The 288,358-nt window shown below is 42.9% G+C and overlaps 2 protein-coding genes across 4 annotated transcripts in view; one reads left to right on the plus strand and one right to left on the minus strand.

The window, feature by feature from the left end:
• Window positions 1-1,177, plus strand: part of HMBOX1 (homeobox containing 1) — a 75,992-nt gene extending 74,815 nt beyond the window's left edge. For all 3 annotated transcript variants that reach the window (XM_063442005.1, XM_063442006.1, XM_063442007.1), the window contains exon 10: window positions 1-1,177. This exon is cut by the window's left edge and continues 1,212 nt beyond it. The gene's annotated coding sequence lies outside the window, so the exon portion shown is untranslated.
• A 34,815-nt stretch (window positions 1,178-35,992) lies between these two features.
• On the minus strand, window positions 35,993-179,782 carry KIF13B (kinesin family member 13B). Its single transcript, XM_063442009.1, has 40 exons — window positions 179,685-179,782; window positions 156,040-156,133; window positions 136,028-136,040; window positions 134,814-134,874; window positions 132,769-132,861; window positions 131,796-131,976; window positions 125,314-125,401; window positions 123,391-123,525; window positions 119,996-120,108; window positions 119,170-119,281; window positions 118,479-118,691; window positions 117,603-117,713; window positions 114,655-114,789; window positions 111,659-111,789; window positions 108,851-108,937; window positions 107,029-107,216; window positions 106,330-106,544; window positions 105,807-105,965; window positions 103,614-103,760; window positions 103,001-103,150; window positions 101,295-101,423; window positions 95,698-95,871; window positions 92,338-92,495; window positions 91,640-91,772; window positions 87,790-87,936; window positions 86,927-86,956; window positions 84,565-84,664; window positions 84,240-84,366; window positions 81,407-81,462; window positions 80,939-81,063; window positions 79,583-79,759; window positions 78,386-78,478; window positions 76,445-76,597; window positions 62,808-62,885; window positions 60,514-60,567; window positions 53,162-53,279; window positions 51,485-51,618; window positions 43,839-43,901; window positions 37,670-38,693; window positions 35,993-36,940 (listed from the first exon to the last, which is right to left on the minus strand). Exons 1-40 carry the CDS (start codon window positions 179,737-179,739, stop codon window positions 36,645-36,647), a joined length of 5,850 nt encoding a protein of 1,949 aa, XP_063298079.1. The 5' UTR covers window positions 179,740-179,782; the 3' UTR covers window positions 35,993-36,644.
• Between the last annotated feature and the right edge of the window lie 108,576 nt (window positions 179,783-288,358).

The raw sequence follows: 288,358 nt of genomic DNA on the forward strand, positions 1-288,358 counted from the left end.
TAACCAAATAGAGAGCCAGGTGTCCACCTTTGGCAACCGTAATTGAGAAGGCTTCCTGGGTGCCATCTTTTAATAATGGTCATGGTGCTTCGATATCTGTACCATGGTGGCACAAGACTTTTTTGTCTTGATGAGTATTAAAGAAAAAAAACAAATACAATGTCCCCCCTACACATTGAAATAGTGGGAATGATGTCTGTTAAGTTATTTAAAAAAAAAAAATACATTCCTCCTTCAGCCATTTTAACTACATACTGTTCTGCAGACATGTCCCATTGAGGACCTGCTGTATTATGTGGTTGAGAATCAAAGAACATCAGGGATGGCGAACAGATGGACCCGAATTATAGAAGAGCTAGACTCCCATGATGCTTTGCCAGTCTCCAGGGTTGGCATGCATCATGGGAGCTGTGATCTACAACAATTGGGGCTGTCCGTTTTTGGCCATCTCTTAAATATAATATTACACTCACATACTAGCGCTGTATTTGATATCAAAATGTTTTCTTTTGTATGTTTTATTATTTATCATTTTGTGTGGTATCCTTGTTGTAAGATCGCAAAGTAATGGCAAACCAGCTTTTATAAAAAGCAGAACGTTAGAGGGAGTAGTCTATTAAAGGGACACTGTAAGCACTCCAGGACCATTTTATCTCATTAAATTGGTTACAGGGCCTGAAGTTCTCTAGCACTGTCCCTCCATTCAGTATTAAACCATTTTCAAGCATGTTAACACTAATTAAGGGTCCCTGGCCACCCACAGCCTGCCCCACACTAGAAGTATGGTTAAGTCAGAGATCACGCTCTGCCATGGACTCGTTTAACATTAAAAATGGTTGAATGGAATGACAGTGCCAGGGAACATCAGACACTATAAAAATTTCAGTGAGATGAAGCCGTGTCCTATTACCGTGTCCCTTTAATTGTGATGACTCTGTGAAAGTGAAATGGATGTTTTTGAATCCGCAGAGATGATACGCTTCATATTTAGTGTAACGAAATTGTCTGTTTGACCTGCTTCTAAGCAGTATCCCATTTGCAACATGTTTCTGTGCAAACCCATTTAATTGTCTGTTAGTCTGTATATTGTTGTAGTTCAATGTAAGTGTGTCTCTATGTAAAATATCTATATTTTATATTTACTGATAAAAGTGGCTTTTTTATTTTTAAATTCAAAGATTAAGAGGCAGTATAACTTTTGATTGGGGTTTGATGGGGGAATACCATAAGAAAGTGATAAAATAATATGGATTTGGCATGAGGACATTGGAGGGAAAGCGTCCTAGAACAGAACTTGGAGAAAATGAAGGCATTTCCAAACTCTGCCTGTGTTAGCAGGTGGCATGTACCGTGGAAGGGAGAGTGCACCGTGAAAAGCCAATATGCTCATCCTCTGTGTGGTAGAATTTGGCAAGAAGCCTTAACATTTTATGATTATTTTCCAGGGACTGTTACAAATATCTTATTTTCGCTGGTGCCAGGTTTGAATAGAGATAATGAGCTAATTAATGGACACTACTAATCCCATTTTTTTCCTTGCTATGTTTTCAGTAAGGTAGTACAAGGATTGCAATCCGTGTTGGTCCATAGACTGGGGTTGTTCGTAGCATTAAGTCACTGCTGCTTTACCGTTCGTTAAGCCATATATTCCATGCAATGAAAGAAAGAGCTGCCCACCGTGAAAGTAAAACCTAGCAATTTTTTTTCTTTAAAGTTTTACTTTAAATTGCATTAGTTAGTTGATGCTTCCAACAACATTGAATTTATAAAAAAAAAAAAGGCTTTGCAGATAACGATTCGTCAGTGTATGGAATAAAACTAGTTTCATTTGAGATTTCTCCGAACATAAATTAGAGGTGTTCCCTGCTCTGGTGCGTTTGTCTATGTTCGGGGAAGTTTCCCCGAACATAGACGAACGCACCAGAGCAGGGAATCCCTTAACTCCCCACTTACCGACCAATTTGTTCTACGACCGGGTCGTAGAAAGGAACCCGGTCAGTAAGTGAGGAGTGTCTGTAATTTATACATTTCTGGATTTTTGTTAAATGGCATTTTTAAATCTACTTAAAAGTGCAGTAGGTAAAACATGGGTAAAGTATTTAACAAAGCAAGAAAAAATGGTTAAAGGTTAAACTCCATGACTTGTTACCAGCTCAGCTTATTCTTATCGTAGTTCTCATGGTAAAGGAGAATATGGGTCTCCCCTGCACACAAAAGCCCACCCCAATTGTCACACACTTGATAATAAGCTATTACTTCCTCGCCCAGCAAAGCTTTGACTATGCCGAACTACTGATGATCTAATTCCTAGCACCAAGTTAAGACATGCTTTCTGTCATTAGTGTGCATCGTATGGCTGGCAAAATATATAATACCAGGTGATGGGTAATATGCACAAAGCATTATAGTTTGTGGTTGCACCTTGTTTCTTCATTTTAGTTATTAAACTACAATAACTTTGTTACCCAAGAAACTACAATGAACCTTAGAGAGCGTTTGAGTGTCCATCAAGCTTCATAAAGGCCCGGTAGGGTGGAAACGTTGCTGATTTTGCACCAATGAAGCTGCTATTTTCATTATCCCGGAATGCCTGAACCGTTCTTTATTCTACTCCTGCTCTAGAGTCTAGAAGAGCACTTGGGCAAGAGTATCAATTAACAATTTTCCAAACATTTGCGATTACCCCCCACTGAATTAATGCTGATGTTCCCGATCCAGGGATTAATAAAGATGGATGGGTGGGGGGGAGTGGGATTAAATAATCCAGTGTGTGGCTAGTCCATCCATTTGGGGCAGCTAGCAATGTGTGTTACCTTGATCTAGGCAAATGTTAGAGGAGTCGGGGACCATTTTAGTGAACAAATCGGCAAACAAATTCACCTTTACTAAACATTCACTAAGTGTGCATACTTAGAAATTGCTAATTATCGGTCGGAATAGCCAAATTGGAAAAACTGGCGCCTAATATTTGGAATTCCCTGAATTTGTGACCGTTCACATTTTAGTAAAGTTTTAACATGTTAATGTTTCACAAGTAATGAGAGATTGTAACAAATAGTTAGGAATGTGCCACTAAATAAGGTCTTGATGCATTTCTTTGTCTGTGGTGTCTATAGGTAAGTGCTACTAACATAATATTTTATTTTCAATCCATTATTCAGAATTAAACCTCTCTGTGATTCAATGAAAGATTAAATAGCCATATCTTCAATTTGGACCAGGCTGCTAGTTTGTTAAACTGTGTTTGTGTTTTGTGCAGATCATAAAGCTAGATCATGAGACGTGAGCGTGAATCCTATCTGTTTGGCTTTGTTTATTTTTCCATTTGGCAGCATGAAATGATCTGTGTACTGAGCCACGGCTGGTGATAGTAAGGAAGGCAATCTCGACTTGCTACAGTGTTAATGATACGAAGTGACGGATCACGCGTCGGTCGGCAATGTGCCAATATCTGGAAATGTTAGCGTTATTTATATTATTGTGAAAGCACCACAATACCGATATTCAGTGTAATATGCTCGCCTCCTGCATTCCCTTCTAGTCGTGTTAAGTAGATCGTTTCCAACCTCGGCAAACTTCTTGGCTTGCCTAAACGGACACTCTTAAGATGAATGTAGTGGTTTTGGTGCTTAAATATGCTGTCCCCTGACATGTCTACTCATTGCTGTTTGTGAGCAATGTTAATATTTGCCAGTCAGAATACCTCTAGTGGTTGTTAGTTGGACAATCAGTCAGACAGCCCCTAGAGGCACTTCCTAGTGAAGTCCTTAGTCCATCATGACAAACGCAGTTAAATCTCCCCATAGGGAATATTGTAATGCTTATCTGTAAGGAGAATCGAAATGATGCGCAGTAGGGCCATCAATTATATTATTTATATAGCGCCATATCAATGATTCTCTATAAAGTAGTATTTTATTTGCCACGTTTATCAATCTGAATTACCTGTCAAGGAGGCGAAGTGGCGGCAACAGCGACACCAGCAAACCGCTGGATTGGAAGCCTGTTGCTTTAAGTTTTTTAATTTCTACACGTAGCCCAATAGTCTAAATAGCACCAGGGACAATTTATACATTTATTTTGGTATTTATGAGGTTATTGTGTTCCTTTAATTATTTCCTTGCTAATTTATTACACCCCTTTGCTGGATGATGGTATATCCTGTTAGTTTTGGGAGCAGGAGGGACAAGTGTTGTGAGGTCTTGACAGGTAAGGTTAGCATTTAGAAAGAAGGTATTCAGGTTCTGTCTGGAAGATGTTAAGATTACTATAGTGTCAGCAAAACAAAGCGTTTTTTCTGACACTATAGTGCCCTGAGAGTGCCCTCACCCTCAGGGTTCCCCTCCCATGGCGCTGAAGGGGTTAAAACCCCATTCAGCCACTTACCTTAATCCTCTCCTCCCCGTCCGACGTCACTGGAGCTGAATGCGCGGCAACTGCCGCGCGCGCCTTCAAAGTGTCCATAGGAAAGCATTTCTCAATTCGCCTCCAGCGTCACAGATGCGCCTCTGTCCGGAAAACAGCCACTAGAGGCTGGATTAACCCCAAATGTAAACATAGCAGTTTCTCTGTAACTGTTATGTTTACATGTGAAGGGACATTGCACCCAGACCACTTCATTGAGCTGAAGTGGTCTGGGTGACTATAGTGTCCCTTTAAATAATCCCAAAGAAATAATACATTTAATTACTGCCTACCAGTTGGGCTAATTGAAATGCATTGTGTCTGGATTTAATAAATGGGATTCTTTAGCAGGCCCCAGGACTGGCTGCAGTGTGTACAGAGATTGGGACTATAACCTTTTTGAAGTTTGCACCGCGATTGTGCGTCCCGGGACAGCAAGGGTTAATTAGTTATGTACAGCAGAATCTGTACAGTGTTAATCATACGCCGACCTGCTGGCTCCTACTTTCATCTTTGGTGCTTGATCGATACTGGAAGAAGCCATGTTTTATATAGAAACTATGGTGCTCGCAGCTCTGATAATTGTGCAGCATAAACACAAATAGTCATTGTTTTTTTTTCTTTCTCTTTAAAAACATGAGCTAACCGATACAAAACAAAACATACGTTTCTGTGGAGTTGTAATCTATCAGTGTAACATGCGGTTATGAAATAAATTCAGTGCCCGTCTTTTAGTTCATATCTATGATGTTTTATTTTTACCTATTGCAAACTTGAGGAAAACAATCCAAGGAGTGACGTGGTGTTCATTGCATATATTTGACATTTGTTTAAGAAACAAAATTCCAACAATTCATTATAAATGCAGGAAGCAGCGATAGGTATATTGACTTAATCATTTTTTGTTTCTTTGCTTTGCCCCCGAACACTCTGCAGCGGGTACCACTGTTGGAGCATAATACGCTGATCATGTATATCTACCCCGAGTCCTACAGGATGCATTTATTTATTTTATTTGTTTTGCCTTAAAATACACTCTGATACTTAAAATAAATAAAATGACAAATGTATAACGGTTTCCCATAAAGCTTTTCTTTCTGCAGGCAGACCATAACCTTTTTCGGGTGACCTGAATAGGATGAGTTGGCATGTGTCTTAATAAACCCGTGCCATTTTAATCACAGCTCTAATAATACAGAAATGAGCGGCTGTTCAGTATTTCAGATTTGCCATCGAACCCACACAGGAAAGAAAGTGCTATTTTTCTTTATTTTGTAAGAAAGGTGTGTCCTGGTGGGATCTCCTGTCTGCAGGCAGCTTGATTAGTGATATCGCTTTATAAACATTTATATACAAGCTTTATTGAGAAAGTAACAATCGAGTCTTACTTCTATTACTAGTCCGGCTGTAGAAGCCCCTCTAATGGCGGTCAGGAATAGGAAGGGATTCCTGGGATTGGTTTCTGTAAGAAAGAAAAAGGCTGAGATGTTGTACATTACGGGGTTAAAGGACTGGGTGACTGTAGTGTCCCTTTAAGGCCAAAGTAATCGAAATAGAAGCATAGCTGACTTAGAGAATGCTTCTAATTTGGCTATTTTTACCTTGAATTTGAAATCCACTTTGAAGTCTCACGTTGGGGTATAACCATGTTGATATTCACCCAAAATATCAACATTATTTCAGCTTGATCGGCATTTAGGCTTCACTTAGCAAATCCTTATTTACTTTTCTACATTGAATTTCAACACCAATATATTGACGATGTACTTTTTGTGTCTTGTGACTAGAGCAATAAATAGAGGGATACGTTTATTTTTTCATTGTTGTGAAATAGGTTCTTGTTGAAAACCACGACTTGCCCAAAAATTCCAGGCAAATAGGTCTTTGGGGGGGGGGACCTCATCCTCTCCCTGTAGCCTCCAGGAGAGATTAACGTTTCTGCTTGGGAGGCTTCCCTTAGCTCTCCTGTGCACCGCCAGACTAGGCTCAGAGCGGATAGATTTCACCTGCAGTGGAGGGTGGGAGCAGCGATTATTTAACTACTTATATTTTGGGATGGTGCTACAGCACTCCAAGTACCATAACCACTGTAGTGTGTTGTTGTGGTTATGGTGCTTGGAGTGTTCCTTTTATCTCTAAAGATTATTAGCAAGATGTGTGGTCTCAAAAAAACAAAAGTCCCTAACACAGTTGCATAGTCCATATTTGTGTAAACGTTTCAATATTTTAAAATAAAGGCAATACATTTAAAATATATTGTAGTGTGTACTGAGCTATAACCACACCGTTTAATATTTACTTTTATTAAAGTTTTTTAACCATCCTAATTGTCAGGCGGAATTTTGTAAGTCATATTATTTGTTTCTGTAAATAAATGCTACAATTCTGTGGCTTTTTGCAAATATATTTTTTAATTCAAACAGATGATTACTTTTATATATTTGAATACACTGTGTAAATATGGTTTTATTTGTTATCATTTAATGATTTCAAACAGTGGTTTCATTAGTAAAATGAGTTAAAACTTTGTTTAAAGCAATGTCGTTTCGGGTGCCTTATAACTTTCAAATTCCAACATCCGATTTCTACACAATGTGTATTGTGAGCTGACCGGTAGTCCCCAGTGTTCACATTGATCCCAGTTTTACTTCCTGTGCCTTCTGATCTGATTTACTTTTCAGTAGATGGAAGGTAGTCTTCATAAACAATACTTCATTTGATACCTTCTATTAACTAACTGGCAGACATGGGTTTTGTATTTATGTCTGCATTATTTTTGGCCCTTTTACTCCTCTTCCTAAACAGGAAACTATTACTAAAAATTGACTTTTTATGCATTGGCAGTTAATATTTACTATTAAAGGATCACTATAGTGTCAGGAAAACGAATTTGTTACTTACTTTAACCTCTCCTCCCCCGCCGGCGTCAGCTCCCGAGTGGAGCAGGCAAGTGCCGCGCGCGCATGCAAACAGTCCATAGGAAAGCATTTCTCAATGCTTTCCTATGGGCGTTCTGCACGCTGGATGCGAATTTTGCATCTAGCATCGCAGAAGCCCCGCAGAAGCCCCTCAGGAAGACCGCCACTAGAGGCCGGATTAACCCTGCTATGTAAACATCTGAAGGGTTAAAACCTGGGGACCTGGCACCCAGAACACTTGATTTAGCTGAAGTGGTCTGGGTGACTATAGTGTCCCTTTAAGTTATAATGGCCATATCTTTTCATGTAAAGGATACTGTGATTTGTGGTTTAGATCTCCCTCCAGTGGGAGCCGCTGGGTTCCCTGATTATTCTACAGACAGCAGTCAGTCATTCTGTCTGTTTGGATCAGTGGCAGCAGCCTGCTTAGAAGAGACACCGACCCTCGTTCACTGACAATCGGCTGAACGAGGAAATCGAAACCCCAGTGCCAGGGGGCCCAGAAGTTGTAGAAATAGAGCTTCCATGATGAGTTAACGGCTTTCATGGGAGTTGTCGTTTTTACCTTTTGAGCACCACTGCCCTAGTATCTTGAAAGGACTATGCTCGTTACACAATTCTATGCAGTCACATATCAAAAGCTAATTTTTCATGATAAAGGATCAGTTTAAAGATTGGTTGCCAATTAGAAATCTTGTACATGTTGTAAGTCTGGTTATAAGAAGGTCTCATTTGTGAAGAAATACTGACCGTTTTAAATCTGAGAGCAGTGTTTTAAATGTATTTACAGTCTGTAACGATGGAAACGTTGACCTATTAATGCTGTATGTCCATGTAATGTAAAATGGGTCTCCAGTTTCTGTTTGTGTGTGTATGTTCCTGTATTCCTTTGTTTCATTGTACCATAAGAAAGTACCAAGTACTTGTATTCTAATAAAACTGCTAATATTGTGTTACCCCTAGTAACGTGGTGGGATTATACACGGGTCAAACCCTTTGTTGTGTTGCTGTCCTTCTTGGCATTTAGGTTTAATACATTAGATACAGGAAGTAAAACGAATTATTGTAAACAGAACCGTGTGCCATATCACTGTCTGATGGGTGTGCTACCCCAAACCATTCATTGCTTACCCCGCTAGCACTTTATTGTTAATCATGTTCTAATAAACCAACCCAAACTTATTTTTTATACTTTTGTCCTATAATCGCTCCGTCTACCCTAAAAACAAACAAATATATATATTTTTGAATGCAGTTAGCTCAAGCGTTCCTTTATTTTGGCAAAAACCATTAACACCAAACTCTGACACTTACTGTAAGCACTGAAGTATTTCTTACCATATGGCGTAACAATAATAATAATATCCTCTTTCCAAGATAATATTCCTTGTAATTGCCATAATAGACATACCGGTACTTTAGTAAATCCATGGGACATTGCATGAAGGTTGTATTATATAATTGACAAATATGTGGCTTTTCATTATGCCTCTCCCGTGTTGAAGTAAAATACAAATTTTTGGGTGATTGCTCTAAATATTATATTGGCTTATTGCAATTTGTTACAATATTTAAACAAATTAAAACACTAAGCTGGCTTTTCAAAAATTGCCCTCCTTCTTTTCGTGATCAGCATTCAACCCATGCAGATCGTCCGTGTTTATTCTCTCAGCCAGGAAGTCCAATAAGCTATCTGTATGTACCCATGTAAATAGAGAACGATCTAAATGTAAAGGTAGAGCTATATAAATAAAATCTGTGACTATCGTATTCTATGGCTGTATAACGTTCTATCAGGAAGATATCTTTAAATAAAATCCGCAAACTCTGTGACTGTCATAGTTTCAGATTATTCTTTGGTTGAATATAATAAACGTGATAAAACAAGTTCCAAGTTGCATCTTCATAGTTACCGCTATACTAAACTGTTTGTAAAACCCAATATAGATCTGGTGATGGCATCGGCTGGGGGACAGAACTGTCCTGACACCATCATAAACTATAACCGTGACACCGTGACTATAGAAAATAATACAATAATCATTCAAAGGATAGAAAATATAAATAAGAATACTGTATAAAATTACATTGAGATAAATAAATCTTTAATATATAACACCATGTTTCATGGACTTTATTCCCCGCTGTACCTCTCACAATATGGATACTGATGCTTTTCCTGCTTAACTGCATCTTTTGCATTATGCGTTGATTTACTTGATACATTTTAATACCACCTTCTGCGACTCCTTGGATGTTCGTTTGGCTAGTGACCCATTACCTGTGCAAATTTAATGTAATGTGAAACACGGACACAATGCAAAACTGATTTCAAAAATAAATAAGAGGAGAAAAGACGCAAATGCTTGCTTCAGATCCCCAGCACGCTCTGTTTAAAATGGCGTAGAAATCTCATTCCTCTGTCCTGTGGTGAGACCCTGAATGGCCATACTTTGGTAGGGATATCGTGATATCAGACCTGCAGCACTTATCAGGCTACTGTTTGCCGGGAACTGTCTGCTACCTGTTTTCTGGCTGTCCAAGGTTTATGGTGGAATAGCTGTAGGTCCACAGCGGTATAAAACCCTTACCATCTATATAGTGTAATAGCTGTAGGTCCATGATATAAAACCCTTACCGTCAGCTCAGCGAAATATGATGTGTAATACGCTCTCCTTATTACAGCTACAGTATTACGTTTTTGCTTTACTTTTTTCTAAATTTTTATTTTGACATGATTTCACTTTTTTTGTCGTATCAGACTGGGGGTTTTGTTTATACTTTATTATCGAACAAGTAGTGGTGTTTTGTTGGGAGGTGGGTTACATTTTAATATGGTACCAATGATGTTCCATGCTAAACAATTTTTTTACTGTGCAAATTAACCAATTCACTGTGATGAAGTCTACAATGTTAGGAATTTTTTCCATTAGCGGCTCAAATCAACCTCTTCACGTACTGCTTTGTTATGAAATAGACTGATTATTCAATTTTATTGCCAATAAAATTCGACATGTCTTTGTAGGTATGGGGATTATAAATTAAAAATTTTTTCCTGCATATTGTTTCAAAACCTGTATATCCAGGACATTTTTTTTTTATTCATTAACACTTTTATCATCATAATTGAAATCAGTCATAGGTGTTGTGGGGGAGGAGGTGGGCGCAAAGCCTCAGATGTGTGGCAGGTGGATCTAAGTATTTTGTTTTATTTTACATCAAACAGGTTCTTCTCAAAATAACCTCCTGTTATAAAAAAATATAATAGTAAAGTACTCTGCCTACGTAGGGGACAAATCAAACTGATGAACAAAACTTTGCTGCACCCCTTATTAGTAATGTATTGTGGAGGCATGCAGAATGAGCTTGTTTCCAGTTCTGCTTTCTTTGAGATTCTGGAGACCACCAGCAGCATGCTATTCATGGGTAGGTCATGAGGGGACATGACGTAGAAAGGAGCATTTTGCTGTGACCTGTCCCCAACTCTGTGTAGGAGTTTATGGAACCATGCAACAACCCTGCTGAAATTCAGTCACACATTTGGTAACCTTAAGAGTTTGGCATCCAGTCTTTGTCAAAAAAAGTTTGGAGAGCGAGGTTGCTTTTGACTCTGCTTGGTTTCACCTCTTTGAAGGTGTCTTCACCCCATACTCCAGGCTGTTCCTCTGAGCAGGAGATGGAGAGCGGATCGGGCACGTTCCAAAGTACAATACTGAGATCTTAATACTCCATTTCCACGTCTACTTTGGCCAGTATAAGTTATATGGAAGATGGTTTCCCTACCTCCCCCATCATATTTGCTGTATGGTTTCAAATAATACTTAATATAGTTTACTGATAATTTCCATTACTTCTTAAGTGCCTACCTCCTTGACGCTTTTCCTTTCTTACTTTATATATTTTTTTTTTTCGGGGGAAGGGGCGAGTCTTGAGGCAGTGCATGAAAAATACTATTAAACTGGCTACATATCTATGAGCATCAAACCAGTCTTCCTGGCTGGATTAAGGAGTTGGCTGATTTTACTTGCTACATAGTCCAGGCATTGGCTCTACCATGTGTTTATTTATCTCTCACCATTATTTCGGAAACCAACAGTTTTGTTCCTAGCTATAGCTACAACTGGGAACAGTAAAATAATGGCATCAGAAGGGGTGCGGTGGTGGTTTTAGCTCGGCTGATTAGTGGGAGTTACTTCTCATTAGATAACGCAATGGCAAAAAAAATAGCATAAATTATTAGGGACATAGCTATAGATTAAAAAAATATATTAGTACAGATATAAAACAGTTGGGTCTAATTCAATCTAACACATCATAGTTGTTTAAGTATAACTTAATAAACAGTTTCTTTTTAGTGATTAAATATAATATCGTACTTTATAAAACATTGGATGCCAGATATCTGTCTAACGCATCGCAGATCACACTCAGAGGATTCAATCAAGAAACTGAGGACCACAACACTTATTGCTGTGTGTGTTTCTTTAAACAGTGCCAGCAGGTGTACTCTGTTACTGCTAGTGTACGTGGATAGAGTAAGTAAACTCTTTAAAGACCCGGCCTGTTTGGTCCAATATGTGTAGAGCAATTCTTTATCATTTAATTGTACACCTTTAAATAAAAAACAAATTGGCGACTGAGTGGGGATTAATTTTTAGTCTATATTGGCAAATATTGAATACTGGGTACTTTTTTTTTTTTAAATGTTCTCTGCTTTTAAAATCTTTAGAAATGTTGAACATTGCTGTCTTTGGAGCCAGTCTGCAATTATAATCTGACATTTTCCCTCTCAGTACTTCTAACAGGGAACCTGGTATAATGGAAAAATAATGGCGTTGAGAGATAATACATCACACTTGTTCCATTATTATAGTTTGCTTTCTGTTTTAGAATTTGGTTTTCATTCAACCTCCGTGCCAATAAAGTTATGGTAGGAGTGGGGCGGAGAGATAGAATTGCAATGAAACTGTCTCCCCAGTTCCTGTGGCAGCTTATTATTATTATTATAAGCGAGAAAGGACTGATGTAAAAATCTCAGGTGACGGTGGGCTATATCGACCTTGCACTGCCCTGAGATTAGGGGTCTTCACGCTGCATGGTGTTTGGTGTTTGTGAAATCATAACCTGGTTACAGAATTGGTGCATGTTAACCTGCCTAGTGTGATGGGTGGGCTCTTGGATTATTTACAAAATAAATTTCCCCTGAACTTTCCTATCAATTAAATTGACACAGTATGTTTATATTATCAGTCTGTGAAACCCACCTAGAATCATACCAATGGTTGGAAGGTGTTAATATTTAGCGATATGTAACCGTGATGCTACTTAGCACCTTACAATCCTGGGGGCAAATAGAAGGAAGTCCTTTTACTCAGATAAAATAATTGCAATTGATTTTAAGTGTGAGAGTGACATACCATCCAATTATTGGTTTTGTTATCTTAAAATCCTATTGTAGCCCGTGTGTGGTTTTCCTGGTTTCAGAAATGGAAGATGTTCCTTTTCTCTCCCATTCTAGCACATTTACAATACCTTCTGTTGATAATCAGAGGTAACAGTCCATATCCACATATGATCTCTGTTTCACTGTCTGTAAAATGTTTTTGTAATCTATTAAACCAGTCCTCAGTGTACCGTTTGTGTGATTATGTCTGAACATGAATAGGTAGGCCGTAAATCTAAATCTTGGTGGTATTAGAATGCTGAAGTGGTCATCTCTGCTTTACTTGTCCTGTGTTTATGCTTTAGGCAATATCCATAGACGGTTCTACCTCTTTCATGAATCTAATGAATCTATTGTACAGTCTCCCAATGTCTCCTTAGGGGGGGGAAAAAAAAAAGTTCAAGAATGTAGATCCCACTTCTGCCACCAACCACAAATAGACCTTTCCCACCACCCTCCAGACATCACAACTATTCCTACTGCAAATTGGATGCTGCTTTTTAATGCAAAAACAAATGTCATGAAAGCTAATTAATGGAAATCCATTTTTGAATGGAAAGCTAATGCTCTGTTTATAAAGCCTTGCATATGAGCCAAAAAATGCAAAAAGCTCTATTACAAACTAACCTGCCACTCATATAAATATATATATATAAATATATTAAGATCACACTGTTCTACAAAAAATTGTGTATTTGTATTTTTGTGTACGTACAATTTTCTGCTAAGCAGAAGGAGGATGTCGTATAGGGAGAGCATTGAGGGAAAAAAAGGCTTTGATTTTGGTTTGATTTTATTATATAATTATTTTTTTTAAATCCAATACTTTGTTACTTGTTTTCTGGTTAACCCTCTTACTTCCAGAAAGTATTGCACGGAATTGCAAAGGCCTTCTGCCAATAAAGGGGTTAACTGTTCAGCTTGCCTGTCATTGTGTTCTGTGTGTTTTAACGTTATTTTTTTAAAAGGTGCAGTACCTCTCACCATCCTCCAGGGACATATCACTGTGCACATTCTAAAATCATGCCCGTGGCATCATGTATTATGCTGATTGTTTAAACTATAAACATTTATTTCCTGCTGTAGTCTTCATATTGGTCAAGTCAAACGTGAGAAATGTATTTGTAAATTTGTATATATGTTGTTTTTTTAATTATTATTATTATTGCTTTGTTCTACCCCCTCCGAGCTATTGGTATATCCAATTTTAAACGAAATTCATAATTTTGTGCAGAAAAACCAATCATTTGTCCGGTAACTACTGATTGTATCACACATGGAAATTATTTATTAAACTAGGCAGATTATTGATTAGGGAACTGCAAATGCCAAAAATGTGGTGTAGGAGTTTTTTTTTTTTTTTTTTAAATGGTTATTGTGGCCAATAAAATGCAATTCTCTTGTAAATTCCGATTTTATAGATTTTGAGTTTTTGTTTGGGGTTTTTCCCACTCAAGCCATGATGATACTGAGCAAGTCAGTGTATGTTTGTTTTCGAAATGTTAATCAATGAAGATCAGAAACGTATTGCCAAAGCTAGCATCCTTTGAGTTGAAAATCAAAAGCGTATCACATGATGCGTTTAATTCATTAACGAATACCTGGCAGCTTGGTGTTGACACTATTCACATCTCTTGACAAAGGACTCCTAGAGGAATGATGTGTTTAATCTGGGAAATGACTTTCAACCTAGATTTAATGGTGGATTGTTAACAAGGAGTCCATAAACTATCTTATCAGTATGGCTAACAGGCAATGAGCAGGATCTACCATCGTAGTAGAGAAGACAGTTCTGTAGACTCAATGACTGTGCGAATGTCTAGGCTAGTGCTGTATTTCACATTTGATGAGCAGATTAGCGTGCATCTTTGGTCATTATCCATAAACCGCTTGATTATAGAGTAGTCTTATTATAGGACTTGTTTACGTGCTATAAAAACACTACTTATTAGTCATTGGCATTACGTGCAAATGTTTGTAATGTACCCTGGTGAACACTTATCATGTGGATTTTTAATCGGCTTCGGATTGCTGTAAATTGTTTGTAGACCTTAAAGAACACTCCACGGTGCAAATCTCCAAACAAATAGCAGTTTAGTAGATATACCTCCAATGAATACATCCATGTTTTATGCATGTATTGATTTGGGTTAGATCTAAAAACAACTTGCAAAAGCTGCAGATCTCAGACTTCAGTCTTTGCAAGCCCAATCAGAGGCTTCTAACTGAGAGGCCTTGATTTTATACCAGGGCAGAGTGCATGGAGGGGGTGTGTATGGGTCATGGAGCACGCTGAAATTGGCATAGAGGACTAGGTATAATGGAACCCTGCAATTTGTGTGTGCACAGGGTTAGTGGCAGTTGTTGGAGAAGAAAAGTGCACTCTAGAAGTTCAGCTATCGGGATGAGGAAGAAATCCTCCCAGGAAGGAGCGTCTTAATCGATTTATAAAAGTGCAGATTTCTCATAGAAATATGCTCTGTTATAAACTGCCTTTGCAATGGAATACTCCGTAGACTTAAAGCAAGGTGAATGACTTGATTTGTGTAGAGCGGTCATTTAATTACATTAATTGCCCGAAATATGGAGGACAAATTGTTAAGATGGAATTCTTTTGTCTCTGTGTCACCGGGAGAAGTACTGCACCTTTTCTGGCCAGGGCTCTCAACTATAACGATATGTAATTGTAGGGAAGTCCTTGTTTCTGTGTGTGAAGGGGCAGAGAGAAACAAGCACTCTATTGTATTAAAACAAATTAGTTAAAATGAGTCCTGTATAATTGTATCTCCTATTCTGGATTAGTGCCTTTTGGACAGTAGACTGTTCTGTAATTAAAATGTAGTATACTGCTTTTTTGTACAGTTTTGTTTTAAGATTTTTTTTTTTTTAATTTGTGTTTATTTTAGTATTGTACCTATTAGAAAATAAAACATAACTAAACTTGAAACCTGTGTCGTTATTTTTCTTACGAACAAAAACTGCAGTGGGTTACAGTGATATACGTGTTAATATGCGAAATTTAGCACGATGACAAAAAATCAGGCTGGAAAATCTGTAGAATACACAAACATTGGGCTGGTTTTTCTCTCCATTCATATAGCTGTTTTTAAAATCACTCCGATGAGAAATGCATTTATTTTTCAATTCCCCAATAAAACGTGTTTATATTCAAGGATCCCCTTTGTGATTTAAACAAAAACTGACCTTTACATGCTGAAGTGCTTTAGCCTAGGTGTGTGATGTGTTCATATGAGATATTTACAATAATAGTAAACAATTAGAAGAAAACAAGTGATGATTATTTACATAAACACAATTTCTGTCAATCTTGCAGTATTTAAGTGGTTAACTATTGTAGTTGTCTAGAAGAGAGGTGAGGATGATACAGCTCTGTAACTGGATCCAAGATTGTTGGGGAGAATACAGAAAAAACAAACTGGTTGCGCCAAATAATATTTTTCATCTTTGGTTATTCAATATCACCCTACTGGTTCTTCCTGTATGCTTACTGTCTTTACATATCACGGACCCCACCTGAATCAGTGAGGATACCAGACTGTTGGTTCAAGTATCGGTTCTAGCAAGAATCCTTCTATACTGTAAAAACTCTTTTTTGGGGGGCCGATAGTGTATCACCAACAAGACAATCTCAAGTATGCCCTAGACAATATTGCTCATTTGCATTCCTATTATTTGGCGCAACCTGTTTTTTTTTTTTTTATATATGTTGAAGTTGACTACTTGCAGCATTGACTGAAATAGTAGCCTGCAATGCTCATTGAAATACAGATTCACACTTAGTCATATATTGGCATTTTGGGAATACACATTCACAACAATACCAGCAGAATCATTCTAAATACCCAACAGCTGATTTTAATTATTTCGTTTTGATTTACACTTACTGCATATTATAAAAATGTTATTATATACCCCACACATACGAATACATCGTAGATTAAAATTCCATGAGTTTACATAAGCCTTTAACAATAAAATCGCTTTTGTCATACTATTTAGGAAAGATTTGCCAATAAAAAAAAATAGCCATCTGGAATGGTGCTGAGAGTAAGACCATGGAGGAAGGGTAAGATTAAATCCTAGTTTAAAAATAAAATACAGGTTTCCTAAAGTGCACAGAATACTCAAGTGTTACATATTATAAAAGTGTGTGTGTTTATAGAGTTGTAATCAAAATTATTTAACCCCCATTGAAAATCATATTTATTGTCAAAATGTACAGACTTCCAGTTGTTTGCATTTAACAAGTCAAACAAAAGCTATTGAAATAGCTCAACGAATCCTTCAAGTGGATTCAACTGAAAATGCAACTTATAATGGCTTCTCCAGTCTCAAAATTATGCGACTCCTTCATCTGTATTATTTAGTAGAGCACCCTTTTGGTGGTATAACCTGCTGCAAACTAGATGCATAGCCAGACACCAGCTTCTGGCAGCGTTCCTGAGGAATCTTAGCCCATTGCTCATGAGCAATGGCCTCCAGTTAAGTAATATTCTTGGGTTTGCGTGCTGCAACTGCCTTCTTCAAATCCCACCAGAGATTTTCTATGGGGCTCAAGTCAGGTGACTGATGACCGCTGTAGAATGTTCCAAGACTTGGTGGAATTTGAGGTACGCTTGGATCATTGTCTTGTTGGAAGGTCCAATGGTGCCCAAGTTTCAGCTTCCTCACAGATGGCATGATGTGTTCTCCTAGGATTTCATGATACTTCAGTGAATCCATCTTGCCTTCTACACTCTGCAGGTTTCCAGTGCCAGAGGATGCAACGCAGTCCAGAGCATCTCCAAGCCACCATCATGCTTAACTGTAGGCAGAGTGTTATTTTCAGTGTATATTTCATTCTTCTTCCTCCAGACCTGCTGCTGGTGCATTGGGCTGAAATATTTTATCGCTCCACAGAACAGAATCCCAAAACTTCTGTGGCTTATCTATATGATTTTGAACATATTGGAGCCGACTTTTCTTGTGCTTTTGGGTCAGTAGTGGTGGATGTCTTGGAGTTCTGGCATGTAAACCTACTGCGTTTAGGACGTGCTTTACTGTGCTCACTGAAACCTCAGTGCCTGTTGCCACCAAGTCTTGCTGCAGGTCTTTTGCAGTCACTTGAGGGTTTTCCTTAACCGGCCTTATCAGAAATCTGGTTGCAGCCATTGATAGCTTCCTTTTTCTGCCCTGTCAAAGTAGTATAACCATTTCAAACTTGAACCTGCAAACTATCCTTCCAATGGTGCCTCTAGTAACATTCATTGCCTTCACTATCTTTTTGTATCTGTTCTTTGTTTGTGAAGGGCGATGATCTCTTCTCTTAACTTTGTGGATCATTCTTTTGACCTGGCCATCGTGACACTCAACAGCCAGTTCAGATATTTCAAGTGTTCCAGCTCAAGCACACCTGATGCAACTAATGAAGCCTTTGATTAGTTCCACAATGTGTTCGAGACAAAACCAGTTTTGCATATTTTGTGCTGTTGTGAGGGATTTTATTCAGGGGGTTGAATAATTTTGAGACTGGAGAAGTCATTAGAAGTTGCATTTTCTGTTGAATTTGGGAAAACCACTTGATGCATTCGTGGTGTTGATCTATTTCAATAGCTTTTGTTTGATTTGTTCATTGCAAACAGCTGAAAGTCTGTACATTTTGACAATAACCCTGATTTTCAATGGGGAGATTGACTAATTTTGAACTGTATATATGTATGTATATAAGCAATGATCGTGAAAACATTTCCTGCAGCTGTGGTTTGTTCGGGGGATACAGATGTACTTTTCTTTGCTATTCAGAGATTTTAAACGGGTGACTGTTTTCTGGTTGGTGGTTTCACTTCTCCAGAGGATATTAATGAAAAAGCTAGTTAGATAAATGTGGCTTAAAAAATTAGCCAGTTAAGATCAGATCTTTTCAGATATCACCATTGGTATTAAAATGTTGCAAGATGAAGTTACATAGAGCATTTCACAGTGTATTGAATTTTACTAGGATTTGTGACACCAGTGAATGTGAACAGTGGGGAGGTATGAAGAAACAGGGGCTGTATCAACAACTGGTTAGGAGTATTATACTGCACCCGATGGTCAATTTTTTTTATTTTTTTTTATTTTAACCCCTTAAGGACCAAACTTCTGGAATAAAAGGGAATCATGATATGTCACACATGTCATGTGTCCTTAAGGGGTTAATAAACAAATTTAAAAGTTACCTTGTAAGTCTCACCTTTTTAGGGTCGTGTTTAGATTATAACTTACGAACATGAAGTCCAAATTAGACATCAGGGTCTAGCCCTATACCACAATAGACAAAGGAGTTCAACACATTATCTTGACCAAGTGATTTGGTATTTGATTACATTATTTTTCTATAATACACTGTTTAATGTTATATTTTACATATATGACTTGCGAATATAGTCCAGACACATACAGAGGTTTTCAATAAAGTGAATGTGTATCCCTAACATTTCAGAATCTACTGAATAACCAGCTATTTGTAAACTAGTAATAGAACTGATAATGATAAATTGGATATAGACGGAATTCTAATCATTGCTAAATCAAAGAATGCACTAACACATAGACGTTCCATTGCTATCTGTGTTAATTTGGGCAGCAAATTTCAATATAGTTTTAGTCAAAGTCTTTTGACTAAAAAGCCATTTTAGTCATCTGAATTGTTTTTGTTTTAGTGGACTAAATATCCAGTACATTTTAAGCTAAAACTAAAATCTAATGGGTTTAGTTAAAGCCTCTGTCTCTTTTGCTCCTTCTCCAGCCCCTCTGTGCCCTCTCAGTCCCCTGTAGGTGTCTCTCTCCCAAGACCTGGTCTGTCTCTTTTGCCCCTTCCACAGCCCCTCTGTGTCTTTGTGTGCTCCCAGCCCCCACTAGGCATCTCTCTCCCAATCCCTGGTCTGTTTCTTTTGCCCCTTTCTGGAGCCCCTTTGTGTCCTCCCAGTCCCCTCTAGGTGTCTCTCCCAATCCCTGGTCTGTCTCTTTTGCACCTTCCGCAGCCCTTCTGTGTCTTTGTGTCCTCCTAGCCCCCACTAGGCATCTCTCTCCCAATCCCTTGTCTGTTTATTTTGTCCCTTTCGGGAGCCCCTTTGTGTCCTCCCAGTCCCCTCTAGGTGTCTATCCATGGTCTGTCTCTTTTGCCCCTTCCGCAGCCCTTCTGTGTCTTTGTGTCTTCCTAGCCCCCACTAGGCATCTCTCTCCCAATCCCTTGTCTGTTTATTTTGTCCCTTTCTGGAGCCCCTTTGTGTCCTCACAGTCCCCCTCTAGGTGTCTCTCCCAGTCCCTGGTCTGTCTCTTTTGCCCCTTCTGCGCAGTGTTAATTTTGGCGGCAGATTTCTATTTAGTTTTAGTCAGTCTTTGGACTAAAATGCTGTTTTAGTTGTATTTTAGTCATCTGAATTGTTTTAGTTTTAGTCAACTAAATCTCAAAAACTTTAGCCGACTCAAATTTGACTAAAATTGTTTGTCGACAAAATTAACACTGATTGCGATCATTTTTATCGCCCAGAGAACACACCAGTACTTTACAAGACATGCTGGCTGCTAGAAATTTACTATCTTGATCATATGCATATGTACAATATGGCAGGTTTTCATAGGCCTCACTAAAGAAGACAGTCATCTGATCATCGATGCTGGCCGAATTTCTCTGTATAATTAGTTTGAATGTACAGTAACCTCTCCCCTCCCCCAACCCCCAAAAAATGTGTTTGGAGATGTAGAAAGGTTTGTGATCAGAGTTCCACCTAGTAATGACTTATTCCTTAAGGCATTGCTGGAGCAGTCCTGTGTTCTCTTCTTCCTGTCTAAGCATCTGTCAGACCTTAACATGTACCTGGCAATTTTTATATTTTTTATGATGGTCTAGTAAGACCTTAGAACTAACTCCCTTCTGGGATTACAGCCTTTATAACCAGACGACATATAGTGTACACTTAAAGTCTTCTTCATGGAAAGCATTACCATATATGGTGCACCATTGGTGACCACAAAGCTTATTTCAATCTGTATTTCTGGCTGCTCTCCTACCCACTGTGCCACTAACTAAAAGTGCTGTGTGAAGAAATGTGGTATTGTGGAGAAGAGTCTGCATCAGCCACTTGAAAAGTTTTCCATCCAGCATGGTGAAGGCAGCACAGTCCACAACTACCAGCTGACAAATCGGTTTTGTAACTTTACTGAATGGCTGCCTGGACAAAATGCTCTTTGATAAGATGGACACATCTGTGTAACAAACTAAATTAACAGGTGCTTCATGTGTTCTCCATTTCCCCCTGATGCCTAGTGGTGGTAGTGTTACTCCTGCTGGTGCTTGGTGTGGAGATGTATTTTCAGCTCCGAGCTGGTGAGATTAACCAACCCTTTACTCCAGCTAAATTCTTTCCTACACAAACTACTTTCAGCTAACTGCCTATCACCAATGCCATCAAAGTGATCCTATAGATTTGTTCCAAATGACACAATAGCTGTCTCTACCTGCCATTCTCTTCCTACTAAAGACTTCTTGGATGTTTTAGATCTGGCACCCCGAGTTGTTATCTTTGCCATAACAGAACCTCTGTTCTCCTCCCAACCCTACTACTCTGCTTGGAGACAAAAATCTTAACTTGGGAGCTACACCTTCCCTTTCTCTCAACATTCTCTGAACCTCTGGAAGTGGACTGCTAGAATGAGGACTGGGTAAGGTGTTACTCAAATTATTTTACTAAAACAATCTAGGTGACTTTTTAGAGAGAAGGAGGGGATTCATGTCACACACTAGGTCTATCAAGCTTAATGCACCTCTTAAATAGTAAAATACAGAATGGGTAAAAAGAAAAAACACTCCCTTCACCAGTAAAGCCTGATTTTAATGCCGTAGGCACGCGAGATGACAGATGAACATGTATGAAAAAGGATTTCTTGCACGCACACAAAAATAAAAATAGCCCCCCCCCATATCACCATTTCCTTCAGGCAGAACTTTAAAAGGTTAAGGCTCTCCTAACCCTCTTTTAATTCCATTGTTAACATTGTTACATTTTAACACAATATTGTTGTGATATTAGCCATTGTGTTTCACCATTTAACAGATATTCCCTGGATAAATGCCTGTTTTTAGCACTGGGAGGGGTAATTTCAAACTGGAATTGCTCTTGTGCTGGAAAATGGTAGTAGCCAGTTCTAACAAAGGATGCAAACTAAACAGTTATGGGAGGGAATCAGCTGGAAGGTGTAAATCTAGGAGGTACAGGTTTCTATTCGTATTGTATAAGCTATTTTGTGAGCCTTTTGTAAGAGTTTTTTTTTGGCATTCAGCAGGTAGCAGTACAGGGCGCCGGCCTGGTCACAGGTCCTGGCAGCCTTACTAATTAGGGTGTAGGTGGAAAGAGTGTGCTCTAGGTCCATATTTTATATCCAGGGACATGAAGGTTGATCAACCCAAAGTAGCAGAAACAATCATCTTCATTTCACTTAAGATCATGAGACACTAAGTATAATACTATATCCTTTTTCAACTATTTTTATACTTGTGATACTGGTCTAGTTAGTATTACAATTGTTTAGCTAGAATATTATTCTTTTTTTCTCTAACATCTTTTTTATTAAACATTATGTTTTGCTCTACTCTGAGTGATTGTCGTTTGGGGGTTAACTGTTAGGATATATATCTGCCAAAAAGCCTAATGCAGCTCATAATCTAAATTATAGCTGTATGAAATTAAGGGGTTGGCTTTTGGGGTATTGGCAAATATATTTGGGTTTCCAATAACTATGCTGATGTCTAATGTAAGTGTAACAAGGTTTAAGTAAAGTACATGATTGATGGCCATATTGGTGCTTCTGGAAACCTGTTTGGTGGCCATCTTGGAACTTTCAAGGCACATGGCCTCATGCCATCTTGGAACTTCATAAACAAAGTGAATTTTAACACTGCAGTTATTGTAAAACCCTTGGAATTGTGCAAATGAATTAATCCAAAACCACAAACCACAACAACTATAAATTCCCCCAAATACACAATTGCCCTAGTTCTCTGCTTACCCTTGACAGGGTAGGTAGGACTCATCTTTTTGTTTTACAGTAAGGTGAGATGGGAATGGCCAGGAATGGTTCCATTTGTTTTTAGGACCATCTCTGCTTGTGAGCCTGGTTCTTTCTTCCTCGAGCTTATGTAACTTCCACCAGTCCATGCCTGGTGCCGGAAATGTGGCAAGTGTAGGCGTACTGCTGGAAGGTTCTTAAGTTAGAATGCTGGTTACTGGAAGTACTGATTACAATGCGTTCCACCTTGAGATTGTGACATGCTATGTGCATGTGCAATGTGATCTCGGCGCTTTGGCACCAATTTCAAACAGGAAGGACTTTTGGAGACTATTAAACCCCAGCAACAACTACCTGTCAGCCGGGTGCTGTTCAGCTCTTTTGTAGGTGGGCTCTCAACAGCCTTCCAGCATACCCAGAGGCCAATCAAGGTAAGACTATTAGTCTTTATCTTTTTTTCAGGTCTCTTTATCCCTTTTTACTATAGTTAGGTATTTCTCTTTTATTTCAGTTTCAGTATGTGTGATCGTAAAACTTGTGAGAACATTATTGATAAAGGGTAATGTCTCTCCAAATTCAAACATCTTGTCTGTGCATCTTGCAATCAACTCATGTAAGATGGTTATAAAAGGAAAACGTGTAGTAATTGCTGTGGTAGAAGCAAAAAAAGCAGCAGTCTTCTACTTCTTTTCTTGGTTTCAACCCAGTGTCCAACAAACCTTTTATGATATTAAAGAAGTGGCCATTCATGCAGCTCATCTTCCATTCTTGAATTGGAAGTAAGGCCTTCACAGAAAAATAAGAAAAGAAAAGGAAACGTGAAGTGTATTTGGACAACGGTTCCAATTCCTCTGATACATCATCTTCTGAATATTCATCTGATGACGACTTTATTTTTCCTGATGAATTTTTGAATACCAAGGAAGTTTCTCCTCTTATGAAAGAAAATGTAGAACAAAGAAAACATAAGAAGTTGAAGTCCTTTTCATTTTCCCCTAAGCTAAAGGATCTCACAATTAGGGAGTGGAGATCTCACTCCAAGAAAACCTTTCTTACCAAGCATGTTGAAGCTTTTTTTTTTTTCAATTAAGGAAGAAAACAATAAGAAATTACAAGAGCTTCCCAAAGTTGACATGCCTATTGCACAGCTGGGCAAGAAGACCACTCTACGAATTGAAAATTCCAGTGGGTTGCAAAATGCTATGGACACAAAAGCTGGATCTACATTAAGACAAAAAAAGTATTTTCATTCTGCTATAAGAAAGGGTTATCACATAGAATTACACAGTCTACCTCAAAAAGAATTCTGTTATTCTACGGGCTAATCTCCAGAATGTCAGAAGCTCTTTAACTAGAAATACAAAATGTTTTACAAAAAAAACATTTTCGTAGAACTTCAGCCAACAGACTTCTTCACAAGAAGACTATTCTTGGTCAAAAAACTAAATGGTTCTTTCAGGCCACTTTTGGATCACATGAAAGTCAATTGGCAGATTGCCAAATGAAAATATTGTATGGAAACAGTCTAAATCACCCATACATATCATCCAGGAGGGAGGCTGGAATGGTTATTTTGATCTCAAGGACCCCTATCTGCATATTCCCATTGCGGAATAAAGCAAAACTTGTCAAAAGTTTCCATCTCGGTAAAGGCAGGCAGCTCATTGGATCCAGCAACAGGCCACCACCCTCCAAGGACATATGAGCAACAGAATGCTGCCCTTCACAACAGGTAAGTATCTCATGTGCTAGTCCACCGGGTCCCAATCTTCCCCATATTACAGGCAGTGTGGTTTCATGTTCATCAGCCCCCGTTGCCCATAGGAGCCCACCAGTAGTCGCGATGGCAGACCTGTAAAGGTGTAGGCCATCAGGGTCTTATTTCACACAGAGTTTGATGGGAGATTAAGGAGTTTCCTCGCACAAACTGCTTGGTTTCTGGAATATAACTGCGCCTTGTATTCATGAAGTAAGTCCGTTTATGGGGGAACGATTTTAGAGTTAAGGAAGATGGCTGCCGCTCAGCTCGACGGCCCAGCAATTAAAGTTAAAGGACCACTATAGGCACCCAGTACACTTCAGCTCCTGCGATCCTCAATGTGAAAATCGCATTGAACTCACGCTGGATGTCCATAGGACAGCATTGGGTAATGCTTTCCTATGGGCTGTTTAAATGCGCGCGTGGCCCTAGCATTTGGAGCGAACGTCAGCAGGGGGAGGAGACGTCACCAGGGATCCTGGCGCTGGATTAAGGTAAGTGGCTGAAGGGGTTTTAACCTTTTCAGCACCGAGGGGGGGGGGACGGACGACTAATATCCCTATAGTGCCAGGAAAACGAGTGCTCCTTTAATCCTGTTACAACTGCTGTTCCTTGCCTCCTGAGGTTTCTGCAACTGAAATATCAAAAAGGTTTATATCCTGGTTCTCTCCGTTTTTATTCCATCAGAGATTTAGTTTTGGATCCTCTGGTGGCCAGATCATTCAGAGCAGTCTCAGCTCGATTCCTACAATTAGAGAACTCATTCCTCCTTGGGATCTTCATTTGGTCCGATCAGCTCTCTGTGAACCTCCATTTCAGCGGTTACAGGATTGCCAATGAGAATATTAACCTGGAAAACTGTGTCCCTGATAGCGTTTACATCAGCTAAACGTGTAGGTGAACTTCAAGCATTGTCAGCCTATCCTTCTCCTCTGACATTACATTTGGATAAGGTCATGTTAAAGCTTCATTATTCTTGCCTTCCTAAGGTAGCCTCAGTTGCCAACATTAATCAGGAAATCATTTTCTTTCAGAATCGACAGAACAAGAGGAGAAGAAAATTTGGAATTTAAAAGTATTCTGTGGGACAAAACAGAAATTTAGATGCTAGGGACAGTTGTTTATCCTCTACCAGGACAAGAAGAAAGGATTAATGGCCTCCAAGGAATCCTTGGCCAGGTGGATCAAGGAAGCAACTTCTCTGGCCTACAGCTCTTCTCTGCATCTGCTCAAACTCATTCCACCAAAGCGGTTTCTACTTAATGGGCATCAAATGCTTTTGCTACCCCAGTACAGATTTGCAAGGCTGCCACTTCTTCTACTCACACCTTTTCGAAGTGTTACAGAATAGACATACAGGCCACTGAAAATATCATCAAATCTTCTGCCAAAACAAGACATTTCGTTAAAAGACAATGAAACACAGACAACCGGTTTCTCTCACTGATTGATGTGTGAAAATAAAATTACATGGCAAACACAGTTAGGTAAACTGAGGCTAGGAATTAATTTAAAAAAAAATGGAAAAAAATAAAGACTTAAAAAAAACCAAAAACCCTTGAAAAAATCCTAATGTGTGCTTGCCGCGCATTGTGGTTCCTTCTCATAGTGACGTCTGAGGAAGCGGAGCTAGCACTGAGGGACTTCAGTGCTTGAATCGGGTGTTTACAGGGTTTTAACCGTTTTGTTGACACGGGTGAGGGCTGTGGCGGCAGAGGGGCACTAATGTTAGAAATACAGCATTGTGTTCCTTTAAATTTGGAAAGAACCCAGAATGTGTGTACTTTATAGAACCACTGTGCAGCAAGAAAGCCTGGTAGTCACGGCACAGCATCGCAGACAGGAGACAGTGGGGGATGTTTAATAAAGTCTTCACATTGGTGTCTTTTAGTCTTGGATTATAATCTGTATTTATTAAATTGTTCTAAAAGGTGTCTGCTTTTCTCTACCTAAATTCCACCATTTCTCTCTCAGAGTAACGCCAAATGATGTGTGTGAAGGTACACCCATTAAGCATTTTGTTTCATTTCCTTCCTATGATGGAAACATCATCTCCTGTACATCAATGTGAATAAAGGACATGATTAACCGAGAGCTGATCGGCTCCTTTCTCCTCCCGTCTCCCTTTCAAAGTCAGAAACAAAGTTAACAAATGAACAATTTGATTTATTCACGTCATTTTCTGTGTGGTTAATGCTCTGATTCATTCATTCTTTATTGGGACAAATTACAGTTTGCCTGGAACCAAAATTCATAAGTCCAGGCAATATTGTTCCAAAATCCACGGAAGGGTTGATCGGTTATAAGATGATATCTCCACGGAGGGGCCTTTCAGTGGATAATAATGGAGTTTAATCTTGAAATCACCAGAATACGAGGGCTGACCCCAAGCCGTGCAGTCTGATTGGAGATCAATATATCATAATTCTGTTATCACCCCAAAATACTAGCAATAGTTTAGCACCTTAGAATATGACAAGAACTAATTAATAAAATATAGAATGTTTGTTGGTTTGTTTCATATCTTCAGATGTTTCTGTAATACCTACTTAAAATCTGCCACATAAAACGCTAGATACCCCCGTGTGCCCCTCAGTGGATTATACGGCTTACAAAGCTTTCTTACCTTCAATCCTCGAACTTGAGTGAGCCAAGGGTCACCAACAGCGGGTGGAGGACTTTTCGATGCAGTATGTGGATGTATGGATATCGCTTTCCTCTCCTTGTATCGGCCTGCTCCGTTTATATGCTCTGCACCTTTTACCACAAAGCAAATCATAGGAAACAAAGGGTTTGTACTAAAATGAGAATTTAAAGTGAATCCAAGGAGTATTTCATATTTTAGGCTAAATTGGAGTAAATTAAAGCATAGCTGACTTTTTCCGATTCAGCTGTTCTTGGCCTTAAATGTAAAATCCACTTTGAATTCTCACCTTAGTAAATATACCTGATGATGCTCACAGATCGAGGGAAATGTGCTGACAGTAAGGATGATTAACCAGAACACTGCAGATGTTGGTGGGACACTTTCTATTCCCATAATTCTACACCAGCCCGAAAGTGCCGACTTCTTACATGCGTGTGTATGTTCACTGTATGTTTGTGTGATGGCTTGTATACAATGTATGTGACTGTATATGTAATTTGTTTATGTGTGTCTGTATATAAGGTGTGTATGCAGGTACGTAACTAGAAATCACAGGGACCCGGGGCCAGAATCAAAGAAGGGCTGGGTGTGGAGTCTGTCCCTGTGGTCCAGAAGGACTGGGCGTGGATTCTGTCCCTGATGACTAGTGTGGAGCTACTGTAGTCTTCATGCTCTTCCACCACCGCTCCCTTGCGCGCAGTTTAGTTGATGTCATATCCCAGCATCACCGCAGAGCGAGTGAGAGAGCAGTGCAGGAAGAGCACAAGCATCAGAGCTGCCATACTCTGCTTGATCACATAGCCACCCGTCTTGAGGTAAGCCCTAAGAGGGACAAGCTGACCAGCTCCTGGACCACCTATGACAGGCAGAACAGGAACCCGGTCACACTTACCACCACAGCGACCTCTATTCCACCACTGTGTGTATGTGAGCTTGTGCATTATTATTATGTAGGAAATGGTTGGTGGGTAGGTGAATGTGATGGTGAATAAATATAGATTGTTGGTTGCAGGGAGGCCTGTTACTGGGAAAATTGGTAGATGTAGGTGATTAGATGGGTAGGGGTGTGAGAACAAGGTGGTTGATAAGATGTGACCAAGTGTAGATATGTGTAGGCATGTGACTGGAATGGTAAGTATATGGTCAAGGTAACTAACAGTTATTCACTAAAGTGACAATTCAATGGGAATTTGATATTTAAGCCCAAAATAGCTGTACTGGGAACATTCTCTAAGTCACCGATGTGCCTAGTTAGGCTACTCTGGTCTTACATTTTAAATTCACCTTGAATTCTCACTTTAGTAAATATCTCTGTAGATGTGGGCTGGTGAGAGGCAGGGTTTGGTTTCGCATTATAACTAGGTATGTGAATGCTCGTTAATCACCTCACCATGCCCTTACATTGGATGTCTATTTTACATTTTAACTTTTACCAGCCTCCCACTGAGAACGATAGAAGTTAGAGTACAGTATGGACATGCAACTTCTTATATGGCTGCATAAATATATAGAATGCCAATGTTGGAAGTGAGCTATTGCTGGATACGCAACGGCCAAGGGGAGAAACTGTGCAGTCTGTCCACTAGGTCTGGTGTTATTATGCTCTGTGTGGTCACAAAACAGATATTGTCAGCCAGGAAGAGAGTGTTTGTGCTGGATGATTGACAGCACAAGTAGGCGGCCCTACGCACAGGAAAAAAAAAAAAAAAAAAAAAAGAACGGCTGGAAGGTTATAACCCATGCTTCCCAACATTTCACATTGACAAAGAAGGACACTTTAATCTTAGGGGTATGAGTGGGGTGTTACCAGGGGTGGGGCTGTTTTGTGAAATATTAGATGACTTACTAGTAAATTATATGACAAAAATACGATTTAGAGCTAGACTGATTCGAAACACATTTACTGTAGTTTAAAGACACATTACCGGGAGTATTATTGCTGTGGAGCTCTGTTATACACAGACACATTACTGGGAGTATTATTGCAGTGGAGCTCTATAATACACTCAGACACATTACTGGGAGTATTATTGCAGTGGAGCTCTATAATACACTCAGACATTACTGGGAGTATTATTGTAGTGGAGCTCTATAATACACTGAGACACATTACTGGGAGTATTATTGCTGTGGAGCTCTGTTATACACAGACACATTGCTGGGAGTATTATTGCAGTGGAGCTCTATAATACACTGAGACACATTACTGGGAGTATTATTGCAGTGGAGCTCTATAATACACTCAGACATTACTGGGAGTATTATTGCAGTGGAGCTCTATAATACACTCAGACACATTGCTGGGAGTATTATTGCAGTGGAGCTCTGTTATACACTCAGACACATTACTGGGAGTATTATTGCAGTGGAGCTCTATAATACACTCAGACATTACTGGGAGTATTATTGCAGTGGAGCTCTATAATACACTCAGACACGTTACTGGGAGTATTATTGCAGTGGAGCTCTATAATACACTCAGACACATTGCTGGGAGTATTATTGCAGTGGAGCTCTATAATACACTCAGACATTACTGGGAGTATTATTGCAGTGGAGCTCTATAATACACTCAGACATTACTGGGAGTATTATTGCTGTGGAGCTCTGTTATACACAGACACACCAACAATATGGAGCTCCAGGAAGAATGGAACTTTAGGATAGAAAACAGGGACAGAGGGATTTGAGCTCAAAATAAACTGTCCCTCTAAAGTAGGGACGTCTGAGTTATGCTGTAACCACTTCAGTAAGATGAAGTGGATATGGTGCATAAAGTGACCCTTTAACAATATTATCATTCTTTTAGTTGCATCTGTGCTATTTCACCAAAAAAAGGTTACATTTTTAATATGCCCTCCATTTTTTTATGTTCTTTTGGATTTGCAAGCTAGCCTGGCGTACAACGCGGACTTTAAATGTTCCACGACTGCCTGCAGTCAGTGAATCATGGGACAATTAGTATGTACAGCATAATGGAAGGAGATGGCAGCAATGCAGTGGTTAAAATTAATGACTCTCCACTGAATTCCAAATCTCGTCAATGCTTCAATAGGAATTTCCAGGGGCGATAAAATGACAGGAGCTCTTTTTTCCCCACCATAAACTTTTGATTATAATTTTGAATAAAAAAATAGATACAGTCATTAAAAAAATATGATAATGAATCATAAAGAAAATGTGTTCAAGGAAAGAAAAACAAATATATATTTGCTTAAAAACTTTATTATTTTCAGTATTTAGACAGTGATGCATATTATACAATATTACAGCAGTTTGGTATTATACAATAAAATCATTAAAAACCTCAAATTTTAACCTCTTTGGAAATTAGCGCTTTAAAAGAATAATCAAAATGTACAGGTTCCCCTCCCCTCCCTATTATTGGACAAAATACAAAAACAGGGCAGAAAAATATTGGAAATTTGAAATAAAAGAATGTATTTTCTATTTCATCCTGAAAAATTGTTAGTGTTGGTAAGCTGTAGAAACAAAAACAGCTAACGTGGCAAAACGTGTGCTAACATTTTGGAGAAGAAAAAAAAAAAAAAAAAAAAAAATAATCACAGTGCTAATTTTAAAATAGTGGTTATTTGAAAAAAAAATTATGCATTTTCGGATTAGATAAATGAAAAAGAATCAATTGAATTTCTTTATATAAATTCTTAATACTTGTGCTTGATATCAGGACCGGGTAGGGGAATTTCAGGAAAGATGAGCTAGCTCCAAACCCTGTAAAACCACTTTTCTTTATGTGCCATCTGTTAAACTAGAAAATAACCAGCTTAATTTCATCAAATACTGCTCAGGGAATCAAACAAATATCTTCAGTATAAATGTCAGGATGTCTAAGGCGATAAAAATGGCTATCAAGGAAAATACATCGGGAAGCTCCTTGAATAATGAATGTTTACTATACAAAGTTGTTGTTTTTTTTGCTTTTATGAAATATTTTAAAAGATTTAGCAAAAAAACATAAGGCACGCTATAATTTTACTGCAAAACGAAAGGCAACTTTGAAGTTTTTAAAGAACCCGATTAATTTCAAAACAGAATTTAAAAATAAAGTCTAAAAAGGTTCAAAGACAGACGCAACGCGTTTTCCATACTAAATGCATAGTGTGTCATGATCGAACGCAAGTCCTATCGATAAACCATACGAAGCCTGTAACAAGAGTGAGATTGGCAGTGACTCACAGACACACACGGGTCAAACAAAAAGACAAACACAAGAACGCAAGTCTATTAATGACTACAAAACCAGTTACAGACATGCTTACAATGATTTCAATGATAGCATAAACACACGCTTACAAATTTTACCCACGCACAGCCTTTTACGTTAAGTAAAGTGCATTGAAATATGTACAAGAAATCAGAGCAATGCTTAATACAAACAAGGCAAATGTGGATTCAGGATTCGCAAGCATTAGAAGTGATCATTTCTTACACTTACTGCAATTGCAATCATTTGTTTTGGATATGTGAAATTATATATATATATATATATGTGCCAATCCCTTTGTATCGCGCATGATTATTATTTTCCCTCCTACAAATGTAAAACACTCCATTTGAGCGAAATGCACTCAGCCTCCATAGCGAGGCGCTTCCCCAAGGCTGCGACAGGAACCAAAATAAAAATTAAATCATATGCAGCAGCACACAGGATAAGGACAGTGTGACGTTTTTTTCTGATTCTTCCTTTCATGTAGTCCAGTGCCAATTATGGATGCATTCTGCAATCGGTTATCTACGATATAGAATTGGGACAATGATTTTTTGCGAGTTTTGCTACGTGAAATGGAAGAGTGCATGTCGCCTCTAGACTCTTCAATACAACATTCACCTACTTTCACCATACAGAATGTTCTCATACTTCGATGGAGGGCACTTTGACAGTAAGATTGTAACACACACATACAGCCCTATGTGCGGGAATATTGCTTGGTCAGGAGTTGTGCTCTTCCAGGCTTTGTTGGAGTCTGGTAATGTTCGGATGTTGTCACAGATAGGTAAAGGGGTAGGTAAGTCACCCTTTGAGTATCTCCCAGGATAACAATCCTTCCTTTATAAAACATGAAGATTGCTTGCCATGGAAAGCACACCTTTCTACTTTTCTACAATGCCACTTTTACTGGAAACTATTAGGAGGAGGAAACCCCAAATAGAACAATGCAGGAATGATAATGTATTCAAGTACAATTTAGCAACTCACATGAAAGAGTAACTCCAATCATTCTCCAACCATCTAACAACGAAACTGGCGACTTTCCTTTGACTTTCGGATCCAGCAACTATCATAAGACAGTTCATTTCAATTCTGAATACTAGTGAAAATAAGGGTGATAGGCGCTCGCTATAATACAGTAGATATGTGGGGGGCTGCTGTATACAGTACAAGGATTCCCAAGACCTTGTGTGGTAATTAGACAGAAAGTAAATGTGGCGTATACTGCGCCCAAAATCATACGTACATAAAACTTCAGAAGGTTAAATGTTGTAAACCTCGGGATAATAAAAAAAGACAATAATGGTACAGTACAATTTGATAAAGTGCAAATAGTAAATACAAGTGCTATAGGAGAACCACTCACATTTGGTAGAGCTATATTAGAGCTCAGCTGTTTTACGCATGGACGGTATAATCCCCGTCTAAGGATATATGGTGGTGTAGATGGTACTGGTCCTCCAAGTGCATATGCAGGTACAGGTGAGGAGTATGGAAGTAGAAGAGCAGAAAAACCTCTGATAGTGTAGTAAGTACTATAATATAAAATATAAGACAAGTAATGTACTTATATTTTTAAGAGCAAGACCTGCTCTAGTTGTCACAGCATGGGTGGTATAATCCCCACCTTAGGATGTGATGGTACCAGGTAGCAAACAGGAACCAGAATAGTGGTATGAATAAAACTATTTATTGTAAAAGAGCATATAAAATATAGCAACAATAAAAAGTATCCTATGAAGTTAAATTGAAGTGTCCCACTTGACACGTTTCTTCTTTCAAAAAGCCTTTAAATTTTAATTCATAGGATACTTTTTATTGTTGCTATATTTTATATGCTTTTTTACAATACATTTTTAGTTTTATTCATACCACTGTTCTGGTTCCTGTTTGCTACATGGTACCATCACATCCCAAGGTGGGGATTATACCACCCATGCTGTGACAACTAGAGCAGGTCTTGCTCTTAAAAATATAAGTACATTACTTGTCTTATATTTTAAATTATAGTGCTTACTACACTAGAGTTTTTCTGCTCTTCTACTTCCATACTCCTCACCTGTACCTGCATATGCACTTGGAGGACCAGTACCATCTACACCACCATATATCCTTAGACGGGGATTATACCGTCCATGCGTAAAACAGCTGAGCTCTAATATAGCTCTACCAAATGTGAGTGGTTCTCCTATAGCACTTGTATTTACTATTTGCACTTTATCTAATTGTACTGTACCATTATTGTCTTTTTTTATTATTATCCCGAGGTTTACAACATTTTACCTTCTGAAGTTTTATGTACGTATGATTTTGGGCGTAGTATACGCCACATTTACTTTCTGTCCAATTCTGAATACTGCGCCTACCTTTCTGAAACTCCCTTCAAGCCAATAATTATTTCCTCCTCCTGCATATTTGCATATAGAGCCACACGTGGATTTTATGAAGGGGCCAGGGCCAATACTTTTGTAAACCCACTAAACGGTTACTCTAAGCACTATAACCACTGCTTCTGAAGTGTTTATAGTTCAAGGACCCAGATCCCAGATCTTTTTCTTTCTTCAGGCCTAGGGAGCAGAAATCCCACTCTTTTTATGAGAATACTCAACTCCTGGCTAAGTGATAGAAATTAGTGTTTGATGGTCAGAGTGAAGAAATCTTGAAACCATAGATTAGAGGGTGAATCTATTTCGGGTGACGAGACGAGTGGTGCATGAACGTCTGGCTGTGCTGAAAAGGCACGATATATGTTAAATGCTACTAAACTACTGGAAGCCCTATTCATTGGCAGAATTAGCTGGTAAAACCAAATGGTTAAGGCACTGTATGTATCACTGACCCCACACTGCCAGCTGCATGTCAGAAAACACTCCACAGTTTCAACAGGATATCCACAAATCAGAAACCTGAGTCAAGAGACACCAGCAAATGTAGATCAACTGACTAACCCCTGAAAGGGATAAAAAAATAAACGGTGTAACAGTTGCAACATGATGCTACGTTAATTCCGTAATCTCTCTATACTTCTCACACTTTACTAGCTATGTGATATGTTAGTTTGTACTTGCCTTGTTTGGTCCCACAGGAGTCTCCATTCATTACAATATTTAGTTAAGGCTAAATGGTTCACAGGCAGCACATATAACAAGCCTTGTAGGGGGCGACTGCCTTTCTACAATTTGTTGGATATGTTGGTGGAACTCACTAAACCGCCACATGTGATAGGTTGTGACCCACAGAAATTTTCACATGCAGTTCAGAAAATAAAGTCTACTGGGGTGGAGGGGATCATCTCTTGTGTATGTGATAGAGGCCAATAGTGATTATTTATAGAGAGGGCACAGTGCCCATCTCTATCTCTAGTGGAATCTGCTGTATGGGTGCCTATAAATCCTCACCTCCTTGCAATGTTTACTAAAAAGAGTGATTTTCAAACAAACTAAACACAAAATTGGTCTGTTTTCTCTAAAACAAAAAATTAGTGAGATAATTAGCGATGGGAAAGGACCATCACTAAGATAATTAGCAGTGGTAGAGGGCCATCACTGAGATAAATAGCTATGGTAGAGAACCATTGTTGAGATAACTAGAGGTGGGGTAGGACCATTGTTGAGATAATTAGCAGTGGTAGAGGGCCATCACTGAGATAAATAGCTATGGTAGAGGACCATTGTTGAGATAACTAGAGGTGGGGTAGGACCATTGTTGAGATGATTAGCAGTGGGAGAGAGCTATCAGTGAGATAAACCACAGTGGGAGAGGACTATTGCCGAGATAATTAGCGTTGGGTGAGGACTGTTGATAATGTTGCTGAGATAATTACTGGTGGAAACAGACCAATGCCAATATAATTGGCGGTGGCAAAGGACTATCATGGAGGTCAGGATATGGGATATTAACAATAAACAAACATCTTGTTTTGATATCAGTGATTTAGAAATAATATATGCACAATACTTGCATTCAATAGGTGCTATTTGTTTAAATTAGAAAAATAGTTTTTTTGATATATTTAATTATAGAGCTATGTTATAGAGTACCACGGTATAGCGCTCTAATGAAAGTCTGTGTGACCGAGCCGGGTAGCGGTCTCCTCATTCACAATTTTTTTTTTTATGTGCTCTTACAAATGCCAGTATAACGATTGTAAATCGCAAAACTCACAACATAAAAAAAAAGTATATAAATTTGAATTCCCACTAAAATCAATCATCTTCCATAAATACATAAATAAAAAGACTTCCACCACAGGAAAGAGGAATATACGTGCCAACAAACTGGTAAGACAGAGTGATACATCTCATTCAAAGATAAACGAAACAAAAAACGTTAATAAAAAAAAAAAAAAATAAGAATAAACTTTGTAATTGTGCAAATTAAGTATTTCTTACTGAATATTTAAGTACAAACCACAGTATTCACCCATTGCAATTTTGGTGTCAGTAATGGGATTTCCCACTCAAAACACAAACCTAAGCTGTGCAAAAAATAACACAAACAATTGTGAATATTCCAAACAATGACCATTAACAGTGTAATGAATGCAATAGTGTACGTACGTCCAAGGATGTATCCGTGTCATCTAAAATTTCCATAAACTCTGTAAAAGATTGGGCGTTCTTATTTTAAAGTAAAAATGTCATTGTCTATTGACAAAATAGAAGCACTGATGGTTGCCAAATTATTTGGGCACCTTCATTATGTACACGTATGTACATCAAATAATGTTTCTTTTTATATTGCACACATATAAACAAATGATTACACATATTTACAAAAAAACAAAACAAAAACACAACGTACATACAGATCATTTGCCTGGGAGACCGAATGAAAGACATTTTCACGAGTGGTTTTAAAAAGCCCCAACCCTAATTATGCTTAATACAGCTTTACTATAATTAGTTTAGCCTTTGCTATAGGAATGTAAATCTGACATCTGTCACATTTCTGATGTCTGCACCATTCAAATCGATACTTTGACTGGTCATCAGTGCAGATTTCGACAATCACTATCATTATACCGGAATAGGAGGGCCAAACGTTGGTCTATCGAATATATACATGTCGGGGGACAAACAAACTTTCATGGAATGAACAGTGTTGAAGACCTTGCATTGCAAGCCTCCGTCAGGTGAAAATTCTGAAGTGGTTAAAGCGAGAAAGAAAAAAAAAATCCCCAAGGTGAGAATGTATTAACTGGCCCAGGATTTTCGGTTCTCAATCTTCTTCTGGTTTTTATCTTCTGGCTTCAGGCTGACTGCTTTTTCAGGCTTCACAAGAGCCGTCAATGCTGCTAGATTACCGGCTGAGCTGGAGAGATTTCCACTCCTACGGTTCTCGCTAGTAGCTCCACCTTGCAAGCGTAGCCCTGCGCTTCGCCTACGCATGGTACCAGAGGCCTTCTTCACTCTGTCTGGCCTCACCAACACGCCGTAGCCTGGATTACACTTGAAGTACTGTTTGCCACCAACTGAACCATCATTTTTGCCTGGAACAATAACAAAAATAGAAAAATAACATAATTAAAGGGGAACTGTCCCTTCCATGGATTTTTTTATTTTAAATTTACTGATCCCTTATATCTAACAAATATGTATATGTGGGATGAAACAAAAAAATAAATATGTAAAGCCACTCCACTTTATCCTGCAACTGGGCGCCTCCATCTTAGCTCCCTGTCAATCACTGTTTTAATCTCGGTCCTTCACACCTGCTAGTCAGCGTAGAGAGCGGACAGAGAAGAGGAGAAATGAAACAATGTTTCCATTTCTCCTGAGTTGCAATGTTTGACCTGGTTATATGCCGGCACTGCATAATACAATATATTTAAAGGAAAACAGAGCCACTCCACTTTCCTATATTCCTGACATTTTGTCTGGATTATTATTATCCCTTCCCTGCCTCCTTACCCCCTGGCTCAGAGTGCATGCACTCAAAGCCAGTGAGAACCATCCAATCAAGTGCTTCTCTAAGTAGACCGTGGAGGGGAAGGAAATGATAAATGGAAAGTGTATGAGGCGTGATGCAAAGTAAATGATCTGGAAACAAAGAGTAGAGGGGACGTACGGAGAGGAGAGTTTAAAAAAAAAAAGAGAAACAATCGAACAGAGCAAGAGTGAGAAAGTGGTCAGAAAAAGAGGGAGAGGCTGAGGAATACAGGGAGAGCATCATATCTGCATCACGAGTGCACAGGGATTAATGTAGAAGTCTTTCTCACCTGCTGGCAAATCGAGTTCCACCCCAACCCAGACTCCTTCCTGGAAGTCTGCTGGTCCTATGTATTTAACAATGCCGGTCTTGTTTGTGCCAACAGTTACATACTCTTCTTCCTTTAACCAGTCAGGAACTTCCTGTGCTTCTTCAGAGTCTGACCCCAATTCCGGTTTGTCACTGCTCCTCTCCAATGAATCATCCAGTTCATCTCTGCTTCCTTTCAATTTAACCTTGACCGTGTCTGCTGAGTCATCTGGAAGCAAACGTGTGAAGGATTTCAGCTCGGATGTCCTTACCTTCTGTATTTTGAAAGGGGAAACCACAACCTTGGCCTGATTTAGGAGGTCAGGCACCAGAATTGGTTTAGTAGAAAGCACAGTAGAGTCTTCACTGACCTCTGCAGTTACTGCTTTGGGTGGTGTGGATGTAGAGGACACATTCTGCTTTTCAGGGGAATGTTCATTTCTGGAGGGGGAAGCAGTCTGTATATAACTTAAAGCAATGTCATTTTGCTTTACAAGGTGGTCGGATATTTCTTCTGGTGGCTGTACTGTAAGATTCACTGTACTATGATTTCCTGATTCTTTGTCATCTTTATGACTGAAGTCTCTAGTCTTAGACTCTACTTTCATCTTTTCTGTAACCTCACATGTGTTGGTCTCAGAAACCTTCTCTGGGCTGGTGGCTGGCTGCACATGTGAACCTGTGGCAGAAGACACCAGGACTGTAGGAACATTGGTTGAATTTGTGTCATTTGCTATGGCTGTAGGACTTGGTGACTGAAGATTAGGCACCTCACACCCTCCACTTAACGCTTCGGATAATGTTGCTGTGGACACGCTGTGTGAGAAATACCCACTCGATGCTTCACTGACCGGGCTCGGAGGACCCTCCTGGGTTTCCTGTCCCGGCGACTCGCACATCTTTTGTTGGGAAGGCACAATCGGGGGTCTCTCCACTTTCTTCTCTTGGTTGGGTGAACGAGCGATCACTGGTTGTCTGACACCAATCCATTCTTCCTGAGTCCCCTATTGAAATGATAAAGCAGTAAACCCATCAATTATATATATTCACTATATATGCACAAACCTACATCAGTCTGTAATCATGTTGCTGCCCCAGGCATTTCATACATCACCACATACATCGCAGAGGCACTAGCATGACTAGCTTTAGTTACATGGAGGGTACTATTGTGCATTTTCTATGATTTTGCCTTTTACACACCACCATTTCCTAAATCACATTTTCAGATTATGGATCTCACTCTTAAAGACTCCACATATTACGCAATGTGCCTTCTTTTGGGGCACAACACTTTGAAAGAAGGGATCTTTGTGATTTCGATTAGATCCAGGCTTTCCATTTTCAGGAGGTTTTAATAGACCGGTAGTTTCCAGTTATATACAAGCTGAATGCTTTAGTATATGATATGTAGTACCCTTTCCTATAAATGTATTATACCAAGGCTGTTTAAGGGTGAACACAGTTATGCCCGAAGGGCAGGGGTGTATCCTGGTTTTGTGCTGCCCTAGGCAGGACAAAACTCAGGCGCCCCCCTCACCCCCACCCCCCTCCCCGCCACCCCCACCCCCACCCCCCCCGCCACCCCCACCCAACCCTTCCCCCGCCTTCTAAATACACACACACTGACAGATACGCATCCATTAGCTAACTGTTAGCTAATGGATGCGTATCTGTCAGTGTGTGTGTGTGAGTGTGTGTGTGTGTGAGTGTGTGTGTGTGTGTGTGTGTGTGTGTGTGTGAGTGTGTGTGTGTGAGTGTGTGTGTGTGAGTGTGTGTGTGTGTGTGAGTGTGTGTGAGTGTGTGAGTGTGTGTGAGTGTGTGAGTGTGTGAGTGTGTGAGTGTGTGTGAGTGTGTGTGAGTGTGTGTGAGTGTGTGTGAGTGTGTGTGAGAGTGTGTGAGTGTGTGAGTGTGTGTGAGTGTGTGTGAGTGTGTGAGTGTGTGTGAGTGTGTGAGTGTGTCTGTGTGTGAGTGTGTCTGTGTGTGAGTGTGTCTGTGTGTGAGTGTGTCTGTGTGTGAGTGTGTCTGTTAGTGAGTGTGTCTGTTAGTGAGTGTGTCTGTTAGTGAGTGTGTCTGTTAGTGAGTGTGTCTGTTAGTGAGTGTGTCTGTTAGTGAGTGTGTCTGTTAGTGAGTGTGTCTGTTAGTGAGTGTGTCTGTTAGTGAGTGTGTCTGTTAGTGAGTGTGTCTGTTAGTGAGTGTGTCTGTTAGTGAGTGTGTCTGTTAGTGAGTGTGTCTGTTAGTGTGTGTGTCTGTTAGTGTGTGTGTCTGTTAGTGTGTGTGTCTGTTAGTGTGTGTGTCTGTTAGTGTGTGTGTCTGTTAGTGTGTGTGTCTGTTAGTGTGTGTGTCTGTTAGTGTGTGTCTGTTAGTGTGCGTCTGTTAGTGTGCGTCTGTTAGTGTGTGTCTGTTAGTGTGCGTCTGTTAGTGTGCGTCTGTTAGTGTGTGTCTGTTAGTGTGTGTCTGTTAGTGTGTGTCTGTTAGTGTGTGTCTGTTAGTGTGTGTCTGTTAGTGTGTGTCTGTTAGTGTGTGTCTGTTAGTGTGTGTCTGTTAGTGTGTGTCTGTTAGTGTGTGTCTGTTAGTGTGTGTCTGTTAGTGTGTGTCTGTTAGTGTGTGTCTGTTAGTGTGTGTCTGTTAGTGTGTGTCTGTTAGTGTGTGTCTGTTAGTGTGTGTCTGTTAGTGTGTGTCTGTTAGTGTGTGTATGTCAGTGTGTGTGAGTGTCTGTTAGTGAGTGTGTGAGTGTGTCTGTTAGCTGCTAACAGACACACTCACACACACTGACATACACACACACACACTCTAACAGACACACTCTCACACACACACACTAACAGACAAACAGACACACTCACTAACAGACACACACTAACAGACACACTCACACACACTAACAGACACACACAGTCAGACACACTCACACACACTAACAGACACACACACACACTAACAGACACACACACACTAACAGACACACACACACTAACAGACACACACAGTCAGACACACTCACACACACTAACAGACACACTCACTCACATTAACTCATTTTTTTTTTTAATTTACCCCCCCAGCCTCCTTACCTTTGGGAATGCTGGGGGGGTTCTCCCTCTCCCTGGGGTCTAGTGGGGCTGCCGGTCGGGCTGCTGGGCTGGTTGCTGGGCGGGCGGCTGGCGAGGGAGCACTTCCTCTGAGCTGTCTGCTCAGCTCCCTCACGCGCCGCAGAGTGAGGCTGGGAGGCGGAGCCGGAATATGACGTCATATTCCGGCTCCCAGCCTCACTCTGCGGCGCGCGAGGGAGCTGAGCAGACAGCTCAGAGGAAGTGCTCCCTCGCCAGCCGCCCGCCCGCCCGCCCAGCAACCAGCCCAGCAGCCACCAGCCCAGGATGTCTGTTAGCCGCAAGGCTAACAAAGCATTTGCCCTGGGCGTTTGGGGGCGGCTTTTTTTGCCGCCCCCTGGAAAATGCCGCCCAAGGCAAATGCCTTGTTTGCCTCGCGGCAAATACACCCCTGCCGAAGGGACATTCACATAAAGACACCCCTCCCCCTCAAAAAACAAAAACTAAATAAAATGATTTTAATGTAATTTAATAAGGGGCAATGGTTACACTTGGCCTTTTTTTTTGTAATTGAGATTATTTTGCTTTGCTAGACATCATAAGTCTCCTAGCAGAGAGTAACCAGTAATTTATTATATTATTTTTTATTATTATTCAACCATAAATGAAGTTAGAAGATACCCAGATTAATTTGAACAATACATTCTATGACTTATTATTATTAGCATTTATAGTGCCAACATATTTTGTGCTTTGCCATAACACCCATAGGATATAAAACCAGTATTGCTGTAAAAAGTATTGATTACAGAGAATAGAGGTGACAAGGGCCCTGCTCCAACAAACTTATAATAGCGTGTTTGGAAATAAACCGTTAAGAAGGGAATCTTTACATGAATCACAACATTCCGCTCCAATGCAATGTTCTGTTATTAGTGAGATGTTATCACAGATTCTTGCCTTTTACGTTCACCGGTAACGGTTTATAGGAAACGCTAGACCTAGTTGTGTTTTTCTTTTCTTCAAACAGACATACCAGTCTCTTAGAATATAAAGTTGTAAAACACTCTTTCCTCTCATCTAAACGGCAGAAGCCCACACTGTGTCCGGACTCGAAGGGGTTACTTGCTTTGCCACTCCTGACAATGCAGCAGAGAAGGGTAGAATATCGCATTTTGGGAAGAAAAAAAAAAAAAAAAAAATGACATTCAGCACAAGAAATGCTTTTCCCCCTCCCTGGTATTTACTTGAAATATGATTTATGTGACAGAGCCGGTGCTGTGCTGCTCAGACTGGTGGATTTATGGTCGAAGGAAGGCTGCTGTGATATATACACGTCTCTTACAGTACTTTGGCTGCACTTAAGGGTTTGGATAAATCATGGATTTTTCAACTGACTGCTTATGATTTATATTTCATTTCCAAATTTTCTTCCCTTCTCCCCTTCATATTCTCGGGTCCTGTCAATTCGCAGGTGAAGAATTTAAAGGCAGTTTCTGAGCTTAAACAGATCATTTCTCACATCTATTTTCCCAGAGGCAACATGTACTAAACCGGAGTAATCAATACTGTCTGTCAGTGGATAGACTTATAGGATAGGCACAAGAGGGATCTCTCTGACCTGACCTGCAAATCCAATTGTGAGTAGCTTAAAACTTAATTAAAGACCTTGGTTCTAAGGGAGGTGCACAACACTGCAACAACGGGCTCCTGATCAGGAAGGCTAGCGTGTACAAAGACATTATATACACAATTAGTGCTACACAACAAAGAGGAAAAGAGGCCATCAAACAGATACACCGCGATAATAGCTCAATAATGAATCCATTAATAGGTTTCTTTACAAATGATCTGATACCTGTTCACGGCCCAGTCCCAGTCATCCCATCAACTCGCGATGAACCATTTCTAAAGATTCGGCTAGCATAGTAAAGCGAACGATGCAGCTATAATATAGATCTATTCTGGGGATATTAGTCTAACGGATCTTGTTAATTAGCCCCACTTGTGAAGTTATTGAGAGAAGAACTGATCATCTACCTGATTAACAGCTTTATGTTCTGCTTTGTTTTCTACCTGTAGAACGCTTAGTATAACTCGCCACAAACCGTAGAACGTTTTCGTGTAGGGCCCACAATATTTTTGTACTTTGTCAGTCATGATTGGTTTAACACGATATGGCTATATGGTGGAACTGAATCGCCATATTTGATTGCTGAGATAGGTGATTTTAAGTAGCTTTTTAAAATGAAAAACTGTATTTATGAGTGTGCGCTGGGCCTTAAATCTGTATTTTGTATAAATTGTGGTCACTATAGCAGCATCACTACTTAGAAATGCATGCTCCAACTGTGCCCTCAATTCCTTTTTAAACTATAAACAGTGGACAGGAGGGGCGGAGCCTGACCGCTAAGCAATACAGACGTGGGCAACACGAGCTCCCGCCTGACGGGCCGAATTTGGGTCAAAATCAACGGCTACACGGACCGCAGACTCACCGGGTTGTGCTACCCATGCTGGGAATGCACCACGGAACCGAAGGACACCCCTCTGAAACCCGTCGGCATTCTTGTTGAAATGCTGTACTGCAAATCACATTGTCTCAATAAAAGAAAGATTTACAAAAAAAAATAAACAGTGGACAGACCATCATCATCTGCCAAGAAAACCTGTAAAATTCACCAAAGTGACCAACGACCAACTAAACTTCATTATGATTACAGATACAAATTGGTGATAATGCTCTTAACTTTGTAAATGTTAAAATTTTTTGGTAAAGTAAAAAAAAATGTGTGCACATTATCGACAGCCGATGGGTGAGTCAGCCTTAGCACACGGACCCCGGTGTGATTGAGTTTCAGACTGATTATACAACATTAAGAGGAAAAACACGACAGATGGATCATGTAATGTTAATGAAACTGGAAAAGATACAGTGAGAATGTGAATTTACAGATGTCACCTTTCATTTATCTAATGTAGGTGACATTATTATTATTACTGTGTCACTTTGAAAGTTGAGTAGAACATCGCTAATGCAGAAGGTCAGACACAGATACAGAGACCCTCCCAGTCTGGATGCATGATATACACACTTACTGGTTTAACCTTTAAAGCGTTTTCATCAATACTAGCCGACTGGACCATGATCCGAGGAACTGGCTGAAAAACAAAAGGCACGATATTAAGCAAGCTCATTCTATAAACTTTCTTACACATACTTTTTCATTTGTATATATTTCCATTTATGAGCAGGACGTTAGTACAGTCAATTAACAGAATTTATAAGCTTGCTTTCCTTTGCTCAGGAATACTCCGTGATTGATGATGGAATGTCTATTAACGAGACCAGCTGAAATGAACTCTTCCTTCCCAGCCCGGCGTACAAATAGGCAAAATGGTTTTACATTACGAAGTCTTGCTGGGCAAGTCCCACTTCTCTTCAAAAGAAACAAATGTCACCGCTTTACATCGGTCAGTGTCCTCTATAAATATGATTTATCCATCCATGGTTCTCAGCAGCCACGGAGTTGGAGGGAAGAAAGGGGGCTCTGTCTATATTTTTTGTATTTGGTGTGTGTAATACTGTAACTGATAAAAACGCATTTCTGTTTCAAAGGTAAATATTTCAGACCCTTTATAAAAAACAAACAAAAAAAAAACAAAACATTTTAAAGATAAAAAAGATAAAACTCATTTTATTGTTATTCCTAAACAGCATTCTACATACAGTTTTATTTATTTGTTTTATGTGCTTGCTACGGACCCTAGGGTTTATTTTCCCTTCAAGGAAAGGAGTCTTTAGTGAAGTAGTGGTATGGTTTCGTATGGTTATGTTTGGTGTTATTTACTTATAAACATTTAAAATTAACAGGGAAAAAAAACAAAAAAAAAAACAACTTTCTCCTCTCAGGTCAAGCAAAACAAAAACCCACTTATATTAACACTGGGTTAATATAAAATACAAATTAAAAATAAACAAATCGTTCCATTAAAAGAAAGATGAGTAAAAAAGAATTCTGAAATAACGAACCTGTAAGTATCTCTCCCCTTGCCAAATTCGAGGTGTACCGAGAGCTACACTGTGGCAGAACTCTATATAAAACACTAATAGCACAGAGTCCTGCAGGCATCATGTTCTAACAAGAAGCTTTTTACGGCTCCCTGCTGGATCACAGCCATCAGAAATCTAAGAAGAGCAAGGTCTGTTTCCATCTGATCGCACCATAAATAAGGTTAAGAACTTCTATTATGAAGGGCTGTCACAGGAAACGGAGAGACGGATGAGACGAGTTGCCGTAAAGAGTTTAGCCTTTTTATTGATGGGGCAGTAAGGAGAAGGCAGAGTAACTTTCCTCAAATTTCTCTTTTTTCTTGCTAAGCACGCTTGCCGATACTTCTGCCAGGAATCAGGGTTCTTGGTACCAGCTCTAATTCTCGTTCAGTAGGGTCCATGTAAAGTTTTTTTTTTTTTTTAATTTGTAACCTCTGCCACCCCTCCCCCCCCCTTTTTTTCCTTTCTGTTTTATAAAAATTACTTGCAAATATCATTAACTATAAAAAAGGGTAACGCACAATTTACTCTCAAGTGTTAAATGTTGAGATATACGCTACTCATTGGTGGTTAGTGGTATACTGCCCTGCCTCGCTTGTAGGGTGTTTCAGTAAGATTCGGTCCTCAATGAGTATAATAAGAAATAGTTGCCATTTCAGGAGTTGGGAAGTGTGACATCATTGCGTCACACTTATTTGATGCGGAAACGAAGTTCCTTTATTTTCACAATTCAGCAGATCCTTCACACACACAAACAGTGTATGTCTACGATGCTGCTTAATGTCAGGAAACTAACGCTTAATAGTTAAATGTACGCACACGTCTATCGTTGGAAGTAATTTGGTGTTTATTGGATTTCTGATAATTTCACACATGTGTAGAGAAAGACAACCCACTGTCAACTTGTAGAACCCTTTAGGCTGCATGATGCACAGAGGAAGATAAAGAGATAAACGATAATACATTAAATAAGCTCTGCTCACGGACATCATCACTCAGCCGCTGGCCTGACACGACCCCTGCTAATGGGCCTTTGTGTATCAGAGTTTATTAGATAAACAGTAACTATCAGCAGATCCCCAGCTTAACAAGGGAGGAGACAACAGACACAAGGGTTTGTTCACTAAACTCTGAATTGTAGCAAGCTGAAACCTGAATGAAACAAGGCTAAAATAATCGAGCTATGACTTGAGCGGAGGTTCGGAATTTTTCGATTTCAGCTATTTGTGCCGACATTTTGCCATTCATCGTCCTAGTTTGCTTATTATAACCTAAATGTTGTCATTTGGATTTCAGTTTAATAAAATTCAAAGTTTAGCCAACGTTTGCTGTGTTCACCTTTGGTTATCTAAAAATCTGAGGGGTAACGACAAATTTTGATAAAAGGTACCATATTGTCTCAAGCTTCTAGATGGGGCATCTACCAACCTTCCCTTCCCGCTAAAAGGAGCCAGAAGATATTTCATGGGTAAACCAAATATTAAACTTCTTAACCAGGCCCAAAGATTTAGATGTCTGATAGATCCTGCGTGTGCTGGAGACAGGGTTAAGACTAGAGAGGAATGGGAAAATGAAGAGGGAATATAAGTAGAAATATATTAGCATGAACATAAGTTATCATTAGGATACAGAATTGTATAAAACTGAAATCCAAATGACAAAATTTGAGCAAGACGATTTGGGAGTGAGACTGTGTATACGGCTAGAACAGCTATATTCTGTCCTGTTATCCTGGAGAGATAGAAAATTGGATATTATGCATCACATGGAATGGTATTTTTCTAAAGATAGAACATGGGCAGAATGCCCTCTGTGGTATCAATGTGATACAATAAATAAACAGCAAACATAAAAATGTGAGTACATTAACTATAGATTGCCACCTATGTCTTATATGGTCTACTCAGTAAATCGTCTCCACTTGTCACAGGCAAAAGAAGGGCCTTATACACTATGGATTACACAAAACTAAATGAAAGACTTACTTAATAGTATAACACACCACATACATGCAAACAACAGAGAAACAAACAAAAACAAAAAACACTAAAAAATAAAATAGATGATGGGCATCCATTTGTAAGTATCAAGGAAATTCCTTAAATCCATCATTATGATATCCGTCTCGAAGAACCAGTCGACCCTATGCTGGACTTCAAGAGCTGACCTTTGTGGACTTTGGTAGGCCTTCTGGCAAAGGCTTCCCAGCTATGTCTGATGGAATAATGGTTAAACTAGACTCTCCATTTTTGGTAATATGGAAGGTATGCGACTAGAAATATTTGTAGGACAATCCTTTGTCCTCCTTATCAGTGGCTGAGACCTCTGAGCTAAAAGGTAAACCTGTCAATATGCGGTTTGTCGGCAGGAGGGAAAATAGGCACAGGTAGAGCCTGCTGGCCTGTTTTATAGAGAACTAATAACGGTGAGTATATGGTTTAAGTCTCATAACTTGCAAATTAGCCTGCTGCTTGCTAATTTGTGAATTTGGCGGTGGTATCATTGGGTTGCTGAGTAAGGACTGCTTGAGTAATACAGATGGTGCAAAATTGTGTCGTCTTTCAAATGGATGTGCAAAGAAAAATATTTTGAAATGTTCCAAAGTCCATTCAGTAAAATCCATCAGGAATAAAGTGTAACATAAATTACATGCTTACACTTCATGAAGGGAGTAGACCTTTGGCTCAGTAGTCGGCCACTACTCTTAGTCAAGGCTAGTGCTGCAAAGGTCTACACCTGACCTACAGGACTGTTGAGTCTGCTTTGGTGGGCGTTTTGAAATGTTACCTAGGCTGGTGGATGCCCTCTACAGTTGACCAGTCTTTCTAGCTCTATTGACCAGGACCATGAACACTCTGGGCTGCAGATTTTGTGCCACTTTGTTCCCAGAATTCATACCAAAAAAAGGATATTTGCAGATAGAGAGTAATCTCCCTTCAACGGGCATTGCATGTCTTATCAACCGATGGCTTATAATTTTTTCAGTATTCAGCGGATTGTGTGCAATCTCCAGGCACTGAGCTGGGCACGCAGAGCAATCTCCAGGCACCGAGTTGGGCACGCAGAGCAATCTCCAGGCACCGAGCTGGGCACGCAGAGCAATCTCCAGGCACCGAGCTGGGCACGCAGAGCAATCTCCAGGAGCTGGGAACTCTGGGATAGTTGTGGAAACACGATTTCTAAATTTCCTATACTTAAAAAGTCTTCTTGGTGCATAACAGTAATTTTTGTATAAGAACTGTGGGGCGTTTTATCGTGTTTGGTCTCACCACAATCTTTATTTTATGGAGAAAGATTGCTTGACCTGGCGAATCTCTTTACATCCGCCGGTCATGTTGAAATTAAACTTAGAAGTGAGCACATTCCCAGCAGATTAATGCAAGCAGCCTATAAAACTACTTTTATTTTTAGCGGCTCACCTTCCGAAGCAATCATCACTAATTAGGGGCCACGTTTTATTAAAAGGGAACACTTCAACGCTCCTGACCCCTGACAAACCACACATTAGACTCCGAGTAGACACAGGGCCAACATTATGGAAATCACTTAATTACTGAATGTGCTTACACTGCACTTGGATTTTAGCACACCCCAGGGATCAGACGCATTTACAACCACGGTAAAATAAAAGACAGAAATGATGTCTTAAGGGAAACTTGTCCGCTCGCCTCTACCTCCTTATCTTGTTTCAATTTATAAAACTAACACAATAATTACTATTTTGAGTTGATGTTTGAGGCACCTATTAACAGCAGCCAGTAACTAATCTCTTCCCGATTACACACTATTCTTGTGTGTTTTCTAGCGAGTCTAAAAAGACGCTTTCTGATTAGGACTGGTTCCAGACTCCAGAAATGACAACCTATCCCATACATACAAAACACGATCTGTGTTTGTTCCAAAAATGCCACCAGTGTCATTATTATTCTTAATGTATTTTAGAAACTTTCACACAGTTTGTTAGCATATTGGGTTTTTTGAAAGCCTTTTTTTCTTTTTTATATTTATTAAATAATTGAAGAATGGGTTATCGAGGAAATGTTATCTAAATTGGTGAGCCACTCACTGCCATGTGTGTCTCTTTGGGTCCATGTCTAAAGAACCATTCATGTAGATTCAACTACACATTAATGTGACCAAAAGATACATGCATCTCTGGATGCGCGCGCAGGCGGTAAATGTAGTATGTGTATCAAGGCACAATGTAAGACTGCATGCGTCAATACGCGACCATTTGTCTCATTTTGATTTAAAAATATGCAGTGAAGTATCACTGCAGCACCTTCTACCCATATTTGTGTAGATATAAGAAAATAACATTTAGAAGCTTTAAGGATTCTCACGGTTTCAGGATAATCACAAAATATTGTGTGAAGATTGACAGTAGCTCAGCACAATAATAGAACGATTTATGTGAGGCAGGACATGTTATTTTAGTTCATTCTTAGTGATTTACAGAGACGGGTTATTTACACCCTGTTAATTAGTATACTGAAATCTCGCCGGCCTGGTTTGATTTTTACCAATAATCATTTAATCCATTTGATTTCGAAGTACAGCGTTTTTGAAAAAGAAGAAAGAAAAAAAAAGCTAAACAAAAAATCCTTAAATTCTGGAAAAAGTTAGACACTTAAAGTTTGTGCATAAAAAAAAAAAAAAAAAAGGGTTAACCATTTTAAAAACGGCATAGATTTCATAGATTAAACCAGAAATGGGCAGCGCTGCCAAGGAAATGTAATTCTTTTCTGCTGTCAGACTCAAGGTTTTCAGAGAACGCAGATCTTTTAAACAAAACCTGATCAAATAAGTTTTACATTTAACTCAATTTCAAGAAAGGAGAAAGGAGAAGTTAACCAAGGAGAAACGCTGAATTACATTACTCATTTGGCACGTCACCAGACGGCACTTAGAGCTGTTCATAAATTCAACTAGTGTTGCTTTTAGAGATGCAAACATAATTCACGCAGGAACATCCAGTTCTTGGCTATGTTTAAATGGTAGAATTGCAAACGATACACAGGAGCTGCAGTTCGGGCTCCACGTGGACAAGTCAATGACAAGTGTCCTTCACTGACTGCTATTAATGGCCAGCGTATTGCCAGGGTCAGGCGTGTTCTACAAGCGGCTTAATGGGACAGTCCGAGTTCCATACTCATCACAGCTTATTGCTGTATTTATGATGCTATGGGTTAAGTGACTATGGGTACAGTCAACGCTCTGTCCTAATTTCCAAGTAATTGGGAAATGCCGGGCGCACTAGGTTTACACCCCCTCCTGGTGATCTATCGACTGGTTAGAGCAATGGTAACGTCACGGCCTTAAAACTGGGAAACTCAGGTTTGAATCCCAGTAAGACCACCTCACCAGTAAGTGTCCCTGGGCAAGACACCCATTTATTATTTATTTATTACTGGCTTTTATAAAGCGCCAACATATTCCGCAGGGCTGTACAATTAGGGGAGAACGTACAATATACACAGTCAAATACAAAAGATAGAGAGAGCACTGCCGTAAGCCGATATACAAAGTGCTTAGCTAGATATCCCGTGAGCTTACAATCTAAAGGATATAATGGGGATTTGAGGCAAGAGGTAGCAGGGGGGAATTTGGAAGTGATCGCTAAAATAAGTTGACAGAGAGTTGCAGCTATTGGTAACATATAAAGGTAATGAAGAGGTAATTGAGTAAGACAACAAACGGTTGGAGGAGCATGCTATATATTTAGGGGGAACCTGGGTGGGCAGGGAGGAGGGGAGGGTGGGCTGGGTAGTGGTGAGAAAATAAGGAGAGAATCAATATTGTCGGTTCTGGGAGTGTGAGGTTAAGCTTTAAGAAAAGAGATGGAACAGTTACATGAAGGTATTTACAGCCAGGAGTAGCAAAGGAAAGACGGGGGGGGGGGAGGGAAGATAGAAACACCCAACAATATATATCCACCTACCTCAAATCCTCAGATTGTAAACGTGTAGCAGTAGGGCCTCTCACCTCTAATTATTCCCTTTCTATAATTGTAAAGAACTTCGGAATGTGTTTGCGCTATATATATATATATATAGTTATTTATGCACCCAGACTACTTTATTTATAAAAACAGATTTATCCATGTGTATTGCCATTTAAACACATACTAACAGACATTATACAGTCGGGAAGCTCAGGGACACATTCATTCATGCTGTGGAGCTCTGGGATACTCCGCTGATGTTAATTTCAGTCTGCAATATGAGAAGCTCTGACCATTGGGGTATCTGATTTTTACCATTACCCTGTTCACCCTGGCTGGACTGGAGTTAACACTTTCAGTGCTGTTGAATTAACACAGAAAGAGGTCAAGGTCAAACTGGTCAATGGCAATTTGCTGTTTTCATGAACAACATCCGTAAAAATGACGGAGGGATTAAGCCACCATTTACTGATACAATTACTGATGAAAGGAGATCTCATTGAGCCACCTGGGCAGAGAGTTTGGTAGACCGGTTAGGTGTGCCGATAATAACAAGAAGCAATTTATAAGGCTACCCAACTCTGTTTAGGTGGAGATCGCGCCCCATGGGAGCAGTCAGCCCAATAACCAACCTTTAGTTACACAAAACTTGAAAAGATTTTTAATAAAAGAGCTCTTATCATTAAGTTTAATGCTGTGTTATCTTTTAGTATGCATTTGTATCGTTTCCTTTTATTGTCACGTTACCTGCTGTATAAGAGGCGAGGCGCTTGGTCTGCTCTTCTCATCACGCTGAGGGAACAGAGATTTAAGGAGTTTGGGCATTGGAGGTACAAATGATTTCACAGGGCTTAGATATGAAGCCGCCATGCTATTGCCACCTGCCAGGAAACAAAACAGAAAAAGGTTTTACTGAAATATGCTGTCCCTCGTGTGAACCGGATGTAACAGGCGTCGCCTTGCAGAGCATTTAGTTCTGTCATCAGCAGTGCAGAGATGGTACAAGCTGTGCAGCAGCCAAGCAAAGCCCAGAGTTAACTTCACCCTTGGATACAGAGGTGCAAGTTGAGCGAATGTAGAACTATGCCCCTCCTTTCTGAGGAGTCTGAAACTGACTTACAGACAGCAATGATCATATGGTCAGGGTGCGATATTAATTGCTATTCTGTAAAATGGATTAACCAGAGAATATGAGAACTCTGTGAATGGACCGAAGTATCCGCTCTGGTCTCAAAATAGTTTTTGCTCACTTGTGTCATTACAGAATGAACCTATACCATATTTTCATATGAGAATCGGAGTCCAATTCTGTAAACGGTATTCTATTAAGTTCTTAGAACACAAGACTTGTTAATTTGGTATTGTGGCAGGCACACAGTGATGTGGCCTTAAACTATGAGCAAACCCCCCACTTTCTCCTAAAGTGGTTTAATGCAGTGTTACAGGACCTATAGAGAAGTGGGGGTTAACCCGTGGCACAAAGTCTGACTGAGCATCATGGGAAATTAATCTTATCTATCTATTCCCTTTTAAGGGCTGATTATTTTCCAAAAAACTCCTGCCAGGTAGAATCATCTGTATTCACGTTTAGTTCCTCTGTCACTTTCCCCACTTAGTCTTTGTTACTCTACAATGGCGGGCTCACTTAAACACGCTAAGTCGCTTTCTTTGCCAATACATTTACCCATGCTACCCTTGCTGCTCTGCACACAGAGTCCGTTCTCCACTATGGCAACTGCATGGTTTACCCACACTATTTCTGATCTTCCGCAATAACTGTATCGCTAGGTGTCCAGACTAGACACTGCCTGCCCCCTCGTCCTTCAGGATGGATGTAATATCGTATGCTATCCCCACAGAACGGCACTGCAGCATCCAGTGCTTTACAAACAGATTAAATTATGAATAATTGCCACAAGCCGTAACGCTCTGCATCCAATTTACAGAGTTTAACCAGGGGTCTGAGAGGCGGCTGTAAACAGGGTGTGCGAGCCAATATATGGTCCATTTGGCTCTCGGAGCGGCAACAACATTTTATAGGCAGAATAATAAAAAAAAAAAGCATAATAAATTAAAAATAGAACGGACAACGTGTTTAAGAAAATACAGAAACACCTGTGCTTGTTGTCTAAACAGGAAATTGAGAGGAATTGAAAACATAACTGTTAATGTTACACCTAAATTGCCAAAGTGCAAAATTTCTCAATTTGTGGGGTTTTTTTTTTCCAGCTTTACGGTTTTAGCTTAAAACAGGTCATTCTCTTCTCGATTCCCCACAAATCCTGGATTCAGTGAGCAATCCTCCCTTCCTCTAATTGAAATAAAATATAAAAGAAGATAATTCTAACTTTGCCAAAGAAGGATGTTTTGTTTACGTTTTAACAGCTACATAAAGTTGTTTTGGTTGCATGAAGTCAGACTTACCAGGATCCTCTGTCTGACGGCGAGGAGAACCAGCAGGGAGGGAGGTGCGGCTTGATGATGCTGAGCGGTTGCGGATAGGCGTGCTTTGGGACACATCTTGCTGACTTTCCCATCGGCCCTATAGAATGGACAAATTATACATTTAAGAGAAAACATAAGAACACAGGCATTTGGGTCTCGAAAATAGCAAAAGGTGTCCAGGTCTTCTAGCTGGCTGAGCTTGCTGGGGCTGGTAATCCATCATTACTCACAATGTATTACCTAGCACAGCCAGCGACTTGAAGCAGCTCAAGGATGGGGCATAGACTAGTCTTAACTTTTTACATCATCTCCCGCTAGCCTTTCAATGCACTTATAGATTCGATTTTATCAACGTAAATTAGATACATATTTGAAATCATCCTAAATTAGGTTAATAGAAGCGATAACCACTTTGACACCAAAGCAGTTTGTAATGAGAAACCCCAATGCTGTAATATTACATGAAAAGGCATTTAGTCTGCAGAAAAGCACGCGGACTGTCCCAATAGGTTTACGTCTAATTTAGGGAAACGAATGCTGTATGAAACTAAAACTGGGCTCATTTTTCTTGTCTGTACGATGCAATGCTTACATGACAACACAGAACCAATTTAAGCGCATGCCAACGGCAGTTTGAAACCAAGGTTTCCAATCTTCATGAGTTAACGGATTTCAGATCAAATTCCTTATTGTGCCTGCTGATCTGGGACATGCAATGAAAGCACTGCTAGATCTCCAAGCTGGGAAAGATATACAGACTGGGAAGCCACCCTGATATGCATGCCATTAAATGCATTAAATTAAATCTTTCAATCGGAATGTAACAATCGCTAAAATATCCTATATTTACTACCCCGCAACCCGTCTACCCAATGGCCCACCATGGATCTTAACACTTCAGCGCAGCCTAAATGTGCATGAATTTTTTCAAAGGAAACAGATTTTTACAGCGCAGGTAATCGCAAGGCTTCTTTGCACAATTCCCATTTATTTTAATGAAATGAGCAGGAGGGAGATACTTTATGTTTTAGTCTCTTTAACAGCCTCTTTCACCTTGTAAGAAACCAAGAATTCTCCCAGCTGCCTGAGCACTTCATTCGCGTCAAACAAATTCTGATACTTGCTCCGGGTGGCATTACAAATTGGCTGTTTAAAAGCGAGGAAACATTATCTCAAGTTTATTTTCTCACCCACTTTACTTGTTAGAAAGGACAGCACGGGTTACTGTCAGTAGAAAATTTATGCCGTAAAATTCCATTTAGAAAAAACACCCCTGAGACTCGATATACTTGTTCTAAACAGAATGTTCCAACAGAAAATGAAATTTTGCAGAAAGAGAGCACTTTGTCTGTGATATAATGCGCGCTCGGAAAAAGGAAAAAAAGGAAGGAAAACATAATGAGAATAAATAAAATCAAAGAAACAAGGGCGTTCTTACAAGAGTTAATTGCAACATGGCAAAAACAACAACGTGGCAAGCTGCACAGCCAAAGCAGAGAAACAAATAACGGACAATAGTCAAACAACGCACAGGTCAGACATCGAGGGCCACACAGCCATAGCAAGCGCACAGGTCAGACATCGAGGGCCACACAGCCATAGCAACACACAGGTCAGACATCGAGGGCCACACAGCCATAAAAACAGGTGAGACATCGAGGGCCACACAGCCATACACACAGGTGAGACATCGAGGGCCACACAGCCATAGCAACACACAGGTCAGGCATCGAGGGCCACGCAGCCATAGCAAAGCACAAATCATACATCGAGGGCCACACAGCCATAGCAACACACAGGTCAGACATCGAGGGCCACACAGCCATAAAAACAGGTGAGACATCGAGGGCCACACAGCCATACACACAGGTGAGACATCGAGGGCCACACAGCCATAGCAACACACAGGTCAGGCATCGAGGGCCACGCAGCCATAGCAAAGCACAAATCATACATCGAGGGCCACACAGCCATAGCAACACACAGGTCAGACATCGAGGGCCACACAGCCATAAAAACAGGTGAGACATCGAGGGCCACACAGCCATACACACAGGTGAGACATCGAGGGCCACACAGCCATAGCAACACACAGGTCAGGCATCGAGGGCCACGCAGCCATAGCAAAGCACAAATCATACATCGAGGGCCACACAGCCATAGCAACACACAGGTCAGACATCGAGGGCCACACAGCCATAGCAACACACAAGTCAGACATCGAGGGCCACACAGCCATAGCAACACACAGGTCAGACATCGAGGGCCACACAGCCATACACACAGGTGAGACATCGAAGGCCACACAGCCATAGCAAAGCAAAGATCCAACATCGAGGGCCACACAGCCATAGCAAAGCACAAGTCATACATCGATGGCCACACAGCCATAGCAAAGCACAAGTCATACATCGAGGGCCACACAGCCATAGCAAAGCAAAGGTCAGACATCGAGGGCCATGTAGCCATAGCATGTTATTTAACAGCGCTGTCCTTTCTATTCCCACAATGCACCTGACTGCATATTCTTTTACAATACATTGGCCAAATATTGGTGTTTGAGTTCTGGCCAATGCCTTGTGACTGTGAATAGTGTTAGTTGGAGTTCAGCTTAATATGTATACTTGGTGCTAGTTCATTTGTACTTTGCCGTCTGCGCATTCCCCCATCTACTGGCTAAAAGAGGGTATGCAGTGTCAATTTAAAGAAAATCCCGGAGTCAGTGTTTGGAAGATACATTTCCACCTACAGAAAGAAATGCACATTGCAAAGGTGTAGCTACAACAGGAATAGTTTGTTTTATAAGGTTCTGGTGAGTTCATTTCCCCCATAATCTGGGTTGCATCCTCTGTGGCCAACCCCCCTCCCGGCATTACACTAATCCAACCAATGTGGTACAGACGTGATGATTACCCCATAACACACAAGGACCACAGAATGCTGTATGTGCATGGCGATAGTGACTGAATTGGGTGCGTTACAGGGGCCCGCAAAGCGCACTGCCCATGGGTGGCTGAACGTGCCAAGGCTATGCCTAGAACACTAGCAGGGCTAGACACTAAAATTAATTTGAAGTAAAAATAGCCAAACTGCAACGATTCAGCTTTGCTTTCAGTTCGGCTACTCCTGCCTCAAGTTTTAAATTCATCTTGAATACTCACCTTAGTAAATAGCCCTGTAGGTGTACATAACATTCTATGGCGGAACCGTGTGCAGTCCATTGCCTAGGTGAAGCGGTACTTTTTTTTTTTTTTCAATTTGTATTTTTTATTCATTTTAGAACAACATATACAATTGTTTTTTTCCAATATATTCAGGTTAAGTGAAATATGTGAGCATATTGACAACGTATTGGGGATAAAAGTAAAGGGATCAACAGTGGGAAACAGTAATAGAGTGTAAGGTAGTCTCTAAGATGCCTCTGTGGTCATTAGAGGACCTTTAGGATCAGTGTCCAGTAGCAGAGTCCTGTGGACCATTGTAGCACGGTGTGTCGCAAAGGGGTCTGTATAACTCCTTCTTTCTCTGTGTGGTCTCTGTTATTTATCGGGTCTGGGTTTCGCAGCTTTAGGTAGTGGAGTCAGCTTCTTAATGGTGATGGTGGGTGGTACACTGTGTCGGCGTTTGCTGACACCCTCTGAGTCTCCCGGGTTTTTGGTGGGAGGGGGGGTGTTTTGCTGTGGAGTGGTTGTCAGGCCTGCCCTTCGTAGAAAGAGCTCCAGGTCGTCTCCTGAGGTGAGTGTACAGCTCTCTCCCTTAACTTCCGTGAGGAGGGACCCTTCCATGCCCCAGCGGTACCGGATACTGGCGTCTCTTAGCTTCCTGGCTATAGGAGCCAGCTGTCTCTTTTCCGTGAGGACGGAGAATGGAGTGTCTGGGTAGACTGCTATTTTGTGGCCGTCCATTGATACTATCCCCATTTCCCTGGATTTTGTGAGTATGGTGGATCTCACGGAGATGTCACGGGTCATCACGATTACATCTCTAGGTGCTGAGTCTGGTGCTGCCGCTGATTTCCGCACTCTGAACGCCGAGGTGATCTGTGGTATGTCGGGGTTACCGGCAATACCCATGGCTGTCAGGATACTATGGGAGTAGGGCAGGAGCTGCGTGCTGTCGACTCTTTCGGGGATGCCTCTGAAGCGCAAGTTTTTCCGCCTGTGTCTGACCTCCATTGTGGTGAGTGTACGTTTCATTTGCTTTACCTGGGAGGTGAGCTCTTGTATGTCTCGGCCGGCGGTGCTAATTTTTTCGTCTCTGGAGGTTTCTCTCGTTTCCAGGGAATTGACTTTCTGTTGTACCCCCTCCACTTCTGTCTGCAGTTGCTGGAGGTCACCCCTCCATATCTGTCTCATCTCCACCAGGAGCCGTTTTATATCGCCTCTTGTGGCAGGTGCTTCATCCTCCTCCGATTCTGAGGCAGAGGATCTAGGAGAAGGCAGTGAGTCCTCCTCTTCCAGGGAGGTTTCGGATGCCTCGGGTGTGCAACAGGCCTCAGGCGCCATCTTAGGTCCCTGTGAGTTCGTCGGCCGCTCAAAAGCTAGTCTAATGTCAGGTTGTCGGGGCTTGGCTGGACCTTGGGGCCTCTTATTTTTCTTCCCCATCGTCTCTGCTTTTGGGGGGTGTCTGTCTCTTGGGTCAGAATCGCACAATACTGTGGTTTTTCCGTTTTTTCTCTGGGTCTGAGCGGAGCTCCGTGAGAATGCGTCCGCTCAGTTTCGCTGTCGGCCACGCCCCCCGTGAAGCGGTACTTTTAATGACAACATTTCCATTGTGTATAAAGAGAAATCATGGAGCAAAGTTCTAAACATGGAGCCTTCTGTAGGAGCATTGCTTTTGGGGTCTATGAGGACTACTCTACTTTTTAGAACACAGCACAATAAACACGTTCCGTTCTGTGTACATAGCACCTTGTGAATGAGCCACGTGGATTGCCGGACCCTGTGCATCTCGCTGGCCAGGTGTAGCTGTAGTAAATCTAAAACACAGCTAGAAATCGTTTTCGGGAAGGACTCTTCATTTTTCTGGTAGATGACCTTTTTATTTGATATTAATGACCGCCTGTCCCGAACCTTGAAGCAATTAATCATCTCTTAGACAACGCCAGTCTCCTTACAGATATATCAGAAATAAAATTATCAGGAAAACGGGTAATGAATAATTCTCACCTTACACAGCACAAAAAAAAGTGACTTTCTTTATAACCTACTAATTTAATGTGTCACATTTGTATCAAGTATTCTAATTTAGAGGGATACATGTATTTTTATTAATTAAAAATAATCAATGACATTGTTTTAGGATGTTAGATATTTACTCCAGGCTGTTTCATCCTATCTCCCGTACAGAAATGCTCCCCCAAAGCAGGGCACTCCCCCATACTGCACTGGCATGTTAATGGAGTGATGTTAACCAATTTGTTCCTATATCTTTTGTTAAAGGTGCAGGCATCAAGTCCCTACAATTATGTAGCTTGCTAGGGATTGAACACCGCAATTACAGATCATTGTGGGGCACCACCTAGAGGACGGTTCTCCTGCCTTTCACCTGTCCATCAATCTTCAGCATACACTTTATTGACAGGTAAAGAAGCTGGTGACAATATTAGGTCTACACATTTGCTGGCAAGTCCCCTTGCAAAATGTAAAGATTAATTTTTTCCCAAAAGGACATGCATTACTTGGCAATTATAATTCATACAAGCAAACCGAAAAAGCATGTAATAAACGTTTTTAACCTTACTAGAAATTTGGGCAGATTGCGTTGTTGGCCTCTCAGCTAGGGAAGTTTCTTCGGCCTGCCCCTCTCTAACCCACCCATCTCTGTATCAGACCCGGCCACTAATGATAGTAACAGGGAGAAATCTGACACCAGAGCCTACACTGCATGATCACACTGCTCAGACTCCCTCTGTCAGGATATTGCACGATAAACAGATCTACAGACTGCATGTGTAAGTCTGTCAGGCACGCCCAATGCACTTTTCCTGCATTCCTAGGGATAGTACTCTGATTTATTAGATCAGTGTCCCCCTTGGAGTGAATGTGGAAAGCAGGTAAATATGAAAAACAAATACATAAAAATCACATTTACCTGCATTATTTCAGCCTGCAGAATGAGGCAACGGTCTCATTCAAAGCTAAAGCTTTCGAAATAGACAGTTGTCTCAAAGTAACTCGCAGGAGAATCTGGTTAACTCCATTGGGTGATTGGTGAGATAACAGTTAATCACATACCGTGATTCACTATAACTTTTGTACTCAACTCACACGCGGCTCCCTTCCTATGGAACAGCCTGCCTACCCCCATCAGACTCTCCCCTAGTCTTCAATTGTTTAAGAAGTCCCTCAAAACACATCTGTTCAGAAATGCCTATTGCCTCCCAGAGTAACTTATCTCTACTTACCAAAGTCTGTCTCTTGCTCTCCTAAAGAGCCACACTCCACTCTCACCTCCAGCTTTGTTACTTATCCACCTGGTTTGGTGGCTGTCACCCTTGCTTCCCTGTTGTGTATTTGTACCTCACCTCATCTAGACTGTAAGCTTGTTTGAGCAGGATCCTCATCTACCTACTGTTCCTGTGACATTGTGTAATTGTCTCATGTATTGTAAATTACCCCCCTTTCATAATATTGTAAAGTGCTGCGGAATTAGTTGGCGCTATATAAATACCAATAATAATAATAATAATAATAATAATAATAATAATAATAATGACTAATAGGCAATAATTATGTCCCCCAAGGCATTCTCTTCTTTCAAACTGACATTTTAGCATACTCTGACCATTTGAGAAAGACTGCTTCTGGGGAAACACATTTTATAAAAGTACCAACATTATAGTGTCTCTTCAATGTTATAGTCATCAGAACCACTACAGCATAATGTAGAAGTTTTGATATCTATAGCCCATTCATGACGGCTTTTTAATGTAAACACTACCTTCTCAGAGAAAAGGAGGGCTCCGAGGACCTCAATAGGTAGTTTAAAAGGATAGTGTTTGGAATACATGCTTGTATGCCTAACAGTATAGTGCTCCTTTAATATTTAGAAGATTTAGAGATTTGTTGATCTCATCACTGATACACTTGAAAATTCTGAACTTCCTATTGGCTGAGAGTTGAAAGGCCCTCTGTTCACAGCCAACAGGAACTCCTTATTCCCAACAATGGTGCCTTTGAAGTGCCAACTGGACATCTTGGTTCTATGGAGTAAAAATTGTCCTAGAGATGAAAAAGTTGCAAAAGTTGTAAAATATGAATAAGTAGATATAAAACATGCAACCTGTAGGAAGCAGAAATGTTTCCCATCTCATCTGATCACATTATTACCTTGTTACTAGCCAAATTGTGCTGCGGTGCCAAATCCTGCCGGCTGCCAGATAGCTATTGAAAGAAAGAAAAAAAAAGTTACAAAATAAAAACAAATAAAAAAACAACACAACCCACCCAAAAACCTGAACAAAACCATTTAAAACTTTGAATAAAATATGTGCATATTTCGTTCACTTTTGTAATCACAATACGTGTCAAGCTTCAGCTACACAAACCTGTAAGTAATAAATAATAGCGGTTTCTAATGGAATATAAACTCCGTATCGGATGCACTATATCGGAATAGTGAACCTGGATACATAACTAAATAGCAAGTTGGTCACCTCTGATATTCAGGAGCAACCTCACCAAAGCTCATACATTACCCAGTTATACCTATGGAATAACAGACATACAGAAAGGATTTACAAACATATGAGCGCTACAAGCTATACACAAAGAAGATCCCACTTGGTCAAAAAACAGAAAGATCCTCAATAGGTAAACGATAAAGGATGCAAAAGATTACCTTGAAGTTCCGGGTGGAATCTCTCCGGAGAGCTCCACCTTTATCTTAATGAGATTGAAGAATTTTTCCATTTAGCCCACAGTTTGCAAAGTAGTTTCTGATTATAGATAATAGGAAGTACAAGGACGTGCCCTAACCTCCTAGCACAATATATAGGTGGTCTTTACCATGATAACTTGGCGATTATCACATTTTAGAATCTGTAATTTTAATGTAGCTACCCTGATGATAAAGATCAGTTAGGTCTAGATCATCATTTAAATGACTGACGTGATGCCATTAAGTCATTAGACTGGGATATCTGTCTAATTGAATATTTTTTCAATTTAGAACACTTTGTGCATGTTTGGTGTTTTGCTTTACCTGGACTGTAAATGTTATATATCCTGTTATATACAAGTCTTTGATAATAAAGGTTTATTGAGGGGTTCCGTCTATTTCTCCTTTATTTGGAGATAATTACCCTAACTTAACTTCAAAGATGGTTATGTCCTTAGTTTGGAGGGTTCCCTTAGAAGGAACCGTTACCATCTCCATAAATCTGGGGTTATTTTTTAGATTGTTTGTAATATATTGAACCCTGCCATTTTACCTTCTATGGAATTTAACCGAAGCAACATTTACTCATACTTGCTTTATATTTGGTGCAGTACCAATATATGCATGTCCTGGCTGAGATTGATAGGAGTCACAACCCTACAAAGCAGTTGCAATGCCCACTATCTCCCTACTTCACATACAAGTAAATATTATTGATTGCAGCACTAAACTAGAGGTCCTAGCTGGGAGGGTGACTCCCAACAATATCAGGCAGGAAATGTACGTTCAGTTGTAGTAAAAATAAAGTGCGAGGTGTTACCCTGTGCAATATGGGTTAAGAAAACATGATTTACGGATTGAAAGAACAGTTCATGTAGCCAATCTGAATGTTATTTGCAACTGCTACAATCCATGTAATTAAAGATTTGACACCAGATGCGGATTTCAAAGCTGCATAAACCGTTATGGAGTACAAAGGGCAGCAAGTCACAATAGAGACACATTGCACAGCTTTCAACAAAACAGGCAAATTGAAACAAAATCCATCAGATAGGGAAACACTTTCCAGATCGGTTGTTTTAGGCTAAAATGTTCTAATCCGCTGTCATCTCCGTTCAACTCATTGTTTAATGAAAAGACCCTTGAATCCTTCTCTGAAGGTGGTCTGGACACTATAACCACTACAGCTTAATGTAGTGCTTATGATGCAGAGTGTCTCTGGGCAGTTTGTGCCAGGCTCAGTGGTTTAGCAAAAAAAAACAGAGCTTTTGCCAGGACCTAATGCCTGGTCCCTCTGCTGCAGCTCAAATAATTTGGAAGTAAACAGCAGCATTATCCATCCAATTGGGACCAACGTGGCTTGGCAATTAAAGGCTGTGAGTACAGGGTAACCCAGAGTTTACAGCGTATCAGTTAAGTATAAGATCGGACATTTAATGTGTTATCTGAGGGGCAGGGCTTCAGACACTGGAAGAGTCAAGAGCTTTCGTCAAACTACTAAAAACAAATTTACTGAACACTAGAACTATGCAGAAGGATCAGGAACACATGGCTTGTGGACTCAAACGAGATAAGAGGTTTTTATTCTAGTAGGACAATTCCCTATTGTTTTTTTACTTCTATAAGAAATGCTCCGATTTATCAATGAGGTTTTAGGGACAATGCATGAGAAATAAAAAGCTAATAAAAAGGTTTCATGAAACAATATTGTGCTGCTAACAGAGAGGTAAAGAGAGGGTCTTACTTTGTGCACGTTGGGCGAACTCAGGCTTTTTCGGTTTAGTTTTCCTTTCCCTGATAATTGCTCCTTTACAGCCACCTCCTAGAACGACAAAGCAAGTCACTAGTTTATAATAGCCCTTTTACATCACTCAAAAATCACATTCCCAAATTACACACAAATTATCCAACAAATGTTCAGGATTCAGTAATATGACAGAATTATTAAACCTGAGAATTTGTTTAAATACTACTAGTCTGGAAATGAGAATTCTAACAGTGACGGACTCCCAGTCACATGCCTTGAGTCACCCTGAAACCTTTTGATAGCTTTCACAAGTGATACGTTTACAAAGACAGGTGCCTGACCAAGAAACTACTTGAGAAAGAAATTAAGGTCCCTAGACAGGCTAGGGGTTTGTGGCCCCCTTCATTCTTCACGTAGGGAAGGTTTAATGGGCCAGGCAAATGTATTATTCCAGGACCCCTAACTCATGGTTTTAGAGAGGTAAGTGCGTGATTAATACAGCATGTAGGTATTACAGAAACACTGACGTAGTTCAGACCAAGAACGTTACGGTGGGGGGTGGTAGGGGAGTGTTTGAAAACCACTTCCACCTGACGTTAGTGGGTAGTCAATACATTGTTGAACGCAGATCTGCATACACAAGCAAAGTCATAAGACTTGCTTTTCCCACAGAAACCTCACATTTGCAGTGATGTTACTACTGCAAGGGATTCTGGGTGGGCATATGCAAATGAGTTCAACAAAGAATTACATTTTCGCCTTATTAGTCCATTTTAAAAATGGATTGCTTGGAGTTATGTTTGCAGGTGTGCCACGGTTGGAGACGTGTTCCCAAGGATTAAGAATGGAATAATAGAGGAAAGAAAGTATGGAAGAGAAGCCAGACAGCAAAGTGGTCAAGAAAGACGAGAGGGGAACCAAAGGGGAGATAAATACAATGTTACCAGAGATGGGTTTGAAAAGGCGAATTGAATGGATTTCAAAATAGGAGAAAGAGGGGGAAGAGGTTTAAAGAAGCAGTTAGGTGAGAGCAGAAATGCTACACCACCACCTCTACTTTCAGAGTGTCATGAGTTGTGGGTAAATTGAAGACCATCAAAGGATAAAGAGGCCATGGGAGCAGTGTCAGATGGACAGAGCCAGGTCTCAGTTAAAGCTAGTAAGTCTCAGGAACAAGAGATTAAAAGGTCATGGGGCAGCAGTTTATTTAGTAAATTTGCAAACAGCGCGTGCATTCCTCAGGGCAGTGGAATGAGTAACATGGAATGGGTATGAGATTGGTGTGATTCCTGGTGTTAGCACATGGTGTGTTTGCTGAGGTGGGACTGGGGTTTGGAGAAACATCACTAGCTGCTAAGAGCAGAAGGATAGGAAGGAAGAGAAGGTGGGAGTAGGATTTAAATGTTTGGAATGAGTTTGTATTTAGAGGAGTTAAAAGGAGTTGGTGGAGATAGGGTGGCAAGGTATAAATAAAGTGCATGGTATGAATAGAGATAGGAGGGAAGTAAAGTGGGAGCAATGAAGATGGTGTGAGTAGGAACAGGTGAGCAGAAGAATAAAGAGATTTTGGCAATGAGAGAGGCAAGAGTAAAAGTAAAAAATATAATGGAGAACATGTTTAGGAGAATCAATGAGCTTATATCATACAGAAGGATTATAAAGCAGAAGTAGATAAGGTGGGATATTAGAGGTACAGGAGAGATGAGAGGGTTTAGAAGGAAAGGAGTGAGAAAATTGAGCATGTGATGAGGGTTTGAGAGACATAATTAGTGTGTTTAGAATATCAGGGTTATGCCTCTCCCTACACTTTTTAATATGTTACTTATTTGACGCCCCCTCTCCCAAGCAGAGGAGATATTGACCACAGTCAAGTTTACAATGTCACTGCTCTTCTGGGGCACTTTACCATCTGCTGGCATTCAGGGGACGTTAGGTTATATTCCTACCCTATCCCCCAGGAATACCACGTGGTGAGCTTTACTTATTACTTACTACTTCCCACATTCAACTGTAATGTATGGTTTATGGTTCACCTTGCGTTCCATAGCGGTTTATTTCTTCAAGAAAAAGAAGTAGAGTTTTAATTTGACTCGCTCTACCCCACTTGGCAGAGTCGCCCACTCCAAAACGTATACAAGTGAAAATAACAAGTTCACAAGGTGGGCTGAGAGGGGCTGGTGAAAAGGTCATTTGGGGCAAAGCCGTCTGAGACCAGATGGGCTAGGAGGGTTATGAAAATAAAACCAAACAAACTTTGAGATTCGTTAAATTAAATCCCACACCTGTGCCTTATCAGTACTTATTCCTACAATTACAGATCGGGGAATAACCAGAAATGACACAAAATACATCAGACTTTAATTACATTTTAATAGAAATGAACAGCAGTGGATTCACAGTGATGGATAGAAATAGATTCCAAGTAAAATGTAGATATAGACTGAACAGAATGGATTGCAGTAGATTCCTAGTAATGTATAGATATAGACTGACGGGAATGGATTGCGGTAGATTCCTAGTAATGTATAGATATAGACTAAAAGGAATGGATTGCGGTAGATTCCTTGTAATGTATAGATATAGACTGACGGGAATGGATTGCGGTAGATTCCTTGTTATGTATAGATATAGACTGACGGGAATGAACTGCGGTAGATTCCTTGTAATATATAGATATAGACTGACCGGAATGGATTGCGGTAGATTCCCTAGTAATGTATAGATATAGACTGACCGGAATGGATTGCGGTAGATTCCCTAGTAATGTATAGATATAGAATGACGGGAATGGATTGCGGTAGATTCCTTGTAATGTATAGATATAGACTGACGGGAATGAACTGCGGTAGATTCCTTGTAATATATAGATATAGACTGACCGGAATGGATTGCGGTTAATTCCCTAGTAATGTATAGATATAGACTGGCCGGAATGGATTGCGGTAGATTCCCTAGTAATGTATAGATATAGACTGACGGGAATGAACTGCGGTAGATTCCTTGTAATGTAGAGATATAGACTGACCGGAATGGATTGCGGTAGATTCCCTAGTAATGTATAGATATAGACTGACGGGAATGGATTGCGGTAGATTCCCTGTAATGTATAGATATAGACTGACGGGAATGAACTGCGGTAGATTCCTTGTAATGTAGAGATATAGACTGACCGGAATGGATTGCGGTAGATTCCCTAGTAATGTATAGATATAGACTGACAGGAATGGATTGCGGTAGATTCCTAGTAATGTATAGATATTGACTGACGGGAATGGATTGCGGTACATTTCTAGTAATGTATAGATATAGACTGAAAGGAATGGATTGCGGTAGATTCCTAGTAATGTATAGATATTGACTGACGGGAATGGATTGCGGTAAATTTCTAGTAATGTATAGATATAGACTAAAAGGAATGGATTGCGGTAGATTCCTAGTAATGTATAGATATAGACTGACAGGAATGGATTGCGGTAGATTCCTAGTAATGTAGAGATTATAGACTGACGGGAATGGATTGCGGTAGATTCCTAGTAATGTATAGATATAGACTGACGGGAATGGATTGCGGTAGATTCCTAGTAATGTATAGATATAGACTGACGGGAATGGATTGCGGTAGATTCCTTGTTATGTATAGATATAGACTGACGGGAATGGATTGCGGTAGATTCCTTGTAATGTATAGATATAGACTGACGGGAATGGATTGCGGTAGATTCCTTGTAATATATAGATATAGACTGATGGGAATGGATTGCGGTAGATTCCTTGTAATGTATAGATATTGACTGACGGGAATGGATTGCGGTACATTTCTAGTAATGTATAGATATAGACTGAAAGGAATGGATTGCGGTAGATTCCTAGTAATGTATAGATATGGACTAAAAGGAATGGATTGCGGTAGATTCCTTGTAATGTATAGATATAGACTGACGGGAATGGATTGCGGTAGATTCCTAGTAATGTATAGATATAGACTGACGGGAATGGATTGCGGTAGATTCCTAGTAATGTATAGATATAGACTGACGGGAATGGATTGCGGTAGATTCCTAGTAATGTATAGATATAGACTGACGGGAATGGATTGCGGTAGATTCCTAGTAATGTATAGATATAGACTGACAGGAATGGATTGCGGTAGATTCCTAGTAATGTATAGATATAGACTGACGGGAATGGATTGCGGTAAATTCCTTGTTATGTATAGATATATACTGACGGGAATGGATTGCGGTAGATTCCTTGTAATGTATAGATATAGACTGACAGGAATGGATTGCGGTAAATTCTGAGAAATTGATAGATGCAGAATCACAATAATCTAAAACAATGTATGCAAAACGGTAAGGGATAGCAGTGGTTTCATAATAACAGATCGCAGTGGCTTCATAACAGATAGTTGCTTAGTATTATAGTATATTATTCATAGTAACAGACAGATAGATATAAACCAATATTAATGGCCAACTCTTTTACTCAATGGACACCAAATCTGTTTAGTTTCAAACATGCTGCATCATGGTTACCAGGCTGGGAATATCACTCCACTATACAGCGATTAGTTGTTTGTGATTTGTAGCATGTTTATTTGTGCAATGCACACAATTTCGGACTTCCCATTGAAAGCAAGACTTTTGAAAGCTAATTAGCCTATAACTAAACTGCTTCATGGTGCACACAGAGCGTTAGAGACCAGGTACTGGATTCCATAGAATTTGGAGGTATAGTTACATATTCTTCAAAATGAAGAGGGAACCTTTAAATAAAAGGATACATCTAATCTCAGTAATTGGATGTTAGAGCTCTGGATGGGCAGAAAGACAGTTTGTGCTGAGAGACATCTCCAGGGTTCCACATTCATTTAATTACTTATGAGAAAAAAATAAATATATATATATATATACACACACACATTATATATATATATATATATATATATATATATATATATATATATATATATATATATATATATATATATATATATATATATATATACACACACATATATACATATATACATATATACATACACACATATAAGCATTCACACATACATATATAAGTTTTAGAAAACAAACAATGCAAATAAAATTCAGGTTAATAGAATACCGCCTGAAAAGAATTAGAGTGTCGTATAGATGGTTTGGTTTTAATACACAACATACTACATAAACAATATGTTCTGAAAAAGATAAACATTAACACAAGCAAATTAAGGGAAATACTGTGGGTTTGTAATGGTCAGGACCAAATAATGCAGACCAAATTCTGCTCAGGATCCATTTACGTTTTCATAGAAAATACTCAAACGTCTATAAAGAAGACGCAGGATTTTCATGGCAGTGTCAAAAGACACTACGAATCTCAGATTTGCATCTGGTGGCTTTGCATCTACTAAAACTGACCAAAGCCAATGGAAGGAATCACAGATAGAGGAGAAAGGAATAAGTCTTCTGTTCAAAACCTTAGCTTATAAAATCTGATAAATTGATTTGAAAGACTAATCGTTTTGTAAAGTCCAGGATCTTGAATAACTACAGACAGTTAATGCCCACATTGTGCATTGCATTTTCAGATTACTGTCCTTCACTCTTCATTCTCTGGCCCTATCTTGCAAAAGACAAGGCGTCTACGTAGAATAACCTTAGGTCACCTTGCGATTCCTGGATTTAATGAATTAACATACTTCTGATTCGTTTCTGCCACGATTGAGGCGGCTAAGTAAAAAAAATATTCTATTTTTCCACATCTGGGACAGTTACATTAAGTTTCTTTACAAAAAAATCTCATCAGAGTCCTTTTGGAAATTAGAAGGATTTTATTCATGGTCATCCAACAGGCTGATGGACTCCCGTCTCCAGGCATCATAGGTAAAGTCGTTCCTGTGGGATAATAAGGTTGGAGCAGAGGCTCTCCGGTAACGGTCCCATTTATCTTTGGTGAACTCCGATCTGTGTTTTATACTTTGCCTGGATTGGCTGAATCTTTTACTTTCTAGCAACGTTTCTTTGCCATCGTACAGCTCGCACGGGCTTCGATGCCCTCGCCCAATTGGGCAGAATGCCTGCAGGAGAAGTGGGTGAAACAAGTTAACTCCTCCTTGAGCTTCTTGCTCAGTGTTAAGAGCAAATGTGAACAAAAAAGTGTGAATTCACAAACCGTGGCAAACAAAAATAAAGAGGGAAACCATCTTCCATATACGACTGTTTAAATGCAAATGTAATGTAAAAACAGTTAATGACTTTTTGGGTTCCAGTGTTAGATATTGAAGTATTAGAAACAGATTAATTGGGGCACTGGCTAATTGGGATGTTTGAAAAATGTTTCACTTAAAGCCATTTAAGATCTGCGACTTCCCTGTATTTTTACCAATAACAATCCTTAACCCTACATGTAACAAATATGTGTTTGTGAGGTCTGAAACTTAAAATGAAATGTATAAATTCTCACTGCTCTATTTATCGCTATCCTGTAACTGGGTGACTCCATCTTGGCTCCCATGCAATCATTTTTATAAGCCATTTCCTTTTCACCTGACAGTCAACACAAGAAAAGAGTAGGAGAAATAGAATCAATGTTTCCATTTCCCCCCCTCCAATGCCAAGTGTGCCCTGGCTGTGCCAGGACGGAACTGGTTTGAGATGCCAACTGTCAATTCTTGGAAAAAGGTAAACAAACAAAATATATATATTTTCATCATTAAGTAAAAAAAAAATTAAAAAAAAATACCAAGACATAAACCAAGCTTTCTTTTGGTTCCTGTAACTGAATAAATCTTATATCAAATATTGATGTCTAGTTTAGCATAGTTTAAAGCCCAGAGTGCCTTCAAAATGAAGCTGAAATTAAATTTCTCATTAAAGTTCATAGGAAATCAGCTCAGAACAGCTTAACACGTTCACTATCAGAAAACTGCCCGGAGTATCAGCAAATCTTAAGCCCTGGAACTCTAGGACTAAAAGAAGCCATACAGACAAACGTAGGCCTTAAAAAAATACAAGTTCACTTTATAAATAAAGAACAATTGTGACAGGAATATAAACGGTTACAATATACCCATACATTACTAATGTCAAATCACATCATTCTGGTCATAAACTTCTCAAAAACGCTCTTAACAACATGCTTTGTGTCTGATTCCAAAGAGGAAACTAGAATTCTCTCATTTACTCTTAGGAAAAAAAGAGCGTTAAGCAAAGTAGCTTATAGAAATGAAAGTGAGAGTCCCTGTAAACTCAGCTTGTCTGAATTAAGTACTGCCACTGCATCCGTCTAATCAGCCTTGGACTTGTCTCAGCAGAAAATAGTATGTACCTAGTCAGCCGTGAGTAGCTCTACGTACACAATGTAACATACACAATCAGCTGTGAGTAGCTCTATGTACACAATGTAACATACACAATCAGCTGTGAGTAGCTCTATGTACACAATGTAACATACACAATCAGCCGTGAGTAGCTCTATGTACACAATGTAACATACACAATCAGCTGTGAGTAGCTCTATGTACACAATGTAACATACACAATCAGCTGTGAGTAGCTCTATGTACACAATGTAACATACACAATCAGCCGTGAGTAGCTCTATGTACACAATGTAACATACACAATCAGCTGTGAGTAGCTCTATGTACACAATGTAACATACACAATCAGCCGTGAGTAGCTCTATGTACACAATGTAACATACACAATCAGCCGTGAGTAGCTATATGTACACAATGTAACATACACAATCAGCTGTGAGTAGCTCTATGTACACAATGTAACATACACAATCAGCTGTGAGTAGCTCTATGTACACAATGTAACATACACAATCAGCTGTGAGTAGCTCTATGTACACAATGTAACATACACAATCAGCCGTGAGTAGCTCTATGTACACAATGTAACATACACAATCAGCCGTGAGTAGCTATATGTACACAATGTAACATACACAATCAGCTGTGAGTAGCTCTATGTACACAATGTAACATACACAATCAGCTGTGAGTAGCTCTATGTACACAATGTAACATACACAATCAGCTGTGAGTAGCTCTATGTACACAATGTAACATACACAATCAGCCGTGAGTAGCTCTATGTACACAATGTAACATACACAATCAGCTGTGAGTAGCTCTGTGTACACAATGTAACATACACAATCAGCCGTGAGTAGCTCTATGTACACAATGTAACATACACAATCAGCTGTGAGTAGCTCTATGTACACAATGTAACATACACAATCAGCCGTGAGTAGCTCTATGTACACAATGTAACATACACAATCAGCCGTGAGTAGCTATATGTACACAATGTAACATACACAATCAGCCGTGAGTAGCTATATGTACACAATGTAACATACACAATCAGCCGTGAGTAGCTCTATGTACACAATGTAACATACACAATCAGCCGTGAGTAGCTCTATGTACACAATCAGCCGTGAGTAGCTCTATGTACACAATGTAACATACACAATCAGCTGTGAGTAGCTCTATGTACACAATGTAACATACACAATCAGCTGTGAGTAGCTCTAGGTACACAATGTAACATACACAATCAGCTGTGAGTAGCTCTATGTACACAATCAGCCGTGAGTAGCTCTATGTACACAATGTAACATACACAATCAGCTGTGAGTAGCTCTATGTACACAATGTAACATACACAATCAGCTGTGAGTAGCTCTATGTACACAATGTAACATACACAATCAGCCGTGAGTAGCTCTATGTACACAATCAGCCGTGAGTAGCTCTATGTACACAATCAGCCGTGAGTAGCTCTATGTACACAATCAGCCGTGAGTAGCTCTATGTACACAATCAGCCGTGAGTAGCTCTATGTACACAATCAGCCGTGAGTAGCTCTATGTACACAATCAGCCGTGAGTATCTCTATGTACACAATGTAACATACACAATCAGCTGTGAGTAGCTCTATGTACACAATGTAACATACACAATCAGCTGTGAGTAGCTCTATGTACACAATGTAACATACACAATCAGCTGTGAGTAGCTCTACGTACACAATGTAACATACACAATCAGCTGTGAGTAGCTCTATGTACACAATGTAACATACACAATCAGCCGTGAGTAGCTCTATGTACACAATGTAACATACACAATCAGCCGTGAGTAGCTCTATGTACACAATGTAACATACACAATCAGCCGTGAGTAGCTCTATGTACACAATCAGCCGTGAGTAGCTCTATGTACACAATGTAACATACACAATCAGCTGTGAGTAGCTCTATGTACACAATGTAACATACACAATCAGCTGTGAGTAGCTCTATGTACACAATGTAACATACACAATCAGCTGTGAGTAGCTCTATGTACACAATGTAACATACACAATCAGCTGTGAGTAGCTCTATGTACACAATGTAACATACACAATCAGCTGTGAGTAGCTCTATGTACACAATGTAACATACACAATCAGCCGTGAGTAGCTCTATGTACACAATGTAACATACACAATCAGCCGTGAGTAGCTATATGTACACAATGTAACATACACAATCAGCCGTGAGTAGCTATATGTACACAATGTAACATACACAATCAGCCGTGAGTAGCTCTATGTACACAATGTAACATACACAATCAGCCGTGAGTAGCTCTATGTACACAATCAGCCGTGAGTAGCTCTATGTACACAATGTAACATACACAATCAGCTGTGAGTAGCTCTATGTACACAATGTAACATACACAATCAGCTGTGAGTAGCTCTAGGTACACAATGTAACATACACAATCAGCTGTGAGTAGCTCTATGTACACAATCAGCCGTGAGTAGCTCTATGTACACAATGTAACATACACAATCAGCTGTGAGTAGCTCTATGTACACAATGTAACATACACAATCAGCTGTGAGTAGCTCTATGTACACAATGTAACATACACAATCAGCTGTGAGTAGCTCTATGTACACAATGTAACATACACAATCAGCTGTGAGTAGCTCTAGGTACACAATGTAACATACACAATCAGCTGTGAGTAGCTCTATGTACACAATGTAACACACACAATCAGCCGTGAGTAGCTCTATGTACACAATCAGCCGTGAGTAGCTCTATGTACACAATGTAACATACACAATCAGCCGTGAGTAGCTCTATGTACACAATCAGCCGTGAGTAGCTCTATGTACACAATCAGCCGTGAGTAGCTCTATGTACACAATCAGCCGTGAGTAGCTCTATGTACACAATGTAACATACACAATCAGCTGTGAGTAGCTCTATGTACACAATGTAACATACACAATCAGCTGTGAGTAGCTCTATGCACACAATGTAACATACACAATCAGCTGTGAGTAGCTCTACGTACACAATGTAACATACACAATCAGCTGTGAGTAGCTCTATGTACACAATGTAACATACACAATCAGCCGTGAGTAGCTCTATGTACACAATGTAACATACACAATCAGCCGTGAGTAGCTCTATGTACACAATCAGCCGTGAGTAGCTCTATGTACACAATGTAACATACACAATCAGCTGTGAGTAGCTCTATGTACACAATGTAACATACACAATCAGCTGTGAGTAGCTCTAGGTACACAATGTAACATACACAATCAGCTGTGAGTAGCTCTATGTACACAATCAGCCGTGAGTAGCTCTATGTACACAATGTAACATACACAATCAGCTGTGAGTAGCTCTATGTACACAATGTAACATACACAATCAGCTGTGAGTAGCTCTATGTACACAATGTAACATACACAATCAGCTGTGAGTAGCTCTAGGTACACAATGTAACATACACAATCAGCTGTGAGTAGCTCTATGTACACAATGTAACACACACAATCAGCCGTGAGTAGCTCTATGTACACAATCAGCCGTGAGTAGCTCTATGTACACAATGTAACATACACAATCAGCCGTGAGTAGCTCTATGTACACAATCAGCCGTGAGTAGCTCTATGTACACAATCAGCCGTGAGTAGCTCTATGTACACAATCAGCCGTGAGTAGCTCTATGTACACAATCAGCCGTGAGTATCTCTATGTACACAATGTAACATACACAATCAGCTGTGAGTAGCTCTATGTACACAATGTAACATACACAATCAGCTGTGAGTAGCTCTACGTACACAATGTAACATACACAATCAGCTGTGAGTAGCTCTACGTACACAATGTAACATACACAATCAGTTGTGAGTAGCTCTATGTACACAATGTAACATACACAATCAGCCGTGAGTAGCTCTATGTACACAATGTAACATACACAATCAGCTGTGAGTAGCTCTAGGTACACAATGTAACATACACAATCAGCTGTGAGTAGCTCTATGTACACAATGTAACATACACAATCAGCCGTGAGTAGCTCTATGTACACAATCAGCCGTGAGTAGCTCTATGTACACAATGTAACATACACAATCAGCTGTGAGTAGCTCTATGTACACAATCAGCTGTGAGTAGCTCTATGTACACAATCAGCTGTGAGTAGCTCTATGTACACAATCAGCTGTGAGTAGCTCTATGTACACAATCAGCTGTGAGTAGCTCTATGTACACAATGTAACATACACAATCAGCTGTGAGTAGCTCTATGTACACAATGTAACACACACTCTAAGGCTCAAAGAAATTCCGCAGCAAAATAGCAGATATATACGGAGCTGTGATTAGCTCCGACAATAAAATGCCAAATAGCTGTGAGAGGACAAAAATAATAATATGCAATATATCTGTCTAATCCACCTTGACCAACTCCAAGTATACAATGGCACGTGTCAATTGTGCTCAAAGTATAAATTACTGGGTTCTATTAACCCCTTAAGGACACATGACATGCCTGACATGTCATGATTCCCTTTTATTCCAGAAGTTTGGTCCTTAAGGGGTTAAAGAGGCAAAAAGATACTTTTAAGGTTTAGTATAAATCATCTTTGGGGAAAAATAAATAAAACAAAAAAACACCACCACCATATCAACCTTTAGTCAAAGCCACATTATGGAAACGAGGGAAGGAACACTGGGTGATCGCTGGAGTGCTTTATAGGGGAGGTAAATAACATTTAAAAGGCACTTTTATAATTAAACAATGAGACACTCCCCCTGCCTGTCTATTGGTTTGCGTTCTGCTTTCGTTGGCTCCTCTGAGCTAGTTAAAGTGGCAGGCACACTTAATTTGAGAACACCTGCTTCCCCCGCATTCCTACTCCTCAGATCAGGCCAGATTTCTTTATAAGCAGGCGTGAGTACGCCTACCAAGCACGCCAGAAACACTTTTGCTCCTACTACTTCCACAGGCACCACACATGCACATAAGATACCTAATATATCACATTGTCATAGCAGCCCTTGCTACCATCAGCAGGCGATGGAAACAAACCGCCCCCCACACTCCACCAATGCATAACAGCAATTGAATATACCAAAACATACAAACTCCTGGCGAGAAGAACGCAACGGGGTAGACCCTACTGGGTTGAAGCATGGAATCAAGGGGACATTAACAAACCAAGGCCCGCACCAAACCAGTAAGCCAGCCAAACTGGCACTGCCCGCACATCCCCTCAAAAGTAGGCACCCCATACTGCCATAATAGTATGCTTACACAACGCACTCACGGAGGACCCTCAGGCGCAAATTCGCTGAGATACCCAAGCCTACATGTTCCCCTCGACTCTACCTACCATACATGCCTGATGAAAACAGGCCTACCTTCCGCCTCTCTTCATAGCACCACGCCCACCAACTACTCCACCTGTAGGGGAGCCCCCAACAGCACCTCTCCCAGGGCCCAAGATACCGAGCCCTACCACGATTCTTATACGTTTTTATGTGTCCTCATATGTCTCGAAGTGTACTGTTTCACCTGCCCAGTTAAATGTGTGACATGTTGAATCCCTGAAAACAGAAATTGATGCTTAACGTTGCTTCACATTACCCATCTCATACTGATCTCTGTACCAATCCCTTCCTTTCTGTATCCAATTCCCCACGATTTTGCCTTGTGACAATGTGTAATCCGAGTTATGGTTACCACACGATACGATATGTTATGCACCATGCTATCTGTGAAACCAGGCATATGTTATGCCGACTCCAAGCCAAAGTAATTCATGCACCCCACTGATTACATTACCTTATGCAAATTATTGAACCCCCCCCCCCCTCTTCTCTTCTGTACCACACCCCTGCTTACTCTATACTGTAAAAATAAAAATTGTCAAATTAAAAAAAAAATAAGCAGGCGTGAGCGCACAGAGAGAGCGCTTCAGAGTGTTCTCAGTGAGTCATTTCCCCGTTTACTGACTGAAAGTCTTTCATGGATAAAGCGGAGGGCTTTTGCAAGCTCTTTTGAGATATACCCGTAATGAATGTATGAAAAATGCATGCAAGTATTCACTAGGGATATATCTACTAAACAGTGATTTCTCTCTTGTATTGGCACGGTCGTATATTCCTTTACTAACCACAAACTCATTGATACCACAATCACGGAAACCTGCAAGTCATTCGTCCCCAACAGGTAATATATTCACACAGGAGTCTATTTGTGCAACACTGTGGAAGAATCAAGCATAGAGAAATGACAGACCCACCTGGCGTAGGCGATCCAATGTAAGAATGTTCTCCACGGCTAAGACACTACGCAGATATTTCTCCAGATAAGCCTCAGAGTCGGCAGAGCCAGCATTCTCCACATTCGCTGCCATTCTTGCCAAAGCCTCTCTGTCTTCAGCACCGTGGGATTCCTAGCCGAGGGAAAAAAAAAAAAAAAAGTCTTTAAAATAGATTAAAGGGATACGGTCATATTAAAATATATTATTGTTTAATGCTGATGATAAATTTTCACTTGCCGAAGCTTAGTTAAACTGACCACCCACTGCTACTTGTCTAAATCCTGTGTGGTGTTTGATAAATGGTCAAAATGTTCTGTTGCCAACATTCCATTCTATCCCACAAATGGAACCGCTGGTTCCAATCTAGACTCTAGGAGTCCAGTAAAGTCTTGCAGACGCTGTGCTTGTAGAATGAGTGGAGATCTTTAAAGGGACTACAACGCACTGGGGCTCGAGACTACGAGTCATTCTGCAGCATTAGGAAAGATGTGAGAGTGAAACAGATGTGGGAAAATACGTGTAATTGGCAGAAAAGCTCTAAATGTGTGCTTGTCTTATTGAAATGTATCATCTCTGGTACACCTGGTGCGATAAGTCTAGTTGATCGATTTTTCAATAAACTTGGCTATAAAAAACAGGCTTGGATTGGTTTTCATATTGCTCCACCTTACTACAATTTATTCAGATCGAATTTTCATTTTACAACCCATTTCTAAAGTGAAGCATAGTGGAAACATCGCATTACCCCCAGCAACCTTAGCAAAAGATGCATGATCCTCACTAGTGGTTTCTTATGGTTTATTTATCTTTATACAAATATACCAGAACATTTTTTTTAAAAAGTGGTGTACTAATAAACTTAATAAAAATAGATGTAAGGGTCACTTTAAATGACTATTCTCAGTTGAAGACCCAACCTCTGCAGCAGTAAAAATGTTTCATAAAGCTTAGAACGTATCGACTGAAGCGGATCAATGACAATTTATATTCTGTGCAATAGCAGAAATATGAAACAAGAGGTCTTCACTACTGACAGGATAACCTTTCCAAAATACAGCAGGAGGAAAGGACTGAGAGCCCCAGAGACAGAATTAAGGTCCCCTGAAACATCTTAAAATCACAATTATGGCTATATTATTACACAAGCACGTGGTAATGGTTTAACTTTTTTTCCCCCACACGTAAAAAAAAAAAAAAAAGAAAAAAGTAAAAAAACAAAAAACAAACAAACAACCTATTGTTTCTTAGCTAAACACATTGTTGGGAAATAAAATACCGGTAGATGGAATCTTGTGAATGACGTGTCACCTTGGGCATTATTGCCCCAATATCTTGGTGCTGACATGGGGGACACCATGCAGATGATGAAAGTTTCTAGTTTGAATAAATATATGCGAGGATTCTATTTAATTTCTCAGTTATTTATGAGTCTGATATTTTCACATCACCGCTAAAGACAGTCGCATCTTGTAACCAACTAACCAGTATCTTTGGGTTCTGCCAATTTTTGTTCTTATTCTCAAATGTGTTGTTTATGAAAAAGTAACAAGCGATCCTGGCTACAAATCCAGTGTAAAGAACGGATGTCTGGATAAACACATACAAGGGGTGAATATATATATTTTTGTGTATATCAAGAGCCTTTACAGAACGTTTCAGTGCGACCGATGAATGTAAGAATGTGTTTTAACCCCAATTTATTTGAAAACCTCTCAGATCCTCCCTGACACAAACATTTTCTGTGTTTCAATAAGGATACTCTTGATTAGGCACATTTCTAATTTTTTAACAGGACGACAGTAAAACAATGTTTTTTCTGGAAAGTTTCGCCCACATCATTTGGGCACACAGGTTGACCACAAAGAGGGATAGGTAAAATGTGTGTACACATGTGAGCGTGACTTTGTGCAAAGAACTCACCTCCGGAACATTGGAAACTACTTCGACCGTAACACCACAATTCGTAATATTACTCCGGTGAGACATTCGCCTGAGAAAATTTTGTGCAAAACCCTAACAGAGAGAGAGAGAACATATAGCACTTACACCACGCAGTAATCATTGTACACTGACTTGACCAAGACAAATATATATTGTGGGAATACTTTATATTGCGCTAAATGCAGGTTTCTGAAAGCCGGCAAAGTTATTGCTAAATTAAACGTCTAGATTTTTTATAATCTAAAAACTGCAATGTGCAAAATAAAGCACCTGGGTGCAGTCCCACATGTCAACATGTGCAGGAATTAAAATCCCCAAACTACAAATAAGACTAATATTGACATTATACGCAAACACTTTAACAAAAAAAACAAAAAAATAATAATAAAAAAAAAGCAAAACCCACACAGAAAAGGCAAAAAAACAAACAAACATAATTAAGTATAACAAAGAGAAATAGAATTTGGGGTGGAACAGCGCTACAGTACTGATCACAGAGGTGAAAGGAGCTGCACACCTGAAGGGAAGGGCAACCCTCAAACCCTTCAATAAATCTGGGAGCAGGAAACAACAAAACGCACCCTGTATTTTTGTTGTTTCCTGCTCCCAGATACATAATTAAGTGATGTCAATGAAAGCCTGCTTTCTAAATCACTTGAAAGGCATAATACTAATTAACAGTTGAAATGAATTGTCAGTTTCCCTGTGCATGAAGGATACAAAAACCTCCCTGGCAATAGTTTAAACCTTTCCAAACTTGTCAATGACATACTAAAAGAACAGACAGCAAAGGGGTCAAAAAACATATAGGATGGTGAACGGAAACTTTTCCAAAAAATAAATAAAATTAAAATAAATAAATATATATATATAATGAAAATAAATACATGTTAACCTTTTAGATGCAGGATCATTTGGCCAGGGCCTACTTTACCCATTGTTCCCGTCTGTCAAAGTTTTTTGTCTGGATTGTATGTTTGCCTTCTTTTACCCATTGTACAGCACTTCAGAATATGTCAGTGCTATATATGAATCTAATTGCAGCTACTAAAATCTGGTTAATTTTTGGTTAAAACTAGGGGGAAAAACTCAGTCCAGCTGACGCAAAATGTGGAGGTTATGAAGTAATAGGACAGAGTGGCGATATTTTGACCTTATAAAGGAGGGGTCACTTACCTGTCGGTTGTAGACATTGACACAGATACGCTTGCGAAGAACCAGTTGCATCTCGGCAGGATGGCTGAGCTGCACGGTCACTCTCACGATCAAGAAGACGCGCTCGTCGGCCGAGGAGCCTTTACTGAGCTGAGGGCAGTTATGCACAGTGCAATCCCAGGAGGCTTCAACCTTAACCTGCAAATGGCCGAAGGCACATAATGGGTCTAATGACTATCACTGGTCTGAGTTGTTCATAGGAATGCAATGCTTGCTTTAGTCAAGTGAACAAAAACTGCTCAGATGTAGAAACAGGTGGTGTTACCTAATTAAGTTTTCTGATATATTTTCAGGATAGAAAACTTAAATTCCTTTTACTGTACAATTATCTACTAGTTCTACTGAAAGGTCATTCAATTATCTAATACACTTTCTAGATTGCGGTGAGACTTTACTACTTCCAAAGGAAATCTATTCCAGGTATTCCTTTTTAAAAAAAAAAACAATACTTTCTTAAGATTACTGGCATTTCTTCCACCCTAAAAATCCAAATGATTATTTTCCGTTACAGGTTAATGCATCAAATCAGCTTCAATAAGATGACCATGCTCCCAAGTTAATGACTCCCATCATGGACAGTGTAGTAAGATAGAGAAAGGGCATTTATTCATACAACCTTATTGTGCCAACCTTTAATCTTGAGTTAAGGAGACAAGTATACTCAAGTTTAGAGTACGGACACATTTCTTAATTTTGCAAACACATTGCAATATAATCTTTCTATCACGTCATCTTTCCACATTTCCCCAGTTTGGCATAAATGTTGTCACCGATCCTTGCTCCACCGCATCATTATATGATGCCTCTAAAACATGTGTAAATTCGATATACATTCTCACACAATCTGGAGTTGCAATTATGACGCTCACCAATAGGGCTTTACTAATCTCCATTTATATGCCCTTAGTGGACAGTACCTTGCCCTGGTGTGGTTTCCTTCTAGATTCTGATAGAACATTATATATTACAGTGTTTCTTGATATCCTGGCCCAACTTCCATTGACTATGTGTACCTCTGTTATACCTGACCTTAGCTGGTTTATAGATTTGTGTACCTCTTGTTTTCCTGACCTCTGGCTTGTCTCTTGAAGTGTGCGCTCATGTGTTCAGCCTGGCCAACTGTATCTGCCGGTAACATGCTCTCTAAGTCCCTTTCCTCTGCCTTTCTAGTTATAGTTTGGTCTATCTGGACAGACTAGATGGGCCGAATGGTTCTTATCTGCCGTCACATTCTATGTTTCTGATAGACAAAGATTTAGAGATCTGTTCTTTGTGGTGGCCATCCAATAGAGCTTTGAGCACCCTACATATACAAACCTCACTATCGTGGTGCTTCACGATCTGAAGGTCAAAGAATTCATCTTCATCTTCTCCTGTGAGTGTAGCATCCCATCCGGCAGGCTCGGGTTCATCAAGGTTATCTTGGGAACTGTAGTCATCCACTAAAATTAAAAACAACAATGGATCTAACAGAGGAACCCAGGGAAACATAATAAAATAGGCATACAGCTATATTATCAAATAGTGAGGAAAGGGAAGTGAAAACATATCTGCAGTATTTAAAAAAAATATATATATATTCCAGAAGGTTTTATGTAGATTTTTAAAACTTTAATACATTTTATCTGCCATCCAGGGCCAGAACAGTACAGAGCTATGTATTCATACATTTAAATAAAGCAAGGCCCAAACGCTGAACCTCCATACCAAATGTCTAGCTGGACTCAATTGAGTATTCTATACACCAATAGACTAAAGATATGCAGAACATAAAGTAACACCAACCATTGAGATCAAGGAATATGACGGGTATGTGAGTCTCCATTCCAGTCGCGGGAGTCCTAAAACAGAAAATACAAAGCAAAGAACATGAAATAATACACAAATATCTCGTTCAATCCTGGTGGAAAATAAATGATAATAAAATAAGTGTCTTCCGGTAACAGTGCTGAAGAAAAAATTCTCTCTCACACCCCTCACTCACAGACTATTCCCACACCAGGGTTCTAAGAAGGGAAGAGACTCAATTCTACACTCTGGACCAAAATGACTGTTCTGAAAGTTGAATAACTTTAAAATGTGCATGCTTATTACAAACACAAACTGTAAGATCGTATCTCTACCCAGGCTGTCATATATGAATAGGTTTGGTGAGACTATGATCTAATCAGGCAAGTGCTGTCAAAAAGGTTTCAGTAATGTAGTATTTGCTTATATTTTCACTTACATCAGAACCATTGGAAATAGACGACTACAAGAACTAGCTCTGCTGGCTACAAAAAGGTGCCTCCCTCCACTCTTCGGAACTTAGTACCACATGGGTGGTTAGGCCGTCTGTCAGATTGAGTCTGTGGCAGTAAGGGACCCTCTGATGTGTTTTGCCTCAGTTCATGAAATTCAATTTAATTTTTTTTAGTGTTTCCTAAAACCAGAGATTTGTTTTTCCCTTCTTTTGGGTGCCAGTACACCTAATAAAACCTAAATTACATCCCCATAAAAGGAGTTGAAAAAATAAATCCCATAGATAATATTCTTGAAATGATAAATATGTGTACATTCATAAAAGCAATCCTCTCACATGTGTCCATTACATGACCTCAGGTATTCACACATTGTAAAGCAGGTAAGATGATAGAGTTCCTGAATGGGTTAATATTTTTTTTTCTGCATAACAAGCATTGGACATTTTACTAGGAAAATATAGCTAAAAATCACATTATTGGACAAGTTAATGTTTCGAAAATAGTGTGTCCCTACCAGCACTATCTTCTTAAGAAAGCAGCTACGAGGGGATTGGTTTTTAAATACTTCCCCCCCCCCTGTCTAATTATGATATCCTGCTAATTGATTCAGGATACCAGCAACAGACCGCTTTATTACCACTAAGTTGTCTAACATTACATATCTCTTCGCTGCTTTCATATGCAATTAATGCAAAGGTTTCGGTTTTAATTTGTTTTTTTAATTAAACCCTGAAAATACTGCTGAAAGGCTCTTGCTGACTAAAGGGATTGGAATCCATGATCTAAAATGGCAGGACCGGGAGTACCTTTTAAGCGAATGAGTTGCATAATTAACGGAAAAGGCTTGTATAATCTTCTGGTGTCTAAAGAGCAGAGACACTTAAAATCGATTGCTGTCGGACACAAGGTCAAAACTCCAAGACCAAAATAATTTAGGATCAAAGACTCTTCAACCTGGCAAAATCCCCAGCATAACCTTAACTACTAAAGGAAAATGCCGATGGCTGTATATGTTGCCCCGTAAGGCACAGTACAGGAAGTCTGCAAAGAGTTTTGGATGAATATTAATGTTGACCCTTATGGAGGATCTAGTTAATCAAAGACACTAATGTGTGAATTGGCACAATTCAAATGAAATTCAATGAGGATTTCACAAAATAGCCACACAGTCAGCTATGTTTTAAAATTTTCTGTCTCATTAGAGATTTTATCTTTCAGCTGAAGACAGCAGGGTGAATTGTAGGTGTAGAACTCACCCAAGGTTTTGACTTGACGTGGAAGCTAAGCTTACACTTGAATGGCCTTTGGGGTGATAGAAAAAATCTCCAGTTATTTAATTTGGGTCCGTGCGCAAGTAACTCTTTTCTTTGGCTTTCATTGTATGTATTGGGGCTGATGTGTACTATAGCCGCCCAGGATCTATGGGAGCTTAAGGACAGCGCTTCATTTTGTATATGTTTTACAGCTTGGGTAATTGGCCTAATTCCACTCTGAATTAAAAACAATTGACAAGTTGATGAATAATCCTGACATTCTCACATCAGTGTTTACAGGTCAGTCTTGTGCCTCTTTCAATGCCTTTCTACCTACTCAACCCATTTGTTATTAAAGATTTTTTTTTTTACACTAGAATTCGGTATTGATAAACATCTGAAAGGTCATTTCGTATTTCTGGCCCAGTGAACAGCTCATCTATACTGATAATCAGCAAAAACTCCTGGAGGAAGTCCTAGACTGCATCCATAACACCACAACCCCCTGCGTTAGCTCTAGCCTGCATCTATACCACCATAATCTATTGGAGGTAATCCTAGCCTGCAACCATACCACCCATGATCTCCTGGAGGTCGCTCTAGCCTGCATCCATAACACCATAATCTCCTGGAGGTAGTCCTAGCCTGCATCCATACCACCATGATTTCCTGGAGCTAGCTCTAGGCTGCATCCATGGCGCCATGATCTCCTGTAGCTAGCTCTAGCCTGCATCCATACCACCATGATCTCCTGGAGGTAGCTCTAGCCTGCATCCATACCACCATGATCTCCTGGAGCTAGCTCTAGCCTGCATCCATACCACCATGATCTCCTGGAGCTAGCTCTAGCCTGCATCCATACCACCATGATCTCCTGGAGGTAGCTCTAGCCTGCATCCATACCACCATGATCTCCTGGAGCTAGCTCTAGCCTGCATCCATACCACCATGATCTCCTGGAGCTAGCTCTAGCCTGCATCCATACCACCATGATCTCCTGGAGCTAGCTCTAGCCTGCATCCATACCACCATGATCTCCTGGAGGTAGCTCTAGCCTGCATCCATACCACCATAAACCCCTGGAGGTAGTTCCATAATCGCCATAATAAAAACAAGACATACCAGTTTGCAGGAGAACCCGGTATGCCGCTCCCTGCAGAGGGCACCATGACAGCATTTCTCTCCTCTGTCAGAGTGAGTCTCATTTCCAGTAACTGAGCCTCGCGGTCCGCATCATCTTCACTTTTATCTGTGAAGCAAAGAGGATATTGAATTCAATTCCTGCTGCCCCTCAGTCAGGCAGACACTATTCCTGTTAGATTCTCCCCCAGAGACCAGAGCCAGCCCCAAAAAAAACCAAAAAACAAACAAACATATAAATATGTGTCATCAATAGAATACATTGCAAAGGTAAAAATCTGTGGGGCCGGACCACATGCCTTCCTACCCGGCTTGCTGACTAGTTTTTGTAACTGTTGATCTAAATATTCCTGGCGTTTGGTTAAAGCGTTCAGCCATTTCCTCCTCAATCTCTCCAAATCTCTGTCCTGGTGAAAAAAACAAAAAAGCAAAGCAAATGTAACAGTACAACCAGATACACAATTACAATACAGTATATCCAGTAATTCAGATTAATGAAGGATGGGATTTTGTATGAACACAGATAAATAAAACATTTCCATTATGTACAACTAAAAAATATATTTTTCTTCTTTTACCACTGGACATTGCGTCTAGTGTGGTCACATATTGCTCTCTACATTCCATTTCAAGTTACACTTACACTTTTTTTTCCCTATAAATAAAAATAAAATAAAATCGCTACATAGGGTTCGAGTGTCCGATGATGCATCTGTGGTCTTCCGTCTGAGTTTTACCCTTGGTGATGCCATATTGGTATAACAGACAAGTATTTGTCATCAAAAGTCATTCACAGAAAGGGGTATTTTTGTTCAAAGTTTGTTGTGACAGCAAAAAATTATCTATTTGACCAGAATCGAGATCATGCACGACTTCCTTTCTAAATCTCGCATGACCACGGCTAGGAGGACGAGGATTACTGATGCAGAACAAATCATTCCTCTTCCCAAGTAGTATGTCGAATGGCTTTGTGTTTTATTGTCACACTATCTGCTGTAAATCAGCACAAATGAGAGGCGACTCATGTAAAAACTGTGTGTGTGCCTTGATATCGCAAGGTTCCTATAGGAAGGATGCTGTCAGGGAGAAATAGATCGAGTAGGGGAGAGTTAAATAAATCCCGGGGCCCGGCTGACAGGGCAGATAAAACGCTCAGACACATTAAAGTTACGTAATGTGCCAGGCCTTGAAGACTGCTCTCACACACACAGGAGAATGTGGAGACCAGGCCAAATGAGATGTGCCGATTGCAAGACATAAAATACTCTGGATTATAGCTGCTCTAAAACATACATATAAAGAGACCACAATAAAAAGAGGCAGAGGTTCCTCGTGGCACCAGACCAGAACCTGGAAAGGTTTCTACAAGGTCATTAACATTCCAGCGAATGCTATGGGCTGCTAGGATGAGATTATTATTATTATAACTACTTATAAATTGCAAAAATAATCCACTGTGCTGAACAGTAGTTGGACTAACAAATAAGTAGCTGCCACAAAGCAAATATACGTAGCATATGGTGGTGAAGAGATTTATTTTTTTTTTCCTTTTCTTGAGATTCTAATGGAGCAGGAAAAGGAGTTCCATGGGAACAGTGCAGCCTCACAGAGGTCTTGAAGGTGAGGCTCAGAGGGGCAAGTTCAAACAGAGAATAGATGCAGGTAGGGGTCAGGATGGGACATACCTGTGCATTAGGGAGTCTAGGTGTTATGTAGAGATTTATAAGCAAAGGTCAGAATTTTAAACGTAGAAACATAGAATGTGACGGCAGATAAGAACCATTCGGCCCATCTAGTCTGCCCAAACTGAATTCTAAATCTTACAGGAATAACAGAGGTGGTTGCAAGGGGCTTGGAAGATGTGCCTTGCACTGCTGTATTCAGTACAGACTGTAACAGGGCAAGCTGGGAAGTTGTAATACCCAGGAGAATCAGACAGACAGAGACAGGAGAGGATTGTGGAAAAGATGAGTTTTATGCTGGGTCAGATGTGAGCTATAATGTTGAGATGAAAGCCATCTTCAGTGATAAAACATTTTTTTTTTAATTTTAAGTTGGACCTGACAATGTTTCAGCCTTTCATTGAGTACAAACTGATCAGGCCAAAGTAGCCAAACTGAAAGCATTGCGGACAGATTTAAGCCAGTTTGGTCATTTTATCCTTAAACTTGATCATCACTTTGAATTCACATTGCAATCTCAATTAGTGAATAACCCTGTAGGACAGCTCTGCACCAAATAACACTGAGCCACTCAGACAAATTCAGACACACACAGTTCACCATATTCTTGTCGCACTCCTTAAACCAACACAATCACACATCCCACATAGGTGTATTGCTTGGGGGAAGGGGGGAGACAAGGGGGCCCTTCTTTTACTCTTGCACTGGGGAGCAGCAATTTCTAGTTAAACACTTGACAATCCCCTTAGATTTAATTTGGTGAAGTGCTGTTCTAGCCATTGAAACCTACTTTCTTGGTGCAATGGAGTTGACATTTTGAACTTAATCAGATGTTCAATAACAAACTTATCAGCATTATTTACTTTCCTGCGTCACGTTCCTGTGATGTCCACTGTGATAATGTCACATAATACACCGATACATTAAATCTTGCTACAAAAATAAGTAATTTTAAGATTTAAAAAAAAAAAAACTAAACAAAGTTACCTGATAGCTGTCAACGTCATTCACTTCATCCTGTAACACAAATAAGCCACATTAACATATGCAGCAATAACTTGAGAATAGATGTAAACAAAGCCTCGATAGAAACAGGAATACCAGCGACATTATTATATTCCCATACAGCACGTTCTAATCACTTCACACACAGACTCTTGTAATTGTCCCCAACTCCCATACTGCCCCACTTTACTCTATAATGAATGCTGCTGCCAGACTTATCTTCTGTTCCCGTAGCTGCCCTCGCACCTCACCCCCTCCCAATCCTTACGCTGGCTTCTCTTACCTTTTAGTATCTAGTACAAAATAGTAACACTTACCTAAAAACATCGTAACAACCATCATATTTATTATTTCAGTAATTTAATACTACACCCGGTCTCATTTACTAAGATCTCCCAGTGATCTTCTCCTGCCCTGTGTACCCAAATGCGCGCTTCCAATCCTCACCTCCGGATTTCTGATAGTCAGCTCCATTTTATGGAACAACCTGCCTCTCCATCAGACTCTGTCCTAGTGTCCAGTCCCATAAGAGGATCCTTCTCTTTGGGCAAACTGATCATCTCCCTGGGTAACTCATTTCTTAAACCTGTCTGCCCCGTCTCAGGCATCAAAGCTCCTACTCTATTAGTTTAGCTAGACACTGGACTCTGGATGGCCATATTGTTGTAAACACGGATTTTAAAGGAAACGTCACAGATTAAATTATTTTAATGACTGTAAATCATTTATTTATAACATATTTGATGTAACCAGGAAGGATACATTGAGATTGGTCTTGTTTTTAAGTATGTCCTGGGTAAATGAAGATACATTAAACTACCTTTCTTCAACGTGCCGAGTCTCACCTGATGGGCATCGTGTGTTTTGCCTGATTTGATATGGATTATTTTCACACAACCTACGGAGACGGATAATATGGAATCCTCTATTAGAGGCAAAGTTCCAGAGTCTTGAACAGACTTCACTTCTACTTGGAGACGCCGAGACTGACCCTGTACAAAAGAACACTTGATGAAATACCGTCCTTTCCATTACATATTGTCCCACAGTGTCAACGGCAGTGATCTGTCAAACACTTATTACAGAAAATATACATTTACAAAGGTAATATATCTTGAGTCCCATCGCCCCCCCCCTCACCATAGAGGGCCTTGCCCCCAGAGTCCCCCCCCCCCATCCATACCATAGAGGGCCTTGCCCCCAGAGTCCCCCCCCCACACCATACAGGGCCTTGCCCCCAGAGTCCCCCCCCCACACCATACAGGGCCTTGCCCCCAGAGTCCCCCCCCACACCATACCATAGAGGGCCTTGCCCCCAGAGTCCCCCCCCCCCTCACCATAGAGGGCCTTGCCCCCAGAGTCCCCCCCCCCCTCACCATAGAGGGCCTTGCCCCCAGAGTCCCCCCCCCCCCTTACCATAGAGGGCCTTGCCCCCAGAGTCCCCCCCTTACCATAGAGGGCCTTGCCCCCAGAGTCCCCCCCCCTTACCATAGAGGGCCTTGCCCCCAGAGTCCCCCCCCCCTTACCATAGAGGGCCTTGCCCCCAGAGTCCCCCCCCCCCCTTACCATAGAGGGCCTTGCCCCCAGAGTCCCCCCCCCCCCTTACCATAGAGGGCCTTGCCCCCAGAGTCCCCCCCCCCCTTACCATAGAGGGCCTTGCCCCCAGAGTCCCCCCCCCTTACCATAGAGGGCCTTGCCCCCAGAGTCCCCCCCCCTTACCATAGAGGGCCTTGCCCCCAGAGTCCCCCCCCCCCCTTACCATAGAGGGCCTTGCCCCCAGAGTCCCCCCCTTACCATAGAGGGCCTTGCCCCCAGAGTCCCCCCCTTACCATAGAGGGCCTTGCCCCCAGAGTCCCCCCCTTACCATAGAGGGCCTTGCCCCCAGAGTCCCCCCCCCTTACCATAGAGGGCCTTGCCCCCAGAGTCCCCCCCCCTTACCATAGAGGGCCTTGCCCCCAGAGTCCCCCCCCCCTTACCATAGAGGGCCTTGCCCCCAGAGTCCCCCCCCCTTACCATAGAGGGCCTTGCCCCCAGAGTCCCCCCCCCTTACCATAGAGGGCCTTGCCCCCAGAGTCCCCCCCCCTTACCATAGAGGGCCTTGCCCCCAGAGTCCCCTCACCGTAGAGCGCCCTGTCCCAGTGATCCCTTACTATAGAGCGCCCTGTCCCAGTGATCCCTTACCATAGAGCGCCCTGTCCCAGTGATCCCTTACCATAGAGCGCCCTGTCCCAGTGATCCCTTACCATAGAGCGCCCTGTCCCAGTGATCCCTTACCATAGAGCGCCCTGTCCCAGTGATCCCTTACCATAGAGCGCCCTGTCCCAGTGATCCCTTACCATAGAGCGCCCTGTCCCAGTGATCCCTTACCATAGAGCGCCCTGTCCCAGTGATCCCTTACCATAGAGCGCCCTGTCCCAGTGATCCCTTACCATAGAGCGCCCTGTCCCAGTGATCCCTTACCATAGAGCGCCCTGTCCCAGTGATCCCTTACCATAGAGCGCCCTGTCCCAGTGATCCCTTACCATAGAGCGCCCTGTCCCAGTGATCCCTTACCATAGAGCGCCCTGTCCCAGTGATCCCTTACCATAGAGCGCCCTGTCCCAGTGATCCCTTACCATAGAGCGCCCTGTCCCAGTGATCCCTTACCATAGAGCGCCCTGTCCCTATGTTCTCCAACCAGAGAGTGCCTTGTCCCAGTAATATTAGAGATTACATTGCCGTACTATGGAGCTCCTAGTTGCATAGATCACTGCTCCTTTACGTAGGTTTGGATTTGCAGGTCTTTAGACAGTGCATGATATCCCTAAGCTGTCCTCCTAGTGACAAGACACGTTAGGCATCGGACTTCTGTCTGGCCGAATTTACACCAGGTGAGCAGATCAGATATTACCTGCCTTCTGTGCGTAAAATATATTTCCCATTCATAGCTGAAATCTTTCAAATTATGTGCACGCTTTTAAAAAAAAATTTAAAACTCAGCAACAAGTATTCTTTTCTATAGATTGATGTCATTTTTTTTAAGGTAACAAGTCCACTTTAAATCAAACGGTGTTTTCTGGATGCTGAAAAATGCACACCGGAGATTCCTTTATTCAGAAGTGCAATCCTAAAAAGAAATTAGAAAGCAATGCTCCCATACTTCTCTTCTAAAGATGAGGCTAATGTGAATTACCGGGTAATTAGCTATAAACTTTAGGGGAAAATTAACAAAATAGCAGAGACAGTAATTGGTGCTAGAAGGTGAGGGAAATTGGTTATTACGGAGGCTCGGGAGCAATTAGAGCCAGCGCAGACATTTGCAGACAAATCCTGAGAGAGCCATTTAGTGAAGGATTTTAATACTCTGCTCCTGCAACAAACAAGGTAACTGCTTACTTAATTTACCTCAATTAATGGGAATGTAAAGCTATTCATTAACGAGCTATTTTCGACTAAGGCAAAGACACAAATCATCCTGCACGCTCTATACTGGCCTTGTACTTCATCAACTGCGCTCTCATTTTAGGGGCACGCTCTATACTGGCCTTGTACTTCGACTGCACTCTCATCTCAGGGGCACGCTCTATACTGGCCTTGTACTTCAACTGCGCTCTCATCTCAGGGGCACGCTCTATACTGGCCTTGTGCTTTATCAACTGCACTCTCATCTCAAGGGCACGCTCTATACTTGCCTTGTGCGTCATTGTCTGCACTCTCATTTCAGGGGCACGCTCTATACTGGCCTTGTACTTCATTGACTGCGCTCTCATTTCAGGGGAACGCTCTATTCTGGCCTTGTACTTCATTGACTGAAGTACAAGGCCAGTATAGAGCGTGCCCCTGAAATGAGAGCGCAGTTGATGAAGCACAAGGCCAGTATAGAGCCTGCCCCTGAAATGAGAGTGCAGACAATGAAGTACAAGGCCAGTATAGAGTGTGCCCCTGAAATGAGAGCGCAGAGCATGAAGCACATAGCCAGTATAAGCGTGCCCTGAAATGAGAGCGCAGTTGATGAAGCACAAGGCCAGTATAGAGTGTGCCCCTGAAATGAGAGCGCAGTCAATGAAGTACAAGGCCAGTATAGAGCGTGCCCCTGAAATAAGAGTGCATTGTCCTTGTGACAAGAGGGCCTTGTGCTTCATTGTCTGCACTCTCATTTCAGGGGTATGCGCTATACTGGCCTTGTGCTTCATCAACTGCGCTCTCATTTCGGGATCCATTATCTTGCACACTCTAAGCTAGCCTCACCTTTCACCGGCCACACACTATGCTCAGAATGAAGTGTGGAGGAAGACACAAGGCCTGAATAGTCTCTTTTTTGAGGCGTTAAACTTGTGGAATGCATTTTAGAAGTTTCTAGAAAGCCACAAAACTTGATATTAATCTCACTAAGTCTGTGTGATGGCACTCTGAACATAGAGTTTGTATCTGCTTGAGCTTGGATCTTCTAGAGTTTAAAATACCAAGTTTCTCCAGAATTTGACTGCTTGAACCTTCTCCCAATCAGGGACTCAACACAGAACGCATTTCTGAGCAGCACAGAAAAACACGACATCCATCAATACTATTAATTTCATTAAGAATATTTCCCCAAATAAATGTCCTGATAATGTGTCCTTGAACAGGCATTTTTAGATTGAATTTTAAGCTTATAACCAAGGTATTCTGTTATTGAATATAGTAAGTGAATATATTCACGAGGGGATTCCACCTCACCTGTCTAAGCTGGTAGATCCCGCCTGTCTGGATATCTTTAGCTGGGATTACTTCCACTGGACAGTAGTCACCATTCTCATTCAGTTCCAAAATCTGAATCCATAACTCCACCTTCCGAGTGACCTCACTCCACCTGAGCAGAAAACAGGATGACTTCAACCAGGGCAGTCTAGCATCAAACACTTTGCAACTATACCAAAAGACAAATTATTACCATCTCAAAGATTTAAGTAAAATGAAGGGAAAAAAATTAAAAATTCTATTTTTTTCTTGCAGGTAATTGAACTTAAAGTAAATAAGGCCATCCCCTTCCTGCTCACTGCAAAGCTTCCTTGCCCAAAGAAAAAGCAGGTTACCACCCCCTCTACTCAGGGATAAGGCGCGTCTCCGCCCCCCCCACCTAGGATGACATGGACCCTCTCTGATCTAGCCAGACATTGCGTAGGTGCTGGTATTCAATATATTGCATACACCAAGAGCATAGTGGTAAAAATATATATTGTCTCTGGCCAAGTTTGATTTATAAACTGTGATTTCTTAGGACAAGTATTTAACTTTATGGTTGATCGAGGATCCAATAGGCTTTGAAAGAAGCTGTGTTAAAGTGGTATTCTATAATTATTTTCTTGACTCTATTTTAATGAAACAGGTTCATGAGTGGAGGGAGCCTGGACTGAAATGTTCCGAGCCTTGCTCACCTGTCACGAAGGCTGCGTGTCTTGGCTTGAATGATCCCCAGGTCCCAGATGGCAGGATTCTTCCTTGGGTCACTTTGCCTGTGACCATACACCTCGATGGCTAATGCTCCTTCTGCTAAATAGTCTAAGAAGTCTTCTGTGATATTGACAGCAAACTCCTGCAGTAAATAAATAAACAAGGGACATGGTTTGGTGGTGGGAACAAGGTCAGAAAAATTATTTGTGAAAACATTAAATAAAGGATGGTTAATACTGGATTCCTTAGATTTGTAAAGGAACACTCCAAGTACCATAACCACTATAGCTTGCTGTAAGTTTGAAATGCTTTGAATTCATACCTGGGTCCACCAGACACCACAAGGCATAGCTCATTGGATGATTGTTAACAATAGAGCAACGAAAATACAAATACAAGCAATTCTGAAGGATCAAGCAAGGGATATTATCATGGTTATTAATATTTATATAACATCAACAAATTCCGCAGCGCTGTATAATGGGTGGATAGGAGACAGATTTGTTTGAAATGCCAGGATGTGTCATAAGAGACTTTTCTTTGATGCAAATGTGTATGAAATAAGGTGCAAATAACAGGTGATCAATTAACAAAACACACACAACAAAATGTAAAAAAGTAAAATAAAAAAAAAAAAACCACACATACATACACTGAACAAAATTATAAACGCTACACTTTTGTTTTTGTCCCCATTTTTGATGAGCTGAACTCAAAGATCTAAGACTTTTTCTATGTACACATAAGGCCTATTTCTCACAAATATTGTCCACGAATCTGTCTAAATCTGTGTTAGTGAGCACTTCTCCTTTGCCGAGATAATCCATCCACCTAACAGGTGTGGCATATCAAGATGCTGATTAGACAGCACGATTATTGCACAGGTGTGGCATATCAAGATGCTGATTAGACAGCATGATTATTGCACAGGTGTGGCATATCAAGATGCTGATTAGACAGCATGATTATTGCACAGGTGTGCCTTAGGCTGGCCACAATAAAAGGCCACTCCAAAATGTGCAGTTTTACTGTATTGGGGGGGTCCGAAAACCAGTCAGTATCTGGTGTGACCGGTTTGTGACAAACCGTTCACATGGAATAAAGCAGGAAAGGCTTAATCACACAGGGGTGTCCACTAAAGTTAGAATTGTTTAGAATTCAAAGTGAATTCAAACTAAATGCCTCATGCAGTGCGACACGTCTCCTTCGCACAGAGTTGACCAGGTTGTTCATTGTGGCCTGTGGGACGTTGGTCCATTCCTCTTCAATGGCTGTGTGAAGATGCTGTATATTTGCAGAACTTGGAACACGCTGTCGTATAAGCCGATCCAGAGCATCCCAAACATGCTCACTGGGTGACATGTACTGTGAGTATGCTGGCCATGCAAGAACTGGGATGTTTTCAGCTTCCAGGAATTATATATACCAATAGACCAATAGGTCAAGAGACCACCCAGGTGCAGAAATATATAGTACAATAAAGGTGATTACTTCCCTTATTTCTTAGGTGGTAACAGAGGATTCCTCAAATCATCAAGAACAAATATAAAATGTAAGATACACCTAAATGGAAACAGAGAGAAGAAAAAAACTCATAGGGAAACACCATATAACAAAAATGGGCCCCTTATTATTATAATGTACTCACAGAATATACAGATTGTTTTCAGGCCCGTCAAGATCTCTTTTTTTCGGATCTCAATATCCAGGGGTGCATGCAAGGAAAGAACTGGACATTGTACAGCACTGCATCAAAGTATAAGTAACACGCTTAAATCAAATGCACTTACAATAAAAAAAAAAAGAAGTCAAAACGCCCATCAATAAGTCTCTGCGTTCCTCTATCCAGGATGTTGTAGAGTAGAGGTGAATCACAGGAATCTCAGGCATTAAGAATTAATATAATAAAAAGAGGAGCTCGTCTACTCTACAACATCCTGGGTAGAGGAACGCAGAGACTTATTGATCGGCGTCTTGACTTCTTTTTTTTCATGTAAGTGCATTTGATTTAAGCGTGTTACTTATACTTTGATTCAGTGCTGTATTATGTCCAGTTCTTTCCTTGCATGCACCCCTGGATATGGAGATCCGAAAAATATCAACCTCTGAAAATCTAAAGAGATATTGACGGGCCTGAAAAAAAATCTGTATATTCTGTGAGTGCATTATAATAATAAGGGCCCCATTTTTGTTATATGGTGTTTCCCTATGAGTTTTTTTTCTTTTCCATTTAGGTGTATCTTACATTTTATAGCTTCCAGGAATTGTGTACAGATCCTTGCAACATGGGGCCGTGCATTATCATGCTGTAACATGAGGTGATGGTCGTGGATGAATGGCATAACAATGGGCCGCAGGATCTCCTCACGGTATCTGTGCATTCAGGATGCCATCAATATAAAGCACCTGTTATCATTGTCCATAACATACATCTGCCCATACCATAACCCCACCGCTGCAACGGGCCACTTGATCCACAACGTTGACATCAGCAAACCACTCACCCACACAACGCCATACACGCTGTCTGCCATCTGTCCTGTACAGTGAAAACAGCGATTCATTTGTGAAGACAACACCGCTCCAAAGTGCCAGATGCCATCAAATGTGAGCATTTGTCCACTCAAGTCGGTTATGACGACGAACTGCAGTCAGGTCGAGACCACGATGAGGACGAGGAGCATGCAGATGAGTTTCCCTGAGACGGTTTCTGACAATTTGTACAGAAATTATTTGGTTTTGCAAACAGATTGTTGCAGCAGCTGTCTGGGTGGCTGGTCTCAGGCGATCTTGGAGGTGAAGATGCTGGATGTGGAGGTCCTGGGCTGGTGTGGTTGTGAGGCCGGTTGGATGTACTGCTAAATTCTCTTAAACGCCTTTGGAGACGGCTTATGGTAGAGAAATAAACATTCAATTCACGGGCAACAGCTCTGGTGGACATTCCTGCAGTCAGCATACCAAATGCACACTTCCTCAAAACTTGCGACATCTGTGGCATTGTGCTGTGTGATAAAACTGCACATTTTAGAGTGGCCTTTTATTGTGGCCAGCCTAAGGCACACATGTGCAATAATCATGCTGTCTAATCAGCATCTTGATATGCCACACCTGTGAGGTGGATGGATTATCTCGGCAACGGAGAAGTGCTCACTAACACAGATTTAGACAGATTTGTGAACAATATTTGAGAGAAATAGGCCTTTTGTGTACATAGAAAAAGTCTTAGATCTTTAAATTCAGCTCATGAAAAATGGGGGTAAAAACAAAAGTGTCGTGTTTATAATTGTGTTCAGTGTATAAATCTAATAACCATAAAGAACTAATGATACATTAAAACGACTTACCTTACAGTGATCAAAGACCACCATGCACTGGGGTTCCTTGCTGACTGGGGACTGGGCATTGGGCTCTATTTCAGGGGCTACATTAACCGGTTCCGGCTGATCCCAGAAGGTGTAGTGACAGAAAACAAAGTTGGTAAGATGTTGAGGCAATCCTGTAGCCTGAAGGACTTTAATCTGAAAATATAAAACAGATTTGAAATTTTGGAAATGTCACAGAAAATATATTACAAAGAATACATTGCAAAGGAAGTGTAATCACTGGATTTCTAAACAGTTTTCTTGACATTTTCTGGCCCCCCCAAAAAATGAAAACCTACAGCACTCGACTTATGTAGATCAGACTGGATATATGTGATTCACATATGAAGGTGCTTGCGTTTTACAATTAAACTAATGCCTTATTTAAAAATAAATAAATTCTATTTTTTTTTTATTTTTTTTTGTCTGAACAGAATGTCATTTTGGTCATTATATTCGGTTCGGCATTTCATTTGGAGAATAAAATTTGATCCGTGGCTGTAACTTGCAGGAATTTAGTAGATAGCCCCCTAAATCCCACTAGTATTATTGAGCATGAGCTATCTACTAAAAATCTGAAATACCAGCTAACGTGGGAGGAAGACAATGTCCCCTTCCAGCCCCCACCTGTGCTCCGCCAGTGGGGCTAATAAACTCCAGACCCCTCCAGATCCCACTTATTAGCGACAGGTGGGGGCGAATAGTAAAAATAACCTCCCAAAGTGACGAGGGTTCCCCAAGCCTCTAACTAATCCACGTAATAAATCCCATATCTACCCATTTCACCTTAGACATGGTATTTGTTACCGGTGCCCCATTGCACTGCTTACACCCGTAAAATAAGTGCGAAACGGCAAGGGAAGCAATTAATGAGTGCTCCCCTGGGTGGCTGCCATTTTGCATAAACTAACGCCAACCAGGAGGAGCATTCGTATCCTGAAAGGAGACCCTTCCCTTGCCTGAGGTCGCACAAGAGCCACACGAACGGAGACCAGTCGGGGAAATGTACGGTGTGGGGGTTCATAAGGTTGGTGGGGACACTGGCCAGTTTAGCGGGCTTTCTGTGTCTGGGAGACAAAGAAATTAGGTTCCTTTTTCCTGCGGCTAGGCTCCCAGGTACAGAGGATCCTGGCATAGAAACCCCTGTGTGTCTGTGTGGAAGACCCCTTGTAAGGGATTATGCATAGAAGGGATTTGGAATAATAAAATCATATTGTACTCCCAGAGCAGTGTCTCATCCAGTTACTGGGGGGAATGGGTGTCTTTACACTTTAAGCAGTTCCAGAGTGGCTTAGGGAAGGAACTAACAGAGGTAACCGGTTGGGTTACCGTTGTCCGCTACACTTGCTATTAGATGTCTTCTTTTTTCAGCCCCAAAAAAGGGCAAATAATAATCCATAAAGCCCGAACTAAAAAAAATAGTTTTCTAATTTCCCCGCCTGCAAGACTCAGTCTGTGCAGAGCCCTGGCTGGGCGAAGATGAATACATTTTTTTATTGTAGGGATTTTTTTATGGCACGCAATTGAGTCTTTATTTTAAGTTCAACAGCAAATTTTTATTTGGCCTTTTTTGGGGGGCTGAAACCTGACACCTAATGGTATTTTTTTCCAGATATTTAGTTTATGGTTCCCCCCTAACGATTAGGGTGAGGGGAGTAGGTATGGGGTGAATAGGGGATTGGGGACCTCCTGTCATTGGCGGGTTTTGTTATTTTTACTATTATCCCCCACCCGTCGCCAATGGGTGGGTGCCAGGGAGGGAAAATAGGTTTGTTTTGTAAGATCACCCAATGGTGGTAAGGATCCTAACCAATGGAGGACAATAGGTCTCGCTCCATCTTATTATTATTGGTTATTATTTATATAGCACCAGCTTATTCCGCAGTTATTACAATAAGAGGGGAAGTTACCAAATGAGACAATAACAAAATGTAACAGGAACAAATAGGTAGTTGAGGACCCTGATCAAACGAGCTTACAGTCTAGAGGAGGTAGGGATTAAAAACAATAGGAAGGGTATTGAGGGAGACCACAAATAGACATGGTGAGAAAGTAGCAGAACTGGAGGTGAGAGTGGAGTGTGGCCCTTTAAGAGAGAGCGAGAAGAAGGTATGACAGGGGTAGGCAGGCTGTTCCAAAGGAAATGAGCAACCCGTGAGAAGTCTTGCAGGAGCGAATTTGCAGTAGGGGTGCGAGCAGCAGACAGGAGAAGGTCACCAGTAGAGCAGAGAGACCGAGAGAGGGCATACCTACGAATCAGTGAAGAAATGTTAGAGGAGCTAAAGTTGATTAGGGCTTTACAGGTAAGGGTTGGTATTTTAAATTGACACCTATAGGGTACAGAAAGCCAGTGTAAGGATCTTCAGAAGGGTGAGGTGTGAGAGGAGCGACAGGAGAGAAAGATCAGTCTGGCAGCAGCATCCATCACAGATTGTAGGGGGGCATTACATCTTCTGGTGAGACCAATTAGGAGAGAATTAAAATAATCGATGCAAGAGATTACTAGATAAAAAAAAAAAAAAAAAAAAACGGGTCGCAAGAGTATTCTGAGAACGGACAGCAGCTGAAATAGCCTGCCCTTCGGTGGGTCCCCGCTCAGAACTCATGCTGGTTTTAGCTCATCTTGTGCCATTACAGAGAGAACATATCTGAAGCATATCAGACTAGTCCCACCCATACGGGCAGTCCAGATCCGAAATGCCAGCAAGTTCTCTCTGCACAAGAGATACAGCAACCCCAGACGATCGTTTCAGCCTTGTTAGGCATCATCAGTGAGGCATAGCTGATATCTCTCTAGGCACCGGGAGCAGGGGACCTACCGAAGGGCAGGCTATTTCAGCTGCTGTCCGTTCTCAGAATACTCTTGCGACCTGTTTTTTTCTCTCCATAAGTTTAAAGGGTAATCCAGACGTGGACCCCTTGCTAACGGTGCCTAGAGAGATATCAGCTATGCCTCACTGATGATGCCTAACAAGGTTGAAACGATCGTCTGGGGTTGCTGTGTCTCTCGTGCAGAGAGAACTTGCTGGCATTTCGGATCTGGACTGCCCGTATGGGTGGGACTAGTCTGATATGTTCTCCCTGTAATGGCACAAGATGAGATAAAACCAGCTTGAGTTCTGAGTGGGGACCCACCGAAGGGCAGGCTATTTCAGCTGCTGTCCGTTCTCAGAATACTCTTGCGACCTGTTTTTGTCTCTCCAAGAGATTACTAGAGCATGAACAAGCTCCTTTGCACCATCTTGCGTAAGAAAGGGGCATATGCGGGCAATGTTTTTAAGCTGGAATCGACAGGTTTTAGCAACAGACTGGACATGAGGCGCAAAGGTAAGGCCAGGATCAAAAATGACACCAAGACAGTGAGCTTGAAAGGATGGAGTGAGGCAGGTACCGTCAACCTGGAGGGAGAGTGAAGAGGGAGGATCAATGTTATGAGGAGGAAAAATAAGAAACTCAGTTTTAGAGAGGTTGAGCTTCAGAAAGCGGGAGGACATCCAATCAGAGATAGAAGAAAGGCAATTGGTGACACGTTGTAGGACAGCAGAGAAGAGGTCTGGGGAGACGAGATATATCTGGGTGTCGTCGGCGTACAGGTGGTAGCAGAATCCAAATGAATTAATGAGTTTGCCAAGAGAGGCAGTATAGAGAGAGTACAAAAGATGACCAAGGACAAAAGGTGACCAAGAAGAAGACTGAGACAGGACAAGGAGAGAAGGTGTTGTTGGAAAGAGACACTAAAGGAGCGTTGGGAGGGATAAGAGGAGAACCATGAGAAGGCTGTGTCACAGAGACCAAGTTATTGAAGGGTTAGGAGAAGGAGGCCATGAGCAACAGTGTCAAAGGACGCAGAGAGGTCAAGAAGAATTAGTATGGAGTAGCTGCGTTTATGTAATTTGTAACTTTAATAAGAGCAGTCTCAGTAGAGTGGAGGGGGCGAAAGTCAGATTGAAGAGGATCGAGGAGGGAGTTGGAATTTAGGAAGTGAGTCCAACGAGTAAAGACAATTCTTTCTAGAAGTTTTAAGGAAAAAGGAAGCAGGGATATAGGCTGATAGTTGGAAGGGGAAGATGAGTCTAGGGATGGCTTTTTTAGGATGGGTACGACACTAGCATGCTTAAGGGGAGCAGGGACAACACCAGACGAAAGAGCAGTTTAGGATGTGTGTTAAGGATGGTACAAGACAAGGGGAGAGAGATCTGATAAGGTGGGAAGGTACTGGATCAAGTGGACAGGTGGCGGGATGAGAGAAGAGGAGAAGCGAAGCCACCTCCTGTTCTGTAGCTGGGGAGAAGGCCTGTAGGGTAGGGAGGGTAAGGTCGATGTGTGGTTGTGAAAAGGGAGGAGCAAAGGGGGTAGAATTATTTCCTTAACTGTTCAATCTTGTCAGTAAAGCAGCATGCAAGGCTATCTGCCAAAAGGTCAGTTTAAAGGGTAGCTTGAGGTGGGTGAAGGAGAGAGTTGAAGGTATTACAGAGACGCCTGGGATTGCATGAGCATGAACTAACAACAGATGAAAAGTAGGATTGTTTAGCAAGGGTGAGGGCTGTGCTATATGAAGACAAAATTAATTTATAATGGAGGAAGTCTGACAAGGTGCGGGACTTCCTCCAGCAGCATTCAGCTGAACAGAGCATCTCTGCAGGTAGCGTGTTGACTTAGTGTGCCACAGTTAGAGGCGCGCCATCCTTGAGGTGCGTGCTTGGAGCGGGGTTGCAGCGTCTAGGGCAGAGGTGAGGGTAGAGTTATATAGGGAGATAGCCAGAGAGGGACAGGAGAGGGTAGGGATGGATGAGAGTTCAGAATGGATTACAGTTGATAGCTGCTGGAGATCAAGAGAATTCAAATTCCTCCTGAGTTGAGGGGGATTAGGCTGAGGATACTGGGTGTGGGGGTACTCAATAACAAATGATAGGAGGTGGTGGTCTGATAGAGGAAATGGAGTATTACAGAGATTGGAGACGGAGCATGCATTTGAAAAAAATAAGATCTAGGGTATTGCCAGCTACATGCGTGGGAGAATTAGCCCATTGCGTTAGGCCAAAGGAGGAGGTAATTGAAATAAGTTTTGAGGCTACCGAGGACAAGGGTGGGTTTATGGGAATGTTGAAATCCCCGAGAATTAGGGATGGGATACTGCTTGAAAGGAAGTAAGGAAGCCAGGCAGCAAAATGGTCAAGAAAGAGACGAGGAGAACCAGAGGGCCGATAAGTATCTGCAATTAAGCAAATTGAATGAATTTCAAATGAGGGAAGAGGGAAGGGGGGTGTTTTTGCGAGGAAAATGCAAAAAGTACACAGGAATAAGAAGTTAGACCAGATCAATTCTTTACAAAGAATACAGAGGGTGAGGCACATCCAATATCCTCATCTCAAAATAGAAACAGCAGTGGAAACGTAATTCTGAAAAAAGTTACAAACAAAAGTATCCTATTAACACGTGGTCCGATTTTTCATTCTGTAAAAGAATGATGCAGCCTCTTGCCTTGAATGTATTGTTATGAGATAACCTGAGTAACATTTATAATAGGGTCAGTCAATGAAGAGAGTTTAGGAGGGTCCAGCAGTTTTTAGTGCACTTACCATACAAACCAATTTGTTTTCTTGAGGTTCATTCTCATTTGACGACTCTGGCCCATCTTCTCCTCCAGCCATCCTCTCACCAATGTTTCCACTCACTCTGACAACCTCGACAACTAACCGGCCTGAAACCTGGACAGAAGAATATTATTATTGGTATTTATATAGTGAAGATAAGAAAACTATAGTGTGAATACTTATATAGTGCCAACTTATTCCGCATCGCTTTACACCATTATGAAAGAGGAACATTTAACAATAAATGAGACAATTACAAAATGCAACATAAACAATAGGAAGGACCCTGCTGTTAAGTGCATGTCAAGTGCAAAGCCGTGAAACATGTTGGAAGGAAAAATCCATAGCACTTGACACATGGAGGTAAACAAGGAGAATTCTGGAAGGTGATTTAGATATACAATGTGTAATATTAATACACTAGATGGACAAAAGTATAGGGACACTTGACCATTACACCAACAGGGACTTTTGTTGACAACATATTCAAAATACATGGACATTAATCTGTAGTCAGTTCCCTTTTGCAGCTAGAAAAGCTTCTATTCTTCTGGGAAGGCTTTCCAAAACATTTTGGAGAGATCGGGTTGAGGTCATGTCTCTGTGAGGGTCAGTCAAGTTCTTCTATACCAAACTCATCCAACCACGTCATTATGGACCTTGCTTTGTGCACTGGGGAACAGTCATGCCGGAATAGAAAAATGCCTTCCCCAAACTGAAGCATTTAAGTTTACTTCACTAGAAGTAAGGAGCTCAGCCCAACCCCGGAAAAGGGTATTTTTCATATCATTATCCCTCTTACACTAAACTTTACAGTTGGCATATTGCAGTCAGGCAACGTTTTCCTGGCATTCACCAATCTTAGACTCGCCCATTAGACTGCCAGACTGTAAGAGTAACAGCAAGAGTAATTTGTCACGTCACTAAACACGTTTCCGCTGCTCCAGAGTCTAGCGGCGACGTGCTTTACACAACTTTATCTGATGCTTGGCATTGTACTTGGTGATGTGCGGTTTGCATGCAGCGGCTTGGCCATGGAAACCCACTCAATGAGGCTCTCGCCGCACAGTTATTGTGCCAATATTAATGCCAGTGGAAGTTTGAAACACTTCAGCTACGAAATCAGCAGAGCGTTGGCGATTATTACGCACCAGGCGCCTCAGCACTCCGTGACTCCGCTCTGTGACTTTACATGGTCTTCCGTGGCTGAGTGGCTTCAATAATACCACACACAGTTGACTGTGGAATATTGAGCAGGAATGACATTTCACAAACGGACTTATTTCAAAGGTGGCGTCCTGTCACAGTACCACACGTAAAAATTCACTGAGCTCCTCAGAAAGATCAATTTTTTTCACAAATGTTTGTAAATGCTGACTGCACGGCTAGGTGCTTGATTTTATACACCTGTGGCAATGGGTCTGATTTAAACAACTGAATTCAATCCCTGAGAGGTGTGTCCTGATACTTTAGTCTATATTAGATTAAATAGAATTTTAAAAACACAGGGATCTGTAGTTACAAAAAGTGTATATAAGAGAACCAAAGAAAATTAAGAACAAACACATTGATGCAATAAATATTTTAAATTTTTGGATACCGTAATAAAGTGTTAAAGAGTGTTAGCGATTAGTTTTTTTCTTTGCAGACTATCAACCTTGATAGCGTTCGTATGTATGAAGAGTACAAACCTCTCCTTTCTGGTTGATGATTGGGACGGCATATTGAAGTTTCACATCATGGAAGAGAGATTCTAAGAAGACATTGGCCACGCCGATCAGGCTGTGATTTTCGTGCTCGTCGAAGAAAGGGTCTGCTCGCCGGAAATACGACCGGATGACCTGAGAAGCAAGGGCAGAAAAGGCCATGTAATTATATGAGAGTCAATTTTTAATTTAATTGGTACCTTGCTTTGAGGGCAGCTTGTTTTCCAACCATTGGAACTTACTGAAATAGCATGGGGAACTGAATGTTGGCTCCCAATGCAGAGATTCAGAATTACGAGCTACGACTGTAACAGTCACATTAAAATAATCCCTTTAGGTTTACACCAAATCCCTTTTTACTTACCCTGAGCCAAAGAACGTTCCATAATTTACAGTTTAATATTCATGGACATTTATCCTTTAGATAGAGTGGATTCTTTTTTTCTTCTTACACTAGTGTAGTTCAAGTTAAATAAATACTATATAAACTATATTTACTTATAATATTATAATAAAACATTAATTTTAGGAATACTGACTTTCAATTCTATCTTCTATTTACAGAGGACAATATCTGTTAATATGACCAAGTGCTCACAGGATTGTCTTCTTCACACGTTTTCCACTCCTGGTAAAGGTCTCGAATGTCAACCAGACGATTCTCCAGTTTTTCCAAAGACCAGATCTGTTTCCCCTTCCCTTTTCTCCTTACTTGGATGGCCGGTTCGCTCAGCACAGCGCCGCGCTGCAAGGACAGAGAACACAGCAGAGTCATTAAGAAATACCGTTTTTTTTTTGGGGGGGGGGGGGGGGTTTAACGATCATACATAAGTATATGAATGTCCGTGTATAACAAAGTATCTTGAACATTCTAAGAGGCCATATCTATAAAGCATGCACCAATATATTAGCCCCAAAAAAGGGGGAAAAAAATAGAGTACGTGTTTTCATTTGTACAAATCCACTTAAGAGAGTTTTTGTTTTTTAGATCAGATAAATAAACTATATATTTAAGGGTTATACTGATTTATATTTTTCCCATTTTATTGGAGGGTTGGGGGTGGAAGGGGCCATATAAACAAATATTCTGTCTTCTGTCTATATTTCAGAGTGTACCTAGCTTATGCACGTGGCCTTTTTCTAATGTTTGATCTTAACAAAACCCAGATTTCATATTTCATTCCTCAAAGAATGGCTGCAAGAACTTCCTTGAAATCTTTACCAACTTGTTCCTTGAATACTCTACTCATCTATACTGGACCTTTAAACATTCACCAGGTAGATATTGGGAAAAGAACTAGAAGTGGTACGAAACCCCAAGGAAAGTTCAAGGCAAATCCCAGCAGTGTCTTTGGAACATTCCTTTGCAATATGCTGGGTGGACACAGGGGCAAGCCCTACTCTACATTGCTACATATTAAACACTAAAGGAAAGTTGCCATGATAAAGATCAGAGAACTGGGTCAAAGGGCATTGCAGGCACTATAACTACTTCATCTTATTTAAGCGGTTATTGTGTCTGGAGACCCCTGGCAGCGTTCTTCTATTCAATGTTAAAGTGTTTTTTTTGTGTTTCAAAGCGAGAAGAATATCCTAATATGGAAGGAGTCTAGCTGATTTAACCAGATACTATTGGAATTTGTCAGACATTTAGGGCAGTGGTTTTCTGGTGTACCCTCAAAGTGTGCTACAAACTCACAGATGTATGACTGCCGTCATTAGGATTTCATTTTTTTTGTATTTTTATAAGTGCCTGCATTAAAACAGGTTCCGATCAAGCAATTTAGCAATTTTGTAGAATCAGCTAGATTAATGTGCTATTCACGTTGTATACATCTCTATTAAAGGAACACAATAATGTTCGGAATATAAACGTGTACTCCTGAGATTATAGGTGTGAAAACACTAGTTAGGAGTTTGGCCCACTTGCAGCCGTGAATAAGCTAGTGTGTGCTTTCCTTTTTTCTGCACCGCTTGGGGTTTAATTGCGACTGGCCCCGCTCACACACGATCTCCTTGGCTGAGATGATCAATTTTGATGATCTCAGCCAATCCAATGCTTTCCCACCGGAAAGCATTGGGAGGTTATTGTACATGTGCAGCAAACTGGCCTATCACTATCTCCGAATAGAGATGCATTGAATCAATGTATCTCTATGAGGAACGCTCAGCAGCTCCAGGCAGAGCGTGGAGACGCTGAGTGCACTGGGCCAGAAAGCCCTTCTAGTGAGTGACTGTCACTAGAGGTGTTACTATTCAATGAAAAGGCAGTGTTTATAGCCTGTCGCTGCAGGCATTTTAATGTAGACACCAGAACAAACTACATCAAGCTGTAGTTGTTCTGATGACAAAAGTGCTTCTTTAAGAATTAAGTAAAATTTATATAAAAAACTGCTGATGAATGTATGAATTGAGCAGGTATGTGTTCTCACTGAAGTTTACTTTGGTACAAAGCAAGTTGGAAAACCCCGATTTATAGGGTGCTGACTAGTCCCGGTGTGTGACTTCCACTGTATGTGTCAGGAGAAGGACATGGACATTACTCACTAAAATGATTCATTTATAAACTGTCAACATATTCCGCAATGTTCATCCATGGTAACACATAGCATGCAATATAAACACTGCTATGCCCACAGTATGCTTTCCTGGAGTTAATAATTAATTTTTTGTAGATGAAAACTTTACTTCAGTTGGACAGTTGAGCTAATTATTATTCACAAAACTTCATTTTACAGAAGAAGCCATCTTTGAATGCAGTGTCTGCCGACTCTCAGCACTCCAGGCATACCTTCCTATTGGCATTAAGGCTGGATGCTGGGATCTGTAGTGTGACTTTATATTCTGTCCTCTTATCCATCTCCTCTGCGATGAAATTGGCCTCCCGGACATACAGATTGGCCTTGGCGATCTGCTCCCGCAGTTTTCTCAGGCTCTGGTTCAGCATTGCCTCCCTGGTGTGTCATTAAAGATGACAATTTAACAGAATTCTTTGTGATAAACAATAAAACCAACCCACGCCTCGTCCCACCCCCTCCATAAACCAGTAAAATGTTAGAAGAATTTAATCATGTTTGAGGTGCTGCTGGTACTATAAAAGCATTGTGAATAACTAGATTTAAAGGACCAGCCCAGCTGTCCATCATATTTTAAGTATGAATATTCCTATAAAAACTCAAGGTGGAGATTGATCCCATCTTTCAGAGTGCAGTAAAGTATACCGGGTGTAAAGCAATAAACCTACAAAGAGAACCTCTGATGCCTTATTTAACATGGGGACTGTTCCACACTAATGATATCGGTGTTGTGATGACTTGCCTTTCCTCCGTCCATTGCCGGATACGTTGCTGGGCATTGGGAGACCCCCATGAGAACCTGTCCATGCTTCGGTAGTGCTGCTTCTCAGGGGAAAGCCTCCTCCGGAGTTGGTCCAGCTCATGCTCGTACATCATTCTCTGGCGCTCTAAAGCAGAGCGTTTCTCTTCTTCGTGCTGCTGTTCCAGGCTCTGCAGTATGGACTGCATGGGATCTGCACACAAGAAAGCAATAACTAGATCCTCGAATCTCACAGCCTTAACAGAGCTAGTTTATCACCAGAAGCACTAATTGTAATATGGCCAAACATTCTAGTTTATGCTCCTAAAATCCAAGAAACAAGAAAAACTCTGTTCCGAAAGCCTGGGTTGGGAGGTGCTGAACTTCAATTCAGGCAGGGGGGGGGGGGAGTACCTATTTCTGAAAGCCTAGGAGATGGGTATGAAGCTTTTGAAAGTGGACGTCAACAAGTACTTCACTAATGAGGGGTCCCGAGTTTTAAAAAGTTGACGAGCTGAACATTAAGTCTCCAACTTCAAGGGATAACATATCATCTCAAAAATTGGATAATTCAGAAGTTAATGTTAACAGGCTTAGAGTCCTGTTAGCGGAGTTTACAAAAACACTTGTGAACAAACAACTTCATTGCACTTTCCAATAAGCATTTAACTCTCTGTACCAATACCTATTCCACTTACCGTTATTTCCCAGAGCTTTCATCATGACCTCCATCTGAGCATACTCATAGTTGAAGTTGATGTCACTGGAAGCTTCACTGGAGCTATCTCCATCAGTGTCCAGTTGTTCGTAACTACTGCTGTTCCTCATGCTGTTGTCTCGATCCTCGTCCTCTGCCTCGCTCTTCCTCTTCTTTGGTAAACTTATCCTGTACATAGGGATGGGCAGAGGAATGAAGAAGGGTATGTTTAAAATGCTATAATGGCAGGAGGCAATACAAGGGAATACTGGTGGACGGCCTAAACAACCATTCACAAAGACCCAACTGGGCAGAGTGGACACTATGCAGATGACAAACCAAAATGAGGCGTTGGGCACAGTGAAATTTTACCTATGCAGGTGAACCCCATGGACTCGGTTACCCGTAGTAAGTTTCTCACTAAGGTCATTGGGTGTTTAAAGTACAGATCCTTGAGCTACTTGGTAGACCAGTCACAGCAGAGTACCTCTGCATCTCAACCAAGAACTTGAAAGGTAAAATGTGGGGAACGAAATGCACTTTCTAGAATGCAGGGTTTCTCAACTAGCGTGACTGAAGACAAACTGTGCCACTAATACACTGCCTTTAGGGCTGTAATAGGTTTCATATAGTAACAAAATGGGTTTGATTTAAATTTTTTAAATAAGTGAGCATTAAAACTGTGATTTCCACTTAACGATAAATAAAACGAATAAGTTAATCTGGCTAGGTATATAAATATCTGTCTAGTAAGGCTGCAAGTAAACGTGAGATATTCAAGTTACTGAAGAAAGGTAAGAACAAAAAAACAAAACAAAAAAAAACGACAATTAGATTTGCCGTGGAAAATGTTTCTCTCAATGACGTGCCTGGTTTAAAATACGTTGGCAAGCACTGCTCTGACACTGTAATGAATTATTGAATAATAAATAGTGGGGTGAAGATGGATCCAATGCTCCCTCAATAGCCCTCTCTACCCAGACCTTAATAAAATATCAAAAAACAATACCTTTCTACAACATAAACCTGAGAGCAGCTTAATACTTCTTGAAATAAATCAGTTTTTTTAATAAGTTAGTATGAAATTTATTACAAAGCTATTAATGGGAGATGTATTATATAATTTAACGCACCACACATTTTATAATAAAAAACAAAAACAAAAAAAAAAAACACTTTTGTTGGCAATTGAGAACAAGCAATAGAAAGTGTGCATTATTTTTTTCCACACTAAGTTTTACATACTTAGTAACAATGATAATAAAAGTGCCCAAACCCACAGAAGTAAATATTTTGAAAAAGCAGACACTTTGAAGTGATTAACTAGAAAGTTGTTGCAGGACTACAGTCCAACAGTTGAGGATCTAAATTTTGGGCACTCCTGATTTGGACACATGCAGCACTATAATGACAGGAGGAAACGCACACATTTTCTCATTCAGGTATTGCAATATGGCTGCGCCCATCACTGATCAGTCAGCCAGGGGCCATTAAACCTGTCCTCAGTTAAAAGGCAGACCTTCACACTATTACAGTTTGTTTTGTCAAAATTAGATGATAGAACCAAGATATTAAATAGCGATCACAAACAAAAAACAGATTTTATGTACAATGCCACATACATGAATCTGTTTACGGGGATGACTGTATTATACAAAGTAAAAGAAATGGTTATGTTTATTACTGGTAACATTTCTAGAGTGCATTAATCAGGGCTGGAGTTCCATGTATCCGTGCAATATGCATTTTCCCCATAACTAACTCCGCAGTTTAGAAGCATATTTTCTACAAGTAGAAGGTTGAGATGTTAGGATATTTGGTACCTGAAGAAGTGATTATTGCCCCACAGTATTCGGTCTCCGTGATGAAGCGGTGTGGGATTGGTAATAGTGGAGCCATTTACAAATGTTCTGCAGAAAAATAGTCAAAATTATTAAAATAAACAAAACTAAATCTTTGTAAAAAAACAATAAAACGGATTTAAAAAAAAAAAAAAAAAAAAAATTATAATATACTATAAAGACACACATTGAAACAGATACACACACTGGTGAGCATCCCAATATTAAACTCCAGAAGCACAGATACCACTAAGGATCTGGGATACAATGTTTCCCCGGGATGCTGACAGACTCATGCTTACAGGTCACTGTAAAGAGATTTAGAACAAAGTGGAACCACTACAGGAAATAACCAATGAACTGTGTGTCCAAATTGCAAATATTGAAGACTAAAACAAAATCCAACTCCTCTGTCCCTAAAAACAATATTTTGAAGTTTAGAATTTTTTTAAATTAGTCTCTGAATAAGATCGGGACAGTGTAACGGTCTGTCACTGCCTGTCCAGTTCTGATATTAGTCTTGGCACCATTTAAAGTTCTATTTACACATTACATTGCTCCTGTCCTTCTTAAAAGATCCCTCTCCCGTGCATGGCGACAGAGGAAGCATGAACAGGCTTGTTACAGGTTCACATTAAAGAAAGCATGCGGGGAATGCGCCACATTAACAAATCTGCATCTGTCTTTAAATGCAAGGAGGATGCACAGAAGGAAGCAAACTGATTTCCTGGACGGCAAACCAGTGGTAACGGCCTTTGAATAAAAGACGATTTCTCTGTGCCAATGGCATTGATTGGGTTCATTTTGTGCATATAACCCGGATATAACCCTGAAGACAATAATTAAAAGGCTCTGCCTCTTGGGCACGTAGAGGGTTAATTTAAATCAATTTATATTCAAAATGATTGATAAGACATGAGAAAGCAGGCACACTTTATAACCTTTTATTTCTGGCTAGAAGATCTTCCCAAATATAACAGAGCCCGCTGGGCATTTCTGCTTACCTGCCTACCCCATCCGAGAAATCGCTCCCACTGGCTCTCAGCTGAAAGTTCTAGGGCACTAATGACAGCAATCTGTAAACTTTCACCCAGGTAATGAGAATTTAGTTCTCTAAAATCTCCAATTTCACCTGGTTTCAAACTTCCCCTCTGGGCACACTGACAGAGGAATTTGGGACTTCTAGTAAGGGAGCCTGAGCACCACCTAGTGGGCAAAAGTGGTCTACAAACCAACGGTACATCAAATCAGGAGGAGATCAGATGCAATTCACACTCTGCCTGATCTGAATCCAGATACCAATTAACACATTCACCATGTTTTATGATATATTACGAGCCTTGCAGAGAATTCTCACCATGAACCTAAGAAAATCTGCAGAGGCCCAGCTCACTTAGTAAATAGCCAGTCCAATAATTAGCAGGTCTGGAATAAAGCAGATGCCATTTTGGTCTTGGGGAATGCATTTCTAAAAGTAGACAAGGATGCACAACGGAACTGAAAACAGCATTCAAAGCAGCAAACCAAAATTATTACACAGAAATTATTATTCATTATATAAATAATTACCGAGTACAGTGGATAGGAGGGTGCCATGCAAATAATTTTTATATTTGCAAACATTAAACCCCACTTTTAGGACTTTTTTTTTTTTTGCAATAAAATAATGCACATGGCATTAGAACAGAGATCCACAAGTAGCTCAGAGACTCGTTCTGCAATTGTAATAAAATAGAATATATGAATCCCTCAAACGAACACTCCAATTTGATGTTCCTCCTGGAGTGGGTGTGGATAGCATAAGAAAGAAGAAACAAGTAAATACGGAAAAAAACCAAAAAACATTCATTTACGCAATCATCCCAAACTGGTTTGTAAACACCCTATGGCAGTATGGAACGGCCTGCTTAATTAGCGTTTGCCATTTTATACAGCCCTGCTACAATTTCACTGGTAACTGCATTATCTGGTGAGTGTGCACACTGTAACGTAAGGTAGGGGCACACTTGGCCTTCCAACATAACTAACACTCTCCGCAAACAGGACAGTCAAAGTTTAATAGCTGCTAATGAAGATTTATTACTATACTGGAAAAAAAAAAAAGCTCACTCTTACAAACGGATATAAAATCTAATTTTGTACAAAGTTCCTTAATTGCACTAACTATGTGGAAGTAAATAAAAATTATTGAGCAGCAGATAGTTCTATCACCATTAGTATGTGTAGATGTATCATACTTCAATTTACATCAAGTCTGCTTTCTTCCAAAATATCCACGGCATCAATTTGTGGCAGCTGTGCACGCACACGTCACAAGCATGGCACCCCACAATTTATATTATGCATTTTATTTTGGGGTATTTGGTTGCTCAGGCTGCTGCCACGGCAGCTCTATCTTCTGCAATCTTCTTCTTTTAATGCGGTTATTATACAGGTAAATATTTAAAGGGACACTAAGCCCCTGCCGCAGCTTTTAGTATTTGTTATAGTGGTCTAGAATCTTTTTAAGTGGTCTGAAGAAAAAACAAAAACAAACAAACATTGAGGCCTCTCAAAGAGGTTGGTCAAAGCCTGGTAACCTAGCTAGTTTTCCACAGAATGTTGAACTTCATTTCTGCATTATCTATAGACCTCAAAACTTGGATGGCAATGACAAAAATTATCTCTGTGGCAGAGGCCCATAATGAGTCGACAAAACTAATGTGTCATAATACTGCCCCTATAATCTTGAAAAGATTTGTGGGTCCAGATGTGGTAGGTCATTTGATTTTTGATATATACACTAATTACCTGGTGTTTTTCATTGGTGTGAGTACAACCTGCCCGTCCTGGGATATGTCGATGATTCCGTGTTCAGGCAGAATACCCATTCCACATAACTGGATGTCCTGGGAATCAGCCGATCCGATTAACGTGTGATCCTGCAAGAGATCCAGACATAAAACATGAGAACAATACACATCACCAGCATAAATAAGTCAACTCTTCACGAATCATCTGGGTAGGGCACAGTTCTGGGTATCCTTTCTGGGATAAAGATCTAGACATACAGTCAAACGGTAATAAAACGTCATCAGTAAGCAACACAATACTGGCTTTGGATGCGCATTAGAAACTGAAGGATTGCAAAGATTTCTACTCCCCGCTAACGCAGTGTGCACTGCATTACGTTATATCTTCAGATACTGCAGTGATAGCACCTAGCTCTGGATTACATTATAACCTCAGAAACTGCCACGTGACAGCACTGCATCTAAACAACTGCTCAGCCATCATATACGCACTGCGTTATGACATCAATGTAGTAAATTAGATTCTCGGACACTGACAGAGGTTAGCACTGCATTAGACACCTCTTCACTGCACACATACAGTTAGCACCGCATTACAGGAGATCATCCGTGTACAGACAGTTAGCACTGCATTACAGTAGATCCTCTCTGCAGTCAGCACTGCACAGACAGCTAGCACTGGATTACAGTAGATCCTCGCTGCACACTATTACAGTAGATCCTCACTGCACAGACTGTTAGCACTGCATTATAACAGATCCTCACTGCACAGACTGTTAGCACTGCATTATAACAGATCCTCACTGCAGTCAGCACTGCACAGACAGCTAGCACTGTATTACAGTAGATCCTCATTGCACAGTTAGCCCTGCATTACACTAGATCCTCACTGCACACAGACAGTTAGCACTGCATGCAGTAGATCCTCACTGCACACAGACAGTTAGCACTGCATGCAGTAGATCCTCACTGCACACAGACAGCCCTGCATTACACTCGATCCTCACTGCACACAGACAGTTAGCACTGCATGCAGTAGATCCTCATTGCACACATACAGTTAGCCCTGCATTACACTAGATCCTCACTGCACACAGACAGTTAGCACTGCATGCAGTAGATCCTCATTGCACACATACAGTTAGCCCTGCATTACACTAGATCCTCACTGCACACAGACAGTTAGCACTGCATGCAGTAGATCCTCACTGCACACAGACAGTTAGCACTGCATTAAGTACACCCTGCATTTTGACAGATCCAGTCTGACTGACCTTGTACAGTACATTAGGAGAATGCAGATGAAAGATTGAGATTCTGATCCCAGGCAGGCGGGTGCAATCATGGAGAGACTATTACTGGCATCCCTCCACAGAGCCCACACACAGCCCTCCATTATTCCCACAAGCCATCAGATAAGAAAGGAGCTGTCTGTTAGGCTGGGATAGGATTTCCACTCTGCATGAGGGTTTGATTACTAAGCAAAAGGAAAACAACAGGCTCTCACACTCCAAGGCAGCACCCTCATTAACGTGCCCCTGACACAGCGGAAACCGGACCAGGACTCATCATAATGGACAAAAAACACAGAAATCACCTAGCTCTAAATTAGAGGCATTGGATAATATACCTGCCGAAACAGAGGTTAAATATCAACCCAGTGAATCAGAATAAGAACAACAACTTAAATTTGTTATAGAACAGACGGGAACGTTTCAAACTCAGCATTCTATACCAAATACTGGATTTAAGGATTCCAGGACAAAGAGCTGTGTAACTGTGTGGGGCAATACAAGAATCTAAACACACAGAATGATTATATAAACAACACAAAGCAGAGCCGAGGCCCAAACGCGTTCACAGAGAGATACAGGCTGACTGGATGGAGGAAAGCGGAAATGGTTTATGGCAGCCATGACATTTTATATGTAAAGCAGCGTTCCGAAATATCACACACTACCGCCCAAACATTAAAAATGGCATATATGTTCTCACACATAACCGAAAACACCACACCCCGTGAAAAATATAATTATATATTTACACACACATACAGTATCTCACAAAAGTGAGTACACACCCCTCATATTTTATCTTTTCATGTGACAACACTGAAGAAATTACACTCTGCTACAATGTAAAGTAGTAAGTGTACAGCCGGTATCACAGTGTAAGTTTGATGTCCCCTCAAAATAACTCCACACACAGCCATTAATGTCTAAACCGTTGGCAATAAAAGTAAGTGCACCCCTAAGTGGGAAATGTCCAAATTAGGCCCAAAGTGTCAATATTTTGTGTGGCCACCATTATTTTCCAGCACTGCCTTAACCCTCATGGGCATGGAGTTCACCAGAGCTTCACAGGTTGCCACTGGAGCCCTCTTCCAACTCCTATGAACTGCAGTGCTATCATTGCTCATTTGTTGTGTGCTACCTTCCTGCAAACTACCTGTGATTTTGTTCTGCTTCCCTGGATTATTTGACCTTTGGCTTGCCCTATCTGGGTATGTTTGCCTTGGAATTCATTTTATAATTTTTTTTTCTACCTCTGCAAATACAGCCTTTTAGGGTTTTATACTACAACCTGAAACTTGCAGACACTAAATGAGTGACTAGAGGCTCTTCGCACATACATTTGTTCCTCTACATAGTTGCAATCATTCGTAGAATACAAATGAGGGTGAGGGAGGCTGTATGGACTAAATGAACATGAAATTAAAAATGTTTATACTGGAAGGGAAGTGGTTAATTCCCTGGATAACTACTATCTAGACTAGACTAGACTAAAGCACCCAAATCCGATTAACATATTTCTGGTTTTCTTGTACAAATAATCAGTGGCAAATGACAAACTGGGCAATATTCAGCCATATTGAAGCGATACGGGCGTGCAGAGATTGGAATTTGACAAGTCACAGTAATAGATTCTAGCATTCAATTTAGTTCCGTAAGCCCAGGAGACAGGAACATGCCAGTTACTCTTTCTGCAGCTCACCTTTAGGTAATAAACCAGAAGTTCATTGAGTGCTGGATCTGCGTTTAAATTAACCAGAAAGCATTTATTATCTCCGACTTTGATCCCTGAAGACTGAAGAGAAATTCCAAGGCTTTCCAACTGCTTCTGCCGCTCCTGGGAAAAAATGTGATCAATATAACATTTAGCAACCTAAATGCAAGAATTATAAAAATTTTAAATAGCATTTCTAACACTATATGCTAAAGGTAACAAAGCTTCCTCTGAAGACCAAAATCCCTGGGTCCCCAACCATGTCTCTGGGCCCTAACCACTTTTCCAGCAAAACATTTAGGGTGCCTCAAATGGAAGCAGTAATAAAATGTGCAATAAAGAATGGATTAGACCACAGGAAGGTATTTTAAGACACAGTCATAAAACTATCTGGTCTTGCTATACATGCCTTCTCTCTGACATACTATCATGCTGATGGCTATTTAACCTCTTCATTCCCAAGTTAGCTGCCCACAAGTAACACCCACAATCTGATTTTTTTTTGTTTGTTCTGCAAAGCGAAGTTTCAATATTTTCCATATCCGTATGCATATACAGAATATTATTCAATGTCAAAATGTGTTTTTTGATCCTACTTTAACAGCCCATCAAAAAAGGAAAGAGGAGTTGCAGAATAATAGGGTTAAAGACCAAAAATACAATATTACATTATTTTTATTTGCAACGTATTGCAATGGTGAGAATCGGGATTACAGTGAGATGGGGGTAACAATATTCTAACAATTCTCTGTGTAATGCCTCGGGCATCTAGCCAGGCTCTCCACAAGAACATTGTCTCTTTGCACATTAGAAAGTATGAAAGGGGTTCAATTTTGGATAACAAAGAACAACTCCGATGATGCTCTGCCAAATGTTGAGTTGTAGTGCAAGTTGCTCAGGGGTTACCTTGTGGCTAGTACTGCTTTAGCAGAAAGGAATTGCATAAAGGTAAAACACCGACTATTTTAAATTACATGCAGGCTTTGTCCTATACTTCTCATGCTTGATAAAAGTCACAAGAAACCCTGCGATAGGTCTGTATCTTCCAAACCCAATGAAAAGATGTGCAATTTGGAATGTGATATTCTGGAACTCTTCGTATATGTTTCTATTTTAGCAACGGATTCCCCTTTGACATGAACTTGACTTGAAAATTCTGTGCAATTTTTAACCAGCAGGTGGTGCTGTAAGAATATCTGGATTTTTTTGGACACCATAATGGGAATAGAACTGTTTATTTTTTAGTTTTGGTCTCATTATGGAAATAAATCATATTGGGACTGTGAAGCCTTATCCATGGCTTGGCCGATCGGGTAATATCACCTGGATTGTGACATACCCCACTGTGCCTAGAGAGATATCAGCTCCATGTCACTGACATGGGCCTAAAAGGCTGAAACGATTGCCTGGGGCGATCGTATATCGCATGTACAGGTAGGACCTGACCGCAGTTCAGTTTTGTTATCTACTACATCATATCGCTAGCCATGTTTACAGGATAGAAGCTTAAAATACGGAGTGGGAGGGGGGTTTGTCAACCAGCATAATAAATGGTACTGTAAGGGTTAACACCAAGAGGTTTTACTTTAAACGAAGGATTAAATGTGCCAAATGGAAGCGGCAGACACAAGCATTAAGGGATAATCTGTCCAGATCCGGCGCTTTCTTCCCCGTGTCGCCGTTATTTGACTTGCCTGAATTATTTATTAAATGTATAGTGAGAGTGTTAAAGCTGCCACGTTCTGAGTGATTTAAATGGCATCGCAGCTGCTCAGCCTTTAGAGACAGAATGGAAACTAATCAGCTGAAAGGAGAATTTACTTTCCGTCCCATAATGAGATGTTGGGTAAAAGCTCCCGGATCAGTGTGTTTGTGGCGCCCAGCTTTCTTTCTACCAGTGAAGAGGTCCTTATCTTCTGTACTTCAAACCGCAGAGACAGGAGGAAGAAAGGCAGAACCAGCAACAGAGCAGACTCTTTTCTCCTTCTAATTAGACAGAAATAGGAGCCTGCCAGGATGGGATTGCCTTTAACTACATGCTTGCTATATGCCAGAGGTAGGAAACCTTCAGCACTCCAGATGTTGTGTACTGTATCGCCCTTAATGCTGGCAAAGCATCATGGGAGATTTAGTCAACAACATCTGGAGTGGCAGAGGTTGCCTACTCCTCATCTGTGCTAAGAGGCGTTTTCTCGAGTTCTGTCTATATTACATGTTATTGATAAAGAATCAGATTTTAAGGGGTTTGAAAACAAGGGGCGAATGACTGGATGCCATTCGTTTTATGGAAACACATTTATTATAGATTATATACAAACAGTGCATCGAGATCACTGTATCTGCAAATTCTGTGTTCCAATATTACAATGCAAATGTAGTCGTTTTAATATTAATGTTACAAGGCGTTTTACATGAAGAAATATTGTGCTCTGTGAAAAAGCACAAAACTATCTTATGATGGAAAAAAATGACCTTTAAAAAATAAAATAAAAATAGAAAAAAATATTAAATCTGAAACAATTGCCAAAAATGGTTAGTGCTGTATATAGAATTACTAGGAAACGTCCTGAGTTTGTCTTTTTTTTCATAAAACATCTAAAATTAAATACGCTCTGCCTGCAGATTTAAAGGAAACAGGTCAGCGAAATTTCACACCGGAGAAAACTCAGCGCTCGAATAAACATGAAAATGAGGCTCAAAGAATCGCTGAAGTAAAATCTCTCCAAATACAAACAGCTGGGGGTTTATCCAGTAAACCCATATCACAGGGAATGGAAAAATTAATTTTAAAATTCTGGCTTTACGATAATGAAGTGGAGGGATTTTTCCAAATCTGCGTGTTTTGCCTACACACTGCAGTTTTCAATTTATTACAATTTGGTATTTCATGAACAAACTTCTTAAAAGTTAATCTCACCAGAGACACATGTACAAACCTGAGCAACCTCTTCGGTCTTCCTCAGCTTCTCTTCCCATGTAACCGTCATTTCTTGGATCAGTTTCTCGGATTCCTGCAACCGTTCCTTGAGCTCAGGAGCCTTCATAGACTGCAAAGGATCACAAACATGATCATACATTACTAACCGGTAATGTGACGGATTTCACACAGAATCTCCAGGTTTGACACGGAATGCCAAATACTCCCTATTAAACCTGGAGACCCTGGGTGAAATTAGACCAGTTCACTCCATGCCACATTGTAAGCGAAACTAACCACCAATTTTGGAAAATTTCATCTCGTTGTACTACTTGTTGAGTAGAAATACAACATGTTGCACAGATCTCCCTACATTCCAAACAACAAGGATTTAAAATCGATGTGGTGAGCTTATGTCATGTAAAGACTGAATTAATGGCATTATGTTAAATACAACATCGGTACATGTCATTTTAATAGTGAACTCTGGGAAAGAGAAATATATATATATAAGAAAACCAACAGGGGTGAATATCCCAGCTCACATATATATAATTTACATTTTTTCAAGTCCGCTACGTCTTTTGCTCAAATATTTTGGCCTTCACTTTGGATTGACAATTCATACTTAAGTGAATAACCCATCGGTTTCCGGAGATAAATTTCCCATAGGATCACACAAGGAAGAAAGAATAATAAACATAAATGAAGGAAAGAGGCAATGGAGGAGTGGAATCATTAAGATACAAAGGGCACAAAGCAAAACAGGAAAAAATAAAGACATAACATGATCACTTTAATTTATAAATCAGGGCATATATAAAACACAAAACATGCTGACTCGTTACAGATCCATATCAAACCAAGCCCCAACATCCTGGCTCCGTCCAATTACCTCTGCTTGTGTCAGCTGATCCCTCAGTTTTTCCACCTCCTCGCGCAGTTCCCGGGTAATACGAGCATTGGGATCCTCGTTAACGATGGCATGATTGACAATGTTCTTAGCACGATCGGCGTATCTAAGTGTGGACAGAGTCTCATCGTAGTTATCAGCAGCAGGGCTGACCGTGGCCACCATAGCAGTTTTACTGTTTCCCCCAAGACTGTCCTAAGAGAAATTTAAAAAAATAAAAATAATCTGGGTATATGCTGGCTTCAGTTATCCACTGCAATTTCCTGTATTCAGAACCACAAGAAATCACAGGGAGAGAACACAGGAGGACATCACTGTCACATAAAGGGAATGTTCGGTTTGGTGACGGGTGGTGTGTGTACATTTACGTTCCAGGGTCGGGAACTTACTGACAACAACCTCAGTGAGATTTTACCAACTTGGCTGGGTTACATGTTTTTCCAAACAGGGAATGCTCTCTGTCGTATTCTAGAACAGGTGATACATTAGACGTGAGATTTTTGTCTGTCTACTGACAACCATATGATTCTATCTTTTCATTTTGAAACACAAAGGGCAAACATGTCAGACACACCTGAAGCAACTCGCATGTCATTCAATAATTGGACATGAAATGTGACCAAAATGGGCCAGGAACAGGTCTGTAGAAAGCTCTAAGCCATTAAAAACTTACTTTTAGCAGCCAGGTCAGGACAGAGTCCCGATACGGGACAAATTTGTTTTTATTCTTGCCGGCACCTTGGTCTGCCAGAGCAGAGATGACAAGGCCCAGGGTAGTGAGGGACCTGAAATCAATAAAATAATACACGTAAGAGTAAAAACTAACAGCAAAAGGTCTAGTAATAAGCATGGGCAGATTTAAAAAAAAAAAAAATAAAAATCACAAAGCATACAGAAAGTTTAGCAAAATTTAAAATGACGGGTACATTATTTCTGAGGACATACGGAGTCTCTACTTCAACCATCTTTCCCCATGTAAAAAGCAAGGTTCAAAAAGAAATAGAAATTGATCAACCAATCAGAAATTGGTGCTCTGGTGCATGATGGGAGAACTATTTTAAACACAACACAAGTAATAAAATGATCAGTACGATTTTAAAATTTGCTGAAGTAAATATAAAACAGTCTTTCTATGCCTTATTATACGAGTAAACAGTGTGTTGGTGTCTCGAAAGCGAGATGCTGGAGATTGGCACAAAAGGGGAACAAAATAATTTCCTAGATGGAAAAAACAAGGTATAAAAAAAAATAAAAAAAAAAAAAAAAAAATGATTAGATGCAACACGTGGGCTGTTATGTAATTCGATCATTAATCAAGACATGAGATAAGGCTTTCGTGCTTTCTCAGATTAATATAAACATTGATAAAGAACCTATGACGGGACTGTTTTATTCAAAGGGAGTCACAGGTTTACATGATATAACCCCAGACAGAGAGGTAACCCACTAATTAAATAAAACCGAAATAGGTGTGCACCAAAGAGGATTTCAGATCTCACTTGTTTATGTTGCTTCCTTCTTTTAGCCGTTCGCCAGCTGCCCCAGTCTTGGTCGCTCTTTCGCTCCCGGCTAAATCTACCAGACTTAATTTACTCACTTTTTCACCCGATGTCTGGGGGAAGAAGTAATACATGATAAACATCAACATTCTAAGAAGAGATTATCAAAAGGTCAAAGGATGAAGCACTTCGTACCACTGTCAACGTCTTAACAGTCAATGTTACAAATATATTCTGCTGGTCATGACAGCACTGCACTACATGTCCCGGTAAATATCGCCAGGCTCAAAAAGATTTCATTTAATGAAAAAAAAAAAAAAAACAACCAAAACAAAAGGGTTACGTATAACTTTCTTTTTTTTTTATTCTCATGTACGAAAAATAAAAAAAACAATGTACATATGTAAAAAGTGAAAGAAATCAATATATACACAAATATATATATATATATATATATATATATATATATACACATATATACACATATATACACACACACACACACACACACACCAATATACATTAAATATAAAAAAAAAAAAAAGCTCAAAGAATTTTTTTAAAAAAAAAGCAGTCACCGTGGAAACCAATAGAATGTTTGTGAATATACTGATCTTTTCTCCAGGAGTGAATTCCCACCATAGATACTACAGAGGGCAAACACTGTAAATAATTAGAACGAAGCTCAGAATTCCTTGTAATACCAGATACACATAGAATACCTTTTCCCGACCAAATAGATGCACCCTGGTACAGTGCTCCTGCAACATAATGATAAACCTTTTTAAAAGGTAAATCGTGTTCCACTGGTGACATGACGTGGGAAGAGCACCAGAAAAGGAGGCTTGTTTGGCTAGTGAGTTGAGCCGATATTTGGGATTGCTAGCCAGGAATTGGCCACTCAAACCCTTAAAACCCTGGGAAGTAAGCAGCACAGCTCTCATAGTAAGTAATAGAATCCATAAAATAAAGACCCCATGCAAGTTGAATGCAAGCCGCTGTTTACTTAATCTTTTTCATGAATGGAACTACTTGCAGCTGGCTGTGTCACATGCTGGACAGCATTTATTAGTACGGCGACAATGGCTCTTCACATGCCACAGCAGCTCAAGGTTTAATAGTAATTGGAAATTGGAGGTGGAAAGTGAATTGGAACGAATATTTCGGTCATTCGATTGCCCCTGCAAATGTCGCAAGGTGGACTATTATGGAGTGTCTCTTTAAATAGGAAGTAAATCCATCAGAGAAAGGTATCAAGGCTCTGTCTGTGGAGTAATCATTCATTTTGAATTCCCTCTGGGAAACCAGAATAGGTTTCAGAAAACGTGGCCCCCAGGGTCAGGACACGTGCAGCTAGATTCAAGACACCGCTTTTAGCATGTGGCAGAACAGAGCTGTATTTACTCTGCACAGTGCCGTTACAAGCTAGACAGCGGATATGACTGTTGACATTAGCAATGTACATATAGCTCAGACTGACGTTCCTCTGTGCATGTGATGACCGCTACTAGTTTCTCACTGCAAAGCCCATCCTTATATAGAGAATTCTCACATCCACCACAAGATGTCGCCATTGGGACCAATTGTCTGAACTGTGAAACGACTCCACGGAGGGTGCAAAATGCATCCACAGAGTGATGTTGTAGAACTACAACTCCCACGATGCTCTACAAGTCTATAGAATTCTTTAGAATTAAAGATTTTCATGGAAGCTGTAGTTTTAAAACATCTGGGGATCTACCTTTTGGGCACCCCTGGTTTAAAGGGACACTCACAGACAGCCACATGTCAGATGCAATGTGCAGATTAGGTTACATTGAGCCTTGCTGGGTGATTCTTTTAATATGTCCATAAACCTGCTCTTACTGCCCCCACCTCCCCACCTCAGTTTTAACCCTTTGTACTCAAATAAAAACACAAGTGTATGTGACACACTGTGATGGCTTCTGGGAGTTTAGACTAGTCTGATTTGTACATTATAATACTGCCATTAAAAGAAAAGGGAGTATCTTAATTGGCTGAATCCCATCCTGATTCACATATCGGCACAATTCCCTGCAGAAACTACAAATATGAGTAACTTTGCATTAAACGATTTTGCATTATCTATATTATTAAAAATTGTAGACGTATTGACTTCACCCGGTATTACCGGGTTCTTATCTACTGTTCTATGGTCACCACAGGTCTCGACAGCAATTCAGATGTTATCACTGCGGGGGATACAATAGAATCAGATTTGATTTACATGGACTTTCCAGCCGTCAAGGATTGTTGTTCCCATCACAGATTCCATCAACCATTTATAGACTGCCGGTCATAAAGTAACGCTCTTTCTTTAACGCAGGCAACACAAGACCATGATTTTAATGGAAACTATTCAGGGGCCTCAACTAAAGCAGATTGCAAACTGCAATTATACCTTGCCAGGAGAAGAGAAATGACCATTAGCTGGCAAACTCGCAGAATCAGGGTCGCTTAAAGCAATGCAAACCGTGCCTGCTGATATGGATTCTGACATTGTTGGTTTTATACAGCTTTAAAAAAAAAAAAAAAAAAAAAAAAAAGAAAGAATCGTGCTTTTTCTGTGAGGGTTAAGATAATTTGTATTTATATCTTGGGGTATTTCAGCACTAAAATCCGCTTGCTTCAACAAGTCTTTTTTTTAATGAATATCACATGTGAGAAGCAGCTTGCCTCTAAGCTGGTCTTTGATTAATAGAGTGCTTTTATTCCTTTTATCTTTTCATTTAAACATTTCCCCGACAGTACTGCAGGTGCTCTGCATTCTCATCCAAGTAGGAAAAGGTAAAAAACAAACAAACAAAAAAAAAACGAGTATCATAGACATCCACTGAGTGGAATATAATAATTTATGATCTATTTACTTATATATTCTATACTATGTCACAACACATGGACACATGTTCTTCCAATTAGCTGGTTTGGGATAGGCTTGTGCAAACATTTTTTAGGGCAGTTCCTCTGAATCTAAATCTGGTTAATCCACACCAAAAGAATTGATATTCTGGGATTTACCTGTAAAATCTTATTCAATGAATACATTCTGTACGGTCGATTCATACAGGTGTGGAATAAAAAAGTCTATTTTGTGCCGTACATACTATACTAGGTTCATGAGGGAGTAGAACCTTGAAAATGCACTTGCTCAGATGATAAAAAATATGGCAGGATTAATGTGTATTAACAGGTTTATTCAAACAGGAATAATCATGCTAGTCACTAATAATAAAGTGTCACAGCTTTACAATAACCGTACAAACAAGTCACAGCAAAAGGACAGGTTAACCATATTAAACAAAGTGAGAATTTATTTTAAGGGGGGCAAAAATAACAGGGAAATCCAATTTGGCAGTACTGCAGGATACACTCACCCCAGACTTGACATCGCACAGCGTATGAGTCAGGATGATGTTAAAGACCGCATGTGATCGACTGCTCTCTTCATTCATGTTGGTTGCGGCCACTGTACGAGACTTGTTCCCCTCGGACATCAACGACTCAATGTCCTGGATGAAAGGACAGAAAGTTCAGCCTTAAAGGGACAGTTAAGCCTCAGACTAACTCTGGTGTGGAAGAGATCATCTACTGTATGAAAATATTAGCCGTAATGTGGCATTGCTAATCACGTTTGTAACATCTTGCAGGTACTAAGTGTAAAACACTGATACAGATTTTCAGACTGTATATGAGGCTGAAAAAGTGTTCGTTCTGGGTTTGGTATACTTTCTAAAAGCTTTAAAGATCTAAGGCCCATCGGGTGGCCCTAAATGCTTGGGCCACCTGATGGGCCCCAGTGCAGATGCACCTGCAGCAGTTTCGCCGCTCCATGTGGGACCCGGGCGTCCGGGCCCCCCAGGGCCACCGGGCCTGTGAAAACCATCATGGTTGTCACCCCCTGATGGCGGCCCTGGGTTCTGGTGACTATAGTGTCCCTTTAAGAGTTGTATTTTTGAAAAACATGACAACTTTTTTTGCTGGCTCCTAGATTACAAGCAAATTTGTCAAGCCCTGATGTAAGTCCCCCTTGTGCGGTCAAAACAGCTCTGATATGTCGAGGCATGGACTCCACAAGACCTGTGTCCTGCAGAATCTGGCACCAAGACATTAGCAGCAAATTCACTGTCCTGCAAGTTGCGAGATGGGGCCTCCATGGATTGGATTTGTTGTTCCAGCACATCCCACAGATGCTCAATCAGATTAAGATCTGGAAAATTTGGACAATGTTCTGCTGGGAGACTTTGTTACCTGCCAATTATGTGGATGTAACTATGACACGCACCACCTTGATCTCTGCCATGTTCCTTAAATCATCTCTGAACAGTTTTTGCAGTGTGGCAGGGTGCATTCTCCTGCTGAAAGAGGACACTGCCCCCAGGGAACACCACTGCCATGAAGGGTGTTCTACAACAATATCTAGGTAGACGTATTAACTTCACCCGGAATTATCTGCCATGTTATCTTTCAGCAGATGATCTTTTGTTGCCTGCGTTAAAGAAAGAGCATTACTTTGTGACCGGTAGTCTTGAAAGGGTTGATGGTATCTGTGATAGGAACAACAATCCTTGACGGCTGGAAAGTCCATGTAAATTAAATCTGATTCTACTCTATCCCCGAAGTGATAACATTTGAATTGCTGTCGAGCCTTATACCTGTGGAGTAGATAAGAACCCGATAATACCGGGTGCAGTTAATAAGTCTACCTAGATATTGTTGTAGAACACCCTTCATGGCAGTGGTGTTCCCTGGGGGCAGTGTCCTCTTTCAGCAGGATAATTCACCCTGCCACACTGCAAAAACTGTTCAGGGATGATTTAAGGAACATGGCAGAGATCAAGGTGGTGCGTGTATGGCAGGTAACAGTCTCCCAGCAGAACATTGTCCAAAGCACTCTGCTGACCTGCCTTCTTCCCATAGTGCATCCCGATTCCATCTCTTTCCCAGGTAAACAACAAACACAAATCCATCTGATCTAAAAGAAACTGGGCTTCATCAGATCAGGCAATCTTTTTCCAATGGTCCAGTTCTGACACCCCCGTCCTCATTGAAGGTACTTTCGGCGGTGGACATCATGGGCTCTCTGACCGAACTGCAGCTTCCAACAAATGAAAAATCAAGAACAGACTGTTGACTTGCTGCTTTATAAATCCTACCCCTTGACAGGTGCCACTGTAACAATTATTCGCTTATTCTGTCAATAGATTTAATGTTGTCGCTGATCAGTGTAGTTTGCACTTTTATTGCACAGTAACATAGTTGATTAAATTGTAATGCATTAAAAGCTGTAGAATCTGCACCTTGTAGCTCATGACTGCCAGCTTTGAAAGGCCGTCCACATATGGACCCAAAACTTTGTGTTCTCGGACTTTGAGGGAATGGCGGCTCCTGGAAGAGAGACAATAGGGTTAACCCATTAGAAATGGCAATTTGGCACCAAAGAGGGAGCGACAAAACTATACTAGTACTGAAACGCAGTCAACAGCAGGAGCAAAAACCGACAGAAAGAGCAACGATCACAAAAAAAACTAATACAATTACAATTTCTCGCTGACGCTTAAATGTAAAGATCTTACTGATGTGATGGTTGGGCTGCACAATGCACAGCTCGTTATCCCACAATGCACCACTCGCTATCCCACAATGCACCTCCCCCCCTGCCCCCTTATCAAACCTAGTTTATTAAAGGTCTTCGAGGAAAATCAAAGTATAGATCAGTTTTTCTTTGGGCCCCCAATAAAAGGAATGCTGCTTTGAAGGGGGACGGGACTGTCTTTTTGTTTAAAACCCATCACAGACTGAGCAATACAAATATATCTCTAGTCATTAATAGGTTTGTTTTTGTGCATGTTCTTTTCATACAAGATATACTAATTTTTGCAAGTTTATAAAAGTATATTAAACTGGAAAATAAGTTACAGTCATTCTAAATTACAGACTCAATCATAACTGATCGCTAATTAAATCTAATTACAGACTAAAGTTGTCGTGATTATGATAAAATAACAAGGTTTCAAGAGTCAAGTCCTGACATCACTAGACTACAAACAATAGATTATTACAGCCTAGTCCTGACATCACTAGACTACAAACAATAGATTATTACAGCCTAGTCCTGACATCACTAGACTACAAACAATAGATTATTACAGCCTAGTCCTGACATCACTAGACTACAGATTATTACTGCCTAGTCCTGACATCACTAGACTACAAACAATAGATTATTACAGCCTAGTCCTGACATCACTAGACTACAAACAATAGATTATTATAGCCTAGTCCTGACATCACTAGACTACAAACAATAGCTTATTATAGCCTAGTCCTGACATCACTAGACTACAAACAATAGCTTATTACAGCCTAGTCCTGACATCACTAGACTACAAACAATAGATTATTACAGCCTAGTCCTGACATCACTAGACTACAAATAGATTATTACAGCCTAGTCCTAAAATCACTAGACCACAGACAGATTATTACAGCCTAGTCCTGATATCACTAGACTGCAAGCAATAGATTAGTACTGCCTAGTCCTAACATCACTAGACTACAAATAATAGATTATTACAGCCTAGTCCTGACATCAATAGACTACAAACAGATTACAGCCTAGTCCTGACATCACTAGACTACAAACAATAGATTATTACAGCCTAGTCCTGACATCACTAGACTACAAACAGATTACAGCCTAGTCCTGACATCACTAGACTACAAACAATAGATTATTACAGCCTAGTCCTAACATCACTAGACCAGACAGATTATTACAGCCTAGTCCTGACATCACTAGACTGCAAGCAATAGATTATTACAGCCTAGTCCTGACATCACTAGACTACAAACAATAGATTATTACAGCCTAGTCCTGACATCACTAGACTACAAACAGATTGTAGTCTAGTGATGTCAGGACTAGGCTGTAATCTGTTTGTAGTCTAGTGATGTCAGGACTAGGCTGTAATAATCTATTGTTTGTAGTTTAGTGATGTCAGGACTAGGCTGTAATAATCTATTGTTTGTAGTCTAGTGATGTCAGGACTAGGCTGTAATAATCTATTGTTTGTAGTTTAGTGATGTCAGGACTAGGCTGTAATAATCTATTGTTTGTAGTCTAGTGATGTCAGGACTAGGCTGTAATAATCTGTCTGGTCTAGTGATGTTAGGACTAGGCTGTAATAATCTATTGTTTGTAGTCTAGTGATGTCAGGACTAGGCTGTAAACAATAGATTATTACAGCCTAGTCCTAACATCACTAGACCAGACAGATTATTACAGCCTAGTCCTGACATCACTAGACTACAAACAATAGATTATTACAGCCTAGTCCTGACATCACTAGACTACAAACAATAGATTATTACAGCCTAGTCCTGACATCACTAGACTACAAACAGATTGTAGTCTAGTGATGTCAGGACTAGGCTGTAATCTGTTTGTAGTCTAGTGATGTCAGGACTAGGCTGTAATAATCTATTGTTTGTAGTTTAGTGATGTCAGGACTAGGCTGTAATAATCTATTGTTTGTAGTCTAGTGATGTCAGGACTAGGCTGTAATAATCTATTGTTTGTAGTTTAGTGATGTCAGGACTAGGCTGTAATAATCTATTGTTTGTAGTCTAGTGATGTCAGGACTAGGCTGTAATAATCTGTCTGGTCTAGTGATGTTAGGACTAGGCTGTAATAATCTATTGTTTGTAGTCTAGTGATGTCAGGACTAGGCTGTAAACAATAGATTATTACAGCCTAGTCCTAACATCACTAGACCAGACAGATTATTACAGCCTAGTCCTGACATCACTAGACTACAAACAATAGATTATTACAGCCTAGTCCTGACATCACTAAACTACAAACAATAGATTATTACAGCCTAGTCCTGACATCACTAGACTACAAACAATAGATTATTACAGCCTAGTCCTGACATCACTAAACTACAAACAATAGATTATTACAGCCTAGTCCTGACATCACTAGACTACAAACAATAGATTATTACAGCCTAGTCCTGACATCACTAGACTACAAACAATAGATTATTACAGCCTAGTCCTGACATCACTAGACTACAAACAATAGATTATTACAGCCTAGTCCTGACATCACTAGACTACAAACAATAGATTATTACAGCCTAGTCCTGACATCACTAGACTACAAACAATAGATTATTACAGCCTAGTCCTGACATCACTAGACTACAAACAATAGATTATTACAGCCTAGTCCTGACATCACTAAACTACAAACAATAGATTATTACAGCCTAGTCCTGACATCACTAGACTACAAACAATAGATTATTACAGCCTAGTCCTGACATCACTAGACTACAAACAATAGATTATTACAGCCTAGTCCTGACATCACTAAACTACAAACAATAGATTATTACAGCCTAGTCCTGACATCACTAGACTACAAACAATAGATTATTACAGCCTAGTCCTGACATCACTAAACTACAAACAGATTATTACTGCCTAGTCCTGACATCACTAAACTACAAACAATAGATTATTACAGCCTAGTCCTGACATCACTAAACTACAAACAATAGATTATTACAGCCTAGTCCTGACATCACTAGACTACAAACAATAGATTATTACAGCCTAGTCCTGACATCACTAGACTACAAACAATAGATTATTACAGCCTGGTCCTGACATCACTAGACTACAAACAATAGATTATTACAGCCTAGTCCTGACTTCACTTCTACAGAAAAATGAAAGAATGCATCCTTGCCTAGAGGGGCATAGCTTCCCCCATACCCATACAAGATATTTGGCATAGATACAAGTAGCTTCATTCATGAAAGTCAGCAAGTTAATAGATTATTCTTCATGAATGAATATGAGTGACTTCGCCCTTCTCCTGTACATATTTTAACAATGACAACAGATGAGAAACATGTGTTTACATTAAAAGAACAATGCTAAGAACATGCTGAAAAAAGGCGCAAATCCTGGTTATTTTCACAGACATTCAGAGACCATAATCTTTTCCCCATAGTGTAATAAGAAGAGATGTTGGTTACTCCAGATGATGTAAGGCCCTGACCTTATTACAGCCCAAATAAAGGCCAATTGTTATTCTAATACAGTATATTAGCAAATACTGAAGATTTATTCATTAAACTCCAAACTGAATGAATATACAGATTGCAAATTTCAGTGACCATAGCAGAGTTGGATCCGCTGCTCTGACCCACATTTTGCCATTTTGGATATCAGTTCTTTAGAATTTGTTTAACAACTAAAAAACCCACAAAGGCCCAGCTGATTTCCCAGAAGGGAGAAGATACCTCACTCTCCCCTCCCAAAAAATAAAAATAAAATAAAAATCAAACATGTCGTTTGCAAAAATAGAACATAGCCGCTTTATTTAAATCAAAGCACAGCAAGCATGCTGTGCTCTACCCAAACTCCTGGATTCAGGATTTAAATAAAACACTTACTTTGTATTCACAAACTGCACCCCATGGCCAAGTTTGCTCAGGATATTTATTCATTTCCAGGAAACAGACTAGACCTTTGTGTTTCTAGGTTTTCAGACAAAAAAACTAAAACACTTATTACAGTATATGGACACCTGACTGTCTAGCATTTGCACAGTATCTGTCCGTTTAGCGAGTAAAGCCCACTGCTTCTATTCCTTAAATCAGGGGTGGGGAACCTTTTATCGGTCAAGGGCCATTTGGATATTTAAAACCTCATTCGCAGGCCATAGAAAATGATCAACTTAAAAATGAGCCTGCTGAATTTAGTCAAACATTTAATTAATTAATGTGATGGCTGGAACTGCTGGTCTTTAGTGTGATGTTAGCTGGTATTGATGATGTTGCTATTCACAGTGCGTGTGCGCGGTGCGTGCGCGATGGGTGCAATGTGTGTCCGCAAGGGGTGCAGCGTGTGTGTGAGGTGTCTATATTGTGGTGGGGGGTGATTAGGGAGAAAATCTATATTTTTTTGTACTTAAATTGAGGGGGAAAAAAAAAAAAAATACAAAAAGCTTTATGCACCCCACCTTCTTACCTCTGGCCTGGAAGGAGGGGACATATCACTGCATGCCCACAGCTCCTCCAGCTCCAGGCTAACTTCACTCTTTTCTCCCTGTAACGGCGGCAACGCTCCGACTTGCCAGCTGGCGGGAGGAACTTAGCCTCCCGGGTCCTCCACCTATCCAGTAGTCTCCTGGGTCAAACTACCAGGAGGCTGGTGAGGGAGATCTTTGGTCTCCCCACTGGCCCGAAAAAGGCAAACAGCAGGGCCAGCTCAACACAGGCCAGACCAAATGATTTTGTGGGCCTTATACAGCCTGCGGGGCCAGGCGGTCCCCACCCCTGCCTTAGATGGACACTACAGGCACTCATCGCATTCTGCAGAAGAGCAATTTTTTCAGTGCAGGGTTTAAGTGCCTCTAATGGTTGTCCCTGAGAAAGCCGCCAAAGGCCTTTTTGTGGAAATAGAGTAAAATCCTGCTATTTTCATCTCAGAGACATTTTACTGTGTATGCACACGATTTCCTATGGGAAAGCATTGGATTGGCTGAGATCATCCACCTCCATGATCTCAACCAAGGAGATGGTGCTGCTGCAAGGGATAAAAAGGTAGGAAAACTATCAGGTGGTGGCCGGTCACAAGGGAATATAGAGTTAGGAATACACATTTGTATTACTAATGCTATAGGGTTCCTTGCAAGAGACACCCTGGAAAGCAAGACAAATTAAGCTAATTTGATAGAATTTGTGCTCATATACATGGTGTTGCTTTCTTTCTGCTTAACTTCCTATCATTTTGTTGTATACGAAAAATCACTCTGCATCAATTATTATACTGATCAAAGTTTGAAAAGCCGGGCATTGTGACCTTTATACAATCCTATCCCAATATTTCAGATTTCAAGCAATGTTATAATTTGATTGATACCAAATGCATTATAGCTGGCGATACTGCCGACAGGGAGAGCTGATGGGATCAGACAAGTTGAAATGATTCATAGAATAGAGAATCATCATTTTGCTCTGAATGAATCTCAACTAGCTCCGAAAATGGAAACTGAACATTTCAAATAGTGTAGCAGTCGTGGAGCTGCTAATCTGAAAATTCTTTCATGAGAAAAGTTTTTTATGTTCAAAATGGGAAGAATTTCACTTTCACTTGAAAAGCAGATTACAAACAAATATATTAAAAGCAATGTCATAAAAAGAAACACTATAGGGTCAGGAACACAAACATGATTTACTGACCCTATAGTGTTAGAAACACTATCTAGCACCCCCTGTCCTTAATATTGTAAAATCTTACCTTTATTCCACTCTGCTGGTGCTGGCTCTGCCCCCAATCTGACTGACATGATTAGAAGTGATAATCTCAGCCAATCACAATGCTTACCAATTAGATGACCTCAGCCAAGGAGGAGGACCAGGGGGCAGAGCCAAAGCCACCCCAGCCAATCAGCATCTCTTTATAGACATGCACTGAATCAATGCATCTCTAGGAGGAATGTTCAGTGTCTCCATGCAGAGGATGGAGACACTGAATGTCAGTGCTGCTTACGGTATCCCTTTAACTGCACCTATTGAACGTGTGGCGTTATTCTAAATATATATGTGTGAAAGAAGGAAGACGTACAGACATAACATTTATATGAAGTTACACCATTAGAGGCTTAAAATGTGCTGCGATGTTATGATGAGAGAGTTTTATATAGAAGATTAAAATACAATTATTTGTTTCCAATTTAAGTGGAGTAAAAACATACCCTTTGGGGTCCAGCAGGTCTCGTACTTTTTCATTGTATATTTCCATAAAAGAGACCTCAACTTTGAAGCTCAGTTCTTCGTTCTCCGCTTCCTGTGTTCGTTCAAACAAGGTACTGCATAGTCTAGGTATCAAACCGGGCTGATCTGCTGTTCCCATCATCGTAAAGGATTTCCCAGAACCTAAAGGAGACCACAGGAACACTTTATGAAGAGCATAACTTAAGGTATGGCTTGGGGGTGGTCAGCGTCAGATTTTCGAGTTGTATGATGCTCTCCAACGTTAAGGATGAACCAAGAACTGGGCTTGTACACTCCAGGTTGGCAATGAGAGGGATGGAGTCTAAACTCAAGCGCTCATTTTCAAATCAGAAAATACAAGTTGAGAGGAAGCTCAATCATAACATAGAAACTTTCATATTCAGTGATACAACTGGTGGATATCAAGGGCTAGAACAGCTTTTATAAGAAACATTTAGAACTAGACTGATAGAAATATCCATGGGCCAGCAAAATAATTTACCAAACAGCTTTCTTGTCTTCCCATAAATGACGAGGGCCGACAGATTATTAGGTTAATCCGAATGTTATTAGAAAAACAACATATGTTTTCTTTTTTGGTTCCGATATAAAACTTTAGATTTCATCTGCTCTCATAAATCATTTAAACATTTCCTTTTAGTTTTTTAAAAATTTATTTATATTTTTAAACTGTTCGAAAATAGACAGAAAAAAAAACAAAACAAAAAAAGACTGAAAAAAAAACAAAACAGGTGGACAGCGTCCATAGACTCAGAGTAGTGTAATTGCTGCAATCATATGTAGTGGTTATGGTACTCAGTGACCCTTTAACAAGTTTAAATGTAACATAGCCGTAGAATAGACTCCGTTCCAGAAGGAATATTTAATACACAGTGAATGGTGGTTTTTAAAATACTATATAGTGAACAGCTGTACTAAACATGCTGAACCTACCGGTCTGTCCATAGGCAAAGATACAGGCGTTGTAGCCCTGAAAGGCATTCTGCAGGATGTCCTCCCCGAGGCTCTGGAACACAACATCTTGACCTATAAAAGAAAAAACAAACAGAAGTATTTCAAATAAACCCATTTCCTGCTCCACAAGGAATGATTAATACATTTGATTTTGATAATTTAAGTAATGAATAAAATCAGTATGTTTTTCTTAAACAAAGAGCAAAGCTTCAATTTAAGTTCTACTCAACCTTAAAAATATATATGTGAATGCACATAGCATCCATTTGTTATACAGCCTTCACTTCCTATTTCCCCTTACACGATTTCACTAAAATACAGGGCTTTCCCCATCTCAGAATGCAGAATATTGACTACAAAGGCAAATTGAGTACAAAAAAAAAAAAAAGTAGATTTAAGATAAAAGTTAGATTATAATTAGCCATGATTGAATGTAATTGGCAGCAATGTGGGTACTGTTCACAGCTTCCGGGAAAATTAATAAAACGGCACATAGCTAGAACAGTCAAAAGGTCAACATAGTTTGAGAAGACCTTCAGCCGGCATAATCTGCCGAGCAACGCACTCACAGCCAAAGCTATAAGAATCAGTGAACGCTGCAAGAATAAGGAATATTCTTATTCGTAGGATTAAGCTTTTAGCACCCAGTATAACCTATATAAAGGATTCAGAATTGGCATTGTATGGGTAAAGCAGGGCTTCACGTTTCCTAGGTTACTAGCCAGTTCTAAAGTCACAGTGACAGGATCAGCGCCCACTGCCTGGTGGCATTCCTGGAGCACATGTACAGTCATGAGACCTTGTAACGTATTGCTTCTACAAAGCATTTACTGAGCACCCACTGACAGTTACAAGATAACAAGCACTGACAGGAAGAGATCTTTAGTGGAACGGTTGGCACAAACCTTAAACAACTATTATCAAACTACCATGATTGCGTCAGGCGCCGCAGACATTAAATCCTCTTAAGACATATTAAAGAGGCGGACACATCGCTAGAAAATATCTCTAGGATTTCTATCAAATATTAGAGAGAGAGAGAGAGAGAGAGAGTTGGCATTGACTGGAAACTCTAAAAGGTTGTATTTCCACATCTCCCAGAATGCCGTACAAAATATGCAGATGAGCACAGACAGCTTCACTTTCTCCTCATGTCAGACCCATTTTTCTGTGGATTCCCAGGTTAGTGGTCTGCTGTTTTAACACTATTCTATGCCAATGGATGGATTAAACCAAGGGCAGCCAAAAAGCAGATTCACAGATGTTGAACTACAACTCCCATGATGCTTTGCACACCTTTAGAATGACAAAGCATCATGGAAGTTGTAGTTTTAAAACATCTGGGGATCTACCTTGTGGGCACCTCTGGATTAAACCAATTGAAACTGAATCACTGCCAAACAGACCTCAACGTTTAACCCTTTACAGTTCCATGTTGGCAAGTTCACTTATTGGACAATGAAACAAAGTCTCGCTTCTACATCAGAGACTGGCAATGAGGCCTTTCTCTCTACGGAGGTTGGCGCCTTGTGAATGTTGACTGGTAGCCGTGCTGGCCAGTCTCACCAAGAGCTGCACATACTTAGAGCACTGTTAACAAGCGGTCACAAGGACTTAATGTGTGAAGCAGGAGTATGTCTAATGATGTGCTCACGTTGCACTTGCTGGGGAGAAAACAGACATTAGGAAACTAACCGGGGGCATCGGAACGGAAACCCAAATAGAGGACTGCGCGGCTCAATCTGGGAATAGAACTACTGTGAGGCATCATTACAGAAATGTCACTGATAGAATACATTTTAATAATGCTAACACTAATTTATGACATTTAGAAGGCCTCAAAAATATTTATTTTCGGGTGCATCTTAAAAGAGGGTAGTACAATAGTGCCTGAGAGACTGGGGGAAACTTTACTGCTCTTAAGGGGTAGTCAACAGAAACCAGTAGAGCATCACCCATCCGTTATCTAAACATACACTTTTAAAATTTTTAGTTTATTGAAACCAATTAATAATGAACAATACCTGCAAATTTCTCCGTAACCGTCTCATCCATAGACCAGAAGCAGTAGTCGAAAGCGAAGACCTGATGAGAGAGACACACACACAGTCACTATCAGCCTGATTTCAGACATATGAGGCTCGTAAAAACACAGTAAACCGTGAAATGAAGTAACTAGGGCAAGGGAGTCAGAAAACAAATTGGACAATTTCGTTATTTTTCTAAATTGTTTATTTTTTTTCTAAATGTGATGATTGGGTTTACAATTAAAAAAAAATAAAATGATGTAATGGAACGCCTCACTTTATAACAAGCGTACAATTTAGCAAAACCTCATTTGTAGCTCAGTCACTGTGGGGTCTAGGATTTGACCACCCACGCTTTAGTGAGCTTTAGTAAGTCAGTTTGGGAGAAAGGTCAGGCAGATACTTATGTCAGTGGAACACAGACCCCCAAATCCCAGCATTCTGGGTATTCTAAAAACAATCAAAAGCAGTGTTCACCCAGCAATGATCTGCAGTTAAAGAATAATATTGGTCACATGGCCTGAGTGAGTAACTTACTGTCACTCCCATCATTCCCAGTCTGCCAGGAAGATAGGGGAATATATTAGTCTCAGACTAATGGTCATCTGTGGCAGGGACTTAAAACAAATACACATGTGGGGGATTTACCTGCAGGGTTTGTCCTTGCTTTTGTTATTAGAAAGCCAGTTATAGCCTCTCCTGTACATCCCAATCGCACGACACAATGAGACATTGGCTGTATCGCCACAAGAACAGCGCCGCCTAAACCTAGCTACAAGGATCAGTAGGCAATGCTGGCCTTTAAAATGCTTACAATATAGCGTCTATAACAAAACATCACATATTCAAATCTGGGGACAAAGGAGCTTCGGCAGAATTACTGCCATAATACATACAGAGGAGGGACTCCCCCTGCTTTAAACAAGTTGGGAGCCCTCCACTCTCCTTTAATATGAAACCCTTCAAACGGTCTGGAATTCCTTAACCCCAGGCTGTATATTAATTCAGAAAATAGTGTGGGATTCTGTCCCTGAAAACAAACATATGGTATGGGTTCTCTTAACCCTCCCCCTTTATATAAAACCCTACCATTTTGGTGGGGTCCCTAGTGCCCATTATATGAAACCTTGCAAGTATCGTGTTATTCTGGTAGCACTGCAATGTGTCGCTGGCTCAGAATTAGGGTAATAAATGAAATGTACATGTCTTACCTTCGGCTGACCCCTGAAGAACACATGACAGCCATCAGGGAAGGAAGAAAGAAAAATAACAGTTAGTTATGTCACTCCGGCTGCTGAGATTACATTACAGACAGCAATAATGCAAACATAAACAGGACTCAAACTACGAACACAAACTGGAAGCCGCAGCTTAAAGAAGCAGTATCAGGTTTACGACAAGCTTTCAAAATGTTCCACTTGTAAAAAGTTAGTGTTTCAGAATACTGGAGGTTTATTTACCCATTGCACATTGTAGGCAAAATATGTACACTGGGAGATACCTTCAACTCCACTTTTTCCAGCTTGGCTAGGTCAGCCTAACATGTGCACCATTCCCAGATTAGTTAACAGTGCGTGAAAAGAGTGAAAGGGAAGGAATTTAGATTGTGTGAGCAAACAAGTCTAAGGATACATATACAGCATACCTCCCAACATTTCAAATGGACAAAGAACAATGTATCTTATTTACACAGACTGATTTCTAAACAGATTTATTGTTGTTTAAAGACACATTACTGGGAGTATTATTACTGTGGAGCTCTGTTATACACTCAGACACATTACTGGGAGTATTATTGCTGTGGAGCTCTGTTATACACTCAGACACATTACTGGGAGTATTATTGCTGTGGAGCTCTGTTATACGCTCAGACACATTACTGGGAGTATTATTGCTGTGGAGCTCTGTTATACATTCAGACACATTACTGGGAGTATTATTACTGTGGAGCTCTGTTATACATTCAGACACATTACTGGGAGTATTATTGCTGTGGAGCTCTGTTATACACTCAGACACATTACTGGGAGTATTATTACTGTGGAGCTCTGTTATACACTCAGACACATTACTGTGAGTATTATTGCTGTGGAGCTCCGTTATACATTCAGACACATTACTGGGAATATTATTGCTGTGGAGCTCTGTTATACGCTCAGACATATTACTGTGAGTATTATTGCTGTGGAGCTCTGTTATACATTCAGACACATTACTGGGAGTATTATTACTGTGGAGCTCTGTTATACATTCAGACACATTACTGGGAGTATTATTGCTGTGGAGCTCTGTTATACACTCAGACACATTACTGGGAGTATTATTACTGTGGAGCTCTGTTATACGCTCAGACATATTACTGGGAGTATTATTGCTGTGGAGCTCTGTTATACACTTAAAGGACTTTGACATTCAATATGAACCACAGTTAGCAGAAAGTTAAGAAATGTAAATTTGTCTCCATTAGCCAGTTGTATTTACAGATACAGACAGAATGACAGACAGACATTGATAGAGGAACCCAGGCAGACACCCCAAGCCATAAACTGGGACATTGCCAGATAGAAAGAGACGTGGAATTTTATTATATTTAAATTTTTATGTTCTGCTAATCGGCGATTTCTTGATATTTCTGCTCTTGACACACACACACACACACACACACACACACACACACACACACACAATGTGAATGCCTACTCCGTGTCCCCACGCTGGCCCCAGAAAGACAGCCTCTGTTACCACTTCTATCTCATTGGGTAAGACTGAATGGGTTGTATCCTGGCTGTGTTTAATTTAGGATTACACAGAAATCACATCACAATGATCGATGTACACGCTTGGACAGATCCGATAAGAAAGACTTCCTATTATTACTGCACATCGCTCATCTGGATGTAAACTTGGCAAAAAGGCATATCAAGTACCCTGCAACGGCACATTTGAGCGAAATAACAGGGTCTCTTAACCGTGTCTTGGTAAAAACACATCAGCTTATAACGCTTCAAACACAATATTCCTCACAGCCTGCACACCGATTAATACATTTTAAAATTATACAATTCTGCTTAATAACGAGTATCATCACATACACGAAATATGTGAGGTATGAGTTATTAAACAGTTAAAAAGAATAAAAAAAAATTGCAAAAATAATTGCGACAAAACAAACCAGTCATGCTGACCCAACTGACAACACCTGACCAGGTATCGATAGATGGATTTAACCATTAGCAGAGATTGGACGGCTGACCAAGTACAAGACAAGAAACTTGTCTGAAGAAAGAGTTGTGTTTATAAAGACTAGATATAGATCATAATTATGTCAGGAAATTGAGGCATGTAGATTTTTTTTTTTTAAGGGGTGGAAAGAGATTCATCACCCATTAACTCTTTGATGTTAATTTCGGGGTACAGGGGTGATCGGCAATCTTTGCATATTTTGAAACTTCTGATACGACCGAGCACAGAAAACAACTTTTCTTCTACCAAGTTAACTCTTCGAAATAACAATGGCAAAGACTCATTAATATATTAAGCTTTAACGGTTTAAATTCTTACATTTTGGCAGCTTGTCTAATGAATAGTGACTCACTAGCTGGAGTGAGGAACGCATCCTTTTGCTGACTCAAAATCCTTCTGTTACCATTTCAGAGCTCCACAACAGTAGAACTCAGAGTAAGCTGCATCAGTATATCACCAAGGTCCACGGCAATAAAAGTCAAAGTAACAATCTGTGTGTATGAGTGTATTACAGAGCTCCAGAGGAATAAAACTCTCAGTAATGGACAGTGAGTAAATTACAGAGGTGCGGGTTTATGTTTCGTTAAAGAAACACTATAGTACTTCATAATAGAAAGCTGTATTCCCAACACTATAGTGTTCTTCTGCTCAGCCCCTCGCGGCACTGGTCGGGATAAATAAAACTTTCATTGACTCACATTATTCTAGCGCCAAGGTCAATCTTCACCTCCTGCAATGTCAGCACTAAGGGGGAACCTAATGTGCAGCGAGCACCACAGGGCAGAGTAGGCGTCCCCCGAAAGAATAATTGAATCAATACTTTCCAATGGGGATTGTGAGGAGATGCTGGACGGCCAACGTCGTTTTATGGAGTCAAACCCAGTGAAACAGCAGGAATCGCCTCTGGTGGCTGTCTGTTAGAAAGCCACTAGAGGCAGTCCTAACCCTACAATGTAAACACTGCAGTTACTGTGAAACAGGACCGAGGGGTGCAGGGACACTGCACCAAAACCACTTCAATGAGATGATATGGTCTGGGAGCCTACAGTGTCCCTATAATGGGGATATGGTAAAATTAGTTCTACCAACGAGATCAGGACTAGCCACATTTCAACACTCCAGATGCTGTGGACTACATCTCCCATAATACTCTTAGAAACATAAAGCTGGAAAAACATCATGGGAGAGTCTACAACATTTGGAGTAGCGAAGGTTGCCTATCCCTGATCTAGATTGTACTGAGGTAAAACGGTTTGTTGGCACCCAAAAACCCTATTGAGGCAGGTATGTTCCTCCTTGTGTCTAGGCAACATATGCAATGCTAATTCAGCATGTCCAGCCTTTAAATGGCTACTCGCCTGCTATAGAATTAATAAAACTTTAATTTACCATGTGCGTTTTAATCCCAAAAACGGAACAATCTGACGCCATTCGTTCCTTACATCTAGACAGAAAAGGTTGAGAAGCATACACTGGGGGAACAACAACAAAACATTTCCATTCATTATTTTGTAATTAGAAAGGAAATTATAGGAACGCATTGTAAGGTACCTCCCTGTCAGCTCCAAGCACACTGTGTCAAACTACAGTAATAGTTTAACCAGCTTCACGTCTCATTGCCCAAGCCCTGCTTCACAGAGTAATGATTAAACGGGAACGGTCACTGCTCAGGATGTGGAATATTATGTTACCGCCTCTCTTGATAATGGTTTGTAAGTTCTAAAAAATAAAATGTAGAAATCCATGCCTTCATTTTGGTTACTTGTTATAAGCTCCACCCTTTGCCCCTGTCACTCAACATAAAGATAGGGGAACAAACAAACAAAGAGGGAGATTTATCTAAACATCGTAGACTGTGGTTTCAGCACAATTTATGTTTTGCTAGGTTTCTTTCTTTTTGCACCCTATTCTTTATCAACATTGTCTGAACTGGATTTTGATGTAATTTGCTAAATCTATAATACATAAAAAAAAAACAAAAAAAAAAAACACCCAAGTATCTCATGGTTAACATAAAGTATAGGTGATTTTCAATGGTTTATTCAAATAAAGCAATTTGTTATGAGATTTCCCCTTGCGGGAAACTCTGACCATGTTTCGTTGGCAACTGGGGGGGAGGGGGAGACCCCTTTATAACAATTATGAAACAAACAGTTTGGTGGCAACCATAGCCGTTTTAGGAGCCACTCTCTCCTACCTGTAGCAAAAATGGCGAGTCCTGACATAACATTTTCAGTATCCGTATTCAGCCAGGAAGGAGTTAACCTGCATAAGCAGGAAATATAAAAGCCTGCAATTGTCCCTGTAGCCCAAGATCTAATTATTGCCTAAAGCATATGTATTACCTGAATGTGTTTTGATGTTAAATGGTTTCAGAGCTTTGCAGCAGTTACTTGTAGGGTCTGTGGTACTCTGTAGACAGAGGTCAATAGGTACAGAGCTGTGCTCCAGAGAGAAAACCAAAAAACAACCACTTAAAATCTGATGATACACAATTCAAAACTCTTTGAACCTGCATTAGTGCAAAGTCTTGACCACCTCAAGGGGATCTTAAGTTTTCTCAGTCAGTTTTCGGTTGAGCCTGACTCACATTTCTTTGTGTGCTACAAAGATAACATGTCTCAAGCCCCTCGGTCGCCCATTTTACTTGTTTTTGTAGCCAGAGTAGCTGCGTGATTATTAAACTGAAATCCATTTTATCTACTACTCATAATCCGTTTTATTTGTTTTGGGATAGTAACATCTGCCCCATGTCTAAGGATGCAGGAACCAACAAAAGGACAAGAACTCGGGCATAGCATTCCAGTTTGCCATCTCGGCCTCACCGGCTTGTGCTGCGCGTTAATGCGCAATGAACACGGATTATGTGGACGTCCTGCTGTGTAAATCTTCCACGAGTTCGCTCCGCAATCTGTTTTGACTTTTTAAAATGTAAAAAAAAAAAAGCTTTAATGTCACTGACTTTTACACTTATTAATATAATCGTGGAGGTTTGAAAGCACCACGCAGAAACCATTTTTCTCTGGAATGTCCACACGTGAAGTGACTTTATTTAATCTGTCCTTTACAGTAATATGTAATTTCTTTTTGCTGACCTGGAACAGCTAAATTAATAAATACAGGACATACAGCAACTCCAGACAAATGTCTCAGCCTATCGAGGCCTTCACCAGTGAGATACAGCGGTTATTCTCAGTGGACTCACATTTAGATATACCATTCATACTAATGAGGAAACATTTAATGTATTTTTTATATAAACATTCCTAGTTTTCTCTCTCTTAGTTGAACACTGTCCAGAAAGAGAGACAGTGTCTTGTCTATTTTTTTAGTATATCAGTAACTACGGCATAGAGATGGTTCCTTTAAAAAAGGTTAAAACCACACTGCTTACATCTACGAGAAATCTACAGTGTGCAGACAGATTAGAAAAACCACTGTCCTATATAGTCTGCTCATTAGAAAACCTCAGGCCACATTTACTCATTTGATCTTTGTGATAAAAATCTAGACATTCTTTAGCATTATTAGCCTTCACGGCTTTGAACGGAAAGCTGTTCCCTTTATCCCAAACACTTTCTCCGACGTTTTCCAGTCTACACCTTCAAAATCATCCTTTATTTCTCGTAGCCTTTACATTTCCTTTAACTTCTTATTTATCCATTAATGAATCTTTTTTTTTTTTTTCCATCACGGTTTGTTAGAATTCAAACAAAGCATTGGAAATATTGAGCATCATCTGAGTGACCCTGTAGTGGGGCTTCACCCAAAAAGACTATTGTTCCTTCTCCCAAATAAACTCTCACCAATAATCAGAAAAGTGCCAATACCTTCTCCAATATAACCTAGCGTGTTCCTCCTGTGCTGCTATACGGTCTAGTTCCTGGGATATTGGTTTTTATGACTCTTACAGGATAAACTATATTAGTGTTTTTCTACTACAGTCCCAAGATGAGATGTATAGTAAATATAGCAGGGGACAGGTTTCAGTTACACCTTGCTGATGAAGGAGGATGTAGCGATCGTCTGGGGTTGCTGTAACACTCGCACAGAGAGAACTTGCTGGCATTTCGGTTCTAGACTGCTCTTATGGGTGGGATCATTCTGATATGCAATTCTTTCAGCCACAAATACAAAATATTTTCTATTAGATCAGTTTCATCGTACTCCTAATGAGTTTCCAAATATTCTCCGGTGATTTAGCAGATACGGTATGCCAAAACAAAGGAAAAGCAGTAGCACAAAGTCTAAAATGTGGTGATGCATTTCATTGGTTTCTACGACTATTGTTGCTCATTTAGCAACTTCACCAGAATTGCACCGGTTTTGCCTTGATAAATGGCTTAAGGGTGCTTAGAGCAGGTGCATGTTGCTGTGGTATGAAGCTATACTGTTTCAACTTCAGTAAACTGAAGACCCATAGAAATGAATTAGATGCCTGAACGAACTTCACTGACTGAAAAAAAAAAAAAGGACACAATACACAGAAAAAAATAATAAACAGATTGCCTTTGATTCCCTCAGTCTCCTAAAGTGCTACAAAAATATTGCAATAATTTCTTTACAGCTCAACTTAGGAATGTAGTAATGTCTGATGAACGATAAAATATAAAAAAAAAAAAAGATTTAATATCACTTTAAACCCAAGTTAATCAACAAATGGGACAATGTGATTCAGAACAACAACTCATCTCTGTATGTCGGAAACTTCCAGTAAAGCTTGAGAAAACAATCGGTTGACTCACGTGGTGATGTCAGATGTTGCTCTATCCTAGAATCCTGCGTCAAGCCCGGATAACCACATCTTCAGCCTGCAGATGTTCTGCACAGCAAGCAGAAATACTAGATATTCTACTTTACCTACATTTTGGTGTGTACACCCAATTCACTTTCTGAAAGGCACAATAAGACAGCACAGGAAGCCAGTTGGTGCCTTTGGCAAAATACCCCTGAGTCATCTAAACGCGGCAGAAATAGTGCTTACTGCAAATGGACTAACTCTACCAAAAATCAATTTACAAGAAGAACACATGGGGGTTATTTAATAAAGTGAGAATTGTTGATAATTCAAACTGATTGGATATTTAATGCCAAACTGGAAGCACAGCTGGCTTGGGGAATTTTCCCATTTCAGCTACTTTGTCCTTAAAGGGACAATATATTCACCAGAGCAACTACAGGTTAATGGAGTTGTTCTGATGTCTATAGCCTGTCCCTGCAGGCTTTTGTAATGTAAACACTGCCTTTACATTGCCGACTAGTTACACCTCTGGTGGCTGTCACTCAGACGGCTGCTAGAGGTACTTCCTGGGTCTGTGCAGCACTGATGTTCAGCATCTGCACGTTCTGAATGTTCCTCATGGAGATGCATTGATTCAAGATGCTGATTGGCACACCACATCATTTTGCAGTGCAATGGCCTCCCAATGCTTTCCTATGGGAAAGCTTTGGATTGGCTGAGATCATCAAATTTGGTGGACTCAACCAAGGAGGAGGAGCAGGGTTGGGCAAGCCGCTGCTAGACTGGCACAACGCTGGAAAAAAGGCGGGTCGAATCATCTTTTTAAAGTAAAGAGGGAACTGGACACCTAAATGCCTCTTTTCAAACTATGGTGTCCCGAAATAAAGGTTTGTATTCCTGAGACTATAATGTTCCTTTAAATTTGAGCTAGTGTGTACCTGCAACCGATAGAAACTTGAATGCAATGCACATCATTAAAAGGTTAATCCGCACGTGGACCCCATGCTTACTGAGGGTTTGTAGGTGACAGGTTTCAGCTGCACCTTGCTGATGAGTCCTAATGGAGGATGTAATGACCATCTGTGGTTGCTGTATCTCATGCACATAGAGAACTTGCCGGCATTTCAGTTCTAGACTGCTCTTATGGGTGGGATCATTCTGATATAGAGATGGTAATGGTTCACTCTGTAATGGCACCAGTGAGCAAAAAAGAGTGTGGACCTGAGTGGGGACTAATCGAAGGGCTAGCTATTGAGCTCGCTGAGCTTATCCCCGTTAATATATTATAGTATAGTTTTGTCACATAGCTCTAAGCCAGGGCTGTCCAACCTGCGGCCCTCCAGGTGTTGCTGAACTACAACTCCCAGGATTCCCTGTCTGTCTTTTTAATTGAAAGAATCATGGGAGTTGTAGTTCCACAACTTCTGGGGGCCCGCAGGTTGGAAAGCCCTGCTCTAGGCTCGCACACACTAAGCACACTGCGTTACACTGTAAGGTAAAGTGATGTAATGACACGTGCCTTTATGTTAACATTATGTTGCACTCTTGAATGATGTGCCGTTATTATTGGCATTCATATGGCACCAACATATGCATTTGCACTTTGCAAATTTAACGATCAAGCAGCATTTTTAGTATTTTCTTATTTGCAGAAAAAAAGATTATTGAGGACACTGAATGAAAGAACTTAGGATTGTGCCACTATGACACTCGCTACTTTAAGGTCAACTTTGTTAAAGTCAATTCTCAATACTTTTACTGTTTGAGGTTTGCCATCCCTTCATCGCGTAGAAGCGATAATATAAATAACGTGTTTTTTTTTATATTTAAGACCTGTTCATCACATCTCCCTTACAATGATGACCTAAAGCAGGGATTCCCAATTAATTTTTCCCGTGGAACCCTTTGACAGTGTATCATGGCATGGAGTCTATGTCCCTGGGGTCCAGTGGGGCTGCGCGAGCGGTCCCTGGGGTCCAGTGGGGCTGCGCGAGCGGTCCCTGGGGTCCAGTGGGGCTGCGCGTGCGGTCCCTGGGGTCCAGTGGGGCTGCGCGTGCGGTCCCTGGGGTCCAGTGGGGCTGCGCGTGCGGTCCCTGGGGTCCAGTGGGGCTGCGCGTGCGGTCCCTGGGGTCCAGTGGGGCTGCGCGTGCGGTCCCTGGGGTCCAGTGGGGCTGCGCGTGCGGTCCCTGGGGTCCAGTGGGGCTGCGCGTGCGGTCCCTGGGGTCCAGTGGGGCTGCGCGTGCGGTCCCTGGGGTCCAGTGGGGCTGCGCGTGCGGTCCCTGGGGTCCAGTGGGGCTGCGCGTGCGGTCCCTGGGGCCCCTCGCGCGCCTCTTAGTGATGCCGATGCCTGAGTGACGTCATATTCCGGCTCCGGCATCACTGCTGTGCGAGGGAGATCACTGCCCACTGCTTCCTTGTCGCCCGCGGCCATTTTGTTTTTAGATATTTTGGCAGAACCCCAGGGTTCCACTTAACACCAACTGGGAAATGCTGACCTAAAGAAAATGCAATTAACTTACTGCTTAGCTTTGTGTTTTTAAAATAATTTACAAGGTAAAAGATAAGCACTGCATGATCAAAACACAGGCAGAGCTAGCACAAAAAAAAACAAACAAAAAAAAAAAACAAGAACAAAACACTGCTATTACCACTTTAACAAGGTTCCAAAACCACAAAAATGTTTAAATAATAAAAATGTATTTGCAGCTTCCTTTTAAAGTCTCTTTGTTTACAAGGGTCGTTAATCCAAATCCTTCGCCATGTGGCTTTGAGTGTTAAGTGTGGCTATGTGACCTGACCTTTCGTGGTCAATGGCAAAGTCATGGAAACCACAGAAATGGATCCCTACGGTGATGCTTAAAGAGCCCAGAGGTATTGTCCCTTTACATCTGCCAGTCATAAACCTATCAGTGAAGAAAAGGACACAGAGGCAATTACTACACTGGGGAAATAGGAGGAAGAACAATGTCTCTTTAATGCTCTGTCCAGATTTGAGGAGGGGAACGTTTGGCCCGGCCCTGGATTCAAGGTAAAAGTTTTAACTTTATTTTACAGGGTTTTCACAAAAATTTGGAACCAAGTGACAAGTGACCAATAGGTTATTATTATCATCAAAAATAGCGGAAGTTGGAAAAAGAATTGGAGCAACCCTTTAAAGGTCGGCATACATAATTACAAGCGCCCACCTAGCAGTGGGTTTTGCAGATTTAGCTCGTTCACTGAACCCATGATGTGTGTCTTAATGCACCCAAAGTGACCAGCTGTCAGAAAAGTTGAGTAATTAAACGTAGCATGCACCGTGGGCTGAACATCAGAAAATCCAGCCCCCACCACCATGGAGCCGAATGGTTAAATAACGCAGCGTGGAAGGCTTGTGAAAGTGAAAGCAGTTTGCCCGTTCATTTCATGATTTAAAGTGAAAAGCGGATTAGAGAAATATAGGTCACGTTCAGGGCATGGTCATGCATGGTGATAACAGGACGTGTCCCTGTCTATAATCTGAGCTCAATCCAGGGCAGAGACATCTCATTATGGATTCCCCTCTCAGTTCCAGTCATGTCTTGGCTTCCCCAGTGTCCTTGTATAACCCATTCCTTCTATAGTCTGTATTGAGAGTCTGTCATTGTACTTCCTGGGGAAAAAAGTCTGCCCTCTCTAGAATGCGAGAAGACTTTAATCTAACTTCCTCATTGTAAGTCTATCAACCCAGGCCGAGGGGTGTGTTGCCAAGCTACTTCTGATTGGATTATTAGAATTATAAGAAAAACCTGGTATATAACTTGCACACGTCACAGTGACCACGTACAGCCCTGAAGAAAGTGTTGGCACTTTATAATATCATTATATTCTAATATGACCAATAACATGGCTGAGTGAGCTATAGATGCCTCTCGTCAGCAGCACAGTCATTTCACACGGACACGACTAGACTCATCATGCTAAATTCTTGCACTTAAAAAAGACTGTCTCAACCTTTAAATGCAACCAGAATTTTCAGTATTCCACATGGTATGTAAACATATTAAAGGTTATCATTCTAAGCGCTCATGTTCTGGAAGTGGTAGTCTTGGCTTGCTTTGTATGAGCAACCCTCCCAGAAAAGTGCCATTTGGTTGAGTGCCATGAGGTTGACCCCCAGCAGTTACCTTATTGCTCATTATAGAAAGAGTAAACTGCTTAGCATTTTTCGAGTTTATTGATTTATGTTTGGACCATTGGCAAAATGTGTGCCAAGTGGTTGAATAAATTCTATTTCCCATAGATTGTGAGTGTACGCATGCCGTTTCCTACTATATATAGTTTATAGTTTAATTTAGTTTATAGTTTAATTTAGTTTATAGTTTAATTTAGTTTAATATAGAGTATAGTTGAATTTTTAGCACACTAGCGAAGTCTGCACCAACTGACTCCTACACCTCTCAGTTTATTTTGCGAGTGCCGCTGGGTTTTCACACATTTTTGTCCTTCTGCAAAATCAAACTTTATGAATAATATAAAAAAAGAAGCAGATTACGTTCACAGGTTTCAGGTCTAGAAGCTGCAGAAAACTGTAGTCTGGAAGAACAATCTATTGTAGAAATGTAGCCACACAACACAACACGAGCACTAAAACAGATATAATATGCAATGCCACGGTTATGAGATTTACTTTTTTTTTTTTTATTTAAACGCAATGACGTTGAATAAAAAGAAGAATGTACAGGAATTTGGAGGTTTTGAGGGAATCAGACAATTCTCTAGACATTTGAAGAAAACACTGAAAATCTCCATCACCAGAAATTGTGTTTCCTCACATGATACGGCTCCTTCTTTTACATTTTCAATAAAGATTTAGCAAATGAGGGGAAAAAAGTGGGCCGATGTACTAAAAGTGGGGCAATCACCATGGAAACCAGTGGAACCAGCAGGTGCATTCCATGGGCGACTCCTCCCCTTTTACATTTGAATAAATCCCCCTATAGTTTCACTCTATGCCGACTGTAAAGGGCAAAGGGCAGTGCTTAGAACAACGATTCTAACCCAGGAAAGTGGGCAATTCAAACTGTGTTCGTAAATGAAAACAGAATGCATTTCAGACCAGACAAAATCAGGCAAACATTGCAAATGAAGAGACGACATAGAAGCATTGTCTATAGTCACCAGAACAACTACAGAATCATTCCCTTCAGGCGTTTTGCTGTAAACACTGTCTTTTCAGAGCAACAGGGGTGATTTATCAGAGGAGGAGATGGCGGAGGGAGAACTTGGTCTTGCTGAATCGTAGTGTAAGTTTTTTTGGGGGGGGGGGGCAGATTATGAAAACAGTGTTTTCTCAACATATTAATTAATTTTAATTGTGGTAACCCTTTAACTTGCACCAATTTTAAAGTGCAGGCCAACAACACCTGCTCTTTGTGCAACCTCGATTACTTTAACTCCTTAAGGACACATGACATGTGTGACATGTAATGATTCCCTTTTATTCCAGAAGTTTGGTCCTTAAGGGGTTAAATGGAAAAGGTAAAATAAATAAAGCACAGGAAACAGGACTTGTTACCACCGCTAATGGTTATCTTCACAAAGATAAGGAAAATGGTTATTTAGGCAAGAAGTCACTGGAGGTGTGGTGTTTGTCTAGTGATTTGTCGTATATACAGACTGCATACCGTAGATCTAATTTATACAATAATGGTTGTTCTTTCACCTGCTCAAACATTACATCATCTCCGGAACAACACACTCCAATAACAGCGATTCATGGCTTTCAATGGCAGACTGCAGTGACAAAGTATCAGTGTCAGACTCACCGGGGCAAACTACCTGCTGTGAACAGTGAACTTTACCTACAGCTTGGATTTACAGAACTGCATTTAATGGGACTCTGCCATATGAAGAAAAGCTGTTGTGTTTTCCTAGCTGGGGAGGGGAGTAAAATGTGGGTTAAACACCATTGTAAATGGTAGGCCTTGTACTTTAAGAGATCTCGCCCCATGTTAGCGATGTAGTGTTCATGGGTTACAGTGAAGGCTTATTACCAAGTACGCATAACAGGAAAAGTCAACCTCGGCCAAAAGCCTTTTGTACACATTACATCACTGGAACAAGCAGAGCAAGGACATCTCATTTGTTCCTAGTAAAATAAAAAAAGGAGGAGGGTGTGAACGAGAGAAGAAACTTTCACTTTGCAAAATATGTTATTCAGTGCCTGGCATACTAACTGCACTGCTAGGGTACAGTGCCCACCCTCGATCTCTGCAAAACACACACAAAGGGGTAGTGCAATGGATTACATCCCATAGTCTTACCCATAACAAGTTCCCCACCTAACCTTTAAATTAGTGACCCAGACCACGCACTCGCAGTATATGTTGGGCATTTTACATTAAGGAGCATTAGCAGAGAAGTGCCTATTGTCCGTCATATAACACTAACATTCTGCAGCGCTGAATAAAGTCTGCATTTGTAGTTGCAACAAGACACATTAGATGTAATGGGAGGACAGGTTCTGGGAACGTTTGGTTATTGAGAATCGACAGAAAATGATTTAATAGTCACTCACTGTCCAAGTGATCTGCTGTAAGAGGTGACGGTAGGAATAGTCTGACATGGGGTCTCTAGGACTTTATAGATCCGTGGAACAGATCATGAAATGGTCACAATTACTGCATTTAATATTTGGCATTGCAGCCACATACAGTAACATTTTACACTAATGGGAGTTTGGGAGTCTTCATTCCCCCCCAAAAAAGGCATTTTCTTTACAATCACCCACAAGCAGGCTGCTTAAATGTTTATACGTACATTATAATATATATTTTTTATTTTTTTTGTTTTCCCTGCACATTAATTTATACTTGAAACATCACGTAGTTTCACATATTAGTTGTGTATCCAGTGCTTCAGATATACTGATGATTTCCGTGTAATTCTATGTTTAAAGTGTTTGAGAGTGGGAGGGCCCTTCACGGCGTTTACATTAAATATCCTGGTATGCAAAGCAGGTTCATCCTATAATATGGTGTAATTATTTAAGTGGCCAGCACCATAAGCTACAAGGCTTGTTATTCACAAAGAGGCCAGACATACTCTAATGGGTTTTTATTGCGATCAACAAGTCTCTACTGAAGTTAAAGGAACACTATAGTGTCAGGAGTACAAACAATCAGAGCTAATTCCTATTGCGCTCAGCGTTTGAAAGCAAGCCTTTATAGCTGGCGTGGTCACTCTATGCGGCTTCCTGTTTTGGCTGCGTTTTATTTAGCAAATTTCAAACATTCTATGTGATGTCTATAAGTGTCAGTCTAACCCCCAACCCTTCAAAAGCAGATTTCAGTGTGGAAGGGAGGCCTGGCTTTCAAAAGACAAAAGCGTTTAATGTGGAAATGTGTACAATAAACAATGGGATGAGGAGACGTATTGATCAATCAGAGCGAGCCATATCCAATGTGTCAAGGAGAGAATTATCTGTCAGCAGACAGTGAGGATAGTAATTATTGCAGGAAACAAGAGGAGAAAACATTCAGAGAGATACAATAAAGACATCCTATGGAGAGCGCTTTAATCCCATCTGAAATGTAGCCATTGCAGGCAAAATCTAGCAACAGAGAAACAAAAAAAGGGTCTGATTATCGAACACAAATAAATGCACAGATTTTAGTTATGGTACGGAGATACACATTATAAAAAAGATCTGTACGTGAAAGCTAAGCAAAGCAGCCATTGTTACTGCTGCTTCCTAATCTTAGACCTGAAGCTATTTTTAAGGGATTTTAATCAAGTGAAGTTGTATTAAGTTGGCGTTTGGGTTGATGCCATCTGAAAAATTAAAGCCACGTCACAAAGAGACATCGCCACCAGAAGGGCGACGATGTCATGGTGGCAAGGTAGTTCAACTGGACAGCCTTTCAAAAGCCAAGATTAAATATCAGGTCATTTTTAAAAGAAGACAGAGAAACACGCATGACACTGCTTTCTGTGCTCATCGGCATAATATGCAGAGCATTCTGGAAGACACTAATTATCCGGGCTGGTCATACAGCAATTTTTTTTTAAATAAATACCATATATAAATTAATCGATGTTTGTTCTATGTATACTATAAATGCAGACAAATACCCCAAAACAACAGCAGTAATTATAACACACACCACACACTCTTTGGCACTAAAGGCGTCAAGCTCTGTCCCCCCCCCCCCCCCACCCCCACCCCACACAACAGTGTTTTAATATGATGATAAGGATGAAGGAAAGACTCCTAATGTAGTTACAGGCATGAGAATTAAAGAGCTGCCTAGAGAAATGTCAGTAAAGGTCGCTCAATTATGTTACTTGCGGCGAGAAGGGTTAATAAATGCAAATTAATTCCCTGCAGAAGGCGGCTAGATGCTTTACTTTCCGATACGCAGAATATAAGGAGAGAACTACTGATGGATCACTAATACAGAGTTTTAAACTCTACTGAACGAGCAAAGTTATTTCAAGCCTTTAATATTTAGAAAGCAGTCAGCTGTGGGAACCTCCCACTGATACCTATGGGGGTCATGAAGAAAAATGAAAAGGCTAAGTGTGGTTTAAGTTTCCTGGTCTGGTGTCTACAAAGGCATTGCAAGGGTTAAAGAAAGAGAACAGCCAACCCTTTGATTGCCAGGATGCCATTGCTAATTTCAATGACACCCAGTAGTAAGCGAGAATGAATACAGGAGACCCAGCTGGTCGTCCCTCCCTTAGCTGGGCAGACATACTGCCGGGTGAAGGGGGGTTGCCCTGGGTTCTACAGCTGGTTACACATTCCAAGTCCAGAGGGCCTGGACCCACGGTCAACTTGCCAACAGCAGATGTTGCTCTGCAAGCAGCCGTAGAAGGAGGGTACAAAACACAGCCAGCAACCTTTGGCAGGGCTCCATGGGGACCACAGGAGAGGCTCAGTATCACGGGAACTTCAAAACTAACTGTAGATTCTACTATGTCTTGTATTTTATAGACATCATAGAAGATCCCCTATAATCTTTCTCTGCACATTAAGAAAGCGTTAGAAACATACAGTTTAAAAAAAGACCACCAGCTGTAATTTTTATTCTCCGTCCTCTTCCATCCCACCAGTGTCTGTAAAAACACCATTTGACCCTGACCTCTATTATATGTCGTATAAGGTTATATATAAAACTTCTATCACAACACAGTCAGTGTTCCCTCTATACAGTGCACTGTATAATTATACACCACTTCCTCCAGACTGTAAGCCTGCGTATTGCATCATTCACTCGGGTCAATAAATCAGGAGTGATAAGTAATTACTTCCGCCGCCCTCCCATGCTGTGGGTGGCATATAGTAATCTAAGATCTATGGAGGCATGTTCTTCATTTTGTACGCGTGTATGTGCCGTGCATATGGCATGGCAGGGGTTAACTAATTGACATGATTTTCCCGGTATGTCTGGTACTGCATGTGAATTAAATGAAACAAGCTGATTAGACATCACTTCCTTAGAAATGTGAAACACCGGTTTAAATCCCGGTCAGACCATGTCACTGGGCAAGACGCATAATGATATCTACCGACCTACCTCAAATCCTCAGAGACTGTTTGAGCAATGCCTTCTTCACCTCTAAATATCCTATGCACGTTCTAGAATTGGAATGCGCTACAGAATATGTTGGCACCACATAAATGATACCAGATCTGAAATTTAAGAAAAAGATGAACACAACCAATAGCTACCTCTTAATTTAGCAAATATGTTGGAAGTGACTGTGCCTCTTTAAAGTGGTTCTGCCACGGTGTTGGCAGTTTTGGTTGTTTCATATGTTAAATTCTTAATAAAATAATTTTATAATTAGACTAAGATTCTAAAACAATCAAGATGCTGCGGAATTGCACTGAATGGAAAACCAGCTGGAAAATAACGCTCGGTAAGATATAAATATAGACAAGTTCGAGAATTTCACAAATCAGTTATTTTGGCTTAGATGTGCAGTTCGGCTCGCTGCAAGTCAACGTTTTGTGAATTAAAGCACATTATTTTAAGGAGACTTATTATAAATGAGGGTATGTACAGTCCTGCACTTTATACCCATGGAGCCATAAAGCATTGTATCTGGGTACATAAACCACAATCATTCCATCCTGCAAACGGCGTATCCCAGATTGCCAGACTCCCTACAGAGCTCCCCAAGAAGCAGAGACAGGCGAGGGGAGCCAGCTGCCACAAAAATGTAGGTCACACATTTTGTTAGTCTATTGCCAATGGGCAGGGAAACATAATTTCCACGCTCCATCTAGTTTTATTACAATTCATCCCCTTGTGCATACGATTTAAAAAGGAGAACGTCAGAATTTGCCATGTGAGGCTTATTTGCTATAGGGAAATCTCCTAATCCAACACATTAACCCCTTGGGTGAGGGCAATGAACACTGCCAACTGTTTCGCAAACAGAATTTCTCCAATGAGCCCATTATCCACTGAGCTTGCAATCCACATTTGATAAATACAATTGGCCTACAGAAAGGATGTTCGGGGGCACTTTGCCGCAAGGCAGTCACATTGCAGCAGGCACCATCACAATTAGGACATTGCCAAGCATACATGCGACAGAGAGGAGGCAATAATTACATGGAAGAAAGATTTGCATTTTCTAGTTTTGTATATTTGCTAGGCAGTATTTATAAAGATGTAGGAATGGTTTTCAAACTGTACTGGGTTTTCAATTTTTTTTTTTTTTTTTTTTTTTAAATGTGGTGATACCTTCATGGAATTCCCAGTTGAGCACAATCCTTCTAAAAAATGTGACAAACGCTCTAATTTATGAGCCAGTAAAACTCATTATGGAGTGACCCTGCTTTAATAGGTCAGGGAGGAGGTACATCAACTCTAAATGGGGAGGATTTCAAAAAAGTTTCCTCACCAGTCCATCATGCACACTGCAACCTGGCTCGTTAATGGCCTTCTTGACAAACAGACGCAACTCCAATTTACACAATATACTGGTGATCAAAATCTACATTTGCAAAGCCCCACACTGAGTCTCAACATTAAAGAATGCAATTTAAACTCCTTAAACGAACACACGTGATCCCTAAAGCACTTTACTTCTTATGTATCATTTTACAAAAAGTGCAGATTTTAATCGAAATTGGAACTTTTATAAATTAACCTTTTTAAAGCCCCTGGCTGTCAGACAATCTGTCCTGTTACTACCTAGTTTGTTTAGCTCAGTGGAGGCAATAATTGACCAGAGCACCTGCCTTGCAAAGACCTCTCATTGAGTTGCATTGGGAAGACCGTGATTGAACAGCCACAGAAAGACTAGGCCAGGGTTAGGCAATCTTCGGCACTTGTTATCTACTACAGCCCCGTAGTGCTGGCAAAGCATCAGGGGAGAAGTAGTCAACATCTGGAGTGTCGAAGGTTGCCTAACCCTGGTCTACGCTGTGAAAGATAGGTAGGGCTTTTTGGACATAACCCCAATGAAAAAATGGCTTATTATTTGCATGCATGTTTTCACTGGCGGTATATCTATTAAACAGCTACTTCTTTTTGTTGGGACATTGAAGTGTTCCTTTAACAAGTCTTGCAAAGCCCCCCCACTGCTCTGCTGCCTTTTACATCACTGTCCTTATTACCAAGCACTTCCCTTACCTGAATCCTAAACACTTATCAATATCCAATACTCGCCCCTTCCTCTATCTAATTCTACCTTTATCGTTAACAAGACTTTCCCTGAGCTGCTGAGCTGAGGGACTTTAGTTAATCTGAGGACCATTGGATGAAAACCCAGGTCTGATATGCCTCAAGTTATTGCATAATAAAAAGGATTTTCAAGGAGGAAGAAGAAAAAAAAAAAAAATTGCAGACATCAGCCCAGAATACCTATCTTGCAAAATGGAACATGCTGGCAAAACTGGTTATTAAAGAAGAAAAGCCAAGCTTTGGAGTAATTAAATGTAATTACAGTTTGTGTGTCACTTTCCTTATATCTTGTAGTAACACACGGTCTAATGACATGGGATTAGCCAGCTGTTTAAATCGAGATAGTTTTAAAGAAGAATAGTCCCAGGGCATGCGCACGCTCCAATTAAACCATAACCATTAATGTATCGTGGAAGGAGAGACATTGTGAGATCAAGGGATTGTGCACTGGTTGCGCATACTTCGAATGGTCATAAAGAAAGAGAGAGACGATGTGTCCACATCCGCTGTATGTGGCTGAAAGCCCCAGTACTGTGACCTGCTAGATGGAGCGAACTGTAAGGATTTAGACTGAAGTGAAGCTCTTTTAGACAGACTGAGTCTATTTTATTTCTAAGACAGTGGTTCACTAAATATTGGCCAACGGCGTCTTACTGCGCCAGAAACAATATTTACAGCAAGCTCGACCTTTCCCTTGAAGACACGTGTTTAGTTTAATGGTACACCTGACTACTGTAGTCATTATTACCATGAATTATTATTTATAAATTGGGATCACTGCACCAGCTCAGTTCATGTTTTTATATCGACAGACCCCACAAGGAAGTCACCAGACAATGGGATGCTGTGCCGGGTCTGTATAAACCCCTATTTCCTAATTAAAAACTAAGATACAGGGGATACAAAAAAAGGTAGACAAAAAAACAAAACAAACAAACAGAAAAGACATAACAGGGCCGCCTTTAATAGATATATATTAAATAGTATACTACATTTTGGAAACACTTGGAATTTTTTTCTTATAAATACTTTATTTGATGTTTTTACTGGGGAGGGGTTCCAGAGCTTGGGAGTGTCAAAATGTGCAATTCGAAATATAGTGAGTAAACAGCAGAGCCTCATGTAACAGCAGCTTTGCTTCAAAGAAGGCTTGAAAAATACAATTCATAAAGTGTGTGTATTTGTTTAATACCATTTCTATGGCTATATATTATCTGCTTCAAGGTTTTATTATCATTCGTATCTGGTAACAAGGAGGAACATTTACAAAATCGACTGGTCAGAAATGTCCATAAGAGCCATCAGTCTCTAGGGCCAATACCTGCTTCAATCTATGTAGCGACACAATGGCAGATGCGCTCCCCATAGAATTCCTGGGTTCATGCAGCATATCGTAAAGCACCTGGAAGCAATCTAAAGCTACACCACCACTACATGAAACAGAAAGGCATGCAAGATCTCCTGTGATACTGTAACCATCCTCTAACAGTGGTAGGTACACAAGGATATTTCACCCAAAGAGGTACTCGCCTAATGTCAATCAGAACGTTTCATGCAGATGCAAGCCACTTACCGGACATCCCCTTTCCCGAAGTTGGTATTTGCGGGGTACAGGACAATCTGATTGTTTTCTACATCTACAACACATTTTGTATGAAGGTCCAACTCTGCAAAACAAGTATAAAAAGAAGACTTTCAGAGGGAGTAATGTCAGTACTGTAATTACAAGGTATGAAGCCACGTATGCCACACACTGGAGTTTACTTACTAAAAAAAAAAAACTTGCAAAAGGGACAGAGAGGTTTTTACATTTGAAATTTGAATGAATAAATTGAAAAATTTAATGGTCAGTCTAGGCACCAAGCTTAATAAAGTAATTTAGAACATAGATCAATCTTCTGCAGTCCCACTGCCCAATTCTCTGATGTTTAAGAGTTAAATGTTTATTTCTGCGGCCCAAGCCACACCTCCCTTGGCTGTCAATCACAGAGCTTCCCTGCACACTTCCTGAAAAGAAGATCTATGTACACCTGATCTTTAGAGTCAGCATAAGGTTTACTATAAGACTTGCAGGGTTCTTCTGATTTATATGCACAAGGCTATGAAGTAACTAAAGCCATCAAAGAGGTACAATTTTAGGCGATTAATAAGGAAATTGTTAAAAAAAAAAATCTATTTAAATGCATTCCGATTAAAGGAACACTACAGCCTGCTGATGCTCTCAAGTCGATCCAGCTGTCCAGGAGACAGGCAGCAGTGTTAATGGAGCATGGAGTGTTCCTTTAAGATTTATAGATCTGTACATTTTTATATAAGAACATTTTCATAGATTTAGCAAAACAGCCTGCTTTTGGAGATGAGCAATGCGGTTATTTAGCATTGAAGATTTATTTTGCCAGTCTGTGTCTAGCGTTCTGTCAAAGGAAAATTACTGCAAAAAGGTGCACACAAATTGGAAATGAAGTCTAAATCACCAAGCAGAGAACACATCACTACATTTTTCAGTTTTGTTTTTTTTACACATTTGCAATATTAAAAAAAAAAAAAAAAAAATAACAAAAGTCATAATATTCTGTAGATTCTCAAGATTCTCAAGAATGCAATGAAAACATGACAACAATCTCTAATAAGGAAGAGAATAGGTGAACCACTGAGGCACTCTCCGGTTATTAATCTGCATCTCATCATTTTAGCAGAGGAAGAGTTAAAGAGGCAATGGTGCAGTATTATTAGTAATGTCTAAAATAGAGTAGTGCCAATACCCATATTTAAATACCTGTATATGTACCTCCCTCAATGAGCCAACACATAAAAAGCCATTTATAGCTTGGCCTCATTGTCTATAACTCCTTTAAAGCCAGTGCGCATCGCACATTATTCTACATCAGAAAGGGTTAAGTCGGCTGCCAGTGAAATCGTTTGTTGACAATAACAGCTTATTAACACATGTACCATTCCAGGCAGCCCTACTGGCTGCATCCTGACATTTTTGGGTCATTCTGCCATCGCCTTCTGGAGCAGCCAAGTCTCCAGATTTCCCCCTCGGGCCTATCTCCTCCTCTCAGCATGAAGCATTTGTTATCAGTCCCTGGGAGCCTATCTATAGGAATGAAATTCCTCACTCTGAATAGGAAAGCTAGTGAAAGAAGGCATTTTATATGTCAGAGATAGGGGCCCTGGATCAGAGGGTGTAATCTACCCGGGGAGGTAGGGGGCCCAGGATCAGAGGGTGTAATCTACCCGGGGAGATAGGGGCCTCTGGATCAGAGGGTGTAATCTACCCGGGGAGGTAGGGGGCCCAGGATCAGAGGGTGTAATCTACCCGGGGAGATAGGGGGCCCAGGATCAGAGGGTGTAATCTACCCGGGGAGATAGGGGGCCCAGGATCAGAGGGTGTAATCTACCCGGGGAGATAGGGGGCCCAGGATCAGAGGGTGTAATCTACCCGGGGAGATAGGGGGCCCAGGATCAGAGGGTGTAATCTACCCGGGGGAGATGGGGACCCTGGATCAGAGGGTGTAATCTACCCGAGAGATGGGGGACCCTGGATCAGAGGGTGTAATCTACCCGGGGAGATAGGGGGCCCAGGATCAGAGGGTGCAATCTACCCGGGGAGATAGGGGCCCTGGATCAGAGGGTGCAATCTACCCGGGGAGATAGGGGGCCCAGGATCAGAGGGTATTACCTACCCTGGGTAGATAGGGGCCCAGGATCAGAGGGTATTACCTACCCTGGGTAGATAGGGGCCCTGGATCAGAGGGTATTACCTACCCTGGGTAGATAGGGGCCCTGGATCAGAGGGTATTACCTTCCCTGGGTAGATAGGGGCACTGGATCAGAGGGTATTACCTTCCCTGGGTAGATAGGGGCACAGGATCAGAGGGTATTACCTACTCTGGGTAGATAGGGGCCCAGAATCAGAGGGTATTACCTACCCTGGGTAGATAGGGGCCCTGGATCAGACAGTATTACCTACCCTGGGTAGATAGGGGCCCTGGATCAGAGGGTATTACCTACCCTGGGTAGATAAGGGCCCTGGATCAGAGGGTATTACCTACCCTGGGTAGATAAGGGCCCTGGATCAGAGGGTATTACCTACCATGGGTAAATAGAGGCCCTGGATCAGAGGGTATTCCCTACTCTGGGTAGATAGGGGCCCTGGATCAGACGGTATTCTCTACTCTGGGTAGATAGGGGCCCTGGATCAGACGGTATTACCTACCCTGGGTAGATAAGGGCCCTGGATCAGAGGGTATTACCTACCCTGGGTAGATAGGGGCCCTGGATCAGACAGTATTACCTACCCTGGGTAGATAGTGGCACAGGATCAGAGGGTATTACCTACCATGGGTAGATAGGGGCCCTGGATCAGACGGTATTACCTTCCCTGGGTAGATAGGGGCCCTGGATCAGAGGGTATTACCTACCCTGGGTAGATAGGGGCCCTGGATCAGAGGGTATTACCTACCCTGGGTAGATAGGGGCCCTGGATCAGAGGGTATTACCTACCCTGGGTAGATAGGGGCCCTGGATCAGAGGGTATTACCTACCCTGGGTAGATAGGGGCCCTGGATCGGAGGGTATTCCCTACCCTGGGTAGATAGGGGCCCTGGATCAGAGTGTTTAAGGAAGGAGCAGGCTGTCCGTGTGGGAGATGGAGCTCGGGAATGTAACATGAAAATGTGGTTACAGCAAATCTCTGTAGAGGCAGAAAGGATTATTACATTAACCCTTATACTCAGTTCATTTGCATTCAAGTGAAAACTACTTCTGTACAAAAAAAGATATGTAGGAAAGAGAAGCAGTGAAGACACTTGTATACCGATATGGCCCTATTGGTGGCTATTATGGCTCCATTAGTGGGCATTATGGCTCCAGGATAGCAGTTTTCATACTATTGCAGACACACGGCATACAATGGCAAACACAAGGATCCGTTAAAAAGGATAGACCAACTAAAATAGCCAAAAGAACCCTTCCCTGCAGGACAGTTTATACAGAAACCCATCTAGCTATAAATTCAGAGGGGAGCTGCCTGTAACACTGCAAAGTCCAACGACCAACATCTCCCACAATCCTCAACTACCATATAACAAAGGTGCCTCGTCATCCTTCTCAAGGATGATGGGGATTGTAGTTTAGCAGCTTATGCGGACACAAATGAGCTTACGAAATAGAGCTCTGGTATTCCCTATAATTACCCCTATCATGTGTGCCAAGGCAAACACAATGACAGATCACTAAGCTGGCAGCAAGCCCTCCCCCAACCCCCTTAAAAAGCCACCCTACTAAAATCCCTGGGAATACCAGGTTTGCCATTAGCAGTATTTACAGGGTGTGTTTTAACAACTATACTCCGCCAACCAGCAGAGGTAATAAAACCTAGAGTTACACTACAATAAAACATTGTCAAGGTTAGGACATCTGAGGCACCCCTGCCGCTGCTGATCTTACCCAAAGGTTGGCTAAAAGTGATGGGATTTACAGTCAAACTACTAAAAGGTCACAGTATTTATTATCTGTGTGTTAGCTGAGGAGCTAGGAACCAGAGCAGCACAGGGAGTCTCAGAATCACAGGCGTTCCAAAGTGAAAGTAAAATCGGCCACTATAAAAAAACGATTGTAGACAATTAAAGTGGATATGACACAAAAATAAACTATATAATCTGTATCTATATAACGCCCTGCGTGTGAATCAACTTGTTTTTTTCCCCCTGAACATTCTAGTTTTCATAAAAAAAAAATAAAAAAAAAAACCCTTAAAGATTTTCCACATGTACATCAGTCAGATTGACTAAACTGGATCGTGCTGGGAGACACAGGTCATTCTGGCTGGGCAAATAAAATGACAGCATCTTCAACCTCTATGCGTTTAGTTACTAACATAGTCGGTAAATGCCTCTCAGACCAGGGAATACAGAGCAAACAGTAGGTATAGCATGCACACACACCATGTTACTCCAAAAAGGATTCCATTGCCTGGTTACCCTCCCACGTTGCCAGAATCTCCAGCCACAGACCTTAGCCCGGCCATGCAGGGTCACTCGATCAATGAGCACAGCCCTGCATGGCCAAACTTATTTCAGGGGCACCAACATGAGGATCTTTGCAGCAGCAGGGGAAACGATGGAGGGTGCCCAGTGTGATACCCAGGTAAGTTATCCAACCATTCTTAAACAGTTTGACTACTTGCTCTGGGCAGGTGCCAGGGCAGTCCTGACACCATACCTTCTACAGCGAGCTGCAGTGGTTGTGATGCTTGGAATGTTCAATGAATGCTTAATGATCTTCTAGGACCAAAGACCTGTAGTACCCGTGTTTCTAAAGAAAAAAATCCCTAAAGTACATGTGTCACGACCAATACGACTTGGCGTCACACCGTAAAGAGCACAAGGTGTGATGAGCAACTTCATGAGTATTTACCCCACCCCAAATGACAACGATCTATCCTACCATGCAGCTGCATGCAATTATGGGATACCCTAGGCTTATTTTACGGGTGCTCCATGCAGCCCAAGGAGCCATATTGTGTATCGTGTCCACAGTATATCTATACCTACTAAAGCTTTACTCTGTAACAAAAGCCAATGAATTGCCAGTGGCATTGTGGGTACTCCCAGATTACCATACAGCCATCTAAGCCTCCGTAGTTATTATATATATTTTTTATTTATTTATTTTAACAAAAATCCTTGCACTCTGGCCAAACTTGCAACTTACTGCCGGGTGCACACGGTGGCTTAATACCCAGAATGTCAGGTAAAGTCAGCTGCACTTACGGTCTTCCATAAAAAACACTTCTTTATTGGGTGAGTTTAAAACTATCAACGTTTCAGTCTATACACTGATACAGCTGATCCTGAAGAAAGTCTAGTGGATAGACTGAAACGTTGATAGTTTTAAATTGACCCAATAAAGAAGTGTTTTTTATGGAAGACTGAGTGCAGCTGACTTTACCTGAGATATATATGATATCTCAGGTAAAGATATCTATCACAACAGCAGAAATGTTTGAGCCAACGTGGTGATGCAGAAAAATTAAATTTGATTTAGAAACCTGGTTACATTAAAAAGGTTAGATTAACAATGTGATGCTGTGTTATACAAGCAGAAACAGTGCCCTTCAAAATCTAAGAAAGTCTTTTAAAATGTTAGAGCAATTTTGCGAGAGGTGTAGGGAACGTACTCCAAGGATTCATTCAATTAATTAAGAATGCTAAACCTCAGCAGATTATACAGCTAAACAGGCATGTAAATAGTTACTACAGTTACTACAGACAGAATAAAAAGTGTTAACTGAAACCCTGAAGTGGGTTTCTAATGATCAAACTACATGAGAAAAACAAACAGCTGAGGACGGTATTTGCATGAATGGGCTGTCAGAAGGCGTATTGGGTTACAGGTCAGGAAAGCAAAAATATTAACTAAACAAACCTCGATTAATGTTGACAAACAGTAAATGTACCAAAGAAATACACACAGTGTGAACAGAGCCTGCCCAGCTCAGCTTTAAAGGAACACTCAAATCCCCAGAAACACTTTATCTTAATGAAATGATCTGGATGTTGCGGTCCAGTATGTTAAACCCGTCAACATCGCAGTTTTGTAGAAGGGGTAATGTTGACTTTGAAGGGTTAAACACACCTCTAGCAGCTGTCACACTGACCACCTCTGGAGTTGCTTCCGGTAAACCTCTGTCACACAATGCTGCTGCTTATACGAAAGCATTGGATTCATTGTTTCACTATGAAAACATTATTAACCAAAATTATCCTGTATTGGTAGCATTATATTGGGCCATCGCCGGAGGAAGCCATGCCTCCTTGATGGCGTCAAAGAAGGCAGAGCAGGAGTTAGCCATCACTGTCCTAGCATCTCATAAATCAATGCCCCGCTTATCCATGACAAATCAGATTTTTTATCATTTATATTGGACAAAATATAGTTTCATGGGGATCCATAAGTTCTTTGGAAACTACAACACTAAATAAAACACTAAGATATCACTTATTTTTGGCATCCTTTTTCATGTAATGCTCAGTTGCTATTAAATGACTGTTAAAAGATTTAGCAATTGATCTAGTTAAGTTCTGGCACAGCAAGAGACACACGGTTTTGATGGAGTTTAAATGAGAGACTATTACAAAGTTCGACAGGAGCGATAGGTTGAGGAGGACCCTGCCTGGACAAGCTCACATACTATAACCAGCACCATATCCCATTCCGTGTTCTCACAGAGAAACAGGTCATGCAGCCGTCTCAGAGTGGAACTATGAAACATAGCAGTAATCGGCTACAAACCTGCAAACTAAAAATAACGCTCTAGCTCAGTCTCCACTGAAAACAAACCATAACACCTGCTAATGGTTATCTATGCAGAGAATGTTTAAGTGTGAAACCTTGTAACAAGATTACAGTGTCTGAGAATTCCAGGACTTGCTTCAAAGAAATGTCAATGTCTTCTTCCGGGTAAGTCTCTGTAAGACTCTCTAATCCACCGGTCTCCAATACTAACAGAATACCTTTGTTATAGAACAGCCATCACATTTTCATTTCTCATTTTGTAAAATTAAACTTAATTATTAATTTTTATTTTCTAAATTATGTATACACATCACCAATGGCCACCAAATGACGTCACAGGGGGCACCTATACACCAGGAAAGTAAGCGGGTCTACCAACTGAGAGGGACGTGAGCCTGGCACACCAGACTCACAGACAGACAGACAGCCTCCAGGACAGTCGTCTTACATAGAGGACCATGCAAAGAGTGATGCTTAACCCTCACTAATGATGTGCTCACACTGTGCTGCCATTAGAAGAAGAAAGAAAAAAAAAAAAAACAATAATCATTAAAAATATATCATTAAGTTTCATTAAATTGAATAAACTTTTAAAAATATCAAGAAATTAAATGTTGATGACAGTAGTCCTTTAAGTGGAAGGTTTCGTTGATGCAGAATACTTTACTTTGATTTAACACAAGACAAAAACAATTCAATAATTCTAATCATTTCTCCTTTTAATGTTTTTGTGTAATCAATTTTATCAATATATATAAATAATAGATTTCCAGGACTTTGTCACTTTACAGAGCAAACATTTCATAAGATGTTTGAAAAGTCAAATTGATAATCTATTGCTAAAAATGTTATTTCCAGGATTATTCCCTAAACAGAGATCTGTTGTAGTATGTGGATTGAAACGTACGTGTACAGCCCTTATATGTCTGCCCGGCCAAGATTTTAAAATGGATTTTTAAAAGGAATATCCTCATACATATTAAACAAAAACAACACAGCACTTCCTTTGTATAAAACTAGCCTTTAAAAGGCCAATAATCCCTTTAAATATTTAATGTTTTGCATTTCTTTGAAGAAGAAACACACGCCTAATAATCTCCATACATAAAAAGACAAAAAAAACACAAAACAAAAAAAAACAACAGAAGGCGCCTGTATACACCATACAAAACTATAAAAACACACGTACAAAAGAGGTTTTGGGGTACACTGTAGTAACCTGCAAATAACCAATTCCTCTCCCCCTCCCTGCACCATTCAATAAGTGGAAGACGGCCAGCAGTCTGAGGGAGGCATGTTTAGAGCTGCTAAGACAGGAGGGGCAAAAACATATCCAAATTACATAATCAGAAAGGCATTTAAAGTGATAGTCTGATTATTAATGATTATATTTATATATATACACACACAATGTTCTGAATACAGAGACATTGGGGCTAATTTTCTAAACTTCTTTTAATGTCAAAACAACCAAATGAGAAAATTCTCCAAATCAGGTTTTTGAAGGCCAGTTATGAAGTGTGATTTTATACATCTGCAAACATATGTATCAACCAGATAAATCAACAGGATCATCATTATTAACATACAAAATATTACTGCATGCTTTTATTATTTAATCATATTTTAATTTAGGGTCAAACGTAAAAGAATGAAGAATATATAATATTTGTTGGGAAAAGTTATTGAAATTAAAAAATTTGTTATACAAGTGGAAAAACAAAAAGATAAGAAAAAAAAATAAGAGAAAAAAGTGTGGGCGCGGAGGTACATTACTGTGTTTTTATTTATCGAGACATGGAAGACATGGAGAGGTGAAATCTCTTCTACAGACTCTTTACCTTGTTCTCATTAACCCCTTAAGGACACAACTTCAGAAATAAAATGGAATCATGACGGAATATTTCCATCATGTGTCCTTAAGGGGTTAACTCTGTAGCCTGGCTGATTGTAGGGATTGAACCCCTGATAAACACCATTTAAAATTGAAATGGGAAGCAAAGCACAATAACCATTCCCCATTAATGTAAAAAAAAAAAAAAGCCACACCGCCAACTCTCTCGCCAAGAAAAACCGCCACTCCGCTAACTCTCTCGCCAAGGAAAACCGCCACTCCGCTAACTCTCTCGCCAAGGAAAACCGCCACTCCGCTAACTCTCTCGCCAAGGAAAACCGCCACTCCGCTAACTCTCTCGCCAAGGAAAACCGCCACTCCGCTAACTCTCTCGCCAAGGAAAACCGCCACTCCGCTAACTCTCTCGCCAAGGAAAACCGCCACTCCGCTAACTCTCTCGCCAAGGAAAACCGCCACTCCGCTAACTCTCTCGCCAAGGAAAACCGCCACTCCGCTAACTCTCTCGCCAAGGAAAACCGCCACTCCGCTAACTCTCTCGCCAAGGAAAACCGCCACTCCGCTAACTCTCTCGCCAAGGAAAACCGCCACTCCGCTAACTCTCTCGCCAAGGAAAACCGCCACTCCGCTAACTCTCTCGCCAAGGAAAACCGCCACTCCGCTATGGCACTAACTCCTATCCCAGAGAAAACATTGTTCCAATACAGGCAGCACTGCCATGTTGGACATAATTTCACGGAATGTTGAGTAGTCACAGAGTAGTGTGCAACGCCTGTGTTCAGGAGTGATCCTATATGGAAGCACCAATATACCGCTTCCGCACAGCTTAAAGCCATTAGATAGACAGATATATATTATCATCAGAGGGATTAAAATGCTGCTGGGAAAGACATTTGCAAGTAACCTGTGAAGCCAATATGGGCCCTGTCCTCTAGCTGAGTAACAAGTCCTTTTTATAGTAATAAATAAAAGCTACTGGAGGATTAGCGGAGAGAGTAACAATATCCTACACCTTGTAACATGCATATTAAAGAACTGGAAAAGGTGTGTTCTTTCACCCACCGGCCTCGGCTGTGCATGAACGAACATGAACTCACAAAGGAGGCTTACCTAAATCAACCTAAAATGCAAATGCTTTTTAGCAGAGGGTCAGGTATGTCTCTGATCCTGGCTTATCTGTCAGACTAATTACCTGTTCAATTTCTTCTTCGGAAAACTCAATGTCCAACTATCCAGAGATGAAAAGGAAAGGTGGGTAGCAGTGCCTGGCTGGCCCCAGGTAAGAAATCAAACCATTCTAAAACAACCATTTGACAACTTACACTATGGAAGTATTATGGTGCTTGCGGTGTTCCCTTAAGGCTAAAAAAAAAGCTTGCGCATGCGCGAGAATACAGCATTGACGTGACCCTAGGCAGATGACGCAACAGGAGCTGAAGAAGGTCTGCAGGAGGAAGATGGTGGCAGCTGTTAAGAACAGCTTTAGGTACCAATGAACCCCAAGGCCACTTGACCCTATCCAGAAAATGTCACCTTCGGGGATCTTTGCAAAATATACAAACACCCTCAGAAAAGTGACAGATCCGCTTTAAAGGAAAATGGATTTTCTAAAACCAAACATTAAAACTGCCTAGTTGAATAAACACGGCAGATGTTCAGGTCATCCAACCATGGAAGGATAAACAGGAAAGTCTGAGCTATGACAAGATAATAGGTGCACTAACCAAACGAGATAGCTCACATTTAGAACAGGATTACTATTGATAAGGTAGTATAACAAAATAGAATCTGCCTTTCCTATTTATGATGAATTCAAAACAGATCGGAGCTTCCCAATCCATACTACCTATGTAAACACATTACCAATATAAAAATGCTTTGTTGTTGGAAAATAAACCCATTAGATTTTTTCCAATTTCCTTGAAAATGTATTCAATCAATACCCACTGGCTGATGCAAGAACATTCTAAATATTATATATGCACACGCATAATATCAATTAGAATTCCAGAACAGAGAAGGCTTATTCCCAGAGCTATTCAACTGGTTTCCAAGATCACTTCTCAGCAGAAACAGATGTCCGTCTTCGGGGCACCACAGTTACATGTAGAAAAAAAAACCCACACGGTGTTCTATGGAGTCTCACTTTTTATACATTGAAACCAATAATAAAACTAAAAACAAAATAGAAAACGGATAAAGAAAAAAAAATGGAATTGAAATCGTTTACTCTTCTCTCCAATTGTTATTTTTTTGAATAGTACTTTTGAGTTATTATTATTATTGCCATTTATATAGCGCCAGTAGCGCTTTACAATATTATATTATGAGAGGGGATATTTAACTATAAATAGGACAATTACAAGAAAACTTACAGGAACGATAGATTGAAGAGGGCCCTGCTCAAACGAGCTTATAGTCTGTAGTTAAACTGCTTTTGGAGATAAACTACCGTATATACTCGAGTATAACATTTTTTGTGCTGAAAAAACCCAACTCGGCTTATACTCGAGTCAATGTCTGTATTATGGCAATTTGCATTGGGGGCGGTTACATAGCTCTCCTGCAGCTCCTGTCAGCTCTCTCATCCTCCGCGGCGGTCCGTTCAGCACCTCGGTCAGCTCCCAGTGTAAGTCTCGCGAGAGCCGCGGGGTCATAGTGTGGCTCTCGCGAGACTTAGTGTGCGCTGACAGAGAAGCTGCACTGACCGGCGCGGAGGAGAAGGGAGCTGACAGGAGCTGCAGGAGAGGTAAGCGCTCGCTGCCAGTCCCCCTCCCCCCACTTAACTGCCAATGCCACTGGATCACCAGAAAGAGAGCCCCCATCCCTGCCATGTATCAAGCAGGGAGGGGGGGACGAAAAAAAATTGAATAAAATAAAAAAGAATAATAATGAAATTAAAAAATAATAAAAAAATTGCCCACCCCCCACCAAGGCTCAGCTACACACACACACGCTGCATTCATTATATACACGCACTGTAAATAAATATTCAATTAATATACATTTTTTAGGATCTAATTTTATTTAGAAATTTCCCAGTAGCTACTGCATTTCCCACCCTAGTCTTATTATTATTATTATTATTATTATTGCCATTTATATAGCGCCAACAGATTCCGTAGCGCTTTACAATATTTTGAGGGGGGGGGATGTAACAATAAATAAGACAATTACAAGAAAACTTACAGGAATAATAGGTTGAAGAGGACCCTGCTCAAATGAGCTTACAGTCTATAGGAAGTGGGGTATTAGAAACATTAGGATAGGAAATATCAAGTAGGAGTGAAGCAGAGCTGGAGGAGAGAGCAAAGCACTATCCCATAGGGACAGGTATGTAAGGGAGAGATTACTCTGGGAGGCCATACGCTTTCCTGAAGAGATGGGATTTAAGGCCCTTCTTAAATGATTGAAGACTAGGGGAGAGTCTGATGGCAGTAGGCAAGTTATTCCATAGGAGAGGAGCCGCCCGTGAGAAGTCCTGCAAGCGTGAGTTGGCCGTACGGGTGCGAGCAGCGGTCAGGAGGTGGTCGCGGGCAGAGCGGAGGGTACGAGGAGGGGCATACCTCTGGATCAGTGAAGAGATATAAGAGGGGCTGGAATTGTTCAGTGCTTTAAATGTATGGGTTAGCACTTTGAATTGACTCCTATAGGATACAGGGAGCCAATGTAAGGACTGGCAGAGGGGCGAGGTGCGAGAGGACCGACTGGATAGGAAAATCAGTCTAGCTGCAGCATTCATTACAGACTGTAGCGGGGCAGTACGGCTTTGGGGAGACCAATCAGGAGAGGGTTACAGTAATCCATGCGGGAAGTTACTAGAGCATGGACAAGCTCCTTGGTAGCATCTTGCATAAGAAAGGGGCGGATGCGGGCTATGTTTTTGAGTTGGAACCTACAGGACTTGGCAACAAACTGGATGTGAGACTCAAAGGTGAGACCAGAGTCAAGTATGACGCCAAGACAGCGCGCTTGTAGGGATGGACTTATGTGGATATCACTGACTTGAAGGGAGAGTGAGAGAGGAGGATCAGTATTAGGAGGAGGAAAGACAAGGAGTTCAGTTTTAGAGAGGTTAAGTTTGAGAAAGCGTGACGACATCCAGTCAGAGATGGAAGAGAGGCAAGCAGTGACACGTTGCAGGACGGCCGGGGAGAGGTCCGGTGAGGAGAGGTATATCTGAGTGTCATCAGCGTACAGGTGGTAGTTGAATCCAAAAGAGGCAATAAGTTTTCCAAGAGAGGCAGTATAAAGAGAAAATAGAAGGGGACCAAGGACAGAGCCTTGGGGAACTCCAACCGAGACAGGGCGAGGGGAGGAGGTATCCTTGGAAAAGGAGACACTAAATGAGCGTTGGGAGAGATAGGAGGAAAACCAAGAGAGGACAGAGTCACAGAGACCGAGTGATTGAAGAGTTTGAAGGAGGAGAGAATGATCAACTGTGTCAAAGGCAGCAGAGAGGTCAAGGAGAATTAATATGGAGTAGTGGCCTTTGGATTTAGCGGAGATTAGGTCATTAGTCACTTTGATAAGAGCGGTCTCAGTAGAGTGGAGAGGGCGGAAGCCAGACTGAAGAGGGTCAAGGAGAGAGTTGGAATTAAGGAAGTGAGACACACGGGTAAAGACAAGTCTTTCCAAAAGCTTTGATGAGTAAGGGAGCAGGGATATGGGACGATAGTTCGAGGGGAAGGACGGGTCAAGAGATGTTTTTTTCAGGATAGGTATTACAGTGGCATGTTTAAGGTCAGCAGGAACAGTGCCAGAAGAGAGAGAGCAGTTAAAGATGTGTGTTAGGATAGGCACAAGACAAGGGGAGAGAGATCTGATGAGGTGAGATGGGACAGGATCAAGTGGGCAAGTGGTGGGGCGAGAGGAATGGAGAAGTGCAGCCACCTCTTGTTCAGTAGCTGGGGAGAAAGTCTGAAGGGTAGGGAAAGCATGATTTATGTGTGGTTGAGAAAGAGAACGGCAAGGAGGGTCAATAAGTTTTCCCAGTTTTTTGGGGTAAAATAAGGGGCCTCGGCTTATATTCGGGTTGGCTTATACTCGAGTATATACAGTACTTATCCCATGGGCCTTGTCATGCAGCTGTAGGCAGACCCACTAAACACTGCACCAAGGGACATTTTGATGGTACATTGTCTAATATAATAATTTTTTTGTTTTTAGAATACCCTAAAAAGTGTGTTTTATACACCATAGTTTACTTTTAACGAATGCTCTTTATATTACAGGCAGCAATGCGAACTGAATGCATTTGCAAGTTTGGGGAGGCTCTTTACTATGCAGTGTCCTTTGCAATGTCAATATTTTCAGTTTTTGAAAATAAATGTTTTGACAATTTATGGCCCCATGAGCCTGGTTTGTCATGTCTGGCATTATCTGAATTAGCTGCGGAAGAGCACCTTTAAGAAAACGAAATGGGGAGGAAAAAAAAATTGCTTTCAAAAGGTCTTTATACAAAACATTTTTTTTGTTTATGTATGTATAATGCATCTTATGATAGAACCCAGGGTGCAGCTCCATTACTTCAAAGTTAAATGTATTTAGCTCTAACTCAAAATTGGGATCGCAGACAAACAGGATTAGAATTTGTGCCCTTAACACCTAGGTTAAATAGTTCTTGTTTTAATAATTGCCAGATAACAATCACAATTTAATTGTCAACACTAACAGAATTATTTGTTAAAGTGAGAATTCAAACGGAATATCAAATTTAAGGCCAGGTTACCGAAACTAAAAACATAGCTGACAGAGAATTTGTCACGCTTGGCTATTTGGACATTAAAAATATAGAAATCGCCTCGAATTCCCTTTCAATTCTCAGTTTAGTAAGTAATCCTGCTACTAAAAAAAATACATCCTGTAAGAAACCATTCACCCCATTACACCCCTAAAGCCAGTGTGCTCCCGGCACAATGTTTTGTGTCAAACTGGTTACCTATTAGCATGATCAACATATGCCAAATGCGCACTGTGCACATGGAATGACCATGAGAAATGGGATGGCCAAGATTGGCTGAGAGGTGTACGCTACTTTCTAGTCTGGTTAGAGCTCACTGTAAGACGCCTCAAAACCTGGGGATTATTTTTTGGACTGCACCCCACCACCACACATTTGTAATGCAATCTAAATACCGCAATAAAGATGGCAGCATCTGTAGTCTCATTTTTAAAAAGATGTTTCTTACCAAGGCTCTCAGAGTTAAGCTGCCAGTGTAAACAGACAGGCAGTAACTACCTGAACCGGATACCTTTGTAGCAATGACTCCCAGCTCATGTCAGACGTCTCTTATTACTTCAGATTTAAACCATAAAGCGAGCCGACTAATCACCATCAGAGCTGCGCATTCATACCAGATTTATAATCCAGGCTTATTATGCAATGTGGAATTACTGCTTGGTTTTACCTCTACTGAATGAGGTGACATTTTATATTGTTCTGCAAGTACACAATGCAAGAAAGGCCACAGACAGACATCGCTAGCACCCACTGACTGCTCCGAATGACTTCACCAAAAATCACATTGTGCACCTGACTCTGTGCATTGTGCACCTGGCCTGAGAACTCGATAACACAAACAGAAAGTAAACTGCGACAAGGTTCGAGCAGGAAACAAAATATACGCAGAATAGTATACAATAATATTATAAATACTTTCTATCTCCAAGCTTTGGAATGTAAGAAAACAGGACGAGATGAGACAGACGTAATGGTGAAAACCCCGAGAGCCGGCCAATCAGGTTTACATATGTGCCAAGCACTATTGGTGTCACGGAATGTCGTCGTAAGCAGTGAGTTTTCATGATGCATGAATACTGTGCCGTTTCGGGAGTTTTCTCTGGTGTTCCCAACAATATTTACACGGTTATTCACTCAAGTTCGATTTCAAAGGACATATAAAATGTAATATCAGAGTAGCCGACTTAAAATCATTTTTCCAGTTCATCACATTTTGATGTTTAAAAATAAATTTACTTTTAAATCTATTTGAATTCCCACTGCTGTGAATAACCCTGACTTCTCTTATATAAGCGTACACATTTTAGAGGCAAGCCAAGGATCTAAAGTCCGAACATCACCAAATAGCATGCATTATAGGCGTACACTGTAGGCGTTCTCCGAGATTGTATCTGAATATGCCACTGTTGTCAAATCTATACAACATTTCACTTCATAACAGCTGTTTGATGCTGTTCAGTACAGTAACACAGATAGTGTCACTTTACCAAATTGTGTCCCTAGTATGTAAACAAAGAGCCATGTCTAAGTTAAGGCATGTGTTATATGATCCTTAAACTCCTGTCAACTGTAAACATGTGGGTGTTCCTGATCGCAAACACAGTAGCAGACTACAAATAAAACCCAATTCCCTCAGTGCTGTATTGGTTTTATGATATTTAAAAATGAATTGAAATCTTAGATATATTAAGCATTTTAACCATCAGGAATAATTGGTGAATATATTTTGAATTCTATTTCTTAAGCTGCCCTTGTTGTGTAGAAATTATCAAATGCAAAAATAGAGAAGAATTTTTTTTTCAATATTAATATTTTATTCATATTTATGTTGCGTTATCTATACAAAAAGGTTAAAAGTAATTTCCCCTTTAAAATATAATAAATAATAAGGATGGAAGCACTTAAACAGAAAGGGTGACATTGTGCTAAAATGAACACATGACAAAAGTCCACAAAAAAAATCATTGGTCAGGAACACGTTTCAAAAGAGCCTTGGTACTTAAAGGGTTAAAGATGCCTACGGAATAAAGGGCTACGGAATATGCTGGCGCTATATAAATACCAGTAATAATAATAATAATACGTATAAGGTGGATTAGCACTAGTGAGAAAAATAAAACAAACAATGAGTAGTCTTTTGTCGCTCCCTTATTTGATGGAGGTAAAAAAAATATATATAGAGTGCCATGCTTTCATTGTTTTGAGTAATAAAAATAAACATTGTGACTCATTTTCAATAAAAAATAATTAAAAAAAAAAGTGTGCACACCTTAAAAATATTTTCTTTACATTCCTAAGGGAGAGATTGGTCAGTTTTGTTGCTTTTCCCCAAGAAATGTTTCTTGTAATAAATATGTATAGGTTACAGATTTTGACTGCATACTTTTACTATTAATTTTAACTTTTTTAAATTTGTGAGTACCGACATATTCTGCAACGCTGTATGCTTGGTAAAGAAATACCGTAGATCCCAATAGTGGGACCAGTAATCACATTCAGGCACACAGTGGTTATGGTTGACCGCACTGGGTTGCATAAAACTCCTTCACGACATTTAAGTTAAGCCAGCGGAGAGCCCCAACCGAGCAAATAAAGGTCAAGTTAATCTAACCAATAGAAATAGATTTTCTTCAATGTGTAACAATGGTCCCACTAGCTAAGAAATTCCAATACAAGTATCCCTTTCTTGAACAAACATTACTGCTCTAGTGTCAGTGCAGGATTTAACTATATACATTTACTATGCAGGGCATTGGTCAATCCCGCTAGAAACATTTTTAGAAACAAACAAAAAAAAATATACAGGAAAAACAAACCAACAACTTCTATTTCATTCCTTGTAACTTCCCCCTTTAAGAAGAAACTCTGCCAAAGCAAATATTCCACTCCAACAGGGAAAAACGTGTAGCTCTATACAGGAAGGGGTGACCATTTCGGTCATTAGCGGTTAAAACAGGAAAGGTCATTTATTCGGACAATTTCCTGCTGAGCGAGAACTGGCAGGTGTGAAATAGTTAAGACTCTGTATGCTTCTATTTTCCGAATGACCCACAGGAAAAACGAAAACTGCATTGCCCCACACAGGACACGCAAAGCGCCCTGCACCCAGATTTGTCAACTTAGAAAAAGCAGTTCCATACATATATGGTGGAGTGGCCCAAAAATTTAAAAAAACTGTGGGATCAGGTTTATAGTAGTTTATAGAAAATGAATAAGATTCAAATTGATAAAACTCCTAAAGGTAGCAATATTACACTTGGTTTGGCCGATCGTAGGAGCATCTCAATATTATCTGGCCACACATGGCTTTATGGCTGTTAAAAAAGTGAACATACGCAGCGAGTAAGACAATTCTCCAAATAAAGATGGAACATGACATGGATAAATAACTCTTCGGCTAAGAGAAAAAGATCTCCAGAAAGCATTTGCACTTTTGTAAGTAAGTTTGGCACTTTAGAATTCCCTCTTATTTATTTTTTTCTTGTAAGATATTTAAAATACAAAAATATTAAGATCAGGTAAATGTTCCTCTCTGAGTTCAGTCAATATTCCTCTCAGTCACAATGTACTATGTATGGAATGGTGTTATGTAGTTATGTCTTGAATATTGTCTTATGAATGGTATGTTTGTAAATGCAGGTTACATTTTTTTATGTGATGATAAAATCAAAATAAAGATGATTTAAAACACTTAGAAAAAGCAGCTCTCTGTGTAATACAGATATCTCCCGAATGTCCCTATTTTGAGCATAAAATTGTGTCTTTAAACTGCATTAAATGTCAAGAAATCAGTCTGTGCAACTAAGACACATTGTTCTTCTTCTAAATCACATTCTATAGTTGTGTAAATTATTATTAGGAAGTCACCTAAAATTTCCCAGAACATCCCCCACCCCTGGCACACCCCTAAAATGAAAGGGAGATATATACATACACGTACGCACAGAAATAAAAGCGATTTAACCCATAAATGGCAGAGAACAGAGCAGTGAGAGTGCAGGGGCATGTACCCGAAAACTGCTTCATTAAAGGGACGCTATAGCCAACCAGACCACTTCATCTCATTGGTGTGGTCTGGGTGCTGTGTCCCTGTCCTACTTAGTCCTGCCATAAACAACAGTACCGTTTTTGAGAAACTGCAATAATTACCTTGCAGGACTGGCTCTAGTGACTTTCTATCAGACAGCCACTAGAGGTGCTTTTGGGATTCTAACGAACGCCAGCCCAGTGCAGAGGGACAGTGGCACTGGATTTGGGTAAATGACTAAAGGTTTTTTTTTTTTTTTTAACCCTTTATGTGCCAGAGAGGGTTGGGCTGCAAGGGAGAGGGGAACCAGAGGGCACGATAGTGTTAGGAATACAGATTTATATTCCTAACACTAAAGAATCCCTTTAAGCTTAAGTAATTTGGTGACTGGATTGTCCCTTTCAAGTGTTAACAGAGTTGTAGATAAATCTAGAGATTCTAAAGCCATTTAGCCGTCTTCCTTACTAAAGGATTTGTGGTTTCCTGATAAGGACTACAAAGTAATTCCCAAAGGTTTTTATTTATTTGTATTCACCAATACCTCTGCTGGTAGGCTATTCAATTCACCAGCATTTAATAAATGTTATGACAGATTCTCAGCTGTTACAAAATCATTATGAGAGTATTTATTCACCAAAGTGGGATTCGATGGGAATTTAGAGTGACATTCAAACGTCAAGCCAAAATAGTCAAACTAAAAACACAACTGATTTGTAAACGGTTCTCAATTTACAGGGTCATTTTAGGACAGAAATAGCGACATTGGAAAAAATATCAAAATCTGCTTTTTTCAGATCTGAAATTTTGTGCCAGTTCTCCACATTTCCTGGTCTAGTAATTTTAGATTATAATGAACTCAATTAAAACGACCACTTCAGGCACCATAACAACTTTCCTATAGTGAAGTTGTTATAGTGGAAGGAGTTCCTCTGACACGGGCTTACCTCAGTAGGTTAAACCATCAACAAATGGTTTAACTCCAAAGTCACGAATTCGGCACCAGGTTGCTCTACCCACAAATGTCCGTCACAGTGCAGGGCTTGAATTAGGAAGCTTCGGACAGGGCAGAGAGTTCCACCTGACGCTCTCAGACTATCAGTGGTACCCCTGTCTGAGGCTTCTAGGTTCAATACTTGGACTGCAGCGTATGTTCATGGGTCAGACGTTCTGGCACCAGAATTTAAGAGCAGCAAAAAACAAAATGAGAATAAATCTATGTTTATATGTCCAGCCTGCTGCCCATCTCCACTGAATTCCTACTGACTGACCAGAAGGGAACCATGACAGGCTCTGTCTCTTACCATGTCTTAAGACAGCCATTTCCTGGGGTTTTTCCCTTACCATGAGGAAATCTGACATTTAAAGAGCCAGTAGCACCAGAAAACAGAAGAAGGGCTCAGACATATATAATCCTACATACATTCTGCATATAGTTCACAGCACAGCTGAAACGCAGATGTGTTAGGCCAGTGTTCATTAATACATATCAGGTGGAAACCACCCCACGATAAAAGCTCAATTTTCATAGAAACCCTTCAAGTCAGATTATGCATTATAATTATTTACAATCCACGTATACAATAACTAGGACTCAAGGCTCTCGAAATTATCAAATCGGCAGCTGAATAGTTAGAGGTTATTATTACCCAATTGGCGGTAGTTATTTTATAGATTTAGTGAGCTCGGAAGGGTGAAGGGCTGAGTTGTGCACCTGGGGATTTGTGAGACAATGTGAATATTTTTGGACAAAACACACCCATTAAATAGTTATTCATTTCTATTCATTAAACATGCTAAAATTTAGTCACACACACACAGCATGAACACAGACCCAGTAAGCTTAAAACAATGATTTGTTCTTGGCTAAATATCTTTGCAGAGTTTGGAAGCAGGATACATGGCTTTGCAGTGGCACTGTCACTTTAAGAGCAAATACTTCACATAACTAATCTTGGTATGTTTAGGGGTTTTTAGACTGCATTAGTGGACAAACAGATAGCAGATGTCAGGCTGTGGTTAGCAAGCAGCAAGTACAGCCGGCCTGCAGAAACAGTGTAATTGCCAAGGTGAAACCGTAATCAGAAACAGCCCACGCTAAATGCCCATCAAAGCCACTATCCCTGCTTTTAGATTGTAAAAAGCACAGTATTGAGGGCCATTAAACGTTAACCCTTACTATACCGAAAGCAAATCACTGCACAGCCACCATCATGAAGAACCCCTGGTTTAGTGTGACTGGAAAGCTTAGACGGGGATCAACAGCATGGGCAGAATGTCAACAGACAGGTGTGCATTTACTTGGCCGCCAGGTGAGGAGTCACAAGAGCAGTTTAAAAGGATCAAAGAATATATCAAAGGCAGGGCTGGGCAATATGAAATACTATAGACCAGAGGTGCCCAAAAAGGTAGATCCACAGATGTTTTAAATCATGGTAGTTGTAGTTCTACAACATTTGGGGATCTTGCTTTTGGGCACCCAAGTTTAAGACCCGTTCAAGCGAATACTGCCATGAGTCTAAGCCAGACAAAGACTTTATGGAAGAGTGGCAAAAACTCAAAGCATTGAATGTCAGTGGATCCGAAAGGGGTTTCTATATTGCACGCAAACTGACGTGTTATTTCCCAAAGTGAATATTTAAGGCCAAAGTAGCAAAACTAAGAATTCGACACGTAAACCATGCTCTGATTTGAGCTACTTTAGTCTTGAAATTCCCTTTTGGTTTTATGACATTTTTACAAACTAATCCTGCACACAACCCTGGAGTCGCACAACTAGGGGTTCTTCCATTGATCGCACTTCAAACAGCCCCCAGTCAAGTAAAATCTACCATACCATCAGAACTGGGCAACTCAAACTATGATCACTGACAACAGATATCCTATCAGTGCCAGTCCAGCTGGACACAGCCTTGGCACAGCAACCCCTGTCATAGATTGTAGAGTTTGGTCTAGGGTCGCTCAATGTTTGCCAGTATAGTTATTTGGGCATCTCCAGACACTGCGAGCAGATTTGGACAAAGCTCCTCCTTGCTGTGCCAGTTCCTCCTGATTCTGCCCGACAGTTGTGCAAACTCCTGGGCACTGCTAGCAAAGGTGTCCTTCCTATCACTGGTAGTTGTGCCCCCCTTTCATGGACTGCAGTTACACGTCTGCCACCAGCAAGTTGAGAGTAATGGCACTCCTTTGACCATACGGTCACTGATAGTAATGCCCCTCACTCTGTCTATTCTGTCATGGTCAGTAATGCCCCCAACCCCTCCTGCAGTTATTTCCCCCCCCCCCCCCCCCGTTCACACTGTCAGAAGTGTCCGCCTCCCGTCCATGCTGTTACTAGTGTCACACTGTCCATGCTGTCACTGTCAGTAGTGTCCCCCCCAGTCCATGCTGTCACTGGCTGTAGTGTGTGTGTCCCCCCCCCTCAGTCAATGCTGTCACTGGCAGTAGTGTCCCCCCCTAGTCCATGCTGTCACTGGCAGTAGTGTCCCCCCCTAGTCCATGCTGTCACTGGCAGTAGTGTCCCCCCCTAGTCCATGCTGTCACTGGCAGTAGTGTCCCCCCAGTCCATGCTGTCACTGTCAGTAGTGTCCCCCCCAGTCCATGCTGTCACTGTCAGTAGTGTCCCCCCCAGTCCATGCTGTCACTGGCAGTAGTGTCCCCCCCAGTCCATGCTGTCACTGGCAGTAGTGTCCCCCCAGTCCATGCTGTCACTGGCAGTAGTGTCCCCCCCAGTCCATGCTGTCACTGGCAGTAGTGACACACTGTCCATGCTGTCATTGTCAGTAATGTCCCCCCCTGTCCATGATGTCACTGTCAGTAGTGTCCCCCCCAGTCCATGCTGTCACTGGCAGTAGTGTCCCCCCCAGTCAATGCTGTCACTGGCAGTAGTGTCCCCCCAGTCCATGCTGTCACTGGCAGTAGTGTCCCCCCCCCAGTCCATGCTGTCACTGGCAGTAGTGACACACTGTCCATGCTGTCATTGTCAGTAATGTCCCCCCTGTCCATGCTGTCACTGTCAGTAAAGTCCCCACTGTCCATGCTGTCACTCTCAGTAGTGTCCCCCCCAGTCCATGTTGTCAGTAAAGTCCCCCCGTGTACCATGCTGACACTGTCAGTAAAGTCCCCCCGTGTACCATGCTGACACTGTCAGTAAAGTCCCCCCGTGTCCATGCTGACACTGTCAGTAAAGTCCCCCCGTGTCCATGCTGTTACTGTCAGAAGTGTCCCCCCCCCCTAGTCCATGCTGTCACTGGCAGTAGTGTCCCTCCCCAGTCCATGCTGTCACTTGCAGTAGTGTCCCCCGTGACCATGCTGTCACTTGCAGTAGTGTGCCCCCCCCTGTCCATGCTGTCACTGTCAGTAGTACCCCCCTGTCCATGCAGTCACGATCAGTAATGTCCCCCCCAGTCCATGCTGACACCGGCAGTAGTGTCCCCCCCAGTCCATGCTGTATACGTAGCAACCATAAATATATACACCCTGCCCATAAATATACACACCCTGTCCATGCTGTTACTAGTGTCACACTGTCCATGCTGTCACTGTCAGTAGTGTCCCCCCAGTCCATGCTGTCACTGTCAGTAGTGTCCCCCCCCTAGTCCATGCTGTCACTGTCAGTAGTGTCCCCCCCAGTCCATGCGGTCACTGTCAGTAGTGTCCCCCCCCTAGTCCATGCTGTCACTGTCAGTAGTCTCCCCCCCTAGTCCATGCTGTCACTGTCAGAAGTGTCCCCCCTAGTCCATGCTGTCACTGTCAGAAGTGTCCCCCCTAGTCCATGCTGTCACTGTCAGAAGTGTCCCCCCCTAGTCCATGCTGTCACTGTCAGAAGTGTCCCCCCCCAGTCCATGCTGTCACTGTCAGAAGTGTCCCCCCCTAGTCCATGCTGTCACTGTCAGTAGTGTCCCCACCAGTCCATGCTGTCACTGTCAGTAGTGTCCCCCCCTAGTCCATGCTGTCACTGTCAGTAGTGTCCCCCCCTAGTCCATGCTGTCACTGTCAGTAGTGTCCCCCCCCAGTCCATGCTGTCACTGTCAGTAGTGTCCCCCCCCCCTAGTCCATGCTGTCACTGTCAGTAGTGTCCCCCCTAGTCCATGCTGTCACTGTCAGAAGTGTCCCCCCCTAGTCCATGCTGTCACTGTCAGAAGTGTCCCCCCCTAGTCCATGCTGTCACTGTCAGAAGTGTCCCCCCCCCAGTCCATGCTGTCACTGTCAGAAGTGTCCCCCCCTAGTCCATGCTGACACTGGCAGTAGTGTCCACCCCCCCTGTCCATGCTGTCACTCCCCCCCCCGGCTTACCTCTCCTGTTCATGGGCCGGACCCGGACAGTCACATTCACCTTGGAGTCACTCATTCTCCGCGCTGGGAGCTCCCAGGACCTGCCCGGACCCCGCCGGCTTCCGTCTGAAACAGGAGGGGGGAGGAGCGTGTGGCGTGATGACGTCACTCATTAAAGGGCAGGGAGCAATCACGTGTGGGATGGAGAAATGATTGACTATTACCATGGAGACAGAGACAAGTGCATGTTACTAGACTACAACTCCCACAATGCTGTGCCAGCCTTCATCTTCCTCATTATACAGCGGGGGCGGGGGAGCACACTGATACTGTGATAATAAACCTGGTTCCGGGTCCTGGGATTATTATACACTGCCAGCGTCTAAATACTCATAATAATAATATAATAATAAACAAAGTTATATCACCTAGCAACCATAAATATACACACCCTGCCCATAAATATACACACCCTGCCCATAAATATACACACCCTGTATACCTAGCTACCATAAATATACAAACCCTGCCCATAAATATACACACCCTGCATCCCTACCATAAATATACACACCCTGCCCATAAATATACACACCCTGCCCATAAATATACACACCCTGCCCATAAATATACACACCTTGTATACCTAGCTACCATAAATATACACACCCTGCCCATAAATATACACACCCTGCATCCCTACCATAAATATACACACCCTGCCCATAAATATACACACCCTGCCCATAAATATACACACCCTGCCCATAAATATACACACCCTGTATACCTAGCTACCATAAATATACACACCCTGCCCATAAATATACACACCCTGTATACCTAGCTACCATAAATATACACACCCTGCCCATAAATATACACACCCTGCATCCCTACCATAAATATACACACCCTGCCCATAAATATACACACCCTGCATCCCTACCATAAATATACACACCCTGCCCATAAATATACACACCCTGCCCATAAATATACACACCCTGCCCATAAATATACACACCCTGTATACCTAGCTACCATAAATATACACACCCTGCCCATAAATATACACACCCTGTATACCTAGCTACCATAAATATACACACCCTGCCCATAAATATACACACCCTGCATCCCTACCATAAATATACACACCCTGCCCATAAATATACACACCCTGCATCCCTACCATAAATAAACACACCCTGCATCCCTACCATAAATATACACACCCTGCATCCCTACCATAAATATACACACCCTGCCCATAAATATACACACCCTGTATACCTAGCTACCATAAATATACACACCCTGCCCATAAATATACACACCCTGTATACCTAGCTACCATAAATATACACACCCTGCCCATAAATATACACACCCTGCATCCCTACCATAAATAAACACACCCTGCCCATAAATATACACACCCTGCATCCCTACCATAAATATACACACCCTGCATCCCTACCATAAATATACACACCCTGCATCCCTACCATAAATATACACACCCTGCATCCCTACCATAAATATACACACCCTGCCCATAAATATACACACCCTGCATCCCTACCATAAATATACACACCCTGTCCATAAATATACACATCCTGCCCATAAATATACACACCCTGCCCATAAATATACACATCCTGCCCATAAATATACACAACCTGTATACCTAGCTACCATAAATATACACACCCTGCATCCCTACCATAAATATATACATCCTGCCGATAAATATACACACCCTGTATACCTAGCTACCATAAATATACACACCCTGCCCATAAATATACACACCCTGCATCCCTACCATAAATATACACACCCTGCATCCCTACCATAAATATACACACCCTGCCCATAAATATACACACCCTGCCCATAAATATACACATCCTGCCCATAAATATACACACCCTGTATACCTAGCTACCATAAATATACACACCCTGTATACCTAGCTACCATAAATATACACACCCTGCATCCCTACCATAAATATACACACCCTGCCCATAAATATACACACCTTGCCCATAAATATACACACCCTGCCCATAAATATACACACCCTGCATCCCTACCATAAATATACACACCCTGCCCATAAATATGCACACCCTGCCCATAAATATACACACCATGCATCCCTACCATAAATATACACACCCTGCCCATAAATATACACACCCTGCGTCCCTACCATAAATATACACACCCTGCCCATAAATATACACACCCTGCCCATAAATATATACACCCTGCATCCCTACCATAAATATACACACCATGCATCCCTACCATAAATATACACACCCTGCATCCCTACCATAAATATACACACCCTGCATCCCTACTTTAAATATAAACACACTGCCCATAAATATACACACCCTGCATCCCTACTATAAATATACACACCCTGCCCATAAGTATACACACCCTGTCCATAAATATACACACCCTGCACATAAATATACACACCCTGCATACCTACCATAAATATACACACCCTGCCCATAAATATACACACACTGTCCATAAATATACACACCCTGCCCATAAATATACACACACTGTCCATATATATATACACACCCTGCCCATAAATATACACACCCTGCATACGTACCTACCATTAATATACACACCCTGTTTACCTAGCAACCATAAATATACACACCCTGCCCATAAATATACACACCCTGTATACCTAGCAACCCAAAATATACACACCCTGCATACCTACCATAAATATACACACTGTCCATATATATACACACTCTGCCCATTAATATACAAACCCTGCCCATAAATATACACACCCTGCATACCTACCTACCATAAATATACAAACCCTGCCCATAAATTTACACACCCTGCAAACCTACCTACCATAAATATACACACCCTTCCCATAAATATACACACAAAGTCCATAAATATACGCAACCTGGCCAAAAATATACACACACTGTCCATAAATACACACACCCTGCAAACCTACCTACCTACCATAAATATACACACCCTGCATAACTACCTACCATAAATATACACACCCTAAATATAACATAATGTAAATATACACATCATGCATACCTACCATAAATATACAAACCCTGTATACCTACCCACCATAAATATACATACCCTATATACCTACCTACCATAAATATACACACCCTGTCTATAAATATACACACCCTGCCCATAAATATACACCCTGAATACCTACCATAAATATACACACCCTGTATACCTACCATAAATATACACACCCTGTCCATAAATATACACATCCTGTATACCTACCTACCATAAAAATACACACCCTATATACCTACCTTCCATAAATATACACACCCTGTACACATACTATAGATATAGACACCCTGCATATCTACCATAAAAATACAAACCCTGTATACCTACCTATCATAAATATACACACCCTATATGTCTACCTACCATAAATATACACACCCTGCCCATAGATATACACACCCTCCCCATAAATATACACACCCTCCCCATAAATATACACACCCTGTCCATAAATATACACACCCTACCCATAAATATACACACCCTGTCCATAAATATACACACCCTACCCTTAAATATACACACCCTCCCCATAAATATACACTCCCTGCATACCAACCTACTATAAATATACACACCCTGCATAGCTTCCATAAATATACACACCCTGAATAACTACCATAAATATACACACCCTGTATGCCTAACAGAAATATACACACCCTGTCCATAAATATACACATCCTGTATACCTACCATAAATATACACACCCTGTCCATAAATATACACATCCTGTATACCTACCATAAATATACACACCCTGTACACATACTATAGATATACACACCCTGTTTACCTACCATAAATATATACACCCTGTATACCTACCTACCATAAATATACACATCCTTTATATCTACCATAAATATACACACCCTTTATACCTACCTACCATAAATATACACACCCTGTACACATACTATAAATATACACACCCTGTATATCTACCATAATTACACACACCCTGTATAGCTACCTGCCATAATTATACACACCCTGTATACCAACCATAAATATATACACTCTCTATACCTACCTACTATAAATATACTCACCCTGTATATATACTATAAATATATACACCCTTCATAACAACCTACCATAAATATACACACCCTGTATACCAACCATAAGTATATACACTCTGTATAACTACCTACCATAAATATACACACCCTGTATACCAACCTTCCATAAATATACACACCCTGTATACCTACTATAAATATACACACCCTGTATACCTAACTTCTATAAATATACACACGCTGTATACCTACTGTACTTACTATATAAATAAAATATATACACACTGTACAACTAGTGCACTTACTGTTCTATATAAATAAATATACATACACTGTACACCTACTGCACTATATAAATACATTATACACACTTGGTACACTACTTTACTTACTGTACTATATAAATATATACACACACCCAAATACAAAAAGAGAAGTCCTGCGCTTAAGCAGCAAGGACTACAACACACATCAGCCCCAATATATAGTAAAAAAAAAATATACACACACCCTGTACACCTACTGCACTATATAAATAAAATATACACACCATGTACACCTACTGTACTTACTGTACTATAGAAATAAATATACACACCCTGTAGACCTACTGCACTTGCTGTATTATATGATTTAAATATAAACACGATATATAACTACTGCACTTACTGTGAAATATGCACACCCTGTGTACCCTAAAGCACTTGTCACGATTCCCGGGAACCCAACACGCTAACAGACACACACACACAGAAAAGGTGCCGTACCGGACCTTAGAGTGGCCGGGCTAAGCACACACAGAATAGTCAGGAGACAAGCCGAGTCAGGGGAACTAGAAGACAGGATAACGATAAACAAGCCGAGGTCAAAGGGTAGGAGAAAGTCACAAAGTCAGTATAACAAGCCAGAGAGTACGTAACCAGAAATCACAAGTTCAGAATCAATACTATACAGCAAAGACCACAACAGGGCAGGGAGGAACAGGAAAGGTAAGTATAAATACCCTATGTTTAATTCTGATTGGATAACTTCCAATCAGAATTAACAATCAGACGTGGGAGATATCTAAGCCTCCCACTGTGATTGTGATACTGTTGCTTTAACGCCGGGTCACTCACGTGACCCCGGCGTTTGCATAAATTAACGGCCTTCCAGCGTGCAGCGTTATACATGCTGCCGCTGGGAGGCGTAAAGGATGCGAGCGGCGAGCGGCGGAGAGGAGACGCCGCTCGCCGACAGGTAGGAGGAGGGGAGACCGCGGGCGGCGATGGACTGAGGGTGAGTGCTGCAAGTTGCAAGCAGCTTCCCCTCCTAGCCGCCCGCGGACCCCTGACATAACCCCCCCCCCTCGAGGACCGCCCAACGGGCGCGAAGCCGAAGGCTTCAAAGGAAACCGCGCATGAAAGGAGCGGACCAAAGAGGGCGCGTTCACGTCAGAGGCAGAAGCCCAGGACCGCTCCTCAGGGCCATATCCCTTCCAGTCAACCAGATATTGCAAGCGACCCCGAGAAAAACGAGAATCAAGCAGGGCAGCCACTTCGTACACATCACTAGAGACAGCGCGGAGGGAATCTGGACGCCCGAGAGGACCAGAGAATCGATTACAGAGCAGGGGCTTCAAAAGGGAGGTGTGAAAAGTGTTAGGAATACGCATGGAAGGAGGTAAGGTCAGGGAGTAGGACACAGGATTGACCCTACGCAATACCTTGTAGGGACCAAGGAACCTGGGCGCGAATTTCATCGAGGGGACCCTGAGGCGGAGATTCTTAGAGGACAACCAAACCCTATCACCCGGAACATAAGAAGGAGCAGCACCTCTACGACGATCAGCAAATCTCTTCTGAGTAACAGCCACTCGAGAAAGAGTAGCATGGACCTGATCCCACATCTTCTGTAAGGAGGTTAGGTGCTCGTCCAAAGCGGGTATTCCCTTGTCGGAGAATACGCCGGGAAGGACAGAGGGTTGGAACCCATAAGCAACCAAAAAAGGACTTAAGCCAGTGGACGAATGAGTCACAGTGTTTCTGGCGAATTCAGTCCAGGGAAGGAGGTGAGACCAGTTGTCCTGGTGTGCATTTGTGAAGCAGCGTAAATACAACTCCACAGATTGATTTGCCCGTTCGGCAGCTCCATTAGATTGTGGATGGTAGGAGGAAGTAAACGACAAGGAGACCCCCATCTCAGCACAAAAGCCCCTCCAAAACCGAGAGACAAATTGAGGACCCCTGTCGGATACGATATCCTGTGGTATACCATGCAAGCGGAAAACCTCGTTGGCAAACACCCGAGCCAACTGAACCGCAGAAGGTAGTTTTTTGAGTGGAATAAAGTGTGCCATCTTAGAGAACCTATCAGTCACAGTCAAAATGACTGTCATTCCATCGGATGAAGGAAGATCCACAATAAAGTCCATGGATAAGTGGGTCCATGGTTTCTTGGGTACGGATAGAGGCATCAGGAGGCCCGGGGGTTTAACAGTAGGGGACTTACACTGTGCACAAACACGACAAGCCTGCACATAATCCACTACGTCTTGCTTAAGTGAAGGCCACCAAAACTGTTGAAGGAGACCCTTGTATGTTTTGGTAACCCCTGGGTGACCAGCCGTTTTGGCGGTGTGAAATAAAACTAACAATTTCTTTCTATCTTTTTCTTTCACGTATAATCTATCAACAGGTGTCTCCGAGGGTGCTTGGGTTTGGAATGCCTTGATACCATCCAGGAAAAGGGACGAAAGAACCAAACGGGTAGCGGCTATTATCTTAGACGTGGGTACAATGGGTTCAGGAGCGGGGGCAATAGACTCCAAAGGTTCGTATTGTCGGGAGATAGCATCAGCCTTGACATTACGGTACCCAGGCCTATATGTGATAATGAACTGAAAGCGTGAAAGAAATAAGGACCATCTGGCTTGACGAGAGGACAACCTTTTAGCATCAGCTATATAGGAGAGATTCTTATGATCAGTTATAACCAGGATTTCGTGTCTGGCTCCTTCTAATAAGTATCTCCACTCTCTAAAAGCCATCACAATAGCTAATAGTTCCCTGTTCCCGACGTCGTAATTCTTTTCCGAATCAGATAATTTTTTTGAAAAGTAACAACAGGGATGGAGGGGTTCGTTATAGGATAGTGTTTGTAATAATACAGCTCCCACACCTGATTCTGAAGCGTCTACTTCCATTACAAAGGGAAGGGAAGGATCGGGATGGTGTAGCACAGGGGCAGTGGCAAATGCCTTTTTGAGAGTCTCAAAGGCTTTCATGGCTTCAGGAGTCCAAACCTGACTTTTTAGTCAGTTTAGTGATAGGAGAAATGACTGATGAAAAGTTTTTAATAAACCTACGATAATAATTGGCAAAGCCCATAAATCATAATCCCGGTGTGGGGGTAGTCTATCAGCTTCCCTTTTTTCAAAGACCAATGCGAGGTCTGCATACACAGGAGGGACAGAATCAGAAAGTGGTTTAGCTGTAGGCACATTGAGTAAACAAACGGGACGTAAACGGACCATACAGTCTTGTTGACAGGATTCCCCCCAGGAGAGTATATCCAAACAACCCCAATCAAGTACCGGGTTATGCTTAACTAACCAGGGGAAGCCCAGTATGATAGAAGCTGTAGGGGAGTCAATTATTTGGAAGGTTATCCTTTCTTTGTGTAAGGCACCCACGGCCATAACCATGTCTTGGGTCTCATGGGTCACCAGAGGTTTCTCAAGTGGTCTACCATCTATGGCCTCAACGGCCAAGGGTGTGGCCTTTTGGATCAGATTCAAGGCTGCGTTTTTAGCAAAGTTCTCATCGATAAAGTTATCTGCAGCACCCGAATCGATCAAGGCTTTAGTTGTAACAGTGGTTTGATTGACCAAAAGAGTAACCGTAATGAATGGTCTGGAGATGGACACATGAGGGGAAAAAACCTGAGGCCGACCCCTCTCTTGGCCTTAGGTGCTGTAGTTTCCCTGTAAACTAGGACAGTTACTTCGGAGATGCCCCCTCTTACCACAATAAAGGCACAAGCCCTCCCTTCTGCGGTATGTTCTTTCAGCTTCAGATAAGCCTACAGCACCTAATTGCATGGGTTCGGGAGGTGGTTGAGGTAACGCTAGTAGTGCAGTACTGGGTAAAGCAGGTAACCCCTGTGTATTCATCCTTCTTTGACTACGCCTCTCTCTTATACGGTTGTCAATTAGAATGATATAATCTATTACATCATCCAGAAGAACAGGCAATTCCCTGGATGCTATTTCATCTAATATGTAAGCGGCCAAACCCTCCTGAAAAGCTGTTACGAGAGAGTCGTTATTCCAAACCACTTCAGCTGCCAGAGTGCGGAATTCAATGGTATAATCCGCTACTGATCTACTGCCCTGTCGGATCCTAAGCAGAGCTTTGCCAGCAGAAGCAACCCGGCCGGGCTGATCAAACGTACGTTTGAAAGCTGTTAGAAAGTCTGCAAAGGACATTGGGGACGTGTTCTCCCACATGGGGTTGGCCCATGCTAGAGCTTTCCCTGACAAATGGTTGATCAGAAAAGCAATTTTGGTTCTGTCAGTGGGGTAGGAGCGCGGATTCATCACCAAATGAATATCAATTTGGTTGAGGAAACCACGGCACGATGCTGGATCACCGCTATAGCGCTGAGGTGGTGTCATGTGAACCACGTGAGCAGGAGCGGTTGCTGGATCAGGACTGGGTTCTGGCCCAGCAGCAACAACTTCTGGAACGGCAGGTTGCAAGTGGGCAGTACAAGCCAGTATGGTTTGTAAAGCCTGGGCAAACTGATCCATACGATGGTCTAAACCATCCATTCTAGCCTCCTGATTAACTAGGAGCTGTGGAATTTCAGCAGGTTCCATTATGGCCCTGTTGTAATGTCACGATTCCCGGGAACCCAACACGCTAACAGACACACACACACACAGAAAAGGTGCTGTACCGGACCTTAGAGTGGCCGGGCTAAGCACACACAGAATAGTCAGGAGACAAGCCGAGTCAGGGGAACTAGAAGACAGGATAACGATAAACAAGCCGAGGTCAAAGGGTAGGAGAAAGTCACAAAGTCAGTATAACAAGCCAGAGAGTACGTAACCAGAAATCACAAGTTCAGAATCAATACTATACAGCAAAGACCACAACAGGGCAGGGAGGAACAGGAAAGGTAAGTATAAATACCCTATGTTTAATTCTGATTCGATAACTTCCAATCAGAATTAACAATCACACGTGGGAGATATCTAAGCCTCCCACTGTGATTGTGGTACTGTTGCATAAATTAACGGCCTTCCAGCGTGCAGCGTTATACATGCTGCCGCTGGGAGGCGTAAAGGATGCGAGCGGTGAGCGGCGGAGAGGAGTCGCCGCTCGCCGACAAGTAGGAGGAGGGGAGACCGCGGGCGGCGATGGACTGAGGGTGAGTGCTGCAAGTTGCGAGCAGCCTCCCCTCCTAGCCGCTCGCGGACCCCTGACAGCACTACTGTACCTCCCTCTGCTGTAATGTAACCTGTTATTGCTATATAAATAAAATATGCATACACTGTGTACCTACTGCACTTACTGTACCTCCCTCTACTGTAATGTAACCAGTAAAGTGCTGAGTACACCTGTTAGCTCTATATAAATAAAATATACATACACTATATACCTACTGCACTTACTGTACCTCCCTCTACTGTAATGTAACCTGTAAAGTGCTGAGTACACCTGTTAGCGCTATATAAATATAATATACATACACTGTATACCTACTGCACTTACTGTACCTCCCTCTACTGTAATGTAACCTGTAAAGTGCTGAGTACACCTGTTAGTCCTATATACATAAAATATACATACACTATATACCTACTGCACGTACTGTACCTCCGTCTTCTGTAATGTAACCTGTAAAGTGCTGAGTACACCTGTTAGTGCTATATAAATAAAATATACATACACTATATACCTACTGCACTTACTGTACCTCCCTCTACTGTAATGTAACCTATAAAGTGCTGAGTACTGTGTGGATATTTATGGGATAATAAAAGTAAACAGTTGAGAATTGCCCACTATTTCAATTCTCAGATCTCAAAGATCGTTATCGTGTAAGTGAAATGTATTCCATATAAATAAAATCACAATTTGTTATAAAAATAGATACAGATTATTGTGACAATTTAAATAATAATAATAAGTAACATGCGTGATAATAATCAATGAATATTCAGTATAACATGAGTATGCAATACAAATGGCAATACATTTTCCAATGGTTGACAATGATTTATGATAGTACTTCACAGAGAAACGAAAGTGAAACTTACACACAGACACAGAGCTTGCAGCTTAAGGCCATAACACTTTAGCTGACAGTTAGAATAACCCTTTCAATGCTGGCTAGACCTCCTAAGTAATTAAGACCTATTCTCATGTAATTTTAAATAAAATAACATTTAACCAGCTCATTAGTCATTTCCTGGAACCATCCAATAAGAGCAGGGCCGCCACCAGAAATTTTGGGGCCCCTAACTCAGCTCAGGGTCTGGGCCCCCTGGGGCCCGCCTCCAAATACCGCCCACTGGGTCCACACACAGACACAAACGCACACACTGATACAAAAGGACACAGATACATACTAACAGACACACATACTGAAACAGACATACATGCATACAGGCATACATACTGACACATACTGAGACATACACACAGGCATACATAGTGACAGACAGACACATAATAACATACATACAGACACCGACATACATACATACACACACACACACACACATTCATACAGACACTGACATCCATACACACATACATTCATAATGGCATACAGACATACACTCATAATGGCATACAGACATACAGACTGACATACATGCATATATACAGACATACTGACAGACATACATGCAAACAGACATCCATACACACAGACCTACGTTCATAATAATATGCAGACATACATTCATACTGACATACAGACATACATATATACATATAGAATGACATACAGACATACATATATACATACATAGACATACATACATAGACATACATACATGTATGCATACAGACATACACAAACATACATAGACAGACATACATATGTAGACATACATGCATGCAGTCAGACAGACATAGACATACACACAGACATACATACAGACATACATCCAGACATATACATACATACAGACAGACATGCATACATAGACATACACACAGACATGCATGCAGACAGACATACATACACATACATACATGCATACAGACAGACACATACATGCATACAGACACACAGACAGACAGACATACACATACATGCATACAGACAGACATACACATACATGCACACAGACACACAGACATACACATACATGCATACAGACACAGACATACGCATACAGACACACAGACATACATACAGACAGACACATACATGCATACAGACACACAGACAGACAGAGACAGACAGACATACATGCATACAGACACACAGACATACATACAGACATATGATACACATACATGCATACAGACACACATACATACATACATACAGACATATGATACACATACATGCATACAGACACACAGACATACATACAGACATATGATACACATACATGCATACAGACACACAGACATACATACATACAGACACGCATACAGACAGACAGCCACAGACAGACAGACATACACATACATGCATAAAGACAGACAGAGACAGACATACACATACATACATACATACAGACAGACATACATACAGACACACAGACATACATAGACATACACACACACATACATACATACATGCACACACAGCTCATTTTCCAGCCACCCTCCTGTCTCTTACCTTTTCTTTGCAGGAGGGTGGCTGGGGATGATGGGAGTCGGCGCTGCTCCCTCTTCATTGCCTGGCTCTCCCTCTTCACGGCTGGCTGGGCGGGCGGGCGCGTTCCTCCCGCGCGGAGTGAGCTGGGAGGAAGTGAGCACTTCCTCCCAGCAGCACTTGCGGCTGCTTTTTTTTTTTTAAAGGGGCCCGGTCGCGCTATACAACGGCCACAGCGCTGACCGGGCCCCTGAAGGAGGGGGCTCATCGGGTGGCCCTAAGTGTGTGGGCCACCCGATGGGCCCCACACGTGGGGCCCGGGCGGCCGGGCCCCCCAGGGCCGCCGGGCCCGTGACAACTGTTATGGTTGTCACCCCCTGATGGCGGCCCTGAATAAGAGTAATCTACCATGTTCTATAAGCAGAATTTGAACTTGCCTAAACAGATATTTTATCTTATTTTAGAGCAAATCAATACACCTGGATAAATATCACGATATGCTAACATGTGATATGTCACATTAATATATATAATTATTCCTTTCTATCTGCAGAATAGAATGCCTAATTATATATTCTTTAGTAACTAAGATTTCTAAATATCGAAATCTGATTGTGATTTATCCAGTCATATATCATGCTATTAGAACATTTTAATTAATTTAGATTAATTAAATGAAACCAGTATAATTACCAGTTGAGTAGATATTTTCATCAGATTAGTAGGTAGTCTAAGGAACTGAATGGATGTGTGATTGGTGTGTAAGAAATTCTGAGTGCCCTGGAGTGGATATCTGTCATGGATTTCTCTGCATTGCCCCCGACTGCTCACCTCCTTGCTTCTTTGCTTCCTTTTGATTACCCCTCTCTTCCCTTTGTCTTAACTTTTTTAAAGGGAAAATTCACTAGTTGATAGACCAATAGAAAACTGGAGGTGTGGTTACCTTCCAGATAGAAATTTAAGTATTTGGTGTATAGAGGGCAGTCTCGTCCCACTAAACATTCCTATCCAGGAAAGAGTTAACTTTTCCTGGTGGCTATTTTGACGTCATTTAGCTTATCTTTATGGTTGTCTATAACTTAAGTTTTCTGTCAGTTCAAAGAGTTTCTTTGGGCTTTCTTCAGACTTCGTGTCTGGCAAATTCTGCTATAATTTCTAATATGACAGTTATAACTAAGTATGACCCCTAAACTTACAATGGGACGTTATACAATATCAAAAGTGAAATTAAATGATTTAATCTTATCTGTCACAAATGTCTGGGTTTATAATTAATTATATTCCATTAGCATTTAGACAGTCTGTCCATCCCCCGTTCTCATTTCTTATCAATTTGGTTTGTGGTGGTTAGTGGTTAGTTTTACAGAAGGGATAGAAATCTTGTGTCTTTTGTTAGCTTGAAGATAACAAAATGGAGTCTGCTCTGTTCAGAATGATTTAGGCAATATACACTTTAATTTCTATCATAGCACAAAATGTCTGCAGATATAAATACCCTGACAGTACGCCTGTTAGCGCTATATAAATAAAATATACATACACTGTATTCCTACTGCACTTACTGTACCTCCCGCTACTGTAATGTAACCTGTAAACTGCTGAGTACACCTGTTAGCGCTATATAAATAAAATATACATACACTGTATACCTACGGCACTTACTGTACCTCCCTATACTGTAATGTAACATGTAAAGGGCTGAGTACACCTGTTAGCGCTATATAAATAAAATATACATTCACTGTATACCTACTGCACTTACTGTACCTCCCTCTACTGTAATGTAACCTGTAAAGTGCTGAGTACACCTGTTAGGGCTTTATAAATAAAATATACATACACTGTATACCAACTGCACTCACTGTACCTCCCTCTACTGTAATGTAACCTGTAAAGTGCTGAGTACACCTGTTAGGGCTTTATAAATAAAATATACATACACTGTATACCAACTGCACTCACTGTACCTCCCTCTACTGTAATGTAACCTGTAAAGTGCTGAGTACACCTGTTAGTGCTATATAAATAAAATATACATACACTGTATACCTACTGCACGTACTGTACCTCCCTCTACTGTAATGTAACCTGTAAAGTGCTGAGTACACCTGTTAGCGCTATATAAATACAATATACATACACTGTATACCTACTGCACTGACTGTACCTCCCTCTACTGTAATGTAACCTGTAAAGTGCTGAGTACACCTGTTATTGCTATATAAATAAAATATACATACACTGTATACCTACTGCACTTACTGTACCTCCATCTACTGTAATGTAACCTGTAAAGTGCTGAGTACACCTGTCAGCGCTATATAAATAAAATATACATACACTGTATACCTACTGCACTTACTGTACCTCCCTCTACTGTAATGTAACCTGTAAAGTGCTGAGTACACCTGTTATTGCTATATAAATAAAATATACATACACTGTATACCTACGGCACTTACTGTACCTCCCTCTACTGTAATGTAACCTGTAAAGTGCTGAGTACACCTGTTAGCGCTATATAAATAAAATATACATACACTGTATACTTACTGCACTTACTGTACCTTCCTCTGCTGTAATGTAACCTGTAAAGTGCTGAGTACACCTGTTAGCGCTATATAAATATAATACCCATACACTGTATACCTACTGCACTGACTGTACCTTCCTCTGCTGTAATGTAACCTGTAAAGTGCTGAGTACACCTGTTAGCGCTATATCAATATAATACCCATACACTGTATACCTACTGCACTTACTGTACCTCACTCTACTGTAATGTAACCTGTAAAGTGCTGAGTACACCTGTTATTGCTTTATAAATAAAATATACATACACTGTATACCTACGGCACTTACTGTACCTCCCTCTACTGTAATGTAACCTGTAAAGTGCTGAGTACACCTGTTAGCCCTCTATAAATAAAATATACATACACTGTATACTTACTGCACTTACTGTACCTTCCTCTGCTGTAATGTAACCTGTAAAGTGCTGAGTACACCTGTTAGCGCTATATAAATATAATATCCATACACTGTATACCTACTGCACTGACTGTACCTCCCTCTACTGTAATGTAACCTGTAAAGTGCTGATTACACCTGTTAGCGCTATATAAATAAAATATACATACACTGTATACCTACTGCACTGACTGTACCTCCCTCTACTGTAATGTAACCTGTAAAGTGCTGATTACACCTGTTAGCGCTATATAAATAAAATATACATACACTGTATATCTACTGCACTTACTGTACCTCCCTCTACTGTAATGTAACATGTAAAGGGCTGAGTACACCTGTTAGCGCTATATAAATAAAATATACATACACTGTATATCTACTGCACTTACTGTACCTCCCTCTACTGTAATGTAACCTGTAAAGTGCTGAGTACACCTGTTAGCGCTATATAAATAAAATATCCATACACTGTATACCTACTGCACTTACTTACCTCCGTCTACTGTAATGTAACCTGTAAAGTGCTGAGTACACCTGTTAGTGCTATATAAATATAATATCCATACACTGTATACCTACTGCACTGACTGTACCTCCCTCTACTGTAATGTAACCTGTAAAGTGCTGAGTACACCTGTTAGCGCTATATAAATAAAATATACATACACTGTAAATCTACTGCACTTACTGTACCTCCCTCTACTGTAATGTAACCTGTAAAGTGCTGAGTACACCTGTTAGCGCTATATAAATAAAATATACATACACTGTATACCTACTGCACTTACTGTACCTCCCTCTACTGTAATGTAACCTGTAAAGTGCTGAGTACACCTGTTAGCGCTATATAAATAAAATATACATACACTGTATACCAACTGCACTCACTGTACCTCCCTCTACTGTAATGTAACCTGTAAAGTGCTGAGTACACCTGTTATTGCTATATAAATAAAATATACATACACTGTATACCTACTGCACTTACTGTACCTCCCTCTACTGTAATGTAACCTGTAAAGTGCTGAGTACACCTGTTAGTGCTATATAAATAAAATATACATACACTGTATACCTACTGCACGTACTGTACCTCCCTCTATTGTAATGTAACCTGTAAAGTGCTGAGTACACCTGTTAGTGCTATATAAATAAAATATACATAGACTGTATACCTACTGCACTGACTGTACCTCCCTCTACTGTAATGTAACCTGTAAAGTGCTGAGTACACCTGTTATTGCTATATATATAAAATATACATACACTGTATACTAAATGCACTTACTGTACCTTCCTCTGCTGTAATGTAACCTGTAAAGTGCTGAGTACACCTGTTATTGCTATATAAATAAAATATACATACACTGTATACCTACTGCACTTACTGTACCTCCCTCTACTGTAATGTAACCTGTAAAGTGCTGAGTACACCTGTCAGCGCTATATAAATAAAATATACATACACTGTATACCTACTGCACTTACTGTACCTCCCTCTACTGTAATGTAACCTGTAAAGTGCTGAGTACACCTTTTATTGCTATATAAATAAAATATACATACACTGTATACCTACTGCACTGACTGTACCTCCCTCTACTGTAATGTAACCTGTAAAGTGCTGAGTACACCTGTTAGCGCTATATAAATAAAATATACATACACTGTATACCTACTGCACTGACTGTACCTCCCTCTACTGTAATGTAACCTGTAAAGTGCTGATTACACCTGTTAGCGCTATATAAATAAAATATACATACACTGTAAATCTACTGCACTTACTGTACCTCCCTCTACTGTAATGTAACCTGTAAAGTGCTGAGTACACCTGTTAGCGCTATATAAATAAAATATACATACACTGTATACCTACTGCACTTACTGTACCTCCCTCTACTGTAATGTAACCTGTAAAGTGCTGAGTACACCTGTTAGCGCTATATAAATAAAATATACATACACTGTATACCAACTGCACTCACTGTACCTCCCTCTACTGTAATGTAACCTGTAAAGTGCTGAGTACACCTGTTATTGCTATATAAATAAAATATACATACACTGTATACCTACTGCACTTACTGTACCTCCCTCTACTGTAATGTAACCTGTAAAGTGCTGAGTACACCTGTTAGTGCTATATAAATAAAATATACATACACTGTATACCTACTGCACGTACTGTACCTCCCTCTATTGTAATGTAACCTGTAAAGTGCTGAGTACACCTGTTAGTGCTATATAAATAAAATATACATAGACTGTATACCTACTGCACTGACTGTACCTCCCTCTACTGTAATGTAACCTGTAAAGTGCTGAGTACACCTGTTATTGCTATATATATATAAAATATACATACACTGTATACTTACTGCACTTACTGTACCTTCCTCTGCTGTAATGTAACCTGTAAAGTGCTGAGTACACCTGTTATTGCTATATAAATAAAATATACATACACTGTATACCTACTGCACTTACTGTACCTCCCTCTACTGTAATGTAACCTGTAAAGTGCTGAGTACACCTGTCAGCGCTATATAAATAAAATATACATACACTGTATACCTACTGCACTTACTGTACCTCCCTCTACTGTAATGTAACCTGTAAAGTGCTGAGTACACCTGTTATTGCTATATAAATAAAATATACATACACTGTATACCTACGGCACTTACTGTACCTCCCTCTACTGTAATGTAACCTGTAAAGTGCTGAGTACACCTGTTAGCGCTATATAAATAAAATATACATACACTGTATACTTACTGCACTTACTGTACCTTCCTCTGCTGTAATGTAACCTGTAAAGTGCTGAGTACACCTGTTAGCGCTATATAAATATAATACCCATACACTGTATACCTACTGCACTGACTGTACCTTCCTCTGCTGTAATGTAACCTGTAAAGTGCTGAGTACACCTGTTAGCGCTATATAAATGTAATACCCATACACTGTATACCTACTGCACTTACTGTACCTCACTCTACTGTAATGTAACCTGTAAAGTGCTGAGTACACCTGTTATTGCTTTATAAATAAAATATACATACACTGTATACCTACGGCACTTACTGTACCTCCCTCTACTGTAATGTAACCTGTAAAGTGCTGAGTACACCTGTTAGCCCTCTATAAATAAAATATACATACACTGTATACTTACTGCACTTACTGTACCTTCCTCTGCTGTAATGTAACCTGTAAAGTGCTGAGTACACCTGTTAGCCCTCTATAAATAAAATATACATACACTGTATACCTACTGCACTGACTGTACCTCACTCTGTGGTGGAATCTCGGTAAAAATAAATTTAGTAGGCCGAGATTACCACGTGGCATGTGTACGTGCATATGCTGACGTATCGATCAGTTGGTTGCACGAGGCAAGATACGATCAGTAGTGTACGGAGCATGTGCAAGAATACAGGACATAGTATTCCCCTCCTCCATTGTGCTGGACAAGCCATGCGGTCAAACAGGAAGTTAATTCTTATTTGTGTTGATTGGTTAAGAGAATGTGCGGGTGGAGCTTAATATGGGAGGAGTTATATGCCTATATAAGGAGCCTGCACTATTGTCCGGGGCTCAGAACTTGTGGTATTTTGGTGACGCTAGTCCCTCTGAGTCCCGATCGGTGATCCAATAAAGAATCTCTTCCTTCCTGAAGAAACCTGTGTCCATCTCTCTGTGCTTGGCTTCCGTCAGTTTCTCCGGTATCATTTGGTGCATTGGCCGGGAAGCTCATCGTTCAACGGTAGCTGAGAGGCAGAGGCGTGAGACGGTCTATCTTTGCCCACGTTCTCTACGGCTGCACCCCTGAACTTCTGCGTGGACCTCCCTTCGTCTCGGCGCCACTGGGCCGTTGTCCAGGAGATCATCGGCCTCTACGTGAGAAGTGCTGGGGTGTCCCCGTCGATGAGTGTGAACTCAGGTTCAGGAACGAGGAGGTAAGACAACTGCTGTTTTAGACGGCAGGACCCACTAGGGGTATACCGATTGTGCGGTAGGCCCAAAGGGGTTTTTGAATCTGTGTATCTGCCCCCTCTGTCGGAGGGAAGGAGCGAAGGCGCACCGCTCGATCGAACGCTCTTTAGTCAGACCGTTTGATTTGGTTAGTCAGGCGGGGTCCTGGTGTAAATAGCCCTAGCCGGACACCGGTGTCTTGTCTAGACTAGCGTTCTAGGGTGTACATTTTGTTCGCTAGGTCGGAGAGACCGGGAGACTAAGCGGCGCCTGTGTAAATTCGGTTCGCTAGTTCTCATCCTATCTGGGCTAAGTGGGAAGGCGTGTAAATTTGGAACCCACTAGACTTTTGATAGTGCGACTAAGAGGCGCCTGTGTAAATTCGGTTCTCTAGCTCGCTATATATGTGGTGATTGGGCAGTGTGGCTAACCAAAACGGGTGTATATAGTTTTAGGTAGTCCATCAAGGTACTGGCCAATAGTTTAGTTGGGAATTGTAAATGTGTTAACGATTGTTTTAGTAAAGTGTATATCTTGTTAGATAGCGCGAGCTCAGCCGTCTAGCGAGAGTGTTAATAGTGTGTTGCTGTATTATAGTGCACGGTACCATAACCCTGTATATTTACTGACACTGTATATAAGTACTAATCATTGTTGTCCATTGCATGTTTAACACCATAACCACTAATAATTGTATTGTGACCTTAACTTGTGCTTTGACCTATGCTAACCGTACTGTAACCGCTATTTGTAAAAGACGATGTTACTGGGGTGTGTTATAGACGGGTAATTCGTATATAGAGAATTATAGCGTGGGTGACTGTATAGTTACGCCAAAGGGCATAATATTGATTATCTAGTGACTGGTGTAACAGCTGTGTGTGTACGGGAATTCCCTGAGTGTTTATTGTTATTGTGTACGTTTCACTTGGTAACCGTACCACGTGGTGCTGTTGCCAGAGGAAACGGGTGTGACTGTTGAATAGTACGCGTGTATAGTATTCGTTGTCGACGACGTTCCATTGTTAAGTATGGGTGCGTCGCAGTCAACGATTCCGGATCCCTTAGGTTGTATGGTGAAGAATTTTAAAAAGGGATTCAAAACTTGTGATTTTGGGGTTAAGATGTCTCCTGTGCGTTTAGTTACTTTGTGCACTAGGGAGTGGCCTACTTTGGTTGCGGCATGGCCGCCACGTGGCAGTTTGGATCTAACTCTGGTACAGCGCTTACACGTGGCTGTATCAGGTAGGCCTGAACTTTACGGCCAGTTTCCTTATATTGACTGTTGGAGACAGGCCGTAAATGACTCGCCAAAATGGCTCCAGACATGCCACGAGGAGCAGTGTCGCCTCATGGTAGCTAGGACTTGTTCGTCCACTAGGACTGGTGTTAGGCCCATTTTGGACACGCCCCCTGAGTCCGAGATCCCTTTGCCGCCCCCTTACTTTCCGTTAAGAAGAAGTGACGCAAACGCAGGAAGTCCTGCAGCCCTCCCCTCATTACCCCCATCCACTTCCGCTTCCTCCTCCAGTACAGGATCCACCCCCCCTCGTACTAAATCTCCCCTTCCGGAACCAGAACCCACCCCCATTAGAAACGAATATCCTGATTTGGCGCCACTTCAGACTTCCGGTCAAGCTTCATCTAGCTCGGCTCGAAGTGTTTTATTTACGACCTTTTCCCAAAACCAACCTCCCACATCCCCATACCCTATCTCTCCCCGACCGGAACCCATGACTGACGCCTCTCTACGTAGCCCCATCCAAACCCGACAGTTGACTGGTGCCCAACAATTAAAGCACTATCAAATGCCTCTTCGTCTGAATCCCGGGTCAGCTTATATCGATGCCGCAGGTCAAATGGCACACGCTGACCCAGTCTTCGTATATGTCCCATTTACCACAACCGATCTTTTAAACTGGAAGACCCATAATTCCTCGTATACTGAGAAACCACAAGCTATGACTGATCTGTTCACCTCAATAGTACAGACGCATAATCCGACATGGGCTGATTGCCAGCAGTTACTAATGACTTTATTTAACAATGAGGAAAGGACAAGAATAAATCAAGCAGCCATAAAAGCACTAGAGGATAGAGCCCGTGCTTTGAACCAAGCTAATCCAGCAGCATGGGCCGCAACACATTATCCCAACACTGATCCCGATTGGAACGTAAATGGTGCTGATATGGTTCAACTCAGAGCCTATAGAGACGCTATAATTGCTGGCATGAAAGCAGGAGGAAAGAAAGCCATTAACATGTCGAAGACAGTTGAGGTGATTCAGAAAAGTGATGAAGTGCCCAGTGTCTTTTATGACCGATTATTGGAGGCATACCGCTTGTATACCCCCTTTAATCCGGAAGACGCAGACAATTCCCGAATGGTTAACTCCGCCTTTGTCAGCCAAGCTTACGGAGATATTAAGCGCAAGCTACAAAAGTTAGAAGGGTTTGCAGGTATGTCCATCACCCAACTAATGGAGGTAGCAAATAAGGTCTATATGAACAGGGATACAGAGAGTAAGAAAGAGGAAGAGCGCAAGATGCGTAAAAAGGCTGATATGCTAGCGGTAGCGATCGCAGGCGTAGATAAACGGGGCCCAGATAGAGGCAATAATAGATGGAGTAGGGAGCCTTTGAGTAGGGATCAATGCGCGTATTGCAAGGAAGAAGGGCATTGGAGGAACGAATGTCCGCAAAGAGAGCAGTACGAGAGAGACCAACCCAGGGCAGGCTACGGAAACTTTAGAGGCAGAGCGAGAGGTAGAGGAGGCCCCGGAGGGAGTAATGGTTATAGAGGGAGTAATGGGAACAGAGGAAGTGTTAGGGAGGACAGGTATATTCCAGCAGCGCAAAGGTCCCGCGATAGAGAAGGTAGGGACTTTGTAGGATTGGCTGACACGGTCATGGAGGACTATTGATACCGACCGGGCTCCATCCCCCTTGGTCGAGCGGAGCCTATGGTCGATGTATCAATAGGGGGAAAAAGGAGTGCGTTCATGATCGACACTGGTGCTGAACATTCAGTGGTGACTAATCTAGTTGCTCCTCCATCTGGAAGGACTATTACTGTGATAGGAGCAACTGGAAGAAGTGCTGAAAAACCGGTTCTTAAAAGTCGACTCTGTACATTGGGAGGCCACGTAGTAAAACATCAATTCCTTTATATGCCTGAATGTCCAGTCCAATTGCTGGGACGTGATATGCTATCAAAATTACAAGCGCAGATTACGTTCCTACCAAATGGAACAACATCCTTAAAGTTTAATGGACCTTCAGGTATTATGACTTTATCCGTACCAAAGGAAGAAGAGTGGCGACTTTATACAGTGTTGACTAGCCAAAACCCTAGGAGTGATGAGACATTGTTCAACATACCAGGAGTTTGGGCAGAGAACAACCCACCAGGACTGGCCCGCAATATTCCACCTATAAAAATTGAACTAAAACTTGGGGTTTATCCAGTAAGCCTAAGACAATACCACATCCCGCAGAAGGCTAAGAAGAACATTCAATCCTATCTGGATAAGTTCATACGGTATGGTATCCTAAAATTCTGTACTTCCCCCTGGAACACCCCATTGCTGCCTGTTCAAAAGCCCGGTACAGATGAGTATCGACCTGTGCAGGACTTGAGAGCAGTCAATGATGCGGTTGTTAGTATACATCCAGTTGTACCCAATCCATATAACCTGCTTGCTTTAATTCCGGGCGGGGCTACTTACTTCACAGTCTTAGACCTCAAAGATGCCTTCTTTTGCCTCCGAATTGCCACAGAAAGTCAATGTATTTTCGCTTTCCAATGGGAGAACGCTGTAACGGGCTCAAAACGCCAAATGACTTGGACAAGACTGCCCCAAGGGTTTAAAAATTCACCTACCCTATTTGGTTCAGCTCTAAGTCAAGATCTACTGGATTTCAAGTCTATCCCAGGAGAATGTGTATTGTTACAATATGTAGATGACTTGTTGATAGCAGCAGTTACAAAAGAAAAATGTCAGCAAGCAACGCACGATCTACTACATATTCTCTGGAAGGCAGGATACAAGGTGTCTAGAAAGAAGGCTCAGTTGTGTTTGCCAACTGTCAAGTATCTGGGATTCCATATCTCTGAAGGTCAAAGGATTATGGGGCCAGAGAGAAAAGAAGCTGTCTGCCAAATACCAATACCCAAGAATAGAAGACAAGTGCGAGAATACTTGGGGGCAGCAGGCTTCTGTAGGATATGGATTCCCAGCTATGCGATACTGGCAAAACCTCTGTACGCAGCCATCAAAGGTACAGAGCACGACCCCTTCTTATGGACTCAAGAACAGCAAACGGCATTTGAAGATGTGAAGAAGGCTTTGATGAGTGCCCCAGCATTAGGTCTACCTGATCACACACGACCATTCTACTTATATGTACACGAGCAAAGAAGAATGGCTGTGGGAGTATTGACACAGTACTTGGGATCATGGCAAAGACCTGTTGCCTACATGTCTAAGCAACTGGATGCAGTGGCCAGCGGACTTCCACCTTGTCTAAGAGACGTAGCTGCAGCCGCCCTGCTAGTAGCTGAAGCCGATAAACTCACTCTGGGTCAAGAACTTTATCTACGAGTCCCACATGCAGTACAGACGTTGTTGGATTACAAAGGAAATCATTGGTTTAGTAACAGCCGTATGACCAAGTATCAAGCAATGTTGTGTGAAAACCCAAGAGTGCATTTAGAGACTGTAAACACCTTAAATCCAGCTACCCTTTTGCCGCAACCTACTGAAAGTCAACATGATTGTTTGGAAGTAATGGATGAAGTATTTTCAAGTAGACCAGATCTTCGTGATTTTCCCATCCAGAACCCCGATGTTCAATATTACACCGACGGCAGTAGTTATGTGAAAGAAGGGATCCGCTATGCAGGATATGCAGTAACAACAATAGACAAGGTGATAGAAGCTCGGCCACTGGCAAAAGGAACATCAGCACAAAAGGCAGAATTAATAGCACTAACACGAGCGTTACAATTGGCTGAAGGTTTAAGAGTAAATATCTATACGGACTCTAAGTATGCGTTTTTAACCACTCATGCCCACGGAGCTTTGTATAAAGAAAGAGGACTACTGAATTCAGAAGGCAAAGAAATCAAATACGCAGCCGAAATCCTACAACGATTGGAAGCAGTGTGGGAGCCGAAAGAAGTCGGTATTATACATTGTCGAGCGCATCTGAGAGGAGATGGTGATGTAACCAAAGGAAATCGGATGGCAGATAGTGCAGCTAAGCGTGCTGCTGAATCAGGAAGACAGGAGTATGTGGGGCATATAGCTGCTCTAATACCAACCCCACTGTCTCAATGGACTCCAGTTTATACAACTCAAGAAGAGGAGTGGTTAAAGACTGAACCGGGAAAGTATTTGGAGAACAAGTGGTATCAGCTAGAAGATGGAAGAATAGTTATACCAGCATCACTAGCAGTAGAAATTGTCCAGAACTATCATAACGGGACACATTCTGGGAGAGACAGTACAGAAGAATCTGTCAGGAAACATTTCTATATACCAAGATTGTCCAACTTGACTCAGGCCATTGTACGCAGATGTGTAACGTGTGCTAAGAATAATGCAAGACAAGGACCAGTAAAGCCACCAGGAGTCCAGTTTATGGGGGGACTCCCCATGTCCGATCTACAAATAGACTTTACAGTGATGCCTAAATCGGGTGGACATCGTTACCTGTTGGTAATTGTGTGCACCTATTCAGGCTGGGTAGAAGCATGTCCTACTCGTACAGAGAAAGCAGGAGAAGTTGTGAGATTCCTGCTACGAGAAATAATACCCCGATATGGACTACCCTGTTCTATAGGATCGGACAATGGTCCAGCTTTTGTTCATCAGTGCCTACAACAACTGACTCATATGCTTGGTATAAAGTGGAGGCTTCATACCGCATATAGACCCCAGAGTTCTGGTAAGGTAGAGAGAATGAATAGAACTATTAAGAACCAGTTGGCTAAAATGTGTCAGGAAACCCAACTTAAGTGGAACGTTCTCTTACCTATAGCTCTATTGCGAATCCGCAGTACCCCTACCAGAAGGATGGGCCTCTCTCCTTTTGAAATTATGTATGGGCGACCACCTCCCGTACTTGGTAACTTAAGGGGGGATTTGAGTCAGTTGGGAGAAGGAATTACCCGGCAGCAGGTTGTAGAGTTGGGTAAGACTATGGAGGAGGTACAGAAATGGGTACAAGATAGATTACCTGTGAATATTTATCCCCCTGTTCATAGTTATCATCCAGGAGACCAAGTGTGGATTAAAGAGTGGAATAATGTACCGTTAGGGCCCAAGTGGAGAGGTCCTTATGTTGTTCTTTTGTCTACCCCTACAGCGATAAAAGTAGCCGAAGTGACTCCGTGGATACATCACTCCAGGGTTAAACCAGCAGCAGTCGATTCTTGGCAAGTTACAGCAGATCCAGAGAATCCCTGCAAGATCCGGTTGAAACGCACTACTCAGTCGGAGTAACGAGGAATTATTGTGGATTACAAATTTTATTGTTACAGGTGTGAGTGAGAAGGCCATAATAAAGCCTGTCCGCTTACCAACACATAGTGTATAAGCCAGGAAAGTCTCGAAGGGACACCTGTGAAGACGAGCAGAACTCCATTCCCTGCAGCCCTCACATCCTGGAAGCTGAGGTTCCATCGCACGGACGAAGACTGAGGATGACGGCGAAAGATGTGCTTTTGATTGTGTTTATTTACATGTGTTTTTATATGCAGGAAGGTAGAGGTACCGACACTCCTAGCTGTGAGGTATGCATTAAGACTACGAGAACAGGTAACCATATTTCCCAAACCCTAATTTGGCATTCACAATACGAATGTAAAGGAGAGGTATCAAGATGTAGATACCTAAATATAGACTATAGTGTGTGCCATTTAGGAGTAGGAGAACCTAAGTGCTTCAGTCCAGAGTATCAACCTCGTACAATTTGGTTGACTCTCAGGAATGGAGATCCTCAGGGGACCCTAATTAATAAGACGGTGTTAGAATCCGTATATTCTTCGGGTGTTCTGCTATTTGATGCATGTAAGGCGATATCAAGTGGTAGAAAACCGTGGAATGTATGTGGGGATCTTAGATGGGAGAGGACGTATGGGTCTAATGATAAATATATTTGTCCCAGTAGTAAAAATAAATATGTAAGTCCTAGATGCCCAAATAAAGACTATAACTTTTGCCCATATTGGTCTTGTGTGGGGTGGGCGACTTGGGAACAGACAGTAGATAAAGACATGATAGTGACTAAGTTGCCGACTAGCCCTTATTGTAAGTCTATGGAATGCAACCCAGTCCATATACTTATTAATAACCCCGACAAGTTCCTAGATAAGTATGGCAATTTATTTGGGTTTCAGATATACGGGACGGGTTTAGAACCTGGGACATTATTGTTTATAGGAATAGAGACTGATACGGTATCCTCCCAGACTCATCAAGTATACCATTCCTTTTATGAAGAGATGAGTATAGATAATAAGATCCCCCATAACGCTAAAAACCTGTTCATAGATTTAGCCGAAAGTATTGCCGGTAGTCTTAATGTTACCAACTGCTATGTGTGTGGAGGTACTAACATGGGAGACCAATGGCCTTGGGAAGCAAAGGAGGTAATGTCCGGTTCTGAGGCAGTTGACCAACTAATATCTACACAAGCCGATTATCATTTGAGTGTTAGAGGTAAATCTGAGTGGAGATTAAAGACCTCCATCATAGGTTATGTTTGCATAGCAAGGAAAGGAATAATGTATAATACTTCTGTAGGAGAATTAACTTGTCTAGGGCAAAAAGCTTATGATGATGATACTAAAAATACAACTTGGTGGTCGGCTTCAAATGTCTCAGAACCATCTAACCCGTTTGCCAGATATGCCAGTTTAAAGGATGTGTGGTTTGATTTATCCATCACATCTACCTGGAGAGCCCCAGCAAATTTGTACTGGATCTGTGGTAAGAAAGCCTATTCGGAGCTGCCACAGGACTGGGAAGGGGCATGTGTGTTGGGTATGCTCAAACCATCCTTCTTCTTGTTACCGATTGAAACAGGTGAGACTTTAGGTGTTAAAGTGTATGATGTGAATCATAGGAAGAAAAGGGGACCCTTAGAGATAGGCACCTGGGAAGATAATGAATGGCCTCCCCAGCGTATCATAGATTATTATGGGCCAGCCACGTGGGCAGAAGATGGTACCTTTGGTTATAGAACCCCTATTTATATGCTCAACCGCATTATAAGATTACAGGCGGTGGTTGAGATTATCACTAATGAAACATCACAAGCGCTCAATCTCCTAGTGAAACATAATACCAGGATGAGGACAGCAGTATACCAGAATAGATTAGCCTTGGATTACCTTTTGGCAGTAGAGGGAGGTGTATGTGGGAAGTTTAACCTAAGCAATTGCTGTCTTCAAATAGATGACGAAGGGCAAGCAATAGCTGAGCTTACTAGCCATATGGTTAAACTAGCGCATGTGCCTACTCAGGTATGGAAAGGGTACAATCCAAGTAGTTGGTTTGGTAGCTGGTATGAGTGGTTTGGAGGGCTTAAGGCAGTGGTAGGTGGAGTCCTACTGATTTTACTGTTGTGTCTACTCCTACCGTGTCTTATACCCTTAGTAGTTAGGTCTGTGCAAAGCCTGATAGGAAGTATAGCAGAGAGGAAGGCTGCTGCACAGATAATGGCGATATATAAGTATAAGGCTCTAGATCAAGGAGAACCAATGCAGGAAGATGAGTGTTAAAAGATTCACATCATAAGATAAGTCTGGTCTGGTTCAAGGTAACTTGCGGTGTAAGCAAAACTAAGGTTATGTGATGCCTCAAGTAATTATAAAATATCAAGAGGCATCAAAGGGGGGAATGTGGTGGAATCTCGGTAAAAATAAATTTAGTAGGCCGAGATTACCACGTGGCATGTGTACGTGCATATGCTGACGTATCGATCAGTTGGTTGCACGAGGCAAGATACGATCAGTAGTGTACGGAGCATGTGCAAGAATACAGGACATAGTATTCCCCTCCTCCATTGTGCTGGACAAGCCATGCGGTCAAACAGGAAGTTAATTCTTATTTGTGTTGATTGGTTAAGAGAATGTGCGGGTGGAGCTTAATATGGGAGGAGTTATATGCCTATATAAGGAGCCTGCACTATTGTCCGGGGCTCAGAACTTGTGGTATTTTGGTGACGCTAGTCCCTCTGAGTCCCGATCGGTGATCCAATAAAGAATCTCTTCCTTCCTGAAGAAACCTGTGTCCATCTCTCTGTGCTTGGCTTCCGTCAGTTTCTCCGGTATCAACTCTACTGTAATGTAACCTGTAAAGTGCTGATTACACCTGTTAGCGCTATATAAATAAAACATACATACACTGTATACCTACTGCACTGACTGTACCTCCCTCTACTGTAATGTAACCTGTAAAGTGCTGATTACACCTGTTAGCGCTATATAAATAAAATATACATACACTGTATATCTACTGCACTTACTGTACCTCCCTCTACTGTAATGTAACATGTAAAGTGCTGAGTACACCTGTTAGCGCTATATAAATACAATATCCATACACTGTACACCTACTGCACTTACTGTACCTCCCTCTACTGTAATGTAACCTGTAAAGTGCTGAGTACACCTGTTAGTGCTATATAAATATAATATCCATACACTGTATACCTACTGCACTGACTGTACCTCCCTCTACTGTAATGTAACCTGTAAAGTGCTGAGTACACCTGTTAGCGCTATATAAATAAAATATACATACACTGTATACCTACTGCACTGACTGTACCTCCCTCTACTGTAATGTAACCTGTAAAGTGCTGATTACACCTGTTAGCGCTATATAAATAAAATATACATACACTGTATATCTACTGCACTTACTGTACCTCCCTCTACTGTAATGTAACCTGTAAAGTGCTGAGTACACCTGTTAGCGCTATATAAATAAAATATACATACACTGTAAATCTACTGCACTTACTGTACCTCCCTCTACTGTAATGTAACCTGTAAAGTGCTGAGTACACCTGTTATTGCTATATAAATAAAATATACATACACTGTATACCTACTGCACTTACTGTATCTCTCTCTACTGTAATGTAACCTGTAAAGTGCTGAGTACACCTGTTAGCGCTATATAAATAAAATATACATACACTGTATATCTACTGCACTTACTGTACCTCCCTCTACTGTAATGTAACCTGTAAAGTGCTGAGTACACCTGTTAGTGCTATATAAATAAAATATACATACACTGTATACCTACTGCACGTACTGTACCTCCCTCTATTGTAATGTAACCTGTAAAGTGCTGAGTACACCTGTTAGTGCTATATAAATAAAATATACATAGACTGTATACCTACTGCACTGACTGTACCTCCCTCTACTGTAATGTAACCTGTAAAGTGCTGAGTACACCTGTTATTGCTATATATATAAAATATACATACACTGTATACTTACTGCACTTACTGTACCTTCCTCTGCTGTAATGTAACCTGTAAAGTGCTGAGTACACCTGTTATTGCTATATAAATAAAATATACATACACTGTATACCTACTGCACTTACTGTACCTCCCTCTACTGTAATGTAACCTGTAAAGTGCTGAGTACACCTGTCAGCGCTATATAAATAAAATATACATACACTGTATACCTACTGCACTTACTGTACCTCCCTCTACTGTAATGTAACCTGTAAAGTGCTGAGTACACCTGTTATTGCTATATAAATAAAATATACATACACTGTATACCTACGGCACTTACTGTACCTCCCTCTACTGTCATGTAACCTGTAAAGTGCTGAGTACACCTGTTAGCGCTATATAAATAAAATATACATACACTGTATACTTACTGCACTTACTGTACCTTCCTCTGCTGTAATGTAACCTGTAAAGTGCTGAGTACACCTGTTAGCGCTATATAAATATAATACCCATACACTGTATACCTACTGCACTGACTGTACCTTCCTCTGCTGTAATGTAACCTGTAAAGTGCTGAGTACACCTGTTAGCGCTATATAAATAAAATATACATACACTGTATACCTACGGCACTTACTGTACCTCCCTCTACTGTCATGTAACCTGTAAAGTGCTGAGTACACCTGTTAGCGCTATATAAATAAAATATACATACACTGTATACTTACTGCACTTACTGTACCTTCCTCTGCTGTAATGTAACCTGTAAAGTGCTGAGTACACCTGTTAGCGCTATATAAATGTAATACCCATACACTGTATACCTACTGCACTTACTGTACCTCACTCTACTGTAATGTAACCTGTAAAGTGCTGAGTACACCTGTTATTGCTTTATAAATAAAATATACATACACTGTATACCTACGGCACTTACTGTACCTCCCTCTACTGTAATGTAACCTGTAAAGTGCTGAGTACACCTGTTAGCCCTCTATAAATAAAATATACATACACTGTATACTTACTGCACTTACTGTACCTTCCTCTGCTGTAATGTAACCTGTAAAGTGCTGAGTACACCTGTTAGCCCTCTATAAATAAAATATACATACACTGTATACCTACTGCACTGACTGTACCTCACTCTACTGTAATGTAACCTGTAAAGTGCTGATTACACCTGTTAGCGCTATATAAATAAAACATACATACACTGTATACCTACTGCACTGACTGTACCTCCCTCTACTGTAATGTAACCTGTAAAGTGCTGATTACACCTGTTAGCGCTATATAAATAAAATATACATACACTGTATATCTACTGCACTTACTGTACCTCCCTCTACTGTAATGTAACATGTAAAGTGCTGAGTACACCTGTTAGCGCTATATAAATACAATATCCATACACTGTACACCTACTGCACTTACTGTACCTCCCTCTACTGTAATGTAACCTGTAAAGTGCTGAGTACACCTGTTAGTGCTATATAAATATAATATCCATACACTGTATACCTACTGCACTGACTGTACCTCCCTCTACTGTAATGTAACCTGTAAAGTGCTGAGTACACCTGTTAGCGCTATATAAATAAAATATACATACACTGTATACCTACTGCACTGACTGTACCTCCCTCTACTGTAATGTAACCTGTAAAGTGCTGATTACACCTGTTAGCGCTATATAAATAAAATATACATACACTGTATATCTACTGCACTTACTGTACCTCCCTCTACTGTAATGTAACCTGTAAAGTGCTGAGTACACCTGTTAGCGCTATATAAATAAAATATACATACACTGTAAATCTACTGCACTTACTGTACCTCCCTCTACTGTAATGTAACCTGTAAAGTGCTGAGTACACCTGTTATTGCTATATAAATAAAATATACATACACTGTATACCTACTGCACTTACTGTATCTCTCTCTACTGTAATGTAACCTGTAAAGTGCTGAGTACACCTGTTAGCGCTATATAAATAAAATATACATACACTGTATACCTACTGCACTTACTGTACCTCCCTCTACTGTAATGTAACCTGTAAAGTGCTGAGTACACCTGTTAGCGCTATATAAATAAAATATACATACACTGTATACCTACGGCACTTACTGTACCTCCCTCTACTGTAATGTAACCTGTAAAGTGCTGAGTACACCTGTTAGCGCTATATAAATAAAATATACATACACTGTATACAAACTGCACTCACTGTACCTCCCTCTACTGTAATGTAACCTGTAAAGTGCTGAGTACACCTGTTAGCGCTACATAAATAAAATATACATACACTGTATACCTACTGCACTTACTGTACCTCCCTCTACTGTAATGTAAACTGTAAAGTGCTGAGTACACCTGTTAGCGCTATATAAATAAAATATCCATACACTGTATACCTACTGCACTTACTGTACCTCCCTCTACTGTAATGTAACCTGTAAAGTGCTGAGTACACCTGTTATTGCTATATAAATAAAATATACATACACTGTATACCTACTGCACTTACTGTACCTCCCTCTACTGTAATGTAACCTGTAAAGTGCTGAGTATACCTGTTAGTGCTATATAAATAAAATATACATACACTGTATACCTACTGCACGTACTGTACCTCCCTCTATTGTAATGTAACCTGTAAAGTGCTGAGTACACCTGTTAGTGCTATATAAATAAAATATACATACACTGTATACCTACTGCACTTACTGTACCTCCCTCTACTGTAATGTAACCTGTAATGTGCTGAGTACACCTGTTAGTGCTATATAAATAAAATATACATACACTGTATACCTACTGCACTGACTGTACCTCCCTCTACTGTAATGTAACCTGTAAAGTGCTGATTACACCTGTTAGTGCTATATAAATAAAATATACATACACTGTATACCTACTGCACTTACTGTACCCCTTCTTCCTTAAGGTAACCTTTAAAGTGCTATGTTGATATATGTAAAGTACAACTGTGGGAGATTTATCAAATTGTCATGGCATGAAAACTAATGCAAAGAGGTATTATCACCATGGAAACCAATGGGGGTTTATTGCAACAGGACTTTTGCAATTGGTGGTAACTCAACATTGCAAAACTTTTCAGATCCTGACAATTTGCAAAATCTCTCTTATTGTAACTGTGACAGCCCATTGGGATATTGTCAGATATCCATAAATATAGAATTGTTCCCAGACTCGTTTTCACATTGTTTTCAGAGCTAAATTTCAAATTGGTCCTTCGTTATTTTAAATTGATGGTTTGTGTATAACTGATATCTCTCCAGCTTTGATGTGTCTGTGCCATCAAAACAATCACTAAACACCCCTGCATTAGGTTACCCTCAGTCTTGCTGAAAGCTGGACCGCTTAGCTAGTCTGGATTCCTATTACTGAGAAGAGGAGAGGCTGCTTTCCTTAGTATTCCATACGAGTCCTGAAAATGTAGAATAATCCCACTAGCTATAGTACAGCTAGAATACCCTTCTGCCCACAAAGCGAGTCAAGGCTGCGATTTGAAGGTCAAACAAGAACTGAGAGCTGGAACACCCAGCCTGCTTTTTAATACAGTTGGATACAAAAAGAACACACCCAGGGGGAGGCATAAAATCACCAATCATATACATGGTACAACCCCCACGTCCCCTCCCCTCAGATAAACATTTAACATAATTAACACATACAGTATTTTACCCAAGTTCTGGATGTACCCCAAAAATAGGGGGTACAGCTTTAAATCCGGTATCCCCAGATAGTCCTGGTTCAGGGGAACCACATATTCAAAATCCAGCCCATTCGGTTAAAGGGTTCGGGAGTTATGGCTCTTTGAAGTTTTGACCGACCGCACAGACTTTCTGGGCGAAATTAGTTCCACAAGTTTTGGCCTTGCGGTCGGTCTCCGTTCGCACGTTAAAACTCCACGAAACCCCTGCCATCCACAGTTATCTCGGGATTCGCTATAATCCCCATGTAAGATGTAATCTTTCTACCGAACGGCTGGTCGTTCGGTAGGTCCAGCACGAAGTTACGTTATCCTGGAGGTCTCAGCGATGTTTGCCTGTTTGCGTCTCCGTTTTTAGTTCCAGACGATTGCTGGCAAACACCGCTGTTCGTGCGTAAGATGGCCGCGAACACGTGCAAAGTCCCGAAATGGCGGCCACCTATACTTTACACAAAGGATTCGTGCTGAACCATGCGAACGGCTGGAATAAAGCTGGGAGGAAAAATATCTATTAATTACACACCAAGGTCGTCCGGTGTTCGGTACTTTGAGTCCATTCGTGGGTTTCGGACACGAAACCATGCTTGCAACCAGGTCTTGGGTTGTGACAAAAAAGGGAAAAACAGAAAGAAAAGCAATGGGGAAATTGTCTGTAGTAGGGTCTGTAACACAATGTATCAATAAAAGATAACAGTTTAAATCGAGTTGCCACAATAAATTCTGTTTCTCCTGTCCCTAGAAATGATTTTAGTGACAGGAGGTGAATATCATTAGACGTTTTATACTAGTAACAGGTAAAAAAAAAACCTTTTTTTTTAAATAGTCAAGAAACTGCAAAATAAGGGCTAAATGAAATGAACAGAATATTGCAACGTCCAATCAGCATCGATCTATAAACGTCTGTCAGTGATCCCCTCTGCCTCTTCATAAAATGACCATAAATAATAAACATGATGAACCAGATTTAAACAAAACAACATTAGGATTTCCCACTCAACAACGAACAATCGTCAACACATCTACCTCTTTTTCTTTTTTTAAACTGACTTTTCCCCAGCCCCCAAAAAACCCCCATAAATAATAGGTCAGGTTAGTCTGGGAGGGATAATATTTGTCTCCTGTCATTTATAAAATACCTATTATCCTTCACGACATGGAAAATCTGAATATTATAGCATGTTTAAAGCTTTTCCCATTTATAACATACATGAAACACATATAAATAAAAGCTTAGTCTATACAATTACTACTGCGAAATGTCCCTCTAAGAACCTTCTGCAGGAACGATTTGAATGGACCTAGCACCCCTGATAGAATGGACCCCAAACCTGGATCTGTCAATGCCTGCTAAACAAATCGCTGAATGAAGTCAGGGAATGAAAAGGTTTATAAACGTTGACTAATAAAAAACAATCTTTATATCTGAGTCTAATCTGAAGGGTCCTGCTCACGAACTTCGAGCCCCTGAACGGCATATAGCTCCTGATTATGTGCAAACCTTGGATAACAAAATTGGAATCTGTCAGATGCTGCTCTAGCTTAAACTCACAAAATGAAGCCCTGCGCTCTAAGTCCCACTACTCTAAGGCAGCAGCAATAGCTATAGTATAAATCAGGCTTCCCCAAACTCCGGCCCTCCAGATGTTGCTGAACTACAACTCCCATGATTCTCAGTCTATCTATTTCATTCATAGAATCATGGGAGTTGTAGTTCAGCAACATCTGGAGGGCCGGAGTTTGAGGAAGCCTGGTATATATCATCAAAAATACATAGAACAAAAATCCAACTCCCAAAGTACATTTATATAACTGGCGGGTTTTTGCTTTATAAATAAAATATACATACACTGTATATCTACGGCACTTACTGTACCTCCCTCTACTGTAATGTAACCTGTAAAGTGCTGAGTACACCTGTTAGCCCTCTATAAATAAAATATACATACACTGTATACTTACTGCACTTACTGTACCTCCCTCTACTGTAATGTAACCTGTAAAGTGCTGAGTACACCTGTTAGCGCTATATAAATAAAATATACATACACTGTATACCTACGGCACTTACTGTACCTCCCTCTACTGTAATGTAACCTGTAAAGTGCTGAGTACACCTGTTAGCCCTCTATAAATAAAATATACATACACTGTATACTTACTGCACTTACTGTACCTTCCTCTGCTGTAATCAGGGCCGGCCTTAGGTGTTCAGGCGCCCTGTGCGAAACAATCTTGTGGCGCCCCCCCCACCCTCACCCGTCTCTGTTTGGACCCCTTTAAACTATTTTAGGAGCATTCACAATCTGTCGCCTCCACCCCCTTCTACAAAACCCCTGCACCTCTTAACCAAAACCCCTGGCCAGATCTTCACCAAGCCCCTGGCCACCACTTCATCAAACTCCTGGCCACCCCTTCCCCTTCATCAATGCCCTGGCCATCCCTTCATCAAACTCCTAGCCACCCCTTGCCCTTCATCAATCCCCTCCTACCCTATCAATTCCTGCCACCCCTTCATCAGTCCCCTGCCCCTCTTATCAATTCCCTCCCACCCCTTTAACAGCCATCTGCCCCATTCATCAGTCCCCTGACTCCCCCCTTTTATCAGCCCTCTGCCCCATTCATCAGCCACCTGACCCCCTCATAAATCCCCTCCCACCCCTTTAACAGCCCTCTGCCCCATTCATCAGTCCCCTGACTCCCCCCTTTTATCAGCCCTCTGCCCCCATTCATCAGCCCCCTGACCCCCTCATAAATCCCCTCCCACCCCTTTAACAACCCTCTGCCCCATTCATCAGTCTCCTGACTCCCCTCTTTTATCAGCCCTCTGCCCCCATTCATCACCCCCCTGACCCCCTCATCAATCCCCTCCCACCCATTTATCACCCACCTGCCCCCCTTTAATCAGTCCCATGCCCCCCTTTTCAATCCCCTGCTCCCCTTCATAATCCCCCTTAATACATCCCCTGCCAATTAATCCAACCCCTGGCCACCCCTTCATCAGTCCACTGCCCCTCTCATCAATTCCCTCACACCCTTTTCTCAGCCCTCTGCCCCCTATTCATCAGCCCCCTGACCCCCTCATAAATCCCCTCCCACCCCTTTAACAGCCCTCTGCCCCATTCATCAGTCCCCTGACTCCCCCCTTTTATCAGCCCTCTGCCCCCATTCATCAGCCCCCTGACCCCCTCATCAATCCCCTCCCACCCATTTATCACCCACCTGCCCCCCTTTAATCAGCCCCATGCCCCCTTTTCTATTTCCTGCCGCCCTTTATAAATCCCCTGCCAATTAATCCAATCCATGCCACCCCTTCATCAATCCCCTGCCCCCCTAAGGCCGGCCCTGGCTGTAATGTAACCTGTAAAGTGCTGAGTACACCTGTTAGCGCTATATAAATATAATATCCATACACTGTATACCTACTGCACTGACTGTACCTCCCTCTACTGTAATGTAACCTGTAAAGTGCTGATTACACCTGTTAGCGCTATATAAATAAAATATACATACACTGTATACCTACTGCACTGACTGAAGCCCATGGATCAGCGCAGTCAGGGGAATGGGCCTTGACAGAGCCAAGGAGTAGGCAGGTGGAGCTATAGATTCGGGGGTGGGGTTTAGGGTGGAGCATGCTAAAGGGTGTGGAAAAGTGCGAGTATATTAAGCGGCCATTTTAGCAAACGGCCATTTTAATTCAGAATCTGCACTTACCTGTTAATTGTTTTGGCAGGCTGTGTGGTTTCTTTTCTTCTGTTTTTCAGATGGCTTCGCTTGAAGAGATCCTGGACGGTGTGAGAGCAGCAGTGAGAGACAGGGGGATGGCATGGCTGCAGCAGCAACTGGCGGTTCCTGGGACCAGCGGTAACCCCCCAGCGGCTGTGGAGAGGCGTTCGGTGCGGAGGGCGAGACCGCCCCAGCGGCTGAGCCCGGGCGTGATGCCCGCAGCGCGGCGGAGACGGAGTCCTTCCAGGGAGGCGAGCGGATCATCGGTTGGGGAAGCAGGCCGGTCGGAGCCAACGCAAACGCCGCCGGCCCCGTCTGTGCGACGTGGCGCCGGTAAGGCAAGGGCGGTGATTAGGCCTGGCATGGTATCGCGGCCTACCACGAGGAGCGCTGCTCGCAGGACGGCGGGCGGCAAGGCGGCAAAATTAGCGACGGCCTCCGGGGAGACCGGGACCGCAGAGGATGTCGGAGGTGTGGATGGAGCCCAGACACGTCCCGGTGAGTCTGCCGCCGGTTTAAATACCGGGCGGCAAGGAAAGGCACTGGGGATTGGGAAGGACGGGCTGACGCCACCTCAGAGGGCAGCAAGGGATTCCAGTGGAGGGGGACTTGATCAGGCGGGCGAGGCAAGGCCCAGGCAAGGCAGCGGGGGGACGGCAGGACAGGTCACCCAGCTAGGGCAGCAGGACCAAGTCAGGGCGACAGCGGAAGGGGCTTCTGTTTGTCAGGGCCAGCGCAGCGCTTCCCCAGTGGACAGGGGAGCGGACAGTGAGGGATTGTCCCAGGGGTATGACACACACTCTGACAGCGGGGTTAGGAGTGTACGGGAGGGCCATAAATGTTGCTCCCGGGGACGGCATGATTACAGAGACAACCCTAGGCCTGCGGATTACAAGAGGCGGCGCGGGGCAGGCGCCAGGCAAAACCGAGCAGGGTGTGTCAGGGAGAGGAGCCCGTCTACTGACGGGTGCAGTAGGCGGGGATCAGTCTGCAGGGCCAGGAGGAGAAGGGAACGGCGCAGCGAGTCTGGGTCCTCCAACGGGAGCACCCAAGGACGGCCGGATAGTTCTTACGGCCCAGAGGGCCTGGCTACTAGGCGGGAGAGGCGCAGGGTTGACGACAGGGAACGTAAGGAGGAAGGGCGGGTAGATGGGCACTCGAACAGACTACCCAGGTGTTCTTCTCCCTACAGGTCACGGAGCGGTACACCTACGGTCCCACGGCGGGATCTGGCGGAAGGGAGTCGGCGTCAATTGGACACCCCGGAGCCGCACGCGGCGGAGGGAAGGAAAACGACCCCGCGGCCTTCCGCGGCCGGAGGCTCTGGCGGTGAGTTGCCTGTTACATCACATTCTGATTCCATGTTAACTTGCCTAAAATCATTGTTAGATTCATGGGGCGGTGGGGAGGGGGCTTCACCGCAATTTTCGAGGGTATGGGTTCCGGAAGTAGGTTCCGGGACGTCGGGTCAGGCGAAGGGGGCGGTGAGTGGTGTCTCCGGACGGAGCACGCCCGAACCAGGTGAGAGGACAGGCTTAAGTTCGGTAGGAGGAGGGGAGGTTTCTGACGCGGCGCGGCAGAATGTACATGTCTCTTTCGCGGGCCCCTTGGGATGTCACCTGAAGTCTGAGGTGAAGGACAGGATTTGGAAAGGTGAGTTTGTAGAGGTTTTTTCTCTCCTTCCTCTGGAGGAGTTCCTCGATCTAAAGGATGAGGATAAAAAGGATGCGAAGAAGGAGGAAGAAGAGAAGAAGCGTAGGTATCGGAAGATACCCAAGACATTTGCGAACTGGTTGCGGGCTTTTTGCATACTGGCCAGCGTCATCGGGGAAAAGTTTCCCGATCGCTGTTCGCAACTTTTTTGCTACTTGGACGGGATAGGGGACGCTTACCGGACGTATGGTGGGATTGCTTGGTGGAAATACGATGAGCAGTTCCGCCAACATTTAGCAGCGAACCCGAGCATGAGATGGGATCAGATGGATCTGCCCCTGTGGATGCGGCTCATGATGGCGCAGAAGGCTGCGCCCTTTCACGGGGCGGCCGGTGCAGCACCTGGAGGAGCGGCGCCGGCCGGACAAAAGAAGGGTTTCTGCTGGCTTTTCAACAAGGGCCAATGTAAATGGGGCTCGTCGTGCAGATTCAAACACGAGTGTTCCGGTTGCGGCGGTACACATGGAGTCAATAGGTGCTTCAGGAGAGGCAAATCGACTAGCGGGGGAGGTCCCAGTGGCGCCACGGCTCCTGCCGCTGCCACTGGGGGCAACTCCGGTGAAGGTAGGCGAGATGCTGCCGTGGCTAAAGCGCTACGCTAATCGGGCTGACGCGGAATTTTTGAGGAAAGGATTCACAGAGGGGTTTAGGATACCGTTTAAAGGGAAGGGGTCAGGGACTTTATGTTTGAATTTACGATCCGTTCGGAATCACCCGGGGGTGGTGCGGGACAAATTGATGTCGGAGGTACGGCTTGGCAGGATGGCGGGACCCTATGCGGTCCCACCTTTGCCGAACTTGAGGGTGTCTCCGTTGGGGGTGGTCCCCAAGATGGAACCAGGCAAATTTCGGTTGATACACCATTTGTCTTACCCAAAAGGGGCGTCTGTTAACGACGACATTGACGCGGCCCTAAGCTCTGTGTCATACGCGTCATTCGATCAAGCGGTTGAGTTGGTACGGAGAGCGGGGCCGGGAGCGTTGATGGCGAAGGTGGACGTGGAGGCGGCTTTCAGGTTGCTTCCTATTCACCCGACATGTCACCACTTATTGGGTTGTTTCTTTGATGAGGGTTTTTTCGTGGATTTGTGTTTGCCCATGGGCTGCTCTATTTCCTGCTCATACTTTGAAAAGTTCAGCTCTTTCTTTGAATGGGTGGTGCGTCTGGAGTCGGCTGGGGGTGCAGTAGTGCACTATCTGGACGACTTTTTGTGCGTAGGTCCGGCAGGGTCCGATCGTTGTGGGCAAATACTAGGGGTGTTGCAATGGGTGGCGCAGGTCTTTGGGATCCCGTTGGCGGCTGAGAAGACGGTGGGCCCGACGGTATGCTTGAGCTTCCTAGGGCTGGAAATAGATTCGGTGAAGGGTGAATGTAGGTTACCTGCGGATAAATTGACAGCGCTCCGCCAGCGGGTGGGGGTAGTCAGGGGTTCGAAGAAGGTGACCTTGAGGCAGTTACAGTCCCTGCTGGGGAGCTTGAACTTTGCTTGTAAAGTGATCCCTATGGGGAGGGTTTTTTGCAGGCAGTTGGCTCGAGCAACCTGCGGTGCGCGATTGCCAGGTCATTTTATCAGAGTCTCCGCTGCGATGAAGGCGGATCTGGATGTTTGGTTGTGTTTCTTACAGGAGTTCAATGGTCGGGTGTATTTTAGGGATGAGGCGACATCATCAGAAGCGATAGGCTTATATACGGACGCTTCCGGGAGCGTAGGTTTCGGGGCCTACCTGGCAGGGAGATGGTGCGCGGAAGAGTGGCCAGAGGCGTGGAAGGCAAGCGCCTTGATCAGGAACCTGGCCTTCCTTGAGCTCTTTCCTGTGGTAGTGGCGGTATCTTTATGGGGCGAAGAGCTCGCAAACAGGAAGGTGATCTTTCATTCTGATAACATGGCGGTGGTGCAGGCAGTTAATAATATCTCGGCCTCTTCGCTGCCTGTGGTACGGTTGTTGAGGCGGTTGGTGCTGCTGTGCATGTCTTGGAATATTGTGTTTAGGGCGAAACACGTCCCGGGATTGTTGAATGTTATCGCTGACGCCTTATCTCGTTCGCAGTGGGAACGTTTTCGGGCAGCGGCGCCGGGAGCTCAGGAGACAGGTCAGTCATGCCCGGCGGAGATGTGGCGGCTCGGGACGTCTTGCTTGGGGGCTTTATAAGAAGTTCCCTGGCGACCGGAACGTGGACAGCGTACACCAAGGTATGGTATGAATGGGAGGAGATGATGGGGCAGTCTGGAGGGGCGAATTCGCCGGCAGCTAGGTTGGACACGCTATTATGGTTGTTGTGTCGGTTATTCGCGGGTGGGGCTTCTCCCGCGAAGGTGGACCGTTACATGTCAGCATTAGCATTTTGGTTTAAATTCACGGGTAAAGAGGATATTACAAAAACTTTTTTGGTGAAGCAGGTGTTGAGAGGCTTTCGTAAAGGACGTAAGACTGTAGACTCGAGACGGCCTGTGTCGTTTAACATTCTACATGGCTTGACTGAAAGGCTGCATGAAGTTTGTACATCTACGTTTGAAGTGCTCTTGTTTACCGTAGCTTTTGTTTGGGCGTTTTTTGGGGCGTTCCGCATCGGCGAACTGGTCAGTTCTAATAAGTCCGGGGCGAACGGGATCCGGTTCGAGGATGTGGTGCTGGGGCAGGACAAAGTCGAGATACGCCTGAGGTGCTCCAAGACGGATGTCTTTGGGAGAGGTAAGACGATAATTTTGTTTGCGTTGCCAGGGTCGGCAGTCTGCCCAGTAGCGTGTGGGCACAAATACTTGGGCGTGCGCCCTCAACGCTCGGGGTGCTTCCTCGTTCACGAGGATGGTCTTGCGCTGTCGCGCTTCCAATTTGTCAGGGTATTTCGCATGGGGCTGCAACGGTTGGGTTTGCATCCCATGCAATTTGGGACTCATTCATTTCGCATCGGGGCTGCAACGGAAGCAGCGCGGCTCGGACTCGGGGATGATCGGATTAAACAGATAGGTCGGTGGGAGTCCGCGCGTTTTAGGACTTATGTACGAACAGATAAGTTGGTTTGAAGGGGGTGTCTGGTTGAGTTTGAGTTGTGGTGTCGTTGCTCTGCTAGTTAATAACTTGTGTTTCTTTCCAGGTCGGGTTGTATGGTTGGTGGGTCACTCCTACGTTTATTGGGCGCAGAAGAGGGCCGCAGTTCGGAGGAATGGAGCACAACTGGGCTTTCTTCAGGACACTGTACAGTTACAATGGTTTGGTTTTCGTGGTTTCAGCTGGCAGAGCATTAGCGGAGTGATTTTTGGTAAATTGTTGGAAGGAAATCCCCCGGACGTAATACTGATACATGGTGGGGGTAACGATTTGGGGCTTATCCCTCAGAGGGAGCTAATTAGGAGAATGAAGCGGGATTTGGATCGCCTCCGGGAGCGGGTGCCGGGAGTGGTTATAGTGTGGTCTGAGATGGTTCCTAGATTTAATTGGAGACACGCCAGGGACACAGCTGCGGTGGCGAGATGTCGGGGGAAAGTTAACAAGGCCATGTCTGTTTTTGTTAGGCGGTCAGGTGGGGTCCCGGTCAGGCACTGGGAGCTAGAAGGTATGTTACCTGGGTACTATCGTAAGGATGGGGTCCACCTTTCGGAGGTTGGTTGTGACTTGCTTAACCTCGGTTTTCAGGAGGGGATATCCCGGGCCCTATTTCTGTGTGGTGGGGGGCGCTCGAGACATTAAGGGATCAAGTCTCGGGCTGTGGCGGGATAGGGCTAGGGTAATTGGGATGGAAGTGGATTAGCAAGTGGCTAGGCTAAGCTTAAGTTGAATTAGGCCAGAGTTGGAAGTGGTCTGTTGGTTCGAGCTCATCGGTGGCTCCGAACCTGGTGGTGTAGGGGTGTCTCGGTACACCCCTACAGTTAATAAAGTTATAATTATGGGGCCTCTTTGGTAGGCCGTGTGTTATATTTATGTGTTATTTATATTGTTATATATTGTTTATGGTATGGGGTCATTGTCTGGGTTAATGCTGTACGGATGGGGGTGGGGGTAAATTAATTTATTTGGCAATGACCCCAATTTGTGATCTTGTTTATTGAAAAATTTAAATAAAGCTGTGGACTTTTATTTTCCAACAGAAAATTGGTGTCTGTGTTTATTGGTGGGTTATGGGGAAGAAAATGCCACAAGCCGAATAACGACTGTGCGCATGTCATGAAGCCCATGGATCAGCGCAGTCAGGGGAATGGGCCTTGACAGAGCCAAGGAGTAGGCAGGTGGAGCTATAGATTCGGGGGTGGGGTTTAGGGTGGAGCATGCTAAAGGGTGTGGAAAAGTGCGAGTATATTAAGCGGCCATTTTAGCAAACGGCCATTTTAATTCAGAATCTGCACTTACCTGTTAATTGTCCCTCCCACCCTCCCTAGGTTTTTAGCAGGTCCCGTTTTGTCACAGCGGCGGGATAGGGCTAGGGTAATTGGGATGGAAGTGGATTAGCAAGTGGCTAGGCTAAGCTTAAGTTGAATTAGGCCAGAGTTGGAAGTGGTCTGTTGGTTCGAGCTCATCGGTGGCTCCGAACCTGGTGGTGTAGGGGTGTCTCGGTACACCCCTACAGTTAATAAAGTTATAATTATGGGGCCTCTTTGGTAGGCCGTGTGTTATATTTATGTGTTATTTATATTGTTATATATTGTTTATGGTATGGGGTCATTGTCTGGGTTAATGCTGTACGGATGGGGGTGGGGGTAAATTAATTTATTTGGCAATGACCCCAATTTGTTATCTTGTTTATTGAAAAATTTAAATAAAGCTGTGGACTTTTATTTTCCAACAGAAAATTGGTGTCTGTGTTTATTGGTGGGTTATGGGGAAGAAAATGCCACAAGCCGAATAACGACTGTGCGCATGTCATGTACCTCCCTCTACTGTAATGTAACCTGTAAAGTGCTGAGTACACCTGTTAGCGCTATATAAATAAAATATCCATACACTGTATACCTACTGCACTTACTTACCTCCGTCTACTGTAATGTAACCTGTAAAGTGCTGAGTACACCTGTTAGTGCTATATAAATATAATATCCATACACTGTATACCTACTGCACTGACTGTACCTCCCTCTACTGTAATGTAACCTGTAAAGTGCTGAGTACACCTGTTAGCGCTATATAAATAAAATATACATACACTGTATACCTACTGCACTGACTGTACCTCCCTCTACTGTAATGTAACCTGTAAAGTGCTGATTACACCTGTTAGCGCTATATAAATAAAATATACATACACTGTATATCTACTGCACTTACTGTACCTCCCTCTACTGTAATGTAACATGTAAAGTGCTGAGTACACCTGTTAGCGCTATATAAATACAATATACATACACTGTATACCTACTGCACTGACTGTACCTCCCTCTACTGTAATGTAACCTGTAAAGTGCTGAGTACACCTGTTATTGCTATATATATAAAATATACATACACTGTATACTTACTGCACTTACTGTACCTTCCTCTGCTGTAATGTAACCTGTAAAGTGCTGAGTACACCTGTTATTGCTATATAAATATAATACCCATACACTGTATACCTACTGCACTGACTGTACCTTCCTCTGCTGTAATGTAACCTGTAAAGTGCTGAGTACACCTGTTAGCGCTATATAAATTTAATACCCATACACTGTATACCTACTGCACTGACTGTACCTTCCTCTGCTGTAATGTAACCTGTAAAGTGCTGAGTACACCTGTTAGCGCTATATAAATATAATACCCATACACTGTATACCTACTGCACTTACTGTACCTCCCTCTACTGTAATGTAACCTGTAAAGTGCTGAGTACACCTGTTAGCCCTCTATAAATAAAATATACATACACTGTATACTTACTGCACTTACTGTACCTTCCTCTGCTGTAATGTAACCTGTAAAGTGCTGAGTACACCTGTTAGCGCTATATAAATATAATATCCATACACTGTATACCTACTGCACTGACTGTACCTCCCTCTACTGTAATGTAACCTGTAAAGTGCTGATTACACCTGTTAGCGCTATATAAATAAAATATACATACACTGTATACCTACTGCACTGACTGTACCTCCCTCTACTGTAATGTAACCTGTAAAGTGCTGATTACACCTGTTAGCGCTATATAAATAAAATATACATACACTGTATATCTACTGCACTTACTGTACCTCCCTCTACTGTAATGTAACATGTAAAGTGCTGAGTACACCTGTTAGCGCTATATAAATACAATATCCATACACTGTACACCTACTGCACTTACTGTACCTCCCTCTACTGTAATGTAACCTGTAAAGTGCTGAGTACACCTGTTAGTGCTATATAAATATAATATCCATACACTGTATACCTACTGCACTGACTGTACCTCCCTCTACTGTAATGTAACCTGTAAAGTGCTGAGTACACCTGTTAGCGCTATATAAATAAAATATACATACACTGTATACCTACTGCACTTACTTTACCTCCCTCTACTGTAATGTAACCTGTAAAGTGCTGAGTACACCTGTTATTGCTATATAAATAAAATATACATACACTGTATACCTACTGCACTTACTGTACCTCCCTCTACTGTAATGTAACCTGTAAAGTGCTGAGTACACCTGTTAGTGCTATATAAATAAAATATACATACACTGTATACCTACTGCACGTACTGTACCTCCCTCTACTGTAATGTAACCTGTAAAGTGCTGAGTACACCTGTTAGTGCTATATAAATAAAATATACATACACTGTATACCTACTGCACTGACTGTACCTCCCTCTACTGTAATGTAACCTGTAAAGTGCTGAGTACACCTGTTATTGCTATATATATAAAATATACATACACTGTATACTTACTGCACTTACTGTACCTTCCTCTGCTGTAATGTAACCTGTAAAGTGCTGAGTACACCTGTTATTGCTATATAAATATAATACCCATACACTGTATACCTACTGCACTGACTGTACCTTCCTCTGCTGTAATGTAACCTGTAAAGTGCTGAGTACACCTGTTAGCGCTATATAAATTTAATACCCATACACTGTATACCTACTGCACTGACTGTACCTTCCTCTGCTGTAATGTAACCTGTAAAGTGCTGAGTACACCTGTTAGCGCTATATAAATATAATACCCATACACTGTATACCTACTGCACTTACTGTACCTCACTCTACTGTAATGTAACCTGTAAAGTGCTGAGTACACCTGTTATTGCTTTATAAATAAAATATACATACACTGTATACCTACGGCACTTACTGTACCTCCCTCTACTGTAATGTAACCTGTAAAGTGCTGAGTACACCTGTTAGCCCTCTATAAATAAAATATACATACACTGTATACTTACTGCACTTACTGTACCTTCCTCTGCTGTAATGTAACCTGTAAAGTGCTGAGTACACCTGTTAGCGCTATATAAATATAATATCCATACACTGTATACCTACTGCACTGACTGTACCTCCCTCTACTGTAATGTAACCTGTAAAGTGCTGATTACACCTGTTAGCGCTATATAAATAAAATATACATACACTGTATACCTACTGCACTGACTGTACCTCCCTCTACTGTAATGTAACCTGTAAAGTGCTGATTACACCTGTTAGCGCTATATAAATAAAATATACATACACTGTATATCTACTGCACTTACTGTACCTCCCTCTACTGTAATGTAACATGTAAAGTGCTGAGTACACCTGTTAGCGCTATATAAATACAATATCCATACACTGTACACCTACTGCACTTACTGTACCTCCCTCTACTGTAATGTAACCTGTAAAGTGCTGAGTACACCTGTTAGTGCTATATAAATATAATATCCATACACTGTATACCTACTGCACTGACTGTACCTCCCTCTACTGTAATGTAACCTGTAAAGTGCTGAGTACACCTGTTAGCGCTATATAAATAAAATATACATACACTGTATACCTACTGCACTTACTTTACCTCCCTCTACTGTAATGTAACCTGTAATGTGCTGAGTACACCTGTTAGTGCTATATAAATAAAATATACATACACTGTATACCTACTGCACTGACTGTACCTCCCTCTACTGTAATGTAACCTGTAAAGTGCTGATTACACCTGTTAGCGCTATATAAATAAAATATACATACAATGTATATCTACTGCACTTACTGTACCTCCCTCTACTGTAATGTAACCTGTAAAGTGCTGAGTACACCTGTTAGCGCTATATAAATAAAATATACATACACTGTATACCTACTGCACTTACTGTACCTCCCTCTACTGTAATGTAACCTGTAAAGTGCTGAGTACACCTGTTAGCGCTGTATAAATAAAATATACATACACTGTATACCTACTGCACTGACTGTACCTCCCTCTACTGTAATGTAACCTGTAAAGTGCTGAGTACACCTGTTAGCGCTATATAAATAAAATATACATACACTGTATACCTACTGCACTTACTTGTAGCGGTACTTACCTTATCCGGGGGCCGGCCGCGGTCCTCTCTTCAAGCCGCGCGCGGTCCTGCGGCTGCACGAGCCGCGCGCGGCTCATCCGACTGCTCAAACAGGAAGGCGGGCAGTGACCGCAAGAATCGGTCACGTGTCCCGCCTGCAGCTAAGAGCGCGCCGCGAATCTCGGGCGCGCTCTTAAAGAGACAGTGGGAGCCTAAATTGCAAAAAGGCTCCCATTGGCTCCTGTCATGCCAATCACCCCATACACTTACCTGTTGGGGGAGTGGAAGTGACAGGAGTCAATCACGTTAGTTTGAAGGCTACTTATACTTAGCCTTTTCCCTTAGTTCCTTGCCCTATCGTGGTTTCTGCTACAGTTCCCTTTAGTGCTTGTTGTATTCAGTTGTGTTTCTCCGTACTTGACCTTGGCTTTGTATTCTGACTTCGTTTTCGCTTTATCCTTGTCTGTACTGTTTGCCGGCTTGCTGATTCCTGTGTACCAGACCCCGGCTAGTTCTCGTTTACGCTGTCTCTTTGTGCCCTTGACCTCGGATCGCTCCTGACTCTGTACTTCTCCTTTAAGTCGAGTCCGGCCACTCTAAGGTCCGGTAGACGTATCTCTCCTCTGTGCTGTCTTCTGTTTTGCTGGATCCTGCGTGTAGGGGTATATACTCGTTACATTACGATAGGGCCATGGACCCCGCAGATTTAGCTCAACAGATGGCGACCCATGAGGCTAGATTTGTAGAGCAGGATCACCGTATGGATCAAATAGCTCAGGCTCTCCAGACGCTCTTAGCTAGAACCATTCCAGCAACCGCACCTAACCCTCCTACACCCCTGCTTCCTGAAGTATCGACTATGCCTAATGCTGCGGCACATTTAACGCCTCCTCCTAGGTATGGAGGGGATTCTAAGACATGCAGAGGGTTCATTAACCAAATAGAGTTTCATTTTGAAATGTATCCACGTTCATTTCCCACAGAGAGGTCCAAAGTTGGGTTCTTTATGCACCAACTTACCGACAAAGCACTTGAATGGGCAAACCCTATTTGGGACAGGGTTTTGCTTTCCACACGGAATTTTCGCCTCCGGGTGCCTTCTATGAAATTGGCTCCCCGCTTCATTGGTCCTTATCGCATTATACATAAGGTTAATCCCGTTTCTTATGCCTTGGGTCTGCCTAAGAATCTGCGTATACCCAATGTATTTCACACCTCGTTGTTGAAGCCTTACGTACGCAACCGCTATACCCGGCGTACACCCCCTCCCCCTCCTGTCTCTGTGGAGGGTCATGAGGAGTTCGAAGTGTCTGCTGTTATTGACTCTCGTTTCCTCAGGGGTCGGCTTCAGTACTTGGTACATTGGAAGGGTTATGGGCCTGAGGAGCGCAGTTGGATTTCTGCGGATGCTGTTCATGCTCCCCGCCTTGTACGTTCTTTCCATTCGCGTTTTCCTGCCAGACCTGGTCCTGCCCGCCCGGAGGGCGTGTCCTCAGGGGGGGGTACTGTAGCGGTACTTACCTTATCCGGGGGCCGGCCGCGGTCCTCTCTTCAAGCCGCGCGCGGTCCTGCGGCTGCACGAGCCGCGCGCGGCTCATCCGACTGCTCAAACAGGAAGGCGGGCAGTGACCGCGAGAAGCGGTCACGTGTCCCGCCTGCAGCTAAGAGCGCGCCGCGAATCTCGGGCGCGCTCTTAAAGAGACAGTGGGAGCCTAAATTGCATAAAGGCTCCCATTGGCTCCTGTCATGCCAATCACCCCATACACTTACCTGTTGGGGGAGTGGAAGTGACAGGAGTCAATCACGTTAGTTTGAAGGCTACTTATACTTACCCTTTTCCCTTAGTTCCTTGCCCTATCGTGGTTTCTGCTACAGTTCCCTTTAGTGCTTGTTGTATTCAGTTGTGTTTCTCCGTACTTGACCTTGGCTTTGTATTCTGACTTCGTTTTCGCTTTATCCTTGTCTGTACTGTTTGCCGGCTTGCTGATTCCTGTGTACCAGACCCCGGCTAGTTCTCGTTTACGCTGTCTCTTTGTGCCCTTGACCTCGGATCGCTCCTGACTCTGTACTTCTCCTTTACGTCGAGTCCGGCCACTCTAAGGTCCGGTAGACGTATCTCTCCTCTGTGCTGTCTTCTGTTTTGCTGGATCCTGTGTGTAGGGGTATATACTTGTTACATTACTGTACCCCTTCTTCCTTAAGGTAACCTGTAAAGTGCTATGTTGACATATGTAAAGTACAACTGTGGGAGATTTATCAAATTGTAATGGCATGAAAACGAATGCAAAGTTCTAAAAGAGGTATTATCACCATGGAAACCAATGGGGGTTTATTGCAACAGGACTTTTGCAATTGGTGGTAACTCAACCTTGCAAAACTTTTCAGATCCTGACACTTTGCAAAATCTCTCTTATTGTAACTGTGACAGCCCATTGGGATATTGTCAGATATCCATAAATATAGAATTGTTCCCAGACTCGTTTTCACATTGTTTTCAGAGCTAAATTTCAAATTGGTCCTTCGTTATTTTAAATTGATGGTTTGTGTATAACTGATATCTCTCCAGCTTTGATGTGTCTGTGCCATCAAAACAATCACTAAACACCCCTGCATTAGGTTAACCTCAGTCTTGCTGAAAGCTGGACCGCTTAGCTAGTCTGGATTCCTATTACTGAGAAGAGGAGAGGCTGCTTTCCTTAGTATTCCATGCGAGTCCTGAAAATGTAGAATAATCCCACTAGCTATAGTACAGCTAGAATACCCTTCTGCCCACAAAGCGAGTCAAGGCTGCGATTTGAAGGTCAAACAAGAACTGAGAGCTGGAACACCCAGCCTGCTTTTTAATACAGTTGGATACAAAAAGAACACACCCAGGGGGAGGCATAAAATCACCAATCATATACATGGTACAACCCCCACGTCCCCTCCCCTCAGATAAACATTTAACATAATTAACACATACAGTATTTTACCCAAGTTCTGGATGTACCCCAAAAATAGGGGGTACAGCTTTAAATCCGGTATCCCCAGATAGTCCTGGTTCAGGGGAACCACATATTCAAAATCCAGCCCATTCGGTTAAAGGGTTCGGGAGTTATGGCTCTTTGAAGTTTTGACCGACCGCACAGACTTTCTGGCCGAAATTAGTTCCACAAGTTTTGGCCTTGCGGTCGGTCTCCGTTCGCACGTTAAAACTCCACGAAACCCTTGCCATCCACAGTTATCTCGGGATTCGCTATAATCCCTATGTAAGATGTAATCTTTCTACCGAACGGCTGGTCGTTCGGTAGGTCCAGCACGAAGTTACGTTATCCTGGAGGTCTCAGCGATGTTCGCCTGTTTGCGTCTCCGTTTTTAGTTCCAGACGATTGCTGGCAAACACCGCTGTTCGTGCGTAAGATGGCCGCGAACACGTGCAAAGTCCCGAAATGGCGGCCACCTATACTTTACACAAAGGATTCGTGCTGAACCATGCGAACGGCTGGAATAAAGCTGGGAGGAAAAATATCTATTAATTACACACCAAGGTCGTCCGGTGTTCGGTACTTTGAGTCCATTCGTGGGTTTCGGACACGAAACCATGCTTGCAACCAGGTCTTGGGTTGTGACAAAAAAGGGAAAAACAGAAAGAAAAGCAATGGGGAAATTGTCTGTAGTAGGGTCTGTAACACAATGTATCAATAAAAGATAACAGTTTAAATCGAGTTGCCACAATAAATTCTGTTTCTACTGTCCCTAGAAATGATTTTAGTGACAGGAGGTGAATATCATTAGACGTTTTATACTAGTAACAGGTAAAAAAAAAACCTTTTTTTTAAATAGTCAAGAAACTGCAAAATAAGGGCTAAATGAAATGAACAGAATATTGCAACGTCCAATCAGCATCGATCTATAAACGTCTGTCAGTGATCCCCTCTGCCTCTTCATAAAATGACCATAAATAATAAACATGATGAACCAGATTTAAACAAAACAACATTAGGATTTCCCACTCAACAACGAACAATCGTCAACACATCTACCTCTTTTTCTTTTTTTAAACTGACTTTTCCCCAGCCCCCAAAAAACCCCCATAAATAATAGGTCAGGTTAGTCTGGGAGGGATAATATTTGTCTCCTGTCATTTATAAAATACCTATTATCCTTCACGACATGGAAAATCTGAATATTATAGCATGTTTAAAGCTTTTCCCATTTATAACATACATGAAACACATATAAATAAAAGCTTAGTCTATACAATTACTACTGCGAAATGTCCCTCTAAGAACCTTCTGCAGGAACGATTTGAATGGACCTAGCACCCCTGATAGAATGGACCCCAAACCTGGATCTGTCAATGCCTGCTAAACAAATCGCTGAATGAAGTCAGGGAATGAAAAGGTTTATAAACGTTGACTAATAAAAAACAATCTTTATATCTGAGTCTAATCTGAAGGGTCCTGCTCATGAACTTCGAGCCCCTGAACGGCATATAGCTCCTGATTATGTGCAAACCTTGGATAACAAAATTGGAATCTGTCAGATGCTGCTCTAGCTTAAACTCACAAAATGAAGCCCTGCGCTCTAAGTCCCACTACTCTAAGGCAGCAGCAATAGCTATAGTATAAATCAGGCTTCCCCAAACTCCGGCCCTCCAGATGTTGCTGAACTACAACTCCCATGATTCTCAGTCTATCTATTTCATTCATAGAATCATGGGAGTTGTAGTTCAGCAACATCTGGAGGGCCGGAGTTTGAGGAAGCCTGGTATATATCATCAAAAATACATAGAACAAAAATCCAACTCCCAAAGTACATTTATATAACTGGCGGGTTTTAGTATCACTCCAATGGCCATTAAAGTGTAAACTCACCACGTGTTAAGCCAAACCTCTTATGTACGTCCTATTCTATTCTTGTTACCGGAACTAACATTGCCGTTTAATGAAGAACTTGAAATGAAATTAACAAAAGTGGAGGTATAGCATACCGTAATTGGTTTCCCCAGCCATTCTTTAAGGAATGCTTACACTGCAATAGCCTCAGTTTTCAGGATTCCAACTTTAAAATTATTCATCGATCTGTTTGGGTCTTGTCTAAATTGCCAACTGGAGATTAAGACAAGATGCAAACAGATCGATGAATAATGGACTCCATTAAAGAAATTGCTGAAACACAAGATTGGATAGCTTCTTTGATTTTCTGTGCTGCCGAATCAGATTATATATTCCACTCCTGATTCATTGTCCATTCTGTGTATGATGACGATGTCTGGGTTTGAAACTAACATGTCTTACACGTGGGGCAGCCAGCATGTACATTTCTCCTGAGTCCACTGACAAAGCAATCATGTCCAAATGTACTATTCCGTACTTGAAAAGTTTGGTCCTCAACCTCAGAATGACTCTGTAATTCCACAACCAGGGATATACAGTCTAAATGGACTCTAAAAGAACCCAGCTATTCGTATCATAATTCTCAATGTTATCATCTCGTTTTTTTTGTAACTGGCTTTATCTCCTTTTTGATATTTTTCAATTTCACACCAGACAACTTCAGAATTACATTTTTAAAATTCTTAAATATACCAATGAACTGTTTTAATTTTGTAGGAAACCCCAAGTCTTTTATTAGAGATATTGTCCAATTCATGTGACGAAGAATTGTTAAGAACTCTTGTGCGGGTAAATGATCAATCTTACACCTCTTGGTTGCCAAGACCCATAGTTACATCAATGCAGCCAGGACCACTCAGAGCGACCTGCTGAAGCATTCTCTGGGTGGTCCTAGTATCCACTGTATGAGCGTGTCTAATGATGAGCTCACGCTGTGCTTCCTGGGTAACGTTCCCAGGAGTCCCTGGATGCGGGAGCCAGGAGACTAAATCTTTAATTTAACAAGCTTTCCAAATGATTCAATACTGTTGTATCTGTAGAATTCACCATTGGGAAAGCTTATTACATCGAGGTCTAAATCATGCAGTATCAAACATCACATTAACTAGCTTTCCAAAAATAAATAAATACTAAAGCATATTGAAATATATGAAAAGTCACAATAACTTATCATAAATATGTATAAATATAAGTTTTTCACCAATTAATTAATAAGAATGTAAGTGTTGGGGGCGGAGCTTAGCCACTGAAGCAACTGGTCGCAAGCTATTGCAGCTCCGAGCTTAATGCAGCTGAAAACCCGTTTTTTGAAGCCAAACTGCCACTATTTGGACTCGGGGAACTTCACCAGCTAGCCCAGGAGTCATGGGTCGCAAATCAAAAAAGCCCAAGCCCGATAGACCAAGCATGGGGATGAATATTGGTGAATTGTGGAGGCAGGCGCAGGGCGCGTGCAGACCTAAAATGGCCGCCCTCTCGGGAGGCTGTTCGGATTTTTCCGATGGGCTGTCCATGGACGGTGAAGAAGAAGTCTTACCTGCACCATTGAAGCCGAAGCCGGCTCCGACACCACCTGACTCAGCTCCTGTTACCACCGCTGTGCTCAAAGAGCTCCTGGCGGATCTGAAAGCCACCCTTCAGGCGGACATAGCAACGATCAGCGGAGGCCTACAGGGCCTGACAGGGCGCACCGTAGTGCTGGAGGAAGCCTCCCACACAGGCACACGGCGCATGGACACACTGCAGCAGGAGATCCGAGAACTGCAAAAGCAGAATCAAACATATGAACGCCGCCTCGCGGCACAGGAAGATATCCGACGCCGGAACAATCTAAAAGTGAGAGGGATCTCGGAGGAAGTCCCAGACGCCGAGCTGCCGCACTTCTTGAGGAGACTCATGGCCGCCCTTATGCCGTTGCGGCAGGTTAAAGCTATAGTCCTGGATGGCCTATTCCGACTCCCCAAACCGGCTAAGGCACCGGCAGCTGTTCCGAGAGACCTGGTGGTCCACTTCAGATCTGGGGCTGACAAAGCAGCAGTCCTCGCGGCTCTTAAGGGGATGTCCCTATACCACTTCGAGAACATGTCACTAGCTTTTTACCAGGATCTCTCAAACAGTACCCTGGCCTGGCGGAGGTTCTTCAAGCCACTTACATTACTCCTACAGCAGAGAAATATACACTACCGCTGGCGCCTATCTCGTACACTCCTCGTCATGCACGGAGATTCCACATACCCGCTTCAAGACCTTCAAGACGCAACAGGATTGCTACGTGACCTGGGGCTGCCGCAGGACAGTCTGAGCAGTAAAGGCCAAACCACCGCTCTCAGAGCTCCACATACATGGAACCCGGCAGCAGTCACCCCGTTCATCCCACGGAACCCCATGATGGACTCATATGCGGCAACTACTACCTGAGGACGGTCACACACTCAGCCTTACTTTACAGGCTTCCGTTTAGTTTTTTCTCGCATTACTTAAAACTTGTTATACTTTACTACCATACAGATCTTCACACACGCTAACTATAAGATTTTCCATAGCAGACAAAGTACACATATTTACTATTCCCCTACTCAGGGACCCACATCCTAACCACCACCACTTCACAGACAACAGGGGGCAGCATGGGCTCATTCCTATATCTTTGCTGGCATGTTCACCAGCTCAAGCTTAATGCCCCTCACATCCATACCTGGCACTGAGATGTGCACTCTGCTGGTATAATCCCCAGACAGACTGACCGTATATACATCCACCTGTAACCTGGCACTGCTGTGTCTTATTTAACTCACAGGCACCACCCGAAAACTCCCCAAACCTATACTGGCCCTTCTCATGCACCAGTCTGCATTATTTTTTGCTCGCCAAGTTGTCTGGTTTTAAGATGATAACCTACACGGTGCTCCCAAACTTGACATACAGCCCTTGGAAACCTAAGTAATATTGTCCCAACTCTTGCACAACTTCTTTGCAACATGCTCATCCACCCTTCCTGCTACAACAGACAACGACATCGCATTCTATTATTATTTTTATTATTACTTTTGTTACTATACTCATAAAAAAGTGCATATGTCTTGATTGCCATACCAATGTATCACACTGTCTGACTTTGCAACGTTTGCTGCTGCTGTTGTGGCTCAGCAAGCTGATTGTAATTGCCTGTACGTCAAAAATAAAGAATTGAAAAAAAAAAAAACAAGAATGTAAGTGTTAATTGGATGTTGCAAGATTCCTTTCACTCCACACACTTAAACCATTACAATGCTCTGTAGTGGTTATGGTGCCACGAGCGCCCTGTCCTGCTCTCATGGTTAAACTGCTCTAAAACAGTTTGATACAGAACTGGGAGGCGGTGATAGGGGCATGCTGTTATCACTACACTGGGCTTTATTACTAATGGTACGTAGGTCGCCATAAAGGTTAAGTAGAGCATCACATTTAGGACAGTTGGCAGTCCCGTGCATTGAGTGAACATAACATAAGTTGTCATTTCCTTACTCTGTTTCCCCTTCCAGTGCCCCCCTCGCAAGCTGACTTCCTCTTGCTGTTTGGCTTGGCTGATTTCCAGCCTGTAACTCACAGGCATTCCCTCATCTTTATAAAAAATCAGGTGTTAATTCCCATCCTAGTATTTTATCCTTAGTGGCCCATCACTACCAGGCCGGATTATCCCCTCACGCCAGCTGGAATGAGCCATCTGTGCCCGCAACCCCAATTATCCTGCACACATGACAGCTTCAATGCCCCCACACACGCTCTGCAGATCCATATTTCTTTCCAAAACACACACTATAGCTCCAATACAGCCCCTACCCTCCCCAACACAGATACTACAGCGACTACCCCCCAACCACAGCCACTACCCCCTTTAACACAGATACTACAGCCCCTACCCCGCAACCACAGCCACTACCCCCCCTTAACACAGATACTACAGCCCCTACTCTCCCCAACACAGATACTACAGCCCCTACCCTCCCCAACACAGATACTACAGCGACTACCCCCCTTAACACAGATACTACAGCCACTACCCCCCTTAACACAGATAATGCAGCCACTACCCCCCCAACCACAGCCACTACCCCCCTTAACACAGATACTACAGCCCCTACCCCCCAAACCACAGCCACTACCCCCCCTTAACACAGATACTACAGCCCCTGCCCTCCCCAACACAGATACTACAGCCACTACCCCCCTTAACACAGATAATGCAGCCACTACCCCCCCAACCACAGCCACTACCCCCCTTAACACAGATACTACAGCCACTACCCCCCTTAACACAGATAATGCAGCCACTACCCCCCCAACCACAGCCACTACCCCCCTTAACACAGATACTACAGCCCCTACCCCCCAAACCACAGCCACTACCCCCCCTTAACACAGATACTACAGCCCCTGCCCTCCCCAACACAGATACTACAGCCACTACCCCCCCCAACACAGATACTACAGCCCCTAACCTCCCCAACACAGATACTACAGCCCCTAACCCCCTAACACAGATACTACAACCCCTACCCTCCCCAACACAGATACTACAGCCTCTACCCCTCTCCAACACAGATACTACAGCCCCTACCCTCCCTAACACAGATACTACAGCCCCTACCCCCCCAACACATATACTACAGCCCCTACCCTCCCCAACACAGATATAACAGCCTCTACCCCTCTCCAACACAGATACTACAGCCCCTACCCTCCCTAACACAGATACTACAGCCCCTACCCCCCCTAACACATATACTACAGCCCCTCCCCTCCCCAACACAGATATAACAGCCCCTCCCCTCCCCTCCCCATCACAGATACTACAGCCCCTGTCCATAAACAACCCCTATTTACATGTCCACACATTTACACCACAAACAACCTCATTCACACACACACACAACCCCACAAGCAGCATAGCCTCACAAATGCAACACAACAAGCAGCCAGCCCACACACGCAACTTCACATGCAGCATCTCAACAAACCTTGCATTAACGCATTCAGTTGCGCGCCCCAAACTTTTCCATATACACATATGCAACATATATTGTATAGATATGGGGGTTGCATTGAGAAAATTGGCCTTGGTTGCCAAGACCCATAGTTACTTCAATGCAGCCAGGACCACTCAGATCGACCTGCTGAAGCATTCTCTGGGTGTTTGCTGTATTTCCATCCCTGCAAGTTTCTATCTATCAATGTTTGATTTGCTGTTTTTACCTTAAACCGGCACTGTACCCCCTCCCCCCTTTGCACAATAAGTTATTCATAAAGGGTTGTTGACCGTGCTGCAATTTCAATGACATTTTAACACAGTCAAAAGATTTACTGGGACAAAGTAGGGACTCCCATTTCTCAGTATTTCTCCTATGCCTGACACCTGGCGGAGCTACCGCCATCAAGTTTGTCATTTCTCGCAGCCATCACCAGTGACGGCTGCAGGGAAATCCGATCTATCTACAGAGGGTCGCGCGGTCTCCTCTATAGACAGTAATGTGTCCCCCGAGGCCACCAGGCCTCCAGCGGCGATGTCGCCTGCATGCAAATTATGCAAAATCCCCAGACGGTGACAGTCTCCCTTTAATTGTTGCTTATCTTCTACTCTCATTACTGCCAGACTGCACTCTTCACTAAATTGCAGTGAATTGTAAACTGAAATACGAAACGAAGATTAAATGAACCAAATCAGAAAACCAGCTGAATCGGAGAATTGCTCCAATGCCGCTATATTAACTCACATTTTGCAATTCAGTTTCCAACCGAGTACAATTCACTGTTTAGGTGGCAGTCTACCGTATAGTTAGGATAATTAGACATCATTCACATTATTTGTAATGGCATGGTGCCATCTAGTGGTTAATTGGTAGTATTGCACAATTGGTGAGTTACTGCCTAAGGCTTTATAAGTTACAACCTCTATATCGGGTCCCTGACAAAAAAAGGTCAAGGAACCACTGGTCTAAAGTCAACTGCGCAACATTGGGAGAGGCTACGATAATCCAGCAGGACTATTTTCCTCTACATGTAGGGATTAAACTGCATTTTGCGAGTTTCTCTACAAGTTTCTGCATTAATAGATGTTTAAAGGAGATTGACTCACACATCTTGATTGTGTATAGCACATGCAACTTTTCCTTCGACACGTATCCAGGGGCCACTGGATTTGCTGTGAAAAGGGAATGAACGCCTAATATACAGAAGGGTTTATTCACTAATAGAGTTACTCACTAAAGTCTGAATGGCCCGTACTGAATGGGACAAAGCCACCCCGCTGTGTATGGGGGTATTTGCAAGCTCTGGACATTGTTCCCATTGTTTAACAATGTTTGGATTTTGCAAAACAGGCTCTAAACAAGCCTGAACTGAGTTGGACTGAACACCACGGGACGGCTGAATTTCACATGCAAATGCTTCAAATCCGGCCCCAGATTTAAAAAAAAAATCCAAACTATTTGCCCACTTTCCGTGCTAGCAGCCAGCATGCAAATAGTTAAAAAAAAAAAAACTCCTTGGTGGCTCAAGGGTTCACTGTGTGGCTGGTGGCCAGTGCCCTCACCTATGGGTGGAAGCAATAAAAAGGAGGGGGTGGACAGACCATTGGGGGCTTGTGGTCCTTAAGCCTCCAGCCACCCCTCTTAAAATAAAGTAATAGGGATAATAGGGATAATAGGATAATAGGATAATAGGATAATAGGGATAATAGGGAGGTAGTCATTAAATTATTAAACAAAAAATTATACTTTTCATCAAAGTTCTGTTTCTTCTAAAATATTATTTTCTTCAGCCCCCCCAAAAAAGCCAAATTAAAATCTATAATACTGTGACGCAACTATTGAAAATAAAAAAACACTAAATTTGCAATAAACTCGCAAAAAAAGAAAGAAAAATACTAGAGCTACCAGCGGGAAAATGGTGCTTCAAATGATCATTCTCTCGCAAACAGCAAGTGTATGATAATTTGCGAACATGCATCTTGCGGGATGGATTTATTTCCGGATTTTGTTAAAATTGCTGCTTTATGAATTCTTAGAATCCTATACATTGTATAGGGCTCGTTTGTGAAAAGCCATGATTTTAATCTAGACACCAAATGCTTCTTGGCGAATGTTGCAGACATTGAGAGGTAGGCATTCAGGATGGGATATTAAAAATCGGACGGCCCTGCCAAAAGTGGCACTACTGGGACAGATGAGCTCACCCTGCAGCAAGGAAAACTGCAAGCACTATAACCACTACAGCCAGAAATTCCCTAGCCCATTCCAGGTTAAGTGATCTCAGCCAGTGAGCCGATTCTGAATGGGCAAATCTCTCACCCTTTGTCTTGTGCTGTCCTTAACGCACATCTTCAACTGCTCTCTTTCTTCCGGTATTGTCCCGGCTCCCCTTAAGCATGGTACTGTTGTACCAGTCCTAAAAAAGCCATGTCTTGACCCAGCTTCCCCTTCCAACTATTGTCCCATATCCCTGCTCCCTTTATCCTCAAAGCTTCTGGAAAGACTTGTCTTTACCTATCTGACTTGCTTCCTCAATTCCAACTTTCTCCTCGACCCTCTTCAGTCTGGGTTCTGCCACCTGCACTCCACAGAGACCGCTCTGATTAAAGTTACAAATGATCTTACTGCGGCTAAATCCAAAGGCCACTACTCCATACTAATTCTTCTTGACCTCTCTGCAGGGCTGCCATCAGAAATTTTAGGGCCCCTGACACAGCTTAAGATCTGGGCCCCCGGGGCCAGCCCTGAGTCCGCCCACAAGGATGAAGTGTGTGTGTGTGTATAGTGGATGCGGTATGTGTGTCATGGATGCAGTGTGTATAGTGGATGCGGTATGTGTGTCATGGATACAGTGTGTATAGTGGATGCGGTATGTGTGTCATGGATGCAGTGTGTATAGTGGATGCAGTATGTGTGTCATGGATGCAGTGTATATAGTGGATGCAGATTGTACGTTTTGTGTAATGTATGTAATGTTTGTATGCATGCATTAGATGCAGAGTGTGTGTGTAGTGAATGCAGGTGTGTGTATAGTGAATGCAGAGTGTGTGTTTTTGTAGTGGATGTAGTGTGTTTGTAGTGAGTGAAACGTGTGTATAGTGAATGTAGTGTGTGTGTGTGTGTGTGTAGTACAAAGTGTGTTTAGTGAATGTAGTGTGTGTGTAGTACAAAGTGTGTTTAGTGAATGTAGTGCGTGTGTAGTGCAGAGTGTGTTTAGTGAATGTAGTGTTTGTAGTGAGTGCAGATAGTGTATAGTGAATGTAGTGCAGAGTGTGTTCAGTGAATGTAGTGTGTGTGTAGTGCAAAATGTGTATAGTGAATGTAGTGTGTGTGTGTGTGTAGAGCAAAATGTGTATAGTGAATGTAGTGTGCGTCTGTAGCGCAAAGTGTGTTTAGTGAATGTAGTGTGTGTGTGTAGTGCAGAGTGTGTTTAGTGAATGTAGTGTATGTGTAGTGCAGAGTGTGTTTAGTGAATGTAGTGTATGTGTAGTGCAGAGTGTGTTTAGTGAATGTAGTGTATGTGTAGTGCAGAGTGTGTTTAGTGAATGTAGTGCAGAGTGTGTTAGTGAACAGTGCAGGGGGCAGGAGCTGCAGTGGGAGCAGGGGGGTAGGGGATGCAGTGGGAGCAGGGGGGTAGGGGATGCAGTGGGAGCAGGGGGTAGGGGCAGGGCGGTGCTAGGATTTTTAGTTACACAGGCGAAGATGCATTTTGGCGCCCCCAACCCTCATTAAAAAAAAAAAAAAGCATCTTCACCTGTTTCTTCCTCCCAAGCCACAGGCATCATTTTTCAGTCACACAGTCAAAGTCATAAAGGTACACTGTCATACAAAGACAGAAATAATCATACAGAGACATACAGACACATACAGTCAGAGACATACAAGCAGAGATATACATGCATACAGAGACATGCAGGCATATAAAGACATACATGCATACAGAGGCATACCGTCATACAGACACATACATACAGACAGGCATACAGAAACATACACACAAAGACATTCAGGCACATACATACAGACATACAGGCATAAAGAAACATACATACAGAGACATACAGGCATGCAGACACATACATACATACAGAGGCATACCGTCATACAGACACATACAGAGGCATACCGTCATACAGACACATACATACATACAGAAACATGCATACAAAGACATACAGGCATACAGAGACACACACATACGTACATACAGAGACATAAAGGCATACAGTTACATACATGCATACAGAGACATATATACAGACATTCAGAGACAAACATACATCCAGTTACATACATGCATACAGAGACATACAGAAACATACGTACAAGACATACAGACACATACATACATACAGAGGCATACCGTCATACAGATACATACATACAGAAAGGCTTACAGAAAAATACATACTCACACACAAACTCACAGACACATACTCGAACACACACACACTGACAGACACAGATACTCACATGCACACACACACTGACAGACACACATACTCACATGCACACACACACTGACAGACACACACACACACACACACACACTGACAGACACACACACACACACACACTGACAGACACACACACACTGACAGACACACACACACTGACAGACACACACACACTCACAGACAGACACACACACACACACACTCACTGACAGACACACACACACACTGACAGACACACACAAACTCAGACACATACTCGAACACACACACACTGACATACACACTCACACACACATACACACACAGTAATTAATTATCTAAATTCAATTTAAATTTCCCACCCAGCCTCCCTACCTGGAGTGCTGGCGTAGGTCTTTCATTGGTGGTCCAGTGGGGCTGCTGGGAGGCGTGCGGCTGAAGTTGATTAGGAGGCGGCGAGGGAGCTCTCTGATCTCTCTGATGCCGGCTCCCGCGGCATCAGCAAAAGGCGCGCGAGGGAGCCGGTCAGAGAGATCAGAGAGCTCTCTCGCCGCCTCCTAATGAACTTCAGCGCCGCTCCGGGGATCCAGGAGGTGACCAGGCAGGAGGGAGCACTTCCCTCCTGCCGGTCACTGGAATTTTGCGCCCCCAGAGCCGGTGCGCCCTAAGGCGGCCGCCTTATGGATGCGCTGGCCCTGGGTAGGGGATGCAGTGGGAGCAGGGGGGTAGGGGATGCAGTGGGAGCAGGGGGGTAGGGGATGCAGTGGGAGCAGGGGGTAGGGGATGCAGTGGGAGCATGGGGGTAGGGGTGATAGGGGATGCAGTGGGAGCAGGGGGGGTAGGGGGTGCAGTGGGAGCAGGGGGGTAGGGGGGTAGGGGATGCAGTGGGAGCAAGGGGTAGGGGATACAGTGGGAGTAGGGGATGCAGTGGGAGCAGGGGGTAGGGGATGCAGTGGGAGCAGGGGGGTAGGAGATGCAGTGGGAGCAGGGGGGTAGGGGATGCAGTGAGAGCAGGGGGGGTAGGGGATGCAGTGGGAGCAGGGGGGTAGGGGATGCAGTGGGAGCAGGGGGTAGGGGATGCAGTGGGAGCAAGGGGGGTAGGGGATGCAGTTGGAGCAAGGGGGGGTAGGGGATGCAGTGGGAGCAAGGGGAGTAGGGGATGCAGTGGGAGCAGGGGGGTTAGGGGATGCAGTGGGAGCAAGGGGGGGTAGGGGATGCAGTGGGAGCAAGGGGGGGTAGGGGATGCAGTGGGAGCAGGGGGGTAGGGGATGCAGTGGGAGCAGGGGGGTAGGGGATGCAGTGGGAGCAGGGGGGGGTAGGGGATGTAGTGAGAGCAGGGGGGTAGGGGATGCAGGGGGGGGTAGGGGATGCAGTGGGAGCAAGGGGGGGGGTAGGGGCTCCCAAAACCCTCCCAAACCTTCTCTCTGGTGGTCCTCTTCTGAAAAAACCTCACAATGTTGACACGCTGCCTGTAAGTCTGCTCAGGGCAGCTCCGCACAGCTCACTCTGCACTGTGACTGGTGATGTCACTTCCTGCAGAACAAGCCGCACGGAGCTGCCCTGAGCAGTGTTACAGGCAGCTCAGTGAGGCTGTGTTCTGAGACAGGCACACTGAGGGGCAGCCTAGTGGGGTCTTTGGGAGGGCCCTTTAGCTGTCCCTCAGTGTGCCCTGCACGGAGGACATGATTAGTAGCAGCAGGGGCCCGCGGATGGCTATGCGGGCCCCTTGCTGAGTGCAGGCTGGCTGGGGAGATTGTTTAACTCCCCAGCTCAGCCATTACTTACTGCAGCAGTATGTGGGGCTCGGGGCCCCCCAGGACCGCCGGGCCCATGACAACTGTTATGGTTGTCATGCCCTGATGGCGGCCCTGCCTCTCTGCGTCCTTTGACACTGTTGATCATGTCCTCCTTCTCCAAACTCTTCAATCTCTTGGTCTCTGTGACACAGTCCTCTCATGGTTCTCCTCCTATCTCTCCCAAATCATTCAGCGTTTCCTTTTCCAACAACACCTCCTCTCCTCATCCTGTCTCAGTTGGAGTCCCTCAAGGTTCAGTTCTTGGTCCCCTTCTGTTCTCTCGCTATACTGCCTCTCTTGGCAAACTCATTAATTCGTCTGGATTCCACTACCACCTGTATGCTTATGACACCCAGATATATCTCTCCTCCGCTGACCTCTCCCCTGCTGTCCTACAACGTGTCATCAATTGCCTTTCTTCCATTTCTGACTGGATGTCCTACCGCTTTCTGAAACTCAATCTCTCTAAAACTGAGCTCCTTGTCTTTCCTCCTCCTAATACTGATCCTTCCCCTCAAGTTAGTGGTATACACATCAGCCCATTCTTGCAAGCGCACTGTCTTGGCATTATACTTGACTCTGGCCTCACCTTTGAATCTCACATCCAGTTTGTCACCAAATCCTGTCGATTCCACCTTAAATACATTGCCCGCATCTGCCCCTTTCTTATGCAAGATGCTACTAAGCTTCTCCATGCTCTAATAATCTCTTGCATGGATTATTGAAACCCTCTCCTAATTGGTCTTCCCAGAAGCCGTATTACCCTGCTACAGTCTGTAATTCTGGCAGACTGCCTGGCACCCCGACTGGGTACCTCCTCCATTCACGCTTCCTAGTGCTCACCGAGTACTATAAGCACCGTACCAGACACCATAACAACCGTAGCTCCCTTAGCAACCGCTTGGTTGGGGTCTCGCCGTCCCTTCCCACCCTAGACCAACACCTCGATACAGCTCCCAGTGAAAAGACCTCTCCTCCAAGAGAGTATAATAATCCAAAGAGCAGTATAGCAATTCCCCCCACACATGAACCAAGGCTTAATGATGGGAAGTAGTCTGTTTAATGGAAGCACAGTCACAGAATTTATACAAGTTACAAACTCCTCCTCTGTGCCTGAGAGTTAATTGTGGCAAACCTAGCCACTTCAGACTATAGAACTGTGTCTCTAAAGGTGGTCCTAAACACTGCTGCCATATTGTGTTTAAATGTAATTTGCCTTCTGAATTGAAATGTATGATTGCCTGTATTCCTATAGTATTCGTATGCTAGCAGCCGAAAGCCGCTAGCATTTACATGGTTGTTTCACGAACAGCAACTTTACCGGCTGTTCGTGAAACAAACTAAGTACCGAACCCAAGCCCACACACTGAGGGTCGTGTGGCACCAATTACCAGATTGCAACATTGTTGCAATCGGTAGTTAAGTGCTTTCCTGGGTGGCCGTCATTCGACTACCGACCACGCGGCGGTCGGCCATCTTGGATCCTTTGTCTCCCCAGCGGTGTTTTGTCGTCGAGTGCCTGGAACTGAAAACGGCTACTCGACGGCACGAACACCGCTGTACTTCCAGGCCGTTCGGGAGCTCCAGTCTTCTCCTATTGTGGTTCCCCATCGGTGTTCGGTACTTTGAGACAACTTTAATAGTAAAGTGTATTTAGTGCGGCGTTCGGTTGTTTTAGCTGGGATCTGAGCGATACTCTCACGAAATGTGCACTCAGACCCCAGCTATCTACCGAACGCCCGTTCATCAGAATCACATGAATATTGTACGAATGGTGAATTTAAATGTAAAATGCCGGTTTTGCTGCACGGAGGGATAATCCACTTAACGGTGTATTTCAGTGGGAGTGTCCCTCTCGTGCAGCAGTGCCTGATGGGAGAAATGCTCCAAATGTTAAGTCCCCCATGTAGTCCCCTACTGTATTACCCCTGCTATGTCAGTAAGGAAACCCCTTGCATGGGGACTTGCATAAATACTGGAAGCTTTGAATAAAGACCTCAGTTGACTCCCAGAACTGTGTTTCGTCCGGTTACTGGGGGATTTGGGATATTGCCTTACTTTTCAGCACTGACTGTGGATTTACCTTTAATACCAGTGGAAATCGTGGGATTTAATATTGCCGCTCCGCTACAATTGGTGGCAAGCAACGGGATCCAACCTTACAGCCGAAAAGCGGTGTTTGTGTAAATTGAAACTACCGAACAAGAAAAGGGAAGGGCAATTCGTATGGAACAAAGAACCGAACATCGAGGTGAATGGAGATAGATTATGCTGCACTGAAACGGCAGACATTAAAGGAGCTACTGGAAGCCAGGGGTAAAGTAGCCAGCAATAAATCCAAAGCTGTGCTGATTGCTGAACTGATGGAGGGAGACAGAGCTCGCAGCGCTACACCTCCACCAGCAATGAAAGAGACCCCATACCAAAGAGAGCTGAGAACCAGGAGGGAGTTTCTGCCGCAGCCCGTACCCATGGAGATAATGACCGTGCTGATGTCAGATGTGCATGAGTATCTGATGGCACACCGTTCACCGGAGACACCGTCCAGGGCAGAATCCATTACTGCCTCCGTCTACAGCCAGGTAAAACCCCAAATCCTATATCATGCATTTAAGATGTTTTGCAAAGAAAAGGATGTGATTGACGGGTATTTGCAAGATTTTGAGAGGCTGTGTGATTTGCATGACTTGGAACCGGCAGTATGGATACCGCTACTGGCAGGCAAACTGTAGGGTCGGGCAGCGGAAGCCTACCGCGCTGTACCCCGAGAGGACAGCAAGGATTAATCAAAAGTAAAAATGGCATTCTAGAAAGATATGCCATTACCCCGGAGGCATACCGGCGCAAGTTTAGAGGCTTGCGCAAACCGGAGAAAGTGGGCGCGATGTCCCAGCACCGCACAAAAAAACTGACGGAAGCAAAAGATAAAACGACCTTCTTTACAGCCAGAACGCTGCAACACAAACAGGCCGACAACCGGGCCCAAGATGGTGCCGACTCAGACCCGGACGCAGACCACACTGAAACACTAGAAAGGAATACAGAAGCTCCTGTCAAGCAATGCTGGATGCTGCTGTCACCAAAATGCAAGTGACATTCACTACAGCAATAGCAGCACTGCAAAAAGACATGACAGTCCTTGATGCCCGGACCACGTGTCTGGAAGGTAAGATGGCGGACAAAGACGCTGCCCACACAGCAATAGAAGTCCGCATGGGCGAAATAGAACACAAACTGGCACTCCACGACTCCAAGCTAGCGAACGTGGAAGACAGATCTCGCCGCAACAACATCAGACTGCGGGGAGTGCCAGAAGAGGTGGCATTACAAGACCTAACAGCATACACAGTGAAACTATTCCTGCACATCCTACCTGACATACCAACCGATATGTTCCTCCTGGACCGCATCCACAGAATCCCCAGGCCGCAACACCTCCCTGCCTCCACACCGCGAAACATACTCATGAGGCTACATTACTACCACGTGAAAGACCAAATTCTCCGTGCCCACAGAACGAAGAAGGACTTACCTCCTTAATACAACGACATTCTCCTGTTCACGGATCTATCAGCGGATACCCTACAAAGCAGACAATCCTTTAAAATTGTGGCGGAAACACTGAGACACCGTAACATCCCATATAGGTGGGGATACCCAGCGAAACTGCTCATCACCAAAAGCTGCCTCACCATCTGAAGGATTGGGACTGCTGCAAACGTGGGGCATAGCCCAGAACCTTCATCCAGATGGTGCAAACACGGCATCCAATACAGAATGGAGACCGCAGAGGCCGAAAAGAGCTTCGCCGAGAGATGGCAGTCGCTGACCTCCCACGTACCAGCAAGTGTAATGCTTCAAAATGTTAATTATGTTGCGTTTAAATGTTTTAAGCTTGATATTAAGTTGACCCACTAGGGACTTACCACATAGTACCACAGGTTTATTATTAATATAAAAACAGAGCAGGGGCAGGCCCATATGTGGCAGGTCGCAAAAGACCGAAAGGCCAGCCACAAAATAGCTCTCCAGCTAGCCCGACCAGGGGTAAGCGCCAATAGCACAGCCAACCGCCACCACACCCTCATTAAGGGACATGGCGTACAATGCCCACTACCTTGCAGAGAGCGAGGCTAAGCAGAGGCCCTGCAAAAACCCGCATAGCTACAGATATACTCTTAGAGCTTAAACGCAGTCGTAGCGGGAACAATCACTAAACCCAACAGGGGGTGTTCCCCCTCTGCAGCCGCTATAGCACTTCCATAGACGGTCTAGGGAACAACCTGCGTAGAGATAAAATACCGAAAGCACAATTCACGCCTGCAAGAGTACAAGCTATAACAGCATGTCGCTGGCAGTACTGACTTAGCTAATTGGTGACCAAATCAGCTCCCCCTGGCGGAGAGGCAACAATCAGGCCTAGTGAGACGACCCACGCCCCAGCCCCCTGAGGTGTAACCCAGCACCCCTAACAAACCCAAGGTCGCAACACAGCCACTATTGCGGTGGTGGGACATGGGGCCGCTCGGATCAATTGGGGAAACCCTAAATCCAGTGAGCCCATATCTGCCTCCTGCTGGATTCGACCCGACCACTACGACCCCCACCCGAAAAGTGTCACAACTGGCACACAACCTTGAAAGTGACCATTGTATTATAAGTTTGTTTACGGTTAAACTGTATTACTCCTGTATATATACCCCTGATTTTTCCTTCCTCCTCCTTCCATCAACGACTCACCCCCACACTGCCCCCCCCCATACTACGACAAGACGTACACCTTGTCGCTCCCAAAAAAAAAAAGAGAAAAAATAAATAAAAAACACGCCAAAGCGCTAGGGCGCCCACAGCGATAAGCGACTGCCCTTCGGTGCCTCAGACGCACGAGTCAAAAACGGACACACAATACCCGGCTTGGACTGGAAGTAAACCACACATTCCAAGCCTAAGCGCAAAACTAACAAACATCCAAGATCTCATACCACTGAGCCACAATGAAAGTATACACACACAACGTTCGAGGGTTAAACTCGCCCCACAAGAGATTCACGATATTGAAAGAAATAAGAAAGACACAAGCGGACATCATATGCCTGCAAGAGACCCATTTTAAACACACACTAAACCCATCATGGGCCTTAGGCACTTCCCTCACCAATACCACGCTACCTCTTCCACCAAAAGTAGAGGAGTGTCAATCCTCGTAAGCCAAGCCTTGGCCTTCGACCAAATAACATTCCAATTAGACCCACAGGGTAGGTACATTATCCTGATATGCACATTAAACAACAACACGTACACGATAGTCAACACCTATTTCCCAAATGAGAACCAGCACAGTTACTTGACCACGCTGCTAGACAAGATAGACATAATACACACGGGTACCCTGATAATATGTGGAGATTTCAACCATATCCTGAACCCCAATACAGACTCCACAGCCGTACACACACCCAAAAAAAAACTACACAAGCAATGCACAGCGCTGAACAAGACACTAGCCTCCTATGGCCTCTACGATATCTGGAAAACTTTCCACCCAAACGAGAATACACCCACTATTCACAAGTGCACAACACATACTCCCGCATAGACGGCTACATGATGCTTAGCACACACCTACACCAAGCCAGATCCTGTGACATAAACACCTCCACCGAATCAGATCATAACCCTGTGACACTCACGCTCGCGGATGCATACCAATACAAAATCCGCAGCCCATGGAGGCTCAACGAACAACTACTCAACGACCCTAAATTTGCAGACGAGATCCGCAGCAAAATCCAACAATATTTCACCACCAACGACGGGGGGAACGTGTCCCCCACCACATTATGGCTTGCTCACAAAGCTGTTATTAGAGGACTCCTGCTGAATTGCGCATCACACCTGAAGAAGACAACCCACACCAAATTGCTCGCACTCCTAAAACATCTACAAGACCTCCACAGAGAAAACCAGAAGAACCCCTCCCCGGCCCTCCAGCAGCAGATCCAATTAGTAAAAGACGACATAAACGCAATCCATACACAGAAAGCAAATATAGCACTACAGAAACTTAAACCAACTTCCTACTCCATGGGAAACAAGGCGACAAAAGTGCTGGCACAAAGACTACGAACAAAGCAAGCACAAGCGAGAATACCGTTCTTAAACACACACTCTGGCCACAAAGTAATGCAACCAACACAAATCTGCAACGAATTTGCGCATTACTACGCCACTCTGTACAACCTGAAAGACCAATCTACCCAGCCCCACCCCTACCCAGCAACGATTCGTACATACTTAGCGAAGCTCACCATACCTAAAATCCAAGCGCACCAATCTGCTCAATTGTGCGCACCGATTACCACGACCGAAATCCTGCAGCACATAAACAAAATGCCAAAAGGGAAAGCACCAGGCCCAGATGGCTACACCAACACATACTATTCGACCTACCAACAGGAACTGGCCCCGACCCTCGCAAGGTTTTTCAATGCTGCCACCCAACACGAGACCTTCCCATCAGAATTTCTAGCAGCCCATGTCATTACTCTCCCGAAACCGGGGAAACCCCCAACGACATGCCAGAATTTCAGACCAATTTCCCTCCTGAACGCAGACGCGAAAATCTTTGCTGACCGTCTCAGTACCATCATACCAACGGTTATCCACACGGACCAAGTAGGATTCGTGAAAGGAAGACAAGGACCAGTCAACACCAGGAAGGCACTAGATCTTTACCACATCATCAAGAACTCCAATAAAGAAAGCATTATGCTATCCCTAGACGCCGAAAAAGCGTTCGACCGCCTCAACTGGCACTTCCTACAGGAGACTCTGCTTGCCTATGGATTCCCAAACGCGTTTCTTTCCGCAATCAAAGCGCTATACAGCACACCCTTAGCCACAGTGCTAAACGCGGGGTTCTGCTCGCAGGCATTCCCAATCAGAAACAGGACCCGTCAAGGGTGCCCCCTGTCTCCACTCCTCTACGTACTAGCCCTGGAACCTCTAGCCATAGCTATCCGCAACAACAAAGACATCCATGGAGTGAAGACTACAAACTCAGCTTATTCGCCGACGACATCCTCCTCACACTCACACAACCACTCACAACACTTCCCTCCCTCCACAAAGAACTACACGCATACAGTCAACACTCATACTACAAGCTCAACGTCACCAAAACGCAAGCAATGTGCCTCAACATCCCTAAACACACAGTTGAAAGGTTAAAAGAGAAACACAGATACGACTGGAGAGAAGACCACCTGGTATACTTGGGTATAAAAATTACACACAAAGACAAAGAACTCTTTAGCGCCAACTATATGAGACTATTGAAGGAAATCGACACCCTCCTGCAATCCTGGAAAAACATGTTCCTGTCGTGGGCGGGAAGAATAGCGGCATTGAAGATGACAATCCTACCCAAAATTCTCTACCTATTCCGATCCCTTCAAATCACGCTACCCCAGAGCTACATAACGAAATTACAAACGACCCTCCTTCGCTTCAGTTGGGGAGGCAAACACCCCAGAGTTCCCAGACCACTACTAATGAGGAATGTGAAAAAGGGGGGAATGGGATTCCCAAACATAAAAGCATACTATCAATCCACTACCCTCACCAATGTCATAGGAGCACATTCGACTACCTACGCACCTCTATGGATAGCAATAGAGAGCAACTACTGTGGCAAAATGGACCTTCCAACGATGCTGTGGACACCCCAACACCTCCGACAACCACCCCCGAATATACTACCACCTTCTAACAACATGGGAATCCTGTAGAAACAAACTGTGCTCAGCACACCCATGGGCTCTCGCAACCCCGATCAAAACTCTATACCTATGTAACGGTACGTTTCCGTATCAAAAATGGGAAAAAGCAGGAATCACACACATATTCCACCTCTGCAATAAAAGAGGACTCAAACCATTCCCAGATCTACAAGAAGAATTCAACCTACCCTCCAACTACACATTCGCATACCTTCAGATCAAGGCGCTAGTCCATGACATTGTGATCAACAATATCAAACAAGCCCTACAATCCTCCCTCACAAAGTTTGAAATACAATGCCTTTCGACAAAACCACAGAAGAAAATGGTGTCCGTATGATACAACACTCTAGCCAACCCCGAGGAGGAGACAAAGTGGAAATTCATGACACAATGGCAAGACGACCTGCAAACCACTTTCTCCCTGACAGAATGGGACAAGATCTTCACTGCCCATGAGGGGATGTCCACCTGTGCAGCACACTTCGAAACATCCAGAAAACTCTTATACAGGTGGTACATGGTCCCAACTCGCCTACACTCCATGTATGCAACCACATCGGATCTCTGCTGGCGCTGTCTCACAAATAGAGGAACTATGCTTCATATATGGTGGACGTGTGTGGAGGTTAACTCCCTGTGGAAAAAGACCATAACATTGATCACGAAGGTCACAAACTTCCAACTGGCGCATGACCCATCTACAATACTACTCAGACTGCTACCAGACAACACGCCTAAACCGATCCGGAAGATGATTTACCTGATATTGAGTACAGTATCCACATTGATAGCCAGGTGTTGGAAAACCCCCAAACTGCCCGTGCTCAGGGAAATTGAATCTGCAATAACCACGACTATTGAATACGAACTCACAATGTGGTACCAGACGAAGATCGTCAAACTAAGCCCCCCACACTAACACGATGTGGCAGACATACCTTCAACTTGCTAGCAGGACACATACACAGACCTCAGACACACAAGTAGATGAACAAAATCAGGAGGCCCACGGCCCAGATACCTGCCAGTCTGAGGAGCACAACACTCCCGAACCTCCTCCCCACCTAGCAGGACACAGCAATACAATTACAAACCACCCAGGCACGAACACAGAAACAGACGAGAGACAAGGCACGGGGAAGACACCTGCCCATGCTGACCTCTCCTCCCCCCCACCCCCCACCGACCCCGAAGCCACGAGACCTAGCTGAAATCCCCTGACACACCAAAACCAGACGCGGACAGCAAAATAGCATGACCCGACCGACAACCAGATTCCCTATGATATCAGGGAGAAAGACTACCGATCCAATCTAGAGACAAGAGTCAATTCAGCCCTCACCCTGTGAAGCATCCCCAACCAAGAGCCCCAACGTAACGGCCAAAGGGCAACACTGGACCATCTGACGGCAAAGGGCCCCCACTCTAGTTAAGCCCCAGACAGGGAGAACCAGATTGGGTTACCAGTAGGCACCAAGTAATAAATTAAAAGTCGGAATTAAAACTGCATGCATATATAACGTATACACTGAAATTTTACCGCCCCCCCCTCTTCCTTTCTGTACCCCCCCTGTTATTTGTTAATTGAAAAGAATGGGTGAGAGACCGAAAACCCCTCACCCTAACTTAAGCGGCCCGATTAGCCGACCAGCATTTTGATGCAAGGAGGCATCACGGACCCCTAACTAGGAATTACCCTCGACCCACCGTGCAACCCAGTACCTTAACGCCTAACGACCCAACAGCAACACTGTCTAGACCAAGGCAGGGGAATCCACCACCACCCTCCCGATATAATGGCCGTGCTAACATCCAGTGCCACACATGCAAGCAGTGGGGACATATATCCCGAGAGTGCACTCAGAACCGGAGCACACAAGCGTGGAACCAAGTTCGACAGAACCTGACACCAAGGGCCGCTGCCCATCATTACCAAGTCGAACCAGCCACCCAGGAGATATTGAGCGCTCAGGCAGAAGAACCACTAGGAATACTGCACGAAGTGATGTCAGTTCGAGCCACCAACAACAGGCAGCATCATCGCCAGCTAGTGACACTGGAGGGGAAGGAAGTACAAGGGCTCCGAGATTCAGGAGCCACTCTAACATTGGTAGCACCTCATTTGGTTTCAGGTTCGGCACACACTGGCAGATCAATGGCCGTCTGAGTTGCAGGGGGAGCAGTGTACCCACTACCCACTGCCAGAGTACATTTGGATTGGGGTGTGGGAGAGGGGACTGTAGAAGTGGGCCTAATGCAGAATTTACCGGCGGATGTTGTACTGGGGAATGACTTGGGCCAGATGACCTCTGCTTTTATACCCCAGGCTCCACACCAGGAAGCCCATCCAGTGACCGCACGGCAACAGGCTTGCACCACGGTTCCACCAGCACACTCTGAGGCTCAGGTAAGAGACCATGACCCCCACACGACACGTATGACCTGGGATACCCCAACTAAATTCGAGGCAGAGGTGAAGTTAGACCCCACACTACAGATATACAGGGACAGAGTATGCACCGATCAGGCCGGGTTAGAGGGGGAGCGGTACACATGGTAGAAAGGGCTACTGTATCGCATTGCTGAAAGAGGAGTGGGGGGGTCGGTCACAGTGACGACTAAACAGTTAGTAGTTCCCCAGAAGTATAGGCAAGAACTGCTTAGGATTGCTCAGGACATCCCATTGTCTGGGCATCTGGGGATGACCTGTACCCGATACAGGTTGATCCATGCTTTTTTCTGGCCAGGGATCTCTAAGGATGTGAGGCAGTACTGCACCTCATGTGACATTTACCAACGAGTGGGCAAGCAAGGTGACCGCCACAAAGCCAAGTTATGCCCTCTTCCCATTATTGAAGAACCCTTCAGTAGGGTGGCCGTAGACATAGTGGGGCCCTTACCCAAGCCCAGTCCCTCCGGGAAAAGATATATTTTAACCATAGTAGACTACGCTACCCGGTACCCCGAGGCTATAGCCCTCTCCAATATCAATGCCGAAACTGTGGCAGAGGCCTTAATGAAAATATTTTCCAGGGTGGGGTTTCCCCAAGAAATCATATCTGATAGGGGCACCCAGTTCAGCGCCGAAGTCACCCAACAACTGTGGAGGATATGTGGCATTAAGCCAATAGTAAATTCCGCATATCACCCCCAGTCCAATGGTTTATGTGAAAGGTTTAACGGTACTCTGAAGCAGATGCTCCGTACGTTTGGAGAGGCTCATAAAGACTGGGAGCGTTTTCTACCCCATCTGCTCTTCGCATATAGAGAGGTACCCCAAGAGTCGACAGGGTTTTCCCCTTTCAAATTGCTGTTTGGGAGAAGGGTGCGAGGGCCGTTAGACCTAATTAGAGAGCATTGGGAGGGAGAGAATAGCCCAGATGGGACCCTTATTGCATCTTACGTGCTGGAGTTCAGGGACCGCCTCGAGGCACTAACTCAGGCTGTGCGCACCAACCTTCAGGCGGCCCAACAACGCCAGCGCCGCTGGTACGATAGGGGAGCCAGAGACCGCAGCTTTCAGGTGGGACAAAAGGTTTTGATTTTAAAACCCGTCCGCACAGACAAGCTGCAGGCCATCTGGCAAGGCCCATACCAGGTGGTGGAACAGAGATGTGACACCACCTATGTGATTGGCCCCTGCTCAGGGGTAGGGAAGAGACGCATGCTCCATGTGAATATGCTCAAACCCTACCATGAGAGGATAGAGGACGTGGCGGCGATTTGCGCCTCCGCCTCTGAGGATCAGGAGAATCTGCCCCTACCTGACCTATTGGAACAGGAAGAACAGACAGAGCCCTCCAAGGGAGTTCAGCTGGGAGAGCGGCTAAGCCCTCAGGAGCGTGCCCAGGTACAAGAGCTGATCGTAGCTAAAGGGGCTACATTCTCCAATTTGCCTGGGTACACTCCGCTAGCCACTCACCGAGTCGAGACCCCGGGACAGCTACCTATGCGGCAGACTCCATATCGTGTCCCTGAAGCAGTCAGGGCACATATGAAGAATGAGATTGAGGAGATGTTGCAGCTAGGGGTTTTCAAACCTTCCGATAGCCCCTGGGCATCGCTGGTAGTGCTGGTACCTAAGAAGGATGGCACGACATGTTTCTGTGTCGACTACCGTAGGCTAAATGACAAAACGGTGCCTGATGCCTATCTGATGCCCCGGATAGACGAGCTGCTGGATAAGATGGCACGGGGGCCAGTATCTCACTACCATAGATTTATGTAAGGGATACTGGCAAATTCCACTAGCCGAGGATGCCATCCCCAAGTCGGCGTTTGTCACCTCGTTTGGCCTCTATCAATTTCGGGTCATGCCATTCGGGATGAAAAACGCCCTGGCAACCTTTCAGCGGATGGTAGATCGGCTATTGGACGGGTTCCAGGAATATGCATGCGCATACCTGGACGACATCGCCATATATAGCCAGACCTGGGCAGAGCACCTACAACACATTGGAGCCATTCTGGATCGTATCGGAGAAGCAGGGTTAACACTGAAACCTAGCAAGTGCCATATAGGGATGGCAGAAGTACAGCACTTGGGCCACCGGGTGGGGAGCGGGCAACAGAAACCCGAACCAGCCACAATTGAAGCCGTAGCCAAATGGCACACCCCTGGTGCTAGCTTTTTTAGGTACTGCAGGGTACTATAGAAAATTCGTGCCCAATTATAGTGCCCTGGCCAAACCCTTGACTGACTTGACCTGCAAGAACCTTCCTCGACAGGTTGTCTGAGTCCCAGAGTGTGATCAGGCATTCCAACAACTAAAGACTGCTTCAACTAATGCCCCTGTACTTGCTGCTCCTGATCCAACTAAAAGATTTCTTGTCCACACAGACACTTCAATGTTTGGATTGGGAGCAGTGCTGAGCCAAGTTGGAGCAGATGGCGGAGAGCATCCCATAGCTTACCTTAGCCGAAAGTTATTGCCACGTGAAGTAAGCTACGCCGCCATTGAGAAAGAATGCCTGGCCATGGTGTGGGCCCTCAAAAAGTTACAGCCGTATTTGTATGGACAACCTTTTTCCTTACTCACAGATCACAACCCGTTGGTGTGGCTGAACCGTGTGGCCGGAGACAATGCCAGGCTGCTGCGCTGGAGTTTGGCGCTGCAGCCTTTTGACTTTACAATTCATTACCGGCCAGAGAAGCAAAATGGTAACGCCGATGGGTTGTCCAGACAAACTGAACGTGAAAAATTATCTGTGAGTACTCCTCCGGACATCCCCAAGCCGATCCGTTAGGAACAGACTGTGTATGCCGGCTTGGTTCTGGGGGAGCATTGTGGCAAACCTAGCCACTTCAGACTATAGAACTGTGTCTCTAAAGGCTGTCCTAAACACTGCTGCCATATTGTGTTTAAATGTAATTTGCCTTCTGTATTGAAATGTATGATTGCCTGTATTCCTATAGTATTCGTATGCTAGCAGCCGAAAGCCTCTAGCATTTACATGTTTTTTTTACGAACAGCAACTTTACCGGCTGTTCATGAAACAAACTAAGTACCGAACCCAAGCCCACACACTGAGGGTCGTGTGGCACCAATTACCAGATTGCAACATTGTTGCAATCGGTAGTTAAGTGCTTTCCTGGGTGGCCGTCGTTCGACTACCGACCACGCGGCGGTCGGCCATCTTGGATCCTTTGTCTCCCCAGCAGTGTTTTGTCGTCGAGTGCCTGGAACTGAAAATGGCTACGCGACGGCACAAACACCGCTGTACTTCCAGGCCGTTCGGGAGCTCTGGTCTTCTCCTATTGTGGTTCCCCATCGGTGTTCGGTACTTTCAGACGACTTTAATAGTAAAGTGTATGTCGTGTGGCGTTCGGTTGTTTTTTTTTTTTTTTTTTAATTCTTTATTTTTGAAGTGCATGAAGGTATAACAAGAGGGCTCGTCATGCCCCAACAGCAGTGACAAGTATATAATCAGACATTCGTTAACAGTTGGTCAGCATGAGGAAAGATCAGCACAAATTTTTTTTTTTGTAACATAAACAGATTTAGCGGTCCTGTCTAAGCGATCTATGTATAACATGTTTGTAGGCAGGAATTTTACTAAAAAATGCTTGAAAATTACTGAATTAAAAGGTTAGTAGAATAATAGAATAACAACAATTCAAACAGGCGTATATTTAAGCAGGTTAGGTTCACAGAGTGCTATGATGCTCAGTAAGTTATTTGGAGGCTATTGGAGCTGCACTATGCGCGCATGTTGTATCATGTTTTGTTTTTTAAGCTACCCAGGTTTGAGACTAGTCATACTGTGCACATTGTTTAAGTAAAATAAGTAAACTACAGGTTGATTGACGGTGTGTGTGTCCGTAGCTGAAAACGCATGAGGATTGATGTAGTTATGTGTTATAGTCGGACACTGAGTGACTAACACACTAACACATTAATAGGACATGCAATGCAATTTATATGCATGTTGGTCAGTACACTTAGCTTAGCCCTAGTGATGAAAGGGGTATGTCCTGTGTGAGCTCATAGTGGATTAGTGTAGGCTAGGGTAGCATAGTGCCTATCAGTCAGGGCTAACAGCTTGACAGTTGTGGCATAGATCTCACCTACAGTGTTGTGATGGGTTAATGATATTAAAGGTTTGCACCAGACATTAATAGTGATCATGTGTCTTGGCTCAGAGCTACTAGGTACCAACAGGACTACATGGGTATTTAACTGAATTGGCAAAGCAGCATAAACAGTCCAGGCAAGGGTTGTCTGCGGTCAGCCAACTCAAAAAAAAAAAAAAAAAAAAAAAAAAAAGGAGTAAATTGAGCAAGCTGGAATTTTACAATAAATGTTGTCCTTTTTCTTTCTTGGAGAAGGATATAAAAAAGCTCCATTGGAACAAAACCAGATCAGCTGTATTTTCATCCGACGCCATGGATGTGCTTCAGGAGATAGTCTGTGAGGTGTCTCAATTTGGTGTCTCCGTTCATCCTCTGGCTGTTCTGCACCCGGTGCCGGTCCTCATGATGGGCTCCCCTGCCTGATGTGTGTGCGCGGGTCCGTGATGTGCGGTTGTTTGCTGCGCTCGCCCGGTGGTGTCGTTGTGCTTTCTGTCGCTGGTAGTTGGCTGCCTCCGAGCTCCGTGTCAGGTGTCCGTCACCTCGGCTCCCACACGTGTTTGCAGGTGAGTGAGGCCCCGTGGGCCGTCTGTCATGTGGCCGCCTTTTATGGTTACGGGTTCTCCGCCAACGAGGAGGTACCTTTGTATTTGCTGCGGGCTTCCGACTTGTCAGGCCGGGCTTAAGGTTCCCGGTAGCATGTAAGGTTGGTCGGCTCCGAGGTGGTCTAGGCCTTTTGCGGGTCGCCGCATCGCTTTTGCTCGTTTGGTGTTGGGCCTGCAACGCCTGCATCCAACCCGACAGCCTTCGCCAGAACCGCCTGAACGCTCTGTCTATGCGGTGTTGCGGCGAGTTTAGGTGTGCCGGCTCCGATCCGTGCAGTTCGCCCCTCCGCATGGAGAAGTCGTCCGCCATCTTGGCCTCCTCTGCCGGGAGAGTCTCGTGGGTTGCTTGGTTGGCGGGTGAGTTCACCGGTTGGGTCCGGCGGGACCGGGATGACCCCCACCGGTCCAGAGGGGGGGGTTGCAGGGCAACAGATTTGCCCACGAGCACAGCAGGCCTTGCGCTAGGAGATCGGCCGTCTCCCCCAGGTGCTTGGCCGCCATGTCTGCTAGGCCGCATGTTTGGACGGTGGATTGCTGCGGTGCTGAGACTTGAAAGGGACACCCGCGGGTGCCCACACGCTGTGCTTTCCATCCACTATCTGCTCCTCTCTGAGTTTTAGTCGTTTAGGTTATGATATTCTGTAGTTTAGGCTCAGATGTGCAGGAGCTGTTAACAAACACGTCCAGCCATCTTGGCTGTCAGCGGCGTTCGGTTGTTTTAGCTGGGATCTGAGCGATACTCTCACGAAATGTGCACTCACACCCCAGCTATCTACCGTATGTCCATTCGTCAGAATCACATGAATATTGTATGAATAGTGAATTTAAATGTAAAATGCCGGTTTTGCTGCACGGAGGGATAATCCACTTAACGGTGTATTTCAGTGGGAGTGTCCCTCTCGTGCAGCAGTGCCTGATGGGAGAAATGCTCCAAATGTTAAGTCCCCCATGTAGTCCCCTACTGTATTACCCCTGCTATATCAGTAAGGAAACCCCTTGCATGGGGACTTGCATAAATACTGGAAGCTGTGAATAAAGACTGACTGTGGATTTACCTTTAATCCCAGCGGAGATCGTGGGATTTAATATTGTTGCTCCGCCAGTGACAGCCACTCCCCCTTCCCTTCTGCTCCCAGTGCCAGACACTCCCCCTTCCCTCTTCATCGCAGTGCCAGTCACTCCTCCTTCCCTCCTCATCGCAGTGCCAGACACTCCCCCTTCCCTCCTGCTCGCAGTGGCAGACACTCCCGCTTCCATCCTGCTCCCAGTGACAGCCACTCCCCCTTCCCTCCTCATCGCAGTGCCAGCCACTCCCCCTTCCCTCCTGCTCCCAGTGCCAGACACTCCCCCTTCCCTCCTGCTCGCAGTGCCAGCCACTCCCTCTTCCCTCCTGCTCGCTGCTCCCAGTGCCAGACACTCCCCTTCCTGCTCGCAGTGCCAGACCCTCCCCCTTCCCTCCTCATCGCAGTGCCAGACACTCCCCCTTCCCTCCTGCTCCCGGGCCAGACACTCCCTCTTCCCTCCTGCTCACAGTGTCAGAGGAGTGTCTGGCCTTCTTGAGCAGAGAAGAGCAGGACTGGAACTGGAGGATGGGTGGCTCATCTTAAGGTAGGGGAAGAGGGGCTTTGGGGGGACCTTCCTGTGTAGTGTGTTAAATTGGGGAGGGGGAGACAGTGTATTAATTTTAGGGATAGGGCACTCGGCACTGTATTCATTTGGGGGAGGGGGCAATGTATTCGATTTGGGGGAAATGTATTAGATTGGGTGGGGGGGCAGTGTATTAGAATGGGCAGAGGGGGCAGTGTATTAGAATAGAGAGAGGGGGAGCAGTGCATTGGATTAGTGGGCAGTGCATTAGAGTGGAGGGAGGGGGCAGTGTATTGGATTTGTGGGCAGTGTATTAGAATGGGAGGAGGGGCCGTGTATTAGATTGGAAGGAGGGGGCTGTGTATTAGATTGGAAGGAGGGGCCGTGTATTAGAGTGGAGGGAGGGGGCGGTGTATTAGAGTGGAGGGAGGGGGCAGTGTATTGGATTTGTGGGCAGTGTATTAGAGTGGAGGGAGGGTGAGCAGTGCATTGGATTAGTGGGCAGTGCATTAGAATAGGGGAAGGGGGCAGTGTATTAGATTGGAAGGAGGGGCCGTGTATTAGAGTGGAGACCAGATTCCCTATGATATCAGGGAGAAAGACTACCGATCCAATCTAGAGACAAGAGTCAATTCAGCCCTCACCCTGTGAAGCATCCCCAACCAAGAGCCCCAACGTAACGGTCAAAGGGCAACACTGGACCATCTGACGGCAAAGGGCCCCCACTCTAGTTAAGCCCCAGACAGGGAGAACCAGATTGGGTTACCAGTAGGCACCAAGTAATAAATTAAAAGTCGGATTTAAAACTGCATGCATATAAAAGCAACCTTCAATTATGTATACAACAACCATCTGCATGTCATGTAACACAACGTATACACTAAAATTTTACCGCCCCCTCCTCTTCCTTTCTGTACCCCCCCTGTTATTTGTTAATTGAAAAGAATGGGTGAGAGACCGAAAACCCCTCACCCTAACTTAAGCGGCCCGATTAGCCGACCAGCATTTTGATGCAAGGAGGCATCACGGACCCCTAACTAGGAATTACCCTCGACCCACCGTGCAACCCAGTACCTTAACGCCTACCGACCCAACAGCAACACTGTCTAGACCAACGCAGGGGAATCCACCACCACCCTCCCGATATAATGGCCGTGCTAACATCCAGTGCCACACATGCAAGCAGTGGGGACATATATCCCGAGAGTGCACTCAGAACCGGAGCACACAAGCGTGGAACCAAGTTCGACAGAACCTGACACCAAGGGCCGCTGCCCATCATTACCAAGTCGAACCAGCCACCCAGGAGATATTGAGCGCTCAGGCAGAAGAACCACTAGGAATACTGCACGAAGTGATGTCAGTTCGAGCCACCGACAACAGGCAGCATCATCGCCAGCTAGTGACACTGGAGGGGAAGGAAGTACAAGGGCTCCGAGATTCAGGAGCCACTCTAACATTGGTAGCACCTCATTTGGTTTCAGGTTCGGCACACACTGGCAGATCAATGGCCGTCTGAGTTGCAGGGGGAGCAGTGTACCCACTACCCACTGCCAGAGTACATTTGGATTGGGGTGTGGGAGAGGGGACTGTAGAAGTGGGCCTAATGCAGAATTTACCGGCGGATGTTGTACTGGGGAATGACTTGGGCCAGATGACCTCTGCTTTTATACCCCAGGCTCCACACCAGGAAGCCCATCCAGTGACCGCACGGCAACAGGCTTGCACCACGGTTCCACCAGCACACTCTGAGGCTCAGGTAAGAGACCATGACCCCCACACGACACGTATGACCTGGGATACCCCAACTAAATTCGAGGCAGAGGTGAAGTTAGACCCCACACTACAGATATACAGGGACAGAGTATGCACCGATCAGGCCGGGTTAGAGGGGGAGCGGTACACATGGTAGAAAGGGCTACTGTATCGCATTGCTGAAAGAGGAGTGGGGGGGTCGGTCACAGTGACGACTAAACAGTTAGTAGTTCCCCAGAAGTATAGGCAAGAACTGCTTAGGATTGCTCAGGACATCCCATTGTCTGGGCATCTGGGGATGACCTGTACCCGATACAGGTTGATCCATGCTTTTTTCTGGCCAGGGATCTCTAAGGATGTGAGGCAGTACTGCACCTCATGTGACATTTACCAACGAGTGGGCAAGCAAGGTGACCGCCACAAAGCCAAGTTATGCCCTCTTCCCATTATTGAAGAACCCTTCAGTAGGGTGGCCGTAGACATAGTGGGGCCCTTACCCAAGCCCAGTCCCTCCGGGAAAAGATATATTTTAACCATAGTAGACTACGCTACCCGGTACCCCGAGGCTATAGCCCTCTCCAATATCAATGCCGAAACTGTGGCAGAGGCCTTAATGAAAATATTTTCCAGGGTGGGGTTTCCCCAAGAAATCATATCTGATAGGGGCACCCAGTTCAGCGCCGAAGTCACCCAACAACTGTGGAGGATATGTGGCATTAAGCCAATAGTAAATTCCGCATATCACCCCCAGTCCAATGGTTTATGTGAAAGGTTTAACGGTACTCTGAAGCAGATGCTCCGTACGTTTGGAGAGGCTCATAAAGACTGGGAGCGTTTTCTACCCCATCTGCTCTTCGCATATAGAGAGGTACCCCAAGAGTCGACAGGGTTTTCCCCTTTCAAATTGCTGTTTGGGAGAAGGGTGCGAGGGCCGTTAGACCTAATTAGAGAGCATTGGGAGGGAGAGAATAGCCCAGATGGGACCCTTATTGCATCTTACGTGCTGGAGTTCAGGGACCGCCTCGAGGCACTAACTCAGGCTGTGCGCACCAACCTTCAGGCGGCCCAACAACGCCAGCGCCGCTGGTACGATAGGGGAGCCAGAGACCGCAGCTTTCAGGTGGGACAAAAGGTTTTGATTTTAAAACCCGTCCGCACAGACAAGCTGCAGGCCATCTGGCAAGGCCCATACCAGGTGGTGGAACAGAGATGTGACACCACCTATGTGATTGGCCCCTGCTCAGGGGTAGGGAAGAGACGCATGCTCCATGTGAATATGCTCAAACCCTACCATGAGAGGATAGAGGACGTGGCGGCGATTTGCGCCTCCGCCTCTGAGGATCAGGAGAATCTGCCCCTACCTGACCTATTGGAACAGGAAGAACAGACAGAGCCCTCCAAGGGAGTTCAGCTGGGAGAGCGGCTAAGCCCTCAGGAGCGTGCCCAGGTACAAGAGCTGATCGTAGCTAAAGGGGCTACATTCTCCAATTTGCCTGGGTACACTCCGCTAGCCACTCACCGAGTCGAGACCCCGGGACAGCTACCTATGCGGCAGACTCCATATCGTGTCCCTGAAGCAGTCAGGGCACATATGAAGAATGAGATTGAGGAGATGTTGCAGCTAGGGGTTTTCAAACCTTCCGATAGCCCCTGGGCATCGCTGGTAGTGCTGGTACCTAAGAAGGATGGCACGACATGTTTCTGTGTCGACTACCGTAGGCTAAATGACAAAACGGTGCCTGATGCCTATCTGATGCCCCGGATAGACGAGCTGCTGGATAAGATGGCACGGGGGCCAGTATCTCACTACCATAGATTTATGTAAGGGATACTGGCAAATTCCACTAGCCGAGGATGCCATCCCCAAGTCGGCGTTTGTCACCTCGTTTGGCCTCTATCAATTTCGGGTCATGCCATTCGGGATGAAAAACGCCCTGGCAACCTTTCAGCGGATGGTAGATCGGCTATTGGACGGGTTCCAGGAATATGCATGCGCATACCTGGACGACATCGCCATATATAGCCAGACCTGGGCAGAGCACCTACAACACATTGGAGCCATTCTGGATCGTATCGGAGAAGCAGGGTTAACACTGAAACCTAGCAAGTGCCATATAGGGATGGCAGAAGTACAGCACTTGGGCCACCGGGTGGGGAGCGGGCAACAGAAACCCGAACCAGCCACAATTGAAGCCGTAGCCAAATGGCACACCCCTGGTGCTAGCTTTTTTAGGTACTGCAGGGTACTATAGAAAATTCGTGCCCAATTATAGTGCCCTGGCCAAACCCTTGACTGACTTGACCTGCAAGAACCTTCCTCGACAGGTTGTCTGAGTCCCAGAGTGTGATCAGGCATTCCAACAACTAAAGACTGCTTCAACTAATGCCCCTGTACTTGCTGCTCCTGATCCAACTAAAAGATTTCTTGTCCACACAGACACTTCAATGTTTGGATTGGGAGCAGTGCTGAGCCAAGTTGGAGCAGATGGCGGAGAGCATCCCATAGCTTACCTTAGCCGAAAGTTATTGCCACGTGAAGTAAGCTACGCCGCCATTGAGAAAGAATGCCTGGCCATGGTGTGGGCCCTCAAAAAGTTACAGCCGTATTTGTATGGACAACCTTTTTCCTTACTCACAGATCACAACCCGTTGGTGTGGCTGAACCGTGTGGCCAGAGACAATGCCAGGCTGCTGCGCTGGAGTTTGGCGCTGCAGCCTTTTGACTTTACAATTCATTACCGGCCAGAGAAGCAAAATGGTAACGCCGATGGGTTGTCCAGACAAACTGAACGTGAAAAATTATCTGTGAGTACTCCTCCGGACATCCCCAAGCCGATCCGTTAGGAACAGACTGTGTATGCCGGCTTGGTTCTGGGGGAGCATTGTGGCAAACCTAGCCACTTCAGACTATAGAACTGTGTCTCTAAAGGTTGTCCTAAACACTGCTGCCATATTGTGTTTAAATGTAATTTGCCTTCTGTATTGAAATGTATGATTGCCTGTATTCCTATAGTATTCGTATGCTAGCAGCCGAAAGCCTCTAGCATTTACATGTTTTTTTTACGAACAGCAACTTTACCGGCTGTTCGTGAAACAAACTAAGTACCGAACCCAAGCCCACACACTGAGGGTCGTGTGGCACCAATTACCAGATTGCAACATTGTTGCAATCGGTAGTTAAGTGCTTTCCTGGGTGGCCGTCGTTCGACTACCGACCACGCGGCGGTCGGCCATCTTGGATCCTTTGTCTCCCCAGCGGTGTTTTGTCGTCGAGTGCCTGGAACTGAAAATGGCTACGCGACGGCACAAACACCGCTGTACTTCCAGGCCGTTCGGGAGCTCTGGTCTTCTCCTATTGTGGTTCCCCATCGGTGTTCGGTACTTTCAGACGACTTTAATAGTAAAGTGTATGTCGTGTGGCGTTCGGTTGTTTTAGCTGGGATCTGAGCGATACTCTCACGAAATGTGCACTCACACCCCAGCTATCTACCGAACGTCCATTCGTCAGAATCACATGAATATTGTACGAATAGTGAATTTAAATGTAAAATGCCGGTTTTGCTGCACGGAGGGATAATCCACTTAACGGTGTATTTCAGTGGGAGTGTCCCTCTCGTGCAGCAGTGCCTGATGGGAGAAATGCTCCAAATGTTAAGTCCCCCATGTAGTCCCCTACTGTATTACCCCTGCTATATCAGTAAGGAAACCCCTTGCATGGGGACTTGCATAAATACTGGAAGCTTTGAATAAAGACTGACTGTGGATTTACCTTTAATCCCAGCGGAGATCGTGGGATTTAATATTGTCGCTCCGCCAGTGACAGCCACTCCCCCTTCCCTTCTGCTCCCAGTGCCAGACACTCCCCCTTCCCTCTTCATCGCAGTGCCAGTCACTCCTCCTTCCCTCCTCATCGCAGTGCCAGACACTCCCCCTTCCCTCCTGCTCGCAGTGGCAGACACTCCCGCTTCCCTCCTGCTCCCAGTGACAGCCACTCCCCCTTCCCTCCTCATCGCAGTGCCAGCCACTCCCCCTTCCCTCCTGCTCCCAGTGCCAGACACTCCCCCTTCCCTCCTGCTCGCAGTGCCAGCCACTCCCTCTTCCCTCCTGCTCGCTGCTCCCAGTGCCAGACACTCCCCTTCCTGCTCGCAGTGCCAGACACTCCCCCTTCCCTCCTCATCGCAGTGCCAGACACTCCCCCTTCCCTCCTGCTCCCGGGCCAGACACTCCCTCTTCCCTCCTGCTCACAGTGTCAGAGGAGTGTCTGGCCTTCTTGAGCAGAGAAGAGCAGGACTGGAACTGGAGGATGGGTGGCTCATCTTAAGGTAGGGGAAGAGGGGCTTTGGGGGGACCTTCCTGTGTAGTGTGTTAAATTGGGGAGGGGGAGACAGTGTATTAATTTTAGGGATAGGGCACTCGGCACTGTATTCATTTGGGGGAGGGGGCAATGTATTCGATTTGGGGGAAATGTATTAGATTGGGTGGGGGGGCAGTGTATTAGAATGGGCAGAGGGGGCAGTGTATTAGAATAGAGAGAGGGGGAGCAGTGCATTGGATTAGTGGGCAGTGCATTAGAGTGGAGGGAGGGGGCAGTGTATTGGATTTGTGGGCAGTGTATTAGAATGGGAGTAGGGGCCGTGTATTAGATTGGAAGGAGGGGGCTGTGTATTAGATTGGAAGGAGGGGCCGTGTATTAGAGTGGAGGGAGGGGGCCGTGTATTAGATTGGAAGGAGGGGCCGTGTATTAGAGTGGAGGGAGGGGGCCGTGTATTAGAGTGGAGGGAGGGGGCAGTGTATTGGATTTGTGGGCAGTGTATTAGAGTGTAGGGAGGGTGAGCAGTGCATTGGATTAGTGGGCAGTGCATTAGAATAGGGGAAGGGGGCAGTGTATTAGATTGGAAGTAGGGGCCGTGTATTAGAGTGGAGGGAGGGGGCAGTGTATTGGATTTGTGGGCAGTGCATTAGAATTGGAGGAGGGGGCAGTGTATTAGAGTGGAGGGAGGGGAAGCAGTGCATTGGATTAGTGGGCAGTGTATTAGAGTGGAGGGATGGGGTAGTGTATTAGAGTGGAGGGAGGGGGATCAGTGCATTGGATTAGTGGGCAGTGTATTAGAATAGGGGAAGGGGCAGTGTATTAGAGTGGAGGGAGGGGCCGTGTATTAGAGTGGAGGGAGGGGGCCGTGTATTAGAGTGGAGGGAGGGGGCAGTGTATTGGATTTGTGGGCAGTGTATTAGAATGGGAGTAGGGGCCTTGTATTAGATTGGAAGGAGGGGGCTGTGTATTAGATTGGAAGGAGGGGCCGTGTATTAGAGTGGAGGGAGGGGGCCGTGTATTAGATTGGAAGGAGGGGCCGTGTATTAGAGTGGAGGGAGGGGGCCGTGTATTAGAGTGGAGGGAGGGGGCAGTGTATTGGATTTGTGGGCAGTGTATTAGAGTGTAGGGAGGGTGAGCAGTGCATTGGATTAGTGGGCAGTGCATTAGAATAGGGGAAGGGGGCAGTGTATTAGATTGGAAGGAGGGGCCGTGTATTAGAGTGGAGGGAGGGGGCAGTGTATTGGATTTGTGGGCAGTGCATTAGAATTGGAGGAGGGGGCAGTGTATTAGAGTGGAGGGAGGGGGAGCAGTGCATTGGATTAGTGGGCAGTGTATTAGAGTGGAGGGATGGGGTAGTGTATTAGAGTGGAGGGAGGGGGATCAGTGCATTGGATTAGTGGGCAGTGTATTAGAATAGGGGAAGGGGCAGTGTATTAGAGTGGAGGGAGGGGCCGTGTATTAGAGTGGAGGGAGGGGGCCGTGTATTAGAGTGGAGGGAGGGGGCAGTGTATTGGATTTGTGGGCAGTGTATTAGAGTGGAGGGAGGGGGCAGTGTATTAGATTGGAAGGAGGGGCCGTGTATTAGAGTGGAGGGAGGGGCCGTGCATTAGAGTGGAGGGAGGGGGCCGTGTATTAGAGTGGAAGGAGGGGCCGTGTATTAGAGTGGAGGGAGGGGCAGTGTATTAGAGTGGAGGGAGGGGGCAGTGTATTGGATTTGTGGGCAGTGTATTAGAATAGGGGGAAGGGGCAGTGTATTAGAGTGGAGGGAGGGGCCGTGTATTAGAGTGGAGGGAGGGGCAGTGTATTAGAGTGGAGGGAGGGGGCAGTGTATTGGATTTGTGGGCAGTGTATTAGAGTGGAGGGAGGGGGCAGTGTATTAGAGTGGAGGGAGGGGGCAGTGTATTAGAGTGAGGGAGGGGCAGTGTATTAGAGTGGAGGGAGGGGGCAGTGTATTGGATTTGTGGGCAGTGTATTAGAGTGGAGGGAGGGGGCAGTGTATTAGAGTGGAGGGAGGGGGCAGTGTATTAGAGTGAGGGAGGGGGCCGTGTATTAGAGTGGAGGGAGGAGGCAGTGTATTAGAGTGGAAGGAGGAACCGTGTATTAGAGTGGAGGGAGGGGGCAGTGTATTAGATTGGAAGGAGGGGCTGTGTATTAGAGTGGAGGGAAGGGCCGTGTATTAGAGTGGAGGGAGGGGGCAGTGTATTAGAGTGGAAGGAGGAACCGTGTATTAGAGTGGAGGGAGGGGGCAGTGTATTAGATTGGAAGGAGGGGCCGTGTATTAGAGTGGAGGGAGGGGCCGTGTATTAGAGTGGAGGGAGGGGGCCATGTATTAAAGTGGAAGGAGGGGCCGTGTATTAGAGTGGAGGGAGGGGCAGTGTATTAGAGTGGAGGGAGGGGGTAGTGTATTGGATTTGTGGGCAGTGTATTAGAATAGGGGGAAGGGCAGTGTATTGGATTTGTGGGCAGTGTATTAGAGTGGAGGGAGGGGGCAGTGTATTAGAGTGGAGGGAGGGGGCCGTGTATTAGAGTGGAGGGAGGGGGCAGTGTATTGGATTTGTGGACAGTGCATTAGAGTGAGGGAGGGGGCCGTGTATTAGATTGGAAGGAGGGGCTGTGTATTAGAGTGGAGGGAGGGGCCGTGTATTAGAGTGGAGGGGGCAGTGTATTGAATTTGTAGGCAGTGTATTAGAATGGGAAGAGGGGGCCGTGTATTAGAGTGGAAGGAGGGGCCGTGTATTAGAGTAGAGGGAGGGGCCGTGAATTATAGTGGAAGGAGGGGGCCGTGTATTAGAGTGGAGGGAAGGGGCCGTGTATTAGAGTGGAGGGAGGGGGCAGTGTATTGAATTTGTAGGCAGTGTATTAGAATGGAAAGAGGGGGCTGTGTATTAGATTGGAAGGAGGGGCCGTGTATTAGAGTGGAGGGAGGGGGCCGTGTATTAGATTGGAAGGAGGGGCCGTGTATTAGAGTGGAGGGAGGGGGCCGTGTATTAGAGTGGAGGGAGGGGGCAGTGTATTGGATTTGTGGGCAGTGTATTAGAGTGTAGGGAGGGTGAGCAGTGCATTGGATTAGTGGGCAGTGCATTAGAATAGGGGAAGGGGGCAGTGTATTAGATTGGAAGTAGGGGCCGTGTATTAGAGTGGAGGGAGGGGGCAGTGTATTGGATTTGTGGGCAGTGCATTAGAATTGGAGGAGGGGGCAGTGTATTAGAGTGGAGGGAGGGGAAGCAGTGCATTGGATTAGTGGGCAGTGTATTAGAGTGGAGGGATGGGGTAGTGTATTAGAGTGGAGGGAGGGGGATCAGTGCATTGGATTAGTGGGCAGTGTATTAGAATAGGGGAAGGGGCAGTGTATTAGAGTGGAGGGAGGGGCCGTGTATTAGAGTGGAGGGAGGGGGCCGTGTATTAGAGTGGAGGGAGGGGGCAGTGTATTGGATTTGTGGGCAGTGTATTAGAATGGGAGTAGGGGCCTTGTATTAGATTGGAAGGAGGGGGCTGTGTATTAGATTGGAAGGAGGGGCCGTGTATTAGAGTGGAGGGAGGGGGCCGTGTATTAGATTGGAAGGAGGGGCCGTGTATTAGAGTGGAGGGAGGGGGCCGTGTATTAGAGTGGAGGGAGGGGGCAGTGTATTGGATTTGTGGGCAGTGTATTAGAGTGTAGGGAGGGTGAGCAGTGCATTGGATTAGTGGGCAGTGCATTAGAATAGGGGAAGGGGGCAGTGTATTAGATTGGAAGGAGGGGCCGTGTATTAGAGTGGAGGGAGGGGGCAGTGTATTGGATTTGTGGGCAGTGCATTAGAATTGGAGGAGGGGGCAGTGTATTAGAGTGGAGGGAGGGGGAGCAGTGCATTGGATTAGTGGGCAGTGTATTAGAGTGGAGGGATGGGGTAGTGTATTAGAGTGGAGGGAGGGGGATCAGTGCATTGGATTAGTGGGCAGTGTATTAGAATAGGGGAAGGGGCAGTGTATTAGAGTGGAGGGAGGGGCCGTGTATTAGAGTGGAGGGAGGGGGCCGTGTATTAGAGTGGAGGGAGGGGGCAGTGTATTGGATTTGTGGGCAGTGTATTAGAGTGGAGGGAGGGGGCAGTGTATTAGATTGGAAGGAGGGGCCGTGTATTAGAGTGGAGGGAGGGGCCGTGCATTAGAGTGGAGGGAGGGGGCCGTGTATTAGAGTGGAAGGAGGGGCCGTGTATTAGAGTGGAGGGAGGGGCAGTGTATTAGAGTGGAGGGAGGGGGCAGTGTATTGGATTTGTGGGCAGTGTATTAGAATAGGGGGAAGGGGCAGTGTATTAGAGTGGAGGGAGGGGCCGTGTATTAGAGTGGAGGGAGGGGCAGTGTATTAGAGTGGAGGGAGGGGGCAGTGTATTGGATTTGTGGGCAGTGTATTAGAGTGGAGGGAGGGGGCAGTGTATTAGAGTGGAGGGAGGGGGCAGTGTATTAGAGTGAGGGAGGGGCAGTGTATTAGAGTGGAGGGAGGGGGCAGTGTATTGGATTTGTGGGCAGTGTATTAGAGTGGAGGGAGGGGGCAGTGTATTAGAGTGGAGGGAGGGGGCAGTGTATTAGAGTGAGGGAGGGGGCCGTGTATTAGAGTGGAGGGAGGAGGCAGTGTATTAGAGTGGAAGGAGGAACCGTGTATTAGAGTGGAGGGAGGGGGCAGTGTATTAGATTGGAAGGAGGGGCTGTGTATTAGAGTGGAGGGAAGGGCCGTGTATTAGAGTGGAGGGAGGGGGCAGTGTATTAGAGTGGAAGGAGGAACCGTGTATTAGAGTGGAGGGAGGGGGCAGTGTATTAGATTGGAAGGAGGGGCCGTGTATTAGAGTGGAGGGAGGGGCCGTGTATTAGAGTGGAGGGAGGGGGCCATGTATTAAAGTGGAAGGAGGGGCCGTGTATTAGAGTGGAGGGAGGGGCAGTGTATTAGAGTGGAGGGAGGGGGTAGTGTATTGGATTTGTGGGCAGTGTATTAGAATAGGGGGAAGGGCAGTGTATTGGATTTGTGGGCAGTGTATTAGAGTGGAGGGAGGGGGCAGTGTATTAGAGTGGAGGGAGGGGGCCGTGTATTAGAGTGGAGGGAGGGGGCAGTGTATTGGATTTGTGGACAGTGCATTAGAGTGAGGGAGGGGGCCGTGTATTAGATTGGAAGGAGGGGCTGTGTATTAGAGTGGAGGGAGGGGCCGTGTATTAGAGTGGAGGGGGCAGTGTATTGAATTTGTAGGCAGTGTATTAGAATGGGAAGAGGGGGCCGTGTATTAGAGTGGAAGGAGGGGCCGTGTATTAGAGTAGAGGGAGGGGCCGTGAATTATAGTGGAAGGAGGGGGCCGTGTATTAGAGTGGAGGGAAGGGGCCGTGTATTAGAGTGGAGGGAGGGGGCAGTGTATTGAATTTGTAGGCAGTGTATTAGAATGGAAAGAGGGGGCCGTGTATTAGAGTGGAAGGAGGGGCGTGTATTAGAGTAGAGGGAGGGGCCGTGAATTATAGTGGAGGGAGGGGGCCGTGTATTAGAGTGGAGGGAAGGGGCCGTGTATTAGAGTGGAGGGAGGGGGCAGTGTATTGAATTTGTAGGCAGTGTATTAGAATGGGAAGAGGGGGCCGTGTATTAGAGTGGAAGGAGGGGCGTGTATTAGAGTAGAGGGAGGGGCCGTGAATTATAGTGGAGGGAGGGGGCCGTGTATTAGAGTGGAGGGAGGGGGCCGTGTATTAGAGTGGAGGGAGGGGGCAGTGTATTGAATTTGTAGGCAGTGTATTAGAATGGGAAGAGGAGGCCGTGTATTAGAGTGGAAGGAGGGGCGTGTATTAGAGTAGAGGGAGGGGCCGTGAATTATAGTGGAGGGAGGGGGCCGTGTATTTGATTGGAAGGAGGGGGCCGTGTATTAGAGTGGAGGGAGGGGGCCGTGTATTTGATTGGAAGGAGGGGGCCATGTATTAGAGTGGAGGGAGGGGGCAGTGTATTGGATTCGTGGGCAGTGTATTGGATTTGTGGGCTGTGTATTAGAATGGGAAGAGGGGGCATTGTATTAGAATAGGGGGAAGGGGCAGTGGATTAGATTGGGTCTGCATGGAGGCGCTGAACGCTCCCCATGGAGATGCTGATTGGCCATGCAGCTTTTTGCCATACATGCACAATAGCCTCCCAATGCTTTCCTATTGGAAAGCATTAGATTGGCTAAAATCACCAAGTTTGCTGATCTCAGCCAAAGTGAAGAACGCACTCATAGGACTTCAAAATCAACAAGATAACATTGTTTGTTTTTTACAGCTGTTCACAGGGCCGGCCTTAGGGGTGTGCGAGCTGTGCGGCCGCACAGGGTGCCATGGACCAGGGGGCGCCATGTGGCTGACACAGCTTGCACATGGCCTGGTGACAGGAGGGCATGGGACCTAAAACAGGTACCCGGATGGTGGATTAATTATTTTCCACCCGGGTCTATAAAAAAAAAAAACATAGAGGGAGGGGCTTAGCGAGTGGCAGGGCGGGGCTTTTCGTAATGCAGAAGCGGGGCTAATACCTAGCCCCTGGTAACTGCTGCACAGGAAGAGGGAAGAAGGGAGGAGTCCCTGCTTCCCCAACAACCAACTGCTTCCACTAGAAAGAGGTAAGTGTGTGTGTGTGACTGCCTGCCTACCTGTGTGTGTGTCTGCCTGTGTGTGTGACTGTCTGTTTGTGTGTGACTGCCTGTGTGTGTGACTGTCTGCCTGCCTCTGTGACTGTCTGCCTGATGATGTGTGTGTATGCCTGCCTGTGTGTGTGACTGTCTGTCTGTGTGACTGCCTGTCTGTGTGTGTGTGATTGTCTGGCTGCCTGTGTGTGTGACTGTCTGTGTAACTGCCTCCCTGTGTGTGTGACTCCCTGCCTGTGTGTGTGACTATCTGACTGCGTGTGACTCCAATTGTGTGTTGCTGTAGCTGTGCCGTTGTATATGTGACTATCTGTCTTTAACTGAGTGTATGTGTGCCTGTCAGCGTGCGTGAGTGTCTGCATGCCTGTAACCAAGTGTGTATGACTCTCTGCTTGTAATGGAGTATGTGTGACTGTCTGCTTGTGACTGTGTGTGTAACTGTGTGCCTGTGACTGTTCGTGATTGTGTGCCTGTAACTGTGTGTGACTGTCTGCCTTTAACTCTGTGTGATTGGCTCTGTAAATGTCTGCCTGAAACTGAGCTTGTGTGACTGTCTGCCTGTAACTGTGTGTGTGTGTGTGACTGTCTGCCTGTAACTGAGCGTGTCTGACTGTCTGCCTGTGCCTGTGTGTGTGACTGTATACAAGTAACTTGGAGCGGGGGAGGGGTGCCGTTTAAGACTTTTCGCACAGGGCGCTTAATTGCCTTAGGCCGGCCCTGGAACATTCACCGTTTCAGTCCCTGTAGCGGACTACAAATTTCTTAAATATATTTTTCCCCTTATTTTGGGAGTTTGTTTGTGGGTATCTATTTTTGTTAATGTCTAGTATGTACTAATAAATTATGTTTTTTTTAGCAGCATCAGTTTACACTGAGATATCCTATTTGTGAATCCTGGACATTTTGTCCTAGGGTTCCCTTTTGTTCTTTTCTTTTTTGTTAATTCATACATATAGGGTTATCCCCTATTATTGGATACTCTCAGGACACACTACACTGTTCCTGTCTTATGGGACTCCTTTGTCGGCAGTATAATCCACAAGATCTCCGCTGGTAGACAGGAATATAATAATCAGCATAGGCAGGTACAGCATACAATATTCCAGGTAGCGTAATAAGAATCCTTCCCTCCCAAGAACTAGACGAAACATAGGCTGGGAGTCAACTGGGTGCTTTATTTACAGGTCACAGTATTTATGCAATTCCCCATGCAAGGGGTTTCCCTACTAACATTGCAGGGGTTGTACAGTAGGGGACTACATGGGGAACTTAGCAACCTGGACATTTCTTCTATAATACACTGCTGCACGAGAGGGACACTCCCACCAAAATATACAGTTAAGTGGATTATCCCCTCGTGCAGCAGAACCAATATTTCACACAAAAATCTATAACTTATACAATATTTGTCTCATTTAAATGAATGGATGTTCGGTAGATAGCTGGGGTCTGAGCGCACGTTTCGTGAAAGTACCACTCAGATCCCAGCTTAAATAACCGAACGCCGTACGAAATACACATTATTTCTAAGTTACCTTCAAACTACCGAATGACTATATAGAAACACATTACCGAAGGACCGGGGCTCCCGAACGGCTTGGAAGTCCAGCGGTATTCGTGCCGTTGAGTAGCCGATTTTAGTTCCAGGCGCTCGACGACCAAATACCAAGATGGCCGACCGCCGCGTGGTCGGTAGCCGAACGATGGCCACCCTGAATCCTCTTAATTGCTGATTGCAACATTGTTGCAATCCTTAATGGGCGCTACACGACCTCCTGTGTGTGGTCTCCTTTCGGCAGTTTGTTCGTTTCACGAAGGGTGTTGAAATTCACCGTTCGTGAAACGATTACATGAATGCTGGCGGTTTTCGTATGCCGGCAGCATATGAACGCTAGGATTTCCATGTTACACAGAATACATACGCTTGGTTCTTAAAGGTGTATACACGTATGCATAACATTACATGGACTGAAACATTGGTTATTTGCAAATGCACGTCGTCTTAAAATAAATTCACTCTTTTGTTTACTTTGAAGGCCTACGAGTAGTGATGTCCCGAATGGTTCACTGTCGAATAGTTCCCGGCAAACATAGCTTGTTCGCGTTCGCCACGGACAGCGAACATATGCGATGTTCGGTCCGCCCCCTAGCCAGTGTTTATTATACATTATCCCTCCCATAGCCAGTAACCTGTGTTTATTATACATTATCCCCCCATAGCCAGTAACCTGCGTTTATTATACATTATCCTCCCATAGCCAGTAACCTGTGTTTATTATACATTATCCTCCCATAGCCAGTAACCTGTGCTTATTATACATTATCCCCCCATAGCCAGTAACCTGTGTTTATTATACATTATCCTCCCATAGCCAGTAACCTGTGTTTATTATACACTATCCTCCCATAGCCAGTAACCTGTGTTTATTATACATTATCCCTCCCATAGCCAGTAACCTGTGCTTATTATACATTATCTCCCCCATAGCCAGTAACCTGTGTTTATTATACATTATCCCCCCACAACCAGTAACCTGTGTTTATTATACATTATCCCCCCACAACCAGTAACCTGTGTTTATTATACATTTTCCCCCCATAGCCAGTAACCTGTGTTTATTATACATTATCCCCCCATAGCCAGTAAACTGTGTTTATTATACATTATCCCTCCCATAGCCAGTAATCTGTGTTTATTATACATTATCCCCCCATAGCCAGTAACCTGTGTTTATTTTACATTATCCCTCCCATAGCCAGTAACCTGTGTTTATTATACATTATCCTCCCATAGCCAGTAACCTGTGCTTATTATACATTATCCCCCCCATAGCCAGTAACCTGTGTTTATTATACATTATCCCCCCCATAGCCAGTAACCTGTGTTTATTATACATTATCCTCCCATTATTATACATTATCCTCCCTCTGTGACTGTCTGTCTGGTGGTGTGTGTGTATGCCTGCCTGTGTGTGTGACTGTGTTTATTATACATTATCCCCCCATAGCCAGTAACCTGTGTTTATTATACATTATCCCTCCCATAGCCAGTAACCTGTGTTTATTATACATTATCCCCCCATAGCCAGTAACATGTGTTTATTATACATTATCCCCCCATAGCCAGTAACATGTGTTTATTATACATTATACCCCCCCATAGCCAGTAACCTGTGTTTATTATACATTATCCCCCCATAGCCAGTAACATGTGTTTATTATACATTATACCCCCCCATAGCCAGTAACCTGTGTTTATTATACATTATCCCTCCCATAGCCAGTAACCTGTGTTTATTATACATTATCCCCCCATAGCCAGTAACATGTGTTTATTACACATTATCCCCCCCATAGCCAGTAAACTGTGTTTATTATACATTATCCCTCCCATAGCCAGTAACCTGTGTTTATTATACATTATCCCCCCCATAGCCAGTAACCTGTGTTTATTATACATTATCCCCCCCATAGCCAGTAACCTGTGTTTATTTTCCATTATTCTCCCATTATTATACATTATCCTCCCTCTGTGACTGTCTGTCTGGTGGTGTGTGTGTGTGTATGCCTGCCTGCCTGTGTGTGTGACTGTGTTTATTATACATTATCCCCCCATAGCCAGTAACCTGTGTTTATTATACATTATCCCTCCCATAGCCAGTAACCTGTGTTTATTATACATTATCCCCCCATAGCCAGTAACATGTGTTTATTATACATTATCCCCCTCCCATAGCCAGTAACCTGTGTTTATTTTACATTATCCCTCCCATAGCCAGTAACCTGTGTTTATTATACATTATCCCCCCCATAGCCAGTAACCTGTGTTTAATATACATTATCCTCCCATAGCCAGTAACCTGTGCTTATTATACATTATCCCCCCCATAGCCAGTAACCTGTGTTTATTATACATTATCCTCCCATTATTATACATTATCCTCCCTCTGTGACTGTCTGTCTGGTGGTGTGTGTGTATGCCTGCCTGTGTGTGTGACTGTGTTTATTATACATTATCCCTCAATAGCCAGTAACCTGTGTTTATTATACATTATCCTCCCATAGCCAGTAACCTGTGTTTATTATACATTATCCCTCCCATAGCCAGTAACCTGTGTTTATTATACATTATCCCCCCATAGCCAGTAACATGTGTTTATTGTACATTATCCCCCCCATAGCCAGTAAACTGTGTTTATTATACATTATCCCTCCCATAGCCAGTAACCTGTGTTTATTATACATTATCCCTCCCATAGCCAGTAACCTGTGTTTATTTTACATTATCCCTCCCAATAGCCAGTAACCTGTGTTTATTATACATTATCCTCCCATAGCCAGTAACCTGTGCTTATTATACATTATCCCCCCATAGCCAGTAACCTGTGTTTATTATACATTATCCTCCCCATAGCCAGTAACGTGTGTTTATTATACATTATCCTCCCATAGCCAGTAACCAGTGTTTATTATACATTATCCCTCCCATAGCCAGTAACCTGTGTTTATTATACATTATCCCTCCATAGCCAGTAACCTGTGTTTATTATACATTATCCTCCCATAGCCAGTAACCTGTGTTTATTATACATTATCCCTCCCATAGCCAGTAACCTGTGTTTATTATACATTATCCCCCCATAGCCAGTAACCTGTGTTTATTTTACATTATCCCTCCCATTGCCAGTAACCTGTGTTTATTATACATTATCCTCCCATAGCCAGTAACCTGTGCTTATTATACATTATCCCCCCATAGCCAGTAACCTGTGTTTATTATACATTATCCCTCCCAATAGCCAGTAACCTGTGTTTATTATACATTATCCTCCCATAGCCAGTAACCTGTGCTTATTATACATTATCCCCCCATAGCCAGTAACCTGTGTTTATTATACATTATCCTCCCCATAGCCAGTAACGTGTGTTTATTATACATTATCCTCCCATAGCCAGTAACCTGTGTTTATTATACATTATCCCTCCCATAGCCAGTAACCTGTGTTTATTATACATTATCCTCCCATAGCCAGTAACCTGTGTTTATTATACATTATCCTCCCATAGCCAGTAACCAGTGTTTATTATACATTATCCCTCCCATAGCCAGTAACCTGTGTTTATTATACATTGTCCTCCCATAGCCAGTAACCTGTGTTTATTATACATTATCCCTCCCATAGCCAGTAACCTGTGTTTATTATACATTATCCCCCCATAGCCAGTAACCTGTGTTTATTTTACATTATCCTCCCATTATTATACATTATCCTCCCTCTGTGACTGTCTGTCTGGTGGTGTGTGTGTATGCCTGCCTGTGTGTGTGACTGTGTTTATTATACATTATCCCTCCATAGCCAGTAACCTGTGTTTATTATACATTATCCTCCCATAGCCAGTAACCTGTGTTTATTATACATTATCCCTCCCATAGCCAGTAACCTGTGTTTATTATACATTATCCCCCCATAGCCAGTAACCTGTGTTTATTTTACATTATCCCTCCCATTGCCAGTAACCTGTGTTTATTATACATTATCCTCCCATAGCCAGTAACCTGTGCTTATTATACATTATCCCCCCATAGCCAGTAACCTGTGTTTATTATACATTATCCTCCCCATAGCTAGTAACGTGTGTTTATTATACATTATCCTCCCCATAGCTAGTAACGTGTGTTTATTATACATTATCCTCCCATAGCCAGTTGATACCGGAGAAACTGACGGAAGCCAAGCACAGAGAGATGGACACAGGTTTCTTCAGGAAGGAAGAGATTCTTTATTGGATCACCGATCGGGACTCAGAGGGACTAATGTCACCAAAATACAGCAAGTTCTGAGCCCCGGACAATAGTGCAGGCTCCTTATATAGGCACATAACTCCTCCCATATTAAGCTCCACCCGCACATTCTCTTGACCAATCAATACAAATAAGAATTAACTTCCTGCTTGACCGCATGGCCTGTCCAGCACAATGGAGGAGGGGAATACTATATCCTGTATTCTTGCACATGCTCCGTACACTACTGATCGTATCTTGCCTCGTGCAACCAACTGATCGATACGTCAGCATATGCACGTACACATGCCACATGGTAATCTCGGCCTACTAAATTTATTTTTACCGAGATTCCACCACATTCTCCCCTTTGATGCCTCTTGATATTTCACAATTACTTGAGGCATCACTTAACCTTAGTTTGCATACACCGCAAGTTACCTTGAACCAGACCAGACTTATCTTATGATGTGAATCTTCAACACTCATCTTCCTGCATTGCTTCTCCCTGATCTAGAGCCTTATATTTATAAATTGCCATTATCTGTGCAGCAGCCTTCCTCTCTGCTATATTTTCTATCAGGCTTTGCACAGACCTAACTACTAAGGGTATAAGACACGGCAGGAGTAGACACAACATTAAAATCAGTAGGACTCCACCTACCACTGCCTTAAGCCCTCCAAACCACTCATACCAGCTACCAAACCAACTGCTTGGATTGTATCCTTTCCATACCTGAGTAGGCACATGCGCTAGTTTAACCATATGGCTAGTAAGCTCAGCTATTGCTTGCCCTTCGTCATCTATTTGAAGACAGCAATTGCTCAGGTTAAACTTCCCACATACACCTCCCTCTACTGCCAAAAGGTAATCCAAGGCTAATCTATTTTGGTATACTGCTGTCCTCATCCTGGTATTGTGCTTCGCTAGAAGATTGAGCGCTTGTGATGTCTCGTTAGTAATAATCTCAACCACTGCCTGTAATCTTATAATACGGTTGAGCATATAAATTGGGGTTCTATAACCAAAGGTACCATCTTCTGCCCACGTGGCTGGCCCATAATAATCTTTAATACGCTGGGGAGGCCATTCATTATCTTCCCAGGCGCCTATCTCTATGGGTCCCCTTTTCTTCCTATGATTCACATCATAGACTTTAACACCTAAAGTCTCACCTGTTTCAATAGGTAACAAGAAGAAGGATGGTTTGAGCATACCCAACACACATGCCCCTTCCCAGTCCTGTGGCAACTCCGAATAGGCTTTCTTACCACAGATCCAGTACAAATTTGCTGGGGCTCTCCAGTTAGATGTGATGGATAGGTCAAACCACACATCCTTTAAATTGGCATATCTAGCAAATGGGTTAGATGGTTCTGAGACATTTGAAGCCGACCACCAAGTTGTATTCTTTGTATCATCATCATAAGCTTTTTGCCCTAGACAAGTTAATTCTCCTACAGAAGTATTATACATCATTCCTTTCCTCGCTATGCAAACATAACCTATGATGGAGGTCTTTAATCTCCACTCAGATTTACCTCTAACACTCATATGATAATCGGCTTGTGTAGATATTAATTGGTCAACTGCCTCAGAACCGGACATTACCTCCTTTGCTTCCCAAGGCCATTGGTCTCCCATGTTAGTACCTCCACACACATAGCAGTTGGTAACATTAAGACTACCGGCAATACTTTCGGCTAAATCAATAAACAGGTTTTTAGCATTATGGGGGATCTTATTATCTATGCTCATCTCTTCATAAAAGGAATGGTATACTTGATGAGTTTGGGAGGATACCGTATCAGTCTCTATCCCTATAAACAATACTGTCCCAGGATCTAAACCCGTCCCATATATTTGAAACCCAAATAAATTACCATATTTATCTAAGAACTTGTCGGGGTTATTTATAAGTATATGGACTGGATTGCATTCCATAGACTTACAATATGGGCTGGTAGGCAACTTAGTCACAATCATGTCCTTGTCTACTGTCTGTCCCCAAGTTGCCCACCCCACACAAGACCAATATGGGCAAAAGTTATAATCTCTATTTGGGCATCTAGGACTCACATATTTATTTTTACTACTGGGACAAATATATTTATCATTAGACCCATACGTCCTCTCCCATCTAAGATCCCCACATACATTCCACGGCTTTCTACCACTTGATATCGCCTTACACGCATCAAATAGCAGAACACCCGAAGAATGTACAGATTCTAATACCGTCTTATTAATTAGGGTCCCCTGAGGATCTCCATTCCTGAGAGTCAACCAAATTGTACGAGGTTGATACTCTGGACTGAAGCACTTAGGTTCTCCTACTCCTAAATGGCACACACTATATTCTATATTTAGGTATCTACATCTTGATACATCTCCTTTACACTCGTATTGTGAATGCCAAATTAGGGTTTGGGAAATATGGTTACCTGTTCTTGTAGTCTTAATGCATACCTCACAGCTAGGAGTGTCGGTACCTCTACCTTCCTGAATATAAAAATACACATATAAAAACATTATCATAAACACATCTTTCGTCGTCATCCTCAGTCTTCGTCCGTGCGAAGGCACCTCAGCTTCCAGGATGTAAGTGTTGCAGGGAATGGAGTTCTGCTCGTCTTCACAGGGGTCCCTTCGAGACTGGCTTATATACTATACGTCGGTGAGCGGACAGGCTTTATTATGGCCTTCTCACTCACTTACCAAATCTCTGAAACAATAAAATTTGTAATCCACAAAGTTCCTCGTCACTCCGACTGAGTCGTGCGTTTTAACCGGATTTTGCAGGGATTCTCTGGATCTGCTGTAACTTGCCAAGAATCGACTGCTGCTGGTTTAACCCTGGAGTGATGTATCCACGGAGTCACTTCGGCTACTTTTATCGCTGTAGGGGTAGACAAAAGAACAACATAAGGACCTCTCCACTTGGGCCCTAACGGTAGATTATTCCACTCTTTAATCCACACTTGGTCTCCTGGGTGGTAACTATGAACTGGGGGATAAATATTCACAGGTAATCTATCTTGTACCCATTTCTGTACCTCCTCCATAGTCTTACCCAACTCTACAACCTGCTGCCGGGTAATTCCTTCTCCCAACTGACTCAAATCCCCCCTTAAGTTACCAAGTACGGGAGGTGGTTGCCCATACATGATTTCAAAAGGAGAGAGGCCCATCCTTCTGGTAGGTGTACTGCGGATTCGCAATAGAGCTATGGGTAAGAGAACGTTCCACTTAAGTTGGGTTTCCTGACACATTTTAGCCAACTGATTCTTAATAGTTCTATTCATTCTCTCTACCTTACCAGAACTCTGGGGTCTATATGCCGTATGAAGCCTCCACTTTATACCAAGCATATGAGTCAGTTGTTGTAGGCACTGATGAACAAAAGCTGGACCATTGTCCGATCCTATAGAGCAGGGTAGTCCATATCGGGGTATTATTTCTCGTAACAGGAATCTCACAACTTCTCCTGCTTTCTCCGTACGAGTAGGACATGCTTCTACCAAGCCTGAATAGGTGCACACAATTACCAGCAGGTAGCGATGTCCACCAGATTTAGGCATCACTGTATAGTCAATTTGTAAATCGGACATGGGGAGTCCCCCCATAAACTGGACTCCTGGTGGCTTTACTGGTCCTTGCCTTGCATTATTTTTAGCACACGTTACACATCTTCGTACAATGGCCTGAGTCAAGTTGGACAATCTTGGTATGTAGAAATGTTTTCTGAGAGATTCTTCTGTGCTGTCTCTCCCAGAATGTGTCCCGTTGTGATCATTTTGGACAATTTCTACCGCTAGTGATGCTGAAATGACTATTCTTCCATCTTCTAACTGATACCATTTGTTCTCCAAATACTTTCCAGGTTCATTCTTTAACCACTCCTCTTCTTGAGCTGTATAAACTGGAGTCCATTGAGACAGTGGAGTTGGTATAAGAGCAGCTATATGCCCCACATACTCCTGTCTTCCCGATTCAGCGGCACGCTTAGCTGCACTATCTGCCATCTGATTTCCTTTGGTTACATCACCATCTCCTCTCAGATGCGCTCGACAATGTATAATACCGACTTCTTTCGGCTCCCACACTGCTTCCAATAGTTGTAGGATTTCGGCTGCGTACTTGATTTCTTTGCCTTCTGAATTCAATAGTCCTCTTTCTTTATACAAAGCTCCGTGGGCATGAGTGGTTAAAAACGCATACTTGGAGTCCGTGTAGATGTTCACTCTTAAACCTTCAGCCAATTGTAACGCTCGTGTCAGTGCTATCAATTCTGCCTTTTGTGCTGATGTTCCTTTTGCCAGTGGCCGAGCTTCTATCACCTTGTCTATCGTTGTTACTGCATATCCTGCATAGCGGATCCCTTCTTTCACATAACTACTGCCGTCGGTGTAATATTGAACATCGGGGTTCTGGATGGGAAAATCACGAAGATCTGGTCTACTTGAAAATACTTCATCCATTACTTCCAAACAATCATGTTGACTTTCAGTAGGTTGTGGCAAAAGGGTAGCTGGATTTAAGGTGTTTACAGTCTCTAAATGCACTCTTGGGTTTTCACACAACATTGCTTGATACTTGGTCATACGGCTGTTACTAAACCAATGATTTCCTTTGTAATCCAACAACGTCTGTACTGCATGTGGGACTCGTACATAAAGTTCTTGACCCAGAGTGAGTTTATCGGCTTCAGCTACTAGCAGGGCGGCTGCAGCTACGGCTCTTAGACAAGGTGGAAGTCCGCTGGCCACTGCATCCAGTTGCTTAGACATGTAGGCGACAGGTCTTTGCCATGATCCCAAGTACTGTGTCAATACTCCCACAGCCATTCTTCTTTGCTCATGTACATACAGGTAGAATGGTCGTGTGTGATCAGGCAGGCCTAATGCTGGGGCACTCATCAAAGCCTTCTTCACATCTTCAAATGCCGTTTGCTGTTCTTGAGTCCATAAGAAGGGGTCGTGCTCTGTACCTTTGATAGCTGCATACAGAGGTTTTGCCAGTATCGCGTAGCTGGGAATCCATATCCTACAGAAGCCTGCTGCCCCCAAGAATTCTCGCACTTGTCTTCTATTCTTGGGTATCGGTATTTGGCACACAGCTTCTTTTCTCTCTGGCCCCATAATTCTTTGACCTTCAGAGATATGGAATCCCAGATATTTGACAGTTGGCAAACACAACTGAGCCTTCTTTCTAGACTCCTTGTATCCTGCCTTCCAGAGAATGTGTAGTAGATCGTGCGTCGCTTGCTGACATATTTCCTTTGTAACTGCTGCTATCAACAAGTCATCTACATATTGTAACAATACACACTCTCCTGGGATGGACTCGAAATCCAATAAATCTTGACTTAGAGCTGAACCAAATAGGATAGGTGAATTTTTAAACCCTTGGGGCAGTCTTGTCCAAGTCATTTGGCGTTTTGAGCCCGTTACAGCGTTTTCCCATTGGAAAGCGAAGATACATTGACTTTCTGCGGCAATTCGGAGGCAAAAGAAGGCATCTTTGAGGTCTAAGACTGTAAAATAAGTAGCCCCGCCCGGAATTAAAGCAAGCAGGTTATATGGATTGGGTACAACTGGATGTATACTAACAACCGCATCATTGACTGCTCTCAAGTCCTGCACAGGTCGATACTCATCTGTACCGGGCTTTTGAACAGGCAGCAATGGGGTGTTCCAGGGGGAAGTACAGAATTTTAGGATACCATACCGTATGAACTTATCCAGATAAGATTGGATGTTCTTCTTAGCCTTCTGCGGGATGTGATATTGTCTTAGGCTCACTGGATAAACCCCAAGTTTTAGTTCGATTTTAATAGGTGGAATATTGCGGGCCAGTCCTGGTGGGTTGTTCTCTGCCCAAACTCCTGGTATGTTAAACAATGTCTCATCACTCCTAGGGTTTTGGCTAGTCAACACTGTATAAAGTCGCCACTCTTCTTCCTTTGGTACGGATAATGTCATAATACCTGAAGGTCCATTGAACTTTAAAGATGTTGTTCCATTTGGTAGGAACGTAATCTGCGCTTGTAACTTAGATAGCATATCACGTCCCAGCAATTGGACTGGACATTCAGGCATATAAAGGAATTGATGTTTTACTACGTGGCCTCCCAATGTACAGAGTCGACTTTTAAGAACCGGTTTTGCAGCACTTCTTCCAGTTGCTCCTATTACAGTAATAGTTCAGCACCAGTGTCGATCATGAACGCACTCCTTTTTCCCCCTATTGATACATCGACCATAGGCTCCGCTCGACCAAGGGGGATGGAGCCCGGTCGGTATTCTAATGATACCTCCTCCCCTTGCCCTGTCTCAGTTGGCGTTCCCCAAGGCTGTCAGGGTACTCACCTGTGAGACAGACGGCCAGACGTGGCCGCTCTTGGAATTCCCAACAGGGGACTTGAACCGGGGTACTTATCTATCCTAGTCCTGCTCTCTGCCTCTGAGCCACAGCAGCTTTACCAGAGACTTCTGATTCCGGTCTTGTTCACCCTGGCTTGGCTACTACACCGGGGCCTGCACCTTGACTTGTCTGCTTCTCACCTGACTCTGATCTTCATTAGCAGGGTATTTAAACCCAGCCTCGCCCTGCACTCATTGTCAAGTCTTTGATCTGTGTTCCTGTGTCGTACCAGTGTTCCTGTTTATTCTGCTTCGTATATTTGACCTCGGCTTGTGACTACGTTTATTCTAACCTCTGGCATCCTTTGACCTCGGCTATCCCTCGACTTTCCTGCTGGTTCTGCCCTTGCCTGTCCTGCGAATTTGGTACTGCATCCTGCACAGCCCCCGTGCACAGACCCACAGGCCAGGTGAATTCTTACCTGACCACCTCGGCCTGTGGCTATCTGCAAGGGTGAGCGACATATCTGCGCTACAGACTCCCAACTCAGGTAAGACCCTGACAAAAGACTTGACCAATATGGAGTCCGCAGAAATGTGCTCACCCTCACTCCAGCAAGTGTCCAGCCTGGCCCAGATTGTTTCGGAGTTGCAGCAGGAACTTTTTTCTCTTAAAGGCGCAGTACATCCAGCTCCGGAACCCTTTGTCATCATGCCCGACAGATTTGATGGTAACTACACGTCCTTCCAGTCATTCAGGATGGATTGCGAGGTATTGTTCTCTTTAAAGCCTCGAACTTACGCCACGGATTTCATCAGGGTCAGAGCGGCTATCAACCTGTTGTCTGGACGCATTAAAGTTTGGGCTTACCAAATGTTGCAGAGGAAGAGTCCTGTCCTTGTCAGCTGGGAGTCCTTTATTATTGCTTTGGACTCACAGTGCAGGATCACTAAGCCCAAGGCAGCTCCACCTACTAAAAAATCGCGGAGTCTACGTCACCACACCCCGGTGATACCCTCTTATGATCCAGTTCCCAGGAGAACTCCAGAGGTATCCTGTGTTCAACTTGATCCTGAGGAACCTATGCAAATTGGACGTGTCCACTGCAAAGTCACACCGGGGGAGAGGGACCGAAGGAGAAGCCATGGTCTGTGTTTTTACTGTGGAGAAGGTGGACACTTCATCACGCTTTGTCCTGTTCGCCCTCCTAGACCTCCTGCTCCAGAGTCGTCTGCCTTTACTACCAAAGTTGCTTCCTGTATTACCACCACTACTTCCTGCCCACTTGAAAAGGATTTACCTAAGGATTGTGTCATTGCTTCTAATGGCACTACGGTCTGTAAAAAAGACCTGGAAGTGTTCGAAAAAGCACTGCTAGCTGCGAGCACTGTCCCTCCCGAAGTTGTGGAAGTTTTTGTCACCCCTACCCGGAACCTAGACCGATCGTCAGCTGTACCAGAAGCTGGTACTGGGAAATCCCGAGCTAATCAGGGATCCCATACTGAGGACTTTCACTATGGGGACTCGACGGATTCTGAGAGTGACTCTGGTGAGACGGATTACTTCAATGAGGAGCCTGCTTACGCCCAGAGGTCGTTTTTGAAGGGGGAGGTACTGTCAGGGTACTCACCTGTGAGACAGACGGCCAGACGTGGCCGCTCTTGGAATTCCCAACAGGGGACTTGAACCGGGGTACTTATCTATCCTAGTCCTGCTCTCTGCCTCTGAGCCACAGCAGCTTTACCAGAGACTTCTGATTCCGGTCTTGTTCACCCTGGCTTGGCTACTACACCGGGGCCTGCACCTTGACTTGTCTGCTTCTCACCTGACTCTGATCTTCATTAGCAGGGTATTTAAACCCAGCCTCGCCCTGCACTCATTGTCAAGTCTTTGATCTGTGTTCCTGTGTCGTACCAGTGTTCCTGTTTATTCTGCTTCGTATATTTGACCTCGGCTTGTGACTACGTTTATTCTAACCTCTGGCATCCTTTGACCTCGGCTATCCCTCGACTTTCCTGCTGGTTCTGCCCTTGCCTGTCCTGCGAATTTGGTACTGCATCCTGCACAGCCCCCGTGCACAGACCCACAGGCCAGGTGAATTCTTACCTGACCACCTCGGCCTGTGGCTATCTGCAAGGGTGAGCGACATATCTGCGCTACAGACTCCCAACTCAGGTAAGACCCTGACAAAGGCTCCGTCCTTGGTCCCCTTCTATTTTCTCTTTATACTGCCTCTCTTGGCAAACTTATTACCTCTTTTGGATTTCACTACCACCTGTACGCTGATGACACCCAGCTATATCTCTCCTCCCCGGACCTCTCCCCTGCCATCCTGCAACGTGTCACTGCTTGCCTTTCTTCCATCTCTGACTGGATGTCCTCCCGCTTTCTGAAACTCAATCTCTCAAAAACTGAGCTCCTTGTCTTTCCTCCTCCTAATACTGATCCTCATCTTTCGCTCTCCCTCCAAGTTTGTGGTACCAACATTAGTCCATCCTTGCAAGCGCGCTGTCTTGGCATCATACTTGACTCTGGTCTCACCTTTGAGCCTCACATCCAGCATGTTGCCAAATCCTGTAGATTCCATCTTAAAAACATAGCCCGCATCCGCCCCTTTCTTGCACCAGATACTACCAAGGAGCTTGTCCATGCTCTAGTAATTTCCCGCATGGATTATTGTAACCCTCTCCTGATTGGTCTTCCCAATAGCCGTACTGCACCCTTACAGTCCGTAATGAATGCTGCTGCTAGATTGATTTTCCTCTCTAGTCGTTTCTCTCACACCTCACCCCTCTGCCAGTCCTTACATTGGCTTCCTGTATGCTATAGGAGTCAATTCAAGGTACTAACTCACACCTATAAAGCACTGAACAACTCTAGCCCCCGTATATCTCCTCACAGATCCATAGGTATGTCCCTTCTCGGTCTCTCCGTTCTGCCCGTGACCACCTGCTGTCAGTTGTCCGCACTCGTACGGCCAACTCGCGCTTGCAGGACTTCTCACGGGCGGCTCCCTTCCTATGGAATAGCCTGCCTACCGCCATCAGACTCTCCCCTAGTCTTGCATCTTTTAAGAAGTGCCTTAAAACCCATCTCTTTAGGAAAGCTTATGGCCTCCAAGACTAACCCTTACCTCACATACCTGTCTCTTGCCCTCTCCTAAAGGGCAGCCCACCTTATTTGATTGTAAATTCCTGTCCTAATGTGTTTTACACCCCACCTCCTATAGAATGTAAGCTCGATCGAGCAGGGTCCTCTTCAACCTATTGTTCCTGTAAGTTTATTTGTAATTGTCCTATTTATAGTTAAATCCCCATCTCATAATATTGTAAAGCGCTACGGAATCTGTTGGCGCTATATAAATGGCAATAATAAATAAATAAATAAATAAATCAATAGTCCTCCATGACCGTGTCAGCCAATCCTACAAAGTCCCTACCTTCTCTATCGCGGGACCTTTGCGCTGCTGGGTAGTACCTATCTTCCCTTACACTTCCTCTGTTCCCATTACTCCCTCTATTACCATTGCTCCCTCCGGGGCCTCCTCTACCTCTCGCTCTGCCTCTAAAGTTTCCGTAACCTGCCCTGGGTAGGTCTCTCTCGTACTGCTCTCTTTGCGGACACTCGTTTCTCCAATGCCCTTCTTCCTTGCAATACGCGCACTGATTCCTACTCAAAGGCTCCCTATTCCATCTACTATCGCCTCTTTCTGGGCCCCGTCTATCTACGCCTGCGATCGCTACCGCTAGCATATCAGCCTTTTTACGCATCTTGCGCTCTTCCTCTTTCTTCGTCTCTGTGTCCCTGTTCATGTACACTTTATTCGCTACCTCCATTAGTTGGGTGATAGACATACCTGCAAACCCTTCTAACTTTTGTAGCTTGCGCTTAATATCTCCGTAAGCTTGGCTGACAAAGGCGGAGTTTACCATTCAGGAATTATCTGCGTCTTCCGGATTAAAGGGGGTATACAAGCGGTATGCCTCCAATAATCGGTCATAAAAGACACTGGGCGCTTCATCACTTTTCTGAATCCCCTCAACTGTCTTCGACATGTTAATAGCTTTCTTCCCTCCGGCTTTCATGCCAGCAATTATAGCGTCTCTATAGGCTCTGAGTTGAACCATA

The sequence above is a fragment of the Pelobates fuscus genome, chromosome 2 (genome assembly GCF_036172605.1).
Source record: "Pelobates fuscus isolate aPelFus1 chromosome 2, aPelFus1.pri, whole genome shotgun sequence".
In the NCBI taxonomy this organism is placed as follows: domain Eukaryota; kingdom Metazoa; phylum Chordata; class Amphibia; order Anura; family Pelobatidae; genus Pelobates; species Pelobates fuscus.

Coding starts and splice junctions, on each gene's coding strand:
- KIF13B (XM_063442009.1), bottom strand. CDS start 179,739: ATGAGTGACTCCAAGGTGAATGTGACTGTCCGGGTCCGGCCCATGAAC. Junction 105,966..106,329: donor AATGGACGGAGGAAAGGCAA/GTCATCACAACA, acceptor CACACCAGGGAG/GCAATGCTGAACCAGAGCCT. Junction 103,151..103,613: donor CGTGTGAAGAAGACAATCCT/GTGAGCACTTGG, acceptor CTTGCTTCTCAG/GTCATCCGGTCGTATTTCCG.